General features: G+C 41.5%; 3 protein-coding genes and 2 long non-coding RNA genes across 9 annotated transcripts; 2 read left to right on the top strand and 3 right to left on the bottom strand.

The window, feature by feature from the left end:
* Positions 1–42,327: 42,327 nt before the first annotated feature.
* LOC140916821 (syntaxin-3) lies at positions 42,328–43,221 on the bottom strand. The gene has a single exon (XM_073358708.1). It carries the CDS (start codon positions 43,219–43,221, stop codon positions 42,328–42,330), a length of 894 nt encoding a protein of 297 aa, XP_073214809.1.
* Positions 43,222–90,672: 47,451 nt separating this feature from the next.
* On the bottom strand, positions 90,673–179,188 carry BRWD3 (bromodomain and WD repeat domain containing 3). Of its 4 annotated transcripts, XM_073360928.2 has the most exons (40): positions 179,064–179,188; positions 178,923–178,981; positions 178,747–178,776; positions 178,390–178,449; positions 169,685–169,835; positions 166,450–166,548; positions 155,185–155,345; positions 152,246–152,467; positions 150,498–150,598; positions 149,119–149,189; positions 146,528–146,628; positions 144,670–144,710; positions 138,379–138,483; positions 136,262–136,415; positions 135,617–135,751; positions 135,043–135,171; positions 129,060–129,285; positions 127,870–128,040; positions 124,703–124,880; positions 123,792–123,885; positions 121,818–121,967; positions 119,908–119,984; positions 118,546–118,723; positions 117,199–117,315; positions 116,817–116,924; positions 115,388–115,512; positions 115,069–115,151; positions 114,381–114,492; positions 112,236–112,297; positions 111,977–112,132; positions 111,238–111,358; positions 110,047–110,172; positions 109,877–109,958; positions 106,560–106,616; positions 105,665–105,805; positions 104,891–105,043; positions 102,735–102,898; positions 102,147–102,244; positions 101,570–101,728; positions 90,673–98,567 (listed from the first exon to the last, which is right to left on the bottom strand). In XM_073360928.2, exons 1-40 carry the CDS (start codon positions 179,098–179,100, stop codon positions 97,792–97,794), a joined length of 5,370 nt encoding a protein of 1,789 aa, XP_073217029.1. In that variant the 5' UTR covers positions 179,101–179,188; the 3' UTR covers positions 90,673–97,791. The 4 variants fall into 4 exon arrangements, with proteins under 4 accessions (XP_073217029.1, XP_073217031.1, XP_073217030.1 ...); XM_073360930.2 differs by lacking the exon at positions 117,199–117,315; XM_073360929.2 differs by lacking the exon at positions 178,390–178,449.
* On the top strand, positions 178,198–209,984 carry LOC140917655 (uncharacterized). Of its 2 annotated transcripts, none has more exons than XR_012160942.2 (3): positions 178,198–178,797; positions 179,262–179,401; positions 209,643–209,984. It is a non-coding gene; the product is annotated as an uncharacterized LOC140917655 (long non-coding RNA). The 2 variants fall into 2 exon arrangements; XR_013636278.1 differs by having other exon boundaries at positions 178,198–178,970.
* A 36,194-nt stretch (positions 209,985–246,178) lies between these two features.
* LOC140917657 (uncharacterized) lies at positions 246,179–252,034 on the top strand. Its single transcript, XR_012160944.2, has 2 exons — positions 246,179–247,155; positions 248,985–252,034. It is a non-coding gene; the product is annotated as an uncharacterized LOC140917657 (long non-coding RNA).
* Positions 246,411–256,885, bottom strand: HMGN5 (high mobility group nucleosome binding domain 5). The gene is made up of 6 exons (XM_073360933.1): positions 256,617–256,885; positions 254,813–254,842; positions 253,209–253,238; positions 252,115–252,165; positions 248,228–248,371; positions 246,411–247,078 (listed from the first exon to the last, which is right to left on the bottom strand). The coding sequence occupies exons 1-6, from the start codon at positions 256,629–256,631 to the stop codon at positions 247,031–247,033; spliced, it is 318 nt and encodes a 105-aa protein (XP_073217034.1). The 5' UTR covers positions 256,632–256,885; the 3' UTR covers positions 246,411–247,030.
* Positions 256,886–288,358: the final 31,473 nt, after the last annotated feature.

Below are 288,358 nucleotides of genomic sequence, written 5' to 3'. Positions count from 1 at the left end.
CTAGAACTGGCATACTTTATATGGTAGGATGCTGCTTGACACAGCTAGGGGACAAGGTTCCCTTACACATTCTGCTGGTCTTCAGCTATATAATAACTCCATTTGAAATATATACTTATTGCATTCTAACAGTGTGTGTTTCCTCCTCCTTGAGAGCCCCTGGACCTGACATGCATGTGAATCATCAGAATATCTGCACTAGCTAGGACAAAAATATATAAAATATAAACTCTCATCTTCAGGATAGAAAAGAACCACTAACTGCCTGAGATTAGGAAGAAACAATTGCATAATTTCCCATTATGGGGCTTGCATCTTCCACTGAGGCATCTGATACAAGGCATTGGGAACCCACCAGTGGATATGTGGATAATGTTCTGACAGATCACAGGTAATTTGGTCACTGCAACCTGGAAGTGGTTATTGATATTCCTTGTGAATCAGGAAACCAGACACTCGATCTGCCATGGGGATATGTTTGAACTAAGGTCCCAAAGTAGATACACCTAAACCTACTTTCTACTTGAAAAAAAGATTCCTCACCTCCCTTCTCCAAACCCCTGGAGCTAAGATACTCTCCGGTATAGTTTATTGGAATACATCATTTAATTTGTGATTATGCACACTTCAGTCATAACTTGTGATCCAAAGGTCCTTTGTGGCAATGGGAGTTTTTTCACTAATTTCATTGGCCAGTGGATCAGGCCCTTAATAAGACAAACACAAAAAATACTGTTTTCTGTTTTGTGATCATCTATGACCTAGTAATGGAATGTGTTAATTTTAAGACTCAGAAAGGCACTTCCATTGAAAGTACTGGGCCTATTACAACTCCATTGACTTGAATAGACTTACAACAGGGATGAATTTAGCCTTGGGATATATAATGTTGATTATATATTAATGTTGATAATGTTAGCCTTGGGATATATAATGTTGATTAATGTCCTATCTCAGGACAATGGTAATAGTGGATAGAGCAGTGGATGGGGACTCAGGAGACCTGTATTCTATTCCTGGGTCAGTCCCTGGTCTGCTGGGTCACCTTGAGCAAGCCTCAGTTTCCTCATCTGTAAAATGGGGATAATGAAGCTTACATAATTTGTTAAGTGCTTTGACAAACACTATACAAGAGCTAGGTGGTATTATTATACTGTCACTATAAATCTATTACAGGCATTCATATGGGATGCATGATCTTCCACATCTCACCATTTTCTGTTTCCCTGAAAGTATATATTTCTCTGAATTCATTGCTGGTTGCCCCTCAGGATTTAAGCTAGTTAAATTAAAATCATGAAACTGAATCCGTGGATAGTAGTGAAAATATATGGTTATGGGAAACGGACTTGGCCCCTTCGTCAAAAACCTATTCAAATCCACCCAAATGACAAAAACATCAAGTTTGACATTGCTGTCTATGAATCAACTATAGCAAAGGAGAATAGTTAAAAAGTAACTCTGGCAACATGACTGCTAGGTCTTCACTGTCACACAGGTGGACTTTACCCCACACAGGTTCGATGAATGTAGATCTGCCCACCAGCCAGCTGGCTGATAACTAAGGATAAGCTTATAAAAGAGGGTGAGTATTACAAACTTCATGGCTTATTTGCATCTCTCAAAAGAGCACATGTGGACTCTTACTTTCCACCTGGGCCTGGTTTCTCTGAGCTGATGTCTATATTTTCCAGACACCAAATTATTATTATTACAAGACTCCGTACCTCTTAGTTGTTGTAGTTTTTTATGTAAAACACTCCAGCCATCTGATACTACAATTTCATTACTTTCATTACTAGTGAAAATGCTGAAAAGCCTTTGAATATAATGGAAAAGCCATAACTAAGATAATCGTACTGGACTTGAACTGATTCATAACTACAGGGATGAAAGGCAGTACTCAGTACGTACTGAGCTCTCCACCATCAGGGTACCACTGGCATTGTTTTATGCAACGCAACTTCCCACATGTGCTGGTGACCTTTGCTTTGACTAGATGCAGACTCTAGTATAAAAATATTCATTGTGGTCCTGAGGTCAAATATTAAGTTACAAATAGATTGGCAGATCAGGAGAAGAGATTTGCTTCTGTGGAATAAGTTGGGAAGGCGTTTACCAATATGTTCTCCTTGGAGAATTAACTTGCTAACTCAGGTAGCAAAGTCTAAATCTTGTATCTCTCTGCACACACAAAGTACCTGAGAGGATATTTAAGGGGTCTTTGGTTTTGAACAATGGCTCCTATGATCTGCACTATAGCCTGATGACACACCTGCTACTCTGCTCTAGCTTTCCATGGAGACTGTAGGAACATAGGCCCCCATTAGGCCTGAGTGAGCTATAGGTTTAAATTAAGTTGGGATTTTAGCATGAGTGATAGGCCCAAAACATATGCTTAAAAAGAATGAACTCAAGAGAAAGGAAAGTTGTTTGTGTTAAACTTGAAATGACTCTAGAAATACCAGTGATATCTTATTTAAGGTTTGGGCGAGCAATAAAGAAAACATGGTTAATTGGGCATCAGTTGTAGTCTATAATTGGTTAGAAATCCTTAGCCCAGTAGTTGGGAAAAAATATGGCAAAGGAATATAGAGAAAAAATCTTGGAGAGCTGAGTGCAGCCCTAAACTGCTTCAGCCAACGTTAGCTAACGTCCAATAACTAGCAAGGATATCACTTGTTCGTTATAGTATAAAAAGCCAGGCTTTCTAGGGGTTGTCAGAATTTTTCCTTACCCCTCTGGAGCCATGTCATGATGGGAAGGTGTCTCCTGGGCCTGCTCCGGTTCTCAGTATTCAGCCAATGCTTGTAACTGTATAGTTGCAAGAATATATGGGTGTATATGCTTATAATGATATTTTGGATGTAACCAACACTAAGTGTCTAACAAAGAAATGCTTGTGTGGAAGTTTAGTCACGATAAAACCTTAATCAACTTATTAGGGAAATTATTTCCAACAGAGACTAAATACAGGACATAAGCAGAAATGTGCATTATGGAAATCTAAGTGGGAGAGAATACCCAGTTAATTCATTCTGTAGTTCTCATGGCTATAATGATAGCAGTTTTTCTTGCAGGGGAGTGGTTGTCATTCTGACCACCAAGGTGAATTATTTATATTATCATAGCAGCTAGGAGCCGGAGGACCCCTGGTGCTAGGCGCTGTACAAACACAGAACAACAAGGCAGTCCCTGCCCCAAATATGTTATAACATTTTAATAAGAGGCAGACTACAGACATATTGCTTTGGTCAACCAAATGTGCTATCACAGACCCCCAGAACCATACTGGTCTCCAAGATTCAGCCTAAATTTTTTTTTTTCTAAATAAGATACTGACTAGACCAGTCTGTCACTTCATTGTATCCAGCAGAAAAAGAATTTAAGGCCCTGATCCTGCAAACATTTATACTTGGGCTTAATTTAAACCATGCAAGTAGTCCCACTGGCTTCAAACATATACTTCAAGGACAGAGATTTCAAGGCATTTAGGAACCTAAAGATACAAATAGGTGACACACAGAATTTTCAGAAGCACCTAAGTGCCTAACTCCCACTGATATCAACTGAATAGTCCGTGTGAGCTAACATAATCTGATGAGCAGACCTGATCACAGTAAAATGAATATAAAGGGCCCAAATCTCATTTACAGTCTCTTTACACCTTTTTAGCAGTGTAAAGTGGCCTTAATGTGGGCGTAAGTGTGAATTATATAGACTGTAAGCAGCTAAGCGGTATAAAGGAGCTTTAGTGTACCTGAGAATCAGACCCTAACACTACAGTTCTTTTTTATTCTATTTTTAAAATTTTGTACAAGCCACGAAAATTACTGGTAGATGCAATGTCTAAATCTAAAGACAGAAATTGAACAAAATCCTTTATTACTCTTTCCAGACATAATTAACTAGAAAGAAGATGCAAAGCCAGACGAGCAATAATGCAACATGCTAGCACAAGGGGGCTCCTACTTTTAGAGTTTAGGTCTGTCCCTTACTCTTAGGCTGGCAGAAGCTGGACATACTCTGGAGGCAAAGTGATCCAGAGTGGCGAAGGAGGAGCAACTAATTCTCTATTGACCTCAAGTCAACAGATGGCATTGATGAGCTACAGCAGGAAGGATGGTCCAATTCAGGATTTATGTTAATAATATGAGGGGAGGAGAAAAGGGACTAAGCAACAGGACCATGAAAGAAGCCTTCTCCACGTGGATGAGAACAGGAGGCTGTGAAGAGGAGGAGTAAGTCCTGGATCTTTTACACTCTCTGTCAGGGCACCTTCAACTGCTATTTCTCAGAAGATAACCTTAATGAGACCACAGTAAACAAAAACTAACAGTCCCTTTGGTCCCACTTTCTAACCATTCATCTAGGGATTAGGGGAAAAGACTAGACTAGCAAGTAACTGCCTTTAGCTTCTGTCAAAGCCCTATTCATAGATCCGAGGGCCTGAAGGGACCATTGTGATCATCTAGTCTATATCGCACTGTATAGCACAGGCCATAGAATTTCCCCAAAATAATTCCTGCAACAGATCTTTTAGAGAAACCATCCAATCTTAATTTTAAAATTGCCAGGGATGGAGAATACACCACAACTCTTGGTAAATTGTTCCAGTAGTTAACTATCCTCACTGTTAACAATGTACACCTTATTTCCAGTCTGAATTTATCCAGCCTCAACTTCCAGCCATTGGGTCGTGTTATATCTTTCTCTGCTAGGCTGAGGATCCCATTATTAAATACTTTTTCCCCTGTAGATACTTTTAGGCTCTAATCAAGTCACCCCTTAACCTTCTCTTTGCTAAGCTAAGGCTATGCCTACACTACAGTTTATCAGGTTTCAGAGTAGCAGCCGTGTTAGTCTGTATTCGCAAAAAGAAAAGGAGTACTTGTGGCACCTTAGAGACTAACCAATTCATTTGAGCATAAGCTTTCGTGAGCTACAGTTCACTTCATCGGATGCATGCAGTGGAAAATACAGTGGGGAGATTTATATACACAGAGAACATGAAATAATGGGTGTTATCACACACACTGTAAGGAGAGTGATCACTTAAGATGAGCTAATACCAACAGGAGAGCAGGGGCGGGGGAAGGGAGAGGGAAGAAAACCTTTTGTAGTGATAATCAAGGTGGGCCATTTCCAGCAGTTGACAAGAATGTCTGAGGAACGGGGGGAGGGGGGGGGAATAAACATGGGGAAATAGTTTATATCTACAGTTTATGTCGACATAACTTACGTTGCTCAGGGGTACAAATAAATCACCCCCGAGTGACATAAGTTACACTGACATAAGCACCGGTGTGGACCTCGTTACATTGGCAGGAGAGCTTCTCCCACCAACATAGCTAGCGTTACTCGCAGGGGCTGGAGTAGTTAAGCTGATGGGAGACAGCTCTCCTGTTGCCTTAAAGAAGCTACATTAGTGAGCTTGCAGCTGCGCCACTGTAAACTCTGTAGTGTAGCCGTGCCCTTAATAGACTGAGCTCCTATGATATGTTTTCTAATCCTTTAATCATTCTCATGGCTCTTCTCTGAACCCTCTCCAGTTTATCAATGTATTTCTTGAATTGCAAGTACCAGAACTGGACACAGTATTCCAGCAACAGTCACACCAGTGTCAAATGCAGAGGTGAAATAACCTCTCTACTCCTACTCAAGAGTCCCCTGTTTATGCTTCCCAGGACTGTATTAGCTCTTTTCACCACAGCGTCACAATGGAAGCTTACGTTCAGCTGATTATCCACCATGATCCCCAAATTTTTTCAGAGTCATTACTTCCCAGGATGGTACCCCTCTACATTCTTTGCTCCTGGATGTATACGTTTAGCCACATTAAAAACAGATTGATTACTTACACCCTACTTACCAAGCAATCCAGATCACTCTGTATCAGTTACCTGTCCTCTTCGTTATATACCACCTCCCCAAACTCTGTCTCATCTACAAACTTCATTGGTGATGTTTTCATGTTTCTTGCAGATTAGTGCCTTCTCTCATAGAACAGGAAGGATCTCAGGGAATATCTCTTGGACATTCTTCTTCATCACACTTCTGAGTTCCCTGAAGTCATCTGTTATCTGTTAGATATCCCATGATGCAATGTCACTAGTGTTGATAAGAACCATCACTAATGGTCCTTGCCGGGCAACTTCAGAAGCATATCTAATCTTAGAGTGACGTCTCAAGTCTAGGTTCTGGAAAGACAGCACTCCATCGTGTTTTCTACTTGTCCCTTGAAGAATGTTCATTCAGTTCTCCCGAGTATTGAATCCAAAACAAAAATCATGTCTCCCTGGACAATTGTAGATCTTTGTGGACAAGCTTGATTTTCTTACAGATTGGACCAAGCTGCCGTCCACAGGTGTGTTACATATATGTCTCTGTTCCCTTGGACAATCTGGATCTTGACAAGTATCTTCCATAGTTTCCATATTGAAAACCTGGTATCAATTGGAAGCTTCTTTGATCTTTTTCAATCCTGAGGCAACATTACCACTTTGGAGACAAAAGAATGGCTTTTTCTGTCATGTCTTGTCTCCCTTACTTCCCATATGAAAAGTATTCTTATGGAACACAATCACGTACCATGTTGGTGTTATCTTCCCGAGTGGAGACAGGATTTTCACCCACAAGAGTAAACATTTGAATGAAAGAACAACTTAACTGGATGCAAACTCACTGCCAGGGCTCTGTCTACACTTCAAATGCTACAACAGCACAGCTGCAACACCGCAGCTGCACTGCTTCAGTGTAGACACTCACTACAGCAGTGGGAGGGGTTCTTCTGTCACTGTACATAATCAACCTCCCCAAGAGGCAGTAGCGAGGTTGATGAAGAATTGACGAATTCTTCAATCGACCTAACACTGTTTTCATAGATCAGCATAGATGTGTCTCCAGAGATGTGGGTATTTCACGCTCCCAAGAGTTGTAGCCATGCCAGTGTGACTTTTCAGTGTACACCAGCCCAAATGACAGTTTATCCCACAAGCTATGCAATCGTTCATTACCATTCATTGGAATGTACAGGTGTTACCGTAAGAAAGACTCCCTAACTTTTTCTTGAGTGCAATAGAAACGTGATGAGAATTCCAAGTTAAACTAAACAATCAAATACTGTATAAGCTCTGGAAACAAACAAGCCCTGTTTCCTATCTCTAGTTTATGCAAAGTCCAATCAGAAGAAAATTCCAATGCTTGGCATTTTCATGGCAATATCCCAGACTCTTGCTCTAGTTTGGGTCCATAGCCATATAGATATCAGCAGTGCCCCCTACTCTTAGGCTTCACAACTTACACAATACATCACAATTACAATAGGACAGTTGTTGCTCTAAGATACCTTGATATTCTTATTTCCAGTCTCCAGTATACTGTACTTTTTATTGTAGGCTTTCCAGCAGTCTGCATATGTTCTCTTACTTAAATAGAGTCCAAAAAGCCACACATGGGATAGATATGTCAAATTTTTAAAAGATTTAACCTTGTTTAATCATTGTGGGAACACGACTCACATTCAGTGTGTTAAACTGCCACTTTGAGGACACAAAACCATTTTTTTCAGAGATCTGTAAATTCACCCCAATGCTTAGATTCAGATTCTGGTGTGCCTAGTGCAAGTAAGACTGTTGAGAGGAGAAAGAATACTAAAGATCCAGCTACAGTTTTATGATGACTCACTAGAAGGCAGTAGAGGAGCAAATTTCACCATGTGACTTGTTCAGAAAGCCCCAGGTGGAAAGCCAAAGTAACAAGTTTTGTGAGTTAAGGAACTTCTTAATAAACCCAGTTCCCCTCCTGCTTCATCCTGATAATAAGGGCAAAACCTTCAAAAACTAACAGTACAAAAATATGTAGAGGGTAAACCCTTGTCTGCATCAGAAGAGGCGAACAGGGATATTTCTAAGCATAGGTATTTTCTTTGCTCCTTTAAGGTAACATTCCTCAAAAGGATCCACAAAGGAGAAGTGAACATGGACAGGTGGTCACACAGCTGACAAGTGGCCAGACAGAAAGGCTTCTTGTTCCAAAGGTCAATGTCTTTCTTTTCTTTTTGTATGTCTTTTTTATTTTATTTATTTATTTATTTATTTATTTCCATCTTGGATCTGTTTGCCAAGGCAACAGCCAGAAACAGCTTATCATGTTGCTAAGGCAACTTTTCATCGTTCCTGTGCTGAGCAGGAATACGTCTCATCTTCAGAGTTGCTTGAAACAGCCTTTTGGATCAAACAGAATGAAGCACACACACACCCCTCTCTTTGGCCTTTGATTAACAATTCTCAATCCCCCAAGGCTCTTATAATATAAACAATTTATACCATCTGTAGAATGAAATTTCCATTATGGCCACGCTCAGTCAGGATACTCGTGAGAAAGGGAACATGTATCACTTTATATTTATACAGATATTTGTGAACACCAACATCTTTATAGAAAGGAAATTCATTCAAGCAACTACAGTGCCCCAAAACTTAGCCATCTGGAGTATCAGTTATGGATAAGAATCAAGCTGGAAAGTCTCTACTCATTTATATTAGTTTATTTTGGGAAAGTGTGATGGAAGCAATGGGAGCCAAGTGTATCTTGAAGTAAAGAAAATGAAATAGAATGCAAATATTCTGATGGAGAATACATGGAGCTATGACAAAAAAAAATTTATTAATATGGTGCATATAAAGTGTGTTTTTAAGGTTTTATTCATAGAACATACTTGGATCTAGAATGAATTCACAAAATAACAACATCAATCCTAATCAGTGCTCAGAGTATAAGGTAAATACAGGAAATTTTAGGCATGTTGTATACCATTGCTATGGAGACCATAAAGAGGCCATTGTGGACCACAGTCTTGGAATTTCCAGAAAACACCTTAGAAAATCAAAACACTTGTGAACCTCAATGTGTCTCCAGAGTGATGGATCTAGTCTCTGAGGTGACAAGTTCTTAAGCATGGTATTGTCCAGTGCTCAGATCTGTCTTATGAGACACTCTTGGGGGGCTCTGGCCTAAGTCTAAGAGTCACTAATGGTTCCAGGTGTCTCAATTTTTGCCCATCTTGAGATACTTTAAAGGGACAGGATTTTCAGAAACTTATGGGTGTCAGAAAGTGATGCCATCTGAAAAAAAATCAAGACCCTTTAAGGTGTCTCAAGTTGGACACCCAGAAACTGTGGAACCCAAAATTGTTAGTCACTTTGAAAGTGTGGTTCTCTCTACCCTCTAAGGAAGACTTAGAAAGGTAGAGGTGTTTGCCTTTCTCTGGAGAAGACAGTGTGTAAGAAAGCAACCTCCTAAGATCCTCAAACATATAGACTCATCTGAGGAACTCAGAAAGACTGCTCAGCTTGCTCAGTCAAGATTATTTTCTATATTTGCATGTAAATGTTTGATTTCAAGATTATTTTCTTTATTTGCATGTAAATATTTGGATTTCTCTCCGAGAAGTTTAAACACAAATGTCCAAAACAAGCCTCATTTTGTCATCTGATTTGATTTGCATAGAGTACTCAGCTTAGTACGTCGGTATTAACGGCATGATCCAAAGCCCACGGCAGTCTCTCCCCTGACTGAGTTGATCCGGTCCTAAATGTGTTTTTAGAAGTGTCAAAAAAAAAAATCTCTTCTCCATTACAAAACTTTGCTAAGACAATGTCACTTATTTTACAGAACTAAAGCTATTATTATTAAATAGCAGTCAGTATGGATGCAAGAAACATACCTTTTTCCATGACTAGATGACCCTTGCGGTTCCTTCTCACCCTGATTCTATGTTGCTTCTACACTGCATTATACATACTACATTAGGTGTGCATGGCATGAAGGGGAAAGAAGAGGAGATACAGTTAGGGTGAGAGATTGAAGTTCAGATAGCCAGAGAGGGGATCTCTCTTCTATTTGTGGGGGGAAACTACCAAGTTTGTTAAACTATTCCTACATAGTATTTAGTTAAAAACCCCTATATGCTGGTTTCAGTGCTCAGCATAAACTATTACTCCCCCCTGTATTCTTGACTTTTCTTTCTACCATCCATAGGAACATCTACTGGTAGTACAATTTGATTGCTTCCTTTATAACAGATCAGTGAACATGACACCCAGTGATCCATGGTGCACGGTGGTTTAATGTTTTCTAGGTGATCACTCTCCTCTTCTTTAGTAGCATTTCTCACTAGTATTTAATTAAGATTTTTTATCCACAATTTGGTTGGAGATTGAGCATATTTCTCTGAATATAGGACAATTTAAAGCTTTTTAGGGTCTATTTCCAAGGAATATAGGGAATTTTAGTGCTTAGAAAGTGACAACACTGTCTGGAGTCGTGCATTGTACATGCAAGTGCTATTCAAGCTTCCCCACGTTACTTGGCAAATGCCTGTTTGTCCTGAGCTGCAGCGCCATCTCACTTTCAGTTCTGGGTCTCTCTTGAACATACCTTTCTAGACCTAATTAATGGTGCCAGATGGTGATGGTTTTGCTATATAGACAGTGAGAACTGTGCAAAACAATTGCAGCAAACCCTCAGCACATTTGAAATTAACCTATGTTTGAAGCTTGGTGTGTCCCTGCAACCAAGGAAGAATTCTCACAGCTACAGAAAGTATGGACCTCCTGAAAGCAGGGAAGTGGCCACCCAGCCTTAGGAGAAAGACATGAAGGGTAGGCCACCAAGCTTCCTAAAGACAACTATGATAAGTAGGAGGTGCTGGGGCTTGTTTAAAGAGGGGGCAACTGGAGAGGAATAGAAAGGGGCCCCTGTGGTGGAAGGCTGATGGGAGCTTCCACTGCAGATTGGTCAAACTCAAACCTCCAAGCAAACCAGAGCCCCAATTCAGGAAAGTTTTGAAGCACATGCTTCAGTCCATCCTGTTCAGATAAACGCTCAGGCACATACTGAATGCACTCAGCTTGCACTGAGTTCCATGGCAGTTGGCATCATTCAGCACATTGCAGGATTGGCCCCTTAAAGATGACCAGAGTGGCACATTTATTTTCAACAAACAGACATTCTACATTGTCAGAATTAAAATACCCAGGAACTTCAGTTTCCTCAGCATTTGAAAGAGTAAAAAATACCCTTGAAGATGTTTACAATAAATCAGTTTAGGAAAGATTTATAATCATACAAAAGAACAACATAGAAAGGGATAAAGATTTAGTGTTCAAATTATGTTATGCAAATTTTCATATAGAGTCTCTGAAAAGAAACTATATTAACTGTTTAGCTGCAGTAAGTTATTTAGAAGAATTTATTTTCCCATGAAGATTTTCCCTATCTGATGATTACACTGCACTGGAATTATTTGCTTCTCTAAACGTCAAGACAAGATTTTTATAATCTCGGAAAATAAATTTCCTATTGCATTTCTGCAGCCAAAAGGCTGTGTAAATGAAGCACAGTTCACGCTGTCACAAGTTTATGTACCGCTTAATCAAACCCTTTTAATGAGTTTTTCTAAAGGTTCACTAGAGGAGCCCATATTGTGTGTATCCATTTTCTAAACAGGTTAATTTATATATAAAAGCATTTTCACAGCAATAAGCTGTGGAAAGTATTCAATAGTCTTACTCATCCATGGCTACTATTTCCCTTCTGATAGGTAGCATACAATATTTGGTATATTTTATTTATTACTATGAACGGTGCCTGAACATTCAGGTTGAGCTGAGGAATTGTTCATTTTCTTCACATAAAAGTTAATATCACAATTTTTAAAATATTTGTGAAGCCTTCATGTTCTATGGGGTTTTGAGTGACTTGTCAGCATAGCCCGCAGTCACTCTTATTCAGTCAAGTGGCTGAACAAACACACATTTTGCAAACCTTTTTATTAAAATTAGCAGAGAGCTCATGTAATCACATTCTCAGCTCTAATACCAACACCAGATGAACACCCAAGAACATTTTGCAGGCCTTACACTTGAGCAAATATTATTTCTAGAGGACCAAACAGTTATTGTGTTCTCCTTTTAACCATTTATTGTCGTGCTGTCTGGAGTTTACCTCTTGGGGTAAGCCAATATTTCACACTTGGTAAGGCTTCTCCCTTGATGACTGTGGGGAATTTACGATCTTAAATTTTTTTATTGTTATAGAGCAAACATTACCTTATAACATGGGACACAGATATTATAAGTAGAATTAATACATGATGCAAGCCTACAAGCCTTCCATAAAATCTAAACACATTGTTATAACTAATATCTATTTTGATAATGCTAACACACAGGACTGGTTTCCAGCTATGTATTTGTAAGTGTTCAGTGAGGCCCAGGGACCTTAGCATGAGCTGGTCTGCCAGCGTTACAGGTATGACCTTAGTGTTTATGGTATATGTTTAAAACCATAACAGCAGAGAAACTCCCAGTACTTCAGACTTCTTAGCAGGATCACAGAAAAAACACTCCATAGAAAGTATTCTCAGAGCGTGTGTAAATGTAACATACAAAACGTATTGGTCAATGTACAAAAGTGGTATGTTCAATGGTGGGACTTGACTTGACAGATCTTGTTCTGCTCCACTTCACTTGGAGCAGAATTGGCCCCAAGGTATGCAATAGGCTCAGGATAAAAAGTCAACAGTTATAGGACTTATTAATCTAGCATTTGCTGGCTTGCGGCAAATAAAAGTAGAATCTTTGGTTTAATTCCTGTTAGGTGTCCAAATCACAACCCCTTCATGATACTTGGCACAAGCTGACACTTTACTGGCAGTCTCAGCAGAAAGGCCAAGATCTACACGGGCATGAACACAGAAATACCCTGTCACATTCATTGTGTAGTCCCTGCAGGTCAGAGCCAGTGTTCCTTGGTAAGGCAGTGTGGGAATGTTTGCACAGCCAGTTTCTTTGAGCTACCCCTTCTGTGGATAAAGAATTTCAGCTTCCAGGTCTGAAAATCTGGCACTTTTCCAGAGCACAAGAGGGCTGCCTCAGAGCCCAATGTAGCCAATAGGAATCCTCCACGGACTTTGGATCAGGTAGCATATGAAATATTTTTTAATTTTCATTCATATGAAATATTTTTTAAAAAATAATTTACAAAATTAATCTAGTTAAAGAAGTAAAAACATTTTTGCCCCATGAGACAAGTGCAGGCCCCAAAGCCCTACAGGGGTTATGGGTTTTTAGAAAGCCAACCACTGCTGAGCTGAAGTCAAGATGACACCTTGTAATGTCAGAGCTAGTAGTTTTGAAACTGTTTGTAGGGCAGAACGACTAACTTCTGGGTAAAAAGAACAGTGCCCTATAGTGAAAGGTCGGTGTTCATATGAGAGAGAGGTCTATTAAAGCCGCTTCATCTAGGGTGTAAATTTGGGAGGTAAGAGAGTACAAATTTGCCTAAACCCCTGGAAGGGACATTTTATTGGAAAAGATATAGCATTAAGGCCCGAGATCCATTGACTTCAAATGAAAATACTCAATTAAGCGTATGCTCAAGGGCTTTGCGAGACTGGAATAGTCAATATGTGCTGCATACAGTGTCCAAGGTTATGATGCATTATCTTGCTGTCGTGTCCTTAGTGCAACAACAAAACCAGAACAGGAGAGCAACAGACAGCACTGACTGCTGTGATGGTCAATGCTACACACACTTCACTTCCTGCTGAGGATCCAAATTCTCTCTTTCAAGCTTGTGGTTTGTCTAGATCTGAGTGGTCATTTGGATTGTCAGCTCTGTGGCAGGGACTGCCTTCCTTTCTGTACGTGCAGTGTCTAGCGCACCCCGCCCTGATCGGGCACTGCCAGAAACAAATAAATGAGGCACAGCACACTACACTAGCATTTGCTTTTCAAATTCTTTCGAACTCCATCACATTAAACACAGATTGCCCTTGATTTTAAGAAGATTAACAATGCATTTCTTTGACTATGTCTACACTGCAGCTTATGTCCACATCGCCTTTCCTCTTACACCCCTGCTCCTGACGTAGTTCTGGACACATTTTCAAACCTCAGTCGAATTGGGACAAATGCTTGTGTAACACTCACAGACCCTGGTTGTCGGCAGGCAGGATTGAACCTGGGACCTCTCGAGCTTAGTGCATGAGCCCTCTACTGCATGAACTAAAAGCCATAGGCCCTTAGCTAAGGCTGTAGAGCAGACTCATTAATCTCTCTTTAAGTGGTCGGTGCCACTAGATGGGACAGAGCATCACACTCCAGCGGTGTGGGTTACGCTTGCGTCACCTATGAACTGTCTTTAACAGAAATGGACTAAATTTGTGAATGAACACATTTCCCCCTCCCCCGCACAGTTTCCTGTTTTGAGGCAGCTCATTACATTGCTGAGTGGTTCCAGAGGGGCATATGTGCAGGTATAGCAGTGTAGAGATTATTTTTAAGGAACAGGAATGCCCCAGCAAAAATCTGTCCTTTTCTAGTAAAAATCCACTTTCAAGGAGGTTTTTCCATTTGCATTTCCTGGTTGCCGTTTTGAATTCCATATGGTGGGGGGAGCCAGGCTGCTGGGATACAAACTGCCATTAGTGGATACATGTTGCTACCCAAGGTATCTAATTACTTCCACATTGGTTCATAGAATGGAAATCACTTCCATTCCTATATTAATGAACTTAATGGAGCCAGAAAGTTATGAGGCTCTGGGGCAGTTCCTGTCCCTTCCCTATCGGTGGCAGGCTGTTCTTCAGGGAGAGCATCAAACAGCTCCTCCACGTCCAGCCCCAGGATATGCTGTGGCTGTTCCTGCAGCAGAGACTCCTGTGGGACCAGTTTCAGTAACAGAGTCATTTCACTGGCCTCACTCTGCACTTACTGCTGGCTGCCATCACTGGATTCTGGGGCCACCAGGGTGCCATCCCAGCTGACCAGGTCATCAAGCAGCACCATTGGCTCCATGCTGGGCAGCATCCAACCAAACGGCTCATAAAACAGGCATGATGTTGGTGAGTTTCTCAAGATGTGGTTCTGGTCCCTGGTTTTCCTGTAATCCCTTAACCCCCTCCATCCACTGGTCAAGTATATTTGCAATACCACCAGCTTCTTTGCTATCTGATGGTATGTGCGATCATTCCTGGTACTCTTACTGAAGTCCGCTGTTTTTCTGCCCTGGGACCACAGACTTACCAAAGTCTGGCTGTGCTCCTGTGACGAGGAAGTAGTGTGCTTTGCAAAAGGCTTGTGCTGATCAGTCCCTATTGCACATCACAGAAGGCTCCCTGAGGAGCTCAGTGGTCAGAAGACAATGGGAGGGTTAACACTGACTCACTCGGCTGCTGCAATACCCCAAGGGGGGCAGGGGGAGGTTGCTTCTGTTTTCACTTGAGATGACTGGATAACTCTCCAGACAGAGAGAGAGGACAAAGGAAGTTGGCCCAGGGGCTTGTGGGATACTTTTGTCAGATTCCCAGAACCGGAGCTTGGGGACTGTGGCTACACTGCAAAGCAATAGAGCTGAAACCTGGCTTGACTTGGGCTCAGAACCTCCATACCCACAGGGTCCTAGGACCCTGGGTCCAAGCCCAAGTCTCAGAGATATACGACATTGAAGTGGGGTTTGGGCTCAAGCCCAAGTCTGAGCCCAGGCTCACATTGCAGTGCAGACGTACCCAGCAAGGTGTCGCTCACCCTACCTTGCTCCAGACTGCCTCATTTGTAGACTGCTCATATGCTTCCCTCAGAGCCCCCTGACCTGCTTGCAGGTTTTAACAGTTTTCAGTACACCACTGGCTCGGTGGCATGGGGACGTTTCCATTGCTACTGATTCAAGAAGGCACTTAGACATGAGTTTGAACCAACTTCCCAACAATCCCAGGTTTCATGGGACTGTCCTGGTTTGACTCCAAAAACCTCCTGCCCCAGTTGAAGTGACCATTTTGCACATTCAGGGCCACTGGGGAGGTGGGGGGAGGGGCCAGTTTGCCCTAGGCCTCCTATTTGAGAGCTCCCCCACCCTCCCCCCAACCAAATTGCATTGCAACCTGGAGCACAGGGTTGCAATGCCACTCAGGTTTGGCCCATCCATTTCCAGAAGGGCAGCTGGCCCAGATTTGAGTGGTGTTGCAACCCATTTGAAACGTTGGAGACACGTTAACATACACGTGTGCTTCCTGAATAGGGGTGCTTTCCTGAACTGGGGTTATAGATCTGTTCTATTCAAGAAGAGTAATTCAATCTGCTGCCACCGAATGAAGAAATTTACTGATATTGTTTACTTTGAGGGAAATGTCACATTAGAGATGTATATTTGTTGCAGTTATAGTGGTAAAATCACTGGCTGTGGATGATCATGTCTAAATGTTATGTTTTTTTAGGGTTTGCTAGATTTTTAAAAAGAGCCCTTTAATTCCCTAACTGTTCGTTTGCCTGTAGTGGGCTTTTGCCGAAGTTCTGACAGCTTGCTTTTTCAAGATAATCTGTTCAGATGGATTATCACCAGGAAGGCCAGATAATAATATAAGACTACAGATGTAAACACAGAATCCAGGAGATGCTGCTATCTAACGTCAGGAGCAGTAGCTTAGAGGGATCAGTTTGCAGCAGAATGATGGATCTAACAAGGAATTCAGGAGGTTGCTTAGCTTCCCCCTCCCCCTTCCTTAGCTAAGGCTGATAGTGCAGAGACAGAGGTGCGGTGATAAGACGCATCTACAATTTCCTCTCTACATAAGACAGTGCCCTTTATGTTTTCAATAAAAGACAAGGAGACAAAAGGAAGTGCTTAGGCTCAAACAATCATTTCCAAAAGCTTTTCAATGGAAAACAAATTCATTCTGAGTAAGGTATCAATTACAACCCTGTAAATACAGTAGGGGCATTGGGCTAAGAAGTAGAGATTCTCTTCCCCCAGGCTTTGGAGCAGTCAGAGGCGAACACATTGGCAGGGCAGAGGGAGGAAGATGCATGACAGCTGGCTGTCTAGTACCTGTTTATGGCTAGAGGACTTCAGAACCCCGGCCCCCCCATAAACATTTACATTCACTTGAAACACTTAAAAGAAACAGGAGAGAACAGCTTTCCCTCCTCCGGCACCATTCGCCTTCTAACAGAACATTGCGGCTTTGACATGCATGGTGAATTGTGAGTTCATCTGGAAGGCTCAGAATAACTCAGCAGCATTTTCAGATGGTGAAGATCTGTCCATGGCTTTTAGAAATGTACAAGGTACCAAATCGCTACTTTGAGGGGAAGAAATATTTTGCAGCGGTATCATGTCACTTCTCCCCTCTTATTTCACTGAGACCAGTTTTGTTAAACCCATTGGAGGGCAAGCAGTGATCCCTTGCTGCAATGCCTTGGTGATCTTTCATCCCTCCTTCAATTCCCCAAAATGAATAGGGTTCAACCACCTGATCCCAGCTGTTTGTACTGATTTGCTAACAGAGACTGGGCAAGGCATATATCAGCACAGGCACAATTAGAGAAGAAAAGGGTACATCTGTAGAGGAAGAAAATTCTTATACTAAATTAACCGTAGGGGAGCTCCACTATTACCATTACTGCCTGACAACTAGCATTCTGCTTGGCAAAGTCTACACCATGCAGGAGATTAGCACCTACCTCCAGGAAATGACAAATTAATCCATAAACGCCAACACACAATTCAGACACACAAAGCACCAGAACTCAGGCTAGAAAGTGGCTTCAATGCACAGAGTGCAGCAGCATTTAAAAACAATTGACAGGCTGCAGGGAAGTCTTCACAATGCTCCTAGCCAATGGCAGTGAGAGGAGAGATTTGAAATCTAAGGAAGATGCTTCCTTGCGCCAGGACAGTCAGGGCATTGCGATCATAGTGGGCCACACTGCAGAAGAACAGGTTTCAGAGTAACAGCCGTGTTAGTCTGTATTCGCAAAAAGAAAAGGAGTACTTGTGGCACCTTAGAGACTAACCAATTTATTTGAGCATAAGCTTTCGTGAGCTACAGCTCACTTCATCGGATGCATACTGTGGAAACTGCAGAAGACATTATATACACAGAGACCATGAAACAATACCTCCTCCCACCCACTCTCCTGCTGGTAATAGCTTATTCAAAGTGATCACTCTCCTTACAATGTGTATGATAATCAAGGTGGGCCATTTCCAGCATAAATTCAGGTTTAACCAGAACATCTGGGGGGGAGGGGTAGGAAAAAACAAGGGGAAATAGCCACTCCCAGTCTCTATTTAAGCCTAAATTAATAGTATCCAATTTGCAAATGAATTCCAATTCAGCAGTTTCTCGCTGGAGTCTGGATTTGAAGTTTTTTTTGTTTTAAGATAGCGACCTTCATGTCTGTAATTGCGTGACCAGAGAGATTGAAGTGTTCTCCGACTGGTTTATCAATGTTCTAATTCTTGACATCTGATTTGTGTCCATTTATTCTTTTACGTAGAGACTGTCCAGTTTGACCAATGTACATGGCAGAGGGGCATTGCTGGCACATGATGGCATATATCACATTGATGGATGTGCAGCTGAACGAGCCTCTGATAGTGTGGCTGATGTTATTAGGCCCTGTGATGGTGTCCCCTGAATAGATATGTGGGCACAGTTGGCAACGGGCTTTGTTGCAAGGATAGGTTCCTGGGTTAGTGGTTCTGTTGTGTGGTATGTGGTTGTTGGTGAGTATTTGCTTCAGGTTGCGGGACTGTCTGTAGGCAAGGACTGGCCTGTCTCCCAAGATTTGTGAGAGTGTTGGGTCATCCTTCAGGATAGGTTGTAGATCCTTAATAATGCATTGGAGGGGTTTTAGTTGGGGGCTGAAGGTGACGGCTAGTGGCGTTCTGTTATTTTCTTTGTTAGGCCTGTCCTGTAGTAGGTGACTTCTGGGAACTCTTCTGGCTCTATCAATCTGTTTCTTCCCTTCCACAGGTGGGTATTGTAGTTGTAAGAATGCTTGGATAAGCTATTACCAGCAGGAGAGTGAGTTTGTGTGTGTGGTTTTTGGGAAAAAAAAAAAAAAAAAGAGGGGGGGTGAGAAAACCTGGATTTGTGCTGGAAATGGCCCACCTTGATTATCATGCACATTGTAAGGAGAGTGATCACTTTAGATAAGCTATTACCAGCAGGAGAGTTGGGTGAGAGGAGGTATTGTTTTATGGTCTCTGTGTATATGTCTTCTGCAGTTTCCACAGTATGCATCCGATGAAGTGAGCTGTAGCCCACAAAAGCTTATGCTCAAATAAATTGGTTAGTCTCTAAGGTGCCACAAGTACTGCAGAAGAAAGCACATATGCCTTTAGGAGCTCTTGCTTCTTTACCTGCTACAAAAATTTTACATTTTTATAGCTCTTTGCACCAACACCAATGGCCCAAAATGCTTCAGAGAAGCTGCACTTGAAGATAAAAGGAGGCAGGGACATTATGCCTTCAGAGAAGATTCTAGAAATTCAAAAGCTGACAGTCATCCTCCTGTCTCACCACTCATCTCACTGGACTTTGCCACACCTGAAGAGCCCATTCTCTGGTCTGTCTTTTATTCCACGTTTCATGGAAACATTACTCTGCCCACCTTCAAGGCTCTACAGAATTCTACTACTGCTTCTACCCAACTCTTTTTCTGCCTACTGTCCCACAGTACATACCTGCCATGCTGTGTACCCTTTTTAAGCCATTTGGAGCAATTTTTGCCCCGTCTCTTTTTAGTGCCTTCTGTAAAGCCTGCTTCTTTAAGGAAACCTGCCTAAATTGATCTCCAATGTGTTTGATTTGTTAGCACCATATGATGTATAATATCTGTGTTTTGTAAAGGGGTTCCACTCACCACAGATGCACCTCCTAGTGGCTGGGTCTGGGAATTAACTGTTACCCCATCTGGCACCCTCTTCTGTCAGTCACTCATGCTATAGCCCTTCTCTCACGCCGTGACTCACAGGGCTCCCTCGTTGGGTCTCAGGTCATTAAATAGTCACTTTGCCTTCCAGAGTAACAAAATCCTATCAGACAAGCAGTCCATATGCCATCTGAGGCAGTCTTCTCCTGCAGGTCCTGTGCTGCTTTCCCAGTGGCTAGTAAGGAAACCTGGGCCCACTCACTACTCTGGGTTTCAGCCCAGGGACACTATGACTAATCTATGAGGCCTGCTCAGTTGCAGACCGGAGAGCTATTTCTCTGGGCTCCTTCCTATTCCACCTCTCTATCTCCTTGCATATCTCTGTCTTCACTCCCAGAGCTTTGACTTCCTCTTGTAAAACTCTCCCCCTAGGTCATCTCCTTGCCCCCTGGCCTTTCAGAAGCAACTACAACCCTTCAGTCTAGAAACCCCTGCTTCCTGCTCTCACTTTCTGGCTTTATAATACTAGTCCAGGTCCTCCCACAGCTGGGCTTCGTCAGCAATTAATGTTTATCAAGCCCTGGCTTCCCTCCAGGTGTAGCATATAAGATTAGCTGGCTCCTTCTGGCCCACAATAACCCATTCAGGGCTTGTGGGGGTGAGCACACCACCATGTTTCTGATTTAGGTTAGGGCCTCCTCAGGAAAGGCCCTTTGGTTTATAGTGCTCTATAGACACCTCCAAAACCTTATGGTGTTCCATATACATTAAATACTCTAATTGTATCATGAGGTAATCCAAGCAGCCCCAGTTCAGCAGAGAAGTGGTTATTTCATGCACATACAAAAAGTGTGCAGTCACAAAAATCAAATGCCCTTTCAAAACTCATGAAAACTATACCACAAATAAATAAATTCCTCTCGTAAGGAAAACCCATCCAAGCAAGGCCACTCAAGACTTGCCCCCTACACAGGCAAATGCTTCTAGCAACTGCTTACCTATAAAATCCCTGCTACCTCTGATTCTCCCTCAGCTTTCCAAGTGATGCTTTTATAGTTAACAAGCAGAACCCAGACAACCTGCAGATGAATCAAGCCCTCTTATTACTTTATCCACTTGGGCCTAACAAGACCCTTTATGAAAGCTGACCTAGCTGCTCTTACTCACAGGTGGCTACTCTGCCACTTTAATATACTGGAGAAGAGAGCATTGGAATTGATAGGCACAGGAGCTAAAAACAAAACAAGCCTATGTTTATAGAACCAAAGGAACAAACCAGGCATTCTAATTCATGTTAATATGGAAACATCCACCACTATTGCTTGCAATATTGCCACTATGTGTTACAAATTCATGGCCCAATATGGCTTGCAGTGGAGTTTGCCAGTGACTTCAATGGGAACAAGATCAGGCCTTTGCTACTTAAAAATAACCCTGTTTATCCCTGAATAAACACTGGGGTGGGCTAAATATGAACCAGCTTCTAGCACCCACCACACAGGAAAACATACTGGGCCTGAGGGCTTGACGATACACAAACTTGCACCAGTTCAGCTACAAGAGTTGTTTTTAAACCAATTTAGTTAGACTAGTGTAAGTTTGTGTGTCGTCAAGGCTGGGATCTCCATTGCCTTGCACCTTGTGTAATCCTTTACTCCTGTGAAAAGTGGCCATTAAACATGACCAATTTAGAATGGTAGCCTTTTAATTCAGATATAAATGACTATGCAAGGTGCAACACAGTGGAGAATCAGGGTCATTGTCTTAGCTATTGATCTAAACAGTATCCTACTAGCGAGCCCTCCTATAGCATGTACACTGCATTTGTAATAAATATAAAGCTATATGTGGTGTATACATTACATTGAGTCTAATATAACAATCAAATTGCATTCATACCTGTTGTTCCACAGGTTATCTATCCAGGCCAATGTTGCATATCCTAGTAAAATACCTATTCAGAAATCATGGTTCTCTTCAGAGTCCCTTAATAATTAGCCTGTTTCAGTTAAAAGTGTTCAGTTCATGCAATGGACTTACTTATAAATACTTACTTATTTGACCCTAAACTAAAAAAGGGACTTTGCCTGTGTGGGGCTGATTCCATAGCCCACACAGTTGGAGATAGCATACTGTTCTCAGTCCCATTTGACTCAGTTTCACTAATCCCTACCTTCCAGATTTAATATAGAAATAGCAAGCCACATTTTGCAATTTTTTGCAGTCCATCAAGTTGATGATCTTTCCTTGGACACTGAGCAATCCATGATGCTTCAGAGGAAGATCAAAGTTCCTAGAATGCTCTTCGCCAGTTGTGCAATGCTGTATTGCATAATAAAAATATTACTGGTCATAAAAGATTTCAGCCATAGTATAAGGCTCCATGTGAATGGCACAGTGCACCCTACAGGCTGACTGCAGAGTTAGGAAGGCTTTCTTTTTATTTGCATAAAATGTATTTTCCATGAGTTTTATGGAGTGATCCCTTGTTCTCTGATTATGGGGAAATAGGAAGGTAAAAGTGTTAAACGAAATCATCATTTTTTCACTGTACCCTGCATAATCTTAGATATCTCAACCAAGCAGTCCTGAGCCTCTCCCCTTTAAAATCAACAACAAAAAACCCACTGACTTCAATATGTAGGGCCCTGGCCCTACATCATAGGCTTTCTTCAAGCTCCAAATTCAAGTCATTCTAGTATGTATGTATGACCTCAGCCAAAAAGCTACATTCGTTTGAAATGTGACAGCCTTTAAAATGGCTCCACCATGGTACTTCATCTGCTCATCCTTCTACTCTCCTACATCTCTTATCTGCAGCAATGGAACAAGAAAACCTGGGAAATTTTACAACACTTTTCCCAGCTCTTTTAGGGTATTAGGAACCACATGGAGAGATTAGAGCTCTTGTGTTTACAGGATGAAGTACAAGCGCAAACAGAATTAATCATTTTGACTTTTCGTGTTTATTGCTGCTTCCCTTATTGCTCCCCATTCCTTACCGCGACAGTTATTTACCTGGTCTCAAGACTATAATACATAAGGGGTGATAGGAAGCATTGATTAAGATCTCATTCACCTTTTAAAATTCTTATTTCTGTGGAGCATAGATGAAGGCTCCAGCCGTTGCAGCTTGCCAGCATATGCTTATTACTGATCTTTCCATTATATTTCAATAAGTAGCGTCCCCACTTGTTCAACCAACAGAATCAAGCCAACAGACAGATTTTGCCCTCAGGGGCACATACACAATTTCCACTTAACTCAATGGCATATCTGAAGAAAAAATATGCCCCCATGTGTTTTCTGAATTTTCACCCTATAGTATTGGCTCTATAATTATGTTCAGTTAATGGAATAAAGCAGTCCTTTAGCTTCCTCCACCCCCGTCTGGGTTCCCTCCCCACTCTGTACTCTGGGGTACAGATGTGGGGACCCGCATGAAAGACCCTCTAAGCTTATTTCTACCAGCTTAAATTAAAAACTTCCCCAAGGACTTCCTTGTCCTTGCATGGTACTGCTGCCACCACCAAGTGAGTTAGACAAAGATTCAGCAAAAGGACCACTTGGAGTTCCTTTTTCCCCAAAATATCCCCCCAAAACCCTACACCTCCTTTCCTGGGGAGGCTTGAGAATCATATACGAACCGAATAGGTACACGAGGTGAGCACAGACCAGACCCTTGGGTTTTTAGGACACTAAAAACCAATCAGGTTCTTAAAAGCAGAACTTTATTATAAAGAAAAAAGTAAAAGAAGCACCTCTGTAAAATCAGGATGGAAGGTAGTTTTAGAGGGTAATATTTAAAATACAGAGGATTCCCCTCTAGGCAAAACTTCAAAGTTACAAAAAACAAGAATAAACCTCCATCTCAGCATAGGGAAAATTCACAAGCTAAAACAAAAGACAATATAACGTATTTCCTTACTATTACTTACAATTTGTAATCTTAGATGCTTATTTCAGGTAGGGTTCTAGGATATGTGTTTTTCCTGCCCTGGTCTCTCTCTGTCCCAGAGAGAGCAACAAAGAGAGCACAAAACAAAACCTCCCCCCACAAATTTGAAAGGATCTTCTTCCCTTATTGGTCCTTTTGGTCAGATGCCAACCAGGTTATTTGAGCTTCTTAGCCCCTTACAGGTAAAGGAGGGATTTTATGGTACCCTTACCTGTATGTTTATGACAACCCCCATGAATACGGATAACAGGTTAGAAATAGAACTTGGTCTGAAGTTAAATGGTCATTTTGTTTGTGTGTGTGGTAGAAGCTTGACATCACTAAAAATCCTCTTCTGTTTTTCAAAATTCCATGCTATCCTGAAAGAAATTTACAGAGTTCAGTCATTTATATGAACCAAGCTGTTGAATGCGTGTTGCTTCCCTAGGAGCCAGGCTTTGATTTGAGGGGGCTAGGTTTGTTTATAAATTTGAATTGTGTATTTTTAAATACCTGTTAAAGCACCTTGGGGAAGGCTCTCTTTAAAAATAAATGCAATTAAAGTGAATACATAGTTGAGCATTCATGGTCAGCTATCGAGCCATCTGTAAGAACAAGCAGATACTGGGATGTCAAAGCAGGCTTGTGAAAGAGTGAACTCCCCCCTAGAGTGCCTCCTCATGGCTGGGCATGGCATAACTACTCTCTCCTATCTAGTGCCCCTCCCCCTCACAAACGGTTGTTCCGGTCCTGCAGCTGCTCATCTGTTCTTGTGACTCAGCCCTCTGGCCAGGTCATGTTTAAGTCCACTCCTTCCAGGGTAACAAAGGCCAGGAGAAAACAGCCCAACATCCTCACAAAAGGTCTTTGGGTCACATGGTCCACACACCCTTCTCTCAGAGCTTCCAGTTGTTCCTGGTGGCTTGTAGGGGAATCCAGGCCAACCCTCTACTCCTGGGTTCCACTCCAGGGACATGAAGATAGACCAGTCAGTGTTCCCTGCACCAAATTCCTTGCTGCCACCTGGATGTCTTCCTATCCAGACTTTCTCAGGTCTTCTCCTCTAGAATGATCCTTCTTTCATGGCCAGGGTCCTCCCCTGGAATCCCGTAACAGATTTCCAAATCATAAACCACTTCCCCCCTCCTTGGGCTTGACCTTACTTCCCTCTCAACCTTCCCCTTCTCTGCTCCACAACCGAAGGTCTGCCAGGGGACTCTTCCTGAGGTCCATTTCCTCCCCTATGTCAGAGCTTCCCACTAGAGCCTGCTCTACTCCAGGGGCTACTCTGTGTCTCCCCAAGCCACACTTCTCCAGTCAGGCAAGGATCCCAGGGCTTACTCTCCCCCTTGGGCTTCTTCCTTGATGACCCTCCCGGTTTCCCTATTCTGTAATCCAAGAGAGTGTCTGCAGATTCCCTCTCCCTGAGAGGCTAGGAGAGTTTTTTTTAATGTTATGCAACCTTCCTGATACTCTCACTAAGGATATACTATGAGAAGTTTAAAGTATCTAACTTCTTCATAAAGGACCTGTTCTTTCCTGGGAACAGTGCCTGCATTTCCGTATCAGGTGATCAACTGTTTCTTTCACCTTACCTGTGTAACATAACCCATCTTTGTGCCTATTCAGGAAATATAAATTATTATTCAAACCACAATGATCACTTAGTATAAATAGGAGTATTTCACTGATCTTTTCATAACTTTGGAGTAGCGCATTATCCTCCATTTTGGGGCATACTTCAAAGATTTTTCTTCCTCTATTCTCCTTGGTCCATAATTCTTGCCCTTCCTTTTTTAATCCTTTCTAACTGAACTTTTAAATTCCTGCTTATTCAAAGGAGTCTTTATATCATTTTCTCAATTTTTAAAAGCATTTTTTGCTTCCTCATCCACCATTTCTTTGCCAGGTATCCCAACATGTGTCCATGCTAGTAATATGTTCACATTTGAGCATATTAACTCTGTAGTCAAAAACAATATTTCATTCATTAAACCATGCCTGCCTTCTGAGGTACCCCTTTTTATTGCCAGTATACCTGCTAATGAATCCAAAAATATAACAACTGCAGTAGGATATACATCCCTTATCCAATTTAATGCTAACATTAGTCCCACCAATTCAGCTGTCATAATGGCTACAAAATTAGATTTTTTTTAGATTTCTTAACTCCAATCTCAGGGATTCAAAATGCTGCTCCCACTCTACATGGTTTTTCCATCTTTAGACCCATCGCTATATATTTGCCTATGACGACTCCAGTTACTATATACAAACTCATAACCTTTATCTACCATACAGGATGACTTTTCTTTATTATATAATTCTAAATCTACACCTGGAAAAACATTGTTCCAGGTGTAATTTACTGCCCCATAACTATAAATTGTCACATCTTCTAGCACTTCCTTTTCACTTAACTCTTTTGCCCCCATTTTAACTATAAGATCACAAAGAAGTTTATTTTGTCGGGCTATGTTTCAACTTAATTCCCAGCCTTCCTCATACATTTCTCCAGTATTCTTAGCTGTACTCTTTACCTTCTGTTTGATATCTTGGGCTAAAGTTAACATTTTCATTCTTAAATGGATAGGCATTCCTGCAGTAGCTACTCACCTTACACACAGTGGCATTGTAAGAAATGCACCCCACCCAGGCAATTTGTAATGACTGAGTTTGAACTGACTAATTGTTGAAACTCCACTAGGCACACAGAACTAAAGTCTTGCCACCTAGAATCTTATTAACACTTTATATAGCATCATCAGCACTTTCTTCTCAGCTCCCCGCAATTAATCCCAGCAATGCTTTGAAGTATAGCCCCTTTCCTCTCTGGACTTCCTCTGTTTATAGTGCTCGCTTAACCCTCTCCAGTTGAGCTTCATCCTCATTTAAGCCTGGCTCACCTTCCAGCTGCAGCCTGACATGTTAACTAGCCTCTCAGGCCCACATTAACCCTTTCAGAGCCTTTGTGTGGGGTACATGCTCCATCACAAAGGTGAATGAACACCACAACTGTGGGAAGTTTATGAACAGTAGCAATGGGTGGGATCTAAACTCAATACTTTTACATGGGATTTATACTTTGGCCAGGGTGATGATTTTACATCAGTAAGTACCAGTTCAAATCCAGTCAAAGTCAATGAAAAGGGTTCCTCTGACTTCAATAGCAGTTGGACCGGCCCTGAGGACAGGAGAGATAAGAAGGATATATATGAACATGTAGAGGGTGATTTGATCAATTCATCCTAAATGAAGGGGTTATTGACAGCAAAAGAAATTACTAACACTGTTTTGACATTCATGGGCTTCTTGGAAGGACCCTGGAAGGCCAGGCACCAGGACATGGCCTACAGCACAGCCTACATCTCATGGGCGTTGTGAGATTGCATTGGTTAATGTTTGCAAAGTGCTATGAGGACAAAACGCTCCCTGTAAGTGTTCAGGGTGATTTTGTGACAGTGAAAAGGAAAAGGTGCAGTGCTCAGTGGAGACAGAGTCCCTGCGTAGCTGAAGTGTGAGGGGGTTGGTGTGAGGGCTGGAAATGAGGAAACAGATGGAGGAAAGATGTCACATAGCAATAGGCTTGTTCACATAACACAGTTTAACAGGAAAGGCGGGGGGGTTTATCATTATAGGAAGAGACAGATGACTGTTCATCTCAGTGCAGTCTGACCATTGCAACTCAATGCAAGTCATCTCCCTAGTTAAAGCTAAGAATTATTTTCATAACAAGTCTAGGAGTCTGACGATTTTACAAGAGATCTGTATTGTGCTCACGGAACACTTTGAGCCGAGCTCTGACAATATTATACAATCCTAGGGACTAAAGATAAAGCACTGTAAAAGTTTTAATATTGAAAAGGTCTCTGGTCTAATCTCCATATGAATGACATTTAATATGAATGGCAATTGGACTCAGAGTGCATGATGTTTTTCATCTTGTACAGATGGGTCTATCCTTTATCATTGCCTGGTGTTTAATACAATAAAATTATAAAGTTAAATACAATCAGTTTTTCATTTATCTCATTTGATTTTTATACGACGCATTTTTATAATGTTGGTGTTATTGTTATGCTGCCTTATGTAATGTTTATTTGATTTCTGTAGCAGTTTTTTATCACTGACATTTGCACTTCTTTGAGAGCAGTCATAAATATTATTTGACTGAACTGTCTGTGCTTTGTGCTAATCATAAGACAGCTGAACAAAGTTGCAGTGGAATGTGGAAGTTCAGAGGACAGCACTGCTAAAAACAACTCACAGGAAAAATACAAGGACTTGATTTAAAAAAAAATTCTCAGTATACAAAAGGAAATGGGTTTACACAGTGGAAATTAGGACTATGGTTTTGGGAAAGGTTATTACTTCAATGAGAAGCAGTGTGATCCAGCAGGTAGGGCACTGGGCTAGGAATCAGGCAAACCTGGGTTTTAGTCCCAGCTGTTGTGTGAACTTGAGTAGATCACTTCACCTATTTCCCCTCCATCCCTTTGTATGCCTTGCCTAAAAGGAAAAACAAATCAGTTTAATCTAATGTAGAACACAAATACTAAAATGCCTTAAACATAAGTATGGTGGCAGCATTAAGGTTTTTTGGGTGCCCTTCCTGTGCATTTTTATATCTGAATATATTTGGATTTCTTTTAAGTTTAACCTAATGCTGAATCCTGGGTTTATGATAAGTATTTTGGGAATAATTAAAATTTCAGTGTAATGTATTTCATCCTAAATTACTGATGTATACTCTCGACCTTAACCCCATCATGCCTGGACTATTCATAAAAGCAAACAAATTCCATATGCAATTCCAACCTTCACTCAGAAGGAGAAAGGCAAAATCCCTACTCTGCCAAAGCTGACTGCCCACAATTCAAGTTTATTTACTTTTTTAAAATTAATTTGCAGCACAAAGCGATCAGTATTGGTCTGAAGTAAATATTTCATAAAAGGCAAGAAAGCATCAGGGAGATCTGCTTAGTACAACACCATTTTGCAAGCAGCTGAACTGAATCACAGGGATAGCCACTCTGATATGGACGGCTTCTCATCACTTTTCTGTTTCCTTAATATTATCCTTTTAACATAAATCAGAGCCTTCTTAGGCATTGTTAACGATGGTGCTGTCCTGTATAGACAAAATATCAGATTGCCAGTCACAGTCTATCAAATACACAAAATCTTCTTTGTTACTACTGATATTGTCCTACAATATTTATGGGTAATTTCGCATTCATAAAACATATGAAAAGCCTAGTGCATCCAACCTTTTTTGTCACCATCTTATGTGTTTGTGCCTCAGCTTTATGGGATGTATTTAAAAGCTACTCCTACCCATTTTGAGGTTGCTTGTGAAATTTCTTTTCCTTTTCTAACTCATTTTACCAAAAAGGAATTATTCTTTTGTGTCTCAAGAATGGAACCAGCTGTGTGTTTGTTCAATCTCCTCTACTATTACAGCAGCTTTTAGCCTTAGTATGATGTAATACATTGTCTTCATAAATTAAAGAGCTTAGAAGTAACTGGAGGACTGTTGCATCAGATTTGTCTTGAACTGATCAGTTTTGTATTAAAAAAAGCTAAGCTTGAATTTTTAGAGCTTCAGAGATTCCCAGGCCAGAAGGAACCATAGTGATCACCTAGTCTGACCTCTATAACACAGGCCAAAGAACTTCCCCAAAATAATTCCTAGAGCATAGCTTTAAGAAAAATGTCTAGTCTTCATTTAAAAGTGGTCAGTGATGGAGAATCGAACATGACCCTTGTTCAATTTTTCCCATGGCTAATTACTCACCATTAAAAATTTACACCTTATTTTTAGTCTGAATTTGTCTAGCTTCAACTTCCAGCCATTGGACTGTGTTATACCTTCTGCTGCTAGATTGAAGAGCCCATGATTAAATATTTGTTCCCCATGTAGATGGTTGTAGTCCATGACCAAATCACCCTTTAACCTTCTGTCTGTTAAACTAACTAGATCGAGCTCCTTGAGTCTAACATTTTAAGGCATTTTTTCTAACCCTTTAATCATGCTCATGACTCTTCACTGAACCCTCTCCAACGTATCCACATCCTTCTTGAACTGTGGACATCAAAACCAGACACAGGATTCCTACACAGGTCAATACCAGTGCCAAATATAGAGGTAAACTACCTCACTACTCCCACTCAAGAGTCCCCCATTTATTCATCCCAGGATCACATTAGCTTCTTTGGCCACAGCAGTATTCTGGGAGTTCATATTCAGCTGATTATCCACCACAAACCCCAAACCTTTTTCAGTCAATGCTTCCCAAATTAGAGTCCTACATCCTGTAAGTATGGCCTATAGTCTTTGTTCCTAGGTGTATACTTTTACAGTTAGCTATGTTAAAAATGCATATTGGTTGTCTGCACCCAGTTTATCAAGTGATCCCGATTGCTCTGAACCACTGACTTTTCTTCATGAGTTACCACGCCCCCCAAATTTTTGTCATTGGCAGACTTCATCAGTGATGATTTTATGTTTTCTTCCGGGTCTTTGATATGGTTTTGATGCACCTTGGTCTGTGAACTCTTCACATGCTGCTTATTGACCACTTCCTGCTCCACCCTCAGAGCAAACGCTCTCAGTGTGCCCACAGCTGTACCCTCTTTACTGATTTCTTTTCATTTCACTTACATTTTTAGTTGTATGAATTACAGGCTCCAGGGGTCTAGATGCGTTTTCATCTAACTTTTTGGTTGGGCATAGTTGGTTGCAGGATTTTTTAAATCATTTTTTGGGTAGCGGATTCAAAAAGCTGACAACTGCTGCTCTTGACATGTTGCCCCCCAATACTACACAGCTGATCTTCCTTGTGGCCAGAGGTCATGTGGGCTCCTCAGTAGAGGGAGCTGGTTCAGCCCACGGTTCCAACTGGTAGGGAGTTTGTGGTGACGCTCATGTCACCAGCACCGGTCCTGGGAGCAGCTCCTCCACAGCTGTGAACTGGTTTGAAGGGGTCTTCTTGATAACCCAAAGAGCATTGGCTATGGTTTCCCAGAATCCAAAGCCCTGGGGACTGGGGCAAACTGTAAATAACCTGTGGTGTTTAGGAAAACTTTCCCCTCTCAGTGACCAGTGTTCAGCTCTAATGGTTAGTTTGCACAGGCTTGTATTTTCAAGATTATCTTTGCAAGGAAAAGGACTAGAAACCTCCTTTGTCTTAGAAATGAAAGCTGAGGTTCTAGGCCTCCCAATTTAGTAGGGGGACACACCGTTGGGTTCTGAGGCTTTGCAAAGGCCAGTTCTGCTCAGGAATTTCTGTCATAATTAGCTTTATATCCTTTGTCCCTAACCTTTTCCTGGTTCTGTCTGAATGCCTGTCTGCTATTCATGGATAAATAACAATTCTCTACAGCTGAACTTGCTAATGGAAAAGGCCTTCTTTATTGTCCTGGACAGCTTTGGTTAAGCTGACTCAACAATTTCCACTGTTTGATCAGTTTCTTTAATATAGAGTAAGTCTACTCATCTGTTAAATCTTCTGAGCCCTTTTGATCTATAACCTGAGTTCTGACTTATATGTGCATTCTACCACTAATGCACCTTCCTTCTCTCCCATTAATATCACCTTAATTATGCTTTTGGAATGTTGCTATCACCTTGAGCCATGCCTTTGTTAAAGCTAGACTAGATTCCTATTGAAAACAGCTAGGCAGACATCTATATGTTTTACTGACCTATAGCTGGCTGAAAGTAGATGGTAGGGAAAGGGAGGTTGCTGAACCACACAGGAACATCAGTGCTTTTGTGATTTAAAAAAATTAATTAATTAACACTTTATTCTTCCCTGAAATGATGTGATTATGAACCCTAATAATAGAGCCCTAGCCTGGGACTCAGGAAACCTGGAGCTTATTCCCAGTTGTGCCACTAGCCTGCTAGAGAATTTACTTCACATCTCTGATTCTGATGTCCTTTGGAAAGTGCTTTGCTAGCTGCAGGTGAAAAGTGCTATACAAGAACTGAGTGCTATTTTGATTGACTTTATGCTACTGAATGAAAACCAGAAATAAAAACTTACTGGAAACAATAATGAAACTGCCCGGACTAGTTTCATTGTCTAAGCTGAATGAAATACAAAAAGTGAACAAAGAGCAGGAAGGTCATGGTTGAACAAAGCATTTGAGCATGTGTTAAAAGTTAAGTGCTTTGCTAGATTGGGGCCTAAATTAGATTTTACATAGCCCATCTAGGCAATGTACACTCACTGTACTTATTCTGTTGGTGTCAGGTATGACCCTTATTACTAGTTTCCATTGCTGTGTGGCATTGGTCTGTGCTCTGAAATGCCATTTCCCAGCACATTGAATAGATTACTTTCTTTAGCCAATTTGAATTCAGAAATATTTAAAACAGGGCACTGCCGATAGATGCTATTTCCTTGCTGTCAACAGCTTTGAAATTATAAAGCGTCTGGAGACATTAGCCATTAGAACAGGAGCATTGTATAAATAGACCTGCTGTTGTAAGGAAAAAAGGGATGAAATGATCAACTATAACATCCCTTAATGTTGTTCTATGACATTTTAAATGTAAATAAACATTTGATTTCTGTTTGTTACTTTTTGTTTGATTTCTTCTATGGGAAATCCCCTCGGAGCAGGTTGGACAAATAGAAAAGGAAATGAAAAGGGAATGAGAGAACATTTCTTCATAAAGGTTATTGACAAACCCCAACTGTTATTCCCATCTTCATCTGATCATGCAGACATGGAACTGAAATGAAATGCTTCACATTACTCCAAGTCTCATTTCATGGCCAGAGAATATCTGCAGGATAGAAAAAAAATAGAAAAAAGGAAAACCGGTGCAACACAGAGAGCAAAAGCAAAAGCCATCTTAAAGACTCACAGGGCTAGAGTCTGTTCTGTGCCTCCTGAGAGAGGTAGCACAGGAAAGGGAAGGGTGGGGCATACACCATCTATGCGTTACCTGGATTTTGGGTTGCAGCAGGAGCCAAAATGGCTCCTGGTGTAAGGCAGAGCAGCCCTGGGATCTGCTTTATCTTATGGCAGATTTGCCTGGGCTGCCTATGGGATGGTCTACAGCCCAGAACCCCTATAAGATGGTCATAATGCACAATGCCCCCTTTCATCCCTGATCCACACACAACTCTGCTTCCAGCATGCCTCTTATGCTGAGAGTCTACAGAGCGGGGAAACAGCTTACGTCAGCCTCATACTGCTCTTTCACTGGAGTGGCCTACCAGGGTTGGGATAGGGACAGAAACTGACTGGCCCATGTACATTGTAGCAAGTTATCTGGCCCATGCACACTGTAGCAAGTCATTAGGCAAGAACAAAGAGCTAGTAACTCACTGTTCCAACAGTCACCCTTGGAATTTACAAGACGTATTGCAGTGCACATTAACATTTTTGGAGAACAATGAGAAAGGAACTACTCAGTCACATATTGCAAGAGTCAATGGTACCAAAACTGTTCTCTGTATGGGACTACTCACAGGCTTAAAATTAAACACATGCATAAATCTTAGGAGTTAAGATTTCAGCTATACAACTGAGCAGCCTGATCTATTCCCTGCCGAAGGCCATGATCCATACAGGCACAGCCATGCAGTTGGACTCCTGCACCTACATGGAACTCTTTCAAATGAGGGCACAGTCACCAGCTTCTAGCAAAGCTCCTTATGCTTCAGGGCCTAAGTTATATTCTGATTGATGGGGGTTGGGAAAAAACTTACCCCATGGGCACATTAGTCCATAATTGTCCATTATAGAGTTTCTTGCACATTCCTCTGATGAAGCTGATTTTGGCCACTGTCAGCGATGGGATAATGTACTAGATGAGCCATTGGTCTGATACGGTATGGAAATTCCCATGTGCTGAGAGAACAGAGAATCAAAATCCACTGAAATCCCAGCCTCCCAAACAGCTCTGCACATCACGTTTGTTAAGTAGATGCAGAGCCCATCCAGCTCATCAGGCCAGAGCATCCTCAAGACCACAGCCTGAAATGAAAATAACATACATCAGGACAAGAGGTCAGTGTGATCCTTCATGCAACTTGGCCTGATGGTTTGGCCGCTGCCCATCCCCCCGCTCCTTCCTTTCTCTCCCTCCCCACAGAGTGTTAAATGAACATTATGGTTGCAAAGTCAATCATCACCACATTTACGGTTACCCGTGCAACCTTGAGCCCCGCAGCTCTATTGCACATATGTATTATGATACTGTCTTTAATTACATAATTACATACTATATTTTCCACAGGACCCCATCCTCATTCAGTGCACAGAATGGATGGTGCTCACTTAGTAAGTAGCTATTCAGTATTTTGTTTTCCCCTCACTATTCAATGTGTGGCCCCCAGACCTTTTTTACTACATTAAACCTGCTTGGAAGACAGAATTATTAATTTCGTCATGGGCTTTTCTATAGTACTCAGCAGTAAACTGAATGCAGCACCAATGTTATTTAATTTATCTTGAACATCCCTGTGAGATGAGGGGGATGTTGTTATACCCATTATGCAGATGAGGAACTGAGGCACTAAGAGATTAAAGTCAAAAGTATCCACTAATTTTGGGTGCCAACTTTGAGACACCTAAGACCTGTTTTTGTTGTAGTTGTGAGAGCTCAGGACTTCTGCAAATCAGATCCCTGGTCTCAAGGTGGGCACTCAGAAAATGAGGAACATACACTTATGGGCCAATTTTGACCAATAATATGAGCAGTTTGGTTTAAGTGACTGGCCAGCATCACATGAGAACTCTGTCGCAGAGACAGGGGTGGAATCCGTTTCTCCAGGGTGACATTCAACTGCCTTAACCATAAAACCATCCTTTCTCTTCCTGCAATCCCCTGCCTCATTCACTACACACCTCCCAACTTCTGCAACAAATGAGCCAAGGGTCGTACAGACCACAGCCTCTTTCACTACACAGGTCCCTCCCTGGGTACTGAACGAAGCGGAGTCCTATGGAAAAAAATAGAATGTGATCATGTAATTCAAAATAGTATCATTATACATATGCACAAGGAGGCCACAGACGACAAGGTTGCACAGGCAAGCCTTAATTCTGTTATTTCCTAAATTTGGACTCCTTGACTTTTCAAACTTAATAATGTTCTTTTATAATTTTTTGTATGTAATTCCCTAGGTTTTTAAAAAAAGGAAACTGAAAATGCAGAATTCTATCATGTGGCATCATATTAGCACCCATGTGGTTCATTAGCAAGGTTAGATCCACAACACCAATCTCTGTGAATTGAACTAAAGGAGCAACTGATAGAAGTAGTAGATTGTCATCCTCTATGTACTCTAGTGGACACAAACTTTTCTGCTCATTCTACCAAGTTTAACCCCTTATGCCCTATCATCTCAAACCTGTCCCGCACCCAATCCCAATCCTGTCTCATTCCCATCACTGGCTCCTCATCCCAATCCCATTCTCCTCAATTAGCCAGTCCCAGTCTCCACTCCTCTGGTTTCTCATCCACTCCCAGTCTCCTTACCCAGCTATTTCTAGTGTCTTTAGTACAATCGCCCTGGCTGCTTGGCCAGACATTTCCGGTCCCTCCCTCCTCCAGCACCAACAGTTCCTTATCTGGACTTTCTTTCTCCTCTGAAGGCTAGTTCAGTGCTAGAGCTTCTCACAGCAAAGGATGCCAGACTTTTTTAAGGTGGGCAAAATAAATTATCTTTCCCTAGTCTTGTTTTCAGAAATGGCTGAACCATTTGGGCAGAAATTTTACAAAATAAATAATAAGCCTGAGACAAACAACTGACATGTAGAATTTCAGCTCATATGGGTAAAGTCTGGCAAAGTTACATTACATATAAATAAAACTCCCACCTCTCTAAATCCTCTACATCTTCGAGTCAGTTTGTAGGGTTTTAGCTGTGTGAATCTTGTTAAAGTAACTGAGAGCAGCACCGCTAAATCCGTGTGCAACCCTTTGAAAAATGATCCCTGTGTTTGCAAGATAACAGTTCTGTTTGACCTGTATTTTATACCAATTCATTAAAAGAGAGTACAGCATTTAATTGGTGACATCTTATTTACCACAAAACTGCCTCTGTGCTCATCACCTCAAATTTCCTTTAAAGTCACCATGTAATTATCTGGAAAAAAATCCTGTTAAATTAAGAGTTTTTGTTTAAAAAAATAAACCTGAAATTGAAATAATTAGCTTCAATTTTTACACACGACATTGTTTTGAACCAGAAAACAGGAAATTTTCATTTAGAAAATGCCAAAGTGGAATGTTTTCACAATTATGACATTTTCAGGACTTTTTATCCAAAAAATGTGTTGAAACCGACCCTTTCCTGCAAAAAGGTTTTGTTTCAGTGAATCGTCATTTCCAACAACAAAAATTTCATCAAAAATGTCCCAACCAACTCTGGTTAGAAGGCTCACAGCTGTAATCAAACTGAACTAAGTTCTCTTCCTCCATTGCAGTAGCCTTCAAGTCATCGCAAGATAAGCTGTTCAATGTGCAATCAGCTGATGAATTTGGACTTTCACCAACTGGAAGTACTGTTGAATGTCTGTATATGTGTTACAGACAAGCCTGATCATATCCAGCCGGATTGGAAATCAATTTACCCAGTTCTTTGGTGGAGGAAGCTTGAGGAGACTGAGTTTCTTGCACTGCTTGAAGATTTCATTTTTTAAGTTCTTCTCTAGCTGAATAGTATTCTACTGTATTGGTCTTTCTTGGTTGGAGTCCATTTTGCAGTGGCCTGTGTGGCCCATCTCCATTTACACTTTGCACACGGGAGGCTGCTTTAACTCATTTCTCCCCTCCCCATCATTACTAGAGCACAGCAACTGAAAAACAATCAGGGGTCTGGGGAGAAGATGAGAGAGAGAACAAACCACGTGACAGATGTTGGTCATGTCACTTATAATGCCATGCTGGAAGGAGCTCAGACGCAATGGTGATGAGGGTGGGGTAAGAACCTATAAAAAATGAATAGACTAGAAAAAGCTAAATATTACCTATACAAAAGACTCACATATGCATGTGTATGTACATACACAAAGAAATTCACCAACTCTCCTGGAGATTATTCATGATAAAAATGTTTGATCACAGTGTGTATGGGCCGGTTCAATAATTAAGACAAAACAGTAACATTGTCCAAAAATGGAGACCAAATTAATTCTACTTTCCATTATTCTTCACTCTCCAACAGAACAAATAAAACACACATCCCACAATGAAAAGAACAGAAATGAAAGGCATGTCCACACTTCGAGCTGTGATTCTCAGCTCCTATGCTAGCTCTGATCAAGCTAGAGTGCTAAAAATAGAATGTAGCAGTGATGGCATGAGAAGCAGGAGGGGCTAGCCACCCTCAGTATGACAGGAGGCATTAGCTGCCCTGAATATGTACCCATCAGAAACAGTAGGCACGTATTCGGGACAGCTGGCCTCTCCCACCTCTTGCACTGCTGTGACTACGCTCTATTTTTAGTGCACTAACTTGATCAGAGCTAGCACAGGTATGTCCACTCCAGATGGAAATTACACTCCCAAACTCAAAGTGTACAACTACCCTCAGTCTTTCACTAAAATCCATGAGGGCAAATCTCACTGCAGGACTAAGAAAGAGAAACCCAATCAAGAAAAAGACTGACCAAAGTAAATGTGTCTTACCCTGAAAATGGCAAGAGATCACTCGTGATAGCCGGCCAATAGGAATAAATTCCATAGTAGAGCCTCCCATCCAAAGAGTGCTCTAGTACGAGCCCTCACAATTTCCATGCTGGGGATCAACTGCTGAACTATTCCTACTGATCCCAGCTATTGCAATGCAGGAGGGGCTTCCTCTAAGATTGCCAGGATCTTGACCCTTTAAGTATTTATAAATTATTTAATGCCACCTTATATGGCACCCAGAAGTGAATTGGGAACAAATGCAAAGAGTACAGAGCAGTGATAGAATGTGCTTTTGGCAGTGTGGCCTAGCAGACAGAGCACTGGACTGGGACTCAGAAGATCTCTGATCTATTCCCAGCTCTGCCCCTGACCTGTTGGGTGACCTTGGGCAAGACACTGTAACTTCTTTGTGGTTCAGTTTCCCCATCTGTAAAATGGAGATAAGGACATTGACATCCTTCATTGGAGAGCATTGAGATCTACTGATAACTAGCTGTAATACAGTGCTTTTCATTATTATTATCCTACTTGTAAGCTAATTAGTGCAAAAGTGGCTATATGCCTTCTGAGCAGTTTATGATGATATATGCTGTAGAGCCATTTGTAGTAGCCTAACCTGGATTTGACAAAGGTTTGGAAAACTATGTCTAGGGCTGTGTCTGAGATGAAATGTCACCAACTCTCAGATTGGCCAAAGAAGGAAAACCCACTTTTCAACCATCTCTGCTACCAAGGGACCCAAAAGCAGAAATCAATTCAATGAGATACTACTTTGGCCGCAGTTGGAGAGTACAGGCACAACTCCTGGCAACAAACAGCATCAACTCAGACTTATCTGGATTGAGCCTATGCTAGCTGGATTTCATCCAGGTTCCTATCTTGGCCAGATACCAGCAAATCAAAGAAACAGCAATACCTTCTTTCAGCATGAAATACTGAGGCATAGAGCAATATCCTTAGTATATTGATGGCCCTGTCAAACTGTCTCCCAATCCTCTTTAGCAGCCTCATATGCACATTCAGTAAGAGGAGTGATAGTGGAATGCTGTGGGAACTCAAAGCAGAGACCTTCTTGGGAAGATGAGCAATCGCCCATCATAGCCCACTGGTATCGTTCCAAAAGGGAGGAAAAACAAACACTATAATGTGACCCCATCCACCCCACCCACCACATTCTCAATAACCTTCTGCTAAAAAAGGAAGAATAGAGATTGAGGGAGGGAGCAGAAATAAGTGCTGAAGTCATTAGAATGTTTTTTCTTCAGCAAGGTCAGGTCCACAGTATGCCCAAAGTGTGGTTATAGTCAGAAGAGTGATTGTGTAAAAATGGCAGCTTCATAATCCAAATATCTGCACCATGTGTACATTTACAGTTCTCTTGGTGACAAAGAGAAGTTTTGTTGGGTGTTAATGGGTTTTGTTCGTTTGATTGTGGGTTTCTCTCTCTTAACTCCTGGGATACTACAGAGACAACACAGCTGTGAGAGAACAATTTAGATTCTATTTGGACTCACATCAGCAACAGAACTGTTTTCTCACATTCTAACTGTGGAATATCTATTACTGGTGAGGATTCACAAGCCAGAAAGAACACAGCTTGACTACAAGTCCCAGGGTGAGTCTGCTGGGCGGAAAATTAAAAAAAAAAAATCTGTGTGGTTGTAAATTGAACAGATTTGTTCTGGAGTCACCAACAGACAACAGTCATGGAATCCCATTTTAAGTCACTCTTCAGATTACAACTGTAAAGGCATCATCTTACAACTTGCCTTCAGTACCAAATCCCATTAAAAATGGCCCCGAGCACTCCACACTAACTTCCAGCTTGGATCCATATGCCAGGTAGTTCAATGGACCCTCCCCACTAACACATTAAAAAACCTCCATTTGTGACACTAGATGAAACTCATCCAGAAAAGTCAACATATTGTCTCCTTCCTGGTCTGACGCACAACAGTGGAACTAGAAAGTCTGCCCTGGGTCCAGCTGATCCCTCTGTGAAATGGATGAAAAACTTCTAACAATGAGAAATATTTGAAGATGGAATGGGGTGGAGAGGTATTAATCTGATGGCTAGACACTCAGAACAATCTAAACAGAGCCATGCAGCAGGAGATAGAGAGAAGATTCATAAAGTCTTCCACCCACACTGAGCGATATCAGATAACCTCTTTTCTCCCACCTCACATTCCCCCATCATAAACAGACCTAATATAGGGCTAATCATATTTTGACTTATAAAAGCAACCAACTTAATTACCTCCTGGGTTCAATAACTAGATTCAAAATTTGATAGGAACCCAATGTAAGATGGAAGTTGAAATGCATTTGTTGAATGTATTTCCAATACTGTTAAGAAGTCAGTGGGAGCTGAAAGCACTAATCGGGCATGCAAAGCAGCTTGTCCACAGTTCTCTCAACTGAATTTCTTCTCATAAGACCAAATAAAATGGGGGTTGTTGTTTAGCTCGCTATAACAAATAGCTATAGAGAGATAAAAGTTACACAATTTCTCACTTGTTTAGAAGCCAAATGTTCTATGAATAGATTCAGAAAAATCTAATACCAGGGAATACACCATAAATCCAAACCTCAATCAAATTAATTTCAACTCTTCATAAATTTTGAAGTAACTGCTTTCCAAGAAATAATTTATCCATCCACAAGAATAACACAACAATGTTTTTATTAGGGCTAATACAAGAGAATATCATCTCAAAGATGGGAGAGTTAGTCTAGACACAACACAAGAAAATGCCCAATACATAAATGGATGTTCCTCCAAAAATTCCTGAGAATCTTAACGTGGCTCCTATTTTACTGAAATGTCACTATTTAGACAGTCCATCAAAAATCTCCATTATACTATTTACATATGCAGTGTTTATGGAAAACTATTGTTAGAGTTTCAGATATATGTGCTGTTCACTTCAATTTTGCCTATGTGGCTTCTAACATGTATTTTCAATTAAGACATCACCACATAATTCAGTTATTCCTTTGAAAACTGATTTATTGCATATAAACTCCCCTTAGAATGTTATAACAGACTGTAAGCAGTGTTGTTGTGGCCATGTTGGTCCCAGGATATGAGAAAGGCATGGTAGGTGAGGTATTATCTATCTATCTCTCCTTCTGTTGGTAAGAGAGAAGTTTTTGAGCTCACAAAGAGCTCTCCTGCAGGTCTGGGAAAGAGTGTCACAGTGACACAGGTTTCAGAGTAGCAGCCGTGTTAGTCTGTATCCGCAAAAAGAACAGGAGTCCTTGTGGCACCTTAGAGACTAACCCATTTATTTGAGCATAAGCTTTCGTGAGCTACAGCTCACTTCATCAGATGCATTCAGTGGAAAACAGCTACATAGAAAGTGGAACAGCTTGTTTAGCATAAGTAGTTAACACATATTTCAAGGGACCATTCAAGGTGAAATGGCCCATTAATACCCCTCCAGTCATGGGGGGAGAAGGGCAGAAAAAAACAACTACTTATACTAAACAATCTGTTCCACCATCTCTTTAGCTGCGACACTCTGAGTACCTTTCCCAGAGCTGAAGAAGAGCTCTGTGTAAGCTCAAAAGCTGGTCTCTCTCACCCACAGAAGTTGATCCAATAAAAGATATTAGCTCACCCACCTTGGCCTTGTCTACACTACCACTTTACAGTGCTGAAACTTTCTCGCTTAGGGGTGTGAAAAAACACACCCCTGAGCGATGCAAATTTCAGCACTCTAAAATGGCAGTCTAGATAGTGCACCAGTGCTGGGAGCTACTCCCCTCGAGGGTGGGGGGGATTTACAGCACTGAGAGAGCTCTCTCCCACCGCTGGTGCAGTGACTACACCCGCATCAGCGCTTTAAAGTTGGTAGTGAAGACATACCTCTTGTCTCTCTCTAACAACATTAGACTGCATTCTTATGAAGATGACTAGATTAGATTAGATCAGATCCTTAGGAAAATAGCCTTGAGAGTTTTTGCCAACGCGCTCACATGCATTACTTTTGCACTATACTGAATCAATAGGTACATAAAACTTGAATTTTGAGCTGTAATATTGGTAGCCTGAATGGTCACTGAGCACTAAATGGACAATTGCAAAATTACTGGTAACGTAATAACAGCTGGTTTTGGTTCTTTTAATCTTGAAAGTTTCATGGAAACAGAAAGTGAATCAAATGAAAGAACCAAATCTGAAATTGTGCCTGATGGCAGCTCCACCAGAAAACTATAAAAACGGAATTGCAAAGGATTAAAAACCATTGTTGCATTTAATCCTTTCCCCTCATTTCAAACCCACACACATACATGTGAAGGAAAGCACAGCCCTGTAACAGGAGTTTGAAAGAAAAACTACTTACGTAAACATCAACACACTTCATTCATACTGTAGGTATTTCCAGCCACTGGGAGAGCGATGGCACCAGGACTGGAAGCATTTTGCAATTCTAAACACTTGTTTGTTTTACAACGAAACACGACAAACACTGAGTCAATCCCATATTAAAATCCAAGTAATAAAAACTTGACAAAGTGCAGAGATTAAGGTTTTAAACCTGGGTGGAGGAGCATTATAATCAACCTGGGAAACAGCTGTTGTGTTTCTTTGTGTGCTTTATAATGACCGATGATACAATGCAAGTTTTAGCAGGGGCTTTTTTATGCAAACTTGTATTTAAAAAAAAAGTTATATTTGATCAGAAACTCAAATATGCCTTTCTTATTAACATATATTAAATGTTTTAAGGACACTGTTGAAGATAGAACATGACATCAGCAAAGAACAGTGGAAACATGAGCTTGATTGCCAGTGTCCTAACAAAACACTCAGTAAAATCCTTCCTCATATGAAAGACACAATAAAACCTGCCTTCAAATCCATTCAAATCATGGGAGACTCCCTTCCAATGAGTCTGTGGGGCTAATCCACACTCACTGCCCTCAAAGAGCCCTGCTGCTGCCAAGCTCCATGTAAGTAGCCATCCCCTTCCCTTGCAGAGTCCATGTCCATCTCACTTCACTGTGCTGGCTATGCATGATAAGCACGTGCAACAGGCACAGAGGCCCAGCACCGCTGACAGTGCTGCCGAGATCCGCGACTGGCGCTCGTACTTCAGGGCTTTCTTCACCTCCTCGTTGGACTGGGACACGTAATCAAGCGTATGCAGGACGTTGTACTCAATGTTGTTGATGACCTCGTGCTGCTCAGAAACCAGCACCTCCAAGTGCAGGAAAAGCGAGTGCAGCTCACTGATCTGGACCTCTAGGTCCAACAGTTGTTGGTGGCGTACTTGGGCCATGGCCAAGTGCTGCTTGGCCTTGAGCACTTCCAGGTCCTGGCCCACAATCTGAGGAGCAACAGGGCTTTCCACTAGTTGATTAATGTCCTCTTCACATAGGCTCAAGCCCGCCAGCTCGGTTTGCCTCATGATCTGCTCCTTCAGCTTCTCCACGTACTCCATCTCCTTGGCATAATGGTGAGTGATGATGTCTCGGTACCGGCTGATTAGGACAGAGAGCTGGCTCTGGTGGATGCGGTATCCTGCCAGCCACTGTTTGCTGTCTCGGGCCAGTGTGTCTTGAATCCCATAGAGCTGAGGCTGGATGACTTTAGCCTGCCTAGTGAAGGAGGCTTTAATGTTACTTAGCTCTTTCTTTTCTTCATAAACGCTCTCCTCGGTGGTGCAGCACAGCACCCGCTGCTGCTTCTTGTGGATGCTCTCCGATAACTCCTCCAGTTTACTCAGGCCCAGTGAGAGATCCGACACTTCCTGGAATATCTTGCTTATGGGATTGGTCTCATCCTCCTTGAAAACCGGGTTATCAAATGAGAGAGTATCATCAATATCCAAAGAGTCCTCATCTTCATTAACTCGGATCCTCAATTCCTCCAGCCTGTCCTTCATCTTCAGCTCCAGCTGCTGGGAACATCTGTGGCAGAGGGACACAAAATGCACACATCAACTCTGTAAAGAAGTCAGAGAGAGTTAGGATCTTTTGCGTCAGTGAAGCTGTTAAAATCTTCCCTCCCAGAGCTAGAGCAAATATTGACCAAGGCAATAGGCTTACCCAGAGTTTACTCTGCATCACATGGCTAACTAATACCGGCTAGGTTAGATTGCATGCCAACAGTGGGCGGCACACTTCACTGCTATACAGAAACTGCAGGAACCAACTTTGTAAGAACAATCAAAGGGAAACGTTAAGGAAAGAGAAGAGTGTATGGTCAGCTAACCTGATAACAAGGTGACAGAATGCTAGTTCTGAAAAAACCACAGCGCTCTGATCAGATACAAGAAAAACCAGAATTCACATAAATGCCATCATACAAAACTCTTTGACTTTCAAAGTATAGGATCAAATAATGATGTGGCTGCTGGGATTGTCTGGAATTAGCAATCCGAATATGTTTGTCAAGAAAAAATCATCACTAAAAGTCTGATTCCCTCCAGTCATAAATAACTGTATTATGCCATGGGGTCATGTTTAAGAGAAGCAAGAAAAAGCAGTGGAGAAGCATACCAATCTATTGAGGGATAGGGAGAAAGACTAGAGACATGTTTATGAGGCCTGGTCTAAACTGGAAACTTACATAGGTGCATCTATGTCTCTCAGAGGTGTGAAAAATCCACACCCCTCAGAGACAGCTATACTAACTAGCACTAGGTCAAGGGAAGAATTCTTCCATCAGCCTAACTACAGCCTCTCTGGGAGGTTAATTACCTACACCGATGGGAGAACACCTCCTGTTGGCATAGGTAATGTCTACACTGAAGAACTATAGGGGCGCAGCTGCAGCTGCACCCCTGTAAGGTTTTAAATGTAGACATACCCTAAGGTTGCACTTCCTCTATAAAGCCTACCCTGGAGGACTTCATTCAGTCTTGATGTACTAAGGGTTAAGACTAGTGTAGAGAGTTAGTTAGATGCCTCTTTCGCTTTTCCACGGAGTACATTCTATCCATGTCATTTTAGCAAAGTTCACCTGACATCATTGCCTATTGACTTCTCCTGTTACATTTTCTTGTGCCATAAAGTCATGTGACAGGAGTTAATTCCCTCTTTCTGTAAATATTCTTTAAACGGTGTGTTACTTATCGCAGTTAAAGTACTTAAGAGTACCCAGAACAACAACAATGAACAGTTGTGCGTTTCAGAGATCACCAAGTCCCAGGCCAGAACTTTGGCAGCACTCCAGACTCTAAGAGCTCTAACTCAGACTTAGAGCATCAGTTTTTTCTTTAGTGCATGGATAATTTTCTGTGTTTCATTCTATGGGTTATGGCTCAGAGTTTATGGATTGTTGGTTTCAGTGACACCAGTGAACTGGTTTCAGAGTAGCAGTCGTGTTAGTCTGTATTCGCAAAAAGAAAAGGAGTACTTGTGGCACCTTAGAGACTAAAAAATTTATTTGAGCATAAGCTTTCGTTAGCTACAGCTCACTTCATCAGATGGTATCAGTTTAACTGTCATTTAACAGGCTCATAGTAAGTCACAAAATGAAATCATAACTTTGCATTTCTATATTGCCTGTCATCAGAAGATGTTAGGGCAGTTTACAAATATTAATTAATTAAAGTCCTGATCCAAAGCCCACTGATGTCAACTACCATTCAAAACACCCTTGGAAAAATATGCAAATGGTATTAGACTTACTTAAAAGATGGATAAACTGAGACGCAGCAAAGTTAAATGACTTACCCAGCGAGTACTGCAGATCAAGAGTCCTGGCTCTCATTCACCTCGTCTAACCACCTACAATCTCTCTCTCTCTCTGCCAAATCCTTGACTTTCTGCTGAGCTAGAATGCTATGGGCCACAGTCTGATCTCATTTACACCTGTGCAAACCTGAATTAGCTCCATTGCCATCAGTTACATCTATTTTACACTAGTGTGGCTGAGAGCAGAATTTGGCCCTGTAAATCTAGCAACCCAATGAGAAAAATAAAACCCTTTATCACCAGTCTTGGCAACTCTAGTTCAACTCTACTTGAACTCTATTTTTTGCGTCATTGTGGTACTTGTGCTGATATTTCCTGTTTTCTATGAAGGATAAATACATATTTAATATATGCTGAAAGGGGCAATTTAAACTTTTGGTAAGATGCACCATTACTCCTGATAGCAATAGCAATATATATATATATATATATTTTTAATCACAATAAAAATTAAGGTTAGGACTATTTAACTTTTGACAGGTATCCTAATATTTCTATATGGCTATGATTGACCAGAGATGACTGTTAAAAAAGATAAAGGCATGAATGCACTGAAAGGAAGAACCTGACCCCTTCAAACTAACTGTAATGAGTAATAAAAGTCCATTTATAAACCACATTCATATAATAACCCATCTGAGAGCTATCAATGTGCCTTGAAAAACAGCTCTCAATAATGATATAATTGGAGGGAGGGAAATGACCATATTTCATGACAAACTTTTATTGAAAAGATCAGATTTAGGAAAAATCACTTGTTTCCTCTACCATTGAAAAAGGCTGAAAGCATTTTAAAAAAGGAGAAATGTTGATGGGATGATAACTGGTAATTATCGGAAATTTCAGAGGATAAGCGCAGAGATTCCAGGTGAAATGGAAGCCCCAGTTCTTTTTAATTCCATGTGTAAATCATTGTATCTGATCATACAGATTTTATGTGACTAGTTCATTTCTGCTGTAATATCACTGAAGTAACAATAACAAGTATTATTTTGCATATTGCAGGTGTGCTCACAATGTGCTATGCACTTTCCAGACATAGGAACACATATTTCCTACCCCTTATATAACACTTTTCATCCACAGGTCTCAAAGCACCTTGCAAAATATTAGTATACCAATTGCTGAAATAAGGAAACTGAGTCACAGAGCGATTAAGGTCTCAATCCTGCAAGGTACTAAGCATTTTAGTCCCAACTCAGCAAAGTATTTATGCATGTGCTTAACACTAAGCACATGACTAGTCCTACAGTGGTTTGCTTTGTTGGATTGGAGCCAAAGTACTAGGCAGGCACCTTGCAGAATCAAGCCCTCATTGACTTGCCCACAGTCACATAGATACAGAGCCAGCAAAGCACTTTAAGCACATGATTAATTTTAAACACAACTAGTCCCACTAACTTCAATTGGATGACTCACATGCTTAAAGTTAAGCATGTGCTGAAGTATTTTGCTAGATTGGACCACAGTGAGCCATAAACAGATCTGAGAGTAGAAACCAACACGGTCCATCCATCCCCAATCAATGTCTCATCCACTGGACCTCTCTGCCTTCCTAGACTAACTGGGTTACACCTGGGATGAACTTGAGTCCTTGTGTTATGTGCACTAAGTTTCTTACTGTCCACATTCATTGCCCACTTCACCCATTCCTGTGGGACTTAGAAGAACCACTGCCCATTTCCTGGCAGGGGCAAATTTTGCAAGTTTCCTTGCAGTTTTTGTTTAGAGAAAAGACTTCTCCACTCTCCTAGCCATTAGGATCAGTACCGAGATTGCAACTAGGGTTCATTTTTTGAATCATTCCTTTAAATATATGTCAGTGTATTCTTAATATCACAGACACAGCAAAACACACAGACCAAAAAACAGCAACATGCATCCACACATATTTTAGTCATCTATGAGTGCTGGAGGGGAGCTCAAGTTGTCCACTCCAGAAATGGAATCAGCTCCAAGCTACCCCCAGAGTTAGTTAGCAGGTGGTTCGGACACTAGATTCCTGGCTGGGTCCATCTGTAATTAACATATGTAAGTGAGCACATTTAGTTACAGTTTTACTTGCTTGTAGCGGGTCATGTTAGAAACCAAAAATATCATTCATGGAAATCTAGGGGCACTGGTATCTCTGACTATGCATGTCGGAGCTCAGGTGGCACAGCCCAGACAAATCACCTTTGCGTCTTCCAAATCCCTAATCAGCCCCCAGCACAATTTAGAGCAACCTCAGGAATGGCTGTCAGTTATGATGGCCTGAATGGCTGCAGGCCAGAGTGCTCCAGCAATGTACATTCCCACCATTGGGCAAGATTCTATATCAGAAATTGTGAGGGGTTCCTTTGTCAGCCCTATACAACCACCTCTTCTCCCCACATACACACACTTCAGAGAGATCTGTCTGGATTTGGGCTTCTGTATGGTCTGGCGCAGTATAAGTAAGAAGGGTCTGGAATGCAGCTTAGAATCAGGGCCACCCATTCATATTCTGCTTTCGATTACAATGGTGAAAATCCAGAACAAATCCATATGCTCTCCATTCCAGTGGAGTCATTCAGATTTAACAGGGTGCCGAACATGACCCATAAACTACATTCTTAGAGGCATCCTATATATTTATATTAAAGCAAGCAAACAAAATAATATATTTTACTTTTACACACACACACACACCTACCTGCTTTCAAGACTCCGATCAGCTGTGCAAGTGACTTGATCCTCTCTCTTTGTTGTACTTCAGAGCAACCTGACTCTAGTGAATGCAAATGCTTTGCCCAGACTGATTTGCATTGCTCTCTTCTTTCCCTTTCACTTTTGTTAAAACTTTATTTTCTGCTCCCTCCAATCCCATGCTTTTCCTTCTCCTTTCCCCCAACTCTTCCCAGGGCTGATATTGACATTTTGTTAGTAAGCTAATCATTCCCTGTGCACAGCATCTATCACCCATCCAGATGTATATATCTCAGCTCCTTGAAATAACCCTTATGCTTTAACTTTAAAAGACGGATAAGCCCTGTTTTATTAATGCTACTGAGGCTTTGTGCTCAGCTTCCAACATTTTCTGATTGGCCAAGCACTTGGAAATGTAAGAGACTTTTAGTGTAAAGGTCACAGTGTGTTTATTTTAAAGATGGAAAGGTTCTTTTTGGAATAGATGTTTTCCTTTTTACCTCAAGAGCTCCTTTTGTTGCAGACCAGCCAGCTCTCTGGTCTTGTAACAAAATCTGTAATAGTTACCTTTTTAAGTTTCCCCAATATGCATTTAATGTAGACCTCAGTTTAATATATCAAATACCAAACAATTATTAAAAGGGCTGCTTGCCATCTTTTTGACTAAGGTTCATATTTAGTGCCCATTTAATCTCTGACAAGTCCTCTATTCTGTTGGTAGAGAAATGGATGCAGCAATCTACGAAGTCTTTTCCTTCCCTAGTTACTCTGACCCTGCATGCTGTGCCATCCATTGAAAAGTAACACGGATTTGTAAAAATGAGTGATGGGATGTACTCAGCCTTTGTGGCCTGCTGCTAGAGGCCCCGCAGTCCTACCACGTCATGCCCCAGGAAAGCAGCAGCGAAGGTGGGTCCTCCAGCCCTGCTTAGAGAGGCTGCATAGACACAGCCAATCAGGCCCCAGCAGGTTCAGATAAAAGGAGCTAAAGGAGCTGAGCAGGGCAGTTCCTGGCTGGACAAGAGGAGCAAGGAAGGGTGTTTGTTGCGGGAGTGCCAGAAGAGACTCAGAAGATAGGTTCTGATCATACTTATGCTCAGTGAGGAGAAAGAGAATTTGAGAGCTTCAGTACTGAGGTCAGGGTGAAGAAAAATGGGGCTACATGCGAAAAGGCCCAGGGAATAGCAGCAGCAAACTGAAGGAAGCAGTATGTGGCTGCTGTGTGCAAGGTTGCTGGGCTGGAACCCAAAGTAGTGGGTGGACCTGGGTCCCCCATCTACCTACCAGCCAAGTGGCCTGAACCCATAGAAGGACTAGGCTCTGTTTGGAAACCCAAGTGAAGAGCAGGAATTAAAGGGGTCTGGAGACAGGGTTGAAGATCCTGGTGAAGGCAGACAGTGTGTTGAATTCTTTGCTACCCCAGGAGGGGTTCAGCCATTTTTGACTGAATGACTTGGCTGGAGTGCTGAGCCACTGACAGGGCCAGCTCTACAGTTTTTGCCGCCCCAAGCAGTGAAAAAAAAAACTGCTGCCACGGATGGCAAAAGGAAGAAGCCGCTGCCGATTTGCCGCCGTGGCGGGCGGCACAGAGAAGCTGCCGCTGAATTGCCGCCACAGCCGGAGGAACTGCTGCCCCTTCGAAGTGCCGCCCCAAGCACCTGCTTGGAACGCTGGTGCCTGGAGCCGGCCCTGGCCACTGAAAACCCACCTAGTAAGGTCAACAAGCTACAAGGTGTGCCTGGAGCAGGTGAGCTTGCAGCATCACACCCAGCCAACAGGAGGCACTCATGAGCGAGTGTCCCCATCACAGAACACTTAAGGGCTTTTGTGACACACTTGTTTATTTTCAGTGAGGATTCCCATAAACACCCCTGAATTTTCCTTTGAATCTCTGCTATTCCAATAACTCAAACTCCCATCTTTGACTCTCCCCTTTCCTTCCCTCCTCACATCCAAACTCTTGCCAAAACTATTTGTTTCTCCCTCAGTAATACCTTTCTAAAAGACTCCCCTTTCCCCCCATCTCTGCTACCAAAACCTTGGTTCATACCATGATTCTAGCTTGCCTATGCTACTGTAATCTCCTCCATTCCAGTTCCCCGCTTCACCCTTCAACCTCCAGCAGCTAAAATCCTACCCTGCTGCTCTGATCATGCTTAAATTCCTTTGTGGACACTCTCTCTTTTCACATATATTTTGAACTCCATGAGTGAAGTCCTGACCCCAATGAAGGCCCTGGCAAAATTCCCCCTGACTTCAATAAGGACGGGTTTACACCTCATTTTGAAACACTGCACCACTCTATCCCTGTTTGTAGCTCATCTCATCTCTCCCCTGCATTCTGCCTACTTTTCTCATCTAGTTTCTTCCTTTGTCTTCTCTTCCCATTCTCCCTTCTGTGCCTGTATGTACTGAACGCTATATACAGGATGCATTACGACCACCAGCTTTCCAGATACAATTGAGATCAGATGATTCCAAAATATTTCCTTACCTACAGATGGTCTGAACTAGTGAGATAAGCCATTTCAGTATCTCATTTGTGGTATTAATATATGATGTCATATCATAACCGGGGCTTGGGCAGCCAGGCACAGTGGTCAGAGCAATGGTATAAGAATGGCCATACTGGTCAGACCAATGGTCCATCTAAACCCAGTGTCCTGCCACGTGCTTCAGAGGAAATGAACAAAACAGGGCAATTATTGAGTGATCCATCCTCTGTTGTCCAGTCCCAGCTTCTGGCAATCAAAGGTTTAGGGACACCCAGAGCATGAGGTTGCATCCCTAACTATCTTGACTCTGGCAATGATGGACCTATCCCCTATTAACTTAACTAATTCTTTTTTGAACCTAGTTATACTTTTGTCTTTCAAAACATCCCCTGACAATGAGTTCCACAGGTTGACTGTGCATTGTATGAAGAAGTAAGTCCTTATGTAATACTTCATTATTCATTTTCTCCATCTCATCCATGATTTTATACACCTCCATCATAACCCTCCAGAGTCATCTCTCATCTAAATTGAACAGTCCAAGTCTTTTTAATCTCTTATATGGAAGCTGTTCCATTTCCCTACTCATCTTTGTTGCCCTTTTCTGTGATTATTTTCTAATTCTAGTATCTCTCTTTTGACATGAGGTGACCAGAACTGCATGCAGTATTCAAAGTGTGGATGTACCATGGCTTTATATAGTGACATGCTTATATTTTCTGTCTTATTTTCTATCCCTGTCCTAATAGCTCCTAACATTGTTAGCCTTTTTTGACTGGCACTGTACACTGAGCAGATGTTTTCAGAAAACAACCCATGATGACTCTAAGGTGGTCAGGCCTAATGGCCAGAGCAGTGGTGTCAGAAGCCTGCACCAAAGGTCAGAGCTGGAGTCAGGAACCAGGAATCAGTGCCAAGGGTTGGAGCTGGGGCCAGGAGTCCAAGAAGTAGATCCATCATTATGGCTGATGGAGGAGTCCATTTTGTTGCACAGACACTTCCTGGAACACCTCCTTAAGTAGAGTGCCTGGACCAATCAGGGGCCATGAGGGAAGCTGTCATTCATCTTCCAAGGCAGTACTTCCTGGGGTATCTTTCTCCACAGGGTCTATGTGGTAATTACATGCAGCCCTACCTTGGCTGCCAGGAAGTGGCGCGGAGGCATCAGCCATCCTTACCCTACAGATCCAGCTTCCAGTCCCATCACCACAGAACCTAACATCATGAAAGATTCACTTCAAACTATAGTATCAGAGCACCATTCAGTCAGAATTGCCACATCATACTCTTTGTGAAGGATGTATGTGGGAAAGGTATCATCACATTGCTTTGGAAGTAGTTTGGAGGTTTAGCACCATCAGTGCTGGGCTAAATGTCAGCCCATTTGCACTGAAGCCGCTTGTGTATCACTCATCTAGATGTCCTACGCACTGTGGCCTTATGAATTAAACACAGGCTTAGGAACCAGTAAACCTAGGCTCCAACCTTGGTTTGGACAGTGCTTTTACTTGTGATATTGGGCAAGTTACTTAACTTCTCTGTATTTTAAGCATACACCTTTAGGAAAATGGAGGATAATGCTTACCCACCTGTGTAAAGAGCTTTGAGATCTACAAATGAAAAAGCTCTCTATAAAGTATAAACTATTAAGTTAGCTCTCAAACAATTGCCCTTGAGTCAGTTCTGATGACCTCAAATAGTGCTATAGGGAAAGGTGAGAAGGCTTAAATAAAGGGAAAATGCATTTTTGGAGCCATTTCTGTCTAAGGTCCTATCACTTTGCTTTTCCTATTTGTCTCTGGCCTTCCTTACTGCCTTCCCACAAATTATCCTTACTGGTGTTTTCCCTTTAAGTGACTTTCACAGCTGATCACTGGAGGCATACGCCCCTTGACTGGCATCCTCATCTGCATAAATTATGGGGTTAACATAAATAAATCAGCAGTGCTACTCACTTGATTGATGTGGTTTTCCATCTCGGACATGGTCACAGCAGTAAATGCTGGAGGACACTGGCACTCCCTGAATGTTTTCTTTTAGCTATCCTCACTTCATTGGTAGGTTTTACATCATCTCTTCCTTCTTTGACACTTAACTAAAATTTTGTTAAAAAATTTTAAAAAAAATAATCAGGAGAGGCAGATTCTAACAAGCTCTTAACTATTAATCCAAAAAGTAACTCCCAGAGCTCCAAATAATTAAAGTTGAAATGAGTCATCTGCTCTGGGAAAGGCAGAGAACAAATCATTTACAGATGCAGCGCTGCTCTGTTGGAGACATGCTGACATGATTGAGATCACTGGAAAATCTGATGGGCTGGAAAAATATTGCTGCCTGGAACTTTGGGAATCCAGAAAGGGGTTAAAATCCAAGAAAAAGAAGTGGGGACTGGGTAAGACAGGCACTGCCTAAAAGTATTGAGAACAATTCCCAGTAAATGCACCAAAACTTTTGTATGGAGTTTTCTTAAAGTTTACATGGATTTTACATTTAGTGTCTATGGGAGAGTATAAATGACTGCAGGCTGGCTCCTGAAGGCAAGCTTTGAATGCCTTGTAATCTACAGGGCATGCTCATTTTGACATGCCTGTGTACTGTATGCATATGCATGTCAGATATGCTGAAAGGTTGCAGGGAGGCACTACCTGAAATGAAGACTCTCTTGCTATAGAGAGAGACATTTTAGCTATCTCCATCTGTAGTTGGGGGGGGGGGCAATGCATGATGATATAATGTGATATAAAGGTTTGATTAGCTCAAGTTTGGAATAGCAGCATCATTCACGAATTGTGAAGCTGCAAATGAGCAATACATGTCATCCCAAATGACTGACAAAAAACGTGAGGCAGATCTCTCACTGTGGGGAGGGTAAGAGCATAGACCTCGGCACAAGAATGACTTTCACCCCCAATGAAATGGAGTGGGAGTAGAAGCAGCGGTCATAATCCACTGGCAAAGAAGGGAGAGAAGTCTTCAGAAAAGGCAAAAGAGCAGGTCTGCATCACCAGCACAGCTTTGTCATCACTGGGCACTTCTCAGTCTGGGAGCTTTGGATGCAGCCGGCCACAGAGAACTGCCACAAAGAAATTTATGGCTAATTTGTGAATGGAACAACCACTCAACCCGAGCATTTTTTAAGGCTACAGGATGCAGTGTCTGCACAGAGGTGGATTCTGATGACGCAGCTGTTGGGAAAGGTCTGGGCAGGAAACCTCATTAGGTGGTTATTGCAAATACACAAAAAGGCTGCCATGGAGCGCATTCCTCCTGAGAAGATGAGGGAGGAGCTGGAAATGCTTATGGGAAATGCTGGTGGCTAAAATGAAGTGGTTTAGAAGGATAAGCTTCACAGCAAGCATTTAGATTTTTTCATCCTTATGTTACAGTAGCAACTACAGGCCTCAGTCAGGTTACCAAAGACAATGCTCAGATGCCTTCTGGTGGGAAAGGGAAAGAAGTTGTTTCTGCAGGGACAGAGGCCATGCAGGCATTTGTAAGGTTGGGGAAATTCCCATGTGTTATCCTCCTATTGCTCACCAAGAACAAGCATCAGCAACAGTAAATACACCACCTGCAAGACTGTCATCGTTGAGATGTCTCTTCTAGCTATGGCAGATATGGTAATTTCCTGCAATACCTTGTGAGATCTTACCTTGTTAAGTTTCATTGTAACATTGTGGGCCAGGTATTTATGTAAATCCTCAGGGGAGGATGACTACAACCCACCAAGAAGTAAGAACAGCTTGTGGGGGGGGGGGGAGGAATTAGGCAGATTTCCTCAGGCTGTCACAGCTCTAGAGAGGGTCTACCATTTGGCTACACTCGTATATACTTCTTCAATCTGGAGTCTCCAGAAACCAACAAACACAAGAAAGGACTTTTGGATAAACAGCCTGAGTTTCAACTAACTCGGGGCCTTCTTTCTGATCCACCAAACAGACAGGGGGCCCCCTAATCCCTCCTGATAAGGGTTGGAAAAACTTTGGTCTACAGGAGCCCCATAAAACTGATGAGTGACTGTTGCTAAGCTTTTAGCATGTATATGGGAACTCATTGTTCTCTCTGTAATGCTTTCACCTTAAGACTAAATATTCTTGCTTAGAAAGAGCTGTGTGGTATAACTGAGGGGGGCAATTAGTAGGGATGTAAAATGTTAAACAGTTAAATGGTTAACCGATAAGTATTAGTCTTATTGTTAATATATTGCAGTTAGCTTTTAAAACAAATTGGCAGCAGCCCCGACCCCACCATGTAGGGCAGACGGCAGCCCTGACCTGGACCCAACTTTGTAGAGCCAGGCAGCAGCCCCAGATCCTGACCCATGCCCTGAGAGACCAGGGGGCAGCAGCCCGGACCCTGACCCCCCGCTGTGTGGGGCTGGGTGGCAGCCCCTGACCTCTGCCGGGCAGGGCTGGGCAGCAGCCCCCGACCCCAACACCTGCTGGGAGGGGCCACACGGCAGCCCCTGACTCAGACCTTTGTGTGGGGCCAGGCAGCAGCCCAGACCCCAACCCCCACTCATAAGACTGTCTGTTTTTATTGTTAGTAAAGACACTTGACAAAGATATATATACGTGGACTAGATTGTGAACTTGTTAAACAGTTAACGAATATGATTAATAGTTTAAACTGGTACTTTTAAAAACGATATTTACACCCCTAGTTTATAGCCTGTGAGGAGAAACAAAAGTGCGGATGCTGGCCTGTCTAGGCAGTCTCAGCCCTGGTCTACACTGGTGTGGGGGATTGATCTAAGTTACGCAACTTCAGCTATGTGAATAATGTAGCTGAAGTCGACGTACTTAGATCGACTTACCAGGGTGTCTCCACTGCGGTGAGTCGACTGCTGCCGCTCCCCCATCGACTCTGCCTACGCCTCTCACGGCGCTGGAGTACAGGAGTGGACGGCAGAGCACTTGGGGGTTGATTTATCCCGTCCAGACTATCTATCCCCGCTGGATCAATCGCTGCCCGCCGATCTGGCGGGTAGTGAAGACATACCCTGTTTTGTGGGGAATAATAGAGTGTATGCAGGGAACTGTGCAGCCTGAAAAACCCCCAGTCAGGAGGAGATAGATGTGGATCTCCTCCAAGATAGGTGATGGCTGAGGAGCCAGGGCCTAGAGTAGGTATCCTGGCTGGACTGTGGAGGGGGAAAACAGGTGCAGTTGCCCTGAGCTGTAACACCAGCAATCCCACATGGGTCACTTGCTTGCAACATCATATGAGGGCTAAGCAGCAAATGGCTGATGCATTGGCTCTCGTCACCCATGGTAAAAGGGTGAGGTACAACATAATTATAAAATTAAAAGGGCAATTTCATCATAGGATACCTTATATATTTTTAAACGTTAGGTTTAGTGATCCCCCAATATGGGGTTTAAAATTTAGTTTAGTTCAACATTTATTTATTTATATTCTAATTTCCTTCCTCAGTGTCCCCCTTCCCAGCTCTGATGCCATTGAGCCTTGCCTTGTGTCCCTGTTCCCATTCCTGCCCTTAGCAAAACATAATTTAAATTCCACCACCCCCATTCCCTGTTCCCATTCCCCCCTTACTTCCTGATTGACTGCAAACTATATTGTAAAACTTGAGTTTTGCTAAGCCATACCGTAACCAATTATTTTACTGAAATGTAACGGACCAATGCTAACATATTGTAACATGATTATTTAACCAATTATATCCCACCACCTTAATTAGTTTACACCCAGCAAAATTAATTATACAGCAGACAGAAACAATCACAGAACCAGACAGAGATTACACAGACAAACAATAGGGAAATGGGGACTACAGTAATAAAACAACAAAAAAATAAGGATTTTACATTTCAGCTATCAATAAGTGAGTTCTTGCCAGACAGGATGCTATCAAACTAAGTTTCCTTTACATCTTCTAGGCTCTTCCCTTTCTCTGGAGGTGATGGGCATTATTAGTACAGGATTGTATTTCTAACAGCCCAATAGCGCTTTATTTCAATGTAACTAGTTTGAAATGTAAGGATGTAACCACACACTTCCCAGTTTATGGCTGCCTCTGCTGCTTAGCCCAAGGCCTTAGCCTAAGAACAGGGCCTCAGACTGTCACAGTGAGAGAAGGCCCTTATACCAACTGACAGTGATTTTGATTCTTTCTTTTATACCTCTATAACTAGCTAAGTGATAAGAATACACCTACATTCTTAAAGTATAGGCCTTTGCAGACAGGCCTGGATATCTGTATCCTAACAAGCATAAAATAGATGTAATATCAAAATAAAAAACACAGGGGGCTACTGTCAGGGTTGTATTAGTCACAGACATGTTGCATTCATAATAAACCTCAATTTCTATCTTCAATGGAGCTGCAAAGAATTTTTATTCTTTTCACCAGAGTGCTACAGAATCTAGGGACCTGGTGAACGTGGGTGCAGTTTGCAACAGAGTATACAGGGCTTTAATGACTGTAAATAAATAGCTGTACAGGAGTGTCCACATTTTCATACTGGTGTAGCTAAAGGGTAGGCTTTTGAATCAAAGTGGTCTGCACCCACTGAACTCACCTCTGGAAGGGAAAAATATCAGGCGACTTTGGTTGGCCAGTAGGTGGCTAAATATTGAATTAGGCTCTTGACTTTTCGGAAGCTTTATTTGAAAATGGTGGACTTAGCTTTTAACACATTATTTTTCCCCCTTTTCCTCCCTTTGCCAAAATGGGGGAAGTCCATTGGTTTCAGTTGCGGAGCGTGCTATGCAGTTTTCCATGGCCATGGTATATAGTGCAGAAGCTGCCTTTTCAGAATACTATTGGAGGGAGCAGGATTAAAGCCTTAATTGTGAGAGAGGAGAGATTTTAACAACGTACAAGCTATGGATAAATTATATGAAGTCTGTTTCATAGATTTCAAAGCCAGAAGGCACCATGATGATCATCTAGTCGCCTTTGGGCACTGGATTTCAGCCTGTAACTCCCACATCATACCCACGGATTCAACTGAAATGTGCTCAAATAAAATAAAATAAAAACCCAAACAAATTAACACCATGGATCAAAGTTATTTCTGCAAAACCTTAAGATTTTCCAAGCACCTGAGAATCCTAATCAAATCCTTTCACCACTGATAATTTACAGCAACGTAAATGAGTATGACAGCTGGTGTGGGTTGACTAAGAGAGGATTGGCTCTAAAAGGAGCACTATTTCTTCCTATTATGGCTATTTGACAGATATGCTAGTTATTTTTCAGTACATGTGAAATACGGGTTTAATCTTGCTCTCTGTGACCCACAAGAAAAAAGCATCTCTGGTTTTGGAACCTGGAGTACAGACGTTGCAAATGAAGAGACGCACAAAAGAAGGGAATTTTCATTTGACTGGGAGTTCTTGTCTGACAAGTGTCAAATAAATCATGAGACTAAACACAGAAAAAGCCTGAATGTACTTCCAATGATCTATTGCAGAAATATCACAGGATATATTTATTTTGAAAGGCAGCTGAATGGTAAGTGTGAGGTTATCACAGACATTCAATTAATGAAGGATATCTTTAATAAGTATTTTTGAGAATTAAACCATCCACCTATGACTGATAGAATCGAAGGACTGGTAAGCTTTCATTCAATATGTGCCTAAAATAAGCGATGTGACCGGTTCTCTAATTTGTCCTATTCATATTTGATAGAAAGTGGAATTAATGTTAAAATGAATTATATGAGTCATGTACTCGAATAGCCAGAGTCTGACAATTAACACCCCCATTCAGGAAAATTAACCCGAAAAAACATTGTGGTTGGCAGGGTACAAAGGGTACATTCGGCCTTTGCAGGGTGCTGGGGGTAATAAGATGCAAACATGGAACAGGAAAACCAGGAACTGAACTCTATTCCAAAGCAGTGAGCCCAATCCTGAATGGATCTGGGATCCAGCCAATGGGCATGGCTTGAGAGACATGAGGGGACACCACTTTGGGGGCACTGGGCTTGTCTGGCATGACAATTGTCACAGCCCTGGGGTTAACTGCACCTCTGCCCACAGGCGTCGACTCCATGGGAAAAAAAATAGGGGGGATGCCGGTGGGTGCTAAGTACCCACCATCGGGGCCTTCCCCACCCCTTAGTGGTTCCCACCCATTTGTGGCCCTGCCAATCAGCGCCTCCCCCACTCCCCAGTGCCCACCATGATCAGCTGTTCGGTGGCATGCAGGAGGCGCTGGGGTGCAGGGAGTAAGAACGAGGGTGGGACACGCTGGGGGGGGGCAGAATGGGGCAGGAAGAGATGGGGCAGGGACAGAGTGAGAAGAGTCAGGGCAGGGGTGGGGACTTGGGAGAAGGGGTGGAGTGGGGGCAGGGCCTGGGGCAGAGCCAGGGGAAGCATCCCTGGCACATCAGAAAGTCAGCGCCTATGCCTCTGCCCCCTTCATGGCCTCTTCGAAGGCACCCCCCTTAGAACTCAGGTGTCTAGCTGCCACCTTTCTCAGGCAGGAACCCACATTCCTCTCCCTCCAGCTGAGAATTTTAGGGCTGCTATCCCCTGCAGTTCACTGTATTATTTATCCCTGAAGGTCTGACTTTCATTCAGTATCCTCACTTCTGCTCTCTCTCATGGACAATGACAGAGTTAACCAGAGCACAGACAACTTTCATAAAGCACAGTACATTTGTTTAGGATAAAAGCATCACAGGGAAAACATTTATAACCCAACAAACCATCTTTATGCACGCTAAACTTATCAGGTATTAGCCATCATCAGCATGGGCTCCTAGGAGGCATGCACACAAGTTTCTCAGTTCCAGAGTGAGTCTGTTCATAAGCCAGATCAGGCTGACTCTTTCTACGGTTTGGAGGGTTTTATTTCCCAGGCCTCATAAACCAAGATCAGTCAATGCTACTTCCCACAGTGGGCAGGCCATTCATTCGGTTATAAGCAATACCATCCTCTTTTCCTAATGTTTGTTCCCTCTCCAGTACGAGACAAAACTGGATGTGGTTTTGTCCAGTATCACAAACAGGGGATGCTGTTTTGAAGAGTCTGCTGACCTGACCCCACTGAAGTGCACGGTGCTTGCAAGGTCACACCAGCAGGGGCAGGATCACGACATTCCCAAAAGTAACGGAATCTCTGGTATTCCGGGTTGCGGCAGCGGCCACCCTATTCCCCTGGTGGCAAAGCTACAGAGAGCTGGATATCTGCATAACCAGCACTGGAGAGTTGTATTAATTACCCACCCCGCAGTGATTCTAGATTCCACAGAAAACCCACTCAGTGAGTCAGGAACTTAAAGGTGCATGTAACACCTACGGATACAGGATACAGATATTGACAATTCCACGTACCCGTCATGTCTGGCACATCTCAATATAACAGTGTGACCAAACTCACCATCTTGGAGCACCCCAAACAGGAAGACCTGGCATTGCAGCACTCTGCCTCAGTTTCCCCACAACGGTCTTTTACCTACTCCAGTCATATAGTCCGAGCCACTTTACAGAATTCCAAGCCTCTCAGGATAACAAGTCCAACAAAAGCACAAAACAAAAGAATCTTCAGCTCAGCTGGCCTCAGTATCCAGGACTCTTCTTCAGAGGTGGACCCTAGCTGGGATAGCCTGTCTCAATGTCCGACAACAGGTACCTGGCCTCTGGTCCACTCAACAATCCAGCCCCACCCTCCTGAAAAGGGCTCTGGCAGGCCACCATCATCATACAATCCTTGCTCCCTTGCCCCCCCAGTAGGAGCAGTCTGCATTCTCCTCCCCCCAGCTGCTGGGCTTCCCTCTTCTTAACTCCACTAACCAGCACAGGTGTAGCAGTGTGGGGCTAACTGAACAAGGCTGACTAGCCCCAGGCATCTGGGCCTTTAAAGAGGCAGGCCACCATTTTACAAAAGCCTCTGAAGTGCCCATTCCTCCTCACATTTGTCACAACAACCAGGAACACCAAAGGAGTATAAAGAATATAACGGGGCTGAGAGACAAGAAAAGGAGAGAAGGGGAGAAACCAAACGCTGCCTTGCTGACAGACCTGCCCCTAGGGTAAGGGAAGAGAACAGCAGCATTTTATAAAAGCATGTGGATTTTTTTTTTAATTCATTGTAACTAAACTTAACTCTGACCCCTAGCCTGTCTAGAGGACAGGGGCGTTCAGACTAGATGTCTTACATGGCCCATTCGTTTGGTTTTAATCTGATCTTCTCCATCTGTGGTGAATAAGAATGGTTTTTAATTCAGCATTTGGATCAGAGTGTTGTTTAGGAATGTTACTCAAGCCACCTCAGAAAGGTGGAATAACCCTCAAAAGTTGGAGGAGATGAAGCTGGGAGAGTATCTGGAGCCCAGCTCACTGGAGATTCCTGATCAAAAGGCCATGGAGAATGGAGTCCTTTCCCCATAAGGGGTTTTGTTTGAGGGACTGTAACCTGAAAGATGCTGGGGAAATACCCAGTGATGAGTTGAAGGAGCATGAGGTGACAAGCAAGATAGTCAAGTGCCCAAAATATGAATATCGTGTGAACCTTTCTCCAAGTAAATGACACCAGTAGACAGGTGTCTACATCACAAAGCAGTCACCAGCCCAAGAGTGCCAGTGAATCAATGCATACAGAAACTGTCAGATACTGATCTCTTGGTCAGACCTGAGGCACAGTGATGGAAGACAATGGAAGAAGATGGCCTACTGCTGCCAGTGCCTGCTCTGTGGATAAGAAAGGTCAGACATATAGCAACACACTCAACCCTAAAGAGGAATCATATTTAACATTACAAAGGATTAAAAGTAGTTTGATATTCTGGCAAGAGCAAAATATTTAGACAAGCTAATTTAATGAGCCAGAGTACAGGGTACCAGAATATGAAACCAATGTGCCCCTAAATCAGCTTTTTGGTAGCTTAAAATGGCCTGCCTTAGATACCACTATACTGGATCGTTTTCCAATTGCTTATTCTTTTATCAAACAATTTGTGTTTTACTTTACAATCATTTAACAGGAGCAGGCTTGATGCACCATGACATGAACTTCAAATTTAAGAAAGATCACATGTAGTGTTACATGCTCACGCTGAGTAGTACTTTACTCAACAAGTATTAACATTGAAATCAAGGGGGACAACTCCTGGAGAAAGTTACTACTCAGTGTGAGTAAGGGTGGCAGGATCTGGCCCTCAGAGATTTGGGTATGTACAAGAGGGCTTTCCCCTCCACACCGTACTATGTAACACAAGTAAGTCACTGTATGAACATCTGCAGATGTGATTGCAATGCAGAAACAATATAAAAAAAATGAAAATTGCTACAAAAATATATTATACAAAGGATGGAAATAAACATAAGAAACCATGAAAATGAGATGGGAATGACAAGCTGGGAAATGAAGAGAGTCGATTAGAAGTACATTTTACAAAGTGCAGGCTAGTATGTTTCAATGCATTAGCAGATTCATGCGGGAGTTTTTCTTGTACTATGAGTCAGCTTTATTATCTACTTCCTCAGTACTGGCAAGACAGAATCCAAGAGACAATGACTCCATTCTGATGTAGTTCTTTAGAGCAAGGCTTCTGACACAGGCCATTGTGGTATTCAATGAATGTGAACAGCTGGTGCTCTCTCTTTTAGATTCAGAACATATTGTGGAATTAGGAAGGTCTCTTTTAGAGTAGAAAGTATATTAGGCACAAAAGTTTGTTAAAATTACCCTTGTAGCTTGATATTTTAACTGAAGGGCGCAGAGAGCTTCTGAAGAGCTCTATGTAAGCTCTAAAGCCTGTCTCTCTCACCAACAGAAGTTGGTCCAATAAAAGATATTACCTCACCCACCTTGTGTCTTTAATATCCTGGGACCAACATGGCTACAACACCTCATACATGGATGCAGAGATGTCATTTTTAGTGCACATCATTCTGTTTATGTTGTACAGGTAGGACTTTCAGAACAGGCAGTAAAGTTGTTACATGTTTAGATTCTTACATTGTCCCCTGTATGTTGACAGGACTTCAGTGATCTCAACACAAACAGGAATATGCTTAAGTTAGGTATATGAGGTCTGTTTGTTAGGTATAGCGAAAGGGGAGGACCCTAGGGGGAGGATCAAAGATGGCAGTTATTGATGGTCACCTTGGAGAGAGAAAAATCAAGAACTTCAAGAGAGGCAGTGCCAGGAATAATTAACAGCTTCAGTACAAAGGTCTCTAAGTCATGGAGAAGGTTGCAGTCTCCCTCCCCAAACAGTGCCACAGAAGAGCAGGCAAGGATCATCATGCACACAGACAACCTGAATATTCCAAAACCCTCTTAAAGGCTTAGGGCTAGATTTTTCCTTTAGGTGCAGTGTTGAGACTCAGGCAGCTGTAACTAGTGGTCTGATACCATCCCAATCTCCTGCACTGAGCAGAGCTCTGGCCAGAGAGAGAATCTGGCCCAAAGTTTTCAAAAGTTATTTAATATTTGAACATCACAGTATTCGCCTTTCAGTCCTCAAACTATCTAGTCCTAGTGATCTTGAGTACAGAAATTGGACAGTATAGATGGCACACCCAACCAAAAGCCGTATTTGATCTCAGTATTTGACAAGAGGACATCACTGAGCATTGCAAAGATGCAGCAACTTGCTTGGCAACTTACAGTGGCTGCCATTAACAGTCACTGTTGATAAGCTGTTAACAAATAGTGCTCACTAATAAACAGTAGTTCTTTCCTGTTTTTACGTGTATGGAGAAGCTTGGTATCTCATATACTGCTGTTTACTTTTTAGTAGTGACTACTGTACGAGCACAATTAAAACTTTTCAAACATTAATTAAGGCAGTCAAGTATTTTTCAGGGATATCAATGTCCAGAAAGCCCCTCTCTCCCACCACTGCATTGTTTGTGATTCTAAAGTATTCCATTGTATAATCTCTCAGGACTTATTGAGATTTACAGCTTAAAATATTGTGCCTGATAAATATGAACTGATTTAAGAGGGGCCTCAAACAAATCTCTTTGGATTGAAGTGGGGGAATACAGTACATTTTGGAAGTAAGTTTTAAATAAGTACAAAGAGGGCAAAAATCTGACTTTGAAAACAACGGAAAGCATGAGCCAATACATTGTTATTGTTACTCCTTTTGACCCAAATATCCAATAATCAGGGTCTTGCAGATTGTTTCTGTTAGGAGGTGAAATTGATGATCTAGTCTGATGCAATCCTGTTTATTTATAAAGAATGGACATAAAATCCTATTTCCTTGTACATAGGGGGAATCAAACAACAGAAGACAGTTTCTTTGCTCACAGTTCCAAGCCTCTGTCCAAACAGTACTCCACCCAAAAGCTCTGTCTCTCTCAGCTATTTCTCAGGGTCACTTATAAATGCTTCTCTGGCTGCATCTGGGGCTTCCTTGCTGCCTTGTCTGTCTGTTTTGGTGTTATTTTTGCTGCTTCTTTCTCACACACGCACACAGAGGTCCCCCTAGTTTTTTATTCAGCCAGCTGTCAAACCTTTCCATGCACATAGCTCAACTCCTACTCCAGCCTTTCATGTGGTCTGTGTTCTGGGCAGTGGCTCCTATTCCATTAAGGAGCTTTATTGATTTTTACATTTACCCTGAGAGGAAGGTAATTGTTATACGCACTATCTTCAACAAGATTTCACTAAACCCCCTACATAACGTCATTCTAATAGTACAGATATAACACTAAAAGTCAAAACTACCAATTCATTCATTTGTAGCAGTTGACTTTCTCCCCCACATGACAAGCATCTTCAGGCAAAAATTAAACATCCTTCCAAAGGCTAGCCTGTCGGCAGAGCCTGTCTACCTCATGGCTGGGTCCTGTAACTTCTTTGTTTAAACTTTGGTAGCATTCTGGAACTTACCACACTCTCGAGTGACACTGAGAAGACAAAGAGCATAGCAGATTCCTTCCCTCCCTTCCTCCCATGACAACAATGGCTCTTGTGGGGCACGAGGGAGAAATATTGCACACCCTGGCATGCATCTCAGCAGAAAGCCATAGAGCTTGTGTTCCAGAAGCACTGGGACACAAGAGAGAGGCTTCTGGACCTGTAATGTCCCAGGAAGGAGCAGAGCGCACTACGTAAGTGTGAGGAAAAGGCCACAGACGTTGCAAAACAAATCACTGATCCGTTCCCACTGCTGTTTTGATTATAAAAAACAGCACTTTTTTATTATCTCATCATAAAATCATAACTGCAGCCTCTTCCTTAGAGGAAAAAAGGCACAATTGTCTCTTGATCATTTGGGTTAGTCTCCGGGAATCAGGGAACCAGATATAGTATATTTCAAACACAAAAAAATTTGTTTTAAAAACTGTTAAGTTTTATAAGTGACAGCAATGCATTCAACTGTCCCATCACATACAAACCCAAGCCCTTCACAGCAAGGTAATGAATAATTAAGGATATCGTAAGTCTCACGCATATCCATATAAGCATTCTCCTCAATTATAAAGATATGTTTATTTAATCTCAACAGAACCCTCTTACCAGACACCACCCCAAAATACTATTTTTCATCAGTAATTTCAAAATATCAAACTCAATAAAAAACTTTCCTGAAAAAGAAACATCAACATTATATATGCACACAATGATTAGCCTCAAAAACAAATCCCCAGGCATAATTTTACCATAAATCAACTGTTATACACTTTCCCATTAAACTACATATGCATTGTTCCCCTTCAACAGCCATTATAAATATTTAATCAAAAACCACTATAGTCAGTTGATAAATATAGCCAATGGTGTTTCCCACTTAACCATCTTCAAAAGAAAATGTTTAAATGTGGAAATCAAGAGAACAGAACTATTACATCAAAAGGCAACATAGTGAGATGCAGCTACTAAGCAAGACCAATGATGATATATCTGCTTATCCAGTATGCTGGAAGAGTTCAATGGATGATGGCTTTGAGCCTGAACTTATGTGCCCTGCTTACCCACTGCTGTCATTTCCTCTTCCAAGTACAGCCACAGTTCTTCTGTTCTGTCTCGGGGCTGAAAGGCTTTGAGACTGACATGATTCCACTGCAGTCTGTCCGACTGACCACCATCAAATAATCCATTTCTTGTCTTTTTACTTTAATTATACAGGAGTGAGCAGTAATTGAAAGAAAAAACCCTGCACTTTTAACGCTCATTACTCTAGCATGTCTGCATGCATCTGAAGAAGTGAGTTTTTTACCCATGAAAGCTTATGCTCAAATAAATCTGTTAGTCTTTAAGGTGCCACTGGACTCCTCATTGTTTTTGTGGATACAGACTAACACGGCTACCCCCTGATACTGGATTACTCTAGCTGTGGCCCTATGCAGAAATGAATGGCTGCTGGGATGTGAACATCCTTTGCACACAGCTCTTCAACAAAAATGATTAAAGCAATGATTAAAGCCACAAAACTGACTGATGAAAACTGGTGAAAGGTCTAGAAAACATAATCTATAAAAAAAAATTGAAAAAAAATGGGTTTGTTTAGTCTGGAGTAGAGGAGACTGAGTGGGGACATGACAACAGTTTTCAAGTACATAAAAGGTGGTTATACAAGGAGGAGGGTGAAAAATTGTTCTTATTAACCTCTCATGATAGGACAAGAAGCAACGAGTTTAAATTGCAGCAAGGGAGGTTTAGGATGGACATTAGGAAAAACTTCCCAACTGTCAGGATAGTAAAGCAGAAACTCCAGTTACCAGATAGGGCAACTAGAGACCTCTCAGGTTGGCCAAGGGCTGAATGTAGCAGCTTTAGGAGCAGGAGTTGTTCCTGCCCTGCTATTGTCCAAAGCAGAAATGAGTGGGCAGGCTCTCTGCACCCCAGAAAACCTTGTTATTTAGGAAGCAGGGAGCCTATTTGCCTCCCTCCAAGGAGTCAGATGAAGGAGTGGTCAATGAGCTTCCAGCTAAGCCAGCTCTCTACACTATATCTGAATACTTTGAAAATATTACTTAAGGATGAAAAACACAAAGATGGATGCAGCACCATGTAACTGATAGTCACAGACAATTAAAAGCTTGAGTTAACTTAGCACTGGCATCGTACGAAGGGTACTTCAACAAAAACAGTCCAAAAATATCTGAGCATTTATCATCAATTTATTTAATGGATCATTTTGCTTCACAAATTGTAGCTTCTGTAGAGTGCCAGAAGAATCTCCCCTCTGCTCCTTCTTGCCTGAACCAGCCTGCTCCTTTTAATTTGTTCTTTTGAAAGCATCATCCTCCGTAAAAGCTTCACTAAACACAAACCACCTGTGCAAAAATCAAGAGGAACACAAGTTAATATCTGTTTCCCACTTCCTCCATCTGTTAAATCAGGATAATAGTATGTACCCGTCTCACTGGTGCTGTAGAAGGATTAATTAATTAAAGTTTGCAAAGCCCAGACAGATGTTAACAGCTGTGCTGTGTTAATAGGAGCTAGTTTTCTTACTTTCTCCACAAAGTGCCTCTGGAGATACTGGATATATTACTTAGTTTTACGCAAGAGGATCTGATTGTTAACAGGAGGGAACAGCTACAGCCATGTGATCATTTAAATAGCTTACACACAAAGTAATTATTCCCTACTGCAGTTCACATTGATTGACAGTCTAGTGGATGTGCTACCATTGCTATTTTTAAAGTGAGTGCTTGTGAATGAGAGAGCCCTCGCACGTGGCCAAGCTATTACTAACAAGCACTGCGTGGGTGACTGCACATCACACTGACTGAGTTCTTAGGACATGCCCTGGCACTGAGTCATCCCACAGAGTCAGTTTTGCAACATGGCAACATTCAAGATTGATTTAATCAAAATGACTCTCAGAATCATAGAATATCAGGGTCGGAAGGGACCTCAGGAGGTCATCTAGTCCAACCCCCTGCTCAAAGTAGGACCAATCCTCAACTAAATCATCCCAGCCAGGGCTTTGTCAAGCCTGACCTTAAAAACCCCTGAGAAAGGAGATTCCACCACCTCCCTAGGTGTTAGCCGACGGCCAAGGATGTTTGGTGAGGTGCCAGCTATGCCCGTTTATACCATCCGTGACTTTAACCGCTAGGACGCACTGTCCCTTCGCGGCGGGCAGCCCGGGCTAGGCTGACGGATGCCCCAAGGTCCTAACCACCCGTGACTTTAACTGCTAGAGCTCAGAGCTCCTTCGCAGTGGGCAGTCAATACTGACTGACAGGTGCCCCAATGGCAGCACTAAGAGCCTCTCCACACCCGTGACTTTAACTGCTAGAGCTCAGAGCTCCTTCACAGCGGGCAGCCAGGATTGACTGACAGGTGCCCCAAGAGTTTGCCCCGTGGAGGCGGCACAACTCAACGCTAGGCTCTTAGTACTCTCACCTAATGGCCAGGCTTTAGAGCCAAAACGGCTGAGGTTCTTTAATTGTGTTGGCTGCTTTACAGTAAACCAGAGAAAACAAGTCAGGCTTATGCATAAATGGTTACCAAAATTTATTAAGCTAGATTCTAATCATGTGGTTACAAAATTGCTAGTGCCTACTTATTTAAATGTAGAGATGTTACACACAAACAAGTTACAAAACTGAAGCCACAATCCCAAAGAAAGAAAACAAAGTATAGAGCTCTATTTCAAAATATGTGTACACTAAAGATAGGAGATCAGGTGTGGGTGCTTCTTACCCTCCTTGCATCTCTCGATTCCAGCGGTGCCAAGCCAGGATCGGTCACTCAATTCCGCGGAAAGACGAATAAGGGACAAGGCGTAGGGACCCTCTTAGCTGCAGAAGCCTTGGGAGGCTGTCACTTATCTGACCAGCAGATAGATAGTGAAAAGCACTCAAAAATCATGGTGCTGTAGGTCCCCTACTTATACCTCTGTACTCCTTTATTCTCTTTCTCCTTTCTTATGCCAAATTGAGGCTGGTCTGTCGGGGTGACGCCAGCTTTCGCAAGAGTAGTTTACACTTGCAAAGGAGAGAAACAATAAGTTTCGACTACTGGACATTTCTTTTACCAGGGTAAATATTTTCCCACCTAGGATGTTGGTGTGTGTGCATCACACTATTTAGTAGGGGCTAACAGCCATGTCTGTCACAGGGCCTCTGCCTGCTGTGAGCTTAATCGTTGTATCTGTTCCCAGAGGCACATTGTAGCAGCACACCTGTGCTTTCACAGCTTCAAAGGCTGTGCTGGAATATATGTTAAGTGCCCTGTTCCTACTTCCTCCTGTGTTTCCAGCAATGCTGGTCTGAGGGGGGGGGCGGCTGTCTGGCTACACTAGGTAACCCATTCCAGTGCTTCACCACCCTTCTAGTGAATTTTTTTTTCCTAATATCCAACCAAAACCTCCCCCACTGCAACCTGAGACCATTACTCCTTGTTCTGTCATCTGGTACCACTGAGAACAGTCTAGATCCATCCTCTTTGGAACCCACTTTCAGGTAGTTGAAAGCAGCTATCAAATCCCCCCTCATTCTTCTCTACTGAAGACTAAATAATCCCAGTTCCCTCAGCCTCTCCTCATAAATCATGTACTCCTGCCCCCTAATCATTTTTGTTGCCCTCCGCTGGACTCTTTCCAATTTTTCCACATCCTTCTTGTAGTGTGGGGCCCAAAACTGGACACAGTATTCCAGATGAGGCCTCACCAATGCCGAATAGAGGGGAACGATCACGTCCCTCGATCTGCTGGCAATGCTCCTACTTATAGAGCCCAAAATGCCATTAGCCTTCTTGGCAACAAGGGCACACTGTTGACTCATATCCAGCTTCTTGTCCACCATAACCCCTAGGTCCTTTTCTGCAGAACTACTGCCTAGCCACTCAGTCCCTAGTCTGTAGCAGTGCATGGGATTCTTCCGTCCTAAGTGCAGGACTCTGCACTTGTCCTTGTTGAACCTCATCAGATTTCTTTTGGCCCAATCCTCTACTTTGTGTAGGTCCCTCTGTATCCTATCCCTACCCTCCGGTGTATCTACCTCTCCTCCCAGTTTAGTGTAATTTGAAAACTGGCTGAGGGTGCAACCCACGCCATCCTCCAGATCATTAATAAAGATACTGAACAAAACCAGCCCCAGGACCAACTCTTGGGGCACTCTGCTTGATATCAGCTGCCAATTATACATGGAGCCATTGATCACTACCCGTTGAGCCCAACAATCTAGGCAGCTTTCTATCCACCTTATAGTCCATTCATCCAGCCCATACTTCTTTAACTTGCTGGCAAGAATACTGTGGAGACCGTATCAAACGCTTTGCTAAAGTCAAGGAATAACATGTCCACTGCTTTCCCCTCATCCACAGAGCCAGTTATCTCATCCTGGAAGGCAATTAGATTAGACAGGCATGACTTGCCCTTGGTGAATCCATGCTGACTGTTCCTGATCACTTTTCTCTCCTCAAAGTGCTTCAAAATTGATTCCTTGAGGACATGCTCCATGATTTTTCCAGGGACTGAGGTGAGGTGGACTGGCCTGTGTGGGATTCTCATCCCCTGTGTGAGATTAGCGATCAGTTTCCTAGAGTAAAGCATTACCCAACAAGATGGGAAAGCTCTCAGCAATGGAGCTCCCAATACATATAGATACACGCATCAAGCTGCACCAATTGTACCAAGGCCTAGCTCTCCTTCTGATCTTTAAGCTTTCCCAGTGTTCTCCCTGCACCATTGAAACTCCTTTTGGGGAGCAGACCTGCAGTTGCCCCCAAGGTGACCATGCCACTATCCTTATTCCTTGCTCTCTCCAGGTTACACGATGGACTTTAGGTTTCTTTAGGGCAGAGGTCATGAATTCATTCATTCTGAGAAGTATCTAATTGGGCACAGTTAAAAATAAATAGTAATAATTAAGAGCCTTTCTTGAAAATCCATCCATTTATTTCAGAGCCTAAATGGGAGAGGAGTACTTGTGGCACCTTAGAGACTAACAAATTTATTTGAGCATAAGCTTTTGTGAGCTACAGCTCACTTCATCGGATGCATGCAGTGGAAAATACAGTGGGGAGATTTATATACACAGAGAACATGAAACAATGGGTGTTACCATACACACTGCAACAAGAGTGATCAGGTATTACCAACTATTACCAGCTATTGCCAACAGGAGAGCGGGGGGGGGGGGGGAACCTTTTATAGTGATAATCAAGGTGGCCATTTCCAGCAGTTGACAAGAATGTGTGAGGAACGGGGGGGGGGGGAGAGGAATAAACATGGGGAAATAGTTTTACTTTGTGTAATGACACATCCACTCCCAGTCTTCTTTTAAGCCTAAATTAATTGTATCCAGTTTGCAAATTAATTCCAATTCAGCAGTCTCTCATTGGAGTCCATTTTTGAAGTTTTTTGTTGAAGAATTGCCACTTTTAGGTGTGTAATCGAGTGTCCAAAGAGACTGAAGTGTTCTCCGACTGGTTTTTGAATGTTAGAATTCTTGACGTCTGATTTATGTCCATTTATTCTTTTACGTAGAGACCGTCCGGTTTGGTCAATGTACATGGCAGAGGGGCATTGCTGGCACATGATGGCATATATCACATTGATAGATGTGCAGGTGAACGAGCCTCTGATAGTGTGGCTGATGTGATTAGGCCCTATGATGGTGTCCCCTGAATAGGTATGTGGACACAGTTGGCAATGGGCTTTGTTGCAAGGATAGGTTCCTTGGTTAGTGGTTTTGTTGTGTGATGTGTGGTTGCTGGTGAGCATTTGCTTCAGGTTGGGGGGCTGTCTGTAAGCAAGGACTGGCCTGTCTCCCAAGATCTGTGAGAGTGATGGGTCGTCCTTTAGGATAGGTTGTAAATCCTTGATGATGCATCGGAGAGGTTTTAGTTGGGGGCTGAAGGTGATGGCTAGTGGCGTTCTTTTATTTTCTTTGTTGGGCCTGTCCTGTAGTAGGTAACTTCTGGGTACTCTTCTGGCTCTGTCAATCTGTTTCTTCACTTCAGCAGGTGGGTATTGTAGTTGTAAGAACGCTTGATAGAGATCTTGTCTCTGTCTGAGGGGTTGGAGCAAATGCGGTTGTATCTTAGAACTTGGCTGTAGACAATGGATCATGTGGTGTGGTCTAGATGAAAGCTGGAGGCATGTAGGTAAGCATAGCGGTCAGTAGGTTTCTGGTATAGGGTGGTGTTTATGTGACCATCGCTTATTAGAACCGTAGTGTCCAGGAAGTGGATTTCTTGTGTGGACTGGTCCAGGCTGAGGTTGATGTTGGGATGGAAACTGTTGAAATCATGGTGGAATTCCTCAAGGGCTTCTTTTCTATGGGTCCAGATGATGAAGATGTCATCAATGTAGCACAAATAGAGTAGGGGCATTAGGGGACGAGAGCTGAGGAAGCATTGTTCTAAGTCAGCCATGAAAATGTTGGCATACTGTGGGGCTATGCAGGTACCCATAGCAGCGCCGCTGATTTGAAGGTATACATTGTCCCCAAATGTGAAATAGTTATGGATGAGGACAAAGTCACAAAGTTCAGCCACCAGGTTTGCCATGACATTATTGGGGATACTGTTCCTGACAGCTTGTAGTCCATCTTTGTGTGGAATAGGAGAGGAGCTCTTTTGAAAACCTGGTGCTTTATCTCTGGCAGGTGCCCAATAGCAACTGCCCCATAACATATCAATCACCAATTCCAATTGCTTTACAGTATGAATGTGTTTTGCAGCAAATGAAAGTTGAGGAGAGTGTAATCATAACAAGGCCCAGACTACACTGGAAGCATAGCTAGACTGGATCTCATAATTACAAGGTATTGGCTAAAGCAAGATGGCACCTTGGCAGGAAGGTTTGTATCTCTACAGCTACTGGCCATTTCCCTCAGACCTGGTCTACAGTAGGGTTTCTTGACAAAAATATTCCTGCCATTGCAAACACAGATTCAGCTTAACTAGTGATAACAGCGATGAAAGCCCTAATGTAGATGAGGCTAGTAGAGAGGAAGGATAGTGCAGTGGTTAGAGCACTAGCCTGAGACTCTGGAGACCTGGGCTCATTTCTCAGCTGAACCACGGACTTTCCTGTGTCACCTTGGGCAAGTCATTAGTCTCTCTCTCTCTCTGTCTGTCTCCATTCACCATCTGTAAAATGGGGACAATAGCACAGGGGTGTGGTGAGGATAAATACTAAAGACTGGGAGGAACTTAGGTGCTACAGAGATTAGATCAATATAAATATCTGAGATAGACAGACAGACAGACATCTCCCCTCATCCACCAGTGTACATTACTGTTATTGTTTATTTGCATTGCAGTAGTGCCTAAGAGCCCTAGTTATGGACCAGAACTCCACTGTACTAAGCACTGTACAAAGAGAACAAAAAGATGGTCCATGACCCAGACAGTCTAAGAAAAAACTTTAACATTAGACCTGCTGTTAGCAGGGCTAGACACTGTGGGGTTAAATGCTACCACGGCCTATTTTGACACTAATTCTTTGGCAAAATTCTAATGCTATGGACACAGCCACAGTCCCAGAATCTCTCCAGTCTCCATGTCAGCCCTTTTGATATTTTCAATGGATCCCCCTGTAGCTGTAAAACATTTCATTTATATTCCCTCTGGGGCATTTTGTTTGAGTGTGAGGTTACAGGTCATTGTTGCCCCTTTTAGTCTGAGCGGTTAGACAGTCTGGGTTGCTTGCATTAGGAGGAGAAATTGGTGATGGAGTCAGGTATTTCTCTGGTGCAATCCCGTTTATTTACAGAGAATCTACACAAAGTCCTGTTTCCCTGAACACAGTTGGAACAAACAACCAGCAGGCAGTTTCCTTGCTCAGAAATCAAAGTCTGCCTTTCCAGCAAATCCTGTGCCCAAAAGAAACTCAGCCTCTTGACTTCCTCCCAAGACCATGCTCACAGCTGCTTTCTCCTAGCTTTCTGCTTCTCCCAGGCACAGACACACATGAGTGTAATCAATCAGTCCCGCAGCACCTGCAATTAGTCCCCAAGAAAGCCCCTTAACCCACACAGCATGGCTTCTGCTCAGGCCTTGCCTTGCTGCTCATTGTCTTGGGTGGTGGCTTTCTATGGTTTCAGCTACCACTGCACAAAGAGTCATTCAGTTTTCTTCCATTTAGCCTGAATTAAAGGTGGTTGACTTCAACTAAGTTTGCAATTGCTCTATAAATCAAAGGCATGCTTGATGACAGCCATTAACACCTTCCAGCGTAACATGTAGTTCATTAAGTTCATGCACCACAAAAAGGTGTAGCCTACTCCTATTTTGCACCAAAATACATCAAAATAATTTTGGGCCTTTTCAATGGACTCTTGACAGAGTCAAAATTTTTCAGTTGAAAATTTCAACAAAAAATTATTTTTTCATTTTCATAATTTTTGGAGCAGGGGAGGGAGGAGGAATTCTGCCCAGCTCTAATAAAAAGATTTCCAACTATCTTGTTACTTAGGGATTTTCTTTTCCCTAAATAACACAAACTCTTTCTGCACAAAGAATATGGCCCGAAGTGTTTACATATAAAACAAAATATCTGCCATCTTTAGTAAGTCCCTGTGATGGATTAGTGTATCATTGCATCTCTGTCATCAAACTACCAACTCCATTTTGTTCTGTGAATGCCATTTTGACTGTAGACGGCTCTGTACCTTCACTGTTGTCTTTTAACCTCTGCCTTGAGCTGAAAACACCAGGAGGTGTCAGGAGAAATCCCTGCACCTAGCAAAGGGCTCACAATGGAAAACAATCCAGAGTTTTACAGGATTTTTTACAGGATTGTTTACAGGATGATCTTCCATCAAATAGAAGATCAATAAGACATGAGGTGATCACCATCCAGAGGATCCCATTCTACCAGGTATAACCAAGCAATGAGTCACATGAAAGGTACTTGAAGCAGCTCAGGGTGATGAACACCTGACAGAGGGAACTGTAATTTATAAAAAGGACTCACTCTAGGAAGGCATGGGGAGTAGACCAGGCCCTGAACAGACAAGGTAGGGCAGGAGGAGACAAGGAATCTTGGACCTCCTGAAAAGACAGTAACCAAATCCCAAAAGGCTCTTGGAAAGGTCAGGAAACTGAGGCAGGGGCTTGCATGCAGGTTTTGTTTTTCTGCAGATCTCTATATCTCTTTTACTATTCATAAATCATGTGTGTTTAGAAATTCCTTTACAGATTACCAGAGGTAACCATTGTTACTGAGGAGGTTTGGGAGAGCAGGCCACAGTGTTTTCAAGTAGGCAAGTCATTCATCCAGTTTTAACCCAAATAGTCCTCTTTTTGGGTGGTTTGTCCCCTGTCCGATACTGAGGCAAAACCAGAGGTGACTTTGTCCTATATCAGGCATGGGACGCCATTTTGAAGAGCACCCCATGCTGTGCTGCTCTGCTTCCACTGGCGTGACCTCACATTCACCATGCATAAGAAATCACGCTCTTCAAAATAGCATCCTTCATGTGGCGTGACCTCGTACGCACAAGATCATGCAGGCGGGGGCAAGGACATGCCAGCAGGGATGAGCCCTCGCCATTCCCAAAAGTACCGGCACATCCAATATTCTGGGAACGCGTGGGTGGCCACCCTACCCAACTGCCACTTAATGAAAGTCGCTGGATGAGCCTTAAAAAGTCATTAGAATAGCACAAAAAAAACCACCACAACTCCAGAGAGCCTGTACAAATAATCATGCACTGAGTCTCTGTCTGTTCAGTGGCAGAAGCAGCCACCAGGTGCTTCTCTGCCTTCCAGTTTAATGCATGCCACAGCGAGAGGGAACGGAGCAGCAATGGTCAGTTACCTGCAGCTCACCACCCCCACAACACAGCTTGGGGTCTATTCTCCTTGCACCATTCCCAAAGAGAAAGAGGAAATCCACAACTGGAGCGATCACATAACAGTTCCTGCCAAATGCCCCCCTCTTCCTCTCCCGACCCCACCCCCTCCTGCCAAAGTCTAAGCTGCTTTCATCATGCTATAAAGCTTGCTCAGGCTCTGACATGTGCAGAGCACTGTGTGCATTAAAAATAAAAAGCCTTGTTGGACATAATTATAAAACAAGAGGTGAGCGGGGCAGAGCTGGAGTCATTAAAATAAAGGATCTTCAATTGCAAACAGAGGTTTTTCCCTCCCCATCACCTCCTTTTACACAGCCTGTCAGCCACCCACCTCCACAAAGAATAAATTAAATGGAAATTAACTTCCTGTGGCCACTAAAGCAGGCTGACTTTTTTTGCCTTACATCTGCCATATGTTCAGCATCTCCAGCGCAGGAGATCACGCTGCAGCTCAGCACCAATCACTGAAGGCAACAAGTTGAAGTGGAAATCCTGTGCCCATTGGCATTATTTTTTTAATTTTTAGCCATGTATGCAAAGCACAGCCCAGGCAAGATTTCTGTCTATGAGCAACTTGCAAAATGTATTGCAAGCTGCAATCTTTCCATCTTGAGAGGAGTTGGAAGGGGGAAGGAGGCGGCGAGAGGTCAAGAGATAGGGAGGAGAGGGAGGAACTGCTAATCCGCTATTCATTTGATCTTGCACAAGGGGGAGTTTTTAAGATTTCCCTCTCCCCTTCCCCGTGTACAGTCTGACAGGCATGAAGAGGTTCTGGCAAACCACTCTTAACTCTCAGCAAGAAAAAAATCTCTGCATACATGGGCTATTAAACAAACAAACACACACACACACACATACATGCGTGCACTTTCATGCTGCAAAGAATTCACCTGTACCTGGGTCTCGGGATCATCCTGGGACTAGCCACTGGGGGAGGAAGGGGAGTCCTGTGCTGGTTGAAGTGCTATGCTTTCTTGCTGCTTAAAAGTACTCAACTGCCACACAATGAAGTTTTCAGGAGCAGCAAACAGGTTGAGATTAAAGAGTAAATTCAGTAAACAGAGTAGCCATCAAAGGGCTTTTTGAACACTCCACCTTGCACCCAATCTGGTGCCCTGCAGTGTACAAGTGCCTTCAACAACAAGACTGTTCTAGAAAAGTCCAAACTCAACCCCTCCCCGAGCCCGGGCAGGCATGTCTCTGACTCTTTTCATTCCATATTTAAGATTATAGAAAGTTACCAGAATGTCACCAGACTAGATTACAAGTCACAGTTTAGTGACTTGGGTCAGAGTTCAAGGCCAGAAGTCACCACAAGATCATCTAGTCTGGCCTCCTGTATATCCCAGGCCACCACCCAGCACCCACATACTAAACCCCACAACCAAAATGAGACCAAAGCGTTACAGCCCACAGGAGACTACACTATTGTGTGCCACAGGGGGAGAATAGGAGGGACCGAGGTGCTTGAGGCCCCTGCAATGGCAGGGAAATGATTAAGGTACAGCCAGATAATCTTGGCAAGTGATCCACACCCACATGCTGGGGAGGAAGGCGAAAAATCCCCACAATCACTGCCAATCTGACCCGGAGAAAAATTCTTTCGCAACACCGCACATGACGGTCAGTTAGACCCTGAGCATGTGAGTGAGAACCAGCCAGCCAAGCACTTCAGAGACAGAATGCTCGGTGCCACCTCAAAGCCCTGGCCCACTCTACCCCAGTGTCCCATCTCCAGCTGTGGCCTTCTCTAATACTTCAGAGGAAGGAGATCTTAAAAAACCTCCCAGAATACACTACATGGGGAATCCTTTCCTGAATCCCAGTCAATGACCTCCTGAAACCCTGAAGCATGTGCTTTAGGAATATGAGTCATAAAATGGAAGTGAACCCTGAGGCTGTTGAGCCCTGCTCCCTACCACCACAAGCAAAGCTTGAAATATCTCCAGCAGACCTAAAAAGTTTCTAGATCTTCTTTGCCTTGTTCTGTCAGAGTTGGCAGCTTTTGTTCTTTGTCTCCAAGTGTTCTTGTCAAGTGTGTCTTCCAAGCTGACATACCAACCTCCTTCATGTGCTCCTTCAGCATTTCAAACCACTTTTTTCAGGTCTTCCTCATGTTCTTTGTCCCATGACTAATAGCTCTTGTACTATCTAGCCAATATATCCCACTTCTCATTGTCGCATCACCCTGCCAGCTCAGTCAATACTCCCTCAAGCTTTTTGATGATGGGGCTACCTATAACCTGGTTTGTACTGTTTCATTGCGTAGCCCATCAGTTCTCATCTCACCCAGCATCCACCTGAGTATTCTCATTTCAGCAGTGTGAAGTAGTAGCACTCCTCTCTTATGGTCTTATACACTTTGCTCTTGCTTGACATATTCTTATCGCAGAGAATATGCAACTCCCTCCATTTACACTAAGCACTCTTCAAGTGGCTCGTAACATCCATTCTACATTCCCTTCATGGCTCAGCACTGAACTAAGGTATTCAAACAGTTACATGGACTTTAACTTTCTTCCAGCTAATTTTACTGTCTTCTCATTGTCCCTCTCAGTGAAGCATTGCGTGTACTTTGTCTTTTGTCGACTGATTTATAAACCATTTTGGGGGGAAATCTGGGACTGGAAGTCTGTTGGGGTCACCTGGCAGAAGTAACCAAGGCTGATAAAAGACTGAGTGTAACTCAACTGTGGCTGGCAGGCTGCAGTTACACACAGACACTCAGGGTGTGGCTTGCATGCTGGAAGGCTGTCTGTGAGTGGCCCAGGTGGGAGCTACTGCAGCACGGCATTGTAAGGCACCCAAGGTTGCAGGATAGGGATGATCCAGACCCTCACTGGTCTGGATTGCACCCTGGTATGTCTCAGTCAGTAAACTACTACATTCGTGCACATCTCCTTTACACCTGAAGATGGGGCCAATGTTCTCTTCCTCCACTCATTGGCCATTTTTCCAGTAAGGAGAATTAAGTTGAAAAATTTGTCATCACCCTTCCCTTATGGCCTAATGCTTTACATGCCTCAATTGGTTACCCACTCCAGTCTCACCACCTTCCATCAGATTTAGTGCTCCTTACATTTCCACCATGGTGATAAGTCTTGTGAAGTTGTTGCTTGCACATACTCCCCTCAATGGCTTCTTCACATTCTCTTCATTGAACAGTGTCTCATAGAACAGCTGCCACCCAATGATTTCATTGTCTTCCACCAGTACTCTTCTGTTTTCATCTTTGACACACTTCAGCACTCCCAAGTCCTTTGAGCTTCATTGCCTACTCCTGGCTAACCTATATAATTCTTTTTTTCCTATCCTTCATCAGTAGTCCTGTGTACAAGGCTTAAAATGCCTGACCTTCAGCTTCCGCAACCACTCTTTTCTGTACCCACTTCCCCATCTTGTAATCCTTATAACTTTCCACCATTCTTACTTCTGCCATTGCTTAAACCTTTCCTCGTCCACCGCTTCCTGCAAATCACTGGACCTGTTGGCACCCCCTCGTGTATGTAATCAAGTGCTCCTCCCTCTTTACAAAGTATGTATTGTCAACAATCAGGCCATTGTCACTGGCTAATTCCAAGGCATCTCTCCCCATTCATTTCTTGTTTCCAAGCCTCATCCTCTGTGACAGTCATCGTAGCCTTCATTGTGTTCTCCCACACATTCATTGAGATCAGCTCCAACAATCAAGTACTCATCTTGTAGTAATTCACTTTATCATTTGGTCCAGTGCTATCTGGAATTCCTCCTTCTCCTCACTCATACAACCACCCTACAGCATGCATCTGCATCCAACATTAAATATTTGTTCTCTGCTCTATGCTATTCTGACTTTCATCAGCTCATCACTCTTTCTTTGGATTTCCACTACCTTATCTTGTATTATTTCTTCTACCACTAATCCTATTCCATTGCTCCTTGCTAATGAACCATGATACATTATCTTCTAACCCTCCCTGTTCATGGATTTTGACCACTTCCATTTTGTCTCTTGTATACAATGTACCCTCTCTTTTTTAACGTCTTGGCTACATCTCTTGGTTTCCCAGTCACTGTTCACACAGATCAGGGAAGACAAACTTATTTCCTGGACTCAGCCATGTGTCCAAAATTCAATAGCCTTTTCCCATGTTCCACAGCCATCCAGCGAAGTGGTCGTGCGTCACTTCCAGGGAATGTCCTAGCATTGTACTAATATATTCCCTGAAGACGAAGACCCTTAGAGTACATGTAACTTTTACAAAAGAGTTGGCCAGGCTTGACATTCTTAATTTGAAGTTGGAGTCCCTTCTTCAAGGCAAACTGCCTACAATAGCTAACAAGCCCTGGAGCAATCTAGAGTACCAGACACCCACATTTCACCCCATCACACACACTTTCAATTAAGAACACGTCTACCACAAAAAGGGAAGTGGCAGATATTTAGCTGTCAGAGGCTACATATTGCATGAGGCATTTTCTAGGGAGTGAGAGCTCGTCCTCAAACCTACCTCAACCATGACAGCTCTTTAGGAGGCACCTAAAAGTTACTAGATCTAGCAGCAAAAATAGCTAAATTGGCAACACTGCAAAAGCTGCATATTATATGGATTGTATTTTTCAGGTAGTGGTTGTATTACCCAGAATCAATATTTCTTCCCTCATATATATATATCTATTTCTGGTACCATTGACCCAAAGGCTACTATTATACTATGTTAGGGTGTAGCTGCTATATGTAAGTTAGGACTTCCAGGGGTGGCAACTTTACTTAGATCTTAAAACAGGTTACAAGCACTTGCAAGCATTTTGGAGGACAGGATTAGAATTCAAAATGACCTTGACAAATTGGAGAACTGGTCTGAAATGAAGAAGAAGATATCCAGTAAAGACAAGTGCAAAGTACTACAGTGAGGAAGGAAAAGTCAAACACACAACTTCAAAATGGGGAATAACTGGCTAGGTGGTAGTACTGCTGAAAAGGATCTGAGGGATCCAGTAGATCACAAATTGAATATGAGCCAACAATGTGATGGAGTTGCTAAAAAGACTATCATCATTCCAGAGTGTATTAACAGGAATGTTGTATATAAGACACAGGAGGTAACTGTCCTGCTCTACCTGGCACTGGTGAGGCCTCAGCTGATGTACTGTGTCCAATTCTGGATGCCACCCTTGAGGAAAGATGAGGATATATTGGAGAGAGTCCAGAGGAGAGAACAAAAATGATCCAAGGTTTAGAAAACCTGACCTATGGGAAAAGGTTTTAAAAACTGAGCATGCTTAATCTTGAGAAAAGAAGACTGAGAGGAGACCTGATAACAGTCTTCAAATATGTTAAAGGCTGTTATAAAGAGGATGGTGATCCATGGTTCTCCGTGTCCACACAAAGTAATGGGCTTAATCTGCAGCAAGGGAGATTTAGGTCAGATATTTGGAACAAATTTCCAACTGTAAGAGTAGTTAAGCTCTGGAATGGGCTGCCAAGAGAGGTTGTGGAATCCCTGCATTTGGATGTTTTTAAGAACAGGTTCAACAAACATTCACCAGGAATGGTCTAGATCTATCAGGTGCAGGGGGGTTGGACCTGATGATGTGTCAAGGTCCCTTCCATCCCTACATTTCTATGAAAGGAGGGATCATTCTTCTCATTTTACAGATGGGGAAACTGAGGCACAGAGCAATGACTTGACCTGCCCAAGGTCAACCAGCATGCTAGTAGCAGAACTGGTAGTAGAACTCCATTCTCCTGAGCCTTTGTCCAGTGCTCTACCCACTAAACCACACTGCCTCCCTAGATTAAAAAAAAATCAAATATTGTGTGAAATAATTAATCAGAATGAAAAACAAACAACCTGATCACTTTCCTTTGTTACTCTAGCTGGGGAAAAAAAAAAACCTTCTGGAAAAAAACCAATATTCTAACGATTGAAGAGGTTTTTGATTGTGCCTAAGAGGAAATTGTATTTTATGGTCACAACTAAGACCGGTTGTTTGTAATTGCAAACTATAGGAAAAGCCAGGGCAAAAAAGGCCACCACCAGAAAGGGTACAGGAAAAAAAAAAATCATGAGGGCACATTCTTTTTGAGAAAAATATACAGCACTTTGTGGGGGAGAAATGGATTTACAATTGAAACCTATAACTTTCCCCTGGACTCCTCTTTGCTGGTCAGGTATAGAGAAGAGTTTGCAGCTCATGTAAACATCTTGCTCAGCCACAGGCAGACATGGTCATGGCAAACATGAAGCTTCAAATACTAGAAGCCTAATTAATTTGACTTATTAAAAATAGAATGAAAATGAGTGACAAAACTGGTAGCAAACATGAGGGCTGAGCTCTGTTAAAAGTGTTTTTTATGAAATGCATCTAAAAAAAGACCCTGTTTGTTTTACCTCAGGTACACAATGAGTTTCCCTGAATCATTATGATCAACCAGTTACATAAATGAAAGCAAGGAGCCTGGCAAAGCTCTGTTGTTGCTGACAACATACTGAATGTAACGGAAGTAGGACAAGCTGGTTGTAATATTCTTGATTAATAGAAACAGCAACACTCCCTGATCTGTAAAGGCAGCACTGAAGCTCTGGAGTGGGATGACCATCAGGAAACCTGGAGTTCAGAAAACAAGAGCAAAAGCACTTCACAGGACTCAGTCAGCTCAGGAAGCCCTCCATAGTTCATTTGGGGATTGATCCTGCTGTCCTCATGCACATAAAGCTGACTTCAGGAGGTATTTATGGTGCATGAGAAACACAGGGTTGGGGCCACAGGAAGCTCCTCAAAGTGGCAACCTGGTAATGGCATATTATCAAGTAATACGCTTCCCCAGCGATGCTCTAGACTTGGGCAGAGAATTACTAGTTCAGATTTTGGGGAGGATGTTAGATAGTGACCACACAGGCAAATTGATTCCTGGTTCAACTCCATTGGCTTCCCCATGAGGCTGCTCAAATGGGTAAAAGTTATTCACTTGCTCAAGTATTTTCAGGATCAGGGCCTATATCAAGACTAGAACAGCAGGAGGAAAGTGCAATAGGAAGAGGGTAAGTGAGAAAAATATAATTGCCTGGTCACTTGAAAGGTTAAGGCAAAAATATCTTGAGACTAACAAAGAAGGGCTATTTACCTCCCTCCCCTCTCAGCCCTTATTGGATCCAACTGAATGAAGGTGCTGTTCTAAATGTACAATATCCTGGGAAGAGAGAAAGTTAACAAAGAAAACAGCATCTTGTTATGGGATTTCTTTTTAAACCTGTCCCAAGGTGACCCACGGTTGGTTACTGTAGCATACCCTGGAGGACCAGGGTTTGGGCTACGAGTTAACCGCTCCAAGGGTTCCAGAATATAACCCTGCCTAATATCTAAACTGTTTATAATAGCATGCTTTGTCCCACCAGTTACTTCCATAACCGAAGGGCAAGAGATCTGTGCAGTGGCTCTGCAGGTTCAAATTCTGCTGATGACCCTCATGGGAATGAAAAAATATACACACACCTATATATAAAGTTAGTATAAGGGTCATGGAGTAATTGTTGGGGTGATTTTGTGTTGCAGAACATTGTATTTAGTAATGAATTTGGATACCATTATTGTTTGGTGACAGGTTCGGTCACAGAGACCCCCTTGGGACTGTCACCTGATGTGCTGAAATTACCTCTGAGCCAGTTTTCCCTGATGGCTTGGGAATCCAGAACCCTGCCTTGTTGAGCCAGACATGTTAGTCTGCTGCAACACAGACCCAGGTCTGAACCACGCCCTCAAAGCTGCAGGCTTTAACTGAAAACCACTCAGCAGGTTACCTATCTTCAGCATCCAGTCACGGAGCTCCCAATGGGATCCAAACCCCCCAAAAATCCATTTTACTCTGTATAAAGCTTATACAGGGTAAACTCATAAATTGTCTGCCCTCTATAAACTGATAGAGAGATATCCACAGCTGTTTGCTCCCCCAGGTATTAATCACTTACTCTGGGTTTAATAATAAACAAAAGTGATTTTATTAAGTAGAAAAAATAGGATTTAAATGGTTTCAAGTAATAACAGACAGAACAAAGTTAGTTACCAAGCAAAATAAAACAAAACACGCAAGTCTAAGCCTAATACATTAAGAGACTGAATACAGGTAAATCTCACCCTCAGAGATGTTCCAATAAGCTTCTTTCACAGACTAGACTCCTTCTTAGTCTGAGCCCAATCCTTTCTCCTGGTACAGTTCTTGTTAGTTCCTGCTCAGGTGGTAACTAGGGGACTTCTCATGACTGGCAGCCTCCTTTGTTCTGTTTCACCCTCTTTTATAGCTTTGGCACAAGGCAGGAATCTTTTGTCTCTCTGGATCCCCACCCCTCCTTCTAAATGGAAAAGCACCAGGTTTTAGATGGATTCCAGTACCAGGTGACATGGTCACATGTCCTCGGAAACCCCAAGCCTCCATTCTTTCTGGCCTGACTCACATGAACACTGGAAGGCTTACAAGTAAACAGAGCTATTTACAACCGATTGTCCTGGTTAATGGGAGCCATCAAGATTCTAAACAACCATTAATGGCCCACGCTTTGCATAGTTACAATAGGACTTCAGAGTAATACTTCATATTTCTAGCTTCAGCTACAAGAATGAGACATTCAAACAAATAGGATGAACACACTCAGTAGATTGTAAGCTTTGTAACGATACCGTACAAGAGACCTTTTGCATGAAGCATATTCCAGTTACATTATATTTACACTCAAGTATATTTCCATAAACATATGGAGTGCCACGTCCCAGTTTGTTTTATTGTTTCATTTGTACTGTTCACACTTTGAGCTATGGAGCCTTTCATCCTTACAGTTGTCCGTTTGAATCCAGTCCAACTCAGCAGAGACTCAAAGTTGCTCCAACCTAGAGGATGCCCAGTGGTCCCTATCCAAGAGGAGGTTAATGGGTCCCAATTCCAGCTGGCATGTTGCAAACCCTCACTATACGTAGCCCTAGGTTGTAAGTTCCCACTGTGCAGGTTTGTATAGTGCCTGGCACAATACAGACCCCATCTCCATTGGGTGCTCTGTCTATAAGAGCTCCTGCAGTGAGGACCAAAATTGCCTTACTCACTATACGTTTGTGAGGGTTGGCAACTCTGCAATTGTCACACAAATATTGGGAGTAAGCGAGGGAGCTAAAAAAACCAGAAGACATCCAACCGCCCCGCCCCCTCCCCCAGATTTAAATTGTTCTTGATTTCTTTTTCTGGGGGGGGGGGGGGGGTTGGACTTCTGATTTTTCAACTTTTGTGGTTCTTTATTCGGTGTTACTGGATGGGCTAAAGCTGATGGTTCTTTAAAGCGTCCTAGGATGGTGCTAGGCCACATTGCAATAATTATTTTATCCTGATAGTGCCCAGTAGCTTTGTCTGAAAATCCCATGTATACCACTCTTCCACTTGTAAAAATAAGTGTTACATGAGGATTGGCATATGCACAAGCATTGAAAATGTGGCCCTTAATATTAATCTGTCTTGTGTGCTCATGTACTACTAGAATCAGGGCTTAAATTCAGCTGGAGCTATCCAGAGCGGAGAGCTCCAGTAAATATTTTCAACCCCTCTAGAGTTTTCATAGCATGTTGGGGCAGGGAGGGGTGTGGGGGCCTCTGGGAAATACTCTGAGAATTTTAAGCCCTGACTAGAATAATCTCATTAGAATTTGCTACATCACTGAAATCATGCAGCAAATAAGTGTAGATTTCTCTAGTCCTTTTCTATTATCTAAATGATGCCGTTCCACAGCATATGTCCATTGCCAAATTTAATTTCTTTGCACATCAAACAGTGATCTCAACCGTTTTTAGCTTGGCTCATGGTCAATATACATGGAAAGGATATTTTACAGTAGGAATTTTAATTTTGCCTCTTTAGCAGACTTAAGAATCTTAATATTGCATTTCTGAAAATATTGGCCCAAGTTAATCCCTTGAGTTGAGCTGTACCAGTAATGAAACTTATCCATATATATCTTCCTGCCATTTCAATTTTAAATTATTCAAGCAGACTCTGAATCTAGCTAATACTGGTGGGTTGTTAAAGGGGAGACTCAGGCTGTGCACAACTTTAAAGTATATTGCACTTAAAATACAAAATCATTCCTCTGTCATTAGTTTTCCTTGCCCTCTTACTAAATATTAGAAATATATTACTGTTTAAATAAGAGCTTTCTCCTATGCAGCTAGGATTCTCCTCCTTGCAAGTCTTGATTGTGGTATCACAAATTCAGTACTGTGACTTCTCTGCAGGATAATTTCCTTGGTGACACACTAAAAACATAGGATTTTACAGCTTCAGTGTGGAAGCTGGGTCATTAGGGAGAATGATCTTAAGTCAGAAAAGTGCCATTGTCAAAGTCTTATGGGAAATGCACGCTGGAGTGTGGGGCTACATACCCAGACAGAAATAATCAATCGCTCTGTATGTCAGGGACAGGGCCCATCTTTTTGCTCTGTGTGTGTGTGTGTGTGTACGTACAACATGGAGCACAGTAGAGCCTTGGTCCATGATTGCCGTTCTTAGACACTACAGTAATATAAATAAATGTAAGCAGTGTCAGGATGAGCTCCACCCTGACATCTGGTGGTGAGGTGTGGCAAGTTGTGGAAAAGAACTTCAGGAGCTGATCTCATTTACATAGGCACACCCACCCTGCCTAGAATGAGGCCATAGCTGCCCAAATGGTCACTTTGGCTGCTGTGGGATCCCCAGTGTCTCTGTTATTGGGGCAGGAAGAATAAATTGTTATTACCCTGATTATGGGAACTGTGCTTGGAACCGTACTTGGCCTTTTGTTATGATGGAGGGACTCACCATCAACTAAGTAGCACTCGCTAGGCAAGGGTAATGGGTTCCAAAACTCTGTGAATTGAGAGAAGTGGGGGACAAGTATTAATACTTGGTGGTATGGGCCCCTTGGTGAGGGCCTTACATGCTACTTGCACTTCCTTCTCTCTCCACTGTGGAATATCAGAGCTAATTTTGATTCCATTAGGAGTCTAGTTACAGGCTGCTGAGCTCACTTTGGGCTAATGGTGCACTAGCACTGAGGCTCCCCTACTACGAGCTGAACTGACTAAGAGCTGAAATCACTGGGCGTTGTGTTAAGTAGTGGGGGAGCCTGAAGATATATTGTGGATCAATTTGCGGGATGGCTGGAGTACCTTGTGGACAGGCTGGTGGAGCAGTTCATAGGACGGCAGGAGCTGCTGGTGGGATGCGGAGGAGTTCATGGGATGGCGGGAGCTGCTTGTGGGCCGGAGCTGAGCGAAGCAGTTCTTGGGGCGGCAAGTGGAGTGGAGCGGAGCGGCGGTCAGCTTCAGACCATGTAAGGTGCCTCTTACCTTCGCCCCCATCTCCACCCAGGTTGGGAGGTAAAGCTCTGTAGATAAACTTTTGAACTCTGGGGCTGCCCTGACCAGGGTCAGAGACTTTTGGGTCATTGGACTTTTGGGACTTTGAGTGATTTGGGGTTGCTGGACTCAAGAACCAAAGGGAAAGGGCATGCCCCAATTTGCTTGGGGTGGATTTTTTGCTCATGGGTTGTGTTATGAATCCTGTTGGTGGTGTTTCCCCAACATAATGCCACATTGTTTCACTCTGTTATTAAAAGGCTTTTGCTACACTCAGACTGTGTGCTTGCGAGAGGGGAAGTATTGCCTCTTGGAGGCACCCAGCGGGGGTGGTATATATTTGTCCCAGGTCACTGGGTGGGGGCTCGAGCCGGTTTGCATTGTGTTATTGGAATGGAACCCCTAGATATTGAACCCAGCTCTTGTTGCTGCCAACTCTGACGGGCAGAAGGGTTACATTAAGAAGGTGTAAGTAAGGCAGGGCTGGGCAAGGGAACTCTTCTCTATGTTCTAGAACTCATGCCCCCTTCAGCTCCTTCCAATGCCAGTACCACAGGCTCATGGCTCTGCGGGCAGGGCCCCAGGAAGGAGAGAGATAGAGCTTGCTTTCCGCTCTACCTTGGAATCTACAGCTTTTCAAGTTTACCTAAGGATCACCCTCTCAGGGCATCGTTACCTCTCAATGGCAGACCAGAACATGGGGCCACATGCTGCAGACTACAAAATGGCCTGGTATTTGGTATCTAGTATTTGAAAGTTGCACTCTGCTAAGAGCAGCTATGAGCATTTCCCTTGAAGATTTGTTTAAATATCAAGGGTATTTATGTACATACAGGAACCACATTAGAGTCTAGAGAGTAGAGTAACTAGCCTTGCCTGGGAATAAACTTCAGCATTCACATATCTACTGCTAGGTCAAGATCCTTAAGGGGCAGGAGTTGCATCCAGCTTTGGTCCTTAGAACAGCCTCAGGCAGTTACTGATGTCTTTAGGATTCAGTCTCTTCACCACAGTCAAGCTACACATAAGTAGTGAAGAATGCTGCTGTGACAATTTCATGTCTGCTACTAATTGTCATCTTTGCCTTTGATGCAACCTTTTCACATGAAACCTTTACATTCCCCACTCATTCTCTCCAGGAAAAGTGTGTTGTCAGGAATCTTTAACTTTTATAGGCATATAATCAAAAGCTTATAATCATCTCGGAATGTGACTCAGAGTTGTGCATATCATTTGTTGCCAATTCTTTACAGTAGCAACAAAGGGAGGCTATTATATGATAACTTAATAACAGGCATCTTTATGCTCTCTCTGAAATACAAACAGCAATTACGTGCATTTGCACTGCACAATAGGATTTGTTGTACTAGCGTCTTGGGAGAAAATACGGAAATACCCTATTGCCCTAACCTTCAGGGCTCATCATAATCCAGTATATTCACAGCAAGAAATACTGATATTTTCTGTGTAAGAGTGGAGTCCAAATAGGACCTCTCTCTGGGCCAAATCTGGCAACATGTGACTGTATGAAAAAAGTCTCTAGAAAACATGTGCCACCACCTTATTCCGAGTACATAAATGGGCACTTTCTTAGCAAACTATAATAATCAAAATAACACATTCAAGAGTCATCTCTTTTCTTAATGTTTTCCTCGGTAGATTTTCCTTCATCTTTTTATAAGAAGAAGGGAAGTGGGAAAAACAAACTTGCGATAGGTTATTGGGATTCTCTGACTTTTCCCCATTTTAGTTTCATTCCATCAGACCTTTTCAATTTTCATTCTTTTTCCTTTATGCTTACAATATTTTCATCCCTTCTGTCCTTCCCTCTTATTCTCTGAGTTGCCAAACTCCAAACAAAACAAATTAAGGGTTGAAGTTCTTTCTCTTTTACCACTTTCCTTTCTGCTCACTCCACGGTTTCTTCATCACATCACTTCTTCCCTATTATAAAGTTCCCCTCTGTCTCTCTCACTCTCTCTCTTTTCTTCCCTTCATCCCTCTGTCATGGGGTGCAGCACTCACTGCTGGCCTGGAGTCTCCTCCTGGTCACTCTGGTGATTAATTCTTGAGGTTGACGGCTCTGTCTGCAGTTTGCACACTAACACACTCTCTCCCCCTCGAGTCTGCAGCCCTTCTCTCAGCCCCAGGAACTGCAGTGTCTTCTTTGTGAGTCAGCCCTCTAGCCAGATCACTCAGCGTTCGCCCTTCCGGGGTAGCAAAATCCCTTCTCCCTAGCAGTTCTAGGAAGTCTTCCCTTCCCTGCCTCGGTGCCACTCCCTCAGTGGCTGGTAGGAGAACCCAACCCCACCCTCTACTCTGGGTTCCAGTCCAGGGACCCACAGCTCAGCAATTCTGGGCTTTGCCCTCTCAACCCTCACTGCTCCTTCCCTGGACTGCTTCCTAGCACACCTCCTTCCCTTTCTCTCTCTGGGTGTACCAGCCCCAAACCCTCCTCCTTTTCCCTAGGGAGTGACTGCTGCCTGTTTTCCTGAAGCCTTCCCCAGCAGCCCCCGTCTGTTGCCAGCTACCTGTCTTTATACATGCCCCACCTGTTCCTGCACAGCTGAACCTGTTTTTAATTAGTTCCCTGCTCTCTAGCTCTTCCTACAGGTGCAGCCTGTGGAGTTGATAGGACTGAAAGGGGTTAAGGTGGCCGGGCAGGCCAGTGTGGTCACCCCATCCCACAACTCTTCCCATCACTCCAGTAATCTTGCCCTCAACTTTCCATTCCCCTTACAGCACAGAAAGCCAGCTGCTCATTCCTTATTTTGGGTCTTGGGAACTTCCGTGGTCCTCCAGCACCATAAAAATGTGCTAACGCAAGCTATACAGATGTTGGTGCTCTGAAGTTAGCTTGTCTAAGCTGGCCCTTTGATTCCAGACACCCACACAATCCCTGCAGAGCCAAAGAGAATAGCCTTTAAAATCGTTTTGCAATTCCATTACTCCCATGTAAGGAAGAGAATCCCACACAGGTATCCATGTTCATGAATAGTGTACAACAGTCAGGAGGTCAGAGCAGGTGGTTTGTGGGAGATGCTTAGAAGGTGGATAAGAACTTTATACAAAACCTGTAACAAAATTACAGGTGAGAGACTAAGAATGAGGACACCATCTGCTCCTCCCATTGGTATAGTTCTTGGAGAAGGGCTTCAACGTGCCAGATAATCTTGGATTTATTAGTCTATTGGCCATCCTGCAGAAATCCAAGACCAGCTGGAGGAGTCAAATGGAGTCTACCAGCATTTCCATTAGAATCGGTTTTTACCCTCATAATTCCATGCCCCTTGGAAAGACCATGTGCTCTGCCAACTAAGTAATTCACAGTATTTTGCTTTAAATTGTTACTGGTACAATGCTAAAAATCTTCTTCCAAAAGCACTTGGGCAAACTAAAACCACTGTCGGAAACTCTGCTTCTGTTCCTCAAAATAACATCACCCTAAAATGTGAAATTCACATTTCAGCCAACACAAAGCTATCTTCATCATATAACACCATGTTGTGGCTGCATGAGAGGGTAGGGGAAGTTGGAAGCCCTGCCTTCCTGCTCTCTGAGATTGAAATAACTGTCCCAGGGTGTGGTCTATAATGTAGTCTCCCGACCTATTCGTGCTTTGTAGTTGTGGGTGAATTTAATCTCCCCAAGTCCTTTCATGCTTCCCCTCCGGAAGCCAAGTAACTCAAGCTTTACACCACAAATGTCATTCTAAATAAGCAATTTGCAAATTAATGGTATTAGAAAGTGCTAGATTGTCCCCTCCATTCCCATAAACAAGAGGTGACCCAGACCTAACGTTTCTGAGCGGGGTCAGCTCCACAGCATTGTTTCCTTTCTCTGACCTGACAGATGCCACTAGCGAAATGCTCCACAGGGAACAAGCTGTTCAGCATTATTCTCCACTCCTAAAAGAGGGAGAAATGCTGGTTAAGGTTGTAAGCTGCTAAGGGAGGAGGGGGGTCCAGTACCATGAGACCTGCCACTGTGGAAAACTTCCACAGCGGTGACTTGGAGGAAGCAGTTGCCATTAATACCTGGGCAGAAAATGCTGCTAGGAAGCATGGATGTCCATGGTATTCTGTGCCAGGGTCTGCTCCTCTCCTGCTGACAAAAATTCAAAGGGCACTCCAGGCATGGGAACTGATTGTATTTCCTTTCCCCCCCTCCTGGCTTATCTGGTATGGCCCAAAGATCTTAAATAAGGAATGTGGGAGCTTTCCATCAACCAGTCAACTGATGTTCCAATGATTACTATAGTATAAAAAGCATAATTTTCCTCTAACTTCAGTGTAGAATTATCCAGAACTAAATCAAAAGGTGAATTTTCGGTATGCTTAGTTAAAGCTCTAACTAGTTCACTTGTCTTTATAATGTCTAAACTGTTTAATAAGTAATGCAAAATCAAAGTAAGATTTATGGTTTTTTATTAAGACAATCCCACAGCTGGAAAAATGAAACATCCTAAATTACATAAGTGACTTCAAAAAAACGCTAGAAAAAAATCTTTACAAATTTACATTTTTACAATACAAAAACTAACAGCTCGTTGCATATAAATATTACATTTGGTCTGCCATCAAGTGGCATTAAAAATCCCTGAAGTATTCATTTAAAGGGACCTGAGATAGCGGATGTGAAGATATGGGCATAAATATCCCCTTGAAAAATCAATACAGGAACTAGACATATCAGTTCAAATCAGTTTTGTGCATTTTTGGTGGAGTATTTTAAACTGTCAAGAACACCGAAATGTGCGAGGCTAGACAGCACCATTTCATTGTTCCAAGCCCCTCAACTGTAAAAACTGATATTTCTAAATGAAGTCTGCTGTAATGATTCTTATGTAAAGAATGAATAACTTATATTAATATTCCTAGGGAAAATTTAAAAAATCAGCCTTAGATATAGGAGTATGTTGGGTGAATGCCACTTACTGAGAAAGCATTTTGAAAACCTAAGTGGGGTATCTGTCGGTCAAAAAAAAACCTGTAAAACCACTATGAATGGTAACACCATATAGCACAGAAACACCAAATTTATCTTCCATTCAAACAGACCCTTTCGCTCTCTAACACTTCAAGCGCTCTCCCTCTTGCACTACCCTTACCTTCACAAATGTTTAATGCACCCAGAAACTGGGAAGGTATGCACTATCTTCTTATTTATAAGAGACTCGGAAATTGTTCTAATATGCCTGGAAGTTTAAATATTTTATGATGAAATCACAAAGCATAACTGTCCTTATCTATCTAGGAGCATTAGTTTGTTTGCATTTTCAGCATCAAATGCTGAACTTAAAAGTTCCCATTTAAACACTCATCAGATTTGAGGTACCCACATCCATGCATATATATGTAATAGCACCATTTTCGTACTAGAGTTAAGGCTGTGACAGCAATTCCACTGGAAATCTAATTTTTCAGGGATTCATAGCAGTTGCAGAAATTTGCTGTGGCCTGAAACATAACATAGTAAAAACGTACAAGCTTCCAACAGGTCTTTGTGTTTCTATCACTAAAAACCAAAATTTTGCAGGCTATTACTTACATAAAAGAGGTTTTTTAAAAAAAATGTGTAAACATTCAATATACTAATATTTGAAAATTAACTACCGCACATGTGCAGTAATTTTCTAGAATACATACTTGTAAGAACACGACAGCTTCCTACATTACTAAATATAAATTTATCCATAGATTGTTAACTGCTCCTTCAGTCTATCAAGTAAATAATTAGCATTTTATAAAACTTGCCATGACAGTTTAAAAAAAACAAAACAAAACCAAACACACCAAGAAATGTAAACACAAAAATACATTTCAAAAACATTAAAGTAGTGATACAGACCAACAATAGGAGGATACACTAAGTTAAGGCTGATAACATCCTTAACCTAAAACTGGTTTGTTTACTCTGTCATCCTCTGCACAGGTTAAGGGTGAATTATTAGTCTTGAGTGAGTCATTAAATGCATTTTCTCATTTTAATACTGCATGATTTGGAATGTTCATCGAACACATTATATAGACATCTAGGAGCCATATTTTCAAATATTTACCAATATTCATCTCACTTTTAGTAGTCAGCTCCTCAAAACCATTGTCAGAAGCAATACATTTTAATTTTTCTTTCCTTAATTTTTAATTACTGTACATGGATATTTTACCCATCACACACCTGACTTCAATTATATTCAGTATTTATATACTATACAGTTTTCATATTTATGTGCAGAAGAAATAGCTAGGTCTACATTTATTTTTTAATCATAAGGGAAGTTGATTAAAACAAACAGTATAAAGAACTCAAACTCAAATCACTCACAAGTTGGTTTCCTAACTGTAAAAATTTTTGCCTCCTCTTACTTTTACATATCACAATTCTTGTATTATAAATATGACAGATAATTTTCCGACATGGCTTGTTTTTCAGGTGAATTACTCCTCTCATACTTTAAGAAAACATACCATCGTCTCTCTCCTTTTTAATCTTTGCTTTGCAGTTTGTGAAGTTGTTAGGTTTGAAAGTGAGGAATTATTGCAGACTTGAAGCAGATATAAATACAGATAGGTCTGAGTTAACTTCCCCACCCAGTTCAGTTAATAAACTTTACTTTTGTCCTAGCAAGACCTTGCTATTGTAGGGCTCAAGCCTGCACAGACTATAGCTATGAGCAATTTTACTTGCATAAGAAGGCCCATTGCTTTCTTCTTGAATAAGTCTTTGCAGATTTGAGCCCTTGGCCCTGAACATCTACTAGTGGAAATGGTCAGTCATTCAGCATATTGCTGCATTTTATAGGGTTTGTTTGTTTTTAAAAAGAGTACAAGTGGGCATAAGTATGACACCAGAAAGGATGTGATATTGAGACAGAAGAGGGATACTTCATTGGGAAGCTTGAGTACACCTCATGCTCTGTAAGTATGACAACAGCTAAAAAGGCATGAATCCTCTTGACACTGACACAAAACGAAAAACGGGAGTGAAACGTAAATCAGATACTACAATGATGCATGCTGTGTAAGAACCTGAATCAAGTAGTATAGGTTTCTTTCAGCTGAAAGCACTCATGACAACCCAAGATTTACTCCCTTTTCAAAAACACACACACACTAAAGGCAATAGAGAAAACACTTTTCAGATTAATTGCCTCATGCTATTCAGCTATTTTCAGCATTTCAGAATACTTCATGTACCATAAGAGATCTCCCCTACCCCGCGCCCCCAAATTAAACAGATAGATAAGCTAAACCTTCAAAATATACCATGCTGATTGGTGTTTGTGATGCTGAGTTGTAACTGAATATTCCAAAATGCAGGTGAAATTGTATGCTAATCCCACTATCTCAGACACTGGAAAAGAAATACATGAGCTTTACAGGTGTTACATTAACTCACGTTCAGATAAAGAAAACGTGATAATTCAGATAATAGCATGAAACAATTTATATGGGAGGTCAGGTGAGACCTACATTTTTAATTCAAATGGTCAGAACTGGCCTGTACCTTTACCTCAGAGTGTGCAAACAGTACTTGCTCTGATTTGAGTGTTTACACTGGTGTAAATGAAGACCTAAAGTGCAGGACAATGGAGAATCAGGCCCAAGAACTTTCTACATTTCTATTCATTTACTACTAACACTTCTGGAAGGTTTCTTAATAAGCAAAATTTGGCAAGAAAAAAAGCTTGACTTGAATTTACAGGCAAGTGACTTTAGGTGGACAGGTGAGAAAGAACCTACTGTATTCCTAATAGCCCAGCAAGAGTGTCAGAGTTTAAGGATCAGCTGTTCCTGCCGACAAAATTCAGGGGAATACTATGGAGTGCAGGAGCAGCAGCATAGGCTGGCTCTTAGGAGAGGACAGAGAAACAAAGAACGGAAGGAAAAAGGGAGGAAACAAAGCCACAAAACCAGAAGGGGATGGAGCAGAGACACGCAAAATAAGGGGAGGCAAAATGGAAGTCTGGGACTGGGTTGAAGGCCTCGTGACAACATATCAGTGTTCAGGGCGAAGCTTGGGCCTGTGTGCCCTGTGCCTGCAGGAGCTGGGCATGCTGCAGAGGTAGTAAGTTGGTATTCAAAACACACAATAATCAAGCACACTCTCAAACATTGAGGCCCCTCCTGTTGAAAGTGTGTGTGGGGGTGAGGGGAGAATCAAAGGAACCCTCCAACACGCACAAATCAAATGTAGCTGCTGGCTGGTGGCTCTATTTGCAGTCCTGTTTCCTAAGGCTGGTAATGGGATGCCCTCAAACTGCAGACACTAGGGAGTGAGACCATTCAAAACTTCTATAAACATTCATACCCATTTCTGGAGAAAGCCTGGTACTTGAATATTACCTAAATATCAGCAATCTACAGCCTGACTAGGGACTTGGTTAACCATTAGTACCTTAAATATATGATCAAAACACCTTCATACACAAGTATTAAAGAGTGGACCCAAAGAGAAGTTACTTTTGGTTAAAACTGTATGAATAAAGACATTGCTGACTATTCGGAGTGGACAGAGCTCTGTGCCTGCATGGAACCCCATTGACTTCAATGAGGCATTAAATGGGCACAGAAGATTTGGATTGAGGTCTGAAGGACTGGGTTGCAACCCTTTTGGTGCAAGGGCTATTCTTGTTTCATTGCTCCTGCTGCAGCTATCAGGGTAAAATCAAGTGTCATGCAGCTTTAATTAAGTGGCTTCTAATTGAATTTAACACCCAAGTAAAAGAAAAACTGTCCAACTTACTACAGTTATAATTAATCCACAGAATGAGGCTGAGAAAGAAATCAAATGTCTAAATTGGAAAAAAAAATCCAGATACAAAATCAAGTAAAAATAGCATTCAAAATATAAGTTATTTCTTTCATGCTTATACAAAGGTTTTCATGCACAAAATAAAATAAAATTTAAAAAATTCTCAGATTCTTTACAAAAAGCAATAGCTCTGTTGTTCTAGCACACCCTGCTGTCTGGCTCTTAATCAAACAACACATTTTAGATTAATACTTACACCACAGCAAAGTGCTGTTTTACTGTTATCTTCACAGTACTTCATTACATATAAAAGATACATTTAAGAACATATTTAATCTTATTCTAATTGTTGCTAAAAATACATTTAAACTTAGGAAATCATGATTTTTTTCAGGAATCCATGTTTTTCCTCCTCCTCCCCTCCCCCCCCAAATAAATTAATAATTACAGTTTTAGCCAGCCAGAAATATATGAATAGCATTTCTTCAGAATCTCAGGACTTTAGCATAGGAATCTTAGCATTCATATTGGTTAAAAAGAACTTTGATCTAAAATGTGTATGATTATGTCTAAGAACTTACATATCCATGCTTTTCCTGGTTACATGGACATGAGGACCAATAACTCTAGGGAAGAATACAGAATGTATTCAGAAGAAAATGTAAGATGATAGGACAGGCATTTGTATTTTAAAGCCCAACACAGAGCTAGGAGATCCTCTGTATCCATTTCTTTGTTAAATGGAGCATCTGAGTCATGCCCAGAAATTAGTTTTGGCATAATCAGGACGACGACTGTAACAAAAAGTTTGAGAGATTTTTACTGTACCATAAATTCAGATCATTACTATATACTACTTAGACTGCTTTCTTCTCCCCACTCCCAAGCCTGATGACCCGCAAAGCATTTGTTCCAGTTACCTTGCACGTGACTAGAACTGTTGCAAAGAGAGATCAGCCTGATAATATTTGTCATAAAAAAAGGCCAGAAACAAATCTATATATGCATGAGAATATACACTTCACTGTCCCCCCGTGTACCCCCCCCCGCAGGTTTTCCAGAATTATTGACCAACTTTTAAAAGATGCACACTGAGGAAGAAATTTCAGAATTTCATCCCTCACTTATTTCGATTTCCAAACCTCCTCTCTCATCCCTTTTTCTCGTGTAATCAATGATTCACTATCTCAACCCAGCTAGGTGTCTCTTCCTTGCTCTAACATGACAGAGTCCCACAAATCTTTTAACTGGACCCTACAAAGTAGAAGGCTGCAACTCTCATTCTCACTCCACAAGAACAAGCATGTTCCAATTAATTAAACACAGTCAGTCATTCAGCCTGAGGAGCAAGATACAGAGTAATCTCCTAACCCTACATTTCCCTCATAGCATTGCATACTGTATTATTACTGCCAGAATGAGTGCAAGTTATTATTTTTCAATGCAACATTTACAAGGCAAGAGTACAGTACAATGTGAATTCTCTTCTGGAAGCTTGAGCTACAAGGACTCTTGTCAATGATATGAATGGAAACTTATCAGTAACGATACAAAAATATGAGTAGCCAGTAGAGACACGATAGCTCAATTTAGGTTTCTTTGAAAGTTTCAATAATCAAATTAAAAACAGAAACAGACTTTCATTGAATAAGCGACACCAGAAATATGTGAGAGCCCACTGGCTGTTTGCCCAACAAATTACCATCTGCTAAAAGCATATTAGGCTTGTGAAAGCTTTGATAGCTACACTAAGGTTTGTTTCAGAGCGTCAATATGATCAAGAAATGGTTTCTTCACAATTTGAGCAATTCCATCCCTGCTGTACTCATTCTTGCCTCTTCTTCTATAAGCACTGCAGAATAACGTCTATTTTCTTTTACGTTTCCAGTAGTTGTAAACAGAGGTAGCTGAGCTACTATTAAGACATGTAATGCTGTGAAGAGGAGAAACCTTTCAAATGTTGAAATTAACCCTTTGCTGCACAATCTCTATTAATGCTATAAAAATATGAGAGGACAAAAAGAAAATAGATGCAAGTAACTTTTGCATTTGGCACCTTCTGTCTAGATATTCATACTTCTCAAGTATTCTCTTTTTAATAAAGTTAATGCACACATTAGGACACACCACATCAAAGGTTTGCTACATATTTACAAGGCACCAACCCTTTTCTCACTTTTTACATGAATTACGAACCAACAGAACGCATTTCAAGCCCCCCCTAAACTGTAGTATAAACATACTTCAGTTCAGCACAATTCATGAAAGTTTGGCCTGGGAAGATTAAAATAATCCAGATCCTTCTTACAATATAGAAATGGTAAACATTTTATAGCTGCCTTTAGGATTGGTGTATTGTGCAAAAGTTATAATTATTACTGTGTATAAGGATTTATGACAAACCATATAAAAACTCTGTAAGAAGGTGCTATTTCTATAATACAAAAAAACAAAACAAGGGAGAGATTTCATAATCATGATTCAAAATGTCATGCTATTATTGAGAAGCTGGAAGCTCCTTGAAACAAAATGAACTTGTAGTGCGTGGGGAAGAATTTCTGTAATTTAAGGACTAATAAGTAAGGCTTTTTTTGACCAATGAAGTGTGGCAATCTGAAGTCTTAAAACAAATGTATACTGGCATAATGGAAAAGCACCACTGTAGAAAGTGAGTGGAGTCCCCCCACAACTTGCTTGGTAGATTTTCTGGTAAAATCCCTGCAGTAGAAGGCCATTGAAGTTCATTTGAAATTTTTCCAAGATTTTTATCTGTCAATAATTCCATCCCATGAGATGGCTGACCCTGGCTTTTTCTGTCATTTTCCGCACCCTGCCCGATCTGGAAGTACCAAGATTCAGAGGATCCTCGGTGTGCACACAGTTGTCATTATCTGAATCATCATTATATAAAACAGTTCTCCTGCCCTCGTTCCTTGTTTTAATTCGTGGTGGCCTACTGAATCGTCCTCCAAACATATTCTCACCAAATCGGCCTCCAAACAGATTCTCAAATTCATCCTCTGCCATTCGTGCACGTTTGGCTCTGGTTGCTCCTCGTGAAGCTCCTCTACCTCCTCTGCCTCTTCTTCCTCCCCTGCCTCCTCTTCTTCCTCTGCTGCAGCCTCCTCTTCCCCCTCTGCTCCCTCTTCCCCCTCTGCTCCATCTACCCCATCTGCCCCATCTACCTCTCCTCCCTGTCCCTCTGCCCTGCCAATTTCTTTTCCCACTAGAAATTTTCCTTTTAATTTTTCTTTTGGGTTTAGTTTGCACAACTTTACTGTAGTCATGATCTCCATCAATGTAATCCTGATCTGTTCTAGAGGTTGATTCAGAATCTGAATCAGAGCCACATCTGCTTTCAGAGCTTGAACTGGATCCTGACTCCCCACTTTCTGATGAAGATAAACCAGGTTTTTCTTTTAATTCTCTCTTTTTCTCCTCTTCCTCTAGGTGTTCCTCCTCTTCTGAGGCACTTACTAACTTTCGCTTGACTGCTATCCGAGGCTCTCTGCTATCCCCATTTGTAAGTGGTCCATCAAGAGACTGATCTAAACAAACACAAAAAAACAATCACTTGTTAACAGTGTGATAACAAAGTTAAATCTGAACTGCAGCAGTTCAAGGGAAAAATTCTTTTCAAATATAAAAAGGATTTTCTATCAAAATTTACATTTCTCTCAAATAGTTTGTGCTATCAGCCCTCATCAAACATCTGTTCTCTAAGGCCCCAATCAGCATTTCAATACATACTTACTATTACGCATGTGCGGAGTCCAAATGAAATCAATGGGATTACTAAGTACTGAAAGCTCAGCACATGCTTTAGTGCCTTTGCTGTGTTCGGGCTTAAAATATTTCTCCTTTCACAGTTAACATATACTGCTTGTGAAAGTTGAAAAATCACATTCATCCTGGAAAAGTGAAGCCCTACCCCATAACAAACACCACATTTTTGTAAGTGCACCTTAACATGATAGCAATTTGATTTACAAAAATATTCATATGTTGAGAAAGGTGTGTGTACCCTTTGATAGTTTCACAAGAGTGAAACACTTATACCTGTTCTATCACAGCTTTGTGAACCACTGTGTAACTCCAGATAAAAAACAAAAGCCATGAGCTAGTCAGGACATTTCTGTTCAACTTTTAAAATATTTTCCCCCTTCTCTTCAGCTTTAATATGCCAAATAAAATGTTAGCGGTTTCCTAAAAGCCTTTGGGAAACTCCTAACTTTCTTTGAGAATTATCAACTTTTCCCATCTTGGTAACATTTTAGGGGCATTGGTTGAATCTTTGGAGAATATTTATCCCATAGTTTAGATAACAGATTTCAGAATTGTAAAAAATGTGTCCAGAAACACGACAAAGCAGGGAAATAAGCTCAATTTAATATAGCACTCAGGTGGAGAGATCACAAGTACATTTAGCTGTTTGAAACAGCAGGGCTTAAGCCCACTAAGTAACTGTTTCAGCAGCAGGGTTCACTCTAGGGTTGCCAGATGTCCAGTTTTTTACCGGAAAGTCCAGTCGAAAAGGGGACCTGGCAGTGTCTAGTCAGCATAGCTGACTGGACACTAAAAGTCCGGTTACCAGAGTAATCGTGATCAGCCTCCACACCAAGATGGTGGGAAGAGCAGCAGCTGCTCAGCTGCTAATGGGGAGAACTGGCTGACTCCTGGACCCAGGTACTGGCCCTATCGCTGCTCGAGGGGAGATCCAGTCTGCCCCCTCACCCGTACTGCTGTGCCCTCATTTTCTTGCCCTGGACCCTCGCTCTGGGGACAGACCCCACCCCACTGTGCCCCGAGTTCCCCACCCCCATCACACACACACACACCGCCCCGCCGCTGCCAGTTAATGGTTCCCCCAATTCCACCGCCCCCTCTCTGCCAGTTAGTGCCCCCACCCACAGCATGCTCCATCAATTCCAGTTAGTCATCCCCCCATGCCCCCTCAATGCCACTTACTGCTCCATCCACACCCCCAGAACCCCCTCAATAACACTTACTTCTCTCCCTAAAATTCAGCATTCCCCCTCAATGCCAGTTAGTGCTCCTACAGGACCAGCACCCCGCAATGCCAATTACTGCACCCCCACATACTTGGGAAGTAGGGCAAGGCTACTTTTCTGTGAGTTATCAAGAGTGTCGATTAATACATTTCTATTCAAACAATATTCGGAGATGGCTATTCTAGCGACAGTTTTTAAAATAAGTTTGATTTAAAATACAATACTTTCTTAAACAGCCGAAAATCACTTCCCAGCTTTTCAAAGAACTATTTAGACACCTAAAAAGACTTAATTTCTACAAAAACAAATCTTAGTGTGCATAATACACCAGAAGCCATAAAATTTGTAACAAATTTAGAGATTCTAAAACAGAAACAAGATGATTATGAGTATGGAAAATGGGCCGAGTAGTTAGCAGCATCTGGCAAATGGTTTGCTGCATTTTATAGCAGAATTACATATGCTGCCAGGTTTGTTTGGCATGATCTTGAGATATTATGTTTTAGCAAGGCATTCTTGTCTGGATAGCTGAAACTTGCCTTTTCTAAGTTTGTGGAACTTCTCATTCACCCTCGCCCTTAGAAAAAACTCAAATTCCTGTAACGTTTGGTATCTAATGACACATAGAAAAGAGGTGGGATAGGCTTTTAACCAAGTTATAGGAAAATTTTTAAACATTTTTTTGGATGTTAATGGCGGTGGTACATCTCTCTTAATGTAGATGCACTTAAATGTGTTTAACCCTCATTTACATGAGTTTAATTTAATTTAGTAATTTACTAGTACATGCTAAACAAGGATTAAATGGGTTGAAGTGCATCTACATTAGGGGGTATCATCTATTTAACTACACAGACTTCCACATTAATTTAGTTAAGATTATATTAGAAAAGTTGTATAGACAAGCCCTAAGTATTAGGCCACAATTCCAAATACATGCACACTGGGTAAATGTCAATATGTATTTGTATAATACCACACTGAATCAGTTCATTAAGTTTGCTTCATTTGAGTTTGCAATCAGGTTTCTCTTTTAAAAATAAAAAAAGTCCCTGAAAAAGTGTGTGGGGAAAGCCTACCTACAGAATAGGTGACATATTTAATGAATGCTCCTAAGGATAGAGGTTTTTTCTACATGATTTTTCTGTGGAGAACTTTGTTGTAGAAAGGCATCAAGTATAAGAAAAAAGTTTTCCAAAAGGCAAAGAACAAACACTTCTTCTAAACCTGTCAAGCTGTTCTAAGTCTCAAAAATCAGCACCATCTTGCTCAATCACACCAGCTTTCTGGAAGAGGAGAGCGAGCAGGGGAGGAGGGGTGCCCTGGGGGAAGAGGCAGGGCAGGGGTGTCTGGTTTTCAGCAATTAGAAAGTTGGTGAACATAGTCCTCATGGAGATTGAGGAGCACACTGGAGAACTGTAGATTTATACCACATATTGCAACGCAATAAGTGTTTGTCTACAGTAGTCCATAGATACCAGAAGCAGATTTCTTTTATAGTAAAACTAGTCATCCAAAGAAAGTATATAATTTCCAACCTTGTTTAACTGGTGTGGATTTACTCCTGACTAGTCTATTTTTCCCTGGATCAATGTTATTTCCACTTCGGTTCTGTGTATTTAACCCGGATGAGGATGGTTGGCCCTCTGTTTCTTCACCAATGGCTGAACCCAGAGCCTCCTCGGTAGTATCTGAAACTTAAAAACAGGACATAATAAACTCAGATGATTTCCTTAATCTCTCCTTATACTGACGTGCTAGGGCACTCTGCAAACAATCAGATTTCACAGGTCCAAAATGGCTCAGTCTTTTCTTTAATTAATGCAGAGGAAACAAATTTTTGATACATCCCTCAAGTTTTTGTAAGTTACTAGTGTATCTAGTTTGCATGTAACCTATGCCAAACATACTTATATAACCAAAATCTTTAATTATACAGCAATTAGATACTAGCCTTTGATAGATAAATACAACGAGCTTGTTTAAGATCAGCAATAAATACCCCTCAGCTTTTCTTCATACTGTGGTTATTAGGAAGCAGCAGTGGAAATACTTCAGGCACTCCTGTTTTCAGACTTTGGCTTGGCCATGTACGCCATTTTTTATTCTACTTACCATGAGATGAAACTGAAGAGCTAGTCCTAGTCAAAGGCAGTGAGGTATTCTGGTTGATTTTAGGTTGCATCTTCACTTGTTTCTGTTTCCCTTTAGGGCTGAAGATATGAAACACCCCAAAAATAGACAAATGTTAACACAAAAGGATTTGAAAAGCAAAAAAAACACACGACACTGTTACCAGATCATCAGTGTAATTCTGATGTTTAAATGTAACAGGGAGCATCTGATCTTTTGTCTCAAAGGTTACATAGCTGTAATAATCAAATACATAACAAAGCAAAAATATTGGTGAATTTATTAAAGGAATACAACTGTTCAAGAACAAGATTTTTATCTTGCTTTCCTACTGTGTTATAGAAATTAATATGGCTTTTATACAGCTCCTTTCACACTTTTATACAGCATCCCTCCCCTTGTTAGGATTACGTATGAGCCTCAGCATTTAAACTCACAATCTGGTCACCCACAGGAGAGACTGTACTATAAAATAAGCCATATTGTTACTTCCTTCTTATCTGAACATTAATTTCCCCCAAAACAGAGAATTTCAAAATAAGCAGATAGTGAGTTTCATTATTAAGTTACCTGGATGCTCTGCTACTAGATGGTGAACTACTACTGCTCCTTAGTCGTTTTCGGTATCGTGGTTTATTTCTCTTTTGACACTGCATGGCCAACTTGTATTCAGAGATGATGTTTTTAATATGATTTTCAAATAAGGCAGATAGTCTAAGCGTCATGCTATAGATCTGGAGAAAGAAGTTATGGCCAGATTTACTGATTGCTCTAACTGTGGAGATCAATTCCATGCAAAACTTCACAGAAATATATCAACCTCCAATATTCCAAAAGCAAAATCCATATCGACAGACAACTGCGAAAATCATAACACGTGTCCTAGTATAAAGAAGTCATCTGTATTCTAGCTATAGAAATCAATAATGAAGTACTTCAGAGTTTATGGTCTTAAAATATAATTAATTTTATTTATTGTACAAACCAAATAGATGACAAACAAGTAATGAGGTACCCCTAATAAGAAAGGATTAAAACAATTCATTAAACCCCCTGAAGTCTCACGTGAAGTTAAACATCACCCCCTCCCCCTTTTTTTTTTTTTTTTTTGCATGAAGTCAAGTTTAGCCTATTTAACTAAAGGCTAGATTTTTGATTAGCCCCAATATAGCTGAGAGAAAAGCCTGGTAAGTTCAGTGTAAGTACAGCCAAGGCATCTCACCCTCTGCACATCCAAATTAGCGCTGCCTGGCTCATGCCTCTGGCACGAAAAGGGAAGGGCAGGGACTGCACATCTGATACTCCCCTACTGTGAGTGAGCGGAGAGGAAGGGGATGAGAGTGGGAGGAGCCACAGCTTTACCTCCATATACAGTAGCTAGCAGATTGTATCCAGGTGTATGAAAGTGGTGGGAAGCTTTACCCCAAAAAAGGGTGAGGTAATTTCCTCCACACCAGAACAAGAGGAGAACACTTTAACATTCTGAGTGTTTGTCTACATGGGGAAGTTAGTGCACGTTAAGGTAGAGTGTGAATTCAAAGTGCACTAGATATTCCATACTATTCCCCGTGTAGACACTTACACTGCAATCCAAGTGTGCCCTTGGGAGGTTTAGCTTAATGCTTTTTCAAAGTGCATTAAGCTAATGCACACAAGGGCACTATACTTATAGCACTAGCTACTGTAGGCTTTTTCTCTGTGTAGACCACCCAGAGTCACAGCCCATTCCACATGCTCAGTGCGGGACAGTGCACCTATCTGCCACCCAATACTCAGAGCTCAGCCTAACAGCCCAGTCTAGCTCCAAACAGGTTTCATTCTTAATACCTGATGCACATTCCATTTCCTGCATGGCAGTGGTACCTGAAATGGTAACCAGCATTCTTTCAAAATATGTTAAATGGTGGCATTAAATGAGTGTGCTAGGACAAGGGCATTACTTTTTAATATGCATTATTTTCCTGCATTACTAAAGATCATGCCTACATTGGTTTTGCTTGGCTTCTGGAATCACAGGAGCATTACTGAGTTTCAGCTCTCACATATATTACCAGAATAAAAACAGCTCCAACTTTAGAAAATGTCAACAGATGAATTAAAAGTAGTTTTAGTAACTACACCCGCCAGTCTGGGTGACTTTACAACAACGACATTCCAAATAGAAATAGCATAAACACTATTATTTTTAGCCCTGCAGTGCGAGCCCAAGTCAGTTGATACAGGTTCTCCAACTCACTGACATGGGTTTTTCCTGCAGTGTAGATATACCTATAGTACTAGACCAGTAGTTCTCAACCCGTGGCCCACTTGCGGCCCAATCAGCATGCCGCTGCAGCCCATGTGACATCCTAAGAGCCATACAGGTAGTATATATAGGGTGTGGATGCGGCCCACATACCACAGAGAGCTGCATATGCGGCCCACAATGGTAAATAGGTTGAGAACCACTGATCTAGACTATAACTACAGTATTTCTGAATGTTGTGCCTGAAAGTTCTCAAGAAACTGAGACATAGTCACCTGCATGTTCTGGGAGGGCTTTGCAAAGGGAATTTATTATCCTAGGTCCTTAAAACGATAAAGACTGTTCATTTATATTTAAAAATATCATGTTACGACCTCCATCTGCACATTCCAAGTGCCATTCATTCCTTATATGAAAGTGTGATTGAAGATCTTAGAAGAAATGGCCTGAGATGTCACGTATACATGTTTTTATTGCTTACCCGTGACTTTTTATTAGGTGTGTAAGCTTTAGAGTTGCAGAATATTAAGCGAACATCCTTGTAAAATTCCAGAGGATTGGTGTAATTTCCTGCTTCCAAAGTTTCTTTCACAGTGCTGAAATCCATTGGAGTGTCTACAATATCTCGATAGTCCTACAGAAATAATGTATGTAATATTAACAACTAGGTAAAGTTATCACTAGCTGCCATGAACTGGTTAAGCAAACATTACATGTGCTTTGCTTCATGTCCCTGTACAGTCCAATCTCTCTCAAATTTATCCTAACCCACAAAATAATCAAACTGTTCCACAAACTCTGTTTTAGGCTAAATCTTCTAGCTACAAGACTCATATTTACAGATTCCAAGGGGCTTTGCTGGCACTCAAGGGTTCACATTTCATCAGAGGTGAAAATGAGTTTAAATGGGCTAATTTATGTTCCTTTATTCAATCACACTAACAGAATGTGTCTGGCAGTCTCTGCTCAAGAGATCGTGAGATGTAGGAACAACAGGAGGGTTTGAAGTGCACTGACTGAGCTCTCTGAAGACGGTGGCTATTTCCTGCCAGCCCTATTCCTGCTCAATCCAGGGCTACAGGTCCCTCATTTTCTCAGAGGGAATTAATTTAGCACTCATGAAAGAAGACAGACTGTGACTGACAAAGAGGAGCTCAGTAATGTATACAGCAGCATGAAGAATATATGAATTCTTAAAAGACTGAAATATAAGAATGGTTTTTTTTTACATTACAGAAAGTAGAAATATATTTACAGGATAGGAGAAGAGATCAACTGGCTGTCTAAAAGGCTCGGAGTCCTCACGTTCATATATTAGGCTTAACAACTGCTTGCACTGTTCTTTCCAAGCACCAGGGCTTGCTTTGAAGGGCTGCCTTTTTATTGGTCGTCTTACCTGAAGATTTTAAGGGAACAAAATAAAAGCTGTATTTTAAGAACTTTTAAAGTATACAGGTTTTTGTATCTACTGGTCTTGGCTTTAAAATTACTATCAATGTGCTCAGACAATGGTTCAAAATTGAAGTCCATAACTAAAAACATGCAACAAAAGTTGAGTGGTATAACAATACGGACTATGCAATTTACTGAAGAATGCATTTTCTCTTTTAATAACATAAAAATATCCAACTCAATATCCATACAACATTTTAGATGCAAGAGTTGTGGTTCAGAGCTTTATATATTTCGGAAAGGCCGCAATGCCTTATTGGATTAAGGAAAAGTTGCTCATTAATTACCATGGAAAAATAATTGCTTGTTGAACGCTAAACTTAGCTATTACATGTAATATATGCAGCCTTCCTTGGCATTAATTTAGTAATAGTATGTATTTATAAAGTAAACAAATTCAATATTTTTCTGTCTGAAGGAGCACAAGCAGCTTGTATATTGTTGGTTAATGCTCTCGTACAGATATCCAAAGCATCGGGACAGTAACAGCCACTAAGCAATCAACAAATTATTTCTATAGTAATATAAGGTCCTGATCCTGCCAACACTTACACATGTGCTTAAACTTAATATGTACAAGCAGTCTTACTGCTGTGTAAAGTTAAGTCTTTGCAGGATCAGGCCGTGAGGGACTTTAATTCTGTGGACCAACCCAAAGCCTAGAGCATAAACTGGACGCAGATAAGTTATTTACTCACTCTTCTTTTCCCACATGAAGTTCCAGGCCCATCTGAATCTACATCTACTTCTGCTACCTAAAGGAAATGGTAATGATTACACTCAAACAAGTGTTAGCATGAAAACACAGAACAAAACCAAACTATTACTGTGAGAATAAATGTGTTGGGTAAAATTACTGCAATAAAAAAAAAAGATTTAAGCAAAACTAGAGGTTTTTTTTTTACTAGAACTTCCACCTTTTATATTTTAGTATCTTTAAACAGAAAAGCTGCTTCAACTCCCTGAGTTTGTTTCTGATGTGTGTGCACATATATAAATATACCTACACAGAGATATATAAAAAAAATAAAATGGATGGATGAGGTAGAGTCCTGTAAGACCCCAAAGAGAATATACAATGTATGTTCAGTGCTCTTTGATAAACACCCATTTTTTAATGGTCTGTGTGTATAAAAACATCTTCTGTATTTTCCACAGTATGCATCCGATGAAGTGAGCTGTGGCTCACGAAAGCTTATGCTCAAATAAATTGGTTAGTCTCTAAGGTGCCACAAGTACTCCTTTTCTATTCATTTAGTTACATACAGGTTAATTTTAAAACAGAACAAGAAATAGCACAGGACCACAAACAGAAAAACACCTTACTTGACAGGTAAAATGCAAGAGCTATTGTACTACAAAAATATGCAACAAAACATATTTTATTAAAATTATTTATCCCACATTTGTGAGGAAGGAGAAAATGCAGAGATGTTTTGTGCTTTTTACATTACTAATATCAACAAATATGTCTAGCACAATACACTTACGCCGGGCTTTTTCAATGAAGCTAAACATTTAAACACTAAGGTCCTGATTGCCAGTCCCCTTCTTTCCACCAAAAAACCTATGGGAGGAAGCTCACAGGGTGGAAAACTCCATGATGATCCCTTGTGGAGATTCTCACATTGTTCTGCTGGGGAGAGGTAGGGTTTGCTGCCCTGAGCAATAAGCCACAATGTTTGCCAAGTAAATGTGGATCCCAGGGTATCTGCAGGAGGCCAGCAGCATCCGTGTAGACAAGTGGCTCTGGCACCGGTCCCAGTGATTCCACTGAGCAGCATTACTGTCAGGGACTCACCCTAATTGCAGCTGCACCCAGGGACCCCCCTCAAAGGAAAATCCTCATTGCAGAGAGGGCTTCATGGAAAGCTAATACAGGCCTATGCTGCGTTATCTTTTCTGGATGAGCTGTGTGGTGCCAGAGGGTGGGGTAAACTGCATTTCCCCGAACATGCTCACGCTTAGAGGGGTCTGGGAAAAGGGAAGAGGATATGGCAACAATGCCAGACACTGCTGATCACAAAACCACATGGGAAGTATGATTCACACAGACCTAGGAGGTACAGTCCTCCCACATGAGTCAAGTAGGTTTGTGAAGGAAAGCTTCAGGATTTTAAGTTACAGGAGCCCTTCATTTTATTTAAAAAACAAACAAACATGCATTTATTCAGAGAGACAAGGTGGGAGTGGTAATATCTTTTGTTGGAACAACTTCCGTTGGTGAGAGAGAGAAATTTTCAAGCTTACACAGAGCTCTTCTTTAAGTCTGGGCTATAACACCACTGCATGTATTTATTTATACAGCCTACAAAGGGTTAAACTACCTTCAACATGTTTATAAAATAGCAGCATTTTACCATATTAAAATCTTAGTGATGTCACACAATAGTTCTCCTTGAACACCAGAATCAAGGGGGAGGGAATCTTTCTGGTTAGGAGTTTCTCTCAAACCCATTGAGGACAGGGTAGGAAACTGCAGGGTTTGTCTTACACATTTTCATGTGTGCAAGAATGGCCGAGAGAGCCAGTTACCCCTCTTCCAGCCTCTGCCCATGCCAGTTTCTCTAGTTTCTCTTTATAAGGACTTGGCTTGTTTAATGGCAGTCTCAGCCATCCCCCTCCTTCATCATTTTCCTTCAGGAAGCTGCAGTATTTCTACTTCTTGGTGGAGTAGTGGGACCATTTGCTGGCCGCGTGGCCTGAGGTCACTGACAGGTGAAAGAGACACCAAAGCTTAAAGGGCATTAAGTGCTACTGCAAGGTCACACTACTATAGGTGTTCATGAGATCATGAAAATTAGAAGGGAAACGAAGACCCCTAAAAGCCAGTCTTGGCATCTAATTAAAGGAGGAACTGATTTTCATATTTTGGTATCAACTCCGAATGGCACAGACCCTGAACCTGCAAGGTACGCTGCCGACTTAAGTCAATGTCGCATTGTGTGGACACTGTGGTGCTCCCACCCAGAGCCCTTTGCAGGATCAGATCTTTATTACAGTAATTACTTGGATCAAGGGGCCCACAGATGTCAACTAGGGAGACTTTCCATTGGCTTCAATGAGGTTTGGGGCAGACGCTTAAACAGCGTGATTTTATTATTTTTCTGGGGTGGGGGTGGGGGGGCAGAGATTTGTTAAAGGAAAAAAAGATTTGCCACAACAGTGATTAGGACAAAAGTAACAACCACTCCTTTCTTACCCTCCAACACAATCGATCCACTGTATTCATTCTGGTCTGTTATAAAAAGCTATGAATGATGTGTAATGTTTATTCATTTGGTACAGATGTTCATCCAGCAATCAGTTTTCATTCAAAGATTTGAATAATAGATATATTGGGGAGAGGGGGTTGCAGAGGGTAGATGCAAATGATCATCATAAATGTGTCCCACTGTCAATGGCTCATACACCAGAGCCTGAAAGAACTAAAGGCAAAACTAGGAAGTTGTAGCTATGGGCAGTCACCACATCACAATGGAAAATGATACTCTGTAATATTCTTGAAAACTGCATTTTTTAAATAGATAAAAAAGGACAACAGTGTTACAACTTTGCAGCAGTTTCTGTTTATCAGTCATCTTTAAAAGGCAAAACCAAGAAATGAAAAAAAAGTAAAGTCTCAATACACAAAATCCACTATGGTGCCACTTGGAAGGTGGACAGATTGCAGAGAGATGACTGTCCACATGGTTTCTTTGGAGTGAATAATATAATATTGTTACCTCATGCATTTTCCCCCCCACTCTCAGCATTTCCTCTCCATATGAGAGTGAAACTCAGTCACTCAGGGAAGACTCAGATGGCTAGCCAGCCTCAAAGAATCAATCTTACTAAATGCGGAGAGTTTATCGTCCAAGACCATGCCACACTAGTTACATAACAACTATTCTTCTATCAAACCCCAAAGCGATTACACGTAAAAAAAAACCCATAAAAATCTTTAAACTCTGTCCATCTACTGAATAAAAAAAGAGCTAAGTATGCTTCTGATGATCATGCTTACTGCTCTTACCTCCTCCTCTTCATCAGTACTGCTTAGATCTTCTGCTTTCACTTTATTATATACATCCAATATATCAGTACAACTCTGATCCCTGCAGAGCAACAGGACAAGTCAAAATACATTTCAGAACTGGTTTAGAAACCCAGAAATGCTGGCATAAGGAAATACAAAGTACTCACCCAATATAGCGAAGTAAGACATCCGTTACAATTTTGGCTGCTTTAACTATAGGACTTTCTGGCTCATTGAAAGTCCTAGCATTATGCTCGATGTATCGAACCTCCCACATCAATGCTGAGATTCTCCTGAGTGAAGGGTGGGGAAGAGGAAAGAAAAATGTTACTTTCCTTTGGTGCCATAAAACTTAGTTAGAAAAGAGGTAGTCCTTGCAAGCCCAGCACCAAGACACAAAGCTTCTGTTCAGATGGCCTGGATGTCTGGCATTTGCCAGGTTGGCGGTGGCAGGCTCCATAGCCTATTACCTGGTAAGGGAACTCACATGCCAATCAACAATGAAAGGAATTGCCCCAGCTAGAAACAAATGCAGTGAAGGAACTTGGCTGAGTGGTCCCAATGGTAAACGTTGGGCCTCCAAGGGAAAGGAGATGGGGCTAATAAAGGTATTATTTGCTGCTGCCCCAAAATCAGCTCAAAAAGTTGAGATGCTACTAGATGAAGGCAAGATTATTGAACTCCCCCTAAGTTTGCTGCACTGGAAAGAAAATCTCAGGCGCAAGAGCGAGAAGAGGCGTGATCAAGCAAATCTGAACGGCTGCCGATATTTGCAGGATGGAAGACACAAGGCAGATGTCTCAGATCAGGAAAAAGAGCAAGGTCCAGAAATCTGGTTTTGTTTTTGCAACATGACAAAAAAAAAAAAAAAATCAAGACCTATTCTTTGAAGATGGGGTATGGAGTCTAAATCTTATGCTGTAGACCTGCTGAGGACACGGATTAGAGGAAGTGGCAATATTCACTGAAGTTATTTGTTGAGTTGCAATACATTCAGCTCACCAGATGATTCTAGTGCAGCGGTTCTCAAACTATGGGTCAGGACCCCAAAGTGGGTCATGACCACATTTTAATGGGGTCACCAGGGCTGGCTCAGATTTACTGTGACCCAGGACCAAAGCCTGAGGGCTTCAGCTCTGGGCATCAGGACTCAGTTTACAGGGGGGCTGAAGTCCTTGGGCTTCAACTTTGGCCCCCCCTACTAGGGGCTTGGTCTGACTCAGGCTTCAGTCCCCCCTTCCTGGGGTCGTGTAGTAATTTTTATTGTCCGAAGGGGGTCACAATGCAATTAAGCTGTTCTAGTTGGATACATGATAAAATACACAGGAATTTAAACATTAGATACAAATCAAACTGACCTATAAAATCTGTTTTCAAGTCTCCTCCTGATTGTGGTGAGGTCAGTTGGGTAAGCAACTACAGTGCAATACATGGGATAGGCACTAAGGTCCACTGGAACAGCAAAGGGGTTAGAAATATCTAGAAACAAAAAGATCAGAATCAGTTAGACTCCACAGATGACAACCCTGGCTGTATGGTAATAACAGAATTAGATCCCTTATAAAAAGAAAAATCCAGCAATCGTTGGCCCAACAATAAATATGTCTACAGTCATTTTGCTCAGTGAGCCATTCTGAATGCCCACGGGATGCAAATGAATTTCCCCTTGCATGAACTACTATATTTAAAAATGCATTTTTTGTTAAAAGCTGCATTTGAGATTTCCATGCCGGTAGCTGTTGCTGAAAACTGCCATCTCATATAAACCTTGAAGTATGGATGTCCAACGTCAGAAATTGTAAATAGGATTCCTTCCTTGTTTAACAGCATTTAAATAAAATAGTTTCATACCAACACTAGTTAAAACTAATTATATTTTGTTCATTAGGGACTGAGTTTAGCTCCCTTGCTATCATTAGACATGAATGGGAGCAGGATCAAGCCCTACAATGATGAAAGTGTACCTGCAAAGGGTACCTAGAGGAATAAGAGGCTATATCCAAAGTTTTTTGTTAAGTAAATTTCCCCCCGCAAAGAGTCATTTGACATCATGCTGATTTTCTTGATGCTCCTGTAATTTATTTCATGCCAACATACCAAGGGTCAGAAGATAATCAATTCCCTTAATAACTCGTTCACATTCTTCATCTCTGGAATGGGCCCCCCATTCTCCTTCTTGGGGTTTATACAGCAGAGATGTCAGTTCCTCTGGGGACACGGGAACTCCAGCACCAACCTCGTCTGGATAAGCAGCTAAAAGAAATGGGAAGGATTCAGAAACAGTAAGCCATTAATGTCATGCTGGTGTATAATTGTACTGACATGGAAATAATAATTAATTCAAAAGCATATTTACTTCCTTCTGGAACTGGTTCCATGTCCCATGGACTCATCTTTTCTCTTTCGTTGTTGTCCCAGCTATTTAAAACAAATGAAAACCATATTACATACATGCAAATATTTAATTTTTACCTATTTTCATTGATGCATGTAGGGTGTAAAATTTCTTCCAAAAGAGACTTGAAATAAAATGGCAGTGTGATCTTCCCAGAAGTATATTATAGATTGGCCAGAGTCACAAGTGGATCTCAGCTTCCCTTATGATTGGGATATTTCGATCCAGGGTTTTTCTTCAAGCCCATCTCTAATACATAGAGTACTGGTCAAATCTCAGCAATGTATCTGCCTTAGCAATGACAACAATTAATAAAACCTAATGTTTGGGAAGATTGTTTTTACAGCAGTCAATAACTATTACCACTAGGGAAAAAAGTCAAAACATTTTTGTAACCACTAACCACAGATTATTTTTGTAACCAGTGACTGATAAATTAGTATTTTTAACAAATGCTTTTGTCAGATGATATCTACCAGAAAAGGCTGTAATATAATAGCTACAGATCACTTTTGAGAATCCCAGTAGTGCTCCAGAACAACACAATATTTTGGTTACTACTACTAAATGAACAATGATACACAAGGAAGAAATCTGCACAGCCTCTGTAACAGAAAATGGTGCTTCTCCAATTTGGTAGCACACTTTGAGCAAGTCGACAAGAGAGTGGATAATGGAAAAATGGTTGATTTTATTTACTTGGACTTTTAAACAAATCCTTTGACTAAACAGGAGGCTATTAAGAAACTATTTTGTCATGGGATAAGGCACAGTCCTGCCATACACTAGCAACTGGCTACCATCACAAAAACAACACTCCCCCTCCCCCCGACATTCCAAAAAAGCCACCGTAGGGACAAATCCTTGTTTTTCAACGTGACAAAATGTTAACAGTAGGATGGCCCAAAGAACCACACTAGGATGGCTATTTTACACATATATTTAGCAATGATCTGAAAAAGCGGGGAAACAATGAGGTTACACAAATTGCAGATGACTCAAAATGATGTTAGTTAAAACTAAAGAAGACTGAGAAACACTAGAAGGATCCAACAGAACCAGGCCAATGGATAGCACAAGGTTAAATGAAATTCAGTGTTGACAAATGCAAGGTAATGCACATTGAACAACAAATCTGAACTATTCACACACATTGCTGGGTTTCAAATTAACTGTAACTATTCAGGTTAAAAGCCTGAGTTGTCACAGAATTCAACAATGTGCATGTGCAGCAAACAAAACGTTTCGCATAAATGAATGGAATAGACAATAATACTGTCAGTATTATCATGCCATAATACAAATCAATAGAATGCCCTCACCTGGAATATTGGCTCAGTTCTGGTCACCCCATCTCAAAAGAGATGACAGAAAAAGAAGGGGTCCAGAGACAGGTGATGAAAATTATTAGATGCAAGGAAAGACTTCCATATAAGAAGCAATTACAAAGACTGGGACTTGTTAGAAAGGAGACTAATAAAAAGGAGACATAGATGTACGCAAAATAACGAATAGTATACAGAGGGAATCTAATAAAAACTAATAAAAAGAAACTTTTTAAAAGACAACACATAATTCAACTGTGGAACTCACTGTCACATTATTCAGAAAGGGAATTCTACACTTTTGTAGACAATGAGAATGTCACGGTTACATTAGATAGGATTAATTTTTTTAAAACATTTAAAGCCTCATGCTCCAGCACATAAAAGACAACCATTGGCCAGAATAAAAATGAAACCTCCCCTATGAGCAGGTTATTTCATTACTCCCACTGCATGGTTACTTGCACCTTCTTCTAAAGTATTTGGTGCCACTGTCAGAAATAGGATACTGGACGAGAAAGATCTGGTAAGGCAATTCCAATGTAACAAGAACCAGGAACGCAGTGGTAGTTGTCTGGGGCTCTAATTCACATCAAATTTCACTAAAATCCCAAAATTATAGTTTTGGGAGTCGGTAGGTCACAAAGAAAGGGGGTCTGTTTGTTCATCTGAATTTTTTTCCCTTGATGCACACATGTAAGTTACATATAAATATGCAGAGGAGAAGAGACACATAAGTGCTTAGATATATCAAATATACTGCAACTACAGTAATCCTTACTGAACGCTGTAGCACTGGAAGGAACTATCAGGATATTCTGCCTGGAAAGGCTGCTGACTCTCCACCGTTCCAAACCACCAAGCATCATCTATTATACTGCGAAACCTATCCCCTGTAATTAAATTTTTTTTTAAAAAAAAGTTAAATTTAGCAATGGAGTAATGCACATAATAATTTATCTATTTCTTATGTAACAGCTAAAACACCTTACTTATATAATAAAGTAAATAATTTATAGGATTCTGTATGTCTACCGCATTCACCACAGCAGCATACAGAGGCCAAAAAAGACCAAAGAAGGGCATCTTTACATTTCTGGAGATTGACAGCAGATTTCCCCTAGCTTATCTGAGCATTCTAGCTTTATAATATAACAGTCGTGATCAGAAATCATTAATATGCAAATTGTAGAAGTGACAGACTATGATTTTTTTAAGTTTAAATGCTAGAAAATAAAACATAAGGTGTTTACATCAAGAGTGTGTTAGAATGCTCTCAAAGAGAGGACTGCACTTGAAAAATAATCAGTACATTTAAAAGTGAACAACCAATGACTTACAAGTGCCTCTTTCATTAAAACTGGGCAAATATTTACATTTTAGATTTAGAATAAAGACAATGAATTGCATCCTGTCCAATACTGGTATTCAGTATGCCAAACACACGGATGTGGTAAAATGGTACTTACCAATCTGCCAGTTCCTTTCTTTGGCTTCATTATAAAACTGATGCAGCACAAGGAAATCAATAACATCTGGCATATCATGGTACCTATAAAATAGCAGAAAACAATATTACTTCTAAACAAGACACTGCTCTCACAGCCATTGTTCTCATGTAATCCCATAGGCAATCTTTTTAGTCTTCAACTACCATTTCTTGTTCATTGCAGGAATGACAACTGCTTACACGAAGCCTTCAGCTGCAAGGAGATCAGAAAAAGGGGATTCTAGACGATTTGTAAGAATATTTGTTTTTTTGGAGAAATGATTCAGTCAGCTACTCACTTAATGGAAAAAGATTCTCCTGTCATTTTGCCTGAGATTGGATCTAGAAATGCAAGCTTCAAGCAGCAGAGTGTAGGAGGTCCGACTTCATATTTAATTCCTACAGTCTTCACAAGTTCTTGTTCCTAATTATCAGAACACAGTGTGGGTCAATATTTATATTATTATTTTATCTCGTTAAAAGCAGCATATTCACTCACATATATGCACAAAGAAAGGTATGTATTTATAAGATTACTTCCTCCTTCCAGCCTAGATACGTCTATCAATCATATGCTTCATTCCTAAAAATCCAAGAGCATAGTGGTCTCTCTAGCAAAGAAGGATGAGAGGGTACATGATACTCCTCCCCCCTAACATATTCCAGTAGGCTGGCCATAATTTGGTTAACTGCACTGGAAAGTGTATTGGGGGTGGTGCATTTGTTCTTCCAGAAGCAGTAGTGGCCCCAGGGGGGCATCTCTGGCCAACGCCACAACCTCAAAACCTTTGCACATCAGGAGGCAGCACTAGGGGAAGCAAAGTATGGTCTTTTTAAAAAGAAGATTTAGCATGAGCTAAATGAATGCCTCTGGAAGTGCTAGGACTTGAGGGGCAATACCTGTAGGCATTATGCCTCTATAAGGCTACGTCTGCACCTGGGATTAGGGGTGTGAGTCCCACCTCACGCAGACATGCTTATGCTAGCTCTCATCCAATGGGCATGTCAAAACCAGAAGTAGTGTTGTGGTGGCACAGGCTAACTGCTCCCGCGCGTAAACCCACCTGGATCCCATGGGTATGTTCTTGGGGCTGCCAGCTCATACCACCATGGGTACAATATTATTGTTAGTGCACTAGCTCAATGATAACCAGAACAAGTATGCCTACTTGAGCTAGGAATCACACCCTAGTCCCAAGTGTGGATGTAACTTAAGGGGAGTAGTTCTTTCCCATCCCTTTCAAATTGAAGAGGCCTTGGAAGACGCATAGTTGGCCCTAAACAGCCACCACTAATACAAATTTATATATATAGTTGGGATCCCTATTTGTTACTCTCAGGTTCTGAAACAATGAGCAGTATCTGTATGTTCATTCATTCTAAGAATGCTGAAGTGATTGTATTAACGACTTGAGAGTTGCTAGTTCTGTATGAGTTAGAATGCAAGAAAAGGTAATATTTCAAATTAGAGTTGTCTAACTTTTGTTAGTGAAGAATACCATTCTACGTAAACATCTTCCTTCAACTTGAATCTCCTACTGAGTTCCTACCATCAGTGATTGATTGATGTAGGTCATAAAAAAAATCTGTAAAGTTTGGTTTGCAAAGCAAAACTTTTTAAACAGCATTTTTCTTTTATTTGTTCACATTTGACTTTAATGCAGAAGTTAATGACATGATTCACAGATCGTGGAAGTTTTTTGTTTTGTTTTTTTTAAGTTGACTTACCCTGAGTTCTATTTTGTTCCATGGTTGTTTTTGCATGTTAACATTGTAAATTTTTGCCTTCCTTACTGCCCGTACATAAGCTTCATGACCTTGCCTAAAATATATAATCTTAAAGAAAAGAAAAGAGAATGTGTAGATTTCATTTTAGTCATACAGCTGATCCATGGGGTTATTTATTTATTTTTTTTTACAAAAAAAGATATCTACAAACAAGGATCATCCTAAATTCTATAGGATATTTCCATAAGGATTATTTTGTTGGAAAACACTCTTATTCTTCCTTCTGAGCAGCATGTTATTTATGTGTAGGCATCTGAAGCATCTTTATTGGCCTAGTTGAGGCCATTTCATCTGCTGTCAATGGGAACACGCACAACATTACCTCATCTCCCATTTGTGGGACAAAGGGTGAACGACGTGGTATGGTATCCAAGATCCACTGGGGTGCAAACCATTCTTCACTGGGTTCACCTTCCATCGAAAGTAATCCACTTGGTTTCTTAAACAAATTACATTACTTTTAGGGAACAAGCTGTAATTACTATTGGCAAGGCATGTGAGCAACTCATTATATAGAACAAAGCTCATTAAATATTATGAGCAAAGCAAATCGTGATATGCCAAGTCTCCAAGAAGATCAAGTGATCACCCATTATCATCAGTATAATGGCAGACTAAGGAAAGAATTAATTTCTTAAGATATATATAACAGGCCTAACAGCATGTTAAACAGCTGCTTCGACAAAAACCAAACATTCTTCAAGAGAAGCATATAATACAAAAATTAAAAATATGGAACTAACATAACTCCTTTAATGTCACAGTCCTTCCACTAACCCTTTGTAGTTCTATTTGGAACATAATTCAAAGTCAATAGGCTCACTTCAGGTGTGAATCTGACCCTTTACATTTGCCCTTTGAGATGAAGTTATACAAAAGGAAAGACGTAAGGGGTGCTAATCACTTGTTTTTTTCTTTTCCATCCTCTTCACCCCAAGATATACATAAAAGTAAAATAGACAGCTGAAAAATTTGACACCTTAAGGACTAAATCCCTCAGCTGTTCCAGAACATCCCTTGGCACAGCTGAGGTGAAACAAAAAGTGGCTCCAAGTCACCTTTGTGGCAAAGATCCTCAGGCTGGCTGGGAGTTGAACTGGCCCCTGGTGCAAGTTAAAGCATATTAATGGCTGCTCTGACTTACTTCTCATTTGTGGTGACTCCAAGTGACATCACACCAGTGGGGACTGCTGGAGCACAGTGAGTTCTGGTCCTACCTCTCCAATCCTCAAAACACTACATCCCTCCTCCTACGCATAGAGCATACTATGTTGGCTTTGCACTAGCCAGGGAAATCCTCAGACGAAAAAGGACCTTCATGTGGCCCTGGTTCTGGCCACACTTATTCAGAAAACACAAAATAACTTGGTCTGTAGTGAGTAAATATAAAGGTCTCTCTCACTAACCTACCTCTTTTATAAAAGTCTGTTCTTTTCATCATCCTAATTATAAATCACTAAAATATCAAAATTACCACTACACAACAATAGCATAACAAAGTTACATATCCAGAATCCTATTCTGTTTTATTTTAAAGTGAATTGTGACTACTGTGTTATCAGTCGTCTTTCATGCATTCTTGTTTATGAAAAAAATTAACTTGAAGACAACCATTGATGAAAGATTTATAGCCGTAAAGCCAAAAAGCCATTAAAAAAGAAAAGCTAACCTTTTTTCTAGTCTGTTTGGGTTTCCTTCGTTTCTCTTCCAATCCTTTAGCTTCCTTTAGATTTTCATCTTCAGAGCTGCTACAGATCTTCCGAGTCGCCTGTCTGGTTTGTCTCTTTGGAGGCTGGAGATTAATTCCAGCATCTGCTGTCCAGTCAGAATATTCACTTGAAGAATCACTGTAAATATTACAAAGTAAAAAGCTAAGAAACAAGATGTCAAGAAAACCATAACTCTGACTTTCACACAATACAGTCCTCGCCCTCATCCTGCAAGCTGCTCCATGTAGATGGGTTCCTGTGACTGTGAGGACAGCTAGCAGGATTAGAACTATATTCACATGAAGTCTATAGAAAGCCTAAATGGTGTATAATTTAGACATTCAGCATACTATTTCAGTTGAAAATTCATATACAAGCCAGAATTATATTTAACATTTGCATCATAGTAATGATTCCACTCATTCACAGAAGGCTGTAGGAACATATTTTATTGCCCTCGTGTTTTCACATCAATTCTTAATGGATTTATTCCTGGAATTTGTCAAAGTTTTAGTCTATATTAGTGGAGTCTTTAAATGTATACTGCTGACTTCCATAACATCACAGTAACGGACATACACTTTCTGATTTAATATGACCTTTCGTCCCTCCAAACACAGAAGGACAGTATTTTTTAAAAAATTCTAAAAATTATGCACAAAGGTATTTTGACAAATTCATTACAAAGAGCAGAACAGATCTGGCCACTTTAGCACAAAGCAGTCATTCTGTGTCAATGCTATTACTTCACTACTCAAATAATCAACTAACATTTGTGTTTTAGGTAACTGACTCACAAATATGAAAACGCTTCATTTTGCTGATCTACTTCATACTAGCTCCTAATCTTGCGCAGAGAACACAAAAAAACTGTATAGCGGATAAGAAAAAAAGAAGAAAGTCTTCAGACTAAAAAACATTTGGAAGTATAGGTCTTTCACACTGCTTTAACAAAAGGTAAGTGGTTTTATAAACACTTTTATAATTACTTGGTCAATTTCACTATTATACTTCCTAATTAAAGAGACAAATATTCTGTCCAGAGTGATGGAGCCTGTAAACTTCAATGGTGAGCAGTGCAGAGCACAAACATCTACTAAACAAGGTGAGAGTCTCCTCTTTACCTTAATCTCTCACAGAAGTAACAGATTTACTTATTTTATAGTGAAATATTTACTTATTTTATGGTGAAATAAGTCCTAGATACTTATTTCCATATTGTAGTCATGGCTCCAGAAATACCAACCGTCACGGTACGGCTTTCTAAGACTACATAAATCACAAGACAAAGAAGAAATATTTAGGAGGATAGGAAAAGCTACCTGGAACTGCTTTCACTTTGCCATACAGCCACAGCGTCGTCTACAGAGGCATCACTTGTGCCAACTGTTTCATCTTCCTGCATTAAAAACAAAAGAATCATGTTGTTATTCCTGCTGCCACATTTTCACCAAATATTTTCTCTTTCATATTATATATGCAGTAGTATCTCAGAGTTACAAACACCAGAGTTATGAACTGACCAGTCAACCACACACCTCATTTGGAACCAGAAATATGCAATCAGGCAGCAGCAGAGACAAAGAAAATAAACACACCACAAATACAGTACTATGTTAAACAGAAACTACTAAAAAAAGAGAAAGTATAAAAAAAGATTTGACAGTAAGGAAACGGTTTCTGTGTTTGTTTAATTTAAATTAAGATGGTTAAAAGCAGCACTCTTCTTCTGCATAGTAAAGTTTCAAAGCTGTATTAAATCAATGTTCAGTTGTAAACTTTTGAAAGAACAACCCATAATGTGTTGTTCAGAGTTAAGAATGTTTCAGAGTTATGAATAACCTCCACTCCCGAAGTTCTCCTATATTTGCCTGAAAATATCACGATGCAAACACCCGGATGACACGAGTTACACAACATGCCTCTCCTCACAAACCACTGCACCTTTGATAGCATGAGCTACTAAGGCGTGGGACAACACCCGCCCTCGAGGCATTCTAGAACCAAAATTTTATATATATAAATAAATTTTATATTTATTTTATATTTATTTATATATATATATTATATATATATATAAAAAATTCCACACCCCCTATAAAAATGTCCTTTAGGTCCTTTCAACCTCAGAAAACCTGACCCAAAATCCACAGGAAAGGGAAAGGCTGGACGTGGTCAGTGCACATCTGCTGACCCCAAATATATTCAGAGAATTCCAGTTACTGGTACATGACCATCATTTCTCCCTCACAAAGTTGCCTCTGCAGAACAGGTGGAAGAAGAAAAGCCTGATTTGGGAGGGGGGGGGGGGGATGCACATAGTCTTTAATGGTTCTTGCTTCTACTAAAGGTTTTTGGTCTGCAAGGCAAAGAGCTCCTCCAGTGGAGAGCTGCAAAGGCAGATGCATGAGGAAGAACTTCGTATCATCAAATGTTAAAACAATAAAAAAGTACTTAAAATGTTTCTTAAAAGCTTAAAAGGTATTAATTTCTAATATCTGAAACATATATCCATTAATACACAAGTATGGCCTTAATCAATCTACTAGTAAGCTTTTTCTTCTTGTCAGAATTCTGATAACTATGGTGAGCTTTTAACTGAGCATTTAATTCACATGTATTTTAGTGTTAAGTTACAGAGCAGGAGAAAGCAGTGAATATATACAATATGTATAATGTGTCTTATTTTACATGCTCCCCTTTCCTTGCTGAGAGGAAAAATTACATTTAATCTGTGAAACTTCCAATCCTTACTCTTGCCAGTATCAACCACTAACACCAATACAGGATCTTTAAAAGTTGCTGTACAGATGTACACAAAACCAACCTACTTAGTGACATCTACAGTACATGTACAATTTGAAGTCTACTATTTGCATGAAACACCAGAATAGCAAATGTTAGAAAGCAACGTCCAGGCCAGTTAAATTAACCTAACAACATTTCAAGACTTCCTAGCAGATGATGTCCATAAAACAATCCATTTTAACTAGATTTGAATACTTTTATATTTATATTTCTGCCAATTTAGGCACTGAAATAAAATGGTACATCTCCTTCCCAGACTGATTTAATAAAATAATGGCATGAATCCTAAAAACAACTGAATCAAATCCTTCTTCATAAAGGAAGAGGAAATCCTGAGTCTTAATGATAACACCTTTTTGAGAACATCTGTCATCAAACCACACAACCAAGGAACATATTGAAACAATTACTTGAGGTGTCATACCTCGGAGGAGCTTTCAGATTCTTCCTTTGTACGTGCATTTTGACTTGCTCCCTGCTGATTGTGTTCAATGGTGGAGCGTGTTTGGTAGGCATGCTGGCGTTTACGTTGGTTTCTTCTCAAAGATCGTCCACTGCCAGGTTGATAATCACTCTTTTGTTACGGAAGAAAAAAGACAAAGATTAGATTTTTTAACAGTTAAATATATCTATATACACTACAAAAACATGCCATATTAAAAGGACTGGATGCTGTCCAACTCTCAACAGAAAACCAGAAAATCTGGAGTTCGGGCTGAAATGCCATCCCTAACTTACTCTGGCTTGGCTATATTGCTCATATTGCCCATTGTTTTAAGAAGTGATTTGACCCTGAAAAATTGGTTATGCAAAAATACCACTTTCTTGCTGAACAGCTGTTCCCTGTGGTCTTGACTACAAAAAAGAAATGTACTATTCTAAGGACTGTGTGATTCCTCTAGCACACTTGTAAAATACATGTATAAAAATGCCACAAATCAAACTGTGAGATTAGACTTGCTTTCAACAAGTCTCTAAATACTGTTTCAGTCAACACCATTTCAGTACTTGTGTGGATGTAGCTTGCTAGCATAAAAGCACAAAAGGTTCACATAACCTTCCCACTACTGTTCAAGAAGAGAAAGCCTGCCCTCTATTACACCTGTCTAGTTCCAAAGAAAAACATAGGATTGGACATATGATTTTATTGATTACTCAGCAGCAGCAACAAAGCCAGCTTGATTTTCAGATCTCCGGTTGAGTTTTCAGAACTGGCACTTGGAAAAAGAACCTCATCTCTTTTACTTGTAACAAACATGAACAATGTGTGTTTTTTAACAAAGTAAAAGGTCTCCATCACTGAAAGCCCTTTTGGGCAGGAACAGTCTTTTTATTCTGTATTTGTACAGCGACTAGCACAGTGAACTTCTAGGCACTATGCTAATCCAAATAATAAATAATAATAATAATAATAATGGAGAGGAGGAAGACGAAGACTGAAGTTCCCTGAAAAGGGATCTTATCAGTTGCAATACTTACATACAATGGGTGAAATCCAGGCCCACTGAAACCAATGGGAGTTTTTTCAATGACTTCAGTGGGGACAGGATTTCATGCAATACAGACGTATTAAAAATGGTGTTTTGTATTTTAATTAATGGCACTTTTTAAAAAGCCCTTACAGCAGCGTGTGTGAATCAGTCTTTGAACGATATCAGTATCATCTGGTGGGTGTACAAAACAGATCTTTGATGTGGTATCTTAAACTGACTGTGTAATATGAACTGATAGAATAGTGCTGTTGCAATTTAGGGGCCTCTGTGCCCGAACACAGGGACTTCACATAGACCCCGGGGTTCATGACAGCAGTTGCAGAATAGAGAGACGTTATATGAACCCTTTTTAAAAAATGAGTAAAGTAGTTACACATATACAGCACTTAATTTGTCAAGCAGTCAGACATTTAAACTATTTTTCAATTTAAAATCTAACATTTGGTCCTCAAATAAAGTCTGTGCATAACAAAAAATGTATTGCATTCCTGAGAGTCCGAAAATATGTTAGGCCCTCATCCTGCAAAAAGAACCATGCGGGAACAGAGCTCCACTAAAGAATAGAAGGCTCCATGTGGATGCAGCATTTGCCCATATATTGCAAGTTGTAGGATCAAGATCTTGGTACCAACATTTTTTTAAATTTAAGATGAACCTTTACTCACTTAAAGGTACTTCACTGTTTCTCTCCCCCACCCCCGACAATGGTTTACACCTAACAGCAAATTGTTCTGCAGCACAGAATAACTTCAAAATGGAGCTACATATAGGAAAATTAGAAAGATTAAGTAGCAAGGATATTAAAACATCTAGAAAAATTTCTGTTGGACTTTTTTTTTTTTTGCACAATGCTTAAAATGGTCTCCATTCTTATTTTCCCTTTTCTTCTAATGAAAACTACTCACCCTTTGCAAGGTGTGGGATGGTTTTCTCCTCTTTTCAACTGTGTAAAGATTAACTTCCATATCACCTTTGGCAGCTCGGCATTCTTCCTGAACCCTAAAAACATATGGCAGACATTCATCTTATTCACTAAATCATTAAACAGACTGACAATCTAGTTACTAAATGTGTTTAAAACAGTATTTGCTTCCTTGCTACCAGCTAAGTTGGCATAAGTCCTGCTAGCAACCAGAGATTGTTTTATGTTTGTTTTTAAACAAAGCAAAAAACTCTTTTGATATCATTAGTCATTTCCCTATAAGAGGGGAGCTTGCTGGACGTTTGATAATAGCTCAAGAAATATTTCACTGAGCATGATGATCTATTAAAATTTTAAAAAGCTGCACTAGGAAAAAAAACCTTTCAAGAAAGAGAACAGTCAAAATAAAACTGGCCCCAAAAAGGTAAGAACAGAATATCTGAACCAGCAAAGGAGGAGTTAAATAACCATAAAGGTAAGAAATTACCATTCTCCAAATTCCCAAGCAGAATATAACCCTAATTATTAACTCTAAGTCTGAAGAAAATACAGTACTGAAAAATCAATTTCTTTTAAAAAAAAATTGTAAATAATCTCTCTTATTTTTGAAAGAGGTATCACTGAAACACTACATGACTTATTCTTCCTCCCCCAAGCATGCTTTGGAACATTATACATGCACACCCAGGAAACAATAGACTCCCAAAAGTTATAATATGATCTTTAGTAGTATACGCAGTTCATAATGTTTGTACAATTGATTTCATATGGACAGCACATATTGGATTCATAAAGAAATACAAACATATTAACTCAATATATTTTAGTATTCTTGTACTGCAAAGGAATGGAGATGATTCCAACAGAAATTCAGTATCAATGGCTTCATCTTACCTGCTAACCCCTGGATGCAGCTCATTCACCACTACTCTTCTGCTCCAGGCCATGAGATCTCTTTCTGTGGCCATCTGACTGCGAGGAGCATTGAGATGCATTTGCCGGACCCCCTCAATCTGACCGCTACGTCTGAGACCAACATTTGGTGGGGAGTCCAAACCTGGACTTCTAAGAGCTAAAATACAAAAATGAAGATCTCTTTCCCTTTCATTTCCACAACTATTTTAATAAAAATTTATGCATAAAAATTTAGACCTAGACAGAGAGTTTCTTCTCAGCCCTCTGCAAGTGGCGGAGCATAATTGCGCTGCTTCAGGGGAGGGCAGTTTTATCACAGTTACTGATCAACTGAAAATCAGTTACTAACATGAGGTGAGGGGTTTTGACACTTTCGATGAATACCTAGGAATACCTACTTCTATATGTTGCTGGACTGTTACCAACCACTTTGCACACTCATAAAAAAAAGTGATCAGTCTATGCTGTGACTTCCTATGGTACCTGGAGTTTTCGAGGAGATTTCTCAACAAAGTAATGACTAGGCCAACATAAGATGCGTAAGTAAAGTTTTAATAAGTACGAGGGGCCAAAGTCCCATTGATTTTCAACAGGACTTTTACTTAGGAGCTTTTGAAAATGTCATGCTACAAAAGCAGATGAGATTACTGTAGGCTCCAACACATTCACTTGCACTGTTTCTGTAACCTACCCTGTTGTGCCTTTTTTGGGTTCAAAAAAGAACTAGATAAATTCATGGACAATAGTTCCATCAATGGCTATTAGCCAGGATGGGCAGGCATGGTGTCCCTAGCCTCTGTTTGCCAGAAGCTGGGAATGGGCGACCGGGAATGGAGCACTTGATGATTACCTGTTCTGTTAATCCCCTCTGAAGCACCTGGCATTGGCCACTGTCGAAAGACAGAATACCGGGCTATATGGACTTTTGGTCTGACCCAGTATGGCCATTCTTATATTCTTAGACACAACTCTGTCCCTGAGCTGCTCTCAAGGCAGCACAGCTACATACTGTCCTTTACCCAGAGCCAGACGAAGTCTGAATCTTTCCTTTAGTCAGTCAAGTGGGGATAAAAAGATCCTGGGCAATACTAGTACCACAGCTATTCCTGTCTTTGGTTTACGTGGCCATTTAGAATTGAAATTATCTAATTTCCATATGCACAAATATGGTGCACATGCAAAGTAGACTCATAATTATGCAAAGCTGTATGAAAATCTGGTTCTTAAAGTGTCAATTAGGCTTAAATGTAAACACCTCACTGATGTGAATACAGGCAGTTCATGTGTCCCACAGCTAGTGTTTAAAGTAGGCTGCAAACTCTGGAAGACAATGGGGCATCAGTTTACACTCCGTTCATGTTTGGAAGGTTATCTTAACCATATGGTCTAGACTTTTTTTTTTTTTTTTTTTAAATGAAAGCTTGCACTGTGCAAAATTTAAAAATCGGTCACAAGGGACAGATAAGAACCTCAAGCAGGCTGGACTGAGCTGGGTGTTTGGAACCACTGTATTAGATCAAAATGAAATTAGGTGTTCTGTTGGTAATCCTTTCCTAGCATACTGCTCCCATGGATCTGTATCAGTAGCAGGTAGTTTAAACATAAGCAAGTCACTCACTCATTTAAAACCTAAAACCAGATTACTAGCAAATATACAGTAAACTTTTTAAGAGCTTTGGATACTATGAATAAACTGATTTATGACTAGCTGACTCACAGCACAAGTCCACAGCATCTGTTACAACAGACAGTAAGCTGCTTTGTGATCAGCTGGTCAGATCTGATTGGGTTTGATTGTAGCTTTTAATCATGGTCTCTAACAGAACAATGGGACAGGAGAACAAATTCAAGCTTTAAAATGAAACAGTGGGACAAAGCAGATATGTTTAATTTATGAACACTGATGCATATAGGCAGCAGCAAGAGAGCATTAGCCTTTCGCAGCACTGTACTCTAATAACTTCGTCTACTTACTAATTATACGCTGTTATGGTGACATTAAGATAGGAAAAGTTAGAAAGGATCATCCCTGCAGCGAATAAATGATAATAAGGTAAGATAGTAAAAGTTTATTTTTAGAAAAAGTTTGTAAGAGAATTATGGTCTAATTGTCTTAAGCAATCAGGCACTGCCCAGCTAGAACATCAAGTGCTCTCAGTTGCACCTCACACTCAATTCTTCTACTAAGTCATCACCTGCCCTCCAAAGACCTCCAGATGAGTTACTAATGCTTAAATCAGCGATTCTCAAACTGGGTCTCATGTTAATGGGGTCACCTGGGCTGGCGTTATCCTTGCTGGGGCCCAACGCCAAAGCCAAGGGTTTCAGGCCAGGGCAGTGGGGCTTGGGCTTTGGCCCTCCCGCCTGGGGTCATGTAGTAATTTTTGTTGTCAGAAGGGGCATCACGGTGCAATTAAGTTTGAAAACCCCTGGCTTACACGAATGGGGAAAGACAGGGAAAGAAAGCACATACAAGACATAATCATGATAGAACTGGGAGAATAATTGATATTTTGGTTCAAGTCAGCAAACTGAAAAATCAGAGAAAATATTTTGTAAAGGTTAGGCATTTGTCAAAAAACCAGAAAAGTCCATTTTCAGGGGGAGAGGAGGAACAGATTGTGAGGAACTGTGTGTGGTGTCCCTTGATAACCTTTAGCCAGTAGTTAATGCACTTGTCTAGGATTGGGAGACTCACGTTTGAATCCCCAGTCTGAAGCAGGGATCTGAATTCATGTCTCTCCCCTTCCTTGTAACAATCCTAACCACCAAGCTATAGGCTATTCTGCTCTGAATCTCTCTGGTTGAAGCTGTTCCACTTTGCATAAATATTCACTCAGCCAGAGAGAGAATGTCTCCATAGCCTGGTGATTAAGGCACTCATCTGTGAGGTAGGAGATGTGGATTCAATCAATTCTCTGAATCAGACAGAGAGAAGATCTGAATCTGGATGGACACAGGCAAACATACATGCTTTTCAGAAGTTGGCCCTGAAAAGCATTTCCCCAGCTGAAACTACTGGGTCAAATCTGCAAAAACATTGGCATTCTCAGTGCAGCCAGTCCAGGCACCTGGTCACAGTAGTTCAGAGTGCTTTCCTAGCAATCTGACTAAATGACTAATCAAGACATGGGGGGAATACTTACCACCATTAATAGAGTGCGATCTACTGTATGGAGGGTTTGGGATAGCTTCTCCTTCATTCATTCGCCTCAGATCTTGTTCTCTCTGCAGCTCCCTAATCATTCCATCCAGAATACTCTCATCCTGGTCATTGGTTTGCTGCCCAATCACCTGTTCAATCACTTCACCGTCACCTTAGTGAGAGCAAAGCACCAGTTTTACTAACAACCCAAACACACTCAAACTCCGCACCAAGTGCTTTCCTGCCTTCAATTCACATACATTATATAATTTTCCATTTTATTTGTATCGAGCCAAGTTGACTCTTCTATTGTAAGATACATTGCTTGCCAACTATTTCAACAAGGTGGTAGACTACAACAAAGATTTCCATGAGATACCTAGCTCCTCCTCTGAATACTTTCCCATTAAGTTCAGTTCTAGTGGTTTCTCATTCCACTCATGCTACAGATTTTAAAAACTATTTTATCATTCATATGGATTGCAGCAAGAGCCAAAGACTACCAGTTTGTATGAAAGCATATACTCATAAAAGAACCAAGAGAAGTCTTCTTGCTATCTGGTTTTTATACCTCGTTATTCTGCTACCCAAATTTCTCTTGCCATATAGGGAACTACCTATCTATGCAGAGTCCAAAAAGATTCTCCCCACCAGTTGCAAGTATTAAGCTGAAAGCCACATCTAGCAGTAGAGAAAACAAATACTGTACTAATGTTTCATTTGGTGTTAACGGTCAGATTTTTTACAGAGATCCTCCTATAGCAAAGTTTATATTACAAAGAACAAAAAATTGATTCCAAAACCAAAACCCCTCTTCCTTTTCAAAGATTACTTTACTTTATAACTACTGTATTAACAAAATACAGGGCTCTATTCTGCCAGTCTTGTATACAGCTCCACTGAAATTAATGGATTTGCTGACTATACAGAATAAGGCTCACTACTGTTTGAGTGCTACAGATTCTCTGCAATAACCCAAATCCTGTCTCTGGTTTTAAGACAGGCCAATCAGTAAACTTCCATTGCTTCATTCATGTTGTAATTCATCCCTCACATATTAACACTGGACTGAAGATCACAGTCTAGCTGAAGAAGAGTGATAATAGATCATTCCCTCTGGTGTTGCCCTAGTTAATTAGCATTCATATACTTTTCAGTAAGCTTGTTAAACAAGAACTTTAGATAACATACCATTAGCCACATATCCCAGTTGAGGAATAAGTTGTTCATCCTTACAATTTTCCCGTCCTGGTACAAGACGCTGGTATCTTGTGGGATGTGGATTTCCATCCACATCCACCAGGAATGGGGGAGGCATGAGATGTGGAGCCTGTTGGGTCTGTTCATCCAGCACATAGTTATTAGCATCACGGATCAGTGGCCGATAATCCGTATGGAAGAACATCTGATCTGGAATCTATATGAAGGACAATTTAATAATAGGTGAGCGTTCACTAACAGCAGTCTGCTTTGGAATGGTTTCTGCACCCACAGAACACAACTCCTATGCAGGGGATCTGCAGAGCCAAATACATGATGAAGAACACAAGGCTTGAAAATTCTGATGCCATGCATCAAACTTCACCAGCAGGATATGCCAAGCAAGGCAGAAAGAGAATAGGAGAAAGTGCCTTGTACTCCTTTCTAATGATTCTCCTTGGACAGCTTAAAGAATGACATTGCTGGATTCTGGAAGTAAGTGTGCAGTCCTCCGCTCGCCATAATGAAAAACAGATGGAGAAATAAAAAAAAATTAACCATGTAAGTAGATAGGGAAGAGAGTGAGAATGGAGGTAGTCAGGTGCCAACAAGGCGCTCAGAAGACCAAGTTTTACATTTCCTGTAAACTAAACATAATTCTATTATAGGCTAAAAAAAACACCCCAAAGCCAAAACCACTACTGGTCCCACCACTACTCATATCCCAGAAGGTATCTGAAAAGGCCTCATTTCATTTTTATTATGGCAGAGCAGCAGTTCTGCTCTATTTAAGGTTCAGAGTCACTGTTTGAAAGGCGACTATTTTAAGTGCACTAAAATCCACATGCTGACTCAGAATGTCTTGAAATCCACTTGCTGTGGACCCTCATGAGTGTGGGGTCCAAATTCAGACTCATGTGTGCAAAGGGTTCCTGAGATACAGCCCCCCAAAAATGGTGTTTACAAAAATCACTTGGTGGTTCTAACTCTTTTTGCTCACATATGGGTCTCAAACTATAGCTCTGATCCTCCCCAAACTGGTATCACCCTTAGGAATTTATCTAGTGCTTCGACCCACTGCCTCTTTGAAGAAGCACATTTCAAAAGCTATTAAGGATAAAGTTTAAAACTCCAGGTCAGCATGAGTGAAACTGACATGTCAAAGAGAACAAAATGCAGCCAGACCAAGGCACTGGTGAAGCCAGGGGGCTTGCAGACAGTTATTACAGATGCTGGGAGGAGACATGCTGTGGTCACGGAACCTGAGCTACACTCATGTACTGCAAGGGCAAACCCTACCCTTGACAGCTTCCAAGTTCCTTGCTCTCAGCCTGCATTCTGCAAAGGCTCCTTTTGGAAGTTTGGCACTGAGACCAACATGTCTAGTTTACAGAGCTCTAAAATCCACAAGGAGACACTGATTCTACTGTAGAAGCATTGTCAAGGAAATTAGTGTTAATTAAACACAGGAAAGATGAAAGACTCTAATAAGCAGTTAGGATAATGCACTCATGTCTGAACCTTCTGAACAATGGCACAAAGTGGGATCAAAGAAAAGTTGCTCATAACATTTTCTGATTCTTATAACTATTTTGGTGCAGAGCTAAGGAATACAGGGGGGATCAGAGCCAAATGGGGGAATACAGGGCTGTGTTAGAGCAGTGCACAAGGTGTGGGGAATGGGAGGTGGTGTGGGGAATGCCCCTTTGCCAACCTTCATCCTTTCGTGCTGTGCTCTTCCACACCTACTGAGGAGCCAGCACACTTTGATAACAACCCTTATTAGCATAAGGGAACATCCTAACACTATGTTTTTGAAAATCAGGTTCAGTGGTTAGAGCTTTGACTAAGAACTAGGGTTCCAAAAAAGTAGTTTTTCTACGATCCCTCAAGGAATAAAAGGATCATCCTCAATAGGACCTTTCCTTTCTGAGAGCTCAGAGCAATAAGGACATACTTCGGAGGAAGGGAACTGGAGCCATCTGTGCCCTCCCTCCCCAGCTCCCTGTGACTGCTCAACTAGGTGAAAGGAGGGGGCTCCAAGGCTAACCAATAAGGGGGAAGGAATCCAGAACTCACCACCTTCCAGATGCTGCCTCCAGCAGTGGAAGGGGCTCCTCCTGTCCCTTCCTGCCTCCAACTTGCATGTCACTCCTCGCAGCCATGCCCACATCCCTCCCCACAGCCTTTCCTAGCTTACCAGGACCATGGACTGAGCGGCAAGGCAGAGGGAGGAGCAGGTGGATATGTGGAGAGGCCTTGGAGGAGCAGGTGCGGGGGGTGGTCAGAGATGGGTATGATGAAGAGAATGTTAGAGGAGTTGGAGCAGCGTAAGAGCAGCAGAGAGGAATCTGAGCAGTGATGGAAAATATGGGGGTGCTGGACTCGTGTAGGGAAGAGTGGGGTGCAAAGGAAGGCGTGTCAGCGGTCTGAGCAGTGGGGGATGTTGAGGGCTTCAGCTCTGTGCCACCAAAATCCCCCACATACATGCCCCCATATTTGTCCCCTTACTTCAAAAAAGTCCCCAATGACTTCATGCTAGTCCCTGAACTTGCCTGCATCCTCTCCCCAGCTCTTCGGTCTCTGGGTCCCATGCCAAAATCTGCCTCATCACAGGGATGGACTGAGGAGGGAGAACAGGGTTGTGCTGGACAAGCAGAGAGGCCAGAGACAAGGTTATGATGGGGGAGCGAAGGGACTAACATGAAGCCAATGCATTCTGCGGTCAGAGTAATCATTGCCAAGAAGCCAGAGGCAATGGAAGGGGAGTGCTGGGCTGTGGCACATGGGGAAGCAGAAAAATTATTTTTAGAAAACCAAGAACATTAAATGTCCAAGAATTTCGTTCCCTCAGAGTTAAGGTTATGCAGTGGTGCTTCATGCCCTTCCAGGATGGAGAGAATGGCTACACTGAAACTTCCGAAAATCAGGACATACAGAGTTAAGATACATGCTCAATTCACAATGCAAGCTTAACTCTGCCCACTTTGAATGGCTGTCCAATGTGCTGATAGCTAAGGATATGATTTAGTCATGGATATTCTTAGTATAAATCATGGACAGGTCACAGACAAACAAAAATTCACTGCCGGTTACCTGTCCATGACTTACATTATAAATACCCTTGACTAAATGGGGGGGGGGGGGAGAGAGAGAGACCGGTGACATCACCACTTCCACCAGCTTCATCCCAGACATCACCTGGGATGTGAGAACAGATGCGTGCACACTCACTCTCCGTGGAAGAGCACGTCCTTCTCCTTCCCTTTCCTGTCCCTTTCCTTTTGCCTTCGGAGTCTACCAAGACTGTATATTTTGCAACACACCTGTAAGCCTGTGACCAGAAAGACAGCTAACTGTAATTCCCTAAACACCTGATGCTGGTACAAGTTTGCCAGGTCTCAGATTGGCTGATATCACGTACTGTGCTTATGTTTCTTCAGCAGTGAGGTTACAAGTGAGTCTCAACACTAGAGACAGAAGCATTTTCTAATTTTTGCTGTTCTTCTCCCCCCTGCCTTGTGTGAGCTTTTCTTGTTTTGTCTTCTAGGAAATGGGATTAGATTTTAAGAATAAAAACAATAATGAGACCTCCAACCCATCTCAACTAAAAATTCTCTTTTCCCCAATAGGACAGTTATCACCATCTTTAATATCATCTAAAAAACTGTCATGCTTTGTGTGTATAAAAAGATCTTCTACACTTCCACAGTATGCATCCGATGAAGGGAGCTGTAGCTCACAAAAGCTTATGCTCAAATAAATTGGTTAGTCTCTAAGGTGCCACAAGTACTCCTTTTCTTTTTGCGAATACAGACTAACACGGCTGTTACTCTGAAACCTGTCAAGACAAGGGAATTTCCCTCTTAAAACTCTCTCTACAGCTAAAGAGAAAAAGATCATTAAAATGAAAGCCTTACCTAATACTTAGGGCCCTTCCAAATTCACGGCCATGAAAAACGCATCACAGACTGTGAAATCTGGTCTCCCCCTGGTCTTTTGTGTGCTTTTACACTATACTATACAATACAGATTTCACAGGGGAGACCAGCGTTTCTCAAATTGGGGTCCTAACCCAAAAGGGAGTTGCAGGGGTGTCAAGGTTATATAGGGGGGTCACAGTCAGTGTTCTCTCTAGTTTTTCCAGCCCATGTGCAGAATGATTTTTGTTCTGTGCACCAATAAGGAGGTGATGTGTGACACATCACCTTCATATTGGTGCACATAACAAAATTTATGGGGTGGGGCCGACAGGTTCAGAGTGTGGGATGGGCCTCAGGGCTGGGGCAGAGAGTTAGGGTGCAGGGGGTGAGGGCTCCGGCTGGGAGCATGGGCTCTGGGGTGGGGGCGGGGATGAGCGGTTTGGGGTGCAGGAGGATGCTCCAGGGCTACGGTGGGGAGAGATTACCCCCCCTCCCCCGCTCTCTCTCCCCACAGCAGCCCCTGGGCTGGGCGGGGGGAGAGGCACATCTCCCCACCACGGCAGCTCCAGGCCTGGGGCCGCAGGATAGGTGCCCCTCCCACAGCAGGTCAGGCAGGAGCTGGGTTTGAGCCAGGGGAGGGGAGTCCTGGCCACTGCAGTTCTGGGCCACTCCAACTGGATTTGGGGCAGGGTAGGGATGCCCCGGCCACCCTGGGCTGCAGCAGAATTGTGGGCTGGGGAGGGACACTCATGTTGGACAGCTTCATGGCCACATTAATACCTTTGTCTCTTGGGGTCCATTTATTCCATATAAATTAATACAAAACCACCGTAGGACGAAGTCTAACATCTTCTCTTTGCTTAGGCTAAACTCGAGTTTAGGCTGGGTTTAGCAAAGAGGAGTTACCTACACCTGACCTATACTCAAACACTGAGCCTAACGCCACACAGTCCACCCCAGACTACTTTAGCCTTGCCCTGAGGATTACATCTGAGACATTGCCTTCAGGTATCCCTCACTAAGCTGTGGAGACCAAAAATCACATATGCCACCAAATGGCAGACAATCCCCCTGGCAAGAAGAGTCCTGTGCACTGCTATGGACACAAACTACAGAACTCAGCAATGAAATCAGGCATACTTGATTTCTCAAGGTACACGTGAACCTTTCCTCCTACCACAGGGAGAGCTTTTCCAACCTGCTCCAATTGATCCCTGTTCCATTCAATACAGGTACATAAAATAGTGAATGCAGCTGAAGTGCATGCAGATAAATGCCGCAATACCTACTTGGAACACAGCACAAACAATGGTACATTCTTGTAGTCGTTTTTCATGTCTACTTATGGGGCCACCCTACTGAACCATTCCCAGTAGCAACTACCAGCTCCAGAGGGCAGAATTAAGATTAAATTTCAGGAGTGCCTGTACTTTACACCTCTGTATTTCCTAATTTTCAGAGGTCTAAGAAAAGAAATCTGGAGCATTTACTATATATGAGTTAATCTCATCACTTTCTTTGATACAGAAAGGGGCAGCACTGAACAATAATTATATAGTTAATTTTCTGTTCAGTTTGCCCTTGGAAGAAAGGATTTTATTGGATCTCACGGAACATAACACCAACTGACCTCCTATGTTGGCAAAAAGAACTTGTGTAAAATTTGAAAGAATAGCAGTGACACATTTTGATCAAATAAAACCCTTCTCTCTTCCTTAAGATGCCTACAGACCTTCCTTGGTGTTTTTATTGCTTTTTCACAAAGTGACACTTTTCCTTGCCACATTAAGTTAACATGTAGTGCAGGCTTGCATATATTTTCTTTTTCAAGTCACATTCTCTCCAGGTTTGCCAAACATCCTCTATTCCCACTACCAAAAGATTTACTGTGGGATATTTAAACATATGCAGCTTTTGCTTTAGATAACCAGTGACTGCCACGTAATTCAAGCACCATTTAGAGCTCATCTTGAGAGAAATACCATAAACAACACTTCCCAAACAAAACCAGCCCAAAAAGCAGAAAAAAGTCTAAGATTCAGTCAACCCACCTTTTCATAATATTTATTGCATCCAAAACCAAATAATAGCAGATGCCCATGTGAGTCTGTGCAGGCAAAATGCTGTCCATCTGGTGAGAATTTGCAATCAAAAACAGCACCATGGCCTTGGCCTTCAATCTGTAACGTACAAACACAGCATACCCATTTTAAATCATTTATTTTCTACACTAGCTTCAATATGATGATTTAACCTGCCCTACTTCAGATTCTTCAAATATCATTATATAACTGCATACACATTCTGTTTATAGGTCCCAGTTTAATGTAAGATCCATCTCACACCAATGAAATGGAATTTCACTAATTCCCCCTCCCCATTTAGCTATTTTTTTAACATTTACAATTCTCAGTTAAGTTTTAAATTAGTGTCCCATCTTTCCTAAACCTTAATGCCAACACCCTTAAGCTCCATTGTGAAAAAGTTGGTCAAAAACATTCCACTGATTTTCAGAGATGTAAACATGATCGTTTACCAAATGGCTTGGTATTATTCTTAAAATAATTCTTCCTTCCTAAAGCCTAGTTTCATACAAGTGTGAAAATATTCCCTGACAATTCTTACCATGTTAAAGTAATTGCGAATTTTTGTTCCTTTGTCAAGGTCCCAAACGAAAATGTTCCCATCATGACCTGCAGAAAGCATGATCCTTTGGTCAAATGGATGTGCTTCTAAAACAAAAACTTCATCATCATGGCCCTGTGATGAAAGCAAAGTAGGAAAGGAAAGTAATGTTTCTGTATAACAGCTCAATGCGCAACTAAATATTTATTTTGAGGTAGTGATATGTAATGTTATCAGATTAGAACTGTATCACTCTTCAGTCACTGTTCTAAGGACTTTTAGCTCCGTTTAATATCTTCCATGATCTCATAGCCCAGATTCCTAGCTGGGAAAAGGTGAGGTGGAGGCCAACAAAGAGGACTGCTGCAGCTCCCTGATTTTGGAACTACTTTAATACAAGCTGGCTATGGCCCTAAGAGGCCCTTATGAGAGCCAGCAATTGCTGGAGAGCAACAGCACCATGATAATTTACTCTTTCCCCATAACACACACCCCTTAAACCAGGACTCAGGAGAAGCATACAGCTGACCTACTTCAGGAGTAAGGCATTACTTAGTGCATGGAAGGATGGCAGACTTCAGCCCTTAATCTTGTTCTAGTCGCAGAAGTACAGAATTTTGTAATACACACTGGAATTTTACTCACAGATAAACTATGAAGAAGCTGTCCCGTGGTCGAGTTCCATACTTTCAAAAGGAAGTTGTTGACCGCAGTGATGACAGTGGAATCGTATCGATCCCAAGCCACCATAGTAACCTTCAGTTTAGTTACTTTGTCCTCCCCAGATACCAAGTTGTTACTGTGGAAATTCATAATTGAAAAGTACATCATACCTCAGTAACTATACAGCAAAACCTCTCAGTAGCAATTCAATTGGAAATTAGTAGGAGATTGGCTGTCACCACTATACTGTATACTATTGGGTATAACAGGATAGTGAAATTTGATTGAATCTGAAAATAAATAATGGTTCATGCAATTCAAGAATATATTTTGTTGTGGTGGAAGCAGGATACAGGAAATATTAAATACATTTGACATTAACCTTAATCCTTCACTTCTCTATGTGAGTAACCCAGCTCTATTATTAAACATTTACATTGCAGCAGCACTTACAGGCTGCGACCAGGTTCAGCTCCATTGTGTTAGGTACTGTACAAACATATAATGAATGACAGACCTTGCCCCAAGGAAGGAGGTAGGAAGAATTTCTCTCTCTTTAGTCCTAAAATAAATTTTTGTTTTGAAACTGTGGAAATTTGTGAGATGCATGCACATCCAAGCAATTTATAAACACTTGGAATTCATAATCATATTTACAAAACTATGGAAAATTTGGTTTATATTGAAAGATTTTCCACTCTCTTTGAAAAACAGTAGTTTCAGCTCCTGTTCTATGTAACAGATCATTCTTTTGCCTAGAAAATTAATAATTTTCCCTTTTTTCCAGTAGGCACTTTTTCTTTTCTTTTCTTTTTTTTTTTTAAACATCCACCACTGTTATGTGCTATAGTAAAATCCATCACAAGTACCTACTGGTTAAATAAATCTAAATTACAGTTAGATGGCCACCTTAGAGATGTTTAGTGCTACACATGTAACTTTTGAGAGAGACACATATTTTCTGCAACAGCACAGGGAAATGAACGGAATTGTCCAGCAGGTCTTTCCCATCTCTATTTTCTATGCCTGTGTTTGTTCTAATACTGGGCCACTTACTGAAGTCATTTGAACAACATGCCAAAACAAACAAACAAACAAAAAAAAACACACAGAAAACAAAACAAAACAAAAAAACACCCTAAAAAATTAAAAACCCAACCAGCATATCAAATCTTACATCATGTTGCATCTCCAACAGGAAAAAAAATAATGTTAAGAAACACTATGAAAACATTCAGATAAAAGTCTTATAACCATATTCGAAGAAGCAAAAAAGAAATCCCAAAATATATTTTAAAAGGGACATAATATGGAAAAAAATAAAAGAACAAAGTTCAGACCTTTTCAGCATTTTTCTGCTCACTGCCATTTGTTTTCAACTAGATAAGATTATTTCCAGAATGACCTCACACCCTTTTACCGAAAACATTAATTCACTAGCATTCTAACTGTAATTGCAGAAAATCTTCACTGTACATTAATGACGGGGTGATCCATGGAAAATTACTGAATTCATATGATTCAACACCGAAATGAATCACAACATGTACTTTGTTTATATTTATCAATTCTTAGTTTAGTTTTAATTTTTATTATAATACTTCATAGTATATAATAAATATAATATGGCATCTTTTGTAAAAAATAAAGAAATCCTTGGAATTTAAGGCCACACTACAGCAACTACAATTGAATCTTCACTGATAGGTGGGAGAGACCACACTTTTTTTGTGCATATTATAAAATGTGGAGCTCAAACTGCACACAAGTGAGGTTCCACTACAGCTTCTTTCCACGAGAGAGACTATTCAACATTCTAGTTTCTTATGTAAAATAGGAAGAATGTGCCATCCATGGGAGTGATGAAACTGCTGAGTAGATATGTTAACATAGATTAATTTCAAGGTTAATTAAAATGTTCAAAAGAACTGTGTCATTTAATGGACAAGGACACAGCACTTTTAATACACACCAAACTACATACATTGAGATTAATTCAGAATATAAGAGAATACATTTTTCAAATTAGTTGCTGGAAAGGTTTTGTTCTTACACATAGATGATGGCACAGTATAAATTAGTGTTTTGTTTTCTTTTACCCTGTCATTTTAGTAGCCATATCCAGGACTATACTCTTCCATTCCTGCTGCTGGTATTGCCATATTCTTGCTGTTCCATCTCTGCTCCCACTGACAAATCTTAAACTGTAGACAAATGTGGAAAAAATAAGTCATGTAATTTGTCAGCATCAAAGCCAGAGAATATTTAATCTTTCTTTCTATTTTGTTTGCACATCTCTGTTCCAGAGTGTAATGAGAAAACAATGAGTTTATATTTTTTCTATTAGATATTGTACACAAGATTAATTACAGTTACAGCGAGCAGATGGACTTGGAGTGAAATCAATGTTGTATTTCATATAAGCTGCACTCTCTCTTTTTAATGACATCAGCAAATCTCTTGAAACAGTTTGAAACGGCAGCAGAAAAGAAAATATACGGCCAGGTTCTACTATAAATTACACTGTATTAACGTTTGTACAGATTATCCCCAAATCTGCAAATTAATCATCCTGTTTGTGAAGATGAATGTATATAGCTTTATTTTTCAAACTATGTTAGGTTAAAAAGTTAAATATTTAATAAAAATCACACTCACCTACATAAGAGTGTCATGGCCAGGAATGGAACAATATTTAGGGCTTTTTTAATCATAGAGGAATTCCCCAAGTATTGTACATTTAATTCAAGGGTGCCCAGCAACATTTTTTACTCTTAAAAAAAAAAAAAATCACCTGAAGCTTTCAATGTAAAAACCCAAGCCTGCACAATTCTACTCTAATAAGTGATGGTTTCTTTTTTTTTTAAATTTCATTCTTACTGTAATGGAAAAAGAGGGGGGGGGGGAACCCTATAAATACACTTATGCTAGGTTCTTGCTTTATTTTGACTTTATTTTCTTTCAAGGACTTATTTCATTATTCCTGTAATCTAAACAGGGGGTTGTGGATTTTATATTAAAAGCATCAATATAACAGGCTGAGTGGGGAATTTTCAAGTGTCTGAGTGACTTAGGACTTTCAATGTGACTTGTACGCCTACATCACTTAGGCCAGATCTGCATTAGGAGCACTTTGCTAATATAACTATAGCAGCTCACTACACAGGCAAAGCACTTCTACCGTCTACACAGCTTATACTGGCAAAAAGAGCACACTATAAACTACAGGAGGAGCTTTTTGCTGACACAGCTACCTTGGTCAGAAATCACACCTTTTCATACCCCTGGCCGACAGAGCTATGCCAGCAAAGATTTGTAGTGCAGAGCTGGCCTTAGGAACTTTTGAAAATTCTACCATGGGCCTTTTGGTTTTATTCTCTAACTCTAACCCTAACAGGTAGGGACAACATATATATTAGTTTTCTGCAGAGTGCCAGCCACATTGTCAGAGGACAGCAAACAAATGTGAATACGACACACCAAAGGAATGATAGCCAAGACATTAAGGCTTTAGATCCTGGTCCTGCAAAAGTGGAACCAGCAAAAGGCTGGGGGTTTAGAGAGCAGATGCTGCATATGTACATTAACTACTTTACTTATTGTAATATGGATCCACAATAGAGTACACAGGGTAATATTCTTACTAAAAATCAGTACGGTCATTCATAATAATTCATGCCAGACCTCCAAGAAGTATTTCAGTTTAGGAAATATTAAGACTGCTCCACAATATTAAACTCTATTAATATAGTTCCTCCACACAATGACACTTGGGGAAAAAAGCGTACATAAACCACCAAAAAACGTGGAGAGAATACTAAGCAATACATGGAGAATCTGTATTCTTGTGAAAAGAATTGGACTGTAGTACTCTCTGCTGCTGATTACAAGGAGAACAATTAACTGAAAGCTGATTTTAGGCAAGTTTCTGAAATGGGAGGAATGAAATATGCTTTTGTTTTAAATGAATTGTTATCTATTTTATAAACAGATGTAATCTGACATTTGTACATGAAGATAAACTGCGTCTCCCACTCCTCTTGAGGAGTGGTCCTCTGCTTTATCCTTTACATACAAACCAACACAAATCACAGAGCCAAAAACATGGGGGACGGGGAGTTTCCTGGCTACTCCTACACAGTATTCAGAGTGTTAGCCGTGTTAGTCTGTAGCAGCAAAAACAATGAGGAGTCGTTGTGGCACCTTAGAGACTAACAAATTTATTTGGGCAAAAGCTTTCATGGGCTAGAACCCACTTCATCAGATGCATGGAGTGGAAAATACAGTCGCAGGTATAAATACACAGCACCTAAACACGTAGGAGTTGCCTTACCAAGTAGGTCAGTCTAACGAGACAATTCAATTAACAGTAGGATACCAAGGGAGGAAAAATTACTTTAGAAGTGGTAATGAGAGTGGCCCATTTCAAACAGTTGACAACAAGGTGTGAGTAACCATCATGCCATCATGTGCCAGCAATGCCCCTTTGCCATGCACACAGGCCAAACCGGACAGTCTCTACACAAAACAATAAATGGACACAAATCTGACATCAGGAATTACAACATTCAAAAACCGGTAGGAGACCGCTTCAGTCTCCTTGGTCACTCAATAACAGACCTAAAAGTGGCAATTCTTCAATAAAAAAAAACTTCAAAAACAGATTCCAAAGTGAAACTGCAGAACTGGAATTAATTTGCAAACTGGACACCATTAAATTAGGCCTGAATAAAGACTGGGAGTGGTTGGGTCATTACAAAACCTAATTTCCTGTGTACTAATTTCCCCCTACTGTTACTCACACTTTCTTGTCAACTGTTTGAAATTGGCCACTCTCATTACCACTTCAAAAGTAATTTTTTCTCCCTTGGTATCCTACTGTTAATTGAATTGTCTCATTAGAATGACCTCCTACTTGATAAGGCAACTCCCATCTGTTTATGTGCTGTGTATTTATACCTGTGACTGTATTTTCCACTCCATGCATCTGATGAAGTGGGTTCTAGCCCACGAAAGCTTATGCCCAACTAAATGTGTTAGTCTCTAAAGTGCCACAAGGACTCCTCACTGTTTTTCCCTACGCAGTATGTCTGTCCCTACAGAACCTCCCAAAAGTTGAGATCAGCTAAGGTGAACAGCACATACATCTGAATACATGGAGACAGGAGGCAGCATGTTTGTAACTAAAAACGTGCTTCTCTTGCATGATTTTCAGAACTCTGTTTTGCTGAACCTCAGGGCACGGGAAAGGACTATTTGCTTACTCAAGCCATTGCCCAAGATAGGCCTGACAGAAGAAATCAAATGTCAAAGAATTAGGTCAGATAGTTAGTAGGAGTTGCTGTTTTTGTCTTGCAGTAGTTTTATGCTGTTTGGAAAGCGTTTTAAAATATGCCAACTATTTGCTTTAAAAAAAAAAAAAAACACTAATGGAAATACCCCCAGAAGCCTATGTAATCGGGGGATATTTTTCTATTAAATCAGATATAAAAATAAAATAGCTCTCTTAATCCCAATCTCTCTCTTACAGAAGTGAAATCAGTACATGATGGGGACAGGACAAAAAGGGAGCCTGAGTTCTTAATGTCCTTGCTTTTGTTAAATACGAAATGCTGAATTAAGAAAAAATTAGAGTCTAAATTAAATTAATCGCCTTCCACACCACCTTTAAAAAACAAAGGGAAGAAAGGGGAAATAAAACTGCCTTTTCATTCAGTATCACATTGGGTTTGTGCGTCTTTTTGGCCAGCTGCACTGTTGATTGCATCACTACGATGTTGATCCAAGCACATTTCTTTTGAAATCAAAGAATTTTGCATTGTGCCTAAATGCAAAGAGAGGATTGTGCAACGGGGGGGGGGGGGGTGTAGGGGGAGGGAGGGAGAGGACACAAGTAGTCTCCTCTTTTGTGTCTCAGTGTAGGAAATGGGAAAAATACAGCTCGTCTGAATTCAGGGACTACATTAATGAAGTAGTACTTCCAGTGGTAGCTTCTCCAAATAGGGGCTGTGGTCATGGCCTCACCTCTTCTGAAACTAGCCATCAAAGCTGGCTGACTGTTGCAAGGGTGGTACAGTAACCACTCTCCCTGTGCTCTCTGGAGTTCCAGGAAGCATTGAGCCTGCTTTCTGTAAGAAACATGGTTGCTCTAAGGGTATTAGTTTGCACTAAAGCAAACAAACCCCCCACAACTTGCATATTTTTTAAAACTCGCTCTAATGTGACTAAAGCCACAGAGCTGACTTGATGCTGTGTTTTAACCTGATGCAATTTCCAGCTGAAAAGTTATTAATGTTAGGAGAGATACAGAAACCTAGGCTTACTGGCACAGTTGATCCTACTAGAATTAAAAAATACAGATATGTCACTCAATGTGAACTTAATCCCACAAGGCACGGAGCATCTCCCATGAGATGCTTAGAACCCTCAATTCCTGTTAAACTCAATGAAGACTGAGGGTGCTAAGCACTTTGCAGCATCACAGCCCTCTAAAGCATGACATTAAGTTTACTTGCTGGGTAACCTGTGTATCCATAATAATTCTACCATTTTTGTTAATCTTTCATTTAGGGCCAGATTCCAATACCCTTAGTCGTGTGGAACAGTACCACATTCCATGAGTATGATGTTCATCTTAGAAAAGAGATGACTAAGGGGGGTGGGGGGCAATGTGATAGAGATTTATAAAATCATGCATGATGTGGAGAAAGTGAACAGGGAAGTGTTATTTACCCCTTCACAAAATACAAGAACCAGGCGTCACCCAATGAAATTAACAGGCAGCAGGTTTAAAACAAACAAATCTTCACACAACGCACAATCAACCTGTGGAATTATTTGCCAGGGGATGTGGTGAAGGCCAAAAGTTCAACTGGGTTTAAAAAAAAAAAAAGAGAGAGAGAGAGAGAGAAATGGATAAGTTTATGAAGGATAGGTGCATTAATGGCTATTAGCCAAGCTGGTCAGGGGCACAATCCCTTCTTCTGGGTAACCCTAAACTTCAGACTGCCAAAAGCTGGAACTGGACAACAGGGGATGGATCATTTGATAATTGCCCTGTTCTATTCATTCCTTCTGAAGCATCTAGCACTGGCCACTGTCAGAAGACAGGATACTGCACTAGATGGTCTGCTGTTCTGACCCAGCACGTCCATCCTTATTGTCTTATGTAATCCCACTGTACTCAATAACGCTACTTGCGGAGTACAAGTCTACTAAACAGAAATAAGGATACAGAATTTAGCACCTGATTCGTTTTTTCAAAAAGAACATACTATTTTTAGTGGTTTACTCCTGGGGGAATTCTGTGCCACCGCACAAAGCAGAATTTTCACAGAAATAATGTTCTGTGCAGAATTTCATTTTCCCCCGCAGAATCGGTGATGCATAACTGCTGGCCACTACTAGGGGCCACTGGACCCAGAAGAGCCAGGCTCTCCAGGTTGCAGTGAGCGGAGCACCCGGCCTAGCAGGAATGAAGGCCCTGCGGCTCTGGCTGCCGGGCTTGATCCTCATATGCCTGGGGACAGGAGAGGGCCTCGGAGACCCAGCTCTGGCAAAGGGTGAGGAAGGGCAGGGCTGCACCATGTCCCCTGGCAGGACAATAATGAAGCTGTGCAGAGCGGAGCCTGCAGCTGGGCTCAGGAGGGGGAGGGGTGCGTGTGCAGGCCTCTGGGCTGGGGAGCCCCACGCAGCCCCCTCCAGCATCCCCCAAATACCCTCTCCCAGTACACAGACCCCTCCCACACTCCCAACTACACCCTCCAGCATCCCCCAGCCATACCCCCCGCTCCCAACTCCCCATCCCCCAGGAAGCTTCCTTTATTTGGGAACTTGAAATACAGTAACCCTATAAGAGCAGGGTAAAAAAATGAGAATTGACTAAAAGACTGAAGTTTTCCCCCAAGATGTGCCCCGCTGGCATGTGACACAGCCAGACAGAGGCTCCAAACAAAAGAATAAAGAGAAACAGGACTTGGGCAGCCGTAGAGATTTCTTTAATTCTCTACTCCTGGGGGAATCTTTTTTGTTGTCTATATTGTTGCAGACATACTTGCTGACAGGTATTTTGAAACAAATTACCAAAATAACTGAAACTGACATTATTATATTGTGTTATGACAAAATATGCAGAATTTTAAAATACTGTGTGCAGAATTTTTAATTTTTTGATGCAGAATTCCCCAGGAGTAGTGGTTACACTTAGAGACATGGAATCCAGACTCAGCTCTGCCACTGGTTCACTATATATCATTGGACGAGTCAATTAAAATGAGAGGACCCTGTGTAAAGTATTACTACTGTTTTAAAACAAAAGACTCTCACAAAAAGTTGTTTGGAAAATTAAATACAACATGTCTTACAGGAAAAAGCCCAGAATACATGCTTACCTGTCACCATTGTTACAGAACTGAACTGCAACTACTTTGTCCTAAAAACAAACAAACAAACAAACAAACAAACAGAGCAGAAAGCATTTTATAAATCTGGAATTCTTTTTAGTTTTTTTAAACTAGTCAAATTTGATCTTTCCACACACTTCTTATAGAATTTCAGAATACAGAAGTAAAAATATTTGGAGTTAAATTTCCAGAAACAAATATTACTAGACATTATGATCTATACCACAAGTAAGTAGTAGTTAGTTATTGTACTGCCCTTGGAGCAGCCTGGGAAGAAAACTGGCTTAGGAAATCACAATCTCACTACTAGACTCCCCCACCTCTTCTTGTGAGGGGGTGTGCTGCAACAGATGTATATTTGTCACAGCAAACACTCCCAGATGTGTTGATATAGCTATACTGCCATGAGCATGAGCTGGAATCAAGGCTTGGAGCTGGTATGTTTTATGAACTCAGCATAACTGGGGAATTCCTAGGACCAAAGAGCCTTTCTCAGCTACAGAGGCCCAGTGAGTACCAATTCCCATGGAAGTTGGGGAAGGCTGTATTTGAGTTCAAAACCATCATGGTTGCTGGTGTTTTTGGACCAATTTTTTCAGGATCTGAGATCAATTTATTCATCAAATTTCAACCATATTCCCATTTTTGAATTGTTCAGATATAGACATATTACTACAAATTTCTTCACTATTCATATTTTTGATTAATATTTCATGCAAACAAGTGTCAGCTCATGGATTGCTCACATAGCATGCTGGCCATGTGCCTTTCTTATTCACTATTCCTGACTGCTTATTTTAGTCAGGAATGGTTTTGATTCTGGTCCCTGACTGGATTACTTTAATTAAAAGAAAAATAATAATGAAGATTTATCCTGAACAAGTTCCTGATGTTTCATCCTTTCAGTAACATGCTGACAGCAGTTTGTAGAGTTAGCAGGAGCAAGGTTGAGGCTATAAAGCAGCCAGCAGTAACCATATAGAGAACATGTGACATTAACATGTGCTGTCCAACCACTAAGCACACTACCAGTGCTCAATATCAAACAGGTATTGAGAAATGTTCTAATGCTGGGTTTAGCAATTTCCATTTTTCCTATCAGTCTTCATCAAAATTAATTTGAGAAATTCATTAGTTATAAACAAAAGCCACTAAGACTCGTAACTTCGTTAAAGACAGACTGATATATAAAAAACATTTTTCAAAAAATGCTGTTTGTTAAAACATGAAATAAAAAAGGATTCTCATTAACCTTCTTTTTCTTTCAAAATGAAACCACACTTGTCTGCTCTGTTGGATTTCACACCCTAAAACCAGAACACTTGTTCTCTCTCATTACAGGTGTTTCTGATCTATATCAATATTAAAGTCAGATACTTAAAAGTAAAATGTAGGGGTGGGGGTGTAGTCAGGTAGTTGAGGCACAAGCGTAGGGGGTCCAGCTTTGGTTTTCTGCTTTGCCACTGACCTCCCGTGTGAACTTGGACAGGTCACTTTGCCTTTCTGTGCCTCAGTTCCCCATCTGTAAGATGGGAATTATAGAATCATAGAACAGAATCGCAGGACCAGAACAGACCTCGACAGATCTTCTAATCCAGTCCCCGGCAGGACTAAGTATTATCATCCCTGGCTGCGGTTTGTCCAATAGCACTTCCCTACCTCATAAATTTGTTGTAAAGATAAATACATTAAAGACTGTCAGATGCTCAGATACTAAGGTACTTATATGGCCCCACATCACCAAAGATGGACAGAAAATTAGTCCAACAGAATATACAAGACAAAACCTAAATACCCAGGGTGAGTTAAAAATGGAAAGAGATTTAATTTCTCTTTCAGCTCTTACCGTATGGGACTCTAACTCAGCAATTTTCTCTGGCGATTCCGAGCCCAAATAATATATTCTTATCACATGGTCAGTGCTACCTGTTGCAATGAACATGCCACCTGAGAAAGACAGTATTTTCTGTGAGAAGAAAAGCCACTAAAGGAACTAAAAACTTTGTGAGCACGGTGTTACTGCTAGAGGAGCATAATTCACAGTTTTAAATTGAAGATTTTCAGTGGAATTAAACTTGTTCATAAACATTTAATCTTGGTTTAAATGTTTCCCTGATCTGCACCTTCTGAGACGATTACGCTTCAACCTATCTCCTTACTGCTAAAGAAGGGTTGAAATTACTGGAACTGTTACTGAACAAACAAGGGTAACATTTCAAAATACGGCATTCAGTTACTGCGAGTTTACCGCAGTTCTATCAGCCAGATCAATACACAGAAATAAAAGGCAAAGAATGGCTTGCAAATCTCTAGGCCCAAATTCAGCAAAGCACTTAGGACTTAGGCAAATTCTTACTGAAGTGACTTCACATTCTTTGTTGACAGCATAAACTATTTTCCTGTAATAATTGTTCTCGGATGACAATATCACAGAGTCATTATTCAGTACGGGATGCCTGACTTGTGACAGTGAAAGTGCTTTAGTGATTTTGAAATCCTAACTTTCATGGGGGGAAATGGCATGGTTAGTGTGGACCTGAAACAGGCTAGCAATTTCAGATGAAGATAATTACAGGTAAATGATTTCGTTTCACTCTGTAGGTAAGTACCACAGTAAGATATCCTCTCTCTTGCAGATTACAAGGCTGGAACAAAACAGGGAAATAGACTATATCTCTTCAAAGACAGTGTAACACAAAAACATACATTACCACAAAAAATGGCCCTGTGACTAAAGTATTATTGAACCAAGTCCCTGACACTTTGCGATTAGTTTGGTTACTTATAATCTACAATATCATCTATGTTACATGACAAACTATTACATACAAAAAACGTCAAAAGAACATTATTCAGGATGCAAAGTCAAGGACTCAAAAGTTAGGAAATGCCCAAATTAAGGAAGCTTGTACAACTTAAATTCAGCCCTTTGTGCATCTGCATGATGATACAGTCTAATTACCTAAATCATATACTTCCCCTCCCAGATTTGGCCTAATTTGGGCAGATTTTCACAGGATAGCAAAAGGAACAGCTCTGACACAGAGACCACACCTCCTGCTAAATTTCAAGTCTGTGCTCCAAAGCATGGAGGGGCAGGAGAAAGCTTTCCAACAAAAAAAGGGCTAGTCTACACTAGCAGCACTTTAACGTGCCTTGTGTGGTCACGGCGCAGCGTTGGGAGAGAGCTCTCCCAGCGCTCTAGAAAAACCACCTCCATGAGGGGCGCAGCTCCCAGCGCTGGGGCACACTTAACACTGGCGCTTTACAGTGCTGAAACTTGCTGCGCTCAAGAGGGTGTTTTTTCACACCCCTGAGCGAGAAAGTTGCAGCACTGTTAATTGCCAGTGCAGGCAAGCCCAAAGTCACCAGAATTTTTTTACATGGGCAAAATACTGTATTTTTCCCCAGTTTCATTCTCAGAAACAGATTAACTATTTTGGCTGAAATTTAAAAACACCCAAGAACAGAAAATTTAAAGTTTAGCAAAGTTATAAGAAACAGAAAAATAAAACGGATGTTATAATGGGAAGTGTCAGACTACCATAATAGTAGGCAGTGCTCCCAGCTCTGCCTAGGATATCAATCATAGGGAACACACATGATCTTTTCAATATCAAATTGTTATCTATCCAATTTTAAGTTTATAGAATGCAACTTTAACTCTTTAAAAGTATAAAGATTTTAAAAAGGGAACAGAAGATAAAAAAATATATCCAGATTTTCTTTTGAACCACAAAAAGTTGGACAAAGCCATGAACACAACAGCAGCAAGAAATATAGGCTGAGAACAACATGACTTCCCAGTTTGGAAACATATTTTATTTAAAAAAAAAAAAAAAAAAATTAGAAAATCCTGGACCCTAATCCAGGAATGAGTTAGAGATTGACTCAGTTTTAAAACACTACCAATGTCACAGACAGGATCTAAATAGTAATTCCTTTACATTATACTGCAATAAAAAGTTTAATATTAAGATAAATTTAAAAGGAAATGGAGCTTCCTTTCTACCAGCCACCATGCTGAAGCAAAGTTTCCTCTGAAGTCAATAGGAGTTATGTCTAAATATGGACTTCGTGATTTGAGCATACAAAAAATTAATGCTTCCCAGTTATATATGTCCCCACTTTCCACATGAGGGCAAAACTAACCTAATCATCTTTCCTACTGAAGAATTAGTCAATTTAAATGTACAAATTGCCATTGAACATTTAATTCAAATCACTTTGTTTCCAAAAAAAAATCTTAAATCATTAGCAAACTTTCTTCTATAGAATATCAATGTATTCCCAGATATATTGTCTTTATTATTTTTCAGTAGCTATAGAGGACCAGAGATTGTTTTAAAGCTAAACTTCTTTTTTTATATGTACATACATACATATATACACATACAAAGTAAAACTGAAGTGCTATTTCTTGACTTCTATACATACCAGAGCTGAAAGATGAACAAGATATCTGAACTCCAGGCCTGGATCTCTCAGCAAATTTCACGGGGCGATCCCTAAATGCAAGAAAATAACATGACAATTTTAATTTTATGACCTTATCTTCATGTCCCCTAAGAAGAGCAGTATCAGAGTAACTCAGTGGTTAAAGTTAAGGTCAGTGTTTTCATTTTAAGTTCTTTTATTACAGAATTTGGAACTTGAAGTTTGCCATCAGATGCATACACTTAAAATCAGTTTAATAAAAAAGTAACCCGTGCTTTCTACTTTTGAGAGTTAAAAAGATCTTTTAACCTATTTAAATTTGTTTATATTCAAAAAGCCAAACACTTAAAATAGAAACTGACAAGCCATCATCCTGAAGCACAGAGGTGGGCAAACTACAGCCCGCGGGACTGTCCTGCCAGGCCCTTAAGCTCCCAGCCGGGGAGGCTAGCCCTCCCCTTCCCCCGCAGCCTCAGCTCGCTGTGCCGCCAATGCTTTGGGTGGCGGGGCTGCGAGCTTCTGCCGGCAGCGCAGCAGCATGGCTGGCTCCGGCTGGGGCGGCACAGCTGCCAGACATGCTGCTCTGAGAGGCATGGTAAGGGGGTGGGGACCGGGGCTGTTGGATAAGAGGCAGGGGGTTCCGGGGGGCAGTCAGGGGACAGGGAGTTGGGGGCAGTTGGATGGGGCAGAGGTTAGGGGAGGGAGGAGGCGGTCAGGGGACGGGGGGGTTGGAAAGGCGTGAGAGTCCCGGGGGCCCTGTCAGGTTGTAGATAGGGATCGGGGCAGTCAGGAGACAGGGATCATGAGGGGTTGGACAGAGGGTGGAGTCCAGGGAGGTGGCGGTCAGGGGACAAGGAGCAGGGGGGTTGGCACAGCCTTCTCTTCCTGGCCCTCCACACATTTTTGGAACCCTGATGTGGCCCTCTGGCCAAAAAGTTTCCCCACCCGTGCTGTAGCATGTCATCAAACCCACACTTTTTAGGGATGAAATTCTATCTAAAGATGTTTACATCTCCAATTAAAGTTAATGGAATTTGCATTCCTGCACATTTTAGAGAAGAATTTGGGACTAAACGTACAGGTCTTGGGCCTAAAAGTGAGGCAGACATCCCACAACTATTGCTTGAAAAGCATAAAGCAAAGAACTCAGGGATCTATCCTTTGCAGCCCTGTGGAAGTCATAACACACGACGAGAAAGGACACCCCCTAAGATAGCTGCAAAGGCTTATATGGCTACCCACCACTCCACTTCTCAGACTCCACACGGTCCATTAGACCAGTATGGCAATCAGGCACTGGGGAATGACATCAAGGACCCACTTGCAGATCAAGTTCAAATTTATAACTGGAATAATTATAAACACCAAAATGAGCTTACTTGAATTTAATTGTATTGGCATGCCACTGCCAGAAACAGATTGCTCCATCAGCACCAGTAGAAGTGAGGTATCGGGTTATTCCTTTTCTTGCTGGAGAAAACTAAAAATACAGTTATGGCAGTTAAATCAGCTGACTTCCCTACCCTCTTAAATACAGGTATCTTATGAAAAGAAGCAACTTGCCACTGAAAGTATGAACTTTCTCTGAGTGAACAAAAAGACTAACATGCATTTCTTCAGAATGTAAGCTTCCATAAAAATCAAACAAAGGGAGTGGAGCATGTGTATGTTTTGAGTAGCAAAGGCACTCATTCTGCCATGCAGAAGCTAGAAGGCTGGGAGAAGGTGAGAGTAGCCTAGACCTTCCTTTCCTACAGAACAAGGTGAGAGAATGCTCCTCCTATCCAGCAGCTGAGTATTATCTGACACATATTAGCAGAGACTGATAGAAAACTGGACATTGGATCCAGTATGATCCAGGATAGCAGCCTGGCAGGAATTTGAGCACCCTCACACTTCCCAGCAGGTCATTTTTTGGATTTTTTTTTGGTTGTTGGGTTTTTTTTTTTTTTTTGGGGGGGGGGGGGGGGAGGGGGAGAAGGATGGTACTTTTCACCAGGGTGTCACCCTGTGGCTATGGGTTTGTCTTTGGTGACACAGTCTGGATAGGAAGTTTAATGCTCTTGCAACTAAGTATCTCAAATTGCTTAAGCTCTGCTTATAAACAATAAAACCAATTTAAAACAGCGTACTTTACAGAAATTGTAAACTTGTATAAGAATGTCACAGAAAGCTATTACAACCAGTTTTTCTAGTCTGTTTGTGTATGTAAACCTCCAAAGGAGCTACATATTTTATGATTCATTATAACATGGCGAAAAAAGTCAAGCATTTTAAATGAGAACCATTAACTCAGAAGTAAAACTAACTTTCTTTGGACAGAGTTCTGAAACATCCAAGAGTTACTGAATAAAATCCTGAATGAATTCCAGTTTTCAAATTATGTGCTCATATTTATGTGCTCCTTTCAACATCCACCTACATGAAATTGTATCAAATTAGTTGTTTCCATTTATAACCCAGTAGCATAAGGCTCAGTCTGCACTGTGCCTCTCCCATATTAGGGAACTGTGTCTGAACTTGGTTTAAACGTGGTGCCAACTACAACAATGTAACATGATTTCACCAGCTATTACAGACTACACTGCCACTACAGAATGGAACTGCTTGTAACGTAACTGAGGATGTAACAGTGTAAGTACTACTAGAGCAGTTTGCACACAGTGGCCATGCTATTTCAGTTTTGTCCCTTATCCACACTTGCATGTGCCACACCACTGCAGTTATACTGTCCTCTGTCTACTTATGCCAGAGTTTCCAGATATTTGCAAATCAAATGCAAGTGATCTGCAATAAAAAACTTTTAGCAAACAGATATTTTTTGAAAAAGTAAATAAATCTCTAGGAGCGTCCATTCAGTCACAGCCCTCTGTGCAGACTGCCAAAAGGGTAACAGTTGTGATGACAGCCTTTGAGATACCTGATCACTAGGAACTACACCAATCTATGGATTTTACACAAACCACAGAAAAGTGGTTACATAGCAACAACTTTAGGTCACTCAAGCGGAGGCAGATCTGAACTGCCGACTTAGATGTGAAAGAGGTCTGCTTCCCATTGCTACTCCATACTCTTCCCCACCATTTTAAAAGTCACTTGGGAATCTGGAGCAAGTGTTACCCCTTACCTGTATGGACGTAATGGAAGCTGAATGGCCCTGCAGCACTGCAACTGGTGCACAGGTTCGTAGACACCATACTCTGACTACCTTATCACAGCTGCCTGCAGCCAGCAATGTGTTTTCATAGTTAACAGCCATGTCAGAAATTTCAGCTGAGTGTCCTCGCAACGTTGAGAGCAGACGACCGTCATCTGTAGCCCAAATTTTCACCAAACAATCATCTGAGCCCTAATGTTACACAAACACAAAGATCAGGCAAAGATATTTCCATACATTTTAGACAGACGAGCATCCAAAACAAAAACACAACAGTCGCTGGGCCATGACTGTAAGAAATGACTACAGGAGGGCTCCAATGAGCGAAAGAGATTAGCTTGTGGATGCCTTTGCACGATCAGGACTTTAAATATTTCTTTAAAATGACAAAATTATCTGAACATAGAACACAAAGTGAAGACTACCAATGTTAATATTACCTTCTGCAATATTATCAGGTCAGCAATAACTGAGGAACATACAAGAACCTAACACGTAGATTTTGAACTCATTTATTCTATGTAATAAAATCATATACACATCACATTTGTGGAAATGATCCATATCTGATAGACTAAAGACCCATGTGAAGTTTCAGAGCTATGTCATAGATACGTTTAACATGAACCTTTGTCTAAATACGTTTAACATGCATCTCTGCTCAATAATCCATCCCTACCAGGATTCTAACATTCCAGCCTTTGAGCCGTTTCATACACCTTCAGTTTTTTAAATGAAACTTCAAAAGTGGAATTTCTCCAACCAAATTACACCAACCAAGATCTTGGGATAAGACTCAGCCCTGAACCTCTGATAGTTTTTCAATACACAGCAATGTCATGGGACACCAACAGCTTACACTGACTAGCTGGAGCGAAGGTCATTCAACTCTTCTGTAAACAGGACCAACAATATTGCACACACCTCCGAACAGTAGAAAAAGAGCTTCAAACCCTTAGAAGAGGACTCACTTCTAGTTCTGATAGAAACTGTGGACTTTAAAATCATGACACTTTTATATACAGAAAAGCATTTAAGATTGGGAGGTGGTTTTCATTTGGTTGGTTTTAAAATGGTTCTCTTGGCTCCCCCTGAACTGAGTAAGATTTAGAGATTTACCAAGATTTAGAGATGCAATGATACACACACAAAAACAGCCACAACAAGATGTTTTAAAAACTCTTTAAAAGAGTTTAATATAGGTTAGTGTTGTGTGCTACAAAAGGTTTTATGACAACACAACATGCTCATGGCCTCACCATCCAGGAATGACATGGCCATCCCAATCTCATGCCAATGAAGCCTTTATCCAAACCACATCACCCCATATGACACAATTTACATAGACACACTTTGAAATAATGGTCCAAATGCAGTTCTATCATAAGCAGGTGTAGTTCTATGAAAGCTAATGGAGAAAAAGCTGCTCACCAGGACTGAATTTGGTCTTTAAGGTAGTGTGAATAGGATTTCTCTTCTTTTTCATCCTTCTGACATGTAAGTACAGTGAATCCCAGGTATACTGAATTTGTTAAACACCTTTTTACCCAGATTAAACAAATACCATTACATATTATACTGACTGCAAGACTTGACTTTACACTCAAAAAAACCCCTGTGATAGAAACTGTAACATAACCAAACACTTAGGGCTCAGCAGAATTTATGGCCCTGTACACCACTGAGATAGCATAATCTAGACACTAATACCCATCAGAAAAGTCCCTTGGTGCAGGAGAATTCTCTGCTGGGCGTTACTGTGTTGTATCCAGGTCTGTGCCTCTGCCTCCCCAAAGCTCTGCTCAGCACAGGAGAGAATCTTGCCAGTACATTTTTAAAAGTATAACCCAATATGCTAACACAATTGAACATAATGTGAAGTGTAATGGGGATTTACATTTAATTCCACTTAAGTGAATACAATTTCAGAGATAAATGTATTACATGACTGCATGTAATTGTAGCTGGGAATACAGGCAGAGAAGAGAAAGAAGATTAATATAAGAACAGAAGGGTTTGTATTGATAATGTATATGTTTTTTCTATGGTGGGGGGAAAAAGCTGCCTTTGAACATGGAAGTACAATAAAAACCTTACAAATTCACATTAACAACTGCAAGATACACTGTTATCAAATCTTGTGGATTAGCAAGTGAACACACAAAAGGCAAGGAATAACATCACAAAATATATTTTGTTCATTTATTTTAACTGTTTCAGTTTAGTTTTTTTTATACTTCACAGTATGCCAATAAATGTATGAGAGTAGGTTATTTTTTTTAAGCTAGATAACCTTAATAATGAAACTTTAGTAGTAAGAGACCTCACTACAGCCTCTACTATCTAGTTTTTAGATAAGACATAAGGGAAAGACTGCCAGTTTTTCAAAGCGTGTAGCTTAGCAAAATGCAGGCTAGTGAGGGACTTCCGTGGACGATTTAAAAACAAATCAAACTCACTCAAGTAAGACGCATCTGAAGTATTTCCAAACCCCAGAATATCAAAGGAATCTGGCACCAGTGAGCAAAAAGCTGGTAAATATAACACATATTTACTGATACAAGTCACAGAGCTTTGAGCTGTAAGCAACTCTCCTATAGTTCTATGTAGGGAAGTGGATAGTTGACCAATAGTTTCAGTTGCCTGTCCACTGATGCTGTGAGCTGTTCTAAAAAATACAAAGACAAAACAAGTATGCTACACAGACTCTAAACTTGGGAAGGTGGAAATTCTGGGAGAGGTAGTGTAGAAAGAGTTTAATTTCTAAGCCTTTCATAACCTTTGTTTTTATTTCTTCCTGGATGACAAGTTCATTCTTTGTAAGCCAGAAAAAGCTGTTTAGGGCATCAAGAGAAAAAGAATAAAAACAAACATCCAGTGATCCAAGATATTATAATTTTTAAACTCACTGTGAAAATTCGCCTCCCACTGCGGTCAAATGCTACACAATATACAGATGATAAGTGCCCCAGAATCCTCTTGTGCATCTTCATATGTTGATAGTTGGATGATGGGAACAAATGGTTGAAGCGTCCATATCCAGTTAATTGCTTGGCAGAAATTATATTTACTGGGGGGGAAAAAAACAAAAAAACCCAATCATCTCCTAAGACCTTGTTTGGCCTGGGTTTCAAGTCAATTTAAATATATCACGTTAGGAAAGTATGATTCTACAGCTTTTTAAGACTGACTATCCCATTTTTTACATATATCTGTACATCATTTGTACTATGGAACCCCAATCCTGATTGAGGCCTCTGAGGGTTATTCTAATGCAAATAATAAGAACAACAGCTCACACTGGCAAAAATTAAGGCACAAAAATAAAAATAAAGTCAGCATATTTTTAATCAGACGGGGGGGGGGGGGGGAAGCTGCAGACCATAATTACAATCCTTTCTGTGCTTCTCATATTCAACCATCCTTCTAAGAAACAGCTTAGTTGTGTTATTAAGCAAAAATTAATCATATGGAAATATCAAAGAGAAACAAGAATGAACAAAAATCAGACCCAGATAAATGAAAAGTGGAGAACCAGAAAGAGAAACTTAAGATAAATTTTTAGTTGTGTCACCACCACTGGCTTTCTGAGAAGAATAAGAAAGGGTCAATGGTAAAAATGAAGCAACTGTGTTTAATGCTGTAGGCAAGTCAACATGTAATTCATCAATAAAGATGAACAACACTAAAGCAACAAACACAGGGAGAATTTTCCCACCCTTAAGTTACATTTTGTAGATAAGAGAAAAATTCCTGAAGATCAAGAAAAAGTACAAAAGGGATCTTTATACCTGTGCAGACAGGAGCACTCACAATGGCTCTCTTGCACATTTTAAGAAGCTACCACCTTAAAGCTGAATGGATGCTCCTATTTTTAATTTTTAAAATTACCACATTCCATAAATCGCTTTTAACACAAACACCAAAACAGTAGCAAGAAGCAATTTTCAAAGTGAGTGCTGTTATTTAAAAATAAAGTATGATTGATGTAATTGAAGTACGTGATGGAGAATATGGTGATAGAGAATACTTATGATTACCCTCTGAACGGGCTTGGGCTACTTTTCATAAGTGAAAAGAGCTACCTCCAGGACCCAATAAAATGGCTTCTCCACATACATTTCCCACAGCCTACTGAGAAGGAGCACAGGGCCATTTTCCAGATGGAATCTCTGTTACTCAGTTTCCCTAAGTGACTTGAAAAAAAAAAGAAAGAAAGAAAAAAAGACACATGGGAAATCTGTGGTGCAACTGGGAACATAGCCCTGATCTAAGAGGCGTTAGCCCCACAGCTTATCCCCTACATCAATGGTTCTCAACCAGAGGTACATGTACCCCTGAGGATACACAGAGGTCTTTCAGGGGATACATCCACTTATGTAGCCTGTTGTGAAACTAGTCATCAGGATATTTGACTAGTTTCACAACAGGCTACATAAAAAGCATTAGTAAAGTCAGTACAAACTAAAATTTCATATAGACAATGACTTGCTTATACTGTTTCATATACTATACACTGAAATGAAGGTACAATATTTATAGTCCAATTGATTTATTTTATAATTATATGGTAAAAATGAGAAAGTAAGCAATTTTTCAGTAATAGTGTGCTGTGACACTTTTGTATTTTTATGCCTGATTTTGTGAGCAAATAGTTATTTAAATAAGTTGAAACTTGAAGTACACAATACAAATCAGACATGTGAAAGGGGTACAGTAGTCTGGAAAGGTTGAGAGCCACTACCCTAGATCAGTGCCTCTCACACAAAATTACTTCAAATGTCTTTTTTTAGACAAACTAATAACACTTTGGTAGAGTACTGCAAGTTCTATTTACATAAAATACTAAATAAATAAAAAGCACTACTATTAGGCCTTTTTTTTTTTTTTTTTTTTTTTTAAGATGAGGTAACTAAGGAACAAGAGGGTGAGTGACTTGGCTGGGAAACACTGTGGCCTAATGGAACAGGCACTGGCTGTAGAACCAAACGGTGATCAGAGTTCCAATCCTGGGTTTGGCGCTTTATTTCCTATTGTTTTCAGTATATTTTTTAAACCAACATTCAGGACCACAAACTCAATTGGTGTCTATCAGTATCGGCAAACTTACACCAGCTAAAGGTCTGGTCATCACAGCTTCGATAGGGTTTTGTTGTGCATACATGGCTAATGGCTTCAAAAAGAGCTCCCAACAGGATGCTGTGGCCAGAAAGGATGCATAAACAGGTGAATCTCGAGTAGAAGTAGAGAGTTTATTTTACCTCTGTATTTGGTAATGATGTGACTACTGCTAGAATACTATGTCCAGTTCTGGTGTTCATAATTTAAGAAGGATGTAGATAAATTGGAGAGGGTTCAGAGAACAGCCATGAAAATAATTGAAGGATTAGAAAACACGCCTTAGAGTGACAGACTCAAGGAGCTTAGGAGGTGACTTGATTATAGTCTATAAGTATCTACACAAGGAATAAATATTTGACAATGGGTTTTCCAACTAGCAGAGAAAGGCATAACACAATCCAATGGCTGGAAGTTAAAGCTAAAAAAATTCAGACTGGAAATAAGACACACACATTTTTAACAATGACTTTAATTGGAACAAATTTACCAAGGGCTGTGGTGAATTCGCCATCACTGACAATTTTGAAAATCAAGATTGTATGTTTTTCTAAAAGATATGCTCTACCAATTATTTTGGGGGAGTTTAAGGCCTATGTTATATAGGAGGTCAGACTAGATGATCACAGCGGTCCCTTCCAGCCTTGGAATCTATGGTCTACAATGCAATTAAAAACCCATGGCTGGCCTGTACCAGCTGACTCAGGCTAAGGGGCTGTTTAATTGCAATGTAGCTGTTCGGGCACAGACTAGACCCTGAGCTCTAGGACACTGCAAGGTGGGAGGATGCCAGAGCCCAAGCTCCAGCCCAAGCCCAAACGCCTACAATGCAATGAAACCTCCCCTTAACATGAGCCCTACGAGCCTGCATCAGCTGGCACGAGCCAGCCATGAGTTTTTAATTACAGCATAGACATAATCTTAAATTCATAGGGTATCTTATCAAGTGACCGTTGAAGGGCGAAGGTCTCTTCTGTAGCCACTATTAGCGCCTCTCACTCCTTTAGTTTAATTATCTGGTGAACTGTTTGTCCCATTTATAATTTGTTTTTAATTTTATCATCCTTTAGCTATGTACACAAAAGATTATGAAAGACTTTTATAAAACCTGGGGGGAAAAATACATCATTTCAGAAGCCAATTAAGGTTGCTAACTGACTAGCTAGTCCAATACAAGATACTCCTCACCCACCTTGTCTCTTTATGCCCTTTGGGACCAACACAGCTACAACAACACTGCATACAACCGTATATATACATGCCTATCTCATCATTTACAAATCCCAAACACATAGAAGCAAGGTAATAAACAAAGGAAAACTGTCTAGACAACAAAAACGTTGTTTTCAAGTATAAAGAAATATTTATTTCATATCAGACAACTTTTTTCTAGATGAGTAGTGTTTTGACATTAGTGATAAAAAATGGAATTCATTTTACTTCAGAGTTATCTATAGTAAGTGCACATTACACACAGTGATCACCCTCAAATACAAGTCCACAATATAAGTAACATAATTTTACCATCTATCAACTTACACTTTACCTATTAAAATACATATTCAACTTTCTTCTCAGGAAACAGTTAGTACTATGCCAAAATATTAACTGATATTTTCCATTTAACTGTACCTGGGAACATTGTGTTTATTAAGTAGGCAATGTAAGAATTATGTCCTTAACTATTAGTGTATCTTTTTCCCCCCATTACGTAGTGCATAGAGGTTCTATTGTGCTAGGTGCTGTACATACATAGGAAGGGCTTGCCTACACACAGTTTTTGTACTATTTTCACTATATCAGTTTCTAAACCTATATAGTTAAAGCAGTACAACCCCCTATTGTGGGCACAGTCATACCAGTATAAAGGTGCAGTCCTTTAACCATGACCACTCTTCCTTGCTTTTCAGTGCTTGGGTTTTGTAAATGAAATGATTGATAACAACGTATTTGCCTTTCAGCGATTTAAAACGGCTTTGCACCAGAGTTTTGTTTAACATAGAAGTTTTAAAAGATTTAAGAGTAGCATGAACCAGGAAGTTTCACATACGTGTCAAAATATGCTCACACACACAATATCTTTCCTGTACTATAAATTCCACAACCCTTTTCTCACCATGCTATTAATTTTAAAATTAAATACACCAGAAGCCCTATTTTATGAAAAGTAGTACATGCTTTATTTTGTTAGGTTAAAATTTTCAAAAGCATCTGTGTGACTTATTTTGAAAATGTTAGCACCATCCCCTCCCCTCCTCCACATTTGCTATACACAACCATCAGGGAGATTTTCAAAGGCACAAACAGCAGTGAGGTGCTGAACTCCAATTGAAAGTCAATGACAGTCTGGCATTTATCTCCCCCCTTATAATCCTAGGTTTATTCTCAGGTTTGCAATTGGCTCACACCTTGACCACGTGAAAGAGCCTTTAATTTCTCTCTGCCTCCACATGTAACATGGAGATACTACTACTTCCCTACTTTAAGTGGATGATCATGAAACTTTAATATATTCATGTTTGTAGAGTTCTTGGATATCTTTGAATAGAAAGTGCTATAGAAATATCAAGTATTATTGGACCATTAAACAAAAAGACAATGGTACTGAAGTTAGCAAAGCTGAAGTGTTCAGCACACTGGATTTCCATTTTTTTTAAAAAAAGCAGCCAACATTAACACACGCATACCACAAAACACACAAAAATTAGGCTGTGAGTGGTCTTCTATATTCTTATATTTCAGTGAATTACTTCTTTCAGGTAAATTGCAAACCAAAATATGCAATTCCAGCTCTCACATCTTTCAGTGGAAGATTAAAACAAGTTTAGATATAACAAGGAATTGCACACATGCGCAAACACATACTCTCCAAAAAGCCTTTCTGAAGGCTGGTTCCTTTAGTACAATGATGTTATTGTGCTTAGAATGCCTAAAGCTTTAAAACTGGGATTCCCACACAGAGAATTAGCAACATACCAGCCCTTTTTAGCAACATATTTCACTAGTTGCTTTACTTCATGCTACATTGGGCATAACAGCAGCCAAATAGTCTACCTGACCACAATTATTTTCTCCTGGGAGGACCTTTTAAAACTGTATTTCCATGTAGCAACCCCTTCATAGGATGGACTCTCTCTAACTGTAGATGGCATGATGGACAGAACATAAGTACATCCAGTTCACCCTTTTAAAAAAAAAAAAAAAAAATCTTCCTTACAGTGTTCTCTTGGGCAAGAGCTTAATTTCTAGCTGCTTAAATGATTCATCACTTAGACATATAGGTGCCAGCAAATCTTCTTGTTATTAACTGCCATTGCAGCCACAATATTCATTTACACATTGGGATCCATGCTCCCAAAAATATCAACTGTTTGATGCCACAGATAACCCGAGTTATTCTCCCTTCAGGAAGGAGAGGATTCTTCTCTCAGAGAAGGAATCCAGAATACAGCTTCCCTTGTGCGCGGAGCTTGTAGATCCATGGAGAAGTTATACTCTAACTCACAGATGTTGGGACATCCCAAGGAGAAGCCAACCCATCAGCTGAATGTCCTGGCTCTCCTCTCCCACCCAAAGGCAGCATAGCTAGCTCTGTGGCTGTGTAGACAGAATTCTCTGATCCACAGAGTATATTAACCCTCCTCCCCTTACCAAGGAACAGCATTAACTTTTGATGAACTTTCCACCTGAAAAAACTGCCTGTAAACTAGAGGAGCATACTTTAGGTGTGGCTGTTCTCTTGCTTTTCCTGACAGCTAGCTCCACCCCCTCAATGCATAGATACACACACACACTTACATTATTCCAATTCCCAGACAAAAATACTTAAACTAGGGTCCAAGCCAAGAACACACATTAGCAACTTAAGTGTAAAATTCCCTACAAGAATGTTATTTAAATAAACACAATTAAAAAAAAAAACACACACACACACACACCCCCAAGAAATTGAGAGTTAATGGTTGAAACATAAAAATCTGAAAATACAGAAACAGTTGCTCAATTGTACAAATACTTGAACTACTTTGGATCCTTTCCTTATGGGTGGAGAACTGAAAACGTGGGCCACAGAACATTAACGCCAATGTCAGCACCATATATACGTGTCTCCAATGCTAGGCGTGGTGCTTTGTCATCACATTAATATTTGTTCTTTTCATGTAAGCACTGTAATTTCATAATCTGGGCATACGACGTTTTGTATGGAGACATGAAACCTGCATGGCTAACTTGCACAATCAGAAGGCCTGATCTAGCAAGGAGACTAGGACCACCACACATGAGGGGACTGGGCTCTTAATGAGTTGGGGAATAATTGCCTTCAGTACATTATTTGTCTAGTGAAATATTTGCAAAATACTTTTGTGGACTGTGCATATGGCCAAAAAAGGAGCTGAACTTGGCACAGCTACTGTAAGAATAGAGCATTGTAGCCTTTGTAGTCACCGATATGACAAAGTTCTTTTTTTATGGATAGGTAAAATCTTCAGAGTGTCTGATTTTCTCAGAGCATTGTTATGTGGGCAGACTTAAGGTAGTTTGGATACCTTAACAGTGAATTTCCATACATTCAATTGAGTTTCTTGTATATTGATGTTAATCTATGAATTCTCTGGTTTAATTTTTTTTGTACTACTTACAGTGATTATGTAATAATGTTCACCCTTAAATTACTGATCCATACGCTCAACAGTAACTTTTTTTAAGAACAGTTCTAACATGGGACAGAGAAAGGAAGCCTGCCTGCCTCCTTATGTTTGCACGAAGGATGCCTGTCTCCTGCAGGATGTAAGAGGTGCCTAGGAGTAGGTTTGTGCCACCTGAGAGGGCTGTCAGAACTCCCAACCCTCCCTCCACCATAATTCCCACAGGAGCCCTAGAAAGTTCACGGCTCCCTCTCCCAATTTTGATGGCACAAGGGGGGGCCTCAATTTCCCCCTCCTGAAGGGGCAGACTAAAGAGCATTTATATCTATGGGGATGTCCTTATGGAAATTGTTAGTGGGGGAGAGGACATCAGCACAGGTCTCAGAGAGTCAACAAGGAAACTCCACATCTCTGTGGTATAAGCCCCTAGCTGGAGTCTGGCAGCATGATTCCTGTAGCTGGTATATTCCCCAGATACATCCTCCTCCTGTACCAAAGAGTTTCCTAACACACTGTGTGTAGGAGCACACAACTCCACTACATACAGTACTTTTAGTGCATTTCCTCCCCAAGTTCTCCTAGTTGTTGGTTGGTTGGTGGGGGAAAGAAATGATGATCTGTATCATTCCCAGCCTTACCTCACTCCCCACAAATCCCCTGACCTGGAGGGAAAGGATCTAGGCACTGTGCAGCACACACCCTAAGGATGAGGAGATAACCATGACCAGTCCCACAGAAGTAGCATTATATCTGTTAGTAAATTTCTGCATAACTATTGACTTTAGTTAAGTTACTACTGAAGTCAATATTACTCACTGAGGGGAAAATGATACTGGACACTTTTACACCAGCTATTTCTGCCCTTTGCTTATTTATCTATCTTCAAGTGTAAATAATTTGTATGCACAACCACAACAATTTCATAAACAAACCAAACAATTATATGCCAATGTTATTGGAAATTTGACACGTAAAGCAATATTAGGCTTCAGAATTTAACTTATTATTTAAAAGATCTGTGAAGTACCCCAGTTCACTTTGAGCTCTTTAAGCCAGGAATACATGAGTTCACATTTGGAAGGCTCTCTTCTCAAGCATACCCACTAGAATTTTTTTTTTAAATAAAGAGGACATGGAGGGAAAGGGGAATTTGTTAATTTTAAGATGAAATGTTTATTCTGAAGCATCTCTACCTGTCACAGCGGCAGTCAGGAGTTTAACATTTCTGGTTTAAATATTAACCTGCTTGCTTACCAGAATTCAGCCCATTCTACAAAGTATCAGAGTAGCAGCCATATTAGTCTGTATTCGCAAAAAGAAAAGGAGTACTTGTGGCACCTTAGAGACTAACCAATTTATTAGAGCATAAGCTTTCGTGAGCTACAGCTCACTTCATCGGATGCACTGACGAAGTGAGCTGTAGCTCACAAAAGCTGTAGCTCACAAAATAAATTTGTTCGTCTCTAAGGTGCCACAAGTACTCCTTTTCTTTCTACAAAGTATGTAACACTGACACTTATCTTGCCTTCTGAGCAACAAGATTTTTAACTATTAAGAATGGCAGATTACTCAATGAATGCTCTGAATACAGCGCTGTAAGTTTGCTTGGTACTTAATAAACATACAATAAGACATCTTTAAAAACCTTACAACCTATCATACCCAAGACAACCCATTATATATAAGAAGAGACTTCGAACAGTTCAGAAATGGGAGGAGTGGGAATTGTTGTGAAATCATATCCCAAAGTGACCATATAGTTCAACTATAACCAAGTTTCAGGGAGTTTGTTTTTTACATATACCTTGTACACTACATTTCCTGTCTCACCTAACAGCAGTTATGTATACAAATGGAAAGCAGAAAAGACCCTTTAAGCTGTAACCATATCAATATTTATATAATAAATGAAAATGTACATAACAGCTGCTTCTACCATCACAGTTTTATCTTGGTGGGTTCAGAAGTGACAAGAGATGAAGCAGTAAAGATTCAAAGAATTATTAACCATGAAAAACAGAAAACTATTCTGCTCTTTGCCACCATAAAGTCATTTTACAACTGTTATGTCACAGAGGTAACATATAGCTCTTTGACATAATAGCCATGAAGAAAGGCTCGAGTTTGACCTGTTAACTATGATTAACGAATTATAATACAAATTATCCAAAACAAGCCGTATTTTGATTACCTGAATCACCTAATTAAGGTTGTGGTCCAGCAGCCTTTACATATGTATAACTTCTATTTACGTCAATAAGAGTTGTATGGCAATGATTAAGATCAGACCCATTAACCATCCATTAACACAACTGTTGCTTTATCATTACTAGGCTAGTTTAAAAGAACAAATGCAGAGAAGTAACACAAAGCCATAATCCCTTTGTGACCTCTAACTATCAGGGTCACACATGAGTTATTAGCCAACAGAAGGAAAATTTACAAATGTTATACTGTTGCATATTATTTGTCAGGATATTAGAGACACAAGGCAGGTGAGGTGAAATCTTTTATTGGACCAACTTCTGTTGGTGAGAGAGAGCAGCTTTCAAGTTTACACAGAGGTCTTCTTCAAGTGTAAACTCAAAAGCATCTCTCTCTCTCTCTCCCACCAAGAGAAGTTGGTCCAATAAAAGGTATCACCTCACCCACCTTGTCTCATTATTACTACTGTTCTGTCATTCTGTTACTTATATGACACACATCTTGTGCAGAGTAACACTGACTGGGTTTCAGTCACAACTATGATTTCAGGACTCCAATAGCACAGATATAGGTGTGAGGTTTTTTGCAGAAGTGGTGGGTGAAATTCTGTGGCTTGCGTTGTGCAGGAGGTCAGACTAGATGATCATAACGGTCCCTTCTGACCTAAATATCTATGAATCTATGTTGAATCAAGTAATTTGTGTTAGTTTCATTCTCAGCAAATGTTGATTTTAGGAAATGAAGGAGGAAAAAGTTTGGGAGGGAGACCAGAAACACAAAAAATGGATGCGGACAGTAGGAACAAAGAATAAGCATCCTACTATACATGAAGAAGAAAATCAAAATAATCCGAGATGGGAGGGTCCTAGCTTTGGGTAGAGGATAGAGAAACCCACTAAGAAGGTGAAGGGGAAAATTTCCAAAAAGGCTAAGGCAAGGATAGCAGGAAGACAGACAAAAAAGAAAAAACACTCATTTTTTTGGGATATTTTAAATTAACAATAATAATTGGACTGGATGCTAAAGAAACTTAGAAAGTCTTCCCTGTTTCATTTGTCAACTTGCTCTATTTGAAAGAAGTGAGGGTGACAGCAAACAGATTCCTCAGTAGACAACAAAAGTGTGCCTGTGCTCATCTGAAAAATAAAACAATAAAATAACAAAGAAGGTGTGCGCAGAGGGCAGCTGCTTGTCCTCCAGCAAGCCATCAAGATGGTTTATTTGCTGTAACAATGGCTAGTGTAAGTAAGTTTTTTTCAGCACAGACTAAGGTGTGAATGTAAATCCATGTAGTTATATCACAATAAGAGTGTCCAAATTAGGGTTTGTATTGGTATAAGCATTCCTTTTAAATCACTTGGGAAGGTGTTTGTACTAAACCAACAAAAGGAATGTTTATATCAGAATAAAAGCATCTTCACGGAGGGCTGGGGGGGAGATATACCAACATAACTATAGCCATATACCTTATAAAGCACTCCCATGTAGAAAAGGGCTTAAACAGTTCAATACCTACATGTCTTATAGTTATGGTGGGAACCACCAGTTGATGCTATTATACATAGTCTTACAAGTTATTTTTCCTTAACGTGTGCACTGTTCAGTCTGACACAATGCTTGGATTCTTAGTTTTGTGATTCAGCTTCTTTTTGAGGGAGCTGTGACAAGCAGTTTGCTCTGTCTTAATCTGTCTAATCAATCCTTGAGGCAGAAGTGTTCCCCGAGAACCAGGCACTGGTGTTTTGGCTGAGATTCCTGGAAGAAGGAATTGCCTGTATGTGGTTTCTGACCAACTCTGTTCAAAGGACTGGCATATATAGGTTAAACAAACAAGAACATATCCAGATTTCATATCACTGATTTCTCCTCCAAAGGGATGCTGACAAGTCAGGCTCTGATATCCACCACCAGTTGGCAGAGGGACAACAATATAATTTATGTATATACAGGCATGCGCGCACACAGATTTAAAAATTAGGAAGCAAGAGAGCAAAGAGACTGATGGAAAGAGACTGATGGAAGAAGCAAAACACTTGTAGAATAAATTAAAAGCTTTTGGGATGAGTTCATCTTGAAACTCATCAAAAAATGTAAATGAAAACCTAAAGTAGCGTCTGGATTAATAACAAAAGTTTCAACTGAAAATGCTAATAAAGATACGAATAAAATCCAAAACACTTTATATTTTAATGGGATATTACTTACCCACATTTGGTGGCTTCCCATAATTTACAGGTAGTTCGGGAGGTCGGCCTCTGTGAAGAGCTGCAAATGCAGATCCCTTCCATAGCGTATGCCTGCAGTCTAGATCAATGAAATTAACAGTTGATCAAAAATAAAAAAATAAAAAAGAGCTGCAGAGGTGGGTTCTGTATCCAATTGACCTATTTGTCCAAATACTGGTAACACCACAAACTCATCCCCTGACTTCCTAGTATGGCCTGGCTACAGGGAATCACAGATTTCTTAAAATGCAGCTGAATCATTTTAAAGAGTCAGGTTTCAGACAAATTAATGATGATGAAACTCTGCTTTGTATTTACTACGTGATAAAGTCTGAGAAACATTTTCAAATTCTCTCTTTATTTACTTGGCTTCTCAGGTTTAGAAAGTCTAAATTTGATGGCAGGGGGAAACTGTGAGAGAGTCAGAGTAAATGTAATTACTAGTGTAAAAACAACATTTCATAAACTTCACATGAGGAAGGAACACTAAAAAAGTAAATCTCAACTTTTCATCTTAATTTGCATTAAGAAAGTCCCAGTGTATTACACATTTGGAAGACAGTACACACAAATACTTTCGACTTGGAATGGGGGTGGGTAAGATTTTTGTTTTAATAAATCTGGTTTCCTTCAATTGGTGGCAATATGCTTTCCACATTCTCTCTTTTAAAACATTGTTTTTAAAATTAAGGCCATTTTCTTTTAAGGTTCTCCAGCTACTTTGCTGCCAGTTGGCCTCAAGACAGCCTTCCCTCTAATGGAAACAATAGTGCATTTTCTGAGCCTGCTCAACAAAGTGCCTCGGAAACCAGAGCTGGGCATTTTCCATTAGTGGCCATCTGGAAGGACAGAACTGAGCTTCTATGATGAGGAAGGGCTGTGGAGCAGAAGACTAATGCCCCTGACGGATGGACTCATGCATCACCATTGAATCCATGAACACGGAGTATCCAAATCCAGGCAGAACCCTGATGGAATATTTAAGTACAACCCAAATTCTATCATAGCTTTCTCTTATTGTAATAATTATATATAGAAGTGCACCTTAAGCTTTCTAGAACAAAGGTGTGAGCTCTCTATTTGCGGTCACTATCTAGACTACTCAAGTGCAACTTTAAAAGATCCATAAACTGTCATTCTGGAAAGAACTACTACTTCTTAGAACAAAGATATTGTTTACCCATCAAGTGGCACAAGGCCAATATACTTTCTCTATACAGAAAGTCAAATACATGGAAGAAATTTCCCTGTAATAAACGAATTCATCACATTGCTCTTCAAGTTATCCTGTATCTCTGACTGACTCATCTGAGCTCTGCCCAGTAATCATCTGCCCTGGGATTTATTCTAACACTGAAACTGGAACAGGGGTTTGTTTGTTTAATCATTCTTCTCCCTAGAAGTATGGAATTTCTCCACCACATTACACCTGCCAAGGGCGCATGTCAGGCAAGATTAAGCCCTGGTCTTGTGGCAGCTTTTTTTTACTGAAAAATGGCATCATTTTAAAGTGATATCCCATGGTTTAGCAGAGCTACCCTCAGGCACAACATCCGAATGAGAGAAGAGACTCCCAGCGGGACCCAGAACTCACTTGTAGCCATGAAAGGAACAGATACAGCTCTTCCAGTTTTATGACATTTTTAGATATGAAAAAAGGTATTACATGTTATTTTTACAGCGGTCTTACATTTATTCATTTTTCTCCTTCTAAGTGTTGCACAGTTACATTCAAAGTAATGACAGGTTTCAGAGTAACAGCCGTGTTAGTCTGTATTCGCAAAAAGAAAAGGAGTACTTGTGGCACCTGAGAGACTAACAAATTTATTTGAGCATAAGCTTTCGTGAGCTGTAGCCACAAGTATTCAAAGTAATGTATCTAGTAATGTACATTCAACTGTCTCAATAACATCTTTTAAAATAACTGAATATTTCTAAAATAATTTTTCTGTACCACATATGCATAGACAGAATAAAAGCTGGTGTGGTATAAAGGTTTTATGGACACTTGCTTGGGATAACCTGCGTAGTGCTGAGTGGCAACGTGTATCCTCTCCTAAGGAAAGCTCTCTCACAGGTTATTGTATGTTGAACTATAGTACCTTAAATTTACAAGAGATAAGACTGCTAGTAGGGTATCCTCTGTGAAAGTCCCGCAACTTTGGAGTTTTCTCCCCCTTGATCTGAAGTAGTTCAAATCTGCTGACCTTTACGGTATAATGCAAAGCTCATCTTTTTAAAAAAAGACTTTGAAGGAGTAGGAAGGAGGAGGGATGGTTGGTATGATGGAAAAATAAGGGGGTGGGTGGGGAGTGGGTTGTTGTTAACAGTTTGACTGATTATTTCTAATATATGGTGGGGTTTAGAAGCTGAATTTATGGTTTTGGTTTTTTCATTTCATATTAAAGTAACCTAGAGTCTGGGATATAATTAACACATTGCTTGCAACATCTCAAGACTCCCATTCTTCAGGATGACAATAGCTGATGGCTTACAGGCAAAGCAGTGGCCCTTATGTCCAGTTTGGATGTTGCACACATCACTCTTCTACACCTCCTATCAACTTCAGGCTATGTCTACACTACAGACCCTACAATGGCACAGCTGTACTGCTGCAGCTGCACTGCTATAAGATCTCCCATATAAAAGTCGCTCTACACCAACATAGTGCTGTCTACACTGGCGCTTTTGTTGGTGAAACTTTTGTCGATCAGGAGGGTCATTTTTTCACATCCCTAACCGACAAAAGTGCTACTGTAGACATAGCCTCAGGCCAGTGCCACTTTTGCCGGTGCTGTTTAGGGGCAATGGTTTTTTTGCAATATTGTACTGGCAGAACTCCAAGTGTAAACACAGCTAAATTGGTATAAAAAGGACAGCTTTTCCCAGGACAGCTTATTTCATTTCTAGAACCAATATAAGCCTCATCAGCAACTGCACTTTTTCGCCAGTATAAGCTGCACCTATGCTTGGAGGGTTTGCCATTACAGCTATACCAGCAAACCTTTTCTAGTGTAATCCTGGCCTTAGAGAAGGCCAAACTTTCTCCTAGTGGTTGTGTTTTAGCAATTCTGTAACTAGAACGTAGAAACTGACCATAGAAAGTAGCATGAGGAGTGCTCATACAAGTATGCAAATGCCTCAGACCACCAAACTTAGAAGATACTTTGCATTAAATATTAATCTTTCTTGATTATGTGGACTTCAAATCTTACCTTTTGCTGCCCTTAGCAAAGATTGCCGTCCCACGCCTAGTAAAGTCTGCACTCCAAGAACACTCTGTGGGATCTCTTTGTCTAAGAGGGGTCCAATTCTCTCACAGATTTTCAGAAGATAGTCTGGAGGGATGTGTGCATTGGCTGCCACCTAAACACATGAAACACCACACGCCATTTTTATTTTTCCTAAAATTGGAGGTAGGGGTAGAAAAAAATCTTCTCTTCATCTGAGCTTTTTTCATTTAGTATTTTATTTATTCAGTTCATATTTAAATATCTAAGTACACAGACAAGCAAGAACAATTTTTGTTAAAACTCAATATGAATTACACCCAGTATATCTAAAAGAATCCTGTAAATACCTTGGACGTTAAGAAAATTGACCAGTAAGGTTATGCCACTAGCCAACTCAATAGCTTATATTATAGTTTCAAGTATTACATGTTGATTTTGAAATTCTGAAAGCCAGAGAGGAAGAAACAAAAATCCCTCAAACCTCAGTGTTTTCAATGGAGTACTTTGAGTAAGCAGAGTGCAGTTTGGGGAACCATTTTCTATTTCACCACACCAGTTTATTCTTTTCACACAAAGTATCTATTACTCAGATAAAAAACGATGGCCTTCCTCACTTGACAGACATTTTAACCCCATACTGTTGTTACAAACACGTTCCATTTAAAACCTAAACAATAGGGGGTGTGGAAAAACCTGGAAACATTACAATAGCTGCAAGGTCTGTCTGCTCAGTTTTTAGCTGTTGTGAATGGGTCCCATTAAGACCTGACATTAACTGAACTTACTCCATAGCCATGGGGTGTAAGATTCAAGTCTCCCATCATAAGAAAATGGTCTGCATTCTTCTTCAGTATTGCCCTTTCCTAGATAAAGATAGCCTATTTCCCAATACAAAAACAAACAAACAGCTTCTTCATTAGCCACTATGAATAGCAAGCAAGTAGCATCTGGCCATCTGAAATTTCCAAACCAGTCTTACTTTTGCTATTTCTAATAAATGGCATTTAAAATTCAGTGTTAAGATTTTCAGTTGAAATTGTTCTTCCAACACAGAATACTCAAAAAGAAAAGGAGTACTTGTGGCACCTTAGAGACTAACCAATTTCTTTGAGCATAAGCTTTCGTGAGCTACAGCTCACTTCATCGGATGCATACCGTGGAAAGTGTAGAAGATCTTTTTATATACACACAAAGCATGAAAAAATACCGCCTCCCACCCCACTCTCCTGCTGGTAATAGCTTATCTAAAGTGATCGCTCTCCTTACAATGTGCATGATAATCAAGTTGGGCCATTTCCAGCACAAATCCAGGTTCTCTCACCCCCCCCCCCCACACACACACACACAAACAGAATACTCAGTTGCTTCTACCTCCTTTTTATGGTCAACATCAAGAGGACAGCCATAATTACATACTGCAGATCTGAAAACTAGAAAATAGCTATTAATGATACAATGTATCTTACACTCTGAGTACCCTTCCCAGGCCTGAAGAGGAGCTCTGTGTAAGCTTCTCTCTTTCACCAACAGAAGTCAGTCTAATAAAAGATATCACTTCACCCACCTCATCTCACTAATATCCTGGGACCAAATAACACTGCAAGCATATATTGGTTATATCCCACATGCTCTGATGCCATGAAGAAATTTTCATCAGCTAAAATGAATCTACGGAAGAAGAGCTCTGTGTAACCTCGAAAGCTTGTCTCTCACACCAAAAGAAGTCAAGCCAATAAAAGGTATTACCTTACCCACCTTGTCCCACTATATTGTAATCTGTCTCTTCATTTCACCAAACAGCAGGCCTAACTACTTATTATTAAAGTAGAGCCAGACATTCTGGCATTGCATCCATTGCAAAGAAACGATATGCACACACACAGCACTCGCATTCCAACCTGGGTAGTTTGTCAGGTGGATTATTATGACATTAGGATTCCAAATGGTCAATAGCAGTGGTATTATCCTGGCACAACATGATGAGTCACATCGTCTACAATACACTTCCATGAGTAACATCAATTAGCATATGAAAAAGGAGGATTTTCTAAATACAACCCTATACTTGACAAAAAGCAACTAAAATGCTTCTCATTCAACTATGAGAGGGATCAGAGAATCAGGCCCTTCAGTGCCACTTGAGCAACCACTGCTTCTCAAAAGGGAAAGTAGCAATAATTCCAGTAATGTTGAGCTCTGCCAAAGATTCTAGAATTAATAGCAAGATGAGGCTTATGGAAGAGGTCATCAGTATAGCCACACCCAATACACTGAAGGACTTAAAGAGCAAACAGAACTGATTAAAGTGAATTGGTCACTTCATAAGCAGCCAACATAAAGAACACTGCGTGAATGTAATATGACCATGATTGCCCAAAAACTAGTCACAAACAAGTTGCTGCAAGCAATGCAGAAGAGCCGCTGGAACCAATGCTAGAAGGGAGCTTCAACTATCAAGAGTATATTGTTCTGTTAAGGATCACCATAATACAGTTAAGTCAAAAGTGACTAAATTCTTAACATTGCTCACTGTCTGTGAAAGAGGCCCCTCAATAAATGGGAAACAAAGAAAATGAGTCTTCATGACAGCTTCTATATCCACAAGCAAGACTTCTTGCTTCCCAGAGATGGAGAGTAGATAGCTCCAACATATCCGTCTGGCAAACTCATTCAGATTAGCGAGTGACTTTGCGGAGTTATGGTGCAGGAACTAATAACTTGCATATCATTAGCATATTAATCAGATCCCACTTTCTTCTTTGAAGTGATCTCACCAGTCTCATATGTATTTAATACAGGAGAGAGCATAGCATCTTGAGAGACCTTGCATACCAAATTCCTTGTGGATAGACAGTTGTCATCAACGATAGATCTCTCCCGTCTAGATATGACTTTCGCCCAAACCCAATTTCCCTCAGCTGCTAAAGCAACAACCAACGGTCAACCGTATCAAAAAGCAACCAAGTCCAGAAGGACCAAAATAGCTAACTGACTGTTATATAAGGTAAGCAGGAAGTTACTGAAGACCCTGATGAGTGGAGTTTCAACTCAAAAGGAAGTTCAGAATCTGGAACACACCCAGGATGTCACTGATGTCCAAATATACCTGTGGCTGTAAAGCCACCATCCACTCAACCACCTTCTCTAAAAATAAAAGGTTTGAGAATGGGTTGCAAGCTCCCTATTATCAAGCAATGTTGTTTGTTTGAGATGAGCTGACTTATGTACAAGGATTTCCAATACCCTTCTCCCTTGCTAGGATTGGCATTGACGATGTCTATCAATAATGGCCCCACAATCTCACAGCTAGTTTTAAGTAACTTAAATAGACAAGGTAAGAACTTGGGACCCAGTCCTACAATCTGTTCCATACTGGCAGAGCCTTTCATTGGTATGAAGTCCCACTGAATTAAATGCCTACGTAGATCAGATTGCAGGATCAGTACCCAAAACCAGTTGCTCTCAGGGAACCCAGGAAACCATGTACACATCTTCAGCAAACAGATCAAGATAGGCCTAACCAAATAAGACAGCACATCAGAAACCAGGACACAGCCAATCCATTTTAAATGCAATGAACAAAACCTGTAAAAGTAGCCAGCTAGAGGCATTACTGATGAGGTAAGCCAGATGGGATAATTAGCCTGCACAACAACCAAGCAGGTGTATTCACTAGATCTCCCCCCCACACACAACCAAATTTCAAATTATTGATTGTCAATGAACTCTAAGCACTTTGAGTGTTTCTGAAGGCTAGTGTGGACACAGGCTGTAACAAACACATGGAGAGCATCCACATTAGCTTTTACAAACACACCAGAGGTAGCTCAAACATTCATTGGCTATCAATAGACCAAGGTTAAAAAAAAAAAAGTCTAGTGAAGGCAAGCCTTTAGAGTGGGGTAGTCAATTATTTTTTGTCAAGGTCCAAATTTCTTGGTCAAGGCATAGTCAAGGTCCACACTCCAGAGGAAAGAAAAAAGCCCACAACACTAATTATAAGTAAATAAAAAGATTTTGGGGTTGGTTTAAAAGCATCTGGTGGTCCAGATTTGGCCCACAGGCCGCCTATTGACTACCCCTGATAGAGTTCACGAAGTTGATCGTATTGCATATGCAAGCAGATGCACAGCATTAGTCACAGCACTTGTGTAAAAGTGTCCAAAATTGTTGTTCCCCCATCCCCCTCATCTTTTCAATGAAGAGTAATACACATACAAACGTGGCCAGAAATCTCTACAGTTTTTGTTCAGCAAGTATGTTTAAAATTCTTACTTGCCCTTAAACACATTTTAAATGACTCTTCTTATGCCCCATATTATCTGACTTTTAAGTACAAGACCAGGTCCAAACAGAATAGAAATACAGAGAAAACTTCACAGAAATTCAGAAGATTCTGGATATAAACACACAAGTCTGAGCAGACTGGAGGCAAGAATTAATAGAGTTCTCTTACCCCTGTTAATTATATTCTCATTGTTAATTGTACAGAATCAGAGGGCAACTTTTTTTCTAAAATTTAATAAAGAAAACCCTGTTTTTAAAATGTACTTTTAAAAATTGCTTACGGCTACAATTAAAAACAAAATTATAAATAGAGGAAAAGTCTACAAAGCAGGTTTTTAGTTATATTCCTGGTCACTTCCCAAAAGCCAAATATTTAGTCAAACTGTATAAAACAGTGAGTTTGTTAAAACCTGTTGAATTCAAGCTCCTGACTATCATTTAGGACAAAAGCTTCTTTTGTGAAAGATTTAAAACAACCCTTCTCTATTCAAATGAGGGACAAGATCTCTAGAGAATCCTGCAGCAAGAACAGGGAAATCAAGACTTGATACTCTTTAAGATTTAGAAAAGATGTGGAAAAAGAAAGAAAAAAAATAAAGGAGGCCACTCTTTATACACCATAGGAACAAGCAAAAATAAAAGTTCTTCCTTGGCAATTCACCTGCCTTCTCTATGTTGTCAATATTGGCATCAGCATGAAGGAGCAGTGATGCTGCATCCTTTTAAAAAGAGATTTTTAATTCAATGTGTAAATGATTGGTAAGGAGTGATAACTGCGTCTTCAAGATCCCCAGTTATATTTCCAAGAAAGACTATTAAAATGAATTTCATCATGACCTGGGCACCTCATGATGGTGGCACTGTTCTGCACAATATCTTCAAATGTCTTACTCCCCTGCAGAATACTTGAGGCCAGACAAGTAGTCCAAATATACATAGTCACATACATTCAAGAATCCAGACATCAAGTATATCAAACCCTGAATGATGAGGGCTGGAGAAAAGCCATTCCTCCAACATCCTCAGGTCAGATAAAGCTTTATTCTGGGAATTAATAGAAAAGGCTAGCAGGAAAGAAAATGAACAACATGAAGGCAGCCATAACAGAGAGCTACAAACACACAATATTTAATTTATACTCCTTTACTCTACTGTAACCCACCTTAACTAGTTACGTAATATTAACATAAAATGCAAATGAGGGAAATTTCCTGCCTGTTTTTAAGTCCGAAAGCAAAACCTTTTATCTATTAAAATATAGAAATCACAACCACTTCCAAACAATTCAGAAACCTTGTTTTTTCTCAGCTTTTTTTCCCCCACCTGATTTTTATTGTCTTCATTTTACTGGTACAAGATTAAAGTTTTAAAGAATTTTATGTGGCCTCAAATGCCATTAGATGAACAAACAAGGTAATCTAGAGGTGCCCCAAAGTACTCCAGAAAGCGTGGATGAATTTAATAATATAAAGAACAAAAGTGCAAAGATTAATGCTACTGTTGAAGCAAACGCCATATTTGCCTGAAATCAGATTCGGCCTCCCCTACTGTTAGAGTTCATCTCAGGTGACAGATATAATCACAGAGCAAACATGAAATAACCTAGCAGCCAGATATTGGGTTCCCCAGAAAAAAATATTGCACTGAGGTTTTATTCACCACAGTACTTACTCCCTTTCTTTCAGTTTAAATATCAGGCCAGGCTACCATCTGACAGAGGTTAGATGGAGTATTATAGTCTCTTTCAACTCTCCATAAGCTTAGGGAAAAGAAAAGCCACGAGGTATGGATGCTGTAAGTCCCCTCTAAGGCAGACTTCCCATTTTTTAGTTTAACTTAAAAGTTACTGTTCTAGGGGACACTACCGCATGAAAAACTTATTATTCAGTCAATAAAAATGTAGTAAAGTTTGAGCAATACCATGTCACCCTTCCACATGATCATTATAATTTGTGGGGTTGGAAGGGAAACAGGTACTTATCTTCAGTTTCTGATAGACAGGCAGGGCAAGTCAAGATCATACACATGCCAAATATGGGTGTTGTGAAAATTAATAATAATGATTTAACATAATTCTGAACTGCAAAGTCATATATTGGTGCCAAGCTTTATTGTATGTAACTCCTGGTAACTTTAAAAGTGCATGGGGGAGGGGCACTTGTACCCTCCAAAAACAATGAAAACCAACTCATTTCTTCCAGTCTTTGCTGCTTCCATACAGAACCACCACAACTGCATGTACCGTCCGCAGGAATTGCAGATGCCCGCAACCTCTGAAAATTAGACTTTGAGAGTCTCCAGGGGCTGAAAGCCCAAGTACTTCATCTGCAGTCAACAGGAGCTTCAGGTGCCACCCCCTCTGAAGATCAGGCCCAGAGAGTCTCCAGGGGCCTAAAGGCCACATGTAGCTTCATTGCAGAGGGGAGCCAACATCTCTAGAGGGAACGAGTCACTTGCTCTGATTTCCTTGTGTCTCTGCACATGGAATCTCTGGATTTGATAACTATAATATGAAACATTTCATATTTTTACTACATATTCCTGAAACATTTAAGTGACCTTGTACAGGATTTATTGTTTAAATAAGGCAGTCAATTACATCAGTGTGGTGTGATGGATTGAAAATAGGCCAGAGCCAGGAACCCTTGAATCATAATACTGTCTCTGTCCAGGTTTCAGAGTAACAGCCGTGTTAGTCTGTATTTGCAAAAAGAAAAGGAGTACTTGTGGCACCTTAGAGACTAACCAATTTCTTTGAGCATAAGCTTTCGTGAGCTACAGCTCACTTCATCGGATGCATACCGTGGAAACTGCAGCAGACTTTATATACACACAGAGAATATGAAACAATACCTCCTCCCACCCCACCGTCCTGCTGGTAATAGCTTATCTAAAGTGATCATCAGGTTGGGCCATTTCCAGCACAAATCCAGGTTTTCTCACCCTCCACCCCCCCCACACAAATTCACTCTCCTTTTGGGAGGGGGGTGAGGGGGTGAGAGAACCTGGATTTGTGCAGGAAATGGCCCAACTTGATTATCATGCACATTGTGTAAAGAGTTGTCACTTTGGATGGGCTATCACCAGCAGGAGAGTGAATTTGTGTGGGGGAGTGGAGGGTGAGAAAACCTGGATTTGTGCTGGAAATGGCCCAACCTGATGATCACTTTAGATAAGCTATTACCAGCAGGACAGTGGGGTGGGAGGAGGTATTGTTTCATATTCTCTGTGTGTATATAAAGTCTGCTGCAGTTTCCACGGTATGCATCCGATGAAGTGAGCTGTAGCTCACGAAAGCTTATGCTCAAATAAATTGGTTAGTCTCTAAGGTGCCACAAGTACTCCTTTTCTTTTTGTCTCTGTCCAGTGACTTCCTGTGTGTCACTTAAACAACTAACCTGCCTTTAGTTCCCCTCTTGAAAACTGCAGATGCTTTGTGTTACTTCACAGGGGACATTCTGAGGTTGTTAAAAAGCTATTGCAGTATCTTATGTTGTAAACTTTCTTTACCTTACCAGTAACATTGGATTTCAGGGAAGTTCTTTCAGTTCTAATAATCTATTTTCTTGTTACTATATTTTGGTTACATTTAGCATTTCCTCTCATCTGGGACAAGAGCAATCAATGCAGAGTGTCATTTGTTTGTGGATGGTTTCACATACAAGACATTTAGTGTTGGCTGTGAAGGCTGGGTTTCCAGCACTGCAGGACAATGTTTACTTGTTTTTAATGGTGGGGGGAGAAGAAAAGGGGGAAACTATTTACATTGAATTGTTTTTTAAAAGTGGAAATATCACTGGAGTTGGTAGGTTTGCTAAAAGGTTTGTTTAGACCCCATTTAAAGGTGACAGCACCTCAGCGCTTTGAAATCCTAGAAGGCCAAAGAAGCGTTGCTGGTATTGTCACCATCAATGACAAGGGGCCCACAGCTCACAGGATTATTACTCAGCCGCAGTAAGTAACCCTTGGACTCCAGCTGTCCCCCTGGCTGCCCCCCAGCCTCTCACTGTGCCAGGGCCATGGTGTCCTCCCCGCCCCCCAATGCAGAAACACTGGCCCTCTCCTCAGTTCCCGTATTTTGGAGCTGCAGCCAATCAGAAGGCAGCTTCCATTCCCACACACGGAACTACAGCTTGTTAAGCGTTGTGCCATTCGCCAGCCCCCCTCCCCCCGCCAGCTCCTTCTCGTGCCCTCAGATAACCCTCCACAACAGGCACCTCGCTCGCAGCCCCCCGCACACACGCGCCGGGGGCAGTAACTCCCCCCACGCTCCCCACCCCCAGCGAGGCGGCCGCCCCTCCCCACCCCACCCCACCCCGGGGCTCAGCGCTCACCCCACGGTGGGGAGCGGCGGCCGGGTGGGGGAACTTACGGGGAAGTTGGAGCGAAACTTCACTCACCAGATCCTCGAAGCTGCGCCGGTGCTCCTTGCCCTGCCAGTCCAGGCGGCGGGGGATCAGCTGCGGCGGGGGAGGGGGCAGTCAGCGCAGGCACGGCCTCTCCCGCACCTCCCCCAGCCCCGGTCCCAGCCCGCCCGGCCCCGGTGCCCCAGCCGCTCCACGGCCCGGCCCCAGGCGGGGATGATCCTTACCCCGCTCCGAGGCCCTGCCCACCCCCGCACAGGCAGCACCCGGAGTGGCGCCCGCCGCAGGGCAACCCCCGAGCCGTCCCCGCTGCTGCCCGAAGCGTCCCCGAGAGCCGCAGGGGGCCCCGCTGCGGGGCCGGGCGACTCCCACCTGCCCGCCCGTAGCCCCTACCTGGTGCGCCTCCAGCTCCTCCACCAGCACCTGGGGAGAGACACAAAGGACGTGAGTCCGGTGTGGCGACAGGAAAACCTCCCTCTCGGCACCGCCGCCCCAGCCGCCCAACCCCGTCCCCCCGCTGGCCCTGGCGGCGGGGCCGGCCCGGCCGGAGCCCCGCGCTGGCCGCTCACCTGGGCGGATTTCCTGCAGGGTCCGGACTGCAGGAAGCGGGCGATCAGGTAGTAGAGCTCTGCGGAGAAGAAGGGGACGCGGTTACAAGGAGGACACCCGGCAGGGAGCGCCGCCCGCCTCCCCCCGCCAGCGATACCCACCGGCTTCCAGCTGGGTCGGGGCGGCCGCTGTCGCCATCCTCCTCCAGAGGCCCGAGGGGGGGACAGGGGCGGATCGTACCCGGGGGGAGCCGCTCCTACTGCGGCCGATCCCCCATGGAGCGGCTCCGGTGTGTGTCCGTCGCGCTCGTCGCTGTCTCGCTCGCTCTCGGGTTCATTGCATCTCGTTTCGCCCCATAGATATCCCGGCCCCAGGCAGCCGCCGAGCAGGGTGCAGCGCCGCCGCCCACCACTCGGGGGCGGCCGCCCAGGCAGGGGAAAGCCCAAACGGAAGGAAGGACGGACGGACTCGGAGGACGTGCCTGGACAGAGACGCTCTGGTAAGAGTCTTCCGGAAACTCGGTGATGCCGCGGCCCTATGCGGCTTCCGGGTCTGCGTCCTGCGCGCTGTGACTCGATCCCTCCCCCGCGGGGGGCGGTGCTGAGGCCCGGCATTGTCACCCCTGGCACACAGCGCCTCCTGCGCGCTGGCTGATGCATTGCCCGGACGGCCGTCCTCGCGCCGCGCCGCGCCTCCTCGACCGCGCCCAGCGGGAGCTCGGGCTGAGCCGGCCCCAGCGCAGCCTGACCGAGCCGCCGGGTTCGGAATCCTGGGGCCGGCTGCACCCGGCGGAGGCCTTCGGCTAGGGCAGGGCTTTAAGGCTAGAGGCGGTGCCTGCCCACTGGGGGCTCTAAGCAGGACCATCCTCCTCTAAACACAGGCTTTAAGGCCAGAAGGGGCCATCGTGTTCATCTGTCTGCCGCACGCCCATAACCTCTGGCTGATTTCAAGTTACAGAGACTCCACCATTTGTTCTCGTGGAGTCCGGCCAGTGACCTAATTGTATCATTTCCCGGGCCGCACAATCCGCCCACACAGCACTTATGTACACGTGTTAAAATGCCCACATTAACTAAGATGAATGGTATTTTGGGGAGTTGTACTAAATCGGGGGGGCCCTGAGCTGCCTGGGCCCTAAGCAACTGTTTAATCCGCTTATGCCTAATGTTATGACTGCTTCAGTTAAAGGAGCCTTCCATTTGGATCTGCATGTCTTTCCCCATGGTTAAAATACAGTGTTTTGCCAGGAAATGACCTTTACGCATTCTTAAAACGTAAAAGTGTGTAAGTTCAGTTGTCCCTTTTTGAGCTATGTTTACACATCTATATGAATACCTGTTTATCTCTAAGCATTTTACAAAGTATGTATAATATTTTAAGCACCTCTAGGATAAGAGGCAGGTATTTCAAGCACTGGGGTACAGATGAAGTGTGATTACAGAAGTACATTACAATCCTGCTGCCCACACAAGGAAGTAGTTAGAAAGAGTACGGCCAAGAACAGACGTGACTCAGCCCTTAACATATAAGACTGAAATTCATGAGATTCAATTATTGTTCTACTTTACTACTGTGTGAATTAGAGGTGGAAAAAAGTATTAGGTCATCTAGTCTAGCCAACCTGAAAAGAGGTAAAGCTTAGCTGCAGTGGTAACAGGAGTCCAAAGTAATAGGGATTCCTTTTATGGGTGTGATGCCTGTTTTTGTATGTAGCTGTATTGGTCCCAAGATATGAGAGAGACAAGATGGGTGAGGTAATAGCATTTATTGGACCAACTTCTGTTTTCAACGAGAGACAAGTTTTTGAGCTTACACACTTGTCTCTCTTGCCAACAGAAGTTGGTCCAATAAAAGATATTATCTCACCCACCTTGTCATGATTATTTTTGTTGTTTGACTGGTTACCAACTAGTTGCTACTGATAAACAGGGCTTTGAAGACAATGTCTGATCATTTGATAGCATGAATACAGCAGCCATTTGGAAATAAGCATTAATTTAAAAAAATAGTGTGCACTGTTCATGATTCAGAGTTTTCTTAAACTAAGATGCACAACAATGTGCATGTTAGTGTTTTCTAATGACAATATAAAGAACTTAGACCTATAAATAATACCACAATATGTTTGTAGTGATATACTATCTTCTATAACTGTTAAATAAAGGTATTCAAGCCAAAATGTTCAAATTTGGAAGCCTAAGGATAGGTACCTAAATAAATGGTCTGATCGTCAAAGGTGCTGAGCACTCATTCCTCCCATTGGAGTAAATAGGACCTGGACCTGCAAGTCTTCAGCAGTTCTGAAGTTCAGACCAGCCTCAGTCCTGCAGTCGGATCAGTGTGGGCCAACCCCTGAAGTCAGTGAGATTCCATGTAGGTGCCAGGGTCCACCGACCCTCATCCAGTTCCAGAATCAGGGCCACAGTTAGGCTATCTTTAGTCACTCAAGTAAAAATAATTTGCCATCAGAGTTCAAGAAAACAGACATTACTGTTAAATTGCATTTTTTTTAAAAAAGGCTCGCAACCTTCTGAGGAAGAAGGGTACAGTAGCAACCAACTTAGAGATCCTCAAGGACAGCAGATAATTTCTCATAGGAAACATGGCTTGGCAAAGCTTCAGAAAATGACTTTGCCATACCAAAAGATGTCAAAACCTGATAGCTTTATATTTTTATGGGGTTGCCAAAATGTATCGTTCTGTCAGATAAAATGACAGCTGTTCACTACAGATCCTCTATATTTTTGTGGGAACATCTCCATAGTCCTACCTTCTCTTTACTTGTTTCTTGATGAGTAAGTCAATAACCTTTTAATTCTTTATTTTGAAGTTGTATTTTGACATATTTGGCATTCTGTAGCAGTACTTGTTAAACAATGCTTTGAATGGCTGCTTTGACATTAGAGAAGTTGCCATCCAAGAAAAAATATGAAAAAATATAACAGAGCATGGATCTAGTACACAAGTAGCTGAATCCCAGTGTTCTGTTTCAGCGTGGCTGAAATATGAGAAACAATTTAATTGTTTCTGCTTTCATTAGATTTATGCATAGTTTAAAAACTTTTGTGAAGTACAGTTTCAAAGCCCTCAGTGCTGTTACTACAGAGATGCAGTCTGGCCTACATTAATTTTTTCCTGTTAAGTTTCAGATGACTTCAGTATTATCTGCCCTAGTTTCAGCAATAGTCCACTGGGAAGGAATCAGACTTATGGCATTTGGTTGCTCTGCACAGTTCACACTCCAAGCTGGTTTGTTTTCTATGAGACATTTTAACATAGTAGTTCCGTGTTGTTACAGCATCTTGAATTAACTGGTTGATGGGTAGGCATAGACTTTTTTGTATAAGTGGTAGTATAGAAATTGCTAATGCTAGGGGTTTAAAATAGCCAAGAAGCTTCCAGCCCAGTAGCTCTTGATAGCAGATATAAATAGTGGCTGGATAAAGCATCATTACTGACAGAGATGCAAGCTGTGCACAAACAGACCAAACTGTAAATATTAGCTTTTGGTGTTAGTTTCCAACATTATCTCCTCTCTGTAACTTTTTTTTTCTTCAATATTTCCCAAAAAACTCTTGAAAGTCACTGTACCTGCGCTTGTGAGAGAGAGAGTGCAAAACTGCAGTTCTGTTAAATTAGTTATCAACATAGGAGACAGGAAAACTAATGAAGAACCATGTTGTGTTATTTTGGAGCTGTGCTTCAGTGGTGAAGAACATAGGTAATATTTCTCTCGCCTCCAGCATTAATAGTTATAGGCATATTCTTTCACAGATGTCAGGAATTTGATTGAACATAAACTCAGATGAGATATTATAATGTGGTTTGAGAATACTCTGCAATATAACAAATCCCTTGTCTTCCAAAGTTGAATATAGATCCATATCACATGCAAACATCTCACCAAGAGCATTGTATAGCACCATGTCCTTTCATGGCCCAGGCCTTCTTCTGAGTGTCAACAATCACCCAGCTTATTTCATTTTGAACATGACAGGTTTCCTTGGCAACCATTTGATTGATGTGTCAGGCTTAATATATCTCTGCATGCCTGATCTGCACTTACTTCACCATGGCAATTGTAAAATACCCTGAAACTGCACCACCACAACAGAGAGTGGCTTTGCCATTTCTGTATTTAGCTTTGGCAGAATTATTTTCATAGGGGCTATTCTAAAGCCCACTGAATCTTTCCATTAACTTCAGTGGGCTTTAAACTGAAAGCCTAATACAGGTTGAAAAAATGCCCACGCCAGGCACACCTTTCTATTGCTCATATGCTTCCCACACATTCAAAATGGAGGTCTCTTGCCAAATGCTGCATGATTTCACAGGATTCCTAGTCATTGTACTCACAAACCTGCCACTCACAGACTCTATATAGTATTCCCTAATGTTCAGATTTAATAGTACATCAGCAAGAAAGCATCACCTAAATAATCACATGACCGTTTGTTAATTCATGTTCACAGAGTACAGATATTTGGAACATGGCACAATGTGTACAGATCAAATACAAATCGATCATTACTCACATCCCTACTAGCAACTGCATAGCTCCGCCCCTGGCCAGCCTCCAATCCAAGAGATTATTGTTGCGGTGACTATTTCTGGGTAGCCTCCAGCCCTTGGAATCTTTTCTTTCATGTGGCAGGTTCTAAGCCACTACATCTTCACATTGCACCACAGTGCTGCTTTGCACATGCCCATGAATCTCATCCTAAGTGGTCTTTGCTTTCTGGTGAGTGATGCCTGCTTGCAAGTTTGTCCCTAGTTCCACTGGAGCACTGTTCCCCGCCTCCCCCATCTCCCCAGGCATACTAAAACCAATGGATCCTAACTGCAGCTCCATGACCCACTTCTTTCTGGCTCCTCCTCATCCAAGAAACAGCACATTTTGGAGGACCAGGGAGTCTCTTAGCCACAGCAAGGTGCCATGCCAGTGTCTACTTATGCAAATTGCTCCACATTAGAATTTTGTTATACAAATGGACTAATGGGAGCAGCATTATGGAAGGATAAAGAAGAACATGAACATTAATTAGCATGATAATTTTTGCTATTAAGCAAGAGAGAGCAAAATTGTCAAAGGGGAGGGGGAAATTGAAAGAAGTTACCTGAAGTTTACCTCTCCCAGTTTTCATTACATTCTCCTTTATTTTATTTTTCTTTAAAGCTTTTCAGTTGTAAAGTAGGTGTTTGGGGTACCACATTTGAAAAGAGGAGAGATGGAATGTTGGAATCAACTGATTCTTTAGGAATTGGAAAGAGATGGGGAAAATTGAAGCAGTGCAGTGATATCTGCAGGATCATTTTGATAAGGGGAGAAAAAGGTCATAGAAAGCCATGTAGCACCATGTGACCAAGTCTAATAATTACACCCTCCCCCCAACTCCCATTGGCTGGGAACGGCGAACCGCAGCTACTGGGAGCTGCGGGCAGTCGTGCCTGCGGATGGTCAATGTAAACAAACTGTCTCACGGCCTGCCAGCAAATTACCCTGATGGGCTGCAGGTTGCCCACCACTGATCTAAACTCTTGTGGAATTTATGTCCCACGTAAAGCTGTTAATTCTGCACCCTCCCCATTGTAGTTTGCAGCTGATGGGTGGGTTTAGCTGGTGGTACTTCCCCTTTCTCCTGAAACCATGCCTGCTTCCCCATACCAGTTCACGGAAAGGCATATCCTATGTGGAGCACAAGTACTTGCCTCTGGCCTCCTCCCCACCCAGCTGCGTGTCAGCAGAAGCATTTGTGCGTGGAGAAAGTACTTTCCACATGATCATGTGGTACAGATGAAACAGTTACATTAAATTTTTCATAAAGCATAACAGTGATTTAGGAGCCTAATTACCACTGACTTTCAATAGGATTTGGGTTCCTAAGTCACTTAGGTCCTTTTGAAAGTTTTACTTTTAATGAAGAATGAAGATCAAATTCCATAAAGAAGGAACAAAACGATGGGAATGCTCAATCGGTAGAAACAGTCTTAAGATAGAAATCATTAGGGACAGCACCCAATACATTACACTCTGTGCGTGGCTTGGCTATACACATCCAGAGTAGCTTCACAGACTGCAGCAGAATTATACTGGATTTACAAAGGACTAAATGAGGGCAGCAGAATTTGTCCATTTGTTTTCAATTAAATAACCTCATGTGGGGTGGGAAGGCGTGGAAGGGCCTGGAATACTTAAGCATATTTCCTCAGGGGGGTTCATGTCTCTCATACGGTCCAGCCCTCTTTGTTGGAAGCATGACATCTGAAAGTATTTTCCAACATTATCAATTAAATGTATTTGTTGAGCACTTTACTCAGAACGGACCACATTCTGTCCTCAGTTATACCCATGCAACGCTATTTGTAACATAGAGGCCAAAAGTTCTGATCTCAGCAGGATGGTCTGTCTAAATATAGTAGAATTCCACTGTAATATAGTAGAATTCCACCAACTTTTCAAGTCTAATTGACACCACCGTATATTTCAAATGAGTGTCTTTGCTCAAAACATGCCAACCAGATCAGGACTGAATTTCACTAATAGTGCTATGAGGAGAAGATGGCACAGCATTAAAGCTGAGCCATTTTTCAGTGGCCAAAACAAATTTGTTTGGGTTGAACAAAAAGTATCAAAATTTCAAAATGACATTTTTGAAACAAAATGTGGATTAAAAAATGTTGACATTTCTGAAAAAAAAAATCTTTTTTTTTCCCAACCGAAACTATTCACCGAATTCAACTTGAATTCACAAATAGTTTCGGTTCCTTGAAGAAATACATTTTTTGGCAAATTTACTATTAGCCAAAATAAATTTGCCCAGCTATGCATGGCATCAACATGCACTATACTTGTCTCTAGTCAGTAACATCACTTTCTTGCCTTAATATGCTCTAAAAATAACATTCTTCCAAAAAATAGTGTTTTTGAAAGATATAAGACTTTGTTTTGTCATGTGAGTGAAGGTCTAGGGCAGGAGTGGGCAAACTTTTTGACCTGAGGGCCACACTGGGGTTGCAAAACTGTATGGAAGGCCGGGTAAGGAAGGCTGTGCCTCCTCAAACAGCCTGGCCCCCTGATCCCTATCCACCCCCCTGACTGCCCCCCTCAGAACCCCTGACCCATCCAACCTCCCCCCCCCACTCCCTTTCCCCTGACTGCCCTCCCCTGGAACCCCCTGCCCCTAACCGCCCCTCCGGGACTTCACCCCCTATCCAACCTCCCCCCCCCCCGTTCCCTGTCCCCTGACTGTCCCCTCCAGGGACCCTCTGCCCCTAACTACCCCCCCGGGACCCCACCCCCTATTTAACCTCCCTGCTCCCCATCCCCTGACCCTCCCCCCGCCCCAGAACCTCCGCCCCATCCAACCGCTCCCTGTCCCCTGACTGCCCCCCAGGACCCTCTGCCCCTTATCCAGCCTCCCCGCCGCCTTACCATGCCACTCAGAGCGGCAGGCCTGGAAGCCACACCGCCCCGATGGAGCCAGCTGCGCCACTGGCGGCTGTGGGGGAGGGGTGACAGTGGGGGAGGGGCCGGGGGCTAGCCTCCCCAGCAAGGAGCTCAGGGGCCGGGCAGGACGGTCCCATAGGCTGGATGCGGCCCATGGGCCATAGTTTGGCCATCTTTGGTCTAGGGCTATATCCTGTCCAGGTCAGCTCTGAGAGGAGAAATGAATCAAAACTTGAACAAATCCTGTTGTCTAGAGTAGAATTGAATAGGCATGCTAGGGAGAAGATTTGCCTCCATCCTTAAATATATAAAAATGGGTGTATGTCTGGATCTGGATCTGGATTTGCCTTGACTCTTAGATATATAGTGAGGTTTTTACCCACGAAAGCTTATGCTCAAATAAATCTGTTGGTCTTTAGGGTGCCACCAAACTCCTTGTTGTTTTTACAAATAGGTATATGTGTCCATGTGAAGTTTAAAGGCTACAGAATGTATACAAAATAATAATTTTTTAATGCTTTTATACATTTACCATCCTCCTTTGTACATGTCTACCTTGCATATCACATACCTAGCAAATATAATCAAATGAGCAGGAGAAATTCCTACACAAGCATACTTACTTTTTAAAAGTGAAAAACTGATTTTATTTAATTGATGTGAATGTCAAATTTGCATATGGTTTAAGTCATAGCAAAATAAAAGCTGTTATGTTTACAGGTTATTTTTCTGAACATATGCTGAACTTAAGTGGAACTTAAGAATTTGTACTTTGTATTATACAATGGTGGTGACCAATGCCTGGATATCAAACAGTACAGGGCTTCCTTAAAGTGTACATCAAACATCACAACCTCATATGAATTTTTAGCAGCATATTTAATGTATTGCAACTGATAAATACTCAGAAGGTTGTGCCTGAATTTCAGGGAAAAACAAATATAGATACTTTATGTAGACCACTATGATGCCATATACAAAAAACATTTCTCAAAACTTACATTGTTTTATAACTTGCTGTCTTGGTGGCTATTAAGTAAATAGTTATGATATTCTGGAGCATCTTAGTTTGCATTTTTGCTATTTGTTTCAATTTGATACCATTTCATTTTACTCCTATGCCATACCAATGTTCCTCTAGATGGTGCTCCATAATCAAGAATTGCATTTAATACTATCCCATTCTAAAGACTCCCGAGAAATAGTCTTAGTCAAGAAAACAGTCTCCTTTGTCTCTAAATTCTGTATTATAATAATTCCATCTGTACTACAATTTACAGACTTCTGATTCAGTAAAATAGAAATACATTATTTATTGCTCTTGCAAATCTTAAAACCTATGCACTATAACACCGAATGCCATCTGTGTGAAATAATATCATCTGATATGCTGTAGACTGATTCATATCTGTTATGGCAGCCATTAGGGGGTGTGAGCTGTTCAGTGTCCTGTTGATTGATTTAATTGTGATAACTTTTATTTACAAAGGTCACACATACTGTAATTCTCTCTCTAAATATGTAATACACACACACGTAGGTGCAAGTGTTTAAATTGGATGTAGTGTAGAAGAAAAAAAGTAATTATAACAATAGTAATGTGTGTACATATATGTACACATAGATGTAGAAATATATATTAGAGACCAAGATAAATAATTTTACCATTTAATTAATATATGTATCACAACATTGCTGAGACAAAATTTATATAGGAAAATTCACAAGTTATCAAGTTCTTTTCAAACTAGGAAAAAGCAGAATAGGTCCTAACTGACAGTCTAATTTTCATTATTCTTGATATTAGAATTCTCCTTTTACACATCCGTGTTTAAGGGCCTGATCAATCCTCAGGAGTCTTTCCATTGACTGCAGTGAGCTTTGGATTGGGCCCTGAATGTTCACACATCCTCTAGTTCAGGGGTTCTCAACCTTTTTCTTGCTGAGGCCCCCCTCAACATGCTATAAAAATGCTGGGGCCCAGTTGGGGAGGGGGAACTTGGGGCTCCAGGCCGGGGGGGGGACCCTTGGGCATAAGGCATAGTTTTACTTCTATTTGTGAGGGGACAAGGGCTGGCAGGGCTCAACCTAGCTCGGCAGGGGTCCAGGGAAGGAGCGCCAGCTCCACCCCCTGACTCACTCAGGAGGCCACCGAGCCTGTCTGGGCTGCGGGGGAACACAATCAAAAAATATAACTCATAGAGGAGACTCAGTTCAAAAAGTTTGAAAACCGCTCAGGGTGCAGGGAGAGGGGTAGCTAGGGGCTGTGTGCAGGCAGGGAAGTAGCTCAGGGTGCAGGGACGGAGTAGCTAGGGGCCGTGTATGGGCGTGGCGGGAGGCTCCCAGTGCGGCTTTCAGCTTCAGCGGGGGCGCACTGGGGCTCCACCCTTCAGCCCCCTCACTGCTCCAGGCTTGGGGAGGGAGGTTTGCCAGCTTCAGCTGTACGCTGCTCCCGGCTTTGGGGGGTAGGGGGGATACCGGCTTCAGCCCGTGCCACTCCCAGCTCCAGCACTGGGTTTCAGCCACAGGGCTCTGCAGCCCCCCTGAAAGGGCTGGTGAACCCCAGGGGGCCGTGGATGCTCGGCTGAGAACCAAGAACATTTCTTCTCATGCAAATGGCTACCATTATAGCTTTAGCTCCAATTCTAGGAAGTTGACAGTGCCCAGAAGGGCTCTCACTCCTAGAAACAGTACATGACATTTCCTTGATAAGGTACTTCAGCAACTGCAAACCTTAAAAAATGGATCCTTTTTAAAGCCTAATCCGGTGTTCAACTTCCACTGCAGTAAATAGGAGCTGAAGGCACTCAGTACCTTTCAGGATTAGACCCTTAGCGCCTGAATATGTGACTCAGAGTATCTCTGTAGCGATGTCCCTGTATTTACAAATCTTACTGTAATTTTAATAGAATTATGGATCTAGCTAATAGGTATGTTGTGCTAAATATTGCCTGTGATTTTTTTCCTTTCTTAGATTAAGTGTTGAGGATTTTTTAAAATCGTTTAGTTTTCGTGTATCATCTGTACCAGAATGATACAATCAGCTATTTTTGTTAAGGTGCCCAGGGGCCTTCATGATGGCTGTCTAAAATGGTGTTATAGTGGGTACCTAAAAATGTTACCTTTATTTACTGAAATAAAATGATGCATCTGCCATACCCTCTCCTTTTTCCCATTCACTTGTTATCTTATTGAAAAAGCCTTTAATAAGCATTGCTTTTAAATGTTCTCCTCCTCCACCTCCATGCTGGATCTCCTACAGTCTGGCTCCTGCCTGCGTCACACCGTAAACTGCTCTCACAGAGGTTTCTGACACCCTTCTCAGCTAGATCTCAGTGCCTCTTCTTCAACCTCATTCTCCTGGATGTCTCTGCTGGTTTTAACACTGTCAATCACTTCCTCTCCCTCATGGCATTGTCCTCTCCAGGTTCTCCTTCTGCCCCTCTATCCATTCCTTCAACATCTCCTTCCACCCATTTTTGTGAGGGTTCCATAGGGCTCTGTCCTTGGGGCCTTTTTGTTTTCTCCTTCTGCAGTCTCTCTTTGGATGATTTCATCTGCTCACTCTAGCCCATAGGGCCAGTCAGCTAGCTTGCTGTATTGCATAAAGTGTTTTCTTCATCGGTTTGGTTGATTATATTGTTATTTTCTTGGGTTTTATTTATGCTGAATTTCAGTCTATATTATTCATAATGGTTGTAACACAAGGAACCTACAGGCCTGTATCCTGTATGATTAGCTAGAGCAAGTTAGCATAAGTGTTTGTAAACTTTGGCATAGATAAATGGCCTACCGGTTACCCCTTTTGACTTTGGGGAACTGAGTGGGGAACTGAACAAAGAACTAAATGTGTTTACCATAAGTCTGGAACAGACTGGTAACTGCAGGGTACACCACAGAACATGGAAGTCATGATTTAGGCCAAAGATAATGGTTTCAGGGATGAGATAATCGACATTAATATGTATGAGTACATGTCATAATATGTTAACCTATGGAGTAAGTGTAGCCGAAGATTTATCTGGGTGAAGAAACAGGATTTGGGTCCTGATTAAGGCAGGGCCAGGACCCTATAAGAGGGTAAACAACCATGCAGGTGATCGTTCTTTCCTATCTTCTATCAAGCTATCAGCTCAGCTTTGCAATATAGCTTAACTACTCAACACTTGAGCTTGATCCCTACCAACTTGGGAAGCCTGGACCATCGAATTCATCAGGCATGCCAGAGATGAGGCTGGTCCTGTGTCTCCCACTACCAGGTCTTCAGGGAAGGGTATAAGTATGTCAGTTTAGGTAGTCTTTTAGAATAGAAATGTAAGCACCATGGGCCCTAGAATTGTGTTACTGCTTTGTGACTTTATGTTTTAGATCTTTGATTATTCTTTCATTCATTTTAATAAAGATAAATCTTAACATTTTGATATTGTCCTCAGTATAAGTGTCCTTGCCACATAACCCGAGGGTCCTCTCATGACCTTGAACTCTCTGAGGTTTCTAACCCTGTAGCCTGAAATAAGACAAGAACCTAAATATCTTCTGGTCAGATCATTGGCAACCCGTAATAAACTAGCCCATAAATTCAGGTCAGCATTACACATTTTCAGCTATCATCTCTTTGTTCTTTATTTAACTCTCACCATCCAATCCTGCATCCCAAAGTGTCTCGCATCTCAGATTGTCTCTCGGACGTTTGGCTGCCCCCGGCAAGTTAAAATTAACATGGCCAAAACTGCATTCCTGATCTGTTCTCCAAACCCCTCTCCTCTCCACCCTTTGTCACTGTTCTTCATTAATCTGACCAAGTCAGAACCACCACCCCCATCCTTACCCCCTACGTTAAGTCCGAACTTCTTGTCCTTGCCACTACTCCTATCCTGGGGTGATCCTGGAGTGGCACAGCAATGCAGCAGCATCCTGTGCTTGTGGGATACAGGCTAGCTTTAAGAGAGGCATTATCAGCTCCTTTCAATGAACCCAACCTCTTACCACAGACTTTTATTAGTAACAAGTATTTTCTAATTCATAGGTGGTTGAGTAAAATTTTGTCTGCACATCTAGAACTTCCATCCAGTAATTTGGATGAACTTCAGAGATATGGTGGGAAATGAGCAGTGCAGACAGAGAACATCAGAAGTGTGAGGATTCTGTCTGTGGAGGAGGGCTGTGATAATATAGCATAGATTGCAGCACTGCTGATTCTTTGCTTCCTCCTGCTCTGGCACAGTGTCCATCGTATCAGACAGACTACCAAGGGTCTAGTTCAGTAGTGCCCAACCTTATTACACAGGAGTGCCACCTAAATATAAGCACAACCTTGTATGGGCCAAACAGATTCTACATATTTTAATAGGATTTACAGTCACCTGTGTTGATTTATATTTTAAGTTCAGCTTGTTTTGTATGTATTTAGATAAACAATACTGCACATAGAAACAACCTATTTTCACACTTGTGTAAATTAAAATGATATTAACATGACAACAAAATGATGATAAATCAGCCATTAGTGTATTATGTTGAAGCAGGCCGCGGGCCTCATGAAATGCTCTGGTGGACCGTGTATCATCCACCTGCTGTAGGTTGGGCACCCCGGTCTAGTTGATATTATCTGTCAAGTAGTTAACTAACTGAGGGATCTATTCATTTGTTTCCCCATTTAAACAAAAATGTTTCAGCATAGCCACAACCATATAAGAAGACAACACATTTTATTAAGCTGCATTTTGCTGGAAATGTTCACACCTTGCTCCTGAAAAACATACTGAGTAGGATTTTCAGAAGCATCCAAGTGATATAGGAGCATACGTTTCTAAGACACTTAGGTGCTTTCAGAAATCCCACCCTCGAATCCCATTGACTTTCTACAGGAGTTGTGCGCTTGAGTCACTTAAGGAGCTTTGAAAAACATACCCTGTGTTGCTAACTACACTGTGTGTATATTGATAGCAATAATATACTGTAATATACACAGAGAGGGCTGTAGATGAAGTTCTTGTAGGAAGTTTCTTCTCCCTTGATTTTTTTCTTAAATATTTGTTATTTCGGCCATCGTCTATCTAAACACAAAAAGTTTGCTTTTCAGCCACACTGTATGAGCTCCAGGGAAAAGTCTTGTCTGGCCAGGGTGGTTTCGCAGTATCCAAAAAGGCAAATGTCATTGGAGTAATGGAAATCCCCTTCACCCTCTCTTGGTTCTATGCTATTATTTTAACAACTGACTCCTGGGAGCCCCATCCATTGTATCACAGAGGAACCTCAATTGAATTCCTCATTCTGAGAAATGTTCCTGTTCGTAATTTATTATTATAATGACTTGCAAATAGAATATGAGCTTCCTTAATCATAAATAGTTACAACAGCAAAGAGACCTGACCAGAAATGGGGTGGGTATTTTTTCTGTTTTGGTTTGGTTTTTGGCAATGTGAATTGTATGAAGAGGGTGCTTAGCTGAGTAAACAATGTGCCTTGAATGGAGATGATGGGACATTTTCCTATGAAGTGCTGCAACTCCCCGAGCACCACTATGAAATTCAGACACAAGATAGAGCGACTGTATTAAGTAAGGCTTAGGAGGATTATGGAATTAAATTGGTTGCCCCCCTTTCACCCTTCCCCAATCAAAGAAATTAGAAATTTAAATACAAAAAAGAGTGTTAAAATAATACAAAGGCTTTGACTAAAACGATAAAAGCAAAGAAACTCCGTGTTAAGACTGCTGCTTTATTCTGGACTCCTAGTGTGTTTAAGCACAGTGTTTTATATTATATAGTCCTCTATCAGGGACTACATAAGAACTGTGGGTAATCTTATATACCATATAAACTGCAATGCCTGTAATGTTATTTTAATAGCTTGTGTATTTAATTCCTTCTGCTTTTTTAAAATTTTGCAACATAACTGTTTACAGACCAATACTGTTGCTTTGAAGCTTTAACCACCAAATTATACTTATTCCATATTAGTTTCCTAGTCAGTGTTACTTTATCCATCGTACTTACCTATATAATTTCACAGTGAGAGCAATGTTGCAAGCATCCTGTTCATTTCAATGAGAGTTTGGGTAATGAAAGCTATACAGTCAGACTTGATTAATCTATGCTGGATTTATCCAGATGTCTGACTATCCGAAAGGTTTAAATGGATATCCGTCTTCTGCTATATGCACATACCCTTGATTTGTTAATCTGAAAATGTTTTACTTGGTAAAATTTTAAAAAATAGACTTTCTAAACTGATTTACATTGATCATCTCTTATTGTGCAGTGAAACAACTGGCACAAGTGTACAGTGGTCTTATCATATCTTTCAAGATAATCTGCAACATACCTTTCATATTACACTCAGTGGCAAAAGTGCCTTAATAACTGAAATGAAGTATAGAAAAAATTTAAAAATAACACTTCTCACTTAAATCACTACAGAAGTAGTTCTAACCAGGGGCTCCCCCCCCGCCCCCGTATCTTTCTCTGTGCTATTACTGTGTTTTCCCCTTGAAATCTGTGGTGAGGTGTTTTAAAATCTTTATTTTTAGAACAATTTTCTCAATAACAAAATACATTTATAACACTGGTAGACCCAGCCAGGGCATGGGGAACAGTAGGAAGGCATCCTATTAATATTAACAGGATTTATTCAGGTTGTAAGCTCTTTGAGGGCAGTAATTGCCTTTTTTATTATGTGTGTGTGTGTAGCACTTCCTTGCCTGGGAACTTTGATGCTGGGGGAAAGTTTGTATGTTCCACTGACCCTGTGAGCTATGCTGGCATGTGTCTTAACTCCTGGTAAGGCCACCCAAGCTGGACAAGTCAAACAGTAGGACCAGATGAAAAGTAGCCCACTGGTTCTCCAAGTGGAGGGTTGAGCCATAGGCCAACAATCTATCCTCATGAAAGAGGTAGTTGTAGAAACAACAAGGTAACCATTCCAGCAAACAACATAATAGACCTGTGGAGGAGCCTAGTTTATGCCCTAAAGGACATCTGACAGTGTGACAAGGATTCAGATTAAGTGTAAAGTGCCTAGTCCAATTAGCCCTTGACTGGGAACTCTGAGCACTACAGCAATACAAATAAATAATAATAAGTAGGGCTGTCGATTAATTGCACTTAACTGACGCGATTAACTCAAAAACAATCATGATTAATTGCAGTTTTAATTGCACTGTTAATAGAATACCAATTGAAAATTATTAAATATTTTGGATGTTTTTCTACATTATCAAATATATTGACTTCAATAACAGCACAGAATGCAAAGTGTACAGTGCTCACTTTATATTATTATTTTTATTACAAATATTTGCACTGTAAAAATGATAAAATAAATTAATTTTCAATTCACCTCATACAAGTACTGTAGAGCAATCTCTTTACCATAAAAGTGCAACTTACAAATGTAGATTTATTTTGTTTTTGTTCCATAACCACTCAAAAACAAAAACTTTAGAGCCTACAAGTCCGCTCAGGCCTACTTGTTGTTGAGCCAACCTCTAAGATAAACAAGTTTGTTTACATTTGCAGGAGATAATGCTGTTCGCTTCTTATTTACAATGTCACCTGAAAGTGAGAACAGGTGTTCTCATGGCACTTTTGTAGTCGGCATTGCAAGGTATTTACGTGCCAGATATTCTAAACATTCATATGCCTCTTCATGCTTTGGTCGCCATTCCAGAGGACATGATTCCATGCTGATGACACCCATTAAAAAATAATGTGTTAATTAAATTAGTGACTGAACTCCTTGGGGGAGAATTGTACGTCCCCTGCTCTGTTTTACCTGCATTCTGCCATATATTTCATGTTATAGCAGTCTCAGATGATGACCCAGGACTTTTCGTTCATTTAAAGAACACTTTCACTGCAGATCTGACAAAATGCAAAGAAGGTACCAATATGAGATTTCTAAGGATAGATACAGCACTCGACCAAAGGATTAAGAATCTAAAGTGCCTTCCAAAATCTGAGAAGGACAAGGTGTGGAGCATGTTTTCAGATGTCTTAAAAGAGCAACACTCTGATGTGGAAACTACAGAACCCAACCACCAAAAAAGAAAATCAACCTTCTGCTGGTGGCATCTGACTCAGATAATGAAAATGAACATGTATTGGTTTGAACGGTTTTGAATCATTATCAAGCAGAACCCATCAACAGCATGGACGCATGTCCCCTGGAATAGTGGCTGAAGCATGAAGAGACATATTAATCTTTAGCGCATCTGGCATGTAAATATCTTGCAATGCCGGCTACAACAGTGCCATGTGAATGCCTGTTCTCACTTTCAGTGATATTGTAAACAAAAAAAGCAGGCAGCATTATCTCCTGCAAATGTAAACAAACTTGTTTGTCTGAGCAATTGGCTGAACAAGAAGTAGGACTGAGTGGACGTGTAGGCTCTAAAGTTTGACATTGTTTTATTTTTGAATGCAGGTTTTTTGTACATAATTCTACATTTGTAAGTTCAACTTTCATGATAAAGAGATTTCACTACAGTACTTGTAATGGGGGAATTGAAAAATATTACTTTTGTTTTTTTACAGTGCAAATATTTGTAATAAAAAATAAATATAAAGTGAGCACTGCACATTTTGCATTCTGTGTTATAATTGAAATCAATAAATTTGAAAATGTAGAAAACATCAAATATTTAAATGGTATTTTATTCTCATTTAACAGCGCGATTAATTGCACAATTGCGATTATTTTTTTTAATTGTTTGACAGCCCTAATAATAAGTAATAGATGTTACTGAACATATTGGGCTATATTCAATGTTGGTGTGACTCCACTGAAGTCAGCCAAATCATCTGTTGTGAAGGAAAAATTGGGGAAAGGGACAAGAAATGAAACTTGCAGAGCTATTGACAAATCATCCTTTGGGAGGATAAGGGTAACAAGGGACAGGGCTTATGGCCTCAGCACACCGCTAGGAATATAGGGGGAGCTTCAGAGAGGGACAGAACTCAAAAAACAAATCAGAGAAAGAATTTTCTGAAGTTTTTCCCCAACTTCACTCAGCCCTAGCAGCCCCATAGTTGACTGTGAATAGCTCAGTTGCTTCTGCATTCTGTATTTAGCAAAGACATTTGAAGATTCATCCCCACAGATTGAAACTGAAGTTTTAAGGTGTTTGCAACACTATTTAAAACACATCTACAGGAAGTGACTTGGGATACTGACTGTTTGTGATAGGTGTAGCCTAAAAGAAAACAAATATAATAACATTTCAGGATGGGAGCATTTTACTATGGCAACAAAGTAACGTACCTTAAAGTAAAACATACATCACAAAGCAAGGAAAAGTGCTCAGTATTCCAACTGTTCAGGGAAACAGATACTACCATTTTTTAACTGATTTCTGAATTCTTGACCTATTTACTAGAAGCTAACTCAGAAAAGAAAATACCTTCTCTATCACAAATGAAGTGTGAAATGAACACAACTGAAAGCTCCTCTGCTAGTAGAAGTCTTAAAATAATGCAACCCCTGTTCCAAAAATGATGCTCTCACAAATGAAACCAGGGAATGTGACCTTAAAGAATGAAGGATTTTTTTTCAGGATTTCTAATGTGACAGGTAGTTTGGGACTGTAATTTGGAACTGCAGTAGGGATTGAGATGAGCATCCAAACTGTCAAATAACTTTTCTAAATGACTTGAATGTAGTGAGGGCCCTAACAGGCAAGCCCCATCAGCCTCACTCTTTATGCAACTTTCGAAGTGCTGGTTTTCAGTGCTATGTCGGAGCTTCCACAACTCCCACTGACTTGTCTTGTAATGGCAGACATTTCTGAAAATCAGGCCCTAGCTGTGTCAAGCTGGGCACCTAAAAACAGACAGTTAGAATCAGTGGCCTCTTTTGAAAATAAGGGATTTAATCACACAATACCTCTCTTTTCATGGGCATAATACTACTAGCCTAATTCATAGGGGCATTGTGAGCTAACTTTATTAATGTGTTGTAATTTTTCTTTGGAGGTGTTTGGGTGTTCTTTTTTTAAAAAAAGTCTGGGGGTCAGGTCAAAATGTTTTGGGTTTTGGCAGCCAAAAAAAAAAAAAGGCTGGGGGGGGGAGGGGGGCATTGGTTGTCAGCTAATTTTTTTCAGTTTTCAGCCACCAAAAAAATCTTCCATTTTCAGTTTTTTCAATGAAAAACATTTTGTTGAAAATGGCTATTTCTATTTTGATGAAAAAGCCATGTTTGGGGAAAAAAATCATCCATCTGCATTATTAATAATATCAAGAGTTGTGTGTATAAATTCCAGGGCAGAGCAACAAAACTTTAGCACTAAGGGCCAGATTTTCAAAAGTATTTAGGTGCCTAAAGATGCAGATAGGCACCTACAGGGATTTCTTGAAGCACCTAAGCAGGTTAGGTGTCCATGTCCTTGAAATCATTGGGTGTTAATCACCTAACCAGCTTAGTCACTTTGAAACTAGGCACCCTTGGGGTGGCACAATTCCAGGGGCGGCATTCCAGCCATCCTTTTTTTTTTTTTTTTTTAAGCTTGGGCAGTTGCGCTCTCAGAACTTGGGCAGCAAATTTTTTGCTTGGGGTGACAAAAAACTTAGAGCCGGCCCTGTAGGCACCTATCTGCATGTTTAGTACCTTTGCAAATCTGGCCCTAAGAGACGCGTACCTGTGCCAAGACCAGGGAGAGTCTAGACTGTTAGAAGGACACATCACAGGAGAGTCAGGTTTAGACACAAAAACCTCTCTGTGTTTTTTGAGTAGTTGTAGAAGATCTTCACACACTTGACAAAAGTCTGTGGGTGCTGCATTACTGCCATGGTACATTACAGCCACTAAATTCCAAACCACAGAACGCAAGTGAAGAGCTCACTCTTCAGTTTTCCCACTAGCACTTCTTGCTTCTGGTTAGCAAGAGCCTTGTTTCCCTCTCCCATGGAAGTGACCCAGTCCCTCTTTATAGCGCTGAATTTAAATACCTCTCAGCTGGAATTGCATCAGTGAGCTGACGCTGAACCTTGCTGGGATGTAGCCATCCTCCCCCCACCCCTAAAAATAAGGTCACACTGGGTAGGTCTACACTGCAATAAAAGACCCACGGCACAGCTGCAGCTGGTCCAAGTCAGCTGACTTGAGCTCGTGGCCTTGGGCTGCAGAGCTATAAAATTGCAGTATAGACATTTGGGTCAAGCAAGAGCTAGGGCCCTGAGACCCTGCAAGAGGAGAGAGTCTCAGAGCCTGGGCTCCAGCTCAAGTCCAAATGTCTACACTGCTATTTTTAGTCCCACAGCCCAAGCCAGCTGACCCAGGCTCTGAGGCTTGGTGCCCCTGTTTTTTTTATCACAATGTAGACATGCCCTCTCTGCGGCTCCTAGAGAAACTATTGGGTGGGGATATGGCAGGGTTGCATGGTCCTCTCCAGGGGCCACTGAGGAAACTGGACACCCTGTCATGGGAGCCAATTGAGGAGCTCTGAGGAGCTAATCCTGTTGTCATTAAAAATGTAACCATACCAACTGCAAATTGCAGCATCTTTCAAATTATACAATGCAAGAGGAAGAAGACCAGCCATGCTCCTGTGTTTTTACAGGGCTGTTGTATTTTCTAATAGAACTGGGAGGGAAACGATATTCCTGTCCTGTGAAAGTCTGAGAGATTTTGAAAAAAATTGTCATCTTAAATCAGGGCTGAAAGTCAAAATCTTGAACATTTTTCAGAAACTGAAAATCCCCCCAAAAGTTTAGTTTTGTCTTCAGCCATTTTTCTTAGTATAATTAAGTTACATTTCACATCAAAAAGTTATTTCACAGTGGAGAAAATGAAATTTGTCATTTAGAAAATGACAAAATAAAATGTTTTGACCATTTACAAAAATTCAGTCAAAAAATTCATCAAAACCAACCTCTGCAGCAGAAACCAAATTATGACTTCAGTTTGGCCCTGTGTGTATGTAAGAAGTACTGCTATATGGATCAGAAACCTAGACCTCTTCCAGGCAGACTTGGAGTGGCTAGAGGAATTCTGTATGTGCTGTCAGCGCCAAATCCTAAGCATAAAGTGGTTTGCCTTAGGGTGAAATGTCACAATCTCACAAAGATCTGGCCTATCTTCAGTTGCTCACTGTAATCAAAAGCGTTGTTGCATGCTCTTCGACCATGTAGCCAGGATGGACAGAAGCACCCCAGCATGCCATACTCTCAAACTGTCCATCAACGCACAAATAGGTGCACGTCCTGACCCTACCTAGCATTGGCTGTGAGGCTTCCCTAGAGATTTGTGGATTCACACGGATTCACACAATGCCTGGTGTGAGGCCATCAGCCATGGTCACTGGTCCCCAGTTCACTATGAGTGTTTGCTCCTGTCTTAAAGACTGTTGCATTATGAAGAGACTTTTTTCTTAAAATCTTGTTGCAAGGTTGGTTCCTGAATCCAAAGCATATAGCTCATGGCCTCCAGTCTTTGGGAAGAACCTTGAGACCTGTTAGGTATGACATGTCTTCTAGAAAACAAAATCTGAATGTGCTTCCTGGAATGGTGGGACCCAGGTGCAAACCTGACAAGACATTTTTTACAGATCTGGCTCCATGCCAGGTTCACACTGGTCAGCGTAGGCCCTTTTTTATATTCTCCAGTATGTTTCATAAATCTTCAATTCCTGCTGGACAACTTATGGTCTCAGTGACTTTTTAAACAGGGTGATGCTAAGGAAATAGTGTTCTTTCAAAGGATCTTAGCATTGTTTTTTAAGAGTATGTCTTTTGTTATAAAGTTATAATCAAAACTGGTTATCGTGCATAAAATTACAGTAAAAGTTCAACCCTCATCTGCCTCCTTTAATTGTGATTTTAACATTTTGACTAAAATTTTAAGCTTTGTGAAACTCTTTTTCACATAGCTATTGCTAGCTATACTCTGTGGGTCTGAGTCACACCCTCTGGCTCTGCTCAAGCCAGAGTTATTGTTATTGTCTCAGCTAGAGCAGATGTACACTGTGGTTGGAGCTTATTGGTGTTCTCATCCCTAACCACACTCCAAAAGTCATTTGTTTAAATCTAAATTATAGAGCTTGGATCTGACCTCATGAGTTTTACTGTCACCAGCCGTGGCCACCACTGCTGTTGTCTGCCTTGTCTACACTGGAGTTCCTCCTGATTTACACTGAGTCCAAGAGAGCCCCTCTTATTGTAGGGAGGGTGAATCAGGCTGAGTGAGGCTTTCCCAATTTTCTCCTCCATTGTGGGGGCATTTATTTCTGAAAGGAACCTAGTTTTCAGGAGGTAGACCAGGAAAGGCTTCCTTTCTGGAATTAAAGAGTATGGAGAATAGTTTTGTGGTTTTTTTAAACTGCCCTTATTAAGAGCTGAACTGATTTAAAATCTATACCTACAGAAATCTACACACCTGGTGCAGAGATGCAGAACTGAAAGAGTGAACAACTACAATTTCTCTCTCAGACTTTATATTCTTTCTTTCTTTCTTTCTTTCTTTTTCTTTTCTATTTTCTTTAATTTGAAATAAAAGCCACTGAGACGAAAGAGTGCTTCTTTTGCGTATGGGGAAGCATAATGCCTGCCATTTCTCTTCAGCAAGGGTAAAGCAACACGGCCATGGAAGACAACCCTACTTTCCGCACTTATAGATCTGGGATGATTAAATGAGTCTTCCTCTGTATCTCAAGGGCGGGAGGCATGGTTAAGGTAGAGGAAATCTCATGTTGAGGGGTATGCACCTCCTCAGGATGTCTCCCTCTGCATCACCATAATTCTGCTCTCCATATATTGCACTGGAAAGACAACCACCAAAGCATCCCCTCAAACATCTCCTAGAACAGAGCCTGGTGGTGCAGGCCACCTGATATGTATGAACCTGTATTCCCCCACTGATGATATGCAGAAACTGTCAGGCTTAGAAGAGCATCAGAGAAAACAAACTTGCATATTGCAATAAACTATTTCAATTAGGAAGATGGCCAAAATCAAGTAAAGTTTCCATCAATTAATGTTTAATTACAATGGAGTAAATGTAGCATATGGAAGTTCATGAAGCATTCACATGACTGCCAAGTAATATTTTAATGATGGGATATGCAGGGCACTTAGGGCCCATTCTCTCTCAAGTAGGCTAAAACGCCATGAAAACCTGTCCATGTAACTTACGCAACAGTGAGATTCAGCTATATGTGTTTTCACCAAACAATGAGACACCTGGCTCATACACAGCTGGAGAAAAAAGGGGAAGAACTGGCACCGTTCCTCTCCTCCTTTAGCCCCAGCCGAGCAAACTAAAAATTAATTAACAAAAGCACTCAGAAATGGTGGATGCCTAGTTTGCCGAGCAAGGCGAGTCCTTACACTCAGCTGATTGTATTTCTCTGTCTGTCTGTTTGTAACATGGTAACTTTTGAAGGCCACGTCCAATCAATTCCAAAATTTCAAGGAGTTTTCTAGGCAATAATGGGTATAATCTTACTGATTTTGATGAAAAATTGGAAAATCAGAAAAGCCTGATTTCTATTAGTGTAAGTAAGAAAAAATCTGGCCCCCAGAATGCCCATTTGGTGCTGTAGGGAAAGGGATCACTCTGGACCCTCCCATGCTGCTGTCTACACATATCACAGCTTAATATGCTGCTCTCTCTCACTAGGAGTACAGCTCAGCTAACATAAGCAATGAAGTGTGTAACCCTCTAGTTTAGACCATTGCCTTTCTATGTTCCCATCCCTGGGCAGCACTGCCCTATTTGGTCAATACTTACAGTACATAACTCCTAATACTAATATCAATTAGCATCAATAGTAGTAATAATGCAGCCTTCTCAACCTTTCTATAGTATTTCTCCTCTTTTAAAAAATACTCTGGTTTTCTTCTGCATTTGCCATGGAGATCTTAATTTTGCTCTAGGTTTTCCTAGTTAGTTTGGCTGCCATTGCCACACAAAGAGCCCTACATAAACTCCTTGTCAGCAAGTGCCTCTCTTTTACCAAATACTACCTGGCATGTGCTGGTCAGAGGGTATATACACATCAGAAAATAGAGAACCAGAAGGGGAGCTCCAAAAGAGGAATAGGGAAGTTCATCACACAGAAGGGTAGAGGTACTAGAAGAAATTGTAGGTACTGTAGCAACAATTCTTGTAAAGAGCAACCTGGAAAAATAGAAGAACTTCAGTGTAGTGGTTATTTTATTTGATGAATAGAAAGGGAAATGAGTAAATAATTAAAGGCATGGGTGAGAGTGGGAATCTAGCACTGAGAGGAATAGCACTTTTTACATGGTACTGGAGAAATATGCACAATGATAGCTTTGCTTAATCCCACTGCCTCACTAAATTGCCTCAAAACTGATCTGGAGGAGGCTATTTCTCTGATGAAATGGTTTAGTCTCCTTGTCCACCCAATTCTTGGTCTCTGTGCTGACACAGATAGTGCCCACAAAGCTGAGAGTTACTGCAGGTTTTGTGATGTGGACTGAACACTTGTCTGCTAGTAATGAATCAAGGCCACTAGCTCATTCCACAGAGGCCACTGAACAGCCAACATATTTAGATTTTATTACCATCAAATGACAGGATAGGTTTGGATTTATTTATTTGTAATAAATAAAAAATGTCCACATTGAGATTCTCAGCTGGTGTAAAACAGCATTGCTCCATTGAAGTTAATGGAACCATGTTGTTTTACATGTGTTGAGATCTCAATAAACAGAGGCCCATTTGATTCCCTGCCTTATATCCAGAGCACTGGTAAATTGTCTCCTGGTTTTTGTCTCTTAATACTTCAGATTAGCTTTCCTTACAAGAACTCATTTAAGTAAAGTGTGCCAACATACATTGTCCTACAGCACATCAGTTCCTTCAGACTTGTATATTTCATCTTTAATTACATGCACATTGAAGGACTTACCATTTTGCATGCCCTTGCTCCAAACTGCATCTTGCTTTGCTTGTGCCTAAACCCAATCCTTCCTTTATTACTGGTTTATGTATAGTTGTCTCCACACAAGGAGATACGTTGTTTTCTGACATCAGACTGCAGATGCTCAACAAAATTTGAGGAAAAAGCACGGTTTGCATTCTCAAGGCAGAATTTTCATCATATGTTAATAATTCAGTAATTTTATAATGTAGGTAGCTTAGCTTAGCATGGGGTGATTTTGCTTCTATAAGGCACTGTGTATTAAACCAAGGTAGCAAAGGTACCTCGTAAGCAAGGGAATATGAAAAGAAGATGTGTGTTTTTATTCACTGAGAATATGGCAAAAACTGAGCTCCTTAGAACAGAGGTTCTTAAACTATGGTCCATGGACCACCGGTAGTCTGTGAGCTCCATTCAGGTGGTCCACGGATAGTTCCCTCTAAGGTGCATGCCTGGGCAGCCTCACAGAAGAGAATGAAGGGTCACCACCCAATTAGTGGACCTGCACAGGCGTGGCTCCACTAATTAGGTGCCTGGACCCTGGAGAAGACGCCGCATGTAAGGGTAAATGGGAGGGTGCAGTGGGTTGAGAAGAGGGGGTGGGGGGAATTTGGGATGTGCAGGGCTGCGGTGGCCAGAGAAAGAGGCGACTTTCCCCAGCTCCAGGGCTGTGGCTGCCAGGGAGAGACCCCCCTCCTTCCCAGTCCCAGCTCGGGGGCTGCCATGGTGGGGGAGAGAGGCTCATCCATCACATTAGATAGGTAAGACTACTGATATTAAAATATGAGTTGTGTGCTTTTATTTGTAGAACAAAAATTTTTTCATTATTATTAAGGGTTTTTTTATATAGCGCTTTTATCCACAGCGCTTTATAATAGTTAGCTAGTAGTACAAACTACATTTGGAAAGATCATTAAGTGGTCCACCAAGACCCTCCACAATTTTCAAGTTGTCCACGAAAAAAAAAGTTTGAGAACCAGTGCCCTAGAATCAAATAAAACTAGGGCCATATTTTCCATTTGCACTTTGTTCAGACAAACTCCAGAGTGAGTGTACATTTGTACACTGATGCATGCAACCTAGGGTTTGTGCATATCTATCTGAGTTTCACATACTTTTGAACATCTGGCTCTGAATCCATGGTGTGCCCATAAGAGATGTTTTGTGCCTTAAACACAGTGAGAGAGTGTTGCTTAATGAATATAACAAGACACTGGAAATGAAGACTCCTGGATTTTGATCATCAATCTGCGGCTGATTCATTGTTTGATCTTGAGCAACTCAATTCCCCTCTTTTAGATGTTGAAAACATGAGCATGTCAAACTGTACCAGGGAATTTTTCTAATTTGGACCTGTGAGAAATTATAATCAAAACAACAGCCATTATGTTTTGTGGGATGAGTGATACAGCCAAGTGCTGTGTTTATAGGGCTAGATTGTGACTAGGCCTAACTCATCCATGCAGGGAGTAAGGGCCATAGTAGGGCTTCCCAGATCTGAGGGAAGTACAGGGGCTGCTGGCTCTGTGTCAAGGAAGTAAGCTTCACCCTCAAATAGGCTCTAGCAAATTACTTCTCCACACAGTGTGCAGTGCACCCCATGGTGTCTCCTGTGCCAGTGAAACAAGGTTGTGCATAAAATGCAGTTTAGCACGTAATATATATTGGGGAATTGATGCTGTGGGTCTTTCTTTCTTTTAATCCTTAAACATTCTAGGAGCAAGGAATGGAGAAATGAGGGTAATGACACTATGTCACAAAACACTGGGACCAAAATTGTGCTTCCCTGGTGTAAGATCAAGAAAGAAGAGAATAATAACAGGAAAGGCATCAGAGGCACAAGACTGTTTCAGAGCACATCAGCTTACCTGTCTTCCGAGTCTATCAACCTCTTTTCTTTCTTTATTCATGGATGTTTCAGATAATAGATTCTGCCCATGTTCACCATAAAGTACAGCTAATCTTACCTCATTGCATCCCCTGGGATAACATTGAACATGAGAGTCACATTGACAGCTCTAGCTGTACCTTAGGTTTCTTGTTCATTTGTTATAAAATAATTTTTGAAAGGTTTTTTTAAAAAAACTATCTTTGATTTCTGATGTATTTCTCACCCATTTCTTCATGCTGTAATGATGGCACCATTTTTACAGTTTTATGTTTAGCATTAGCCTTCAATTATACTCAAAATCTTGTGTTTAATTCATTTTGTATACTAAATGGGCTTATCGCAGGGTTGGGGGTGGTGGGGGTTTGGTCCTATTCAGCTGGAAGAGAAAGAGCCTACTCATCTGACTTAACTTACTAAGATTCTCTATTTTAGCAACTGAAATAAATCAGACTATTAACATCATTAGTAGCAGATGTATGCTGCTTTACAAATACCAAAGACTTGCCCACACGCTACCCTTCCATCTGCTGTATTAAATTCCGTTCATACAGTTATTACTAGTATAAATCTTTTTCTTTTTTTCTTTTCTATTTTGTCTTTATTCTCTTTTAATAAGAACTTATAAATACTGGTCTGGACAGAATTTAAAACATATTAATTATGGAATGATGAGAGTACTGTACAATAGAGATATGTTACTTGTAACTAAAAATAAAATCATCATATTTCTGACATAGAAGTGAAGGGCAAACTTTAAAAAATTAAGGGAATTAGGGATGTGGACAGGATTGAAGAATTTAAGGATCTGAATGAGGAGGCTTGGAATTACTTTAAGTCAAAGTTGCAGAACCTTTTTGCAGCCTGCATCCCAAGGGGAAAAAATTCATAGGAAAGTGTTGTGGACCAAGCGGGATGAGCAAGCATCTCAAACAGATTATGATGGTGTGTTCACCTCCACACTTGCCCTGAAAGAGTTAATGTAGGTGATGAAGTGGGCCAATTAATCAGACAGACCACAGCTGAAGGGAATCAGGTTGTTCCCTCATTGAATGAGGGGGCCCAACTGAGGAGGACTCAGCTGGGCTGGCTTTATAAAGGCAGGAAGCTGCTAGTAGAAGAGAGGGACTCAGTCTGCAGTCATTTGCTGAGAGATGGGTTTGGTGACCACAGGTAGCCTATGCCTACTCTCTGGGAGTTGGGATACTGGCAAACCCAGAGGTGGGGAGAAGCCAGCCAGGTAGAAAAGACATAGGAAAAGTGGCAGCAAGGTCTAGGAGGGAATAGACTTTGTCTGCTGATTAGATGGTCTGTGAGCTGGAACCCAGAGTGGAGGGCAGGCCATTGCTCCACCATTTGGCTCATACTAGCTCTGATTACACTAATTGTCATGTCATAACATTAAGCACACACTTACTTGCTTTGCTGGGTCAGTGCTGAAGAGAGTATACAACACCTTGTGGATCAAATGCTCAGAGGAGAAGTTTATTTTATTCTACATAGCTGTTCTCATGTTTTTAAGGGGTATAATGTAGTTGTGGTTAACATGCATCCTGTGAACATGGTGCATGGTATGCTATAGTGGAAACCATGATTATTCTGTGGTAAGTTTCTGATCTAAATAAATCCATTCATTCATCAAGTAAATTCATGCTTTAAACAAAATTTGATGGGTATTCCAGATGGAAGGCAGAGAACTGTGTGGGTTTGATTTTCTGATCATTTTGATATGCTGAAGGATACTCCAGGTTATGCTGAGGGTTATTGGATTTATGCATTGGTAAATGAGTAAGATAAAGACATGTACACAATGCACTGCAGGCATTGAGAGAGCCAGATCCATCTCTAGTTTAAGCCAAGCAACGGGACATTCGCTATTATGTAAAGCCAATCACTTGGGGTTTAGTGGCTGTAAAATGGCACATAGTAGAGGGATAAATAACTGTTGAAGGCTTGTGTTCAGAGAAGAATGTTTTTTTTCTCATTCTTATGAGAAAGTCGAGGATGTTTATTTTATCATAAAGTGCACAATCATTCTAGCCTAATAGCTGTAATACCCAGTAGGCATTTCCAGCAGTAACAGATGCAGTTATGTAAATAATTCTAGACCTTTTTTACTTTTTTAACATATTAAGGGGCTCCCTCAATATTTTACTACCTCAGTAAGATACTCTTGCCCCCAAGGCATCCTCTAATTTAATACTTTCCTTTCTCCCCCCCCCCATGCTAATTCCACTAGTTCTCCTCCCCTTAAAAATAAATCCTCCCTTGTACCCAAATCCATCAGTCCTTCTACTCTATTCAACTAACTGTATATCCCCTTTCCCATCACTCATGGAAATTCTGTGATTCCCCTGCCTGACAGCTGTTCCTCACATCTACAGTGATGGTGGTAGCAGTGTGTGGGACATGTGCTGATAATGGTGGTGTCAGGTCAGGAGCGCCGGAAGAGAGGCAGCCAAAGGGCCATGGCCCCATCACTTTTAAAAGTGGGAGGGGAGCCGTAAGGGTGAGCAACTGGAAGTGGAGAGGAGCAGGGGGTGGGACCTCAGAAGAAGGGGTGGTGTGGAGGCCCTTGTTAACTTGTTAATACTAATAAATCCTTCTAGGCAAGATCAAGTAATATCCTAAGCAGAACATATTAAAGTATGGTCCTCAGATGTTTAATTTTTTCTTGGAGCACTTCAAAATGAATTAATTAAAGGTGAGAGGAATGAAAACCTTCCAGCCCTTTAAACTATTTTAATCTTTAAGCCTCCATTTTGGTTTCCTAAAACTCCAGCAGATTATCTTTTGTATTGGGCCATGATAAGCTGTTTAATATCCTTTGACAAGGAATATTCTTGTGAAATGCTGAATCCCAGTGCTTCACCCCCCCAAGCCCCCCTCCCACACACACACACTTACTTTCAGGGAGCTTCCACCACTCCTGTGTCAAGGGGGTGTGCAACGTGGCCCATTCTCAATTTTGTGTGCTTCTCGTGATATTTGGCATTAAAGCCCCAGCTCCTGGAGTCCATTGCTTTAGTTGAGAACTTGAACTTTCATTTTAAAAGTGTTTCTAGTCTTCATGAGATGGGAGAAAAACTGGAAAACATGACCCGTTTGCATTCCAAGGGCTTAGAAACAGGGGGCAAACAAAAATAACCTGGCATATAATAAATCACTAAACTTTAAAAACTATATATTTTTTTAAAGCCAAAGTTATGACTTGGTGGCTGACTCATGTCTTTTGAACACCTAGGGTTGGCAATACTGGGTGTGATTCTTAGGGGTGGGGGTGTCTCTCTTAGGTGGTGTGGGGGTTCAGGTGAGGGAGTAAATCTTCCATAGAAGGTAGTGGGGAATTGGGAACAGGGGGAGAAGGGGCTCCAGATGTTCTTCTAGTACTGGCTCTTCATTCCTTCACCCCTAAAGGTGCTGGTGAAGGACACAGGAAGAGATTTCCTTCTGCAGCACTGTTGTCAGTGGCAGGCACCCCCATGGTGTGTTAGCAGTTGTTGAGTTCCAGCCTCAGAGGACTGACATCTTCAACACACAGACATAGCTTTAGCATATTTGGGGATGGGCCTATGAGCTAATTTGTTGCCATCTTTCCCCTCCCCCGGCATAAGTCCTGTCCACCATTATCATAGCAGTAGGTGCAGGCCCAGCCTTGGGACTGTAGTGAAATCAATGATTTGGGCTGACCTTTTATATTAAAAATGTGGGACAGAGGCTCTTCAGGGTGTTCACCAGCCTTCTACTGTGGAAATATAGCCCAGCTGCTGTATCCTTTCAACCCTAGTGATTAGTTTACATTTTTCAAGCTACTTTCACAAGGCAAAGGGCTAGAAACTTCCCGCCCCCTGCCTGTTGTTGTTTTTAAATGAAAACTGAGACTCTGCTGCAATGGGCCCAAAACCCAGGTTGGTTATCCCAGGTAATGGTCCCAGCCACTTGCAAAGCTTGCATTTACTCCCTCACTGAACCTGAAGGCAGGGTACCCTTGTGAGGCAACTTGCAAAAAACAGTAGTGGGAAGAGAGTGAGAAGAACTTGTGGGTGGTGTCTGCTTGGAACAGGGTTGGAGAGAATTTACTAAGTGCCAGGGATGTTACTTAGACTGGGGTAGTAGCTAGAATCCACTTTCAAGCTGCAAATATCTGAACAGGAGGGAAATCTGTAGCATGTTACCTAGTGGCAAAAACGCTAGCTGCTGGGTCTAATGCTCCCACGCTGTTGCTGGCACTGGTAGAGCAGCAGTGGTGCTCGAATAACAGTGGGAGATTTTTTTCACACACACACACACACAAAAGCCAAGTACACACAGCCAATGTGTAACAAGATTCAGATAGCTTGCTTCATCTCCTCCCGCATTCATCTGATCTCTCACACATCAATCACACAGTTCTCTCTTCTCTGCAGACACCAAACAACTGCCGTGAAGCCTGAAATTGGATCCCAGATACATATACCGTATGGGCGTTCCTATAATATAAATATTAACACTATTAATTCAGTCTTATTACATGTCTCTTCCAGTTCCAAAGGGAAAGCAAGAGCAAGATGGTTCCTCAAAGGAGCTCACAAATTTATTTGGCACAACTCTCTCCTTCATGAATCCTATCTGTTCTCCATGAGTGAAGTTTAGAATCCAGTTTAAGGCCAGAATGGACCACCAGACCATCCACACTGACCTCCTCACAAGCCACTAACACCACCCAACTACTTGTGCACTAAACCCAAAAACTGGAACGACTCCAAAGTAGGAAAACCCTCAGAAGACTAAGCTACTGTTTTGCATAATGTAATCCAGCTGTGGTGCTGCCATATGTTGTATGACAATCTTACATTTTTTGATTAGCACTGGAATAAACTGGAAATTTCCCCAACTGGTCCCTTTTTCTTTTTAAGGTAATCATGGCAGTTCTCATGTGTCAAAACAGGACAGCCAAGGTCAAGGGTTCTTTTGCTGGGTTGATAGCCAGCCTCAAAAGGTTTCATCAGAAGGTAGCTATAAAGCTATCTAACAACTTCTGCCTAGCCCAATGATACTGACTACATACATGCAGAGTGCACAGAAGTGCCTGTGCTCATAACCAGCAGGATATGCACAATGAAGACATTTCCACAGTATAAGTGGGTAGCGAGTACATTTTAAAGCCAGCTATCTAGCTTACCTGTCAAGTGACAAAGCGCCATGCAATCAAATTTATATAGAATAGAATCAAAACAAAGCAGCAGCTATATTGTTTCAGATCAGGAGAGCTTCTGCTCTGTTATGCCCGATGGTTATCAAACTAATGTAGTTCCACTGAATACTTTAATAATGCTGCGATATTTAACCCTGTAAATAACATACTGGGAGAAGTTAGGATCAAGACAATCTACTCAGGCAAAGTTCCATGTGGGCAAAATTCTTCATGGATACCAGTGCAACCCTACTCTCTTTGCTGTGGCTTTACCTTGTCATGTAGTTGCACAGGTAGAATGGAGAGGAACATTTACCTGAGTATGTTTTGAGTAAAGACAAGATTTGGCCCATTAATTATTTGAATAAAGTAGACCCTTATACCTCCAAAGGGCACACAGCACTTTACAGAAAACCCAGTGGAATAAAACATCCCCAAATATAAAATTAATTCAAACAAGAAATTAAACCATGGATCAGAAAAGCACATTGCATTAAGTACAAAGGAACACCAGTATGATGCCACGTGATGGAATTTCTGTGATTTCAATTTGGTTTTAAAATAATCCCTAGGAAATTACACACAAAAGTACACTGAAAGAACACTATTACAGCTGCAAAGTCACACACTCAGAAGTTAGGAAATGCCAGAACTAAGTTTGCCTGTGCAACCTTAAGTCAGCCCCCTTGTATGTATGCATTATGATAGTCTTTAACTGTATGAGCGCATGCTATTTTTTCCAAAGGCCCTCTCCCTCTGAGGGTGCACAGCATGGACCTGATCTGGGGATGAATCAGGGTGGTGTGGTGCAGGAGGCTGTTGTCCGTAGAAGCCCTGCGTCATTTCTTGCAGAAATTGGAAGGTGTGTAGTGAAAGAGGCAGGGGATTGAAGGAAGAGAAAAGATGGTCTTGTGGTTAAAGCAGTTGACTGCTGCCCTGGAAAACTGGATTCTATTCCTGCCTCTGCCATAGAGTTCCCATGTGATCCTTGACGGGGCATGTAAATGAGACTGTTCACAGGTGGCCACTAACTGTATGTTCCCTGTTTTAGGGGTGCCCAATTTGAGACCCTAAGGCTGAGCACTCACAGCTGCAGCTGAAGTCGCTGCTATATAAAGTGAAGTAGTCTGAAAAATCAGGTCCTACGCATCTCAAATTGGGCACCTGAAGTTAGTGGACACCTTTGACATTAATCTCTGTGTACCTCCATTCTCCATCTGTAAATTGGGAATAAAAGCCACTCACCTCACAGAGTTGTTTTGAAGATACATTTGTCGACGTTTGTGAAGCACTCATACTATAGTGAAGAGCACCATAGAAAAGCCCATAAGGAAATTAGTAATTCTGTATTCACAGCAGGGTTGGAATAGTGTGCAGTAAATAAGGCCTCGAGTGACACACTGAACAATGAGGAGAAAACAAAATTTTGAATAGCTGCCCATTAAGTGAGCACCATCCATTGTGCATTGAATGAGGCAGGGGTCCTATGGAAAAAATATCATGTGACGATGTAATTAAAGCTATCATAATGCATATGCACAAGGCAGTTAAATTAAGCGTGCACAGAGAACCTTAATTCTGGCATTTCCTTACTTCTGAGTGCTTGACTTTGCGACCTTAGCATTCTTATAGCATAGTTCTTTCTATACAGTACTATATATTATATGAATTTAATTGTAATCCCTTTCTGTGTATTACACAGTTTAGTGCTGAACTCATGACTTGTGAATTATGGGAGTATTTGACTAATTCATCTTATTTTGTAAAAGATATGGTTCACTTAAAAAAAAAGCCAGATGGATCCCGTCTCTGCAAGATGTTGTGCCCTGTTATGAGACACCCAGATTCAGAAATAGAGTTGAATCACTGGCTTTGACTTGTGAGACCTTGGAGGCATTGTAGAGAGGGTAAATGTAATACTTAACATGTATTGCTTCTACCTTCCCTATCACAGAAACACCCACACTGCTCAGTCACAGGAAAGCATTGAAGATTTTTGCCTAATTTCTTTCTGTCCAAAGAAGAAAGGAAAGGTATTGCCAGATTAAACACAGTAGAGGAGCAAGGTCCTAGTCATGCTACAGGCTGCAGTGGGTTCCAGGTAGGATACAGGTCAGATAGGGTACAGCTGTAACCATCACATCAGCACTGTCTGTGAGCCTGCTGTAAGATGTTTGAGCTGAGGAATACTTTGATTTTCCTGGCAGGATTAGGTACTGTTATAACTTTTCAACCTGCTGGAGACCAAAGGTGAGGTGTATGTCTATTTAATACATGAGAAGTTCTTAGGGGCAGGGTCTATGGGGCAGATCCTCTGCTGGTGTCAATTGTCATAGCTCCACAATTCGCACCAGCCAAGGATCTGCCTCACGTCTTCATTTATGCTAGTAGAGCGCCTAGCACTGATCCTGACTGAAGCCTGTGAGGTCTAGTGTAATAATAATAATAATTAATCATAATAGACAGCTATCTCCAAATATTAAGGAATTAATTTTGTCTTAGTACTAGATGAGCATTTTTCTTTCTGTTTATAAATTTATTTGTGTGTGTGTGGTGGTCTCTAACCATTTCAGAGATAACCAAAACAATTCAGTTCAAGTCATTCAGTTTCCTATCAAAAACAGGGGGAACTGGATCCAAAAAGTGGATCTGTTCTGCATGACGGGATGATCAGAAAAGGATGGTGGGGAGAAAAGACGGTTAAAACTGAGGGTTGATTTAAGCAAATACATTAAAAAGCCAGACACCCTAGCAATGCTAAATGATTTAGAACTGCAACAAATGTTAATTTCTTAACGTGTTCTAATGTCATAACTATAGAAGCCAGACACTGCCTGTCTTCATGTCATCACAATTCTCTTGCAATAGTCGGTTATTCCCTAATATAAAGCCTGTGTTCATTTTTAAAACAACAAAATTGCCTTTTTTGGTTTGGTTGTTCCCTGAGAGGGCAGGAGTTCTTGGCTGTAATTAAAATGATATCTCAGAATTAAATATGTGGCTATATCAGCCATGTGCTATGAAAAGCATTTGGACTGCCTGGCTCACTAAAAAAAACCCTCTGCCTCAAGTGCAGACCATTCATGTGCACAAAGCCACGGATATTCAAGGGAAGGAAACAGGATGTGAGGTACTGGCACTCCAGTCCTCCGCGGCTTTTCTCTGGATAAACTGATAGTGCGGTGCCTCTGCTCATTGAAGAAAAGTAATAGTTTTCCTCACCTCCAGTTTAATTACTCTCTGCCACTCAACCCATTAATACCGTGGTCCATTCTGAGGTCAGAAATTGAACAATGTTTCCGAGCTTGACCCCTCCCTACTTTCTTTGTGCCATCTGCCATTGCCATGACACTGTGCTTTGCTTTTCATGCTTCACTAGATTCACTGGATATGCAGGGTAATGGGGCTATTTCCCCCCCGCCCCCCAAGGTCTTTTTGGAAGGGAAATAAAAAAAATGAATGGATAAAACTGCTGTGTGCTGCCCTTTTCCTTTTCACTTCTTTTTAAGCCTTTTAGCATACAGTTTTCAGCAATTTAAAGGAAAATTGCCCAGAAAGAAAGAAACCGAAATCTGTCTTATTTTTTTTAAACAAAACCCATCACACAACACAAGCAGCTGCAGAGAATTTCTGTTCCAAATGGATGATGTAATGGGTTTTGTCAGCCAATGTTGTAACAAATAAAAACTGAGACCCTAAAATCATTCCAGCTTTTGATGACACTCATAAGCTTTCTGGTGCAAGTGATCACTAAAATGAACTTTAGCTTGCAGATGTATAGTGCAGTTCTTGATTTAAGTGAAACGAAGATTAAAATACTCTAATCGGGTAACAACTAAAGCTGCTATGTCTTCCACTGTTTATCTGTTCAGCCAATCTTACCGAGTGAAAGAGAAATCATGCATGCTATGCCATTTAACCAAAAATCTGCCACTGTTAACATTATGCATAAATATATTCTCATTCCATATTTCCTGGCATTGTAGTACTTTGGCTTTTGTGTACTGTTATTACATTATTGAGGTGGGGGGAGAGAGGGATTGTGGTATGCAAATAAGCATTACAAAATATATAGACTAAAGAAGAGATAGTAAATGCATAAAATTAAAAGTCTGTTTTTGGTTAAATGGCATAGAATGCACAAGGATAGATATATACACATTCTTACAGAACAGGTGTATGAAGTAAATAGAAAATATGGATGATTTATACATAAACCCTCTACTGTGCATCTATTTTGTTTTCAAATAAATCATTAAATATACTCATGCTAGTCAGAGAAAATAACTGTTGAGTAGTAAATGTGGGGGTTTATATATATTTACTCGTTTTAAATGGTGTAGTTATATGATAACATTGTCAGCCTTAGGAGGTTAAGGATCCTAAAGTCTTCAGCATTTTGTGCCAGCACTTTTCTGCATTACAGACAAGGTAGTTGTTGCTGGGGTGTATTTTATAATTAGTCAGGAGTGAAAAGCAAAACACTGGACTAGCCCAGTGGCCTGGTGCTGTAACGGTCCCCTGGGAGAAGCAGCCATTTTCCTAGTCTCAGTAGCTCAGCCAGCAGGGGTTGGTGTTACTGTGGAGGCAGCCACTCACGCACTGGAGATAAGACATGTCTGTGATTGCTAAGTGGTAACCGTGCCAGCTAATTACAAACTTCAAAGGGAGCCCTCTACCTCTGGAAGGATGGTGATTGTGGACCTGAAGGGTGAAGGGCTAGGAAGGGGAACAGTGGAGGCTTGAGGTGAGTGGTGAACCAGGAAACAATGAGGTTCAGGGAAGTGGAAGGTCTCTTTGTGGGCAGAAGGAACTCTTTAAACATTGAAATACATGTAAGTTTGCTTTACATATTGACCAGTGAATGTCCCGCATTAGTGAGGGAGAGAGCCAGCCACCTTGTGCCAAAAATGCTAACATATTGAAGGACGTAAGCCCCTGATTTTTCAAGGGGATCAGGTGTTTATTTCAGGCATCCTGCTATGAGCAGAAACAAAACCCAGGGGCTGTTGAGATCCAGTCCCCATTTTTTGAAAATTTTGGGGGTAGATAAGTTTATCAGTGATTCTAGTTCTGTGATTAGGAGCAAGCAGACACATAGGCTGTGTGCAGCTTATTTAGTATCTCTCTCTCTCATGTTTACATCAACAACCTCATAGCTCCTCTCCTCCACTCTAAGCCAATGCCACAGTAGCTATGGCTCCCCTCACAAGTTCTGTCAGTGCAAAACTTCCCTCTGACATAGCAGTTCTACCAACATGGGGGAGATTTGCTTATTCAAGCTTCTGCTGTTTGATTTTCCCAACGTGTCCCAGCAGTACAGCTTCATCCATTTTTCATTGTAACAGCAAGGCTGAAAGACCAAAAATTCTACTTTCATAACAAAACTCCTCACAGGGACCAGAAATGTAAAGTGGCCTTCCCCACCCCCTCCCCAGCTGCACTGGTGAATTGTTTTTTGCAGTGGGAATTCACTATAAACCTTACCTAATCACTAACCAAATTATCCCCTCCCCGCTGGGTTTTTATATTTTCTGCCTTCAGAGGAGATCTGTCTATGTGGCAATATACCCCTTCCCTAATCCCATAGAAGTTCCTCCAAGAGGTGTCCACAGGCATTGACTTCCACTGTGTGGGAGACATTGAGACTGGGCGCCTTCCTCTGGCCCCACTGGAAATTAGTGCTCACTATAGAGAGAGGACACATGGTGTAGTGGTTGGAGTGCTAGCCTGGGATTTGGCAAATCCAGCTTCCTTGCTTTGTCACAAACTTTCTGTGTAACTGTTGGCAAGTCACTTAGTCTGTTTTGCCTCAGTTCTCCATCTGTAAAATGGGGGTAACAACACTTCCCTTTCTCATAGGGGTGTTGTGAGAATAATACTTTAAAGATTGTGAGGCACTCGGATATGGTAATGGGGGCTATATAAGGATCTAAGATAAATAGAGAGACATCAGCATTAAGGCCTGAGTTCAGCAAGGCACTTAGACTCTCATTTAACCTTAAGCATGAATAGCCCTGTGATGGGTTGGACCCCCGTTTCGGGGTGCCACTGGATGTGCTGGGGTCCCACTGAGCCCACCTGTCCAACCAGCCTGGGTTTCCCTTACCCTGTGCTGCTCTCAAGCCCCTTTCCAGTACACACACAGGCAGGGACGCACCCAGCTGTATAATCACAGAGTCTGCGATTAGCTCTTTTGGGGCGGGTTCAGCTAGGGGAATGCCCAGCTCTCCTGTGCACACACCCTCTGGAGTGTAAACCCAACATTGTATTGTCTTGCACTGTATAGAGATCTATATAGCATAAACTCATAAAAATCATCCCTCCTTCACTGTGGAGGGAGATATGCACAGCTCTCCCGCCCCACCCCAGTTATGAATTGCACAAACTAGGTTTTGGAATAAACAAAAAGTAAGTTTATTAACTACAAAAGGTAAATTGTAAGTGATAAGGGATAGCAAACAGAACAAAGCAGATTACTGAGCAAATAAAACAACACGCAACATAAGCTTAATTCACTAAAGAAACAGGTTAAAAATAGTAATTTTTCACCCTAAATATTGTTTTAGGCAGGTTGGTAGAGTTTATGAAGCTTAGAGTTCCACTTATTTCTCTTCACAAGCTAGACCCCTGTCTCAGCCTGGACTCAGCCCATGCCTTTCTCCAGCTTCGTTCCTTTGTTTCTTCCAGTGCTTTCAGAAGTCTTCCATCTTGGGCAGGGAGGCAATGGAGGAGAGCCCTCATTGACTCACTTCCCAGCCTTAAATAGGATTTACATAAACATTTGTTTCCAGTGGAAAAATACCAGCAGTGTCCAAGGTGGTACTCTATACCAGGTGACATTATCACATGACCTCGCAGTGTTAAATCCACCATGAGACAAGGTTTATTTGTAATGTCAACAAGAAGGAACGCCAGGAAGATGAGAGATCAGCGTCTTCAAAGACCCATTCTATTGTCTTTCCTAATTGCCCATTCAGGCTGATTGCCTACTGTCTGGCGGGTGTTCCTCAAGTACACACACAGTTGTAATTGTTACATAGTCAATATTCCTAATACACGCATACAAATTGATACATGCACACATTCAGCAAATCATAACCTTTCCAATGATACCTCACGTGACCCATCTCTTGATTATGCCATGTTCATATTACAACAATATTTTATAAAGAATATGGGGTGCAGCGTCACAAGCCCCATTGACTTCCATGCTTAAAATTTAGCCTGTGTGTAAATGTTTTGCTGAATTGGGGCCTATCTTTCCTTTGGAGATGTGAAAATTCCACTGAGAGGGATACCAAGGGGGTCGCAGCTGTTTGGGGAGCTCCTGGTGGCCAACTCCTCCAAGAGTCCTGCTACCAAGGATTGAAGAGGGAATGGGGGGAAGCTATGTAATTGGCCTCAGAAGAGCCTCTGAGATCTGTTGGTTTTGGAGGCCGACTCCTTCTCTCCCCTGTTTCTGACATGTCTGTGTAGTTTGCTCCCCATCACCTTATGAAAGAATGTGAAGGAATCTCCCCAGGTGCAAACTCACTGAGATTCCTGTCTCCTACATGGAAGGAGGCCCTACAGGGAAGGTTATGGTTCTTTACACTTATTAGAGTACAGCATATAACTAAATTCAAAATGAAAACACAATGAAAATTAGGCAGAGGGAACGTTTAACACTATTACCACTCCTCTGACTAGCTTACTATTCTCACACCAATTAGCTATACAAACCTATATAATCATCGCTCGCTTGGATAGTAAAAGGCAGGTAATAGGCACAGTCCCTTTGCCAGGCATGAACCTCACAGACAGGCAGCCTGTATCTCTGTTCCTCAGGCTGTACTGAAGAGCTATAGCTTACATTTCCATGTCTATATGGCTCATAGGCAAATAATTATGCACCCCTTTGCTACTGACTGAATGTTTTCCCTTCTGAGCATGCCCAGAAACCTTCAGTGTGCTCTTACGTAAAAGTAACTCTAAGCTTTAACGAAGTTCAAAGCAACAGCTAACTGACTCTAGTGGCTCAACATTTCTTTGGCTTCCTTGCCCCAACGACAACAGCATCTGTTAGAGTCACATGACATCAATGATAGGGTCCGCCAAATCTCTGCATTTCTTCTCACAACAGGGTCATAAAGCACCGTACATTAAGCATGTACATTGGCCAAACTGGACAGTCTCTATGTAAAAAGAATAAATGGACACAAATCAGACGTCAAGAATTATAACATTCAAAAACCAGTTGGAGAACACTTCAGTCTCTTTGGTCACTCGATTACAGACCTAAAAGTGGCAATTCTTCAACAAAAAAACTTCAAAAACAGACTCCAAGGAGAGACTGCTGAATTGGAATTGATTTGCAAACTGGATACAATTAACTTAGGCTTGAATAAAGACTGGGAGTGGATGGGTCATTACACAAAGTAAAACTATTTCCCCATGTTTATTCCCCCCCTACCCCCAACTACAGTTCCTCAGACGTTCTTGTCAACTGCTGGAAATGGCCCACCTTGATTATCACTACAAAAGTTCCCCCCCTGCCCCCGGCTCTCCTGCTGGTAATAGCTCACCTTACCTGATCACTCTCGTTACAGTGTGTATGGTAACACCCATTGTTTCATGTTCTCTGTGCATATAAATCTTCCCACTGTATTTTCCACTGCATGCATCCGATGAAGTGAACTGTAGCTCACGAAAGCTTATACTCAAATAAATTTGTGAGTCTCTAAGGTGCCAGAAGTACTCCTTTTTGTGGATACAGATGAACACGGCTTGCTACTCTGAAACCTGTTTTTTCTGCAACCCTAATTGATGGGGTTCAACTTGTACACTCCATTTAACCAATAAAAACTTAGCTAAGGAGCACTAGCCCCATCTCACTGCGCCAAGTAGCAGCACAGCATTTTCCGCCCCCATGTAGGAAACCTCAAAAGAGTCCGACATCAAAAGCCAAAGGAAACAGAATACTGCTACCCTCACCCCCTCTTTTGTTCTGTCTTTTCATTACATTCCAGGCAAGCACTGAAAAGGGAGGGACTGGAATGAGGGAGGTTAGATCACTGAATCTCAGGTGAGAAAATACAGCTTCTTCTTTTAGTGCTAAATATGAGTGTACAATTATAATTTAAAAAGAGAGAGAGAGAGAAAGAAAATATGCCTCTTTAGCCCTCACCTCACACGATTTATTCAATGATATCAAATCCCTTCAGGGCCTGATTCTTCACTGTCTTGTACCATGCATACTTATTGACACCTGTGCAACTTTATTTCTCAGCTCTATTTCTCATTTATACGGGGTCTGAGATGCCCACAATTCTTCACCACTCCTCCTGGTCCATGACATGGGTTCATTGGTCTTGGAGTTTGTAATGGTCCTGCTACTCGCCCTGAGAAGTTGAATTAGGACAGGCAGGCCCAATCAACCAATTAAGCAGTAAACAGGGGAGAGATGTATGCTATGAGGAGGCTACTAATTGGAAGCAAGCTCACCTGTGAGGGAACAGGTGGGGTTTACATAAACCCAAGAGACTGGCAACAGAGAAAGGTTGAAGAGTGGTAGTTACTCTCTCTGAGGGATAGGAATCCCTGAGATCTAGGAGAGAGGATCTGACTAGGAAGAGTGGAAGCACACTAGGCAGTAGTCCAGTGGCAAGAGCAGTAAGGTGAAGGAAGCTGCACACCTTGACTGCTTGGTAAAGGGCCCGGGACTAGAACCCAGAGTAGAGGGGGAGGCTTTGGTTCCCCTGCCAACCAGTGCCAAGTGGTACTACCAGGGGCAGTGAACTAGCAGACTCTCTGAGTCACAGCAGGAGTCAGGGTAGTTGAATATTGCTTAGCCAGAGAGACTTGGAAAGTATCCTATCTTGGAAGGGAAGAACACTTAGTGACCTGGTCAGGGGGTTGAGACACAAAGAGGAAGCAGCAACTCCTGGAGCAAGAGAGGGGGCCGCAGATAGAGAGGGACGAAGTCCAACTGCTGGAAAGGGGTGTTGGCCAGGTACAGCTAATCCCCAGAATTGCCCAAAGGGGGCACCACCCAGGAGTAAGCAGAGCACCCTGTGACAGAGTTCCAATCCTTTTCCGTTCAAACGTCTCTTGACAGTCTTTCCATTGTATCCTCAGTCTTACACATGCTTTTTTGCTGTCCTTCCCCCCCCCCCCATGATTTCTTTGCTGGTCATTGACAACTGTGCAAGTTGGGTGTAAAATGCTATCAGTGTATGGAAAAGCAATATAGGTTTGGAATGTGACATACAGTAGAACGTCAGAGTTATGGACACTTTGGGAATGGAGGTTGTCCATAACTCTGAAATGTTTGTAACTCTAAACAAAGTGCAGTTAGGGTTCCAGATCCAGCAGCTGACATTCCAAGCCAGGATTCAGCAGCAGCTGAGCAACCTAGTCAGCCCCTGCATGAGTTTGCAAGCTTGTCCCCCTCCAGGCGGGGGGTGGGGTGGGTGTGTATGTGTGTCCCTGTCCCTCTAGGCACAGTATGGGTGTGTGTGGGTAAAAAGCATATCTCCCCTCCTGGTGGAGGGGAGGTAAAAACAGCATCGCCCCCTCAGGGTGGGGCCGAGGGGGGATAAAAACAGTGCGCCCCCCTCCCGACCAGGGACAGGAAAGAGTAAAAGCTGTGCAGACCCCAGCATTGCTCCTGCTCTGCTGTCTCTGGCTGCCTTGGTAGGGTTGCCAGGCATCTGGTTTTCGACCGGAATGCCCAGTTGGAGCCGTCAGGGTCCCTTTTTGGTCAGCACTGCTGACTGGGCCGATAAAAGTCCAGCCGGAGGTGCAGCGGGGATAAAGCAGACTCCCTGCCTGCCCTGGCTCTGCGTGGCTCCTGGAAGTGGCCACCAGGGGCAGCCAGGGAAGTTGCGCGCACTGCCCCCGCCTCGAGCACCGGCTCTGCAGCTCCCATTGGCCGGGAACCATGGCCAATGGGAGCTGCGGGGGTGGTGCCTATGAGCACGGACAGCACGCACCATGCAGAGGTCAGAACCTCCTCCTACATCCTAATTCCCTCCCAGACCCTGCACCGCAACCCTCTGCCTAAGCCCTGAGGCCCCCCCCAGAGCCTGCAGCCTGCACCCCCTCCTGTGCTCCAAACTTCTCATCCCTGACCCCAGCCCAGAGCCCACACCCCCAGATGGAGCCCACACCCCCTCCCGCACCCTAACCCCTAGCTCTGAGCCCACTCCAGCACTCCAAACCCCTTGCCCCAGCCCAGAGCTCCCTCATGTACCCCAAATCCCTCATTCTGAGCCCCACCCCAGAGCCTGCACCCAGCCAGAGCCCTCACCCCCTCCTGCACATGAACCCTCTGCTTCAGCCCAAAGCCTGCTCCCGCACCCTGGACCCCTCATTTCTGGCCCCACCCCAGAGCCCGCACCCGCAGCTGGAGCTCTCATCCCTTCCCACACCTCAACCCCCTGCCCCAGCCCAGTGAAAGTGAGTGAGGGTGGGGGAGAGTGAACAACAGAGGGAGGGCAACTGGAGTGAATGGGGTTGGGGCTTCAGAGAAGGGCTGGGGCCTCTGGGAAGGTGGCGGGGCAAGGGTGTTCGGTTTTGTGCAATTAGAAAGTTGGCAACCATATGCCTTGGCTTGGCAGCCCCAACATCTTGCTGTAAGTGGCTGGGAGTGGGGTGGGGGCAGGCAGCCCAGATGTGCCTACCTGTAAGATGCAATACAGGTACAGTACAGTACTTGCTTGCTTGTTTTATTTAATCGCTGCTGCTGCCTGATTGGTTACTTCCAGTTTCACATAGTGTCCGGTTGACCAGTCAGTCTGTAACTCTGGTATTCGTATCTTTGAGGTTCTACTGTAGTGGAAGAAATGTGACTGAAGGGCTTTTAGACATAAACCCAGGCCAGAAAGCTCAGAGATATTTGGATTATAGGTTTTGACTAAGCCCATAATAGAGAGGGGCCTAGCAGTGAAGCTCATATCTGAATCTGAACTGCCCAGCAGTCGAAGGATGTTAGGATTTGAAATTAGGTTCAGATCTATATTTAGTGCTTATAGTTGATATCAGTCCTTTTGATAATGCAAGTTTGAGAATTAGAGTATGAAATTGTAAACTTCCCTTTATATTTTTTCAGACTTTAATAAGAACTTCTCTAATGCTGTTTTTTTGTTTTTATCTATGTGGTTAGGTGTTTTGTTTTGAGGTCACCCAATGAAATTAGTAGGCAGCAGGTTTAAAACAAACACAAGGAAGTACTTCTTCACAAAATGCAGTCAACCTGTGGAACTAGTAGCCATGGGAAGTTGTGAAGGCCAAAAGTATAACTGGGTTCAAAAAAGAATTAAATACATTCATGAAGGGTAGGTCCATGAGTGGCTATTAACCAACATGGTCAGGGACAAAACTCTGTGCTCCAGGAGTCTCCAACTGCCAGAAGTGGGGACTGGACGACGGGATGGATCACACAAAATGGCCCTGTTCTGTTCATTCCCTCTGAAGTGCCTGGCACCTGCCACTGTCAGTGACAGAATACTGGGCTAGATGGACCATTGGACTGACCCAGTATGTTTGTTTGGGGGAAGAGGGGTTGTACTGGCAAGAAACTTGACTTGAGAAATCAAACAGCATATACAGAAAGTATCAATACAGATTACTGCCTGTGCCACAGACAGCTGGATGTTACAAAGGCTACCTGTTTGAAATGTGCGAATACCATGAGAAAACTAGGTACATTCCATATGGAAATGTTGTAAGGGATTTTTAGAATTTAGTGATTACTGGAAATATCTAAATTGGGACAAGTGATTACATTCTTTGTTATTCTGCGAGAGTGTTTTGTGAGTCAAGTCCAATGGAGGCTCCTTTCCCCTATGTGCAGTTCAGTGTAGCTCTTACTTAACGCAGTTATTGTCTGCCTTGCCTTCAGACACTTTAATCGCTATTGTTACACATAGAACATGCAGGAACACACTCATTGCTCTTGATTCTACATATGTTAGTTCCTATGAATGTCCAGTTGACACAGCAGAGGAGGTAGCATGATGTTTGAAGGTGTCTGTACATAAGTACTTATGTTTTCAAATGTAGTATCTAAGGTCAATGGCATAGCTTATACAGCTAGGTAAGAAATGAAAATGTTTGAAATAACATTTGCATTTCTTGGTTTGTTTTTTCTCCCTCCAGGGAGTGTAAGGTCATAGGCTGTACAGCTGCTTGGCTGGCTAGAGAAAGATAAGTGAATGCCTTCGAATCCACAGTGGCAAATACAATCTTCCTAATTGTTTGAGATACTGTCTGTCCCCCTCCAGTAGAACTTCACTATCCCACACAAAAACAAGATCAGATCCCATACTGAGGTGGGTTCTCTTTACACATGTCCTTTTTTGAATGTTGCTGTTGACATTTATCATAAGGAGGTTTTATCTTGCAAAAACATCTAAAGTTCTGAGGCCTATGTATATAAACTATAAATGTCCCATTGTTATCTTATTTAGTCTTTTGTACTAGCACGTCCCCCAAATGTTGCACCACTCCATGAGCATCCACCACCAGAGTGAGAAAATAAAAGTGTGCATTATTATCCCGATCTCTAATTTAACAGGGAAGCATACTCTGCAGTGTACTTTTTTCTCATTAGACTGCAAGAGATCATGCAAAGTGCTGTAGGCTTGTGGAATTTGGAAATAAATTAGACAAATTCTCTGCTCACTTCCATCAGGCAGATCTACTGAGGGCAATAGGATGGGACCAGAACTTTAAAAGTAATATCAGTACTGTAAATCCTCATGGCCAAGAATCACAACAGCAGAGTAGGAACCTGGATATGTGACTAAAAAATGATGCAAGTAGAAGATTTTTCAGTTCCTGTGGCGCTGAGATTCTCTATGAAATAGGCAATTTCAAACAAGTGGGGTTCCCTACATCTAAACAATAGGCTCACCAAAGTACTGGCTGAGAGATCGTAAATTAGAGCTGCGCACAAAATAGCGGGGGATACTTTCCCTGGAAATTTTCCACTGAACAAGCTGAATTTCTATGAGGAATGCAGACACTTCCTGAAGAAAAAAAAAAAAAGAAGTTTTTAAATGAAAAACCAATTTTCTCTCAAAAAACAAGTTATGTTGGAAATTTTTCAGCCAACCCTAATGTAAATCAGTCTGTAAGAAGAAGGGACAAGCATACAGGCAATTGTACAGCACCAGCAAAAATTTTTGAAACAGCCCATTATATAAGCAGATGGGGGAACTGATAGGAAAAAGTATTAGTGAAAATTATAATATAGCCTGGAGTGCAGGGGCCCAAAAGGAAAAAAAAATATAGGACAAGGTTTTTACTGGTCCTTATATAAGTGTTCAAATGGTGGTTGGATAAAAAGTCTGTCTCCTCCCTCGTACATACAGGCAAAGGCAAAGTACAATGGCCATCCTTGCACTTCCTGAGCATCAGAACTGGTACAGGCTAGTATAGCTGCTATTAGCCCACCTCTCTAGTGTGTCTCACTGAGCCACAATACTTCCATGCTTAGGTAGTTTGTCTCTGCACTGCCACTTACTGTGAGCTTTCTCCGATTGGGATAATGTAGTTCACCAAAAGTAACAGAAACCCAAGTACTGAGTGCGATTAGGGTCATTATAGATTGGGATTGAGATAAAAACACTAAGAAAAGCAAAACGATAAAGGAAACATTGCACAAGATGGGATGAACTACAAAAACTATTTAAAGCACAAAATCAATGAGGCCCAGCCCAGAAAAGACAGGCCTCCAAAACTTGGCTTGGGTAATACATTGACAGGAACATTAGAGATTACTAAAATAATTAACTGAGTGTTATGCCTCAGAGGCCACCACGGCTGATGAAGAACAGATGACTAAATAAACATTTTTCCATAAGAAGGAGGAGAAATACTGGAAGAAGCCAGGAGAGAAATCAGGAAACCAGAAAGCGCTGTGAGCACTGACAGAACCCAGACAGGACTCCTCCCAGAAACCAGAATGAACAGGGCAGGAGATGGAGAGAGTCAGAGAGAGAGCGCGATGTTTTATTAAAAAATCACTGGAAACTGCTCACAGATTACAAACTTGAGAAAGGCTGGTGGTTAAATAGCAAAGGAGTAAAGTGAGACTAGTTATTGGCCCAAGAACTGTCAATAAGACACATGATCTCTGTAGGTGAAGTTCAAATGTTATGAAGGGAGCACAAATGAAAGCTGGATGCACCAGTTACCCAGGTGAGGGCAGGGCACCCAGTATGCCTGGATATTGTGTGCATGTAAGTAATTCTAATGATGGTATAACTCCTGCGCATAAAAGTAAGCAATTCCTGTAGAATATGTTGCAGTCAAAGCCTGCTCTACTGTGATCCTAATCTCACTGTCACAGTCTCCACTGATAAACAGTTGCTTTCACTACTTGCTCTTTGTGTGAAAGACTGCATTGCCCCCTAGCCAGAGGCCAATTACCATTTGGTGGGGCCCTGGGCCAGGACAAGTGGGGGCCCTTCGCCACCTCTTCTATCTGCAGTCCCCCCTCCCATTCCTCCCTGCTCCTGCCAGGGAAATGGGGTCGGGGCACAGGAGCTTTCCTCACTCTGCCTGCCTGGCACTACTGCCGGGGAGCGGGGCGCAGGGGCGCCCAATTGGCCAGGAGCCCTGGGCACAGGCCCCGTTGGCCCAGTGGCTAATCTGCCTCTGCCCCCAGCCAAACATCATACTTACCCACTTACATTCTCCTGCTAACTTAGGGTGACCAGATGTCCCGATTTTATAGGGACAGTCCTGATATTTGGGGCTTTTTCTTATATAGGCACCTATTACCCCTCCCATCCCCATCCCGATTTTTCACACTTGCTATCTGGTCACCCTATGCTAACTATGTGCAGGAGAATTGGTGCTTAATATCCGTTAATAGATCTTGAAACAACAGGAACTAGGAGTTTGCCATGAGAAACGGACTTCCAAAATTATATGGTTCCACTTGCTACCATGCACTGAGCGGCAGTGCACTGAATACCATTGGGCTCACTACCTGCAAATGACCTTGCTACAGTAACTTCTCGGTCACCTGAAAATCTTCAACATTTCCCTTACAAATCAGAGCTTGGTCCAAGTTACAAAGATCAGGTCCAGATCTGAACCTTGCCAAAGTTCAGAAGTATTTGGATGAAGATTCTGATTTGATTAGTTCTAGAGAAAGTGGCCAGTTGCAGGGTTTGGATCTGAATTCAGGCTTTCCCAAAGTTTGATGGTCCTGTGATCCAAAATACAGGAGCCTTATTTTCTACATCTGTAAAAACAGGGAGACTAAGGGCATGTCTATATGGGAATTTAGTGCATGGCAAGCTGGGTTGTAAATTCATAACCTAACCTGGCACACACAAAGTTCCATAGCAGTAGATCAAAATGCATGATAGACCCAGTGTGCAGCTGCAGGGTCCACATGGTCACTTAGTGTGCAGGAGGTTAGTGGACTGTAGATTTATACCCAACTTGCTATGCACTAAATTGCCATGTAGAGGAGCCCTAACACTACCCCATCTATGTAAAGCACTGAGGTTTAAGGATGAAAAGCATGATCTAAGTGACAAGTATTATTATTCATTTAAACTATATAAAAGTTTTGTACCATCAGACAAGGGATATTCAGATATGTATCATCAGTTCATTCTTAACACGAAACACTGATCTAAGACCAGAGCAGTTCAAAATGAGGCCTATTGACACTGTAGATTGTAACTGGTTAGTCTTGCAAATATACATTAATCACAGAGTTGGTAAAACATACATTATTCATTTGCTCTCCTGTAGTAGCTTTAAGGTAAATTGTACTTCCTTCTGTGTAAACATTTATTTAGATAATTGTTTTAATGTACTTCCATAATTTATTCCATAGGTTGTAAAACATATATGGAGCAATTGCTGTTGGTAGTATAAAGTTTATTTGATTTTTTTTTAAAGGTATCAAACACATTTTTAGATTCATCTTGATTTATCATCTAAATTGTAATTAAATCCCTGATCCAACCTCATTAAAATCAATGGAAAGACTCCCATTGGCTTTAGTAGGAATTCAATCAGACTCTTAGGGCTTGCCTATGCAAACATTTCATTCACTGCAAGGTGGGGTGTAAATTTACCTCACACTAGTCTGCCATGGACTAATTGTCCAGGTGCACCCTGCTGACACCCATTAACCAACTGCTAATGCATGTCAGTAAGGTACACAGACTGTTAGTCCGTGGCAGGCTAGTGCGGGGTAGATTCACACTCCAGCATGCTATGAACTAAATGTTTGCATAGACAAGCCCGTAGACAATTTTCATTGACTTCATCAGAAGCCTGGTAGTTTCCTAAATAAATATAAAGAGAGACAGCTTTTAGACATTGATATGCATCACAAAATCCTTATAAAATGGTTACTTCTAAGTATCCCAGGTATTATAGATTGTTTTCAAAATTCCACAAAGGGTCAAATCCATTGAGCTTAGTTGCTTGACAAAAGCCAGCAGGATGTGATCCATCCAACATAAATGAAGCTAGGAACTGAATACAGGCCAAATTATATTTATGAAAAAATGTATTTTTCTAACTACCAGCACAGCAAAATTTCAAATACTTTCTGGGTTGGGTTAGAGGTAGCTTTTCTCCTGGTATTTCAGGACAGTACCTCCATTTCCAGCCATGTTTTACATCCAGAAGGACCTGATGTCATGTAAAACTGAGTTTCCAGCCTTCTGTAATTACCGGTGTAAATGCTATTATTTAGATATCTGGCTACTTGACCTGCATGTACAAATCAGGTAGCTGGATGCCTATATTCTTGGATTTGTATCCACACTTAACCGGGGGCACAAAACTGGAGGTTAAGTTGAAGTTCCTTTAAAAATCAACCCTGAGGGGTCTAGCAATCAGAGTGAATCGCTGCAATTTTGCCCCTGCAATTAATTTGAGGCCAGATTGATGACCTGTAAAGTTATTTAGCCATTAATACAGAGCAAAATATCCCAGACTGTTCTAGTCTATCTGTTCTATATAGGTTCTTATACTGTGCTCCTCACCATAGTATGCGAGTGCCTTCCATTTTCACGTTGAGCAACTCAACTACATATCTGTCATATGTTGTTTGTTCACTAGAAGCATGTGCAATGGAATCCCTTGTTTTTGGAGGGTCTGGGTTGGGGAGGGAGATTAAAAACCATATATGTATGTGTTGCTATATATTTATAATTTTCACTGAGGCACAATACTTCCATGAAGAGGTGGTTTGTCTCTGCACAGCCACTTACTGTGAGTTTTCTTGTACTGGGACAATGTAGTTTGTAGACAGTAAGGGAAAAAGAAATACTGAGTGGGATTAGGATAACTGTAGATAAGGATAAAAACCTTAAGAAGAACAAGTTAACAGAAAAGGAAATAGTGCATAAAATGTTGGGGTGGCCTACAAAAACTACAATTGAACACCTCATCAGGCACAAAGGGGACTTGAACTTGTGGTTTTCTGCCTCCTGGGTGAGTGCACTAACCACTGGGTTAGAAGGAGGGTTGTCTTTCTCTGGTTCATGGATTGCTCCTTGGGGCTTAGGCAGGCGATAGGTGCCTAGAGGGAGGCAGCAGTGCTCATGCTGAGAGGCAGGAACTTAGGCACCTTGGCAACTATTACTGCAAAAATGTAGGTGCTGAGCGAGTTAGGCGCCTGTGGTGATAGGCAGCAGCCAAGCAGCAGTTTTGTGGATTGCAGTGGCACCTAAAAACAGTATGAGGGTTAGGTGCTTGAGTATCTTTGTGGGGCCATACCTGGAACCTTGATTTTGCTTCAAAATTTTATGGGAAGTTCATGTGGAGAGCACAGGGCAGGGGTGATGTGTTCATGGTAGCCTGTGTTGCTGAGAAGATGTGCTGCAGCATTCTGTACTAGTTGGAGTTTCCTAAGTGTTGAAAGCTTCATGCCCAGGTGTATTACATTGCTATAATCCATCTGAGAAGTGACAAAGGTGTGGATAACAGAGACCAGGTTATCATCAACCAAGACAAGACCTATAAAAGGAGCAGTGTGTGGTTTAGAGGAATGTGTGTGGCAGTGCAAACAGGACCTCCTCAGTTCTCGTCCCAGCTCTGCTAGTAATTCCCTGCACTGGGCAAGTCATTTAGAATGGGATTTTTCAAAAATGCCTAAGTGATTTAGGAGCACATGGCCCATTTCAACTTGTATAGGGAACATCAATGGGCCTTGTGCTCCAAAGACAGTTAGGTGATTTAGAAAATCCCACCCAGTCTCATATTCTACATCTGTAAATTGAGGATGATAATAATAATTATCCTCACTTAGCTCAAATGAGTCTGTCACAGGCTGACTAGCCCTTTGAGTAGGGTGACCAGATGTCCCAATTTTATAGGGACAGTCCTGTTATTTGGGGCTTTTTTGATATAGGTGTGACGTTATTGACAGGAACTGTGACTGTATAGAACATTGTTGCACTTGGTCTTGTACAGAGGAGGCCAAGTGGGGTCTCTATCGAAAGGTTGTAGTTCACTGGTTATAATTATGCTGTCTGTAGGTGTGTATCATTTTTGTATTTGAAGTTATGAATATTGGCTATGTACTTGTTTGATTTTAAGTAGCCTCAGTGAAGCATTTGGTCAGCTTCTTGAGAAAAGACTATTCTCAATAAGTGCCCAATCAAGAAACACTTAAGCTGACAATGGACTTTGAGAGATGCCAATCCACATCTGAGCTTTCTTGGGAACGTTCAAACTAACATGTAAGCAATGGTGTCGGCCTGTAAAGAACTGAGTCATGCATGAACACGTGACTTGCCCATGTGACTCCAAAACTCCATCTTGTAGCTGTGATTCTGCATAGGAAAACACAAGGGGTTTCCACCCACAAGACAGACTATATAAGGCCCTGGGAAACCCCTCCATTTGATCTTCAGCTGGTTCAAGAGATAGCCTCTCCACCCCAAAGAGATGCCTGAAAAAAACTGGAACAAAGGACAGTAACCACAGGGTGTGAGTGATTGCTGGACCCAGACTAGGAGGGAGTCTAGTTTGTAAAAGAAGCTTATAGTAACCTCTCTGAGGGTGAGATTTACCTGCATTTAGTTTCTTACTGTATTAGGCTTAGACTTGCGTGTTTTTGTTTTATTTTGCTTGGTAATTTACTTTGTTCTGTCTATTATTACTTGGAATCACTTAAATCCTACATTTTATATGTAATACAATCACTTTTTACTTAATAATTAACCCAGAGTAAGCAATTAATTCCTGGGGGAACAAACAGCTGTGCATATCTCTCTATCATATCTCTCTCTAACAATTTATGAGTTTACCCTGTATAAACTTTATCCAGAACAAAACAGATTTATTTGGGGTTTAGATCCCATTGGGAACTGGGTATTTGGGTGTTGGAGACAGGAGCACTTCTTAAGCTGTTTTCAGTGAAGCCTGCAGCTTCTGGGGGACGTGGTTCAGACCTTGGTCTGTGTTTGTAGCAGGCTAGTATGTCTGACACAACCAGGCAAGGTACTGAAGTCCAAAGCTGCCAGGGAAAACAGGCTCAGAGGTAGTCCCAGCACATCAGGTGGCAGTCCCAAGGGGGTTTCTGTGACCCAGCCTGTCACAATAGGCTTCTATTAACCTCCACCTCCTGTCCTGATTTTTCACACTTGCTATCTGGTCACCCTACCTTTGAGGCAAGTTAGGCTCAGCCTGGCTTGTGATGATCAGATAACCAATCCCCAGCTGATCCTGACTGTCTGAGGATCAGATGGCTCAATTAAAATTATCAGACACCACTGAGGAAGAGTTGGGTGACTTCCATAAAGGACTGGAAAAGCTCAGTTGTGGAGAGAAGTTGTGTCCTGTGACTTGCCTGAAGGGAAAAGGTAGTAGGCTCCTGTGTCAGGCAAGGGACAAGGCTAACCCGCAGGCAAGCAACCTGGATATAGACTAGGAATAAGGATGTAGTTTGGAGAGAACCAGACCTGGGGGAAAGACTCTGGGAAAGTAGCCCTGAAGGTCAGTGGTTTGGGTAAAAGGTGGGCCTCCAGGAAGAAACTCTGGAGGGTCAGTGCTCTACAAGTGAGTGGAGTGGAAGGGCACCTTAAGAGAGGTAGAAGATGCTTTTGTTTTATGCTGTTTGAACTAGAGGCTGCTACTAGAGAGGGCTTTCTTGTGGGACAGTAGACCTGTTGCGGGGCTATTGTTGGAACTAAGAGGGAAACAGAAATGAAGCTATGACTGCTCTTTGCCACAGTAGGCAGGGAGTGGGTGCTCTCCTAGGCTCTTAGGACTATTCATTACTTAATGCTTATACAGTACTCTGAAGATGTAAACCACACTGCTATTCACAGAAACTGAAGAAGTGTTCATCCACCCATCTATCTCATACCACCCATTTAAAAGATCAGCTCCTCATACAGGCCAATACAGAGGTCTTTAAAAAAAACAAACAAACAAAAACACACCAAAACTGCATACCCAATATATGTATCTTATTGGCGTAGCATAAAACTAGTTAATGGCCAAAAATACGTCCTGTACAAGGTGCCCAAAAAGTTATGCTACTTCTAGCTGCCAAACAAGGGGCTTTATGTCATACAAAAGACACTGGTTGAATCTTGCAACAGAACAAATGGACAGTAAGGAAAAAACACTCTGCCGCTGTTGGAGGATTTTTCTGTTATTTCCAACCTTCTGAACCTCATTTAAAAGAGAGAGGAAGTAATCTGTGATAAAGTGTGACCATGAAACACAAATAAGTATTGCAGGAAAATTCCTATGCATACCATCTGACCGTATAGAATGAGGAAAGGAAAGTGACCCCACTCACAGTCCATGCTATGGCAGCAGAAAGGCTGATTCAGCGGCTAGTACTATAAATCTGATCAAGAGACAAATAAAACCCCGGCTCAAACTAGTAGATGCTGCTGTACCTTACGTATTTATATTGAACCATTAAATATAGCCCCTTTTTGTGGTATTTTGATGAGTGATGTGTGGGATACTAGCATTGCTGGGAAGCAAAATTCCTATTAATGAAAATGGTGAGTGAATAGAGAGCAATGTTAAAAGTAAACCCAGTGATGTAAGACCCCGAAAGCCAGCACCCACACATCACCTCCTCCAGCATATGAGGTATTGGAGATTTTCTTACTGGCAGTTTTTTGGTTGTTGTGCCTGATTATTTACTACTTGTATTACAGAACTGCTTAGGGGCCCCAGCCATAGAGCAGGACTCCACAGTGCTAGATGCTGTGCAAAGACAGAACAAAGAGATGGTCCCTGCCCTGATAAGGTTACAAATCTAGTATAAGAACAGAGACAAAAGGTAGGTGCAACAAACAGACGGGAAGCATAAGAACATCATGTGTCATTACTGGTCAACAAAGTAAGTAGAGGTTACAGTACACCAGCTGCCTAGCCATTGCTAAGTTTTTTTGTCAGTATCATAACAGGTGTGGGTGGGTGAGGGGAGTGGGTGTAATTCCACCAGTTTTAGATAAATGGTTCCTCCTAAAGAAAAGAACTTGTACCATTTAAACAGGCAAGTCTAGTAGGGAGTCTTACACTGTGTAGCTGTTAAATGTTTATTAGGTAGCAGATATTTTAAAATAATATCTTGGAGCCTGATCCAAAGGCCATTGAAATAAATGGACAAATGGGTTTCTATTGATTTCAACGGGCACTGGTTATTCTTGTCCTTAACATTATTCTCCATCAGTGTGTTTGGTGAGCTTCAGGATATTACCTTTCCCAAGCCTTTTCTGAGGGTGATTAATTAGGGAGCTTGGCTGGGGTAATATTATTTGGAGTTGAGAAGTTGTAGGTGGCCTTTGTTAAGATCTAGTGTTATAGCCCTTGTTTGGGCATCCTGCTTTCTTAATATATGAAAGAAGCCTCTTTTATATAAAACCTAGAGTATAAGTGAGGCACAGTAAATAAATGCAAATGACTAAATAAATGTTACCATGGTTACATGATTTTCAATTACTGTAATCCTTCCATGGCCATAAAACATTGACTAAAGAGGTGGAGATTGACATTACAAAAGCCTAAATGCGGATGTCTTTATGGAGATCCTACAGGATCAAGTTTTCTGCCTTGCCACTGTAGTAATTACAACTGATTATCAGAAGTGGAGGGAATGAAAGAACAAAGAAATCTATCAGCCCATTGTGTTTATAAATGAAAATTGTCTCTACATATAAGAATGCTACATTGTAGCTGGACAATATAAACGCAGTTAGACTATAATCTGAAAGGCAGCTCAGCCAAGTTAGTTCTAGATATCTGAAAATTGCAGAAGATCTGCTGCAGAAGTGGTACATATATGATCCTACACTTGCATAGCATGAAAATAGACCCTTAGCAGTACTTACAGCCAGCTAAGAATAGTCTATATGAATGCTATATGCTGTTTTCAGCACAGGTATGCCATTCAATGTAACAAAGGTGAAATCCTGGCCCCATTGAAATAATAGAAGTTTTTCCATCGACTTCAGTGGAGGCAAGGTTTCAACCAAAGTAACTGCTTTCCGTTATGTGGTGGTATGAATATGCTGTGCTATGGTGTCAACTATAATAAATTACCCTATGAAATTCACCTTTGATTTAATTCAGCAAGAGAAGGAAACTTCAAAGCAGAGGTTACCTGAGTAACGTTACTCTCAACCAAGTGCTATAGGAATCTCTGAGCAACATATTATGTTATACTAGGCTCAATGAAGAGTTAAGGACTGTCGGTTAGCCTAATTTAGGAATGTCCTTGCTCCTTTGGGTTTGATATAGAGCCTTGTCTCAATGTGGAACTACACAGGAGTGACTTTTCATGTATCAAAGTACAAATAAATCCCATAATATAATTTGAAGGTATGTACTATTTAAAATATATCATACTGGTGGGGAGGGGAATTTCTTGTTTAAAATTTTAATCTAATTTAGCTCTCCTGGAAGAGGCCAGAATGACTGACACCCCTGGAGTCCAAAGTCCTCTTTTATCCACACGTAGCAATTACTGTGTAGGCAGCAGCAGTGCAAGCTTCCCCACTCCCTGCCTGTTACCACTCCCCAATCCCACCCAGCTGATGTATCTCAACCTGGACCTGGAGGACCCCCACCTCTATGTGATTGAGTATTTTAGTCTTCATACCAATTTGTTCCTTTACCTCCCTTCTAAGGCTACCAAGGGTTTTAATTAGTGTAAGTTGTGGCAGTGGTTTTTGTGATGTGGATACCTGGACTGAGACCATTAACTCATTTTACATAGGCCACTGAACAGCCATCAGATGGGAACAACTTTCAGATACCACAAGCTAAGCCAGATTCAACCAAGTGATTTGCTGGCGATAGTCTCTTGTTCAATACCATTTTTGTGAGATACCCAGTCCCCTTCCTTGTGTGTTTTTTAATAGAATTTTTGTTAAATGATGAGGTGCTCGATTATGGACTTCAGAGTTCAGGTTGTAGCAAACTGCAGCAGTTGAATTACAAACCTCTGGAAAAATGGAATGATAATGGAAGTGTTTTACTGTCCCTTAACTATAATATCAACCTGGGGTGACACTAATAATACTGTGTACTGCAGGCAGAATTATAAACTACAGTACATAGAACTTCCATACAGTACAAAGTGCACACAGGTGTTCTATGCTAAGCTAATGTTTTTAGTGAATTCCTACTAAGGCTAATAGTCTTTCAAATAATTTGGAATATTAATTTATGATTTATTTAATCATTTTCACTTATACAGCACTCTAAGTTTACATAGACACAGCGTGAAATCCTGACCATACTGAAGTCAATAGTAAAACTCCCTTTGACTTGAATGGGGCCAGGATTTCGCCGACATTATTGTTACCCCTTTTGACCTGAATAGTTAGCCAAAATTTAGGGCTTTGTGGGTTGTTTCCATTAGGAGAAGAAATTGATGATGCAGTCGGGTATTCTTTGCTACAATCCTATTCATTTACAAAGAATGAACTGATAGTTCTGTTTCCCTCAACACAGTAGGAATCAAACAGCAGGAGACAGTTTTTTTGCTCACACTCCCAACCCTCTTTCCAGCTAGTGCTTTACTCAAAAGTTCTCTTAGCTTTTCTCAGAGTCATGCTGCAAGTGCATCTCTGGCTATGTCCTTGGCTTTCTGCTGTTTCTCTGTCAGCTTCTCTGGTGTTTTGTTGCTTCCCTCCCACACAGACACACAGCTGTAATCAAATCAATACCCTACCCCTGCGTTTATCAGACTCTTGGGAAACCCAGTGGACTAAATGGCCCAGCTACTGCCCAGGTTAGCATGCAGTCTAGTCTTTGGATGTTGGCTTTCCATTGTTTCAACAAAGGAGCATTTAATTGTTCCTTGTTTAAGCTGAATGGAAGCTAGCTGTCATACCCAGGAGCCTCCAAGGGGCGTATGACAGCGTGTGTAACAGTATGTAGTTGGATTTTTAAAAAGTCCTTTTGCCTTAAAGCTGATGTACATTAAAATATAAACAGATCGTACAGATTAAACCAAATGACAGAACTCTCCTCGCCCTCTGTCCTCTCTGGATTTTTAAATACGACCAGCCCTTTAAAAAACCTGCAAACTCTTAGTCCACCCCTTTCTGGGAAACCTTAAAAATAGATAAAGCTTGTAGGGAGCCCCGCTAGTCAACAGCCTCAGACTCTGTTGGATCAAGGAGGAAATCAAATTCCAGAGTTGAGGACACATCATGGAAAATGTGGCATCATGTAGCACCTTTCTGATTATACTGGCAGTAGGTGCTTAAGAACATAAGAACGGCCATACTGGGTCAGACCAAAGGTCCATCTAGCCCAGTATCCTGTCTTCCGACAGTGGCCAATGCCCGGTGTCCAAGAGGGAATGACCAGAACAGGTCATCATCAAGTGATCCATCCCCTGTCACCCATTCCCAGCTTCTGGAAAACATAAGCTAGGGACACCATCCCTGCCCATCCTGGCTAATAGCCATCGATGGACCTATCCTCCATGAATTTATCCAGTTCTTTTTTGAACCTGTTATAGTCTTGGCCTATACAACATCCTCTGGCAAGGAGTTTGACAGTTTGACTATTTAGGGCAGACAGATCATAGATTCTATTGACAAAGGGCTTAAAATCCAAAGGCAAAGCAAAACAAGTCAAGACAGGACAAATCATACACAGAATGTGGTGTGGCCATTTTCTCCTTCCGTGCTGTTTTCTGGCACAGGTTCTCTGCAGCGGTGGAATGCAGTGGCCTGCCTTTGAAGTGTGGATATTCTACAGAAGTGCTGGCACTTCAGAATGACATCCCTCCTATGCAGGAAAGCCCCAGAGTTGTATTTCGTTTCACATTGTAGGAGCACTCAATGTCCCTCGCTATAGAGAAATCTCCATAGTTGTCCTAGCACCCGTGCCACTACACTGGTTTGAGTGCTGCTCTAGATAGAACATAGGTGTGTTTACCACTGTGTCATCTAAAATTGCTCAGAGGCGGGTTAGATGACATGGTGGTAAATATACCTATGCCCTGTCTACACTAGTGCTCCCACTCTGTTGCTACTACCCATGGAGTTGCACTGGTGCTAGAGTAGTAGCAGGAGACTTCTTTCTAACCTGAGAGGCAGCTAATTGTTAACTGACACCACTTGAAGATTGAATTTTTTACTCAGAATGTCCTATGTGATTACTGAGTTAAACTTACACTGCCGTTATACAAGAATACTCAGACATGAACACCACCTAGAGGCAAGATAATAAATTAAACTATAAAGATTTATAGGTGAGAGAACCAAACTCGTGTGAACCATTTTGGCCTACCTTCAGCCACTGTGGAGCTGAGACCCCCAATATAAGCTGAATATTTTTGGCTGCTTTGCTTCAAACTAATCCTTCTAGGAAAGAGACAACATCAGCTGATGTTAACTGGAGGCTAACATATCACTCAAGAAGTATTACGTTTAGCGAGAACCTTTTGAGAGGGACAATATTTTACATATCCCTGACATTGGGAAGATATTTGTGGGGATACCCACTGGTAACTGTGTGAATCAGGTAATTCAGTCCTTCCTGATCCACTTCTATTTTTTTTTATTTTATTTTATAATATCCACTTTATTTTAGTGGATATTAGATAAAATAAGAGTCAAATGTATCAAAGTGATTATTGGTTAAAGCTTTTTTGAATGTGACTTGTGGGACCTGTGCACCTCATGCCGACAGTTTGAGAAATGTGCATCATTTGACAATTTCCAAGTTTCCAATGATCAGTTGTGACTCCTAAAATGCACTAAGACACTCCCTTTCCCTTTAACTATTATTATTATTTGTATTACCATAGCACCTAGAAGCCTTATTGTGCTAGGTGCTGTACAAACATAGAACAAAAAGATAGTCTCTGCCCCAAGAGCTTACAATCTAAGTAGTTTGCAATCTAACTTACTTTGCTTCTATGACTACAAGGGCAATGAAACATAAGAACCATGCAAACTTTGGTTTAGCTCTGCCTTTCTCTCCCCTCATGGAAATCTCTGTGGGAAGAGATTTGGGGGAGATGGACTGGTAAAACTCCACAAAAATCTTCTTGCAGAATTTTCGTTGGATTGTTTGATCTATAGAAGGCTTGAGGTTCTGTACCCAGGTTCCATTCCAAAGGGTCCCCCCACCTAAAATGTCCCAAGCTTCTGCCCTCAGAAACCATGAATCCTGGAGGGGGGCACAGGAGACCAGGACCTTCCCAGTGCAATTCATCCTTGTGTAGAGGGGGAGCACAAGGCTCATGGACCCTTAAGCTGTCTATTTCAGGGGCTTAAGGAAGATTTAAGTACTCCATAGATCTTGTGCTGGCCCCACTGCACATGGCTCCTTTGGCCACAATGTTGCACTGGGAGCTTCAGTTCAATGGATTATCCACCATGACCCCCAAATCTCTTTGAGTCAACCCTTTCCCAGCTACAGTCCCCCATACTGTAAGTATGGCCTATAGTCTTTGTTCCTAGATTTGCATTTAGCCATATTAAAATTGTTTGCTTGGTAAGCTGGGCTCAAGCAATGGTTTATGCTTACCAAACATTGTTTGCTTGGTAAGCTGGGCTCAAGCAATCCAGAGAGCTCTATATCAGTGACCTGGCTTCTTCTTTATTTACCACTCCCCCAATTTTTGTGTCATCTGCAAACTTTATCAGTGATAATTTTGTTTTTTTCCAGGTCATTAATAAAAATGTTAAATAGTTTAGGGCCAAGAACCAATCCCTGTGAGAGGCCTCTAGACACGGACCTGTTTGATTCCCTGTTTACAATTACATTTTGAGTCCTATCAGTTAGCCAGCTTTTAATCCATGTAATGTGTGCCATGTTAATTTTATATCTTTCTCGTTTTTAATTAAAATGTCATGTGGTACCAACTCAAATGTTTTATGGACATCTAAGTATATTACATCAATACTCTTACTATTATCAACCAAACTTGCAATATCATCAAAAAGATGTCAAGTTAGTTTGACAGGATCTATTTTCCATAAACCTGCATTGATTGGCATTAATTATGTTATCCTCTTTAATTCTTTATTAATTTTGTCTTGTATTATTCCTCCATTATCTTGCTGGGGATTGATGTCAGACTGACAGGCCTAAAATTACATCTTTTTTACCCTTTTTAAATACTGGCACAACATTAGCCTTCTTCCAGTCTTCTGGAAGTTCCCGATGTTCCAAAACCTATTGAAAATCAACATGAATGGTTCAGCAAGCTCCTCAGCCAGGTCTTTTAAAACTCTTGGATAAAAGTTATCTGGACCTGCTAATTTTAAAATGTCTAACTTTAATAGCTGCTGTTTAACATCTTCCTGAGATTCTAGTAGAATGGAAAGAGTGTTATACGATATAACTACATCATCTGGTTTTTTCCAACTATAGAATAGAAATATTTATTGAAAACTTCTGACTTTTCTGCATTATTATTGATAATTGTACCATTTCCACATAGTCATGGACAAATACCACTCTTAGGATTCTTTTCTTCCTAATATACTTAAGAAAATTCCTTATTGTCCTTAAAGCTCCTGACAATAGAGTGCACGTTGTGTTCTTTTGCTTCCCTTATCAATTTTCTACAATTTCTAGCATCTGATTTATATTCATTGCTATCAACTTCCACTTTCTTCCATTTGTGATTGTTTGTGTGTTTGACAGCTGCCTTCTCTCCCTCTCTAAACCAGGTCTTTTTTTAACCAATATTGCTTTCTTCCTAAATTGTGGCTTTTGGGGAATCTAGTAAAGTATTCATATTTATCATTCACATTTTTTTTATTACATTCAGCTGATTTGTATCATAACGATTTTCAGCGTTGTGAAATTGGCCCCTTTAAAGCGCAAAAGTATAGATAGCTCTGGTCTGGAGTCTATTCTGTTTGTATATTATAAATGTGATCAAGTTATGATAATTTTACCTAAGTTACCATAAAGATAAACTGATCACAGAACTATAAATTAATCTGTCAAGACAAGATCTAATATAGAATTCAAGAGTAAGAGAATCAACAGTAAGAGATGTGCGCTGGGGAGCTGTGGGATTTTCTGAAGTGGGGCTCCCTTGATCTCCCCTGTTGAATCTGTTTCACTGTGGATAAATAATGAAAGAATGATTCCGTCCAGATAGGTGCCCTAACCACTGGACCATAGTCATTCTCGCTCGCTCTCCGTCCTCCCCATCCCACAACAGTCAGAGAGAGAAAGTCATGCACTCAATATGTGCAATACTTTACTTTTTTCATTTAAGTACACATCTGAGTTTGATGCACCAAACATACCTTTATTTGGCTATACAATCATAAAAGCCAAGAGGCAGTTTGCACCTGGCAATCTTTCAGATTTGGAGATCATTCTGAAATTTAGATTTACACACCGTCTAAAGAGCTTAGAAATTTTACTCTGGGTGAACAACACCCTTTATAATAACAACCATTCCTAGCTTTTCACTGTGCAGTGGTGTGTTAAACATTCAGGCTAATGGCATGACATTCTGATATTTCTGAGATATAAATGCATTCTGGGATGTATACATTATAGGAGTAGCAATAAATTGCATTTGAAGGGACAGCAACTGCATGCTTGAAAACAGGTGGTCTTAGTGCTCTGAATAGTCCTGTTCCTGTATGTCAAAGTTAAGCACATTTGAGTCTGGTTGTCTTTTAAGTTTGCTGTTTCTCTGTGATTGTAATAGCTGAGAATTTACATTAATCTGTATGTGTATGTATACACATATAGATAGAGATTACACCACGTGTGTCTCTCTCATAAATCGCAGTCATGTGATAAACTGCATTTATACCCTACGATCACCTCCCCTGCACTCCACCCACACTACCTGTAGCACTCCAAACTTCTGATCAGCTTTCAGACAATTGCTACTTGAGCACATAAATCAAATCCATATAAATGTTTCCTTCTTTCCTCACATGTGGAACTCCTCCCACTTTCCTCCGCCCCGACCCCCAAAAAATTACATTGGCTAAAATGGGTAATATTCAAAGCTGAGCAAGAAACAGGATGAAGTTTTTGATCTCTCTGAGTCCTAGGGGCTAGAAACAGGAGCTGTGTACTATTAGAAGATAAGGAATCCCCTCTTCCTTTCTGGTGGGATAAAGCTTTCATTTCTGACTGATTATGAAACACTGGAACTTAAAGCAGTGATGTTCTGATGTATGGAAAAGATAATTTAGGGGGGGAGAAGAGCTGAGCTCTGCAAAGACACGGGCCAGTCATCCCTCCCCCACCCCCGTGGCTGGAAGCAGCTCCCATCCCTTTCCTCCTGCATGGTGCACAAAGGCTGCTGCTGGCTACATTCTGGTTTGAACCCTGGCAGAAGTGTGGGAAAGGGGGACATGTGACTCTGCATGCACCCCCACATGTTGCCTCGGGAAGATGCAGCACAAGAAGCGGGTCCATCCCAGGGGCCCAGCCAGTCATGGCAGGTGGAGAGTATTGGGCAGAGAGGGGAGGGTCGGTTGGTCACCCCATGTCAGAGATGTATGGGAGTGTGTGTGTATCACTTCTCCCCGGGTGTGTATGTTGGGGAGATGGGTGTGTGTGTCACTTCTCCCCGTGTGAATCCTAAAGTCTTAAAGATAAGAAGGTAAATAAAAAGAATCCAACTACACAGTATTTCTTTTTAACAGGTCCTCAGCCAACTCAATGTTAATTTGAACGTTTGTACTGCATAGTTCTGACTGATTGCCGTTGAACTCGCTTGAATATAAGTAATTTTACCAGGTGTCCTGTGTTCAGCATACAGAAATACGGTCACCCTATTTAGACCTGAATTGACAGCCTTTCATCCTCACACCACATCATCTCCACAACCTTGTACTCACAATGCAGATGTGCTATCGTACCAAGACAAAACAGAATTTGCTAAGTAGGTGGTGGCAGCCTTAAGTAGAGGTTTTCTTTAAATCTCAACCTTAATGTTTCAGAGGTTTTATGTTTATTAAATGAAAACATCAACAGCAGCTAGTTTTTGTTTACAATGAACTGATTCTTGTCAAACAGTGCCTATTTGACACCGATTAATATCTAAAATATTACATTCTGCCATTCTGCATTTACTGTTTCATTTTAAAATCCAAGTCCACACTCACTCTTATACACACCTTGTATAATAATTCAAGTGCTATAATGGCATTTTATCACTGTAAATTGTTGCTAACCTGACCTTAAATCTATCCTGCTGGCTAACATTAACCACAACGCTTCAGAACTGTCGCTGTCTTAGCCTCATGCATCCATTCATTACATCATATTTTTTCCTAGGATCTTTATTTTTAATAACAATAACTGAACTCCCACATATTCAATTATTCCTGGCAACTCCGTGACACTTTAACAGTTGTTAAAGAGGCAACATCAAATTCTTCATGCTCTGGGTATTGCAAAACTAAATCAATCCTTTACACCTATAGAAATAAGACTAATTTTAAAAAAACCCTACAAAAATCACAAGAAAAGGTAATGATTGTCTTCTTCTTGCATTCCTGCTGAGCCTTCACACTTGAATTCATTGCCAGTAGCCTTTTCCATATAATAAAAAATGTGTATCCATCTGATTGTCAGTTTAAAGACTTTCTTCCTATTTGGACCTGCTCTAGATAGACCATAAACCAGTCAAGGAAGCTCTAGATGTCAAAGTGGTGTTTGCTTTTCAAATTAGTCAACCAGTGTCCAAATGACAGGATCAACTAATGATGAGGATTTGTTCAGAGAAAAGTAATCTGTTTACTTTGTGCAACTCCTCTTGAGTGCAAGTTTCTATAGCAAAGCCATGAATAACACACAGAGATTTTTCTGTAAAAATTCTCAAGCAATTTTCTTTATTTGTTGGAAACATGGAATCTGATGCTTGCAATTACTATAGAACCAAGAACAACTCTTACATTAGCACCAAAGAGGAGGAAAGGTACAATACCAAACACACACAATAGTGCTGTAACAGTCTGGATACTGAAATGCAGAAATACGTCTTGACATAATGACCGTAACTAGCACATGTACACCCTGGCATATGAACTGGCCCTAAGCTAGAATGAAAATATTATATTCTTTATGCCTACAATTTTATAGATCACAAGCCTTGAAAACACTTCACTTTAAGCAAATAGAGGTTAAATGTGAAGGGAAAAGTTTGTGTTTTGGTTTGAAGAAACATCTTATATTCCTAGCAAATCCAATCCAGATATTTTAAGTCAATTTTAGAAGAAATAATCTTGTTTGGTATATTGCATACATGGTATTATAGTACTGTTTTTTCAGATGTGCATAAGAACATAGTACATTTTCCTCTTATGGAATTATGAGCCTGCTCCAGAGCCCAATGAAATCAATGGGACTCTTTCCATTTGGAGTGGAGTCTTTGGATCAGGTCCTACATTACATGGGTTCATCCAAAGAATAGGCCCCCCCAGAACTGTGGTAGAACTTTACTCATTCAAAAATAGGCTCAATTCAGAAAGTATTTTTCATTTGTAGAGTTGTAATGAATTATCTTCTGGCTGGTTATCACTTCTTAAATTTAGACACATACTTCCAGTGACCAAGATAGAATACTTTTAAAATTTTTATTATGTCCAGCTAAGTATCTAGTATTTGTCATGTACCCCAATACCTTTTTATGTGAGTGCCAATTATGAAATACTATTTTGCAATAACTTTGGAAAACTAGTAGCTATCACTGGAACCATTCCTTGAAATTAGAAAGACAATAATTAGTATAATTTATTTATCTTTCTCCAAATAAATATTATATCTTCTATGATCCAGCCAAATATCTGAAGAATGAGACAGCAACATTTTAGGCAAACATTGAGGGGTTTTTTTTTTAATTTAGAAAATAATTCACAATATAGTCTGACCTCTAAAGTGCCTGGAATCTTCACCCCTCTCCCCATACCATACCGCTGCCATTTGAGATCGGGAATAATGCTGATCTGCCTTAGAATAAAAAGTGACCAGGTATTCTCTGTAAGGGTCTCTTTCCTTTGCAAAATTCTCTCCTCAACCTGTTCTAAAAGAGCCCAAATAGAGTGACAGGCACACACAAAAAGTCCATCTGTTTCAGTGGGCATTTGTGGAGGACTGAGGCAGCGGGGGGGGGGGGGGGGGGGGGGGGGATTTGTCTGGTAGGGTGTTGGTGATTAAAGCCCTATTATAGGTCAAATGACCGATCAGATGAGGTGTGGTAGGGTGGAGGGAAGAAGAAACACTGCTGCCTTGATTGATGTTTGGTTACTCCTGTGGTATCAGGTTTTTAAGTATATGTATGGCTTCCCAGAGCTTTTGATAGGCACCCACTGGTATGGAGTTTCTTCTGAACTAAAATCAAAATAGTTTATAAAGATCCAAAAGACAACCCACTCCCCTCTTTCACCAGCTAAATCTAGTAATATCCCTTGACTGAGCTATTGGTGATTATCCAATAATGAACAGGGGATATTCTGTCACTCACAGGAGTTCTGGCCAATCAATCAGCTTCTTCCCCTAGGCCATTATCATATACCTGAGGAGACAAAGTGGTGGACCAGCTGTGCTAGAAGAATAAAAAACACAAGTATTCTTTCTCTTGGGAGTTTTTCCTATGGGAAGGAAAGATCAGGTCCTAAAACATTTACAATCCTTCTTAGTAAAGTTGGGAAGATACCAAAATACTAGTGATTGAAGGTGATTTGGGGAAATTTCAACTAGTTGTCTTGAAACTTAATGATTTTAACTACTGGATACCATTCTTTTAAGCCACTTCTACACAACTGAACAGCATTTTGGGGCAGGGCCTGTGACTATCCTTTGGACAATACTGCAATACAAACTCAATAATAATGACATCAGATAAATGGGTTAAAAATCATGGACATTCCAGGGCTTGTACTAACATACAGGAAAAAGTTAAATTCTGTCTACAGCATTGACTTTGAAGAATGGCCTGGCAACACACATAAATTGGAGCTGTCTATATGGTTTGGTTGCTGTTGCTTCTTTATGGTTCAGAAAGAGGCCCAAGAGGTTGCATCTCTCTGACCACAACCTCACTCATTCTCTGGTCAGTTAGTCTTCCTGGGTTGACAAGAATTGAATTTATAATGCAGAAAAGACAAAACACCTTTTTTAAAAAAATTGTTCAAACCTTCTTTTAAAATAAGCAAGGAATAGCACAAGCCTCATTCCCCCTGCGTATCACTTCTAACTGTTGATACTTGGGTATAGGGGTAATGTAAATGGAGACCATGACGTACAAAGAATGAGGCGGAGGAAGGAGGGAAATACTAACAAATTCTACAATTTATATGCAATGTAGTGAAACAGACTAGTCATGTAAAGATTCTGATTGGAGTGCTGAAACTTAGTTATTTACTGAACACACCCATCTGTTTGTATGCAGTTCTGACTTTGCACACTAAGGCCCAAATTCACAACCCTCATTTTGTCCTCCCCACCCCTTATAAAAATAAATCTAGAAGTGCAGAACATATTCTGTTCTCATAAGCTGTGTGCTTTATCTGTGTCTTTCTCTGCTGTACCTTCCTGTACCAAACCTAGCCTTTTCAAAGGCTTATACTAAAATGTATCATGTCAAGTGATTTCTTGTATTTAAAAGAAAAACCACCACTACAAGCACGTAGTATTTCATGCTTCCGGTTGCTAGATTGTCTTATACAATAAAAGTTTTTAATTCTGCACTGCCAGTCATTTTGCTTCTTACCAGATATATCTGGCCAATAGTGTGAACTGAGCCTTTTGAATAAAAGGAGACTTACGGAGGAAAATTTAAAACATCCTTGATATACAGTCACATGCATAAAATTAGGTAGAAAACGTATTACTCCATACAAACCCTGGCCCTGAGCCTAGTTACTGTTTTCCAATTTAATGAGGCTGACACTAATCAGGAAGAGTGTTGCATTAATGGAAAACACTTTTTTTCCACCTGTAGCCTCCTACTAGAGGAGAGTAGAGGAGCTTATAAATGAATTTCATGAGTACACAACACATTTTTAAATAAGTAAATTATAAACAAGAATTGTGAAAGTTCATAATTTTATCTAGTGCTATAGAACATTCCCCTAGCACTACAGAAAGTCCTTTCTTACTATTGAGGGTTTGATTTAAACCCTTTAAGCCTCGATGCAGAAGCTTGTGCAATGGTCTTACAGCAAGAAGGACTTAGAAAACATACCAGAGGGATAGACAGGTCTAAGTTAAATAGGTTCTGCTCTTTAAATTTGGGAAGATTCATCATCCTAACTTCTAAAATGGTTATGCCATATATTTTAAAGATGCCAAGTACATCATCTTTGCTTAAACGATAGAAGTACCTCACAGGCATTACCATTTGTGAAATAAGACATAAATCTTCACTTGAAGATCTAGAACCAGATATGCTGATTTATACCAAAACGCCATAAAAACCAATGTAGCCATGCTAGCTCTACCAACTGTGGATATGGCCCATAAAGTGGTGTTTGTCTACATAGCTGGAGAAAATGGCTTAGAGGCCCAAGCATTGATCATATTGTGAATTCAAGCTCATCACCTACATGTTTTCAAGATAAAACATTGTGCTACCGATCACCTTTAGGGGAATTATTACTTTTCCAGCAATACAAGTTTACAGCACAAGCAACAAACCACAATCAACTTTCGAGGAGTCTTTTTTATTAAGATAAATCCAGCAAAATTCCTAACAGTGGGTACATACAACCAACCTGCCCTTTTAAAAGAAATGTTTGTATTTCATTTAAAAACATGATTACACTTTATTTTTTTCTCCAAAAGTGACAAAATAAAGTTACATTTGGGAAACAGATTTCCAGCTCCTAGGATTTTCATGAAAATATCTCACCTTCTTTATAAAAGCAACCCACAGAACCACTGGAATGTTTAACGCAGTTATTTGTTTTGAGACCTCCCCACTTTAAGAAACCATATAACACATACAAGGGTAAAATTAAAATCTGAAGTCTGTAAGCATGACTTACACAAAAAGGGACACACTGACAGAAGTCGAAAGCTACCACCACTTATTCTTTCCATGTACCATACAAACTATTACAATCACAAAATTTAAAAACAATGATTTTTTGTTTTGTTTTGTTAGGGATTTAATTCCCAAGTAACCGAGATGAAGATGTTCCATAATTAAATTCATGCTAAAAAAACCTGCATTTATAAAATAGTTGATAAAAATATTCCTCTCTGTTAACAATACAGCATGGAGGTATGGATACCAGATGATGGAGATATAGGGCAAGGTTAACATTACTCGGACTTGGCTTCCTTATCATCGGATGCTTCAGCAGCTGGTGCCTAAAAGTGTTTGGGAAGAACAGAAATGTTACGTTTTCACTCCAGCAAAGCCCCACTCTCACCCACCTGCTGAACAGGTTAGTTTGCAAAAAACTTACCTAACTAGAAAGGGATACAAAATTACTAAGGGAAATATAAACAGACTGGAACCTTGGTTGACAAATGTTACAAATTTTATAACAGGACTGATGCTGCAGCTAACACTGCAATATTAATGTAAATCCAAACAGGTGAAAATTTGGAATATTTTTGAGATTCACATCAACCATATGCTGGTGGCAGGATACAAAACCTCATTTCTATAGATCAGAAAGGAAATCTGAAATGTATATGTAAAACTGCAGTTATCTGCTTCCCTACTGTCCAACTTTTACAAATATAGTTCTTTCTACTGGTTTTTAAAAATGTTCTTACTACAGAACAAACTTAGCTAAAAACAGATTCCACCTGCCCCTTAAAAAAATACTCACAGCCTTTGAAAGACACTTCTGCACATACTGCTCCAATATTCACTTTTTATCATACAGGCTGTTGAGTCAAGAAGTCATTTTCTTTAAAGGTATTAAACAATACAAGGATGTTCAAGACTTGAAGAGAGACCTTTTTTAACTGAAAGCTTGGATACTAAAAGCAGCATGCTGGGAGAGAAGGGGAAGAGAGAGAGAAAAGAATCACCCACACATGATATCTTTTCCACATCCCTTCTTCTCCTCCACTCCCAGCCCAGAGTAAATTTCTGTATAGAAACAAATCTGACCCCACCTCTGCACGTGCAATAGGCTCTACAGAGTGGAACCAGCATGACAGGATTCAGAGGCTGCACAGAGTATGCATATACCCTGCACAAAGCCCAGCCCAGGGTGGGTGAGGGAACACATCAGGGGAGCTGCAGCTACCTAGGTCTTCTGGTTCTTCCCTGACCCAATGGGAGAAAGGAAAGCATGAGGCTACAGAGCAGATGTGTGTTTGAAGGAAAAGTTCTCTCATTGCTTCCAGAAAGAGGCCCCTATTGCTGTTATCCCTGCCAGCCCTTACCCAATAGATATCAATTAACTGAAAGGTAAGAGGAATCCTTTGTCTCTGCAGCTGCAATAAAAACAAAGCTGTTTGTGACTATGCTTTTCAATACATTCACTGCAGTTAAGGTACCTCATTAGTTTTGGTATCTCCATTTTCAGAGTGGTTTTCTTCTTTAGCATCATCTTGCTTAGTTTCATCTTTGCCTTTGGCTCCCTTCTTCCCCTTTGCTGCTGCTTTTTTGTCCTCCTTTTTATCATTTGCTGCCTTCTCTTTCTGTTAGAAGTAATCACATGAACAAAAATGCATGATAGATGCACACAAAACTGGAGATTGCATTAAAGCATCAATATTTTCAAGTCTAAAGTTTGTATAACTAACTACTACTTATTGGAAATACAATTAACAAAGGTGAGGTGCACCAGATGAAAATTTCTATCAAGAAATCCTTTATTCTCTATCCTGTCCTTGATATACTACTGGGAATGAATAATCTAGAGGAACAAAGTCAAAGGTAGTTATGTCTGGGGTTAAAGAAATTCCCATTTTAAACATACATTTTATTAAGTTAGCTAAAAGTGTTGATGAGCTTGCATTTTGGCAGTTGAGCTACCTGCCAAACGACATTAAAAGAAAGACTAATCTAAGAGCATGCACAGTCAATAGAAACATTAGAATTCTTCAGAGATGCTCTAAATATAAATTAGAAGAGTGAGAGAGAGGAAAGCTGAAGTCACCAAAGAATATTGCAAAAATATTCCTTGTTGTTCCAAGCAATATATATCATGTATGAGTTGTGCAAATTCAACTGTATCACTATAGATATAAAGAAAAAAAATTGAAATTAAAGTTTTAATGCATATTGCAATAATTGCAACTTTTTACACAGGAGTCACAATTAAATCAAAAGAAGGAAAAAAGCCCTCTGACACCATAACTCTGAAGTAACAGCCTTCTATACTTTTGGATCAAACCACCGCTTCACAACTCCCACCTACTTCAATTCCAGGGATTTGCACCTGAGTGCCAAAACTTCTGATTATACCAACCCTAACATCTTCTTCCACTCCAAAAGACAGAGGAACCATGAATACTTGGAAAATTACTGCTCATAAAATATCCTTTAAAAGATGATGTGGTCTCAGGGATTACAATTCATAAAAATGTACCTGTTTCTTACAGAGACTAAGTGAGTGAGGTAATGTCTTTTATTGGACCAATTACCTCACCCACCTTGTCTCTCCAATATACTGGGACTGACACAGCTATACCTATTTCTTCAACACTTTTAGCCTAGTAGTGTATGGCAATTATTTTATACTAACGTGACAAAACTCACTAAATGGGACCATTTGTATAAAGCCTCAAGAGACCTTCATAAAGGTTAATGGGCTAGAACATTTGCCCAGAACTAGGGGTGTGGAGGGTCCTCTTCAGGGTCTCTCTCCCTCCTACCACTTCCCAAACAAAGAAACGGTAGTGGTGATCTACCTTCAGAGCACCTTCCTTGTGGAGTCCCTTCCATAGGATTGGGGGTTGATGGTTGAAGAAGGGAATCCATTCCTGCCTCTCTCCCACGGGAAACTAATGGAATCTTATTAACTGTTCCACAGCCTTCTCTTTACTGGGAAAGCACCATCTTAAAAGAGGTTCCAGGAGCAGCCAATGACTCGGGATTTCTTGGTAGCACAACTCTTATGGAGCCATTCTGTCAGGGACACAGGATCTCTACACAAAAAGCCATGGCCTGCCACAGATTCCAGACATCAACGTCAATCCCTGGCTTCTGGGGACAAAACTACTGGCCATTCTGCAACATTGGTGTGTGATATATCTGTTCCCAGAACAGAATGATCCTGCACAAGGGAATCCTGATGGAATTTTTCGTTTCTAGGCCTTCTCCTGCAGCTCTTTCCATGGGAGGAGGGCCAATGTCATTTTAATAATTTTTCCTGAATGAATGGGAAGCCCAAAGATGGCAACATCAGGTGATTAATACATCATGTGATTTTTTTCAACCCTGCTTTATTTAATAAGGATATATTTAAGAAGATGAAAGCTATTCTTATAATTATAAACAAAAAGCTGTTAAAAGAATGTTAAGGATGAAAATGTTAATGATGAAAAGTTAAAATTGGACAGTGCCGGAATTACAGTAGCCTCTGAAACCTACATTTCATCTCCTTGTGTGTACATATTGATAGCCTCGCCCAGCATCTCCTCAGAGTCTCTGAGAGAGCCACGAGTAGAACCCAGCTCCTCTGGGTCCAAGTCCAGAGCCTTACACACAAGAGAACATTCTCCTTTTCCTTGCAACCCACTACTTCATTCACTGTGCAATGAATGAGGCACTACTCTGGGCGAACAAATACTATGTGATCATTTAATTAGACTGCAACACGATGCTATGTACTTGGGGGGGGCCACACTACCTATGGACAGTCAACTTTAATTGTGATATTTCCTAACTGTTGAAGGATTAAGTTTGCACCTAACATTCTATTAACAGGTTTTTTATGTAGTTTCTTAAGTTTTTTAAAAAGCAAATTGAAAAAAACGAAGTGCATCACGAGGCACCACAGTGATTTCTGCATGAGTCAGCAGCAGCAGAGTCTGAACTCAGGACCTTTTGACCCACAAAACAGCTAAAAGGGAAACTCATGGTATCACTAGGTTCTCGTCTTCTATGTAGATTCGCCACTATATGGAGCCAATACACACTTTGCTAGTGACTTGCGCATGTCTGTTTGTGAGACAGGAGAAGAATGCTCAGTCTTAAGCTTCTTAAGTTCTGTTACTGGCTCTGGATTGTGGTCTACTGGCTCAACTGTAGAACTAAGTATGTAGATTTGTAACCTTTGTTCTGAAAGGCACAGTACCTAAGTGGATGAGACTTGGGTCTGCCATATTCGAGACCTATGTTCTATTCCCAGCTGTCCCTGAAGTGACTTCGTGCAACCTTTCAGTTACTTCAAGTGTAAAATGGGGAGGGAGAATAATAGTTGCCTGTCCCTTAAGGTGTATGAGGCCTTGTTTAATAAGGGCTGTTAAGAATACATTATAAACATCAGAAAGTGGAAGCAGAACTCATGATCTCCTGGCTTTTATCCTAACACTCCTTTGTATAGGGTAAAGGATATTTTGCAGTTGCTGCTTTGCTTGGGTATCCATTCAGAGCCACAAAGAGAGCTGTGAGTCACAGAGCATGCTCAGACTGTTGGATTTTTCAGATATTTTAACAGGAAGCCTCTAACTTGCTCTGCTGAGAATGTGCAAAAGGTGATGCTCAAAGGCCTATAATTTGGCCACATCTGGGTGAATTTTCAACAGGTCAACAAAAGACACTTCTTTGATCCCACAACTATCCCCTGCCAAATTTTGAGTTCCTGCTCTAAAGCACCAAGGAGCTTTAAAAAAAATGGTTGGAAATTTAATATTAAAAAAAAAATCAGGAAAAAATAGGTAGTTTTGCTAACTTCATTCTCAGAAAACGTATTTTTTCTGAACATTAAAAAAATATATATCTAGCCTGAGGAGATAAAGCATAGAAAATTTTAATCCCAGTGGTTAAAGTCTGACAAATTAATACGCAACTGAAAACAGGGTCTTACTATGTACAGTGTAAAACACTTTCTTATAGGCATAGCTACCGGCACTGCCTACAATTATGGCTCTGTGGTCTCTATTCCACACATATTGTTAGGAGATTGATGCTTTGAATAGTCTCCCATGGCAAGCAGTGAAAGAATCATCACAATTTGTTTAAAATTTCTTCAGACAAATCACTCAAGAATTTACCATAGGGAATGTTCCTGCACTGGAAGTAGTGTGAAAAAGAACACTCACTAGCTCTTTGCCATCTGTAATTTCTAAGATACTGACAGAGATTCCTCTAACTGGGCAAAATACATAATCTCATTAAAAATATTAAAAAACTAATTGACTCGTTATGCGCATCATTCCTATAAATACATTTTGAAAAAGAAAACCGCTGTATTAAAGAGGTCTTAAATATTTACCTTAGGTGCTGCCTTTTTGGGCTTTGGCTCCGGTTTAGGTGGAGCAGGTTTCTGTACAAAAAGCATATTGTAAAATAAGAAATATACCACCTGAAGAGCACTACAATGGTCTTATTAACAACCTCAACATACTTACTCCGTATGCAAATTTAAAACATATTAAAAGCATAGATGCAGGGCCATATGCTCCCCTGTGTAGTGTAAAGGACCAGAAAAGAATATGAACCATAATCATTTACAAGACTGAGATATATAAATTAGTATGTGTCATTTCACTCAGATACATGAGGAAAATGAAGTATGTGGCAGTGGTTATGACTAAAATATTTAATAAGTACATGTACTGTGTAGGGAGAGATGAGAGTCCTGCACTACTACACATGTGACAGCATCTTAAGTAAAGATCCACAGGATGTGGAAATGGACACTAAACTTTTCTGAAGTCTCTTGCTGTCTGAGATGATTTTTACCCCTATCCTTTGCAGAGGGTTCCTGGTATGCATAGGTATCTTCTGTTTTACCAAAATGAGGTGCAACTTTTCACCAATATGGCAGCATTCATTTTCTTTGTTTCCTGTTGTAATTTCCTTGGTAGCATAAATTGATCCCAATCCTTTGAGTGTTCTGCATGTGGAAGAAGACTGCCAGGCATAGAGCACTTACAGGACTGGGCTTATATAGTACTTTGGCTTTGCCCTGAACTTTCCTGTCTTCAAACGTAATGCCCTCTTTAGAATTTGCAGATCTTAGGCCTCCAATCTGCAGTTCTTGTTCCCAAGAGTTGTGCTGCTGAAATCAATGGGACTACACATGTGAGTAAGGATTGCAGGATCCAGCCATTCCTGAATATGATGGTTTTTATGTCAAACTAGCATAGTGGATTTATCTCACATGTAAAATCTGTGAGTAGGTTCTGTAATATGTTGGTACACAAGCCATGGAAGCATGGACTATGAGTTTTATTTTTAAATGTAAGTGTGAACACATATCTACCTATACTCTTCTCATCACCATGAGATTCTTCCTACTCCAATCTTCCTGAATTGTCATCATCACGTACATCACAAATTCAATTTAAAAAAAAAGATACTCACTGCTGATAATCTAGCTGACCTTCTTTTTGGCTGCATAAAAGAAAGAGGTGTCACTAAAATTTAAAGAAAGAGCCATACATTCTCAGAATTATATCATCATCATCATAAAATAATTTGATGCAACCATTATTTAATGAAGCATTAAAACAAATACCAAGATCATTTACAGAGCTATGGATGTAATGGGTTTGCCTTTTTCCTAAAAAGCAAAATAGAAATGCCTATTTCTTTCACCATTTCCCCCCTTTTCACCAAACCCAGGTAAATAATAAGGACCCAATACTGTAAGCTCCTATGCATAGTTAGATCTCTGTGCCTAAGAGAAGCAAGACTGTGGTCTAAGGACCACATTTAACCTGAAACTGATTATCTTTGGCTGTGGAACTCCAAATTCTCCTGTACCAGGAACAGCTTTCTCTAAATCTGTGCATGTTAGTGCACCGAAGCTTCCAGTTTCAGACAGCTTAACAGCTGGGACAGGCAGTGAATTCTCCAAAATGTCTCTCAAGTTATAGTCCAACAGACTGGACCCAGCGTTCCCTATCACGTGATATTTCATCCCTGACACCCAGAACCTGCATCAAAATCTGCTAGCACAGACCCATGTGACTGCTCACAGACAAGGTTCTGTGCAAACAGATACCTCTATTGGAGTGAGGGGCCTCAGTTAGTAATTTCTTTTAAACCAGTGGTCTCCAATCTTTTTACACATAAGCTCACTTTTTGAATTTACGTGTAACCCAGGATCTACCCCACCTCTTCCGAGGCCCTGCCCTGCTCACTCCATCCCCCCTCCCTCCGTTGCTCGCTTTCCCCGACCCTCACTCACTTTCTCCGGGCTGAGGCAGGGGGTTGGGGTGAGGGCTCTGGGCTGAGGGGTTCGGGGTGTTGGGGGAAGCTCCAGGCTAAGCCTGGGGGGCAGGGTGTTGGGGTGCAGGGGGGATGAGGGGTGCAAGCTCTAGGAGGGGGCTCTGGGCTGGGGCAGAGTGTTGGGGTGCAGGAGAGGATACGGGGTGCTGGCTCCAGGAGGGGGCTCAGGGCTTGGGTGTAGGAGAAGTTCAGGGTGCAGGAGGGGGTACAGGGCGCTGGCTCTGGGAGGGGGCTCAGGGCTGGGCTCCTGCCGGGCAGCTCCTGGTCAGCAGCGCAGCAGGGCTAAGGCGGGCTCCCTGCCTGCCCTGGACCCACGCCGCTCCCAGAAGTGGCCAGCACGCCCCTGTGGCCTGCTGGTGTGTGTGTGTGTGTGCGTGTCTGAGCGCTGCTCCTGCCTGCAGGCACTCCCTCGCAGCTCCCATTGGCCGCAGTTCCCTGTTCCCAGGCAATGGGAGCTGCAGGGGTGGTGCTTGCAGGCAGGAGCAGCGTGCGGAGACACATTTCCCACCCGGGGCCGCAGGAGCGTGCTCGTCACCTCTGGGAGTGGCGCAGAGCGAGGGCAGGCAGGGAGCCGCTGGACCTTTCGCAGCCGGAGATCGCGATCGACTGTCAGAGGCTCCAGGATCGACAAGCCAATTGTGATCTACTGGTTGGTGACCAGTGTTTTAAACGGTTTACCACCACACAAGTTCTGAGAGAAATAAGTTCATTTTATTAATATTTTATAAACCTACCTCCTCCTTCACCTCGCCTTCAGCTGCAGCCTGCATAAAAAAATTAAAAGAGCAAAATGTAAAAGGTTTGCATTCTTTACAGTCATGAAGGGGAAATTATGCCAAATGCTTGCAAACAGGCATTTGAGAATTATCATAGAGGTGACCAGAATAAGGAAGTCTGTGAAAATGGAATTAATGCTGGACCTATTTTCAGTGTGAGGTTGGAAAATACTACATGCCATTTTCTCTCAATAAGTCTACATGCAGCATGGGGAGACCTACTAAAAAAGTAATTTCAAATATATCACAGTCAATTTTATCTTCATGTCTTAGTTCACCAGTTAAAACAGCTCTCCTTGATTTCATATCCTTGCAGTTTCTCGTATTACCAGCTCTTCTCATTGCCCTTCTACCTTGCGCACTTTTTAGTCATACGATCCCCGGCAGTAAATAAAGTTTGCAAAGTGATCAAGCAAAAAATAATAATTGTGTAACTTCTGTTCCACTCCTCCCCCACATCCAACAGCTAAAAATGTGCAGCTGTGCTTTCAAGTCAGATCAGTGCAAGAGCCTAAGATCACTTCAAAGTTCCCAGATAAAAGACTACAACTCCCACAATGCCTCGGGCTCCCACTTTTGTTAAACGTCATTGCGTCAAAGCGTCCCCACATTTAAAAAGTTCCCGCCAAATTACCTGCAACAACAAGGTCGTTGTCAGCCCTATGCAAGGACAATGCTCTACTATCTATGCCCAGAGGCATCCCACTTACAGTAGGGGGAAGAGACAGCAGCAGCTGGATGGATGGGGACCTGCTTTAATGCCCTCAGGATTAGTGGGAGGAAGGGAGGCGTGTCACACATTGCAACACAGGCTACACCCAATTCCAGTACACCCGGAGAAATAAGAGCCCCCAGCAAGTGTATTTCTCAGAAGACAGGAAATGCCCGTGTCGTCACTTAATAGCAGAATGCCTTCAAAATGCAAACATGCAACACACATAAATGAAGGGGAGATGCTGAGATAACCAAGTGTTTGACCCTTAAAATGCACACACGGTCACAGCTACACTAGCGTCTGCTAGGCAGCACTATTTTAGATGTTGGAATTTTAGGGGCCCGGCTGCCCCTTTGCAAACAGCTCTGGGCTTGCTGAAAAGCAAGCTAGGAAAGACCAGCTGCTGAGCAGAGTCAAAGTTACTAATTCTGGTTGTGAATCCTTCCCAGCCTCTCTTCCCTTCAAGGACAGTTTCAAACTCTGCGCCGCCTAATGGCTCCAAATTACCATTGCACAACCATCTGGTATGACAAGAAGTGGGAGAGAAAAAAAAAAGGGAGAACAAAGGCAAACGCAGGAGAAAGAGGCACCGTTTAGACTCAAATCCTCCCAGGCAATGGCCCAATCAACACTAAAATGCCCCCGGCGATTAATGGGAAGGTTCTGGCTGTCCAGCCATGCGCTTTTCGGGGCGCTTGGAGAAGCACAGCCTTCCGTGGCTAGCTCTGCCTGCCTGTATTCTCCATAGGGGCAGCAGCAGCACTATGGCTGTTTGTAATCCAGCATGGAGACACTGCTTAGCCTTCTCCTTGCAAACAAAACAGCCCAAAGTGAACTCAGACGCTCCCCTGCTCCCACAGATGAGCCCGACCGCACATTCTAATCATTGCCCTTTAGTTCCAGCTCCACTTTAGGACATGCACAAAAAAATTAATATGCAAAAACTCTACATACACACGCATAAATTATAGATATTTTTGTAAACGCTCCTCTAATCTCTCTCCTTCATTCCCCATTTCTCTCCCCCCCCCTATTTTTTGTACTTACCTTTCTTTTGGGCATAGTTGCACCTTAATAGTTGATTGCAAAATAGATAAGAGATCTATTAAAAAACAAATGCAATCAGAAAACAAAAAACTGTTTCAACCGTTCTGCAAAATTGCCAAAAAAATTTTATAAGGGACCAAGAGTTAATTGCAGCAGAAACTGAACAAAAAAAAAATCCCCCCCTCTTTATTGCAAACAGTAAAATACACCAACACGCAACCAAACTGCATGAATGGGGAGCGCGAGATGGGTCCAGCCTGAGAGTGACGCACCAGCTGGCCAATGGGAGACTCAGGCAAGAGCAAGGGAGGCGGGGCCGGAGCCTTAGCCCGAGAGAGACTCGCAGCGCACGCAAGGGGAAGCTGCTGGCTTTACGCTGTCTGCGCAGGGGAGCCGGCCTAAAGCGCTCGCTGAATAAGGCTCCCGTCCCCAGCCCGGTGCGGGAGGTAGCGCAGTGGTGGCCTGCCTGGCTGGGTTGACGGGGGGTGCCTGGTGTCGGCAGACAGGGGCTCGCTGGGCAGCGGGAGGGGGTCTCCAAGCCGTGTGCGCCGCGTTGGGCAGCCGCTGCGGGCTCCTTCCCCCCTCCCCGCCGCCCACATCCCCCCAGAGGCTGTGACAGAAACTTCCCTGAAAGTTACCAGGGGCAGCAGGATTGTGTCTGCTCGTCCCTGAGCCCAACAACATGGCTGCCTAGCCAGCTGCACCTTCCCTCCCCCAGCAGGGCCTGGAGCCCAACAAGGGGGCGGGGAGGCAGCAAGGGAGAAAGCAGCCCCCCCCCCCCCCCGTGCCATGGGTTTGGGGCCCATGGAGGGAGGATAAATAATGGGCTGTCTCATGCCATTGGTTCTGAGACAGGGCTCTCTCCACACCAGCTCCCATGGGGGCTTCTGCTTCCACCTTCCTGGCACGACATGGCAGGGCTCCACTGCCAATTTGCAATACCCAGCACAGCCCATTTATGACTGTTATGTGTTACTAGGATGGAGGCAGCTTGTGGCTTTGCACACGGTGCTTTATGCTGGTAGCATGAACCCTGGTGACCCTGCCCTGCCAGCCTCATAAGCCCACCTGTTGAAAAGCACTGTCACGCAGTTTCATTGCTGCGTGAATATGTATATAGTGCATGCCATACCTTTCTGCAGGTATGCTGAATCCTTTTCAGGTCCAGGACTGGCACCAGTTACATTAGGAAGGTGTTTGGGGGGATTAATTATATTTTAAGGTGTGCTTTCTAGATCACAAGAAATTGCATATTAAGTCGATAGGTGCCCATATTTGGGGTGTGGCAAGTCCCCTGCCTCTCTGACTCCTGAAAAAAGCAGTCGCTTTCTTTAAGACATGCAGAATTCTCTCATGTTGGAGTGCATGGTAGAGCAGCCGTCGTCATGAAGGATTCAAAAGCAATTCACAAACTACTGAAACTTGGCACATTGTTCCAAGCACACATCTGGAGTGGGAGGGCCAGGTATTTAGGGTGAGTCCTGCGGTGAATTCTCAGATACAGGTTGCTGCTGTGGTTAAGTTCCACTGATGATTCCACAATAGCTAACTGACACCATTCACTTCAGGATTTCTGCCCCTCCAACCTGCATTTTTCAGTGATAAAAGCACGCAGGTCCTCAAATGTATTTAGGCTCCTAAGTTCCATTGAAACCAACCTAAGATCTTCCGGGGTCGCTTGTGAACATCCTAATGACTTTAAACTGGGACCCAAAGTCATATGAGGCTTCCTGTGAACATCTTTGTGTGGTTGAGTGTTTTGGAAACTATGGGGTTAGTTCCACAATTAACTTTTACATTATGTTTACTATGCTTTTCTTTTCACCTTATTGTTTTACAAAAATATTTTGATTTTTCTGAAAATATTCATGGAACAAATTGATTTTAGTAATCACTAGGAAATTACTTTTCCCTAGATACTTCTGCAGTGTACTGTTATGCTGGAACATGTTAATGGCTGTCATGAAATGGGTCTTTGGTCTATAAACAATCACAGATCTCATTAATTCTGACGGAAATGCTAAGCACCCTTCCTTCAAACTAAATAAAAAGAACAATTAAATATCCCTTGAAGATAGGATAGCTGCAAACTATCAGAAGCCACCTCCCAAGGCAATGGACAACTTAGCAAAGTAATCAAGCAGTGTGGGCTCAGGGGTTTCCCTGGGACTAGTTGCAAGTGGACAGGCGAGGGGGTTGATTGGTAGTAGCAGTATGCATCTTTGTGTGCTAGAGACAGAAAGTGAGGCTACGCAACTCGAGCTACATGAATAATGTAGCTGGAGTGGACGTACCTTAGGTCAAGTTACCGTGGGGTCTACACCGTGGGGGGTCAATGGGAGAAAATCTCCCATCGACTTACCTTACTCTTCTGGTCGGAGGTAGAGTACAGGGGTTGACTGGAGAGCAATCTGCAGTCGATTTGGCGGGTCTTTACTAGACCTGCTAAATCGACCACCAGTGGCTCGATCTCATCTCCATCCCTGCTATAGTGTAGTCCTGCCCTGAGAGAAGCAATTGTGAGTTTTGTGACAGACACTGCAACCACATGCAATATCTTTGTGGATTGTGTTGTATTAAGTGCATGAGTGTTTTTATGTATCACTGTGGGCCAGGGATTGTATACAGCTCTGGAGGGGTGGGGTGGGGGGGCGGATTGTCACAGCTTTGCTAAGAGTCAAGAAAAATGGGGGGTGATTATGGTGAATCACTTAGATTATAAACACCTCCAGAGAAGTATCACCTCTGGAGAAGGCTTGCAGAAACTGGTTTCTCCAGAAACCAACAGACAAAGAAAGGGCTTTTGATATAAAAACACTGTGTTTAAGCTGACTTCAGTCTTCTCTCTGATCCAGCAAACAAATGGGACTTCCTGGCCAAGGGCCCCAAGCCTTGCTGTAGGATTGGAAAGACTTAGGCTTACCAAGGTCCCATAAGACTGATAGGTGACCTTTGGTAAGCTTTTAGCATGTGCATTGTTTTTTATTTATTTTTGTGTTTTGTCTGTAATGCTTTTACCTTAAGAATAAATAGGCTTGCTTAGAAAGAGCTGTGTGGTAATTTGTAACTGCTGGCAATACACTGGTCATAGCCTTTGGAGAGAAAGTGCTGGCCTTTAGGCAGACTGGCTTGCTGGAGATATTGCAGTATAAGACAGGGAGCAGTGCAGATTTAAAACCTACCAGTCAGAAGGGAGCGGGACAGGGGTTCCTGCCCAGAGACAGGTGACAGCTGGAGACCTGAGACCAAACTAGAATCTCCTGGAGTGGACCATGGAGGAAAGGGATACAGGTGCAATTACCCTGAAATTGTGACAAAGCATGTCCTTGGGAGGAAGATGAGACAGAGCTTCTTTTGGACACACTACTTGTGGGAAAAGCAGACTTGGGCTGCCTGCTGTTATTTATTTCTACTATGATCATGGAAACAGGACTTTGTGTACATTCTTTGTAAATAAACACATTTGCACCAAAGAGGTACCTGAGTTGTATTCTCAATTTCTCCTTCCAGTGGAAGCAGCCTGGCAAGTCCCCAAATATTGCCTGACCACTTGGGCCAAAAGGGGCAACAATATGATTGTGCCATACACAATGCATTTTGAGTCAGCCATTGGCCAAAGATGATTTCAGATTAATGAGCGCCAGGTGTAAGAATAAGTGTCCCCACACACTCAGGCCCTGATTCACAAAGGGACTTTGGTGTTGTGACTCTCAGCATTATAATGCCTAATTTTTAGGCATCCAGAAAATAACAGGAACAAGTCTGTGAGCTACAAAGGCATCCTATACAATGTATGGGACGAGAGAGGTGTCTTACAATGTGATTCACAAAGCCAGCATACTAGGTGGGGAGTCAGCTAAGCTAGCTAATGGGAGATGCCAATGACAGGAGCATGTGCTAAACCCTGCCCTTCTCTGATAGGTGCTTCCCTGCAGCCCAAACTTAGGTGCCTATCTCTGCTAACGATTTATGAACTGGGGAAAGATAGGTGCTACTCCATCTAACTCGTGTGTGGGGCCCAATCTGGTAGGCATGCTCTCAGACCACCTAACTCCACACGCAACAGCTGGGGAATTGGTAGATCTCCGTTATCAACTTTAGTTAACCAGAATGCAGGAAACCACTGGTTTGAGTTCCCCCCTCTGATGTTGAGGATAAAGCATTTGAACAAGGATCTGCCACCACTCAGGAGAGTGCCTTAACCCCTGAGCTAAAGAATGGACTGATGTGGGGTTCCCTCGGTCTTGCCTGTTGAAGATATTTCACTTTAATTAAATGTTAATTGGGCCATAGAGAGTGAGATTGACTCTAATCAAGTGACAGGTTTCAGAGTAGCAGTTGTGTTAGTCTGTATCCGCAAAAAGAAAAGGAGTACTTGTGGCACCTTAGAGACTAACAAATGTAAGGTGCCACAAGTACTCCTTTTCTAATCAGGTGGTTAGAGCACTCTTCCATGAGGTGGTAGATCCCTGTTCAAATCCCTTCTCATGGGGCGGAGGAGGACTTGAAGCAGTGGTCTCCCACAGACTGGCTGAGGGCACAAACCCCAGGATTAAAGGAATGACTTGTTGTGGTGAGGAGTTAGACACCTCTAAGCAAGCCTACCATATCAGGCCCCATGTGTGAGTTAGATGGGCGAGTGCCTATCTTCACCTGGTTCGTGAATCACTCTGGAGCATAGGTAGGAGTGAGGTGTTTGGGCACCTACAGTGAGGGAGCAGTGTGTATGCCCAGAGGCAGAAACATGGGTGCCTAGCATAGGTGCCAACTCATGGGTGCTCCGGGGCTGTAGTACCCTTGGGGAAAAATTAGTGGGTGCTCTGCACCCACCAGCAGCCAAGCTCCTCTCCCCCCCACCCCACCTACTCCTGCTGCCGAGCATGTTGCATCCCTGCTACTCCGCCTACCTCCCAGCGGTTCCCGCCACCAAACATCTGTTTGACGGCGCTTAGGACTTTCCAGGAGGGAGGAGTGGGGATGCAGCGCACTCAGGGGAGGCAGAGAAGAGGCAGGGCAGGGGAGGGGACTTGGAGGTAGGGGGTGGAATGGGGGAAGGAAGGGAGCGGGGACTTTGGGGAAGGGGTGGAATGGAGGTGGGGCCAGGGGTGGGGGTGCGGTCAAGCAGCTACCGGTAACAGTGGAAGTCGGCGCTTATGCCTAGAAAAACTTTGCTGAAAAAATGTAGGCTCTGACCAAGTTTAGGTGTCTGCAGAGTTAGGCAGCAACTGAACAGGAGTTTTATGAATCACAATGGTGCCCTAAGAATGAGATTTAGACACCTAATTGTAGAGATTAGTCATCTAAGTACTGCTGTGAATCTGGCCCTCAGAGATTGTTCATAGACTGTAGAGCCGGAAGGGACCATTGTGATCATAAAAGCTAATCTGTCTTCCTGTATTTTAGAAATGTTGTGCAGCCCACATCTTCTTTCTGGCAAAGGTCCCTACTAAGTCTCATATTAGGGGGTAGCCGTGTTACTCTGTATCCACAAAAACAACAAGGAGTCTGGTGGCACCTTAAAGACTAACAGATTTATTTGGGCATAAGCTTTCATGGGTAAAACACACTTCTTCAGATGCTAAGTCTAGTCATTCCCATAGACTGAGGACACACTGAGTTACACTCTGGCCCTCGATACTTTGGTCATGCCAGAATGTTTACAAGAGGTCTAAAATACTCCTGGCCCTGGGCTGTCTTCCATATAGTAACTTGAATGGGGAGAACCCCATAGAAGTCCCACTATGGGACTTCTTGGCCTGCAAACAATAGGTACAATAGCATCTTATCCCAATTTCAGGATTCAGTAGTCACAAATGTACATAGCATTCCTTTAAGTTCCCTGTTAAAGCGTTCTACTAGCCTGTCTGTCTGTGGGTGGTAAACAGAGGTCCTTACTAATCATATATTAAGGGGGGAACATAACTCCTGAATTAGCTGGGACATGAATGCACTCCCCATATCAATTAATATCATATATAGGATCCCTGTTCAGGAAAATACTTTAAATAGCTCATTAGCTATGGCCTGTGACGTTGCCAAGAGCAGATCTTCCAGGTATCAAGTGGCATAGTCCACAATTACTATGATAAACCCACAGGTACTAGAATTTGGATCTCTGTATCGCAACCACCCCTACCCCAATCCATTCGAATAGAGCATCCAATAGCAGAAGAGGGACTAATGGAGACTTGTGACAGGCCTATAATTACCCAGATTGTCCCATTTACCCTTTTTAAATATTGGCACAACATTAGCTTTCTTTCAGTACTCTGGAACTTCCCCAGGGTTCCAAGACTCAAGGAAATCGACATTAACAGTCCAGAAAGCTCAACAGCCAGCTCTTTGAAAACTCTTGGATGTAAGTTATCTGGACCTGCTGATTTTAAAAATTCTTTTTAGTCACTGCTGTTTAACATCCTTAGTGGAAAGTATTTCATCATAACATAATCAACATGATATGGCTGCATCACCTGGGTTTATCCCAAATACAGAACAGAAATATTTTTGAATACTTCTGTCTTTTGTGCATTTTTATTGAGAATTCTATCATTTCCATCTATTAATGGACCAATACCATTGTTAGAATTCCTAATCTATTTAAACTCATTATTATCCTTAACTTTACTGACCACATATTTCCCCTTGTGTCCTTTTCCTTCCCTTATCAATTTTCTACAATCCCTAGCTTTTGATTTTATATTTATTACTATCAGATTTCCCTTTCTTACATTTGTTATATATATTTATAGCTGTTTTCACTTCCCATCTAAGCCAGGTTGTTTTTTTTTAAATCAGTGTGGTCTTCTTTCTAGATTGTGGGATTTTGGCTTTTGGGCATCTACTAAAATGTTCCTAAACAGTTACTATTAGGATAAGTTTTAGGATAACTTTTAACAACAAACAAATCCCCATTAATTTAGAAAGTTTGGGACTTAGGAATTCTCCTGCAGTGCTGGAAGCCTAAATAAAAAAACATGGGGCCAATGAACCAGAAATTAAAATTATCTGTCAGCAACAAGATAATCTGATCTGTTTTTAATTTTGTTGTCTGAGATTAAATAAATAAGCCACATAAAAGGTGAAAAATTTAAATTGAACTCTTAAAATGCTTTCAACTAATTCTAAACTGGTATTATAAAATCATGACTGGTGTGGACAAAGTAAATAAGGAAGTGTTATTTACTCCTTCTCATAATACAAGAACTAGGAGCCACCAAATGAAATTAATAGGCAGCAGGGTTAAAACAAACAAAAGGAAGTATTTTTTCACACAATGCAGAGTCAACCTGTGGAACTCTTTGCCAGAGGATGTTGTGAAGACCAAGACTGTAATAGGGTTCAAAAAAGAACTAGATAAATTTATGGAGGATAGGTCTATCAATAACTATTAGCCAGGATGAACAGGAATGGTGTCCCTAGCCTCTGTTTGCCAGAAGCTGGGAATGGGCGACGGGATGGATCACTTGATGATTACCTCTTCTATTCATTGCCTCTGGGGCATCTGGCATTGGCCACTGTTGGAAGACAGAATACTGGGCTAGATGGACCTTTGGTCTGACCCAGTATCGCCGTTCTTATGTTCTATTATCATTCACATTCTTCTGTTTAAAATTCTTTCTCCCAGCTCATTTGGCTCATAATTCTTTTCACCTTTGAGAAACTGGCTGTTTCAAAGTACCAAATATATATTTTACTATTTTGCACTTTATTCTGATTGCACTCAACAAATGTAATCACATCATGATTATTGTATCTCATGTGAACTAGGAACATTAACTAAATTTTCTGTTGACTAATACATGCTGGTTAGCATAATATCATATTAATAATATGTATTATACACACACTAATATGCATGTTAGTATGCATTAAGGATCAGTAACATTAAGCACAAATATTGTAACAGTAATATAGCCTAAACTGGCCTATACCGTTACACAGACCTTTGACATAAATCATGTTCACTTATGCTATGTATCCCATAACACCTTGCATTTTTTGAAGTAAACATTTGGCATAAACAGGTAGGAAACTTGTCAAAATCAAGATATGTTCATTCTATGACTTAACACAAGTGAGGGAAGTATCTTCATGGACCAGTATCTGTAATGCTAGTATCCCAAACAAGGATAAGGAAGATTAGGGAACTGGGACAAACTGATGGGCTGGATTTTAATGATGTGTAAAGAGATGTGTAATTTGTTAAATCATCATATAAATGATACCAGCTGAAGTGTGTAACTTTGGGAGCCCACCTTCTGCATAAGGTGCATGTAACATCACTGCGTGAGATGGCTTCCCAGAGACGGGTATCACATTGAACCTTTTCCCTGCACTATATTATTAAACCTGACTGACAATGATTATTTGGCCTCTTGAATATATTTCATAACGAACCAAAGTGTGGTCAAATAGTGGATACAATTTATCAACAAACCATTGTTTGAATAAACAATGGACAGGTCACAGATTATGTCCTTTTGTGCCACATTTCAATGCATTTTCTCCTGAGCTGCTTGCTCTTTATCCAGCTCTACTCGACATCCTGGTGGTGACCCCTCGTGGACATCTACTTTGCAATGTCCACAAAAAGACCTTGATTCTTGTGGCTGGCCACAAGAGTTTCATGACCTGATGCTTTTTCCCAGATGGTGATGAGATCCAGGGTCTCATCACTGCTCCAAGCAGCTGCACGAGGCATATTGTGGAGCTTCTGGGGTTGTAATTGTATTGCAAGAATGATGCATTGGGATCCAGAAGCAAATGGGAAAATCTGGCTCTGTGTCAGCTTTTAAAGTGGCAAGGGTGTTATACCGGGACATGGGAGGGCACACAGGCAAACGGACAGGTCAGTAATAGTCTAATTGCAAAACACCATGGGATAGCCGGCAGGAGTCCTGGGGCAGCTGTTGCCTGGTGGCCCCCAGGAGCAGTCCTGGGGCAGCCCCTGGCAGCTGCTGCCTGGCGGCTCCTAGCAACTGGTGCCACTGGCCCCAGCCTTCTACCCACAGCACTGCCCCCCTCAGCATTGCCCCCCTCCCAAAAATACATTTTGTCAGGCATATTTATACTATAAGTTCTGGACAGATCACAGGCCGTGAATTTTTTGTTTATTACTCGAGACCTGCCCATGACTTTTACTAAAAATATCCATGACTAAATCATAGCCTTAGTTATTGCGCAGTGATGGGATGCATCCTGTGTACGCAAGTCTTTTCAAACTGGATTAACTTGATTTGATATGGTTTAAAATCCCAGTTTAGTCAAGCCCTAACTACCACCAGATTTTAGTCCTGTGATCTGTTCCTCGTTAGCTGTCTAGATGAGATCTAATACAGAATTCCCATGTGTTAGATCCAGTACTTTTTGTATTAGGAACTTGTCATATAAAATTTTCAGAAATTAGAGTGGGCCATTCCTTCCTTGTATCATTCTCATTGATAAAATTAAAACAAATTATAGATATCTTATCATCTTTGCTAAATAAAAAAGGACATTTAAAGGTGAATTGCAAAGAGTGTGAGAAACATACATTCCTACGTTGTGGTAGCTATATATTTTATTTTAAAATGCAACCATCATGATATTGTAACTAAATGTGGGGTAAATACTAACATGGATAAACATTTTTGGCAATTTGAAAGATGGAGAATTTTTTTAAAAGTAGTGAATTAAGTTTTAAATGTTTCATTGAAACATATGCAACAAAATCATCAAGAAAAGGGATAGCCTGGGATGGTGCTGAGGCATACAGGAACAGGACAAGGAGTTCACAGGATTCAGGGCAAAGGAAGCACAGATGATCTGTATGTAACCCCTTTGGGGTTTAGAGAGCATGGCCCCTTTAAATCTTTTTCCTAATGGGGAGGGGGAGCTGTGAGAGAAAGGAGGGAAACTCCAGGGTGTGGGTGTGGAGCTCCAGAGAGAATCATAGAATCATAGAATAACAGAGTTGGAAGGGACCTCTGGAGGCCATCTAGTCCAACCCCCTGCCCAGAGCAGGACCAATCCCAACTAAATCATCCCAGCCAGGGCTTTGTCAAGCCTGACCTTAAAAACTTCTAAGGAAGGGGATTCCACCACCTCCCTAGGCAACGCATTCCAGTGTTTCACCACCCTCCTAGTGAAAAAGTTTTTCCTAATATCCAACCTAAACCTCCCCCACTGCAACTTGAGGCCATTACTCCTTGTCCTGTCATCTGCTATCACTGAGAATAGTCTAGATCCATCCTCTTTGGATCCACCTTTCAGGTAGTTAAAAGCAGCTATCAAATCCCCCCTCATTCTTCTCTTCCGTAGACTAAACAATCCCAGTCCTCTCAGCCTCTCCTCATAACTCATGTGTTCCAGCCCCCTAATCATTTTTGTTGCCCTCCGCTGGATGCTTTCCAATTTCTCCACATCTTTCTTGTAGTGTGGGGCCCAAAACTGGACACAGTACTCCAGATGAGGCCTCACCAATGTCGAATAGAGGGGAACGATCACGTCCCTCGATCTGCTGGCAATGCCCCTACTTATACATCCCAAAATGCCATTGGCCTTCTTGGCAACAAGGGCACACTGTTGACTCATATCCAGCTTCTCGTCCACTGTCACCCGTAGGTCCTTCTCTGCAGAACTGAAGGGCTCAGCCTGCAGGCCCTCATAGAGTGAAGCAGCAAAGAACCTGCCTGAAGCCTGGGAAGGGCAGGGCGGTGGATCGGGGACACCCAAGGACAGGAGCCAGGAGGAGCACTGTGCCAGGGAGGAATCACCCGAGAAGGACAGGCTGGAACTGGACCCAGTATCACTGCTGCCCAGAGCTGCATGGGGCTGTGAGTACTGGGGCTTGTGACTCTGCACTGGGAATAAGGAGGGAGGCTGCTAGCTAGTTAAGTGGGGAGGTGGTCGCTCTGTGTGGCTTTGCAGAGAGCGGCAGAAGAGGGCACCGGAGGGGTTTGTTGGGGAAAGTTTACTGGTGCTGAAGATGACCAGGAGCACCCAAGACTCACTACTGGACTGGAACTTTGTTCAGGACTGCTGAACTCTTTGTGCAGACCCATTGCTCAGTGTCTGCCCTTTCACCCTGTGCTACCACTGGGCATGTGGGGCCTTGGTTTGGATGCAACCGTGTTTTACTGATCCTCCGATATTTCCCCTTGTTATTTTTCTCCTCTCACCCCTCTGGTAATAAATATTTCCCTTTCTTATATCCACTGTACTTTTCCTGTAGGCGTGTGTGTTCACTCTGCGGGGTTTGGAACAGAAGCCCCTGGAGTGGAAGGGATTTTTCCTGCTGCATTTCTGCGCGCGCCTTCTCTTGGCCAGAGCTACCTGTAGAGCAGACTCCATCTCGGCCACGAGGGCGCTAAAGTTACATGTATTCTGCAAAGCAAACAAATATAGCCAATTCTAAACAAACCGACCTTTTCCAGTTCAGTACATATTGAAATTTACCTAAAAATGGTATGGAAACTTTTCATACTTTTCTCTTTGATGTCACTGCAGAATTAGTTTCTCCTGGTCTGAGTTCCTGTCACTTCTTTCCTATTAGCAAGGAAATGGCAGCCTCTGTGGAGTCAGAGCAAAGCCATTGAAATATCGAAACTTCCAAGGCAACTTGTATTTCTTCGGCAGTATTCATTTTCAAATTGTACTGACATGTCTAACAAAAATAACACCTGTGCCTAGTGATGTTACATAGTTCTGGTGGGATTTTCAGAAGTGCTGAGAGTTGGCCTAACTCTGCTACCATTGAAGTCAATGGTAAAACTCCCTTTGACGCCAGTGAGCGCAATAGAAAATCCCACCCTATATATTTATTAGTTGACAGCAGTCTAGCTATCAGGTGGGCCTGGCTCTCAGTACTGGCATCAATGATACTCACTAGCCTTTGATCATTTTCTTGGGTAAAATCTATGAAACAGAGTTGGTGACCTCCTGGACGTTTGTACACAGGGTTCTCCCTCAACTGCCCTGAACTCAACTCCCTGCCATTGTCCAAGACAGAACTTTCTGAACCCAGCTTCCCAAACACCATTCCCCGCTTTTAATAGAGGCTGTCAAGGTTCCTTCCCCACTCTGAACTCTAGGGTACAGATGTGGGGACCTGCATGAAAACCCCCTAAGCTTATTTTTACCAGCTTAGGTTAAAACTTCCCCAAGGTACAAACTATTTTCCTTTTTCCCTTGGACTTTATTGCTGCCACCACCAAGCGTCTAACAGATATATAACCAGGAAAAAGCCTGCTTGGAAACATCTTTCCCCCCCCCCCAAATCCTCCCCAAACCCTATACCTCCTTTCCTGGGGAAGGCTTGATAAAAATCCTCACCAATTTGCATAGATGAACACAGACCCAAACCCTTGGATCTTAAGAACAATGAAAAAGCAATCAGGTTCTTAAAAGAAGAATTTTAATTGAAGAAAAAAAGTAAAAGAATCATCTCTGTAAAATCAGGATGGTAAATACAGGGTAATCAGATTCAAAACACAGAGAATCCCTCTAGGCAAAACCTTAAGTTGCAAAAAGACACAAAAACAGGAATCTACATTCCATTCAGCACAGCTATTTTATCAGCCATTTAAACAAAACAGAATCTAACGCATATCTAGTTAGATTACTTACTAAGTTCTAAGACTCCATTCCTGTTCTGTTCCCGGCAAAAGCATCACACAGCGAGAGCGAACCTTTGTTTCTCCGCCCCTCCAGTTTTGAAAGTATCTTGTCTCCTCATTGGTCATTTTGGTCAGGTGCCAGCGAGGTTATCCTAGCTTCTTAACCCTTTACAATTGAAAGGGTTTTTCCTCTGACCAGGAGGGATTTTAAAGGTGTTTACCCTTACCTTTGTATTTATGACAGAGGCCATCCTGTTTTCTGCTATCCTGCTGGTTAAGCCATGCCTGAGATGTATCAAATGTATACAGTGTTACAGTTTAAATCAATAAGACAAACTGGTGACCTTTTTGTGACCTTCAATGGAAAGGCCAAATATCAAAGTTCAAATAGGGAATTTTTCTCTTTTGTCAGTAGCCCATAATGAATGAGAATTGTGATTATTATACCAAATTTCAATATTGTATCAGTGCAAACACTTGGTCACAGCAGCCGCACCATTCCCTGAATCTTACCTGTTCCAGGGGGATTGTAGTCCCCAGTATTGGGGAAGCTTCAAATAGCTGCAGCTTTTATCAACTTGTCATCAGCCTATGATAGCATCCGACACAAGGGCCTACTGCCAAAGCTACCCAGCCTGCTTCAGTGTGACCTGCCATTTTGTGTCATTAGATCAATGCTTTTGAACAGAACGTTCTGTGTCCATCTAGGAAGTCAGGTTAGCAAAAAGCAGAGTCTGCACAATGGCCTCCCCCAGGGATCAGTACTAGTAACCTCCATTTTTAACTTATACATAAGTGATGTGCCTGAAATGATGTGCAACAAGTTCTACGCTGATGACCTGGCATGAATGACACAGGCCGCAACAGTCATGGAAGCAGAAGACACCCTAAATGTTGATCTGAAGAGGATGGAAAACTACTTTCTGTACTGATGACTCAAACCCAATCCATCAAAAACAGTTTTGTCAGCTTTCCATCTGATTAGTTCTGAAGCGAAGAGGATGCAGAACGTAAACATTTGTAGCAGGGCAATCACCCACGATCCTAACCTCTGCTACCTAGAAGTCACCCTTGATTTCATAAACAACATCTGAAGCAGGTGAGCCATAAAATAAAGAGTTGCATCAATATCATCCAAAAGCTAGCAGGCTCTAGCTGGGCTCAAATGCTACGAATGGCAGCGCTGGCTTTAATTTATTCCATGGCTAAGTTTGTACACTGTCCATTGATATCCAATTAATACCATCTTTGAGACTTGTAACTGGCACCCTGAAGTCCACTCAGCTGCCTTGGCTTCCAATCCTCGCAAACATCCTTCCTCCAACATCCTTGCTAACCAAAACCTCCCACTCCATGAAAAACTTGTTAATCTGCCTTGTACTCACCTTAAGTTCCACTGGACCTTTCTGGACAAGGTGTTCTATCATTTAACTTCAACCCAGAAAACACTTATTGGATGCGATAGGCAGGCTCTGATGTAAGCAACAAATGCCTTATAGATGATCCCATCATCAAACTGCCTGGTTTCTTGCTCTGCTGAAGACAGCGGATGACCATAACTATATTAGGACATTATATGGAAGATGCCTGCACCGAATGCGCAAATGGAGAATCAAGGATTCACCACAGTGTGAATATGGAGACCTCCAAACTATCAAACATCTTATGAAGAAGTACCCCATCTTTTCATTTTCATGAGTATAGCAAAGCTGACCGCTGCATCCTCCTGAAGCCCACAAATGGATTTCAAACCTCTCTATGAACTTGTAAATATTGCTACTTCCATATGAAAGAAGAAGGATATTGTTTCTAATGAGACCATGGAAATTAGTTGTTTCAGTCAGAATACCATCTGTACTATATACATTGGAGTTTAACTATTTGACAATTGCTTAATGTACCAAACAAATGGGGCAAAAACATAGCTCCAGTTCTGTCCAAGACACCTCAGCAAATCCCAAGGAAATAAGGATTAATTCCATCTCTGGTAGTGCCTCATACCAGTTATGAAACAGCCAGGCCAATGTCCACAGAAAAACTGACAAGCTGGTTTCTCACTTGAGCTGCCATTTTCACTATTATTAGGCATAGTACCTGTTTATTTACAAAGAATGTACAAACTCCTGAATACAGGAGGAATCAAACACAGGAGATAGTTTCTTAGCTTGCAGCTTCAAGCCCGCTTCAGCCAGCACATGGCCCAATAAGCTCTGTCTCTAGGCTTTCCTCAGGGCCATGTTACCTGTGTTTGTTCAGGCTGTGTTTGGTCCTTCTATCCTAGTCTCAGTTCTTATACTGCGCTCATCACCATAGTATCTGACCACCTTCCTTGCTGCCTTGTCTCTCAGCATCTCTAGTCTTTCTACTGTTTCTCTCACAGACACACAAACCTTCACAAAACAATAGCTAGCGAAACCCGTTCTGAGATGGGGCTTTGTTTTTAGCAGTGACATGCCTGTGTTTGGGCTGGAGGCTGCTATTGTCTCAGCCCCCTGGTTCCACAAGGGAGCTTAATGGCATCTTACAACTCTCTTAAATGAAGAGTGGTGGTTACACACTGTGAAGTGGTCAGATAGGGCATAGCAATCTCCATTCTTTTCTGGTGCCCGCAATTGACAGTCATTCCAGCCCTGCAGTAGTCTGCCCTTTCCGTGTTTCAGCCCTATAGCCAGGTCACACATTGATGTCCACCCCTTTCACGTCATATAAAGAGGCCAGCAATAGGGTAGCCCTCTGGGTTGGGTGAGGGGCTCTGGGCCTCCCTATGGTCAGGGGTCCCAGGGTCTTGACCCTTCTGTTTTCAGGGCTTTTTCTCATCTACATTCCCCATATCATGGGTTGACTTATGCCTTTGACAACACTTCGGTACATAGGGGGACCAGGGCCCATCCTCTCTACCAGGTTCCAATCTAGGGCCCAGTGGTAAGCAGTCAAGTTTCGCACCCCAAAGTGCAGTACTGCTGCCTCCCTGGATCATTTCCTACCAGTATCCTCTTTTCACAATGGATAAAGTTAAGCCCTTAAATAACTGAAATCAAAGATAAACTATCAGTCCTTCCGAGAGTCACCAGTCTCTTCTCTGTGGGTTTGTGCGAAGTCACTGTAGCCAGGCCTCAAGTGGCAGGAGCTCCTGCAGCGCTCCTTGCCAGGGCTCAGAGTGTAGGTCAGCACGCGTACACTGTCTGTCTGTCAGCTACTCAGCTGTAATGCTTTCCTTTTAAGCTCCTTTTCCATTCCATACATGCTTTGCAGGTGTGGCAGGATGGGAGTGCCTGGGTCCAAAGTAGCTATTTAACCCCTTCCTTTCTAGTTTGGAGTTTGTACACCCCATTTTGCTCTCTTTCTTTCTCTGTCCGTCTCACACATAACCGTTTAAATCCAATAAATCAGTTTAATCCAACTCACACCTGTACCAGCACTGAATGGTGCACAGTTGGCACCTCCCCCACAAGAAGAGAATCCCTCCACCTGTTGTGTTAAAAAGAATTCTGTTGATTTTGAACTATGAAGAAGGGAGTGCACGAGGCCAGCGTGGCACAACTGGCCTCAAGTTGTGGTTGGTTTTTTTTTCAAATTTAAATGACTGAGCTCCAGATTAGTAGCAACATAAGCCTCATGCCTCACAACGCACTCAAGGTATGCACGAATAGTCTATTATTGCACACCAGAAAGTGCCCAGTTAAGGTCTCCCCATATATCCCCAAAAGGAATTTTAGTGTTACAAAAACAGGTTAAGGTGATGCTTCACACACCACACAGCAACATCCAGTTCTTGGCTAATGTGCTCAAGTGTGCCAATCAGTTTAGTGAGTAATCAAGCAAATTAATTGAACAATGATGTTATAAATATGCAGATTAAAATCTGTAAATCACCTTTGTGCAAAAAGAAAGTTAAAATCTTGCAATTCTTCTAAAATGATAAAATGTTCTGACATTTTTAATGTACTTTGATAATCAGTCCTGAATCTAGGCTAACACATAAATTCTGTAAAAAACAGCCAATGTAATATGATGACTATCAAGAGGTAATGAGCACAGAGCGTAATAATGAATTAAAATACCAAAAAGAAATTAAGTTCTGTCAGTATTTTAATTTTTTAAAAATTCAGTGACAATAACAAATTCATGGCTAGAAGATGCAAAGGTATACCTCAAAGCTGGTCAAATGTTGCACATGTGGTAAGCATGTCTATCGAAAGTCACAAAATGGTGGGTAGTCCAAGCAAGATGGCCTACTCAGAAGATTGTAGTGGTGAAGGGGAAAGAGATAATTGGAGCAGAGACTCTGTCATTGCTTTATGAAATACGAACACTTTCTCAAGGAGAGTAATTTGAAAAGGACTCTGATGAGTCAAGGACATGAGATGGTGAGGTGACAAGGCTGCCCCAGCCTCTTTACAAGTCAATTAACATTGATAACCTCTTTCCACTCTTTCAGTAACCTGAACTAGCCTTAAAATATTGTAAATTATAAAAAATAATTAGTTAAGCATATCCCACAGGTATTGTATTCATACTTAGCGTTTCATACATTCATCATAATTGCATATGTAATATATATAAATATATATATATATATACATAAAAGTAGTCGGTCATCTGTAGAGCTGAACATATAAGAATTGTGAATTATTTATTTACATAATTTTGTATCTCTTTTCCTCATCTTGGATATTCCATAATCTTATAGTTTTACAAAAATGTATTTGATCTTTTGCTCAATAATTCCTACAAATAATTCTTGTGGTCCACAGATTGTGTGTGAGCAGTTCATTATGAGTATTCAGAATTTCAGCTGTTTTGATTAGTTATTAGTTGGACATAGTGACATGGTATGCTCCTGTTCCCAGTTGGATTAACTTAACTATGAGAATCAGGATCCTTGTGTTTATGAATTCAAGATTCACTTTTGGTGAATATTTTTTGATATTGGCTTAAAATTAATTGTTTCCCCTATCATCCCTGTAGTGTGAGGATATAAACACAAAGAAGAGCCATGCTTTAGCAACAAGTAGAGAACTCCCTAACCAGAAAGTTCCTACGTTTATTAAGCTTCCTGCTGTAACACATCCTGTTCTTTCCTTACTGATAATTGTAGAGGATCAGGAATTCTATAACCACTCCATAATTCCCTTTTTTTATAATAAAAGATTTAAACTTAAATTATAAACCAATGTATACATGCACAACACTTCAAAATAAACTTCAAATTCCTTAGAACTATTTACAGTTCTTACACTATGTCTCCTTATCAAGTCTTGAAATTAGGTCAATTTTATAGAGTTGATTTTTAGAAATCGATTTTATTCAGTCAATTGTGTATGTCCCCACTAAGCGCATTAAGACGGTGGAGTGTGTCCTCACTACCATGGCTAGCATCGACTCACAGAGCCATGCTCTGTGGGAAGTTATCTCACAGTTCCCGCAGTCTCCACTGCCCACTGGAATTCTGGGTTAAGCTTCCAATGCCTGATGGGGCAAAAACATTGTCACAGCTGGTTTTGGGTACATGTCTTCAGTCTCCCTTCTCTCCCTCCCTCCCTTCCTCCCTCCGTGAAAGCAACTGCAGACAATCATTTCATGCCTTTTTTCCTGGGTTACCCCTGCAGACACCATAGCACGGCAAGCGTGGAGCCTGCTCAGCTCACTGCTGCTGTTGTGAGCGTTGTAAACACCTCGCGCATTATACTGCAGTATGTGCAGAACCTGGCTAAGAGATGGCAGCATGAGGACGATTGTGAGGAGGACATGGACACAGACGTTCCTGAAAGCATGGGATGTGACAATTGAGACATGATGGCGGCAGTGGGGTTGGTTGATACAGTGGAACACTGATTCTGGGCCCAGCAAACAAGCACAGATGGGTGGGACCGCATAGTCTTGCGGGTATGGGATGATTCCCAGTGGCTGTGAAACTTTTGCATGCGTAAGGCCACTTTCCTGGAACTCTGTGAGCTGTTTTCTCTCACCCTGAAGTGCAGGAATACCAAGATGAGAGCTGCCCTGACAGTTGAGAACTGAGTGGCAATAGCCCTGTGGAAGCTTGCAACACCTGACTGCTACTGGTCAGTCGGGAATCAATTTGGAGTGGGCAAATCATAGAATATCAGGGTTGGAAAGGACCTCAGGAGGTCATCTAGTCCAACCCCCTGCTCAAAGCAGGACCAATCCCCAACTAAACCATCCCAGCCAGGGCTTTGTCAAGCCTGACCTTAAAAACCTCTAAGGAAGGAGATTCCAACACCTCCCTAGGTAACGCATCCTAGTGCTTCACCACCCTCCTAGTGAAAAAGTTTTTCCTAATATCCAACCTAAACCTCCCCCACTGCAACTTGAGACCATTACTCCTCATTCTGTCATCTGCTACCACTGAGAACAGTCTAGATCCATCCTCTTTGGAACTCCCTTTCAGGTAGTTGAAAGCAGCTATCAAATCCCCCCTCATTCTTCTCTTCCGCAGACTAAACAATCCCAGTTCCTTCAGCCTCTCCTCATAAGAATACTGTGGGAGACGGTGTCAAAAGCTTTGCTAAAGTCAAGGAATAACTCGTCCACTGCTTTCCCCTCATCCACAGAGCCAGGTATCTCGTCATAGAAGGCAATTAGATTAGTCAGGCATGACTTGCCCTTGGTGAATCCATGCTGACTGTTCCTGATCACTTTCCTCTCCTTTAAGTGCTTCAGAATTGATTCCTTGAGGACATGCTGCATGAATTTTTCCAGGGACTGAGGTGAGGCCGACTGTCCTATAGTTCTCCGGATCCTCCTCCTTCCCTTTTTTAAAGATGGGCACTATATTAGCCTTTTTCCAGTCATCCGGGACCTCCCCCGATCACCATGAATTTTCAAAGATAATGGCCAATGGCTCTGCAATCACATCTGCCAACTCCTTTAGCACTCTCGGATGCAGCGCATCTGGCCCCATGGACTTGTGCTCGTCCAGCTTTTCTAAATAGCCCCGAACTACTTCTTTCTCCACAGAGGGCTGGTCACCTCCTCCCCATGCTGTGCTGCCCAGTGCAGTAGTCAGGGAGCTGACCATGTTCGTGAAGACAGAGGCAAAAAAAGCACTGAGTACATTAGCTTTTTCCACATCCTCTGTCACTAGGCTGCCTCCCTCATTCAGTAAGGGGCGCACACTTTCCTTGACTTTCTTCTTGTTGCTCATATACCTGAAGAAACCCTTCTTGTTACTCTTAACGTCTCTTGCTAGCTGCAACTCCAAGTGTGATTTGGCCTTTTTGATTTCACTCCTGCACGCCTGAGCAATATTTTTATACTCTTCCCTGGTCATTTGTCCAATCTTCCACTTCTTGGAAGCTTCTTTTTTGAATTTAAGATCAGCAAGGATTTCACTGTTAAGCCAAGCTGGTCGCCTGCCATATTTACTATTCTTTCTACACATCGGAATGGTTTGTTCCTACAACCTCAATAAGGATTCTTTAAAATACAGCCAGCTCTCCTGGACTCCTTTCTCCCTCATGTTATTCTCCCAGGGGATCCTGCCCATCAGTTCCCTGAGGGAGTCAAAGTCTGCTTTTCTGAAGTCCAGGGTCCATATTCCGCTGCTCTCCTTTCTTCCCTGTGTCAGGATCCTGAACTCGACCATCCCATGGTCACTGCCTCCCAGGTTCCCATCCACTTTTGCTTCCCCTACTAATTCTTCCCGGTTTGTGAGCAGCAGGTCAAGAAGAGCTCTGCCCCTAGTTGGTTCCTCCAGCACTTGCACCAGGAAATTGTCCCCTACACTTTCCAAAAACTTTTTGGATTGTCTTGCTGTATTGCTCTCCCAACAGATATCAGCGTGATTGAAGTCTCCCATGAGAACCAGGGCCTGCGATCTAGTAACTTCCGTTTGTTGCCAGGGACTGCTGTGATTCACATCTACTGTGGGGCCTGCTGTGATCCAAGTAGCCAATGGAATCACTGATGTTCTGCTATCAAGGGTAGTGACTCTGGGAAATGTGCAGGTCATAGTGGATGGCTTTGCTGCAGTGGGTTTCCCTAAGTGTGGTGGGGTGATAGACGGAACGCATATCCCTATCTTGGCACTGGACAACCTTGCCAACCAGAACGTAAACCGCAAGGGGTACTTCTCAATGGTGCTGAAAGCACTGGTGGATCACAAGGGACGTTTCAACGACATCAACATGGGATGGTCGGGAAAGGTGCATGACGCTCGCATCTTTAGGAACTCCAGGCTGTTTGAGCAGCTGCAAGAAGGGACTTACTTCCCAGACCAGAAAATTACCTTTAGGGATGTTGAAATGCCAATAGTTATTCTTGGAGACCCAGCCTACCCTTTGCTCCCATGGCTCATGAAGCCGTACACAGACAGCCTGGACAGTAGTAAGGAGCAGTTCAACTATAGGCTGAGCAAGTGCAGAATGGTGGTACAATGTGCCATTGGACATTTAAAAGCTCGCTGGCTCTGTTTGCTGACTAGGTTAGACCTTAGCACAACCAATAATCCCATTGTTATTACTGCTTGCTGTGTGCTCCATAATACCTGTGAGAGTAAGGGGGAGATGTTTAGGTGGGGTGGGAGGTTGAGGCAAATCACCTGGCTGCCAATTTTGAACAGCCAGGCACCAGGGCTATTAGAAGAGCACAGCTAGGCATGCTGTGCATCAGAGAGGCTTTGAAAACCAGTTTCATGACTGGCCAGGCTACAGTGTGACAATTGTGTGTGTTTCTCCTTGATGCAAACCCACCCCCTTTGTAGATTTTAATTCCCTGTAAGCCAACCACCCTCCCCACCTCAATCACAGCTGGCAAAGGAAATAAAGTCACTATTGTTTTGAAACCATGCATTTTTTCTTTATTATTTAAAAAAAAAGGGAGAGAACTGATAAGGTAGCCCGGGTGGGGTAGGATGGGGTGCGGGAGGAGGGAAGGACAAGGGCACATTGCTTATTGTAGCCACACTACAAATCAAAACTGTTTGAATGACAGCCTTCTGTTGCTTGGGCCATCCCTGGAGCCTCCCCCCTCCCCCGTGTTCTTGGGCATCTGGCTGAGGAGGATATGGAACTTGGGGAGAAGGGCAGGCGGTTGTACAGTGTATGCAGCAGTGGTCTGTGCTCTTGTCGGCTTTCCTGCAGCTCCATCAGACGCCTGGGCATGTCTGTTTGCTCCCCTGTTAGCCTCAGCATTGCATCCTGCCTCTTCTCATCATGCTCACTTAATGCTTTCCTGGACTCTGCCACTGAATGCCTCCATGCATTCAGTTGTGCCCTATCAGTGCGAGAGGACTGCATGAGCTCAGAAAACATGTCATTGCGAGTGTGTTTTTTTCACCTTCTAATCTGCGATAACCTCAGGGACGGAGATGATAGGGGGAGCATAGAAACATTTGCATCTGCAGGGGGATAAAAAGGGAGAGTAAAATTTAAGATTATAAATTATAACAAAAGGGAGACTCTTTCACAGTGAATCAAGCAATTCACAGCAGACAGCACATGTGCTTTAGGTACAAGGTCACATTTTGCCGTTTATATTGAGTGCCTGCCAGTAGGGTGACACATCACACACGGCTGGGCAACAGAATTCAGTTTCCAGGCAGCCATGGTAAGCCTTTTGGTACGCGTGGTTGGCTTCTTACGCCTTCATAACATGTGGGAATGTTTTCAAACTGCAGCGTCCTCCTTTTCCATGGCAAGCAATGCTGGTTGGGTTTGCCGTTTAAAAGGAGGGGCTGTGGTTTTCGGGTGGATGTGCAGCACACACATCCCTCCGTGTGGCTATTTGGGATGATCTTTTCACCCCTCCCACCGCTGCATGGCTATATGATGATCCCTTTTAGCCAAGCACAAACAGCCCAGCATTAACGGGGTCCTTTTACTGTTCCCTTACAAAAATTCCCCTATTTCAACCAGGTGACCATAAATGATATCACTCTCCTGAGGCTAACACAGAAAGATAAAGACCAGATGTTGCTTGAATGCGACCAAAACCCAGGACCATTCGCTGCCATGCTTTGTGCTGCAATGATTCCAGACTACTTGCTACTGGCTTGGCATGGTAAAGTGTCCTACCATGGAGGATGAAATAAGGCATCTCTCCCCCAGAAACCTTGGGCAAAGGCTTTCAGAGTACCTCCAGGGGAGCTTCATGGAGATGTCCCTCGAGGATTCCTGCTCCATCCCCAGACATGTTAACAGACTTTTCCAGTAGCTGTACTGGCCGTGAATGCATCCCAAGGCTTCAGGGCAAATCAAACATTAAACACTATTGCTTTTAAACCCTGTACTGCAGTTACAAATGTGCACTCACCAGAGGTGCCTTCTCCGCCTTCAGGGTCAGGGATCCTGCCCTTAGAGGGTATTGTCTCCAGGGTGATGAAAAGGTGCTGGCTGCCAGGAGAATGGATTCACCTCCTGCTGCGCATTCTCCTCCTCCTCCTCTTCCTCATCCACAAAATCCTCCTCAGTTTTGCGTGAGACTCCCCCGTTGCAGGTGTCCACAGACAGTGATGGGGTAGTGGTCATGCCATGCAGCTGATCATAGAAGCAGCATGTCTGGGGCTCTGACCCAAAGCGACCATTTGCCTCCTTTGTCTTTTGACAGGCTTGCCTGAGCTCCTTGACTTTCACGTGGCACTGCTGTGTGTCCCTGTTGTAGCTTCTCTCCATCATGCCCTGTGCGATTTTGGCATATATATTAGCATTTCTTCTTTTTGATCAGAGTTCTGCCTGCACAGATTCTTCTCCCCACACAGCAATCAGATCCAGTGTCTCCCTTTCGGTCCATGCTGGAGCTCGTTTGCGATTCTGGGGGGACTGCACGGTCACCTGTGCTGCTGAGCTCGCTATGCTGACCAAACAGGAAATGAAATGCAGAAGTTCCTGGGGCTTTTCCTAGTACCTGGCTAGTGCATTGGAGTTGAAAGTGTGGTCCAGAGCAGTCACATTGGAGCACTCTGGGATAGCTTGCCAAATTCAGCCCTGGGGCAATTACACTGGGAAGTAATTTGGCCTGTATGGATTATGGGCCAATGCTGTCCTTCTCTTGAGCTAGTCTACCTGGAGTGAAAGTGGCCGCACTGCACAGTAATTATCAGCATGTCTGAAAATCATGAGCTCCCATTAATAATCACTAAAAAGTATGAAATTTCACCACAATGTTCAGCTATGCAGTCATTTGACGCCCATTAACATTGGAACAGCAAGGGCTAAAAACTGCTTTGCATGCCTGGTGTCACGGTTCCTCCCCCACTCTGAACTCTAGGGTACAGATGTGGGGACCTGCATGAAAAACCTCCTAAGCTTATCTTTACCAGCTTAGGTCAAAACTTCCCCAAGGTACAAAATATTACACCTTGGACTGGCCGCTACCACCACCAAACTAATACTGGTTACTGGGGAAGAGCTGTTTGGACACGTCCTTCCCCCCAAAATACTTCCCAAAACCTTGCACCCCACTTCCTGGACAAGGTTTGGTAAAAAGCCTCACCAATTTGCCTAGGTGACTACAGATCCAGACCCTTGGATCTTAAGAACACTGAACAATCCTCCCAACACTTGCACCCCCCTTTTCCTGGGAAATGTTGGATAAAAAGCCTCACCAATTTGCATAGGTGACCACAGACCCAAACCCTTGGATCTGAGAACAATGAAAAAGCATTCAGTGTTTTACAAGAAGACTTTTAATAAAAAATAGAAGTAAATAGAAATAAAGAAATCCCCCCTGTAAAATCAGGATGGTAGATATCTTACAGGGTAATTAGATTCAAAACATAGAGAACCCCTCTAGGCAAAACCTTAAGTTACAAAAAAGATACACAGACAGAAATAGTTATTCTATTCAGCACAATTCTTTTCTCAGCCATTTAAAGAAATCATAATCTAACACATACCTAGCTAGATTACTTACTAAAAGGTTCTAAGACTCCATTCCTGTTCTGTCCCTGGCCAAGACGACTACAGACAGACAGACCCTTTGTTTCTCTCCCTCCTCCCAGCTTTTGAAAGTATCTTGTCTCCTCATTGGTCATTTTGGTCAGGTGCCAGCGAGGTTACCTTTAGCTTCTTAACCCTTTACAGGTGAGAGGAGCTTTCCCCTGGCCAGGAGGGATTTCAAAGGGGTTTACCCTTCCCTTTATATTTATGACACCTGGTCATCCAAGGGCAAATCATGCCCACCTGTCAGCATGGAAGGGATAGGATTGGCCCATAACTGAATACAGGCCAAATTATCTCCCAGTGTGATTGCACCAAGGATGATTTAGTTGGGGATTGGTCCTGCTTTGAGCAGGGGGTTGGACTAGATGACCTCCTGAGGTCCCTTCCAACCCTGATATTCTATGATTCTATGAACTCAAGTCTTGGCAGGTAAGTGAAGGAGGAAGTGCTTTTTGAATATATTTTATACGTCCTTGTAATTTTTACTGTGGCGTGCCCATTCTGTTAGCTGTGTGGGGTTTTTTTTCTCTTTTTCTTTTCCTTTGTAAAACCTTTGCAGTTCACCTTCAGTGTCAGCTGTCTGGCTGACACTCTGTGCAGCAAGTCGAAAATATTCCCATAAGAATTTGTAGGAACTCAAGATAGGCTGAAGTAGACCCTTGCTAGCAAAATGATGGCTTGATACTAGTTGCAATGAAGACTCGTCAGTTTTTAAGAGTATACTACCTAGCTTTTGTATTTTGAATTAAAGTGCAGTTAAACTGATTTCCTTGCCTAGAAGTTCTTGAAGGTCTCTAACTGCTCCAGTAGGTGTCTCTGTTTAGTTGTAAAGTTATTCCTCTACTGTAATGATCAAACCCACAAATTTCTGACTTCAACTATTCAGAATTTTATTTCACTCCAAACTAGATATTGCGGCCTGATTCACTCCTTGGGCTGTGACAGGCCATTAATCTTTCCCTTTAGACTCTTTAAAAGATTTAGAATAGAGGCAGAACTTCATTCTGCTTTCCTCAACTATCAACCTGACAGCCAAGAGTGACAGTTCAGTGATCCTTTCTGCTTCTTTGTTACAGTAAGGGGAGAGAAATTTAAATTAGTATTGGGTCATCTACTTCAAAGGAACTACTCTAGTGTACATCAGGATTTCTGGTCAGCTTCCCATATTAGCTGCTTGCACCAGTGACTCCACTTAAACCACTGTTTAATAAAATGTGAACATACTTTACAATAGCTTTAAAATTCTCCTTTATGCCAATGTGTTCTGCATTCCCTGAGTTCTGCTCTACATCATGAGATTGGGCCTCTTGCTCAGAAGGCACAGAAGTGACAGCTTCTTCTGAGAGACCATGCATATTTGTGGAGGTCTGAAACAGTGACAGGGATATCTCAAAACTGATTTGAATATTAATTTGAACATATATTTATTTTTATGTAATAAATGCTTAATTATCTAATGTATTCATACTGGGTCACTGCAGTTTTCACAAGTATTTGGAATTAACCTATTTTGGGAGGAAAAACGAATTGTCACAAAAGCCACAAATAGCTCTTTATCCAAGATTTTTTCTCATATGGTCTGCTTCATTTCCAGAGAGAGCACTTCCTTCTTTTTAGAGGTATGACCGAGCTTTGCAAGGGTGTCTGATATTGGTCTCCCCCTTAAAACTCTTAGGGCAAATATCACTGCCTTCAGTGGAGTGGCATTAGAGATGAATTTGGCACAGTAAACTTGTTATATAAATTCATACTAGCTCAGGTTGTAACACAAGTAGATATTATTTAGGGTACTTTTGTTGGTTTTATGTCATATCTAAATGCACTTTTATATTCCAAAGAGTCAAATTCAGATCCACTGTAAGCAGGGCTAACTCCTTTTGTCCTATGATTGTAAAACAAATAATCAGAGGCAAGAGAACACAAAATGAAGCTAGCACTCTGTTCTATATGGTTCCCAACCTCATATAGGGACAGGCTGTGAGCTGCCTTACACAGCCACACAGGGGAATAAGGGGATATAAAGAACTTCCTTATTATCTTTGCTCCAGCTACATGAAATGCAGACAGCAGTGCAGGGGGGAGAGCCTAACCTTTTGTAGAAGATGAAGTCCACTGGTGTTCAATCAAACATTTAGTCCCCAGATCTTTATACATCTGTTTTTTAGATAAAGACGCAGTTTATCTGGTCTCTGCTCAAAGACCGTCACCACTCTCAGGCTTCAGAAAAGGGAAGATTTTTTTTTCTCTCACTAGATGCAAAATTCTTCTCTGAGGCCTGCCTAGATTCACAAACCTACTTAGGCACTTAACTTCCTTTGAAATCAATGAGAGTTAAGCACGTAAGTTGCTGTGTGAATCTGGCCTTTAGATTCACAGGCAACCAGCAAACCATATAGGAAGAGCAACAGATTTATGTCAAGATCCAAGGCACATTTAAAACCACTCCTGCTCTCACAGAAGGCAACGGGAGTGTTACCATTGACCTTAATGGGAGTAAGATCAAGGCCTTGGTTTATGATTATAGACCTACATATATATAACATAAACTAAAATCGAATGCAACTATTTTAATTTTCCTTTATTTTGTGTCTGCAGTTTGTCGTGAAATGGACAGTAAATGATGAAGGGAGGGAAATAGCCTAACATGAAGACCCCATATGCATATATACTACATTAGCAGCACAGGGATAACTCTTAGCTCTGAGCACTTGAAACAAATAAAATAGGTGTTGCTTTGGTGGCAGCATAAAACATTTACTTTCCCCCCTAGAATGAAAATACTGATTCCCTTGTTTTGGCTGTGGTTTTGGTTTGCTGTGAGGAGGATAATTAAGCACTTCAACAACTGATTAGTAGTGAAAACAAAAATAGCATGGATTTTAGATGAGTGACATGGGAATAGATAATATGTAATATTCTGCCAATAGTGTAGAAAATGTCTTATTATGAGTCAGGAAAACTTAGTTATTATAATAATACTCAGTGCATTTATTGCTGTTAACTTAATACATTTTCCTTCATGAAGCTAAACTGCCTGTTAAAGTGCACTTTGGAGACTGATGATTAGAAGAGGTTTTTTAGCAGGCAAGGAAGAGAGGGTACAGCTTGAGTCACCAGAGTGTCAACACAGAAAAACACTGTTTTTATGAGGGAGAGAAGAGCTGATGAATAGATATTCAACTAACTCTCTCCTTATATTCCATTCAGAACTGTCCACTTCCATGTTGTCTCCACTCTGCTTCACTTCTAGCCCATTGAGAATGGTTTATTTCAGTGTTTGCTGTGAGAGCAGGTGCTAGCTGTTAGAATTGGAGCAAAAGGCCCAAAGAAAACCTGCAGGCCATAATGTGTCACAATGTAACTGCATAGTACTTAATACTTACCTTATTATTTTGTTTCCACTGCAGTAGTACCCAGAGGCCTCTTCTCGTGCTAGACAAATATATAATCAAAGACAATCCCTGCCCCAAAGAGCTTATGTACAGCCGCTGTCCTGCAAGGTAGTCCATGTGGCTGCAGTGTTCTGTCCAAGTAGATGGAGCTCCTTGCATGATTGGTGCCTAATTTAACATCTCAGAGCAAACTGTGTTGTAGCTAAAAAGTTACCATAATGCAGACACTTTTAATGGTGACTGACTTACACAATAAATCTCCATGTTCCCAGTGAGCTAGAAACTTGACATTTGGAACATTTACTCATTATGGAACTTAAATTTGAATTTTCTATAATAGGTCAGCAAAAAGTTGTCAGACTAACCATTTAATAAATTATATGAATTTCTTCTGTGAGGTAGCCATGTTGGGTATGTGTCCTGCAGATGACAGAAATTAAAGTCATCTGAGGTCATCAGTTCCATTTATCAGATTTTAGCTAAGAAAGTTGTTGAAAGAAAGTGAGTGTGCAGCAGAAGTTGATGCTGATAGACACATTCTCCCAATGAGTGGACTGCTCCCAAGTAGTATTTTCATAGTGATGCATTATTTGATGGGATTTGTACTCATTCTGTACATTCCACTCACCTCTTTGAAAACATACACCTATGTATGTTATTATTACTATGTTATTATTTCATACATCTGGAATACATTTTGTTATTAGGTATTGCAGCAACTCCATGGTTAACGTAAGACAGTTACCATTGTAAACATTATGAGCCTCAATTTTTCCTCCTCCCTCAAGTTAAAGACCATCTTTTCGGTCTGAAATTTCACATATGAGGTCTCTTGACAAAGAACTTCTTTTTGGGAGAAAGTCTGATATGAGTTGGAGAAGTCCTGAGATATGAGAGTTTGAAACAGAGAGGTTTTTCATGTTTTAGAAAAGCGTTCCAAGGTCTTTTTGGAACAGTATCTGTGATCTCAAAAACTTCTTGAACTAAAAATGCCACATTTCTTTTATTCATTTGTCCACAATAAGGTCTAGTGCACACTATTGTGTATAAAGTTATGTGCTTAATTTTGGAGTTATTCACAATGATTATCTGAATCTTTTTGAGACTGCCCCAAGGTTTATGTAGCATTTACAATCTAGGGTCCCAACTAATTTATTTGGGGCTCTGCACCTCTGATTGGATGGTGGCTTTGCCCACTTGAAGGTATGTAGATTTTTAAATTCCATAAACCAAATGTATCTTATTCAAGGTGATAAAAAATTATACAGGTACAGCCAGTAAAGCATGTAAACTCTTTTAGCCAAGAGATCTGGTTCAAGGAATTTAGAAGTTTAACAGAAACAACTGGTGTAGTTTCTACCCTCTGTAAAATTATTAGTTTTGGTTCCAGGAGATTAGGATGTAAATTTTTCAGGGAGTGTTTCTTCAGATGTGTTTGTACAGATCCGTTCACAATGGGACCCTGATTTGGATTGGGGCTTTGAGTATTCCTGCAATAATAATAATAATAATAATAAGTAACAATTAATAACAATGATAAATTAATAATTACAGTTTCTACAGAGTCCTAGTAAAGCACTATGGCACTGGATGGCATTATATAAACTACTGATTATTAATAAAAATAATAATAATTAATAAGCATACAGCCCTTAGAAAGAATGTGAAAGAACAGGTGGAGAACCTGTGATATGTGTTTCCTTGAACTCTGGGATTAAGTGATTGCCATTAACTCCATACACAGCAGCTGTTGGCTGGGAGGCCCTCAGGACAGCTATGAAGAAAGAGAAAGAATTCCTTTGCAGTGCAATTGTTTAGATTAACATTCTATCATTTTAAAACTGTTTATACACAACTTCTTTAAATTTGCTTGATTTATTTTTCCAGAGGGTGATTGTTTTAGTGGCACTAATGTGTATTCTATTGATATTTAATTGTGTATAAACTACATTCATATAAATGAGAGTAGTCTAAGGATGGGAGCCTTTTAACTCTATATGAAACATGCAAGTAGCCCTATATTTTTGACCAGGAGCAAAATCTGTTAATTTAAAAAAGAAACCATCACACTGGAGTTCATTTTAAAAGAAAGCACTTACAAGGTGTAAATCCTGTTGCTTCTTCCTCTGCAACATCTGTAAAATCCCCAATTTCTTTTCCATCCCTCCTGCTGAAATCCTCATCCATTCTTTGGTTCTCTCTCCTCTCAACTCCTGTAACTTCTTCCTGTCTGGTCTCCCCAGTTCTTTCCCCTCCATTCTAATTTAAATGCTACTGCCAAGAGCAACTTTCAATCATTCTGCCCTACCGATCTTCCTTCATTTCTTATTCCCTATTGCCATTCCTCAAATCTCTGTTCTGGGATACTCAGTCAGCACCAGATTTAAGCCTTCTTTTTGTACCCAGCTTGTAGGGTCTGCACCACTACACCTCTGTTCCTGTCTGTTACTGGACACCCCAGCCCACTCCCTATGCTCTCCTTATGTCTTTTGGGGTCTGATCCTGCTCCATAGAAATCAATGGGAGTTTTTGCCATTAACTGAAATGGAAATAGGAGTAGAAGGCCCTTTATCTCCCTCACCCATTCCTGAATTTGTGCCTTCTTTTATGCCACATCTTATGGTTGAAGGAGTCACCTTATTCATCTTTCCCAGTCTCCTTTCTTAAAAAGTTCTGGAGACCCATCTGTTCATGAAACATTCCTGATACAGAGATGAGCCCGGCTGTGCATTTGTTCTGTATTTTATTTTCCTCTCTTTACACCTATGCTTTTTCGTAAGTTGTTTGGAGCAGGGAGCTCCATTTGAATAGCACTGTGTTAGCAAATATCTTCAATAACAGCAAAGGGGAGACAGAAAATTACTGACTGCAAAGTCGACATAATGCAATGTCACAACTGTATACAAAAGCAGTGTAATGCAATGACCATATACAAAAGCAATACACGCTCTCCCCCTTGTTGTTGCTGAAGATGTTTGTGCCTGAGTAATAGCCCATTCCTGCAAGGTGCTGAACATCAGATGTGTGGGGCTGAGCCTCCTAACTCCTATTTGCTTCAATTTGGAGCTGAGGGGACTCAGCCCTTCCCAAGAGGAGCTAGTATCTTGCAGAATTGGGTCCTAGAATTCTTCCTCTCACAGCTCCTCTTTCAGCTGAACACTGCAATTAATTTATAATTCAACGTTGATTATACTGTGTTACTGGGCGTCGTGGAATGATTACAATGTAACAAGTCCTGTAACACAGTACATGTAACATCATCCTTTACTTAAGGATGATGAAGTTGCAGTGGCTGTGAAGAAGAAAGACCTATTTAAACAGGCATATATATTTAAAAATGAATCCACGTGCGATTCAGTTTTCATTTCTGTTCCCCACACATGCATCATGGTGCATTTTAAAAAATCTGCTCGTGTGCAACGAAAGCTAGGAATTGTAGTGATTAGATTTCAAGATTCATGCCATATTTTTTAAAAAAGATGTGGTCTCAATTTAGAAAATGTCTGTGGGTTTTGTTTTTTAAATTTTTGTTTACAAGTAGGGCTGGGGCACTGGAGATTTGTCCTATTTTATGGCTGCTGCATTGTTAATTAGTGGGGGTAATTTGTGTCTGCAACGAAGGCTATAGATTATTTTTTAAACATGGTCTCTGCGTGCAAAGTTTGCCTGGTTATTACTGCTAGTTGGCAGGGCTGATTGCCTGGAATTAATGCTGTTGCCTGGTGCCATGTTTGCCTTCGTGCATGTCAGTTCCTTTCCACAGTTTCTGGAGCATGCTCTCAGGTCTAAGCATCCGGGAGGTGTTGGCAAACCCTGGACTGATTTTTACACCAGTTTCTGTTTATAGAATG

The sequence above is a fragment of the Lepidochelys kempii genome, chromosome 9 (assembly GCF_965140285.1).
Source record: "Lepidochelys kempii isolate rLepKem1 chromosome 9, rLepKem1.hap1, whole genome shotgun sequence".
In the NCBI taxonomy this organism is placed as follows: domain Eukaryota; kingdom Metazoa; phylum Chordata; order Testudines; family Cheloniidae; genus Lepidochelys; species Lepidochelys kempii.
Note: the sequence above shows the minus strand (reverse complement) of the source record. Positions and strands in the feature narration are given on the sequence as shown.

Bases quoted from the DNA above. Each gene is read 5' to 3' on its own strand.
- LOC140916821 (XM_073358708.1), bottom strand. From the start codon at position 43,221: ATGAAGGACAGGCTGGAGGAATTGAGGATCCGAGTTAATGAAGATGAG.
- BRWD3 (XM_073360928.2), bottom strand. From the start codon at position 179,100: ATGGCGACAGCGGCCGCCCCGACCCAGCTGGAAGCCG. The intron at 112,133-112,235 runs GTAAATATGCTT...CATTTCTTTTAG, and splicing joins GGAACCAGTTCCAGAAGGAA to CTGCTTATCCAGACGAGGTT. The intron at 109,959-110,046 runs GTGAGTACTTTG...GTTGCTCTGCAG, and splicing joins GTCTTACTTCGCTATATTGG to GGATCAGAGTTGTACTGATA.
- HMGN5 (XM_073360933.1), bottom strand. The intron at 253,239-254,812 runs GTAGGTTTATAA...TCTTTTATGCAG, and splicing joins AAGGCGAGGTGAAGGAGGAG to CCAAAAAGAAGGTCAGCTAG. The intron at 248,372-252,114 runs GTAAATATTTAA...TACTTCTAACAG, and splicing joins CCAAAAAGGCAGCACCTAAG to AAAGAGAAGGCAGCAAATGA.